The sequence below is a fragment of the Rhododendron vialii genome, chromosome 7a (genome assembly GCF_030253575.1).
Source record: "Rhododendron vialii isolate Sample 1 chromosome 7a, ASM3025357v1".
Taxonomy (NCBI): domain Eukaryota; kingdom Viridiplantae; phylum Streptophyta; class Magnoliopsida; order Ericales; family Ericaceae; genus Rhododendron; species Rhododendron vialii.
The window spans coordinates 15,607,195-15,846,264 of record NC_080563.1 but is presented as its reverse complement, the minus strand read 5'-3'; the positions used below and the strand labels follow the sequence as shown (position 1 = coordinate 15,846,264).

Below are 239,070 nucleotides of genomic sequence, written 5' to 3'. Positions count from 1 at the left end.
CAAAATCCATAATGCATATTTTTAGATTTTAATAAGCCCATCATTTTTAAGCTTGAAATTGCCTTCTTAAAAAATAAGTACTTATTTCGCGTTCCGAAACGGAGCCTAAATTCGATAGAAGGCCCTCCCACCCCTTGCTTGAATTTGGACTTCGTCAAGTCTGTTTCATTCTGAGCATTTGTAGGTTCGTTCGTTCCGAAAAAATTTTAGAATGTGTCTCACTAACTAAAATAAGTACTTGTGTTTTAAATTAAGAGTAATATATTGTGAAAGATTGTCTGCCTCGTAAAACAAAAAATAAATATTTAATAAGAACATTAACGGAACGGAATCTTATATTACACATGATCTTTATTAGTATAAATAAAATATAATATAATTAAACAAAATGTCACTATCTACGTGACCAAAACATATTTGTACGGGAATCATCACGCAATATATGTTGCTATTATTCATGCATTGATTCCGGTCATTCTAAACTCTCTTTTTTTTCCCTTCTCAATATTGTATGCATTAAGGCGGTTAGCATAGTGTTAGTATGTTAGTTCACAACAAAGACGGATTCAGAAATGTTGTTTAGTGGGAGGCACCTTATTAATCATAGTGACGAAAATTTATTTTTCTAGTTAACCACAATAAGATCATATACAATTAAGGCATGCATTACAAACTACAAAAATATATAACACATACATTCGCTTAAATTATGTAAAAATGAGTACAAGATCTCAGACAAAATTTGAGATTATGTTTTACATGAATATTGACAAGTTTTAGAATGATCGATATAGATTTATTAATGATATTATTTTAAAATAATCCTCTTAGAACGTTAAAAATACGTACAATTAAAAAAGAATCGATCTAAATAGACAAATAGTTCAGGAACCAACAAATATAAATGCCCCATATGACGAAATTGAAACATAAAACTGATTATATATGCATATTTCAAAATATATGCAAGTGTATATGTGTAGTAGCACACTTAATTTCATAATTATATTAATTATATGAAAATATAACAAAATTATTTTAATTTCAAATGGGAGCACGTGCCCCTTCCATCCGTCCCTAGTTCACAAGAGGTTTCAGACACTCTATAGTCCTGAATCTCAAACGTTGACGATGGAATTCGAACCTAGCCTTCACGTGTTAGGAATAGGAAGGACAAAGAAAATACTACTCTAACTAGAGTACATTCTAGACTTGAGTTGGAGGCCCCAACAAATGCCCCAATTGGTCCACGACCAAAAGGAGGAATCTAAACTCGACGTCAAGCGTATCAAATGATTGTGTCACTTCTCTCCTCTTCGATCGTCGTCCCCAGGCACCACTATTCAGCTTCCTACTTCTCAGTTCTCACTCCCCTCCAAAATTCTTCAATTTGCTTCTGAATTCTCTTTCCCTGTTCCATAGGATAGGAGAATTCGTTGAACTGGGTTGAGAGATATGAGCTTCCAAGATCTCGAAGCGGGTCGTCCTATGAGTTCCAGGCGAGACCCCACCCAAGACGCGTCGCAAGCCGTTGCCTCGGGGATTTTTCAGATCAACACGGCTGTCTCCACATTTCAGAGGCTCGTCAATACCCTCGGGACCCCCAAGGACACGCCCGAGCTCCGCGAGAAGCTGTGAGTAGTGTGACCATGAATCTTCCTTTTTCTTCTATTCGTTTTCAATTTTGTTAAATAATCATAACTGAATTGTTTGGTTTCTGAGTGTTCAAGCAATTCGGTCAATTGTTTTTTTTTCTTACTGCGGATCTGAATTATGCGCTCAATTTGGCTTAACTTTAGGGTATCTCCAATCAGCACAATGGCTTAACTTTAGGGTATCTCCAATCAGTGGTGTAGCGGCGTAGCCAGGAATTTCACCCCGTGGGGCACCATTAAATATGGTCTTAGAATTTTTTATTTATTTTGCTATTCGGATGTTCATACCAACCTATGCACACATCGTCTAATTTCAAGGCCATTAATGGCCAAACAAACTGTCCAATGTTTACAATTTCTTATCTTTTACCTACAATAAACAACAATAATATAAAATGAAGTTAAAATGTAGAATTTGCTACCATGCATAGATAGATAACGGAGCTTTATGTAAACCAAACCAAACCGAGCCTTAAGTCCCAATCACTTGGGGTCGGCTCTAACGGAGCTTTATGTAAAACAAATAAATTAAAAGAATCTTTTTGGAAACTTGACAAAGATACTAAGGACGTAAGTGATATAAAACGAAAATGTGTATAATTTTTTGGATACAAATGTCAAGACCATTATAAATAAAGGGTAAAAGTGAAATTATTGAACCCCAAGGAGTTGGCCTTGTAGTCAAGGCTTCAAACTTAGTGGTTTGCTTCTTCCTAAGATCTCAGGCTCGAAACCTCTTAGGTGCTATCAACTCTTTTGGGCCAATCCATGCAAAGATTTGCTCTGACTTTAATTAAGACCCCGCAAGTGAACGATTGAATTGGTCCTCTAGAATTAATCGAGATGCACGAAAGCTGACTCGACACCTTAGTTATAAAAAAAGTAAAATTATTGGAAATTGCAGTGGGGGCCAGTGCCACTAGTCCTATGCTGCCTCCGCCACTGTGACTCCAATGGCATAACCAAAATTGGATAATCAAAATTTGTCAGCTCATTTTTTGGCTATCCTTTTAAAGGGTTGTTAAAATAAACAATGTGAAGTCCACAATGGGCCATAATCAAAAACTCATTTTTAGTATTGAGAGTTGATAAGAGCATCCACAATGTAATAATCAAAACCAAAAGGTTGCTAAAGTTAGCAATGTGTGCTCAAAAAAGTGCTCACATTGTAATAATCAAATTTAGCAAACTCTTAGCAACTCATCAAGTTTGATCATTTGGATAATCAAAACTAGCAATCTTTTACCAATAACCAAATTTATTGGACCCCACATCTTCTCAATCAAGTACAACCATCATGGGAAAGTGAAACTCACTCTCCATAAAACAAATACTTTATTGGTAGGTAAAACTCACTCTCCACTTTGGCAAATGGTTGTGCATTTAACAATATTGATCACTTTATGGATTTTAACAAATACTCTTCAGTTTCATTTATTTTACTAAAATCTCATTCAATGTAGACCATTAGATTGAGAAGAAAAAAATTGACCATTAGATTTGAATTTTTGCCAATTCCTTTTGGTTATGGGCAAAAAATAAACAATGTGAACCTTTATATTGCTAACTTTAACAATGTCTTAAATGGATAACCAAAAGGTAATGTGACAACTTTTGGTTATCCAATTTTGGTTATTACATTGTGGATGCTCTAATAAATGTAAGTGTGCAGGTCTATTGATAGTGATAGGAGGAGAGAAGAAGAGAAAGAAAGGAAAGAGAGTGTGGTCCCCATTAAATTTGTTTATCCGAAGAGAAAAGATTGCTAGTTTTAGTTATGCAAAGGCCAAAATTTGGTTATTGGTTAAGGGGTTGCTTAGTTTTATTATTCCATTGTGAGCCATATTTTGGACCAACATTGCTAACTTTAGAAATCTTTTAGTTTTAGTTATGCCTTCGGGGACACTCTTAGGCTCCATTCTTCAAGACTTTTTTGTCTGAAACTTTTTCAGTATTTTTTTACTTTTTCGCAACTTTTTGTTGAGTTTTTTGCCCTAATTTGGGGTTGATCATTCGTCTCAACGAGAGGAACCAGAAACATATAAAAATGTGGACCGGTGTTGAAAAAAGTACATATGAGACAGCTATTTGATATTTTTTTCTGTCTTTAGTGAAACTTTTTTTGCTTTTAGTCACAATTTTTTACTTTTTAGACTCCTCTCGTCAAGATGAATAATTAATTCAAAAAATATGAGGTGAATCTAACAAAAATTTAGAAAAGACGAACAAAAAAAAGGTTAAGGAAATGGAGCCTTAGTCGTTTAAAGAGATATTTTGGTTATGGATTCAGGTGCTGTTTGGTAGTATAGTATGATAGTTAAACTCACTATGGGTAGTTAACAAAACTAGTTTTTTTTTTTTTTTTTATCACAATTCACACGACACCTGCTAGGAATATGTGAAACCCTAGCAGCACGGTTATGGATAGGAAACAAAGTAATCGAAAGCACAAAAGAACATGGAATTTGAGTGGTTCAACCAATGTGGGCTACGTTGATGGTGGCTGCATTTTTTGACCATGGCAAACGAGAATACAGGATTATGTTGGAGTTTCCCTTTTGTACAATATATAGCTAGGTGATCAAAAACCATCAGCTCCTCAGTAATCAGAGCGCATCAGGCTTCACACTCCATAACGACACCTTGTGCAGTAATTGATTTGGTTTATGGTGTTACTAGGAAATTGTTTTTGCATCCTTCTTTGGTTGTGGGCTCTCTGGCTCGCCTTAAATTGTGCTGTTGGGAAGAGGGGTGAGCGGGTGGCGAGAAAGGGGGAGTGTCGAGGTAGGGAAATTGGGGTGACAAAAGTGGTTGGGAAGGGGAGAGGCGGGGTGACTGGCTGAGGAGGGGAAGATGAAGATGGTTAGGTAGTATCGTAGTACAGACTACAAACAGTGGAAGATGAAGATGGTAAGTGCATAGTTGTCCTTTCGCGTTTAAGAATAACTGGCTTAAATCTCTTTAATTAGGCACAGTTGTTACAATTTCCGTCAATTTGGATGGAATATTTTGTGGTTGCACTTTCATCCCCAAAACCACATGAGAGTAATATGCATGTATATTTAACAGTCAAGGAATTATGCTTGGATACTGCGTAATTTCCTTGATGCAGGTGCTTTTTGTTTCCCTTTGCTTTTTCTATGTTTTTGTTTTGTTCTTTCGAATGCTTGGTATTAAATTAGTTTTGTACCTCTCATTTGGGTGTTCTATTACCTTATTTGCTCAACTGCAGGCACAAGACAAGGTTACATATTGGCCAAGTGGTTAAGGATACTTCAGCTAAACTTAAGCAAGCTAGTGAAACTGATCATCGGACTGAAGTCAGTGTATGACTCGCTCTCTCTCTCTCTCTCTCTCTCTCTCCAGCATATTGCCATTATCTTGTTCATGAAGGTTATTCTGTTCTATATGTTCTTTTAATATCTGATTTCTTTGGCCTCCATTAGAGATGGCTTTTGAGAAAATAGTTATCTTCAAAGTTTTTGTTGTTGTCTTGGTCAATCCTGGAGACCCCACTCTTTGAATTGCTTAATGTGTTTGAATTAGTAAACGTAAGTTGCTGAACAAGACCCTTTTACAAATCTCTCTGTGTTCCTCTCTGGGATTTGAATCCTCTAAATGCAGGCCAGCAAGAAGATTACGGATGCTAAACTTGCAAAAGATTTCCAAGCAGTTTTGAAAGAGTTTCAGAAGGCACAAAGGCTTGCAGCTGAAAGGGAGACAGCATATGCTCCTTTGGTTCCCCAAGCAGTTCTTCCATCAAGGTAGTTATTGTGGGAGGGTTTGGCCTTTGCATAATTCATTTTTAAACTTCTTCGTGGATTGTCCACTGTCCACATCATTTACACGACCCTTGTGACTATTGAAACATACAGGAATATTGCTTACACTTCAAAATGACTCCAAAATGAAAATATCCTTTCGTCCATGTTGCTTATGTTATGGATGCATTTATATTGATATACAGCTATACAGCCAGTGAGATTGCCGTAAGTTCAGATAAGAGTCCAGAACAACGTGCTCTTCTTGTTGAATCTAGAAGGTGAGTTGTAGTAATTTCACTATTTCTAATTATCTATCCAAGTACTGTATGTGGGATTCTGGAGCTAATGCAGTATCATTTTTGCCTCTATCTACATATATTTATGCTTTCTGTAAAAGTACCATAATTGCAAAATGCAAATACGTAAGCGTAAACTAATAGATTGCAAACAAATGGTTCTTTTGGGGATGAGCCTACTGCAGCACCATTGTATTCCAACTGGGCATTCTTAGTGGTTCGCAATCCCCAAGTTCCCCATCTATCTCACTTTGACCCATCTTCTTTAGCTCAAGTGATGGATAGTGTGAAGGCACGTCAAGAAGAACAGAGGGTTACAAAGATGAGATGCAGATGGTTGTGAGGATGGATTGGAAGAAAACTTGAATTAGATATCTACTAATGGCTCTGCAGTGACTATGGGTGTATCTACATAGGCATAAAGCTAGCAAAGCTTCATGGGAGGTTACTTGTGTTAGGATGGGGCTTCAGCAGATAGAAGAAAATACCTGAGAGAATCTGGTGGATGAGTGACTAATGACGAGAAAACTTTGAAAATATAATTATTTTCGATTTTGGTACTTCTTTCATGTTGTGCTCCAAATATTATTTAAACTGCCCTGTCCAGTTCAGGGCCTCCGAGGAATTCAATTTCCCTATTGTGTTGTACAACTGGTACTAAGAAGCTAGGATATGGACATGGGACACAGGTACGACATGACATGGATACATAGATATGGTATTTCCTAAAAAGTAACTCAAAGACGCAGTGGGGATACATTATATTATATATATTCACCTATAAAAATATGCATATATATAACCATAAGTTTGGATCCCAATTGCATAATCATGAAAAACATTAACCAATGAAGAATCTAGACTGACTCAATACTGAAGAAGTCATGTGTGGACACGGCTAGGAAATGCTACTCATGATATTGTTTTCTTTATATATTTTCTTCTTTATATTGTTTAGATACCCATTGCATAAAATTTGCATATATTCTGCACAATGGAGATTTTAATCTTGTATTTTCTTTATCATATCCAGACATGTTGCAAATAGAGTGTTGGACACGTGTTCGAATTAAGATTTTTATTTCTAATTACGGACACGAAAGGAAGAGTACCGGACACGAAAGGAATAGTGCCAGACAAGTGTTCGAGAAGTGTCGATGTCGGACACGGACACATCTCCTTCCTTGAACTGTCCTTGTTTCTTGGGTGATGTAATATAGCACCCATACTGTCTCTGTAATTTTGTGATACAGACAAGAGGTTTTGCTGCTGGACAATGAGGTTGCCTTCAACGAGGTTATCATTGATGAAAGAGAGCAGGGAATTCACGAAATCCAGCAGCAAATTGGGGAAGTGAATGAGATTTTTAAAGACCTTGCTGTGCTTGTCCATGAACAAGGGACTGTGATTGGTAAGTCGAACACTTGCCACTTTCCATGATTGCACAATACCACTTCTGTACATGATGTCGTATGCCACTAATATTGAAAATTGCTTTCAGATGACATTGGAGCCAATATTGAAGGCTCTCATGCTGCAACTGCACAGGGGAAATCCCAACTTAACCAAGCAGCGAAGACCCAAAAATCAAACTCGTCTCTGGTAATTTACCACAAGTTATGACCTTTGCTCTCATTTTGCTAAAACAACTAGGCTAGGTATGCTGCGTTTTTTCTTGCAGGCTTTGCTTTGGAAAGACCCTGATGAACAATCTTATAAGTGGCCTGTAGGCCCTGTACTACAAGAAACTGTTATGTTATGATTAATGTTTTGAGGTTTGGAAGTTTGGAGGTGTATCGATGATTAGGTCACTTACACCAATGAGAAGGGTCTTCATTCAACTGTTTAGTGCTTAGGTGGACTTCGTTATGGGAACTTCTGTTATAAATGAAATATATACATCAGCCATTCTATGAGTTTCTTCTTATGGCCTCGGCCCTCGCCACTCCCTTCCTCGGCATCCATTACTTCAGTTCTTGATTTGAAGGCTGCATTTCAACCCATTACCTTTTGAAGATGGGAATAAAATCCTCTGTACCAGTGCGTTTCCGGCCAATGGATTGCATGAAGATTTTGAAACATTCAAAAAAAAAAAAAAAAAACTCATATAATCTAACGACCCAAAACATCTCGGTACGGAGGTACACCAAATTCTTGGTACAGAGGATCTCGGGTGTTCAGGATGCCACTTAGATGTGCCCCCTTATCCTGAAGTATTGAATTTAGTAATTTACTAAAGTTTATGATAGGGTTTGAGGTGCCATTAGTTGTAGCTATTGGTGTGGTAGGAATCTTGAAATTGTCTGACAACCATTTTCAAAATATAAAGATTCAGTTCTTGGGTTGTCAAAGGGGTTTAGTTATTTGCCATTATGTTGCTTATAATAAAAATGCCACCCCAGAATCACTCTATCGGTAGGCCACTGCAGCCATTGACACTATACATCTGTTTGTGTCTAGCTGGCTTCAAGTGATAAACCTGATTGGATGCTTTTTATTGTAATTCAGTCTTGGATATATCACCATTACAATAATTTCCATGGAACTTTCACTAAACTTTTGGTTTCAACGCAGACCTGCTTGCTGTTGGTAATATTTGGCATCGTGATTCTTATTGTGGTCATAGTACTTGTGGCATGATCGGTTGCAACGGATTGCATGACGGACAAGCCAAGCGTTGATCTAGCTCAATCTGCCGTTAACGGTGACCATGGATTCTACCCCAGAAACAAGATGGGATCTCTTGGCTGGTAATTTTTGGTTCATGTCATGTGACCAAAGCGCATGCTCGGTGTCATTGCTAACTTATGTGTCTCTACTTGGAGTCCAAATTAATCAGAGTTTTCTATAGTTGGCTGCTTTTTTACAGTGTGCTGGGATCCGGTCTGTGTTTGGTTCTGTAAATTTGTCGCTTGGGTTTTGTGGGCGTGGCACTTGTTCTTGTACCTCATTCAATTATTGTTTGTTCCCGACCAAGAAAAAGTTAAATAAATGTATGTTATTTTTTGGCAAAAAGTCTACCCCCACCGTTATGTTTTACCACTCCCCTCATCGCTCTCAATCTCACTATCTAAAAGTGTTTTGGACGGTTCGAACCATTGATTGCCGAGGCGGACGGTGAGATTGAACATTGCGGTAGGGGGAGTGGTGAAATCTCCTCACACCTTGTCTATTGAAATGGGAATGTTTCAATGTCCCCTTTCCCTATCTTCCTCTCCAAGAAAATGACAGTTACAATTGAAGGGCTGGAGCTCCTAATAATAAATGAATTTTGTTCTACATCACTGCAGATGTCTGAATATCTGAATAACAAACAGTTGCCAATACAATGAAAAGAGCTGATACAACAGCTGAAACAAAGGTAACAACAGAGACAATTCCATTGTGTTCCTTAATTCCACATGGTATATCCCAAGCAATACCAGTTTGGGATTCTTCAGCACTATTACCAGTTAGGATAAATAAACAGCTGTGATTATGTGATTTCCCCTCAATATTGCACTGTACAAATATGTTCGGTCCGCCAAATTCAACTCTTGAAAAGGCAAGTTCTCCCAAAGGCTGCCAAAAAAAAAAAAAAAACCATGGAATATGGTTGAGTTACAAACAATTCACAATTCCAATTCTGAAATTAGTTGTAATAGCAACGGTATTGGTGTAAAAACAGTCTTTCACAATCTTGACCAGAAATATCAATTCAAATGTATAACAAATTGATGAAACTTCACGCAATGCCCGGTCAGAAAAGGAAAAGAAACAGGAAAAAGTCCCTAATGAATACTTTCCTATTTCTTTGATGAGAGTTCCTTTCACGTACCGGATAACGTGCATGTAATGGAAGCTCAATGTTGATTTCCACTCCGTTCATATGTCCTGAAAATATGTTAGGAGAGACATCCACATGGATCTCAACTACTGAACAATTTGAAACTGAAGAAGGCAACTCCAAATTCGTGTCTCCAAAAACAGCTGCATCCCTTAAAACTGCATTACTAGTGCAGAGTCACGAACCGCAGAAGAAAGTACTAAGATTATTACGATATCACTTAAAGAAGAAAGGAAAAAAATGTAGTTTACCACCACGCTGGAGGAGATGCTGAAGCTCAAATGGATCTGCGAAAACCCCATAAGGCAGTCTTTCTATGCTTATGACCTTGCACAAGTTTCTGGGGCGCTCTGCTACGGACTCCGGCTCAAAACTCAGTCCGATGGATGAAAGTAGGCGACGATGAGAGCCTTCACCAATTAGATAGCGTTTCAGTACCGACAGCCTGGGCATAAAATTGAGTTTATCTTGCAGTATTGCACAGGAGTCGAGGGGAAGCTTATTTGATATGAAGCTTCTGAAATCGGAATCAAGCAAGCTGTCACGTTTTTTGAAATACGGTTCTGTAATGAATTTGTGAAACTCTGGGAAAGGTTGGACATCGGAATTTGTGTCATACTTGCCTTCCTGAAAGTGAAGACAGAGAGTGACTTGACAAAAAATCAATTAAGTCAACAAGAACTTGGATTGAGACCAACTTAAATCCAACCTGAAAGGCTAAAACTAAGCTTTTCCCAGAAAGCTCGAGGAAAACTAGAAGCTTTAGAGCGATTGTGAAAGACCTCATGACAAACATCCACCATTGAGGAAAAAAAACAAATCCTTTCATAAAATAGCAGCAAGAAGCTGTGTGGCTCACTAACCTCACTTGAAACTAGAAAAGTATGCATGCAAGAGCCAAGGATGGCAAGGGCTGTAAGCAGGATTCCAACTAGTAAGAAAATTTGCTGTTTATGTGCTTGAACTTCCATATAGTACCTGAAAGAGGAAAAAAAACCAAAAGAACATAATGGTTTCATATGCCTCTGCAATTACTAGTATGCTACTTGCGGAACTCTCTACTGACCTGATTGACTGATTGATTTCTATCCTTTACTTTGTTCTGATCAAAGATCAAAGTAACTACCGAATCAGAATTTTGAATCTCTCTTTTGTAATAAAAGTAGACCAAGACTTTTCACCTTTTGAAGCCTAGTCCAAGAACCTTCTCCCCTCAAATATATCCTCTGCAACAGAAAGCAAGCATACGAACTTGAACTTCATTATCCAATTTAAATGAGAAATCTGTCTCAAATTTGTATTTCACTTCTTTTGAGGTTCCGAAGTTTCTACACTTCTATTTATTCCATTTACTCACAAAGAACTGCTCAGCTAAGTGCTGTCCATATATACTTGTACACAAACAAAAACTTAGAACTCGAAGAATGTACTGTGAATAGTTGATGTCTACGACACAGTGATCTATAATTGTTCAAGGAATCGTAGCAAGATAGCAGAGAAACAAGATCTAGGCATTACCTAGTCACTTGCCTCCAGTATTCACCAAGTGATTTTGAGGCCTGATCATCTCAATGGACGCCACCTACTTTCACACTTAAGAAAAAAATGATAACACTTTCATTGAGCTGTATGAGGCGGTTGATTCTCATCTAGCTGTATGTAAAACCTAAGTCAAATGTTAAACAGAAAAGAGAGAAGGGTTGCCTTTATAAATAAATATTATTCGAACAATAGGACAATCAGATGGAATAGATATTGTCACCAATATCGTAAAATAAACAATGAAAAACAAGTTACAGCAATGTAATACTAATAAATCCAGTAAATTCATACCCTTATTCAAACAGGGACAACCATTGCATAAAAGAAAAGAGTCACAGACTTTACGTGCAATTCAATGGAAGAACTCTCTTATTTCATTCGACCCTAACGGTTCCTAGGAAAAAGGTGGGCCATGTCACTGTGTTTGCCACTGAGAAACCAATGAAGAGTGAGGCAATCTGCAATCAACCCTAAAGATTGGTCAGGTGATTAAGGTCTGAGAGTCGGGGTATCCTCCCTCCTAGGTGATATCAAATCTTAGGGTCAGTCAATACAGGGTTTTGACAACTGAACTGACTCTAATTAAAAAAGAAGGCAATCTGCAGTCATCTTGTTATATCAAAGCAATCCCTCCATTTCAAAATTTTGACAGTGCATCAAATTGTGCTTGCTGCTCATGTGAGTTCTTTCAGCTTGAACAACAAGAAAAAGAAGGGGGGAAAAAAAGGAAGAAGAAGAGTTGAATTAGAGTCTTAGACAGCCTAACTGTTGAAGTTAGTTCTCCCGGCTAGCTAGCCGTAATGGATACCAGACTTTTTTTTTCTTTTTGGTAATGGAAGGTGTCCAAGCCAGCTTGGACGCACCTCAGATTAATCCCTACAGCCCTTCCCACATCCCTTTCCACGCTTACACGTGAGGTGAGGTGGCCCCAGAGTTGTTGGCGAGGAGAATAGACCTTAAGAGAGAGAAACCCTCTGAAGTCCCAGGCCAAGACCACCGGGCACAGGGCCAGCCCAACCGCAAGGCCCAAGAGGCTTGGGTCTTGAGCATCCAAAAAACCCAAAAAATTAGGGGCACTCCTATTATTTTTACTATTAGGCTTGAGTAGGGGTCTTTTTAGCCCAATAGGGAAAAAAATGGCCAATCTGATTTTAAAAAAAGGCCTAGACAAAAAAACTTCATTCAGCCTAAAGGCCCAAAATAAATTACACAACATTCATTAGGCCTAAAGGCCCAATATAAGACCCATAATAAAATAAAAAGGAAACTAAAATAAAAAGGTGCTCTCGTCTGCATTTGAGAGGTAGCACCGTTGCAGCCTATTGGGTCTTCGTCTTCTACAATCGATTTTCCGATTGGGTTTTTCAGCAGGCTTGGGGTTTCCCGACTGGTAAGAACCTCGTGATGTTCAATCTTCTCTCTCGATAATCGATTAAATGGAAGGGGAAAATGAATAGGGGTTTTTATTAATCAGCATGTAGCATGTTGTTCTTTGTGTCTTTAAGGGCACACTTTTTTTTATTAGGCCTTGGGCACTAAAAACCCTTGGGCCGGGCGAACCCTTTGGGGTTGGCTACCAAATTTCTGAAGTACCAACCAAAATGCTTACATAGCCTCAAGTGCATATAATACCACCGTCCAGGGCCAAGATTGACAAGGCCTAAAGCAAAATTCCCAAATAGGGCCTTAAACTCTCAATGTACTTTGCGTAGTTAAAAATAATTACAGAAAAATACCCTTCATACCGAAGTCAATACAAGCATTTAAGAGCATAAAACCCAAATTCAATAACCATTACAATATCCCAAAAACTATCATTTAAACATTACTCTTCTCATATTTTTAGCTGCAATGTATTAATTAAACTTGCATAATCAAAATTTTTTACCATAATCTTTTAACAGATAACAGCCAATTCAATCAATCTCTCTCGTGGCATAGTTGACCGAATGTAGGTTTTTATCAACATTAACTTCACGAAATTTTCCCCCCGATACAACTGTAACCGGAATACTCAACAAATCCATACATTTGGAAAACAACTACCCTTTGCCTTCAAGTAAGTGAGCACATCAATGGGCTTTGTTTCTTTTGGAGAAACTCATCTCAAGACTTTCAATTTGGAACATAAATCCCTCCCATCAATGCTGGAAAGTGCACCTATTTTCAAAAATAAAATAAAATAAAATTCCTGACTTCCAAAAGAAAACACCGAATAATTTCATGTTTGGATCTTTTCACCGACGCTTCACTCAGAATTGGGCCCCTAAAAATTTAAGCAGTTTAACTTAATTTTAGTGGTGGCTTTACGAACTTTAGCCCAAAGCCAGCTCTGGCACCGTCATCTAACCCTAGCCCTGGTGGTCAATGTATGCACAAAAAGAGGCAAAACAAGAAGAGTTTCAATGCAGATTTTACCGATAATCAGTACTACATTTTGCTGGATACCTATCCACGGAAATTAATGCAGTGGTTGGAATTTTCCATCAAACAAGAAGAATCATTTGTATGAGAAATCAATCAACTTGCATGATTGCATGATTACTGAATTCAAGATCTATCCACAAACACATTTGTATGTATATGACTTTCAATGTATCTATACGGACAGAGAGAGAAAGAGAGAGAGCATACCGAAGGCAGAACAGCAGAAGCAGCTTCGAACCACATCGACCCGATCAGAGTAATAAACAAGTGTCGAATCAGACCGGGTCCATTTTTGTGAATTAATAGTACTGTATTGTTTTTCGGGAGACTTAAAAGAATGATCCTCAGAACCCTTCTAATCTTAGAAATCCATCATGATCATTTTAAAGTGTTATGTTTTCATCCTTAATTCATTTTTTGTACCAAAATTGCCCTTACTCTTTACATTTACAATACCATATATATATATATAGAGTTAGGTTCCGGTGAGTCTGCACACATTGAACGGTTCGGATTTTCAAAATTTGATCGGGAAATGAAAGTCCCTCATTTTAAAAAAATGAGGGATCCCTCACTTGAAAATTCCTCTATATGAGTTAGGTTCCGGTGAGGGATCCCTCATTTTATTAAAATGCGGGACTCCCCTTCCTGATTGAATTTCGATGATCCGAGCCGCTCAAAGTTATCAAAACGTGATTTTAAGGGTCTCCGCGAGAAATCACCAAAAAAAATAACCGGGAAGGGCTTCATCCGAGCAGTTTTCATTGAACAGTTCAAAAAAAACTGCTCGGATGATGCCCTTCCCGGTCATTTTTTTTGGTGATTTCTCGCGGAGACCCTTAAAATTACGTTCTGCACACATTGAACGGTTCGGATTTTCAAAATTTGATCCGGAAATAAAAGTCACTCATTTTAAAAAAATGAGGGATCCCTCACTTGAAAATTCCTCTATATATATATATATATATATATATATATATAATAAAACACAAGGGTGAGGGACCACACAAACACAAGTTGAAAGAATGACTGAGATTTATTTGATCCAAGGGCTAATGTGTGCTCTTTCAACTTTCTTAAAAAAATACTCCCACTCTTATAAATACATTACAAAAATGTCATCGGTTCTTTTTACCCACTGCTCGGCTTCTGATGTTGGCATAAAAAAACAAAAATATATTACAAAATGCTCGTGCCTACGGCACTACCGAAATGCGTAGTGCCATAAACACGGACAAACACTGGTGTGTGTGTGTGTGTGTATATATATATATACACACACACACTCCGGTTCCCTTGAGGGATCCCGGAAAATCTACTCCATGCGGGACTTCACTCCCAGCCCTTAGATCTAATCCAAGGGCTCACGTTTTAAAGGGGAACACGCGGGTCGTTACCGGGTAAATAATACCGGATGCGGGTCGCCCCCTCACTCGGGTTTGAAAACGGGTTAAAACAAATCACCCCCCCTTCAGTCCAATTCACGCGACCTCAGACCAGAGAAGAGAGAGACAGAAAGAAGTCAGAACGAAGAAGAAGAACGAGCAGCAGTCCCAACAACGAACGACTCTCTCTCTCTCTCTTTGTTAGGGTTTTAGTTGTTTTCGATTTCTCCATCCCTTAGGGTTTTCGATTTCGTTTTGAGAAACCCAAAAATTACAGCTCGTTTGGAACAAGTGATTTCGAGCGAGAAGAAAGGAGAGGGTGAGGAATCCGACTCTCACCCACGTTTGGGAGAGCCATTAGGCGAGAAAGGGGTGGGGAAGGAGAGAAACCGTTTCCTCTCAGGACCCCATTTCTGAATCGCGCCGGATGTGGCGCGATTCCGTGAGAAAGGAAAGGAAAGCGTGCGTGCGGGCCACGCCAGAGTTGCTCGCTCGTTGCCGGAGTTGCTAGCTCGTCGCCGGAGAAAGCTTCGTCGCCGGAGTTTACAGATCTTGGTCGCCGGAGTTACAGATCTTGGTCGCCGGAGAGAGTTTCTCGCCGGAGAGGGTTTGATTTCTCCCGGTTGTTTGGGTTGCATAGTGAGAAATCACTCCCCTCTCTTCTCCTTTCTCACCATTAATGGAGAAGACTCCCCTTTCTTCTCCTTTCTCACCCCTCCATCCAAAGGGGCCGATAGGGTTTGATTTCAGTTTATTAGTGTTTGATTTCTGTACAAAGGAGAAACGACTGGTATAGAGTTTGAATTTCACTGTACGTGTGTTATGCTTAGCCCTTTGCTCCTTTTTTTTTTTTTTTTGAGTTCACTTAGGAATAACCCTAAGACTGATATTATGGTTTTTGTTTGTCTCATTATGGATCCCATGACTTAGGGTTCGAATCTCTCGTTCGTTGAGATCTGTTAGGGTTTTCGATTTCATAAGTAGTAATTTCTCATTCCTGGTTCCATCTCTCACTTTTCCCCTCTCAACAATCGTAACAGAGAAGAAGAAATGGAAGAACAAGATAGACGAGTGGATCCACCCCATTGTTTCGACCACCACCACCACCAAGGTACTATATAAGTCATTTTGGGAAACTGTTGTTATGGATTTTATTCAAATGTTATGAGCAGTAAGTTAAAACAGGATCGTGAGTTAGGATAGTTGTTAAAACAGGATCGCTATGGTTGTCAAAATTTATTGTTTTCGTTTTTGGTTTGTAGAATGCAGTTATTGGATGATATACAACTACTCTCACCATTGCGATGATGAATGTAAGTGTTTTTCAAGAGAAATATGCACTTGAAATAGACATTGACTATGTTGAATGCTAATTTCCTTTGTGTTTCAGGAACAAAATGGTGATGTGCAAATATTGAAATGGCAAGGCAATAGAGAGGCTTGATGGGGATATTTTTTTGCTTGGCCACAGGTCTTGTGGTTGCTTTCCATGTAATATTAATCATGTTTAAACAGTAGGAGGTAGCTTCAAAATTCAACCGGAAGAAAAGCCTTGAATCCAATTCATTGTAATTGGATGCTTTGTTGAGCTGATCATTATAAAAGAAAGGAAGATGTTGGAATCCAATAAAGACTGGTAGGTCTTGTGACAAAAGCCTTTAGAGTTGGATGCTAGTGCCCCAGAACACTTGGAAGTTTCAGAATTTTGCTTTTATGCTTCTGCTAAAAACGACCTACACATTCATCCACATAGTTGCATTACATTCATCAAATGACATCTCCCTCATGGCAAGAACAATAAGTTTCCTTTGTTCACAAATCTAAAACTCCTAAAACAAATGGCAAAGCCCATAACTAACATAACAACCAACAAAAGCTAGAGCTTCAACACTTTGGTTTCAGACAATATCAACTTTTCATTTCTCTTCGATAACTTATGGAGGTTGTTGCACAACTCCTCAATTTTTTTGGTCACTCTAATTTGAGCTCATCAATTCCTCAATTTTTATCACCAATGTTTCATTTTTCCTTGCAAGCTTTTTGTTTTCAGCCTGCAATGTAACATATCAAATCAAGAGCTGACTTATTGTTCAATTCTTCATACTTGGATGAGGACACCACCGTAAAACATTTCAATGAATAACACCAAAAAAACAAAAAAAACCCCTAAACAGATCCACAAAATTTGGTAGCACATCACATAAAGAAAAGGTAGCCAGCCTTTACAAGTTCATGAACTCAAGTGGTTCTTCTGGTAAAGGAATGGACTAACGAGATATGTGCAATTTCAACACTTATTGCATTTGAAAGGTTTAGATTTGTCACTACCAAAATATCCATAAGAGATCTAAGCCAAAAGTCTTAATCCTACGTTAATTGGTCGACTCTGATTGTGCAAAAAGAGAAATGTGGTACAATCTCGTCCTATTTCTTGACGCCGTCACTCACGATTCCAGGATCTTGTAATCTTGAGAAGCCTTTCATCAGAAACACCACCGTCAACAAAATTTGAAAACAAAAACCTAACTTTTACACAAATCCACAAATCCACCATTTAAAAAACCTAATTTTGTTTCATTTCCAATCGGTAAATGAATCGTGAGACAAACAAACGAGACAAACAAAAACCATAATATCAATCTTAGGGCTATTCCTAAGTGAACTCAAAAAAAAAAAGAGAGGAGCAAATGGCTAAGCATAACACACGTACAGCGAAATTCAAACTCTATACCAGTCGTTTCTCCTTTGTACAGAAATCAAACGCTAATAAACTGAAATCAAACCCTATACTAGTCGTTCGTTCTTCGAAGCCCTAATTTTTGGGTTTCTCAAAAATGAAATCAAAAACCCTAAGGGATGGAGAAATCGAAAACAAATAAAACCCTAACACAGAGAGAGAGAGAGAGAGTTGTTCGTCGCTGGGACTTCTGCTCGTTCTTCTTCTTCTTCTTCGTTCTTACTGCTCTCTGTCTCTCTCTTCTCTGGTCTGAGGTCGCGTGAACTGGACTGAAGGGGGGTGATTTGTTTTAACCCGTTTTCGAACCCGAGTGAGAGGGCGACCCGCATCCGGTATTATTTACCCGGTAACGACCCGCGTGTTCCCCTTTAAAACGTGAGCCCTTGGATTAGATCCAAGGGCTGGGAGTGAAGTCCCGCATGGAGTAGATTTTCCGGGATCCCTCAGGGGAACCGGAGTGTGTGTGTATATATATATGGAGCCGATTTTTGGGACTATAACTTAAGGTGCCGTTCCATATTCTAAAAAAAGCAACTTTAAAAAAAGAGAGGTAATTTCAAGGTCAAAAATCATGTATTTACGTAAATAATTTTTCTACAAATATGGAAATTGTTTAATAGATCTCATTAAGATCTTTTAAACGGTGCAAAAAAATTGAAAAAATATTTTTCATTTTCGTTATATTTGAGTTTGAAATTAAATTCTTTTTGAAAAATAAGGATCTAGGAGAAAGCGGAACGGGTCCTAAGTCCTTTGGTCCCCGTCGATTAAGCCTCCCCATCCCGAGAATCTCTCAAAGAGATTGATCCTAATCTCCCATTAAATAGGAAACCCCCCGTCTGATTTTGAAATAGGTTTTGGATAAAAAAACCTTAAATGGTGAAACCCATTGTTCGTCCATCGCTGTCACGACCCACAGTTTGTGTTTGACGATGTTATGACGGACACCGGCGCATCCACCCCACGGTTGCCGACTCCACAAGACGTCGCGTTGAGGGAACGGATCTTAAGACGGAAACATGGTTTGGGAGTGATGATCTATTTGAGGGATATACCGAAGCGATGGCGTACGGATCGGCGGCAGCAACTAGCAAGGGCATGGGGAAGATGGTCCACAGCGGCAGAGAACAGTTCAATATCAGTAGGGGTGTCAAATGGGCGGGTTTGGGCCAAATTGGGTTAGCTATAAGTGGGTAATGACCCATTAAAGACCCAATTAGTTAGGAGTCCAATTACCCATACCCAACCCATTTATTTAAAATCAAACCCAACCCGCCCATTAACCCAATTAAAATTAAAAATGACTAAAATACTCATATATACTGAAATGACCATATCACCCTTGTACATTTAAATGACCAAATTACCCTTGCATACAAAAATTACCATAATACCCCTGTTTACTAAAATTACGAAATTACCCCCGTACACTTACACTTACTGAACAACAAAGATTGTTCTCTTCCATTTAGAGCCTCTCTGTTAAAGAACCACGGGTTTTCTCCTTAAACATGAAAGGGAGAATTCTGTTGTTTGAGAAGTAACACAGTGCGGATAAAAAAAAAAAACAGAAAGAAGTAACACAGTAAAACAGTATGAGTTCCCAATGAGACCCAGCAATTGCACAATAGACCCAAACAAGCAATCACATATACTCAACTCAATAACTAGTACCCTCCTAGGCCACAATTGAGATACTACCATGGAGAATTATGAATTTCAAATCTTGAGCAGTACTAACAGCCGCTAAAGGGCTTCCTGAATAAGCTTTTCTGTCAGAGTTTTTGGAAGTCCCATAATACAATCAACTAATTACCTAGCCAAATGCAATTACCATGCCAGTGTCAAATAGATGGATCGACATTCAACCATCAAGCGGATAAAAAAAAATTTAATAACAAACAGCTCCTCTTTACTCATCATCCAAATTGAAGAACCAATTTCCTCTGGTTTGTCCAAGTGGGTTGTTTAACTGGAATCAAACACAAGAAGCACAGGCATAGTCCCATGTCCTTCCGAAATCAAACGAGAGTTTTATTTCACTGAATCCATGTGCAATAAGGCTAAGGGATATTATAAACGACGTGGGGGCATCAATTTTCGTTATTGCTTAGGAGAGGGGTGAAGGAACGGAAGCATGATAAGTTCTCTACCGTCAAAATCGTACAGGTCCTCATGGTTGCTTTCCTTTCAGGGCTACTCTGGTGGCAATCCGACATAACGAACTTACAAGATCAGGTAACAAAAGTAGTAATTAGCTTCCCACCACAACCCACTACTACTTCAACCAGAGGAAATTGGTCTAGGGTTTCGATAGAGATTAGGGTTTAGATTAGGGTTTCTGAACGAAGCCCAGATGAGAGAGAGAGAGAGAGAGAGAGAGAGACAGACAGACGTACCTGAAGCTTCAGAAGAACAAACGAATTCGCTCGGCGAGAGAGATCGAGACTCGCGAGGAAGGGAAGAGATCAATATCGACTGATAAAAGGGTTTCTTTATTGGGTTATGCTCCGCACCTGTTAGGTAATTTAAATTGATCCAATTAAAATTCAATTAAACCCAATTAATAAAGGGCGCCGCTATTCGTAGCCCGTTATTTTCTCCCGTAGCCCACAATATTTCGGTAAATGGTTGTTGAAAATCATAAATAACATTTCGGTAAATTGTTGTTGAAAACAAGATTATATTTCGGTAACTACATGTCGAAAATATGTTCAACTTTCGGTAAACAACTGCCGAACATGCATTTTCGGTAAACATCTGTTGAAAAAAATATTATATTTCGGTAATTGAATGCTGAAAATATATTTCAATTTCGGTAACTAACTGTCGAGTATAATTGAAAATTTTTAACGGGCTACGGGAGTAAATAGAGGGCTGCGAATAGCAGCGCCCTTAATAAATGGATTAAATGAATTGGATCCATTCTGACCCAATTAATAATTGAGCTGGGTTGAGTCTATATTTTAACAGAAAGTCTATTGGTATAGCAATCTGTGCACAGATTGTTATGTGGGGCCCACTACGGGTTCCACACAAGTGATCCGAGCCGTTCATTATGTTTAAAACATTTTTCCAAGGGCCCTCGCGAAAAATCAGCTCAATCCGATACCTATAAGTACTTGATCTAATCGTCTAACTTTTTATTCTCTAAAAACTTGAATGAAAAGTTAGATGATTAGATCAAGTACTTATAAGTATCGGACTGAGCTGATTTTTTGCGTGGGGCCTTGAAAAAATGTTTTAAACATAATGAACGGCTTGGATCACTTGTGTTGGACCCGTAGTGGGCCCCACATAAAAATCTGTGTACAATCTGTACACAGATTGCTGTACCAATAGACTGGTTCATATTTTAATAAATGGATTTGGGTTGATTAATGGGTTTAGATCTAATTTGCCACCGCTAAATATCAGTTGCATCTTCTTCTTTATATCTCTGGCTACAGTGAGCCAAGATACACATGATTATCTTTATATGTATCTTTAAATTTTTATTTTTTTTGATCCGCTATCTTTAAATATGTAGATGTGTGGTTTTGATGATTAGTTTGAGAAGATAAGTTGTCACAGATTTTTTTGCCCCAAAATTGATTTGAGATGTTGTGATTGTTGACTTTTTTATCAATCATGATTTCATATTTTTATTTGTGTATCTATGAAATCATGATTATTATTTTTATTAAATTATGGTGGTTTTAGTTTTCATGGTAAATTATTTGTATCATTTATTATGAAATATGTTTCTCTGTTATTTTCATTTGATAAATTATTTGAACCGTTTATCATGAAATATTTGTTTGAATCATGAGATATTTTTCGTGTTCACGTTGTAATCGTCATGGAATATTTATCGTGTCCACATTGTAATTGTCATTGTAATTTAACCATGTAATGTCATGGTAATTTAACCATTTAACCATGTAACGGTTTGAGTATGTGATGTTATTTCTTTTTTTATGGTAATTTAGCCATGTCCTGTGTAATAAAATCACTGAAAAATATGACTTTTTGTTGTCTGGTTGGCCAACTCGAATATTGAAGAAAACATGTAAAGATGTGGTCAACTTATCATGTTATATTCCTAAAAAAAATCAATTCCACAAATACATTCCATGAAAAAAGAAGAAGTAATCAATCATATTTACATTTATCAAATCCCACTGAATTAGGAAAATAATCCAATTCAATCTCATTAGATTGGAAAAACAATCCAATCCAATCCCACTAAATTAGGAAAATAATATAACATAATATATGTATATCATAGTGAAAATGATAAGAAAGGTAATTAACACACTAATAGGATGCAAACATAAACATAAAAAAAAGGCGAGATGAATTTTTACATGACATGGATAAAAAGGATGAATATTTAAATATTCCATTGTTTTTCCTCGTGAAGAGAAATCTAAAAAAAATTACTCCTACTACATGTTCGAAACTAAAATGTTTTAAATAAAAACAAAAATAATCCAAATAGATAGATTTATTTATTATCTATTTTTGGATTATTTTTGTCTTTCAATTTTGAACTTAATTTTTTACTTTTTAGATTTCTCTCATCGAAAAAAACAATTCACAAAAACTTGATACAAAACTAACAAATGCAAAAGAAAAAACTTCAAGGATTATTTAGCCAAAATTGGCGAAGTTTGGCTTTGGTGTTGTGCGAGTTTGGATGCAGCCGTAGGTATGCTAAACGACCCAAATTGCTCAAGTTTGTTAGGTTAAAACTTGTTCAAAATCACTTTGTTTCATTAAATAAAGCATCTCTCAACATTCTTTTGAAACTCGAGCTCTATCAAGCTCGAATGGGTTATTGAGCTTGCGGTTGCATTAAAACCTCTGTTTCACAACCCCCCCACCCCACCATAAAATGGGCTAGGCTTTTGCATGAAATGCCATCTACTATCCTGAATTCCGAAATTGTGCCCAACACATGATTGCATTTTTTCTTTCAGTTATTGTTGGGCGAAATATTTTTGCATTTTTTCTTTCAGTTATTGTTGGGCGAAATATTTTTCCGGGTGAGTACTGCTGAGGAAAAATAGCAGAGGAGGAGATGAGTAACAGCTCACTGTCATCGTCGCCGGCTCGCTCCTCGATTTCGACCACCGCAATAGCAGGGGCAAACGTGTCCTCAGCTCTCACCGTCGACGAATTCCCCTTCCCACCAGATCTCATCTCCATCCAAGATCGAAAGGACGAGGCGCTTCAGGGTTCCTACTCTACTCTCTTTTTGTTCCTCTTCTCTCGTTTTATTTCAAAATTTCACCTCCTGGGTCCTAATTAGGTTTTCTTATTTCACTTTTCCATGTTGGGTCTGTTTGATTTCCCGGATTAGATATGGTATCGGGTTTTTCTTTGATATAACTCAGGTTTGTTTACACGCACCTTGACTAACCTTGGGCGGTATCCCACAGTCAAACTAGCGGACCCCAATTAAAACCCGACCTGTATGGACTGGCTCCATAAGAGTTATAACATCTGGGAGGTAAGGGAACTACTGGGGTTAGCTATGGTATTGGATTGTCAATCATATGAAACTGCATTTCCGGTTTTGAATGGAACAGTTGGTTAAGGAATCAATGAATCTAGCAAAATGTGGGTATGTAATATCTTGGATTGTGGCATTGGGAATTCCCTAATGTCAATTCTACAGGCTCACAGACAATGGCGTAGCTAGGAATATGTACTAGTGGGAGCAAAAAAAAGAAAAGAAAAGGGTTTTCGACAACAACTCACACACCCATGAGTTGATGGTTGTTGATGGTGCAATGGTGGCTTGCCTCTTATGGCGCGACAAACAAATGGGAGTTTCAAGCTTTTGTGGAGTGTTAATTAGTTTTCCTTGTTAATTCTTTTCACATTTTAGTTTTCTTTTCTAGTCATTATCCTATTTTTCTTTTCAATCATTACCTTATTTCTCTAATTATTACTCTCATTTCTCTCTCTATCTCTCTTTACTCATTACCCTTCTCTTCAATCATTACCTTATTTCTCTCCACCCATTACCAAAACTAAAATACCCAAAAATGCAAAACGAACAAAACCATGCCTACTTGTTTACGTTAGTGGGAGTTAGAAGTGAATTAATGGGTTAACAACCAAGGAAGGGGTTTTTACGTCTCTCCATAGACTCAAGAACTCTCAAACAATTGTCTAAATAATTGTTTGGTTCTAGTAACAACTAAAACTGAAAAGGTTAAAAAATGGAAGTGGGGGAGAAAAAGCAGTAATTGCTCTAGATGGTTAATATGGATGAATTTATCTTTCTGTCCCTACAGTTATTGAGGATGGGATTGCTTCAAAAGGGTATAATATAAAAAAATTTGGTGGGTAATTCGGGAATTAGAAAGTGTGAGCCAACCTCAATTTGGAGTCCATACCAAAATGTGCTCTCCTTTTATAATATAGTATAGAATAGATAGATAACACCTGGGAGGTATTGAAACTATGAAACTGCATTTCCGGTTTTGGATGGGACATTTGGTTAAGTAATCAATGAATCTAGCAAAATACGGATATGTAATATCTTGGATTATGGCGTTGGGAATTCCTTCATGTCCGGATTACTCATCCACAAGGTTACAGATGCCTTTCAACATGGCCTTTAGGTTTTGAAGGATTGTCATCGACTATTGGGATGGGAGAAGTATCTGTTAAAAAATGAATGGTTTAGCATAAAGATATAAGTAAGCTTCTACTGGGCTTATGTAATGAGCATCACAGCCTAAAATGAAAAAAGGGGCTTTCGAGTGCATGAGACTCCCCTCACTGCAGGGTCTGGGGAAGGATGGGATGTGCACAGCCTTACCCTGCAAGTGAGGCTGTTTTCGTGACTCTAACCATAACCACCAGGTCGCATTGACACAACCTTGCTGTTGAAATCTGTAAACATAAAACAATAGACATGTCGTGCTAGTTTATGATTTTGCTTGAAGTTTGGTGAGCTCAGTTGTTGTCACTCCTGATTTGCGTTCAGTTTCCCGTTATGTTGTGTTGGAAGTTTTTTTGGAGAGGTCTTCTGTTCACATGTAGGGTCTTTAGGGGTTTCCTCGTGTTTGTAGGTCTTTAATGGTGAATTTAAGTGCATTTTCTAACATTTTTCCCCCCAGCCCATTTTTTGAGAAAATTTGGGAGGAAAAAGACAGTAGGAAGCTGATATTTGAAGCTTGGTTTTTACATACCAGAATCACGAACACTTGCTTACCTGAATATAACTGGGTTGATTAGTAGAATGTGTTTTGGGAAACACAGACAAAAAACTAAATAAGAGGGAGATTGAAACCATACAAAATTGTTGATGGTGTTCAGTTTGTTTTGCAGTTCTGAAGACTGATTTGATGGCTGCACTCAACAAGGAGGTTAAATCCTTGGATGAAGATAGTTGGATGTTTGATGGACCTCGGTCCCGTATTAACCTTATATCACGACCAGGTAAGTTATTCAGTTATCAACTGTCTCTCTTCGTCGTAAGGTCCTGTTCTTATTTCTTCTCCCTTGAATGTCACTTACAGAAATCGGGACATAAGAGGTATGTGACCGCCAGCCTCACAATTCTCTTGGAAGAGCACCTCAAATGAAAGGCCATATAGCTATTTAGGTTCCTAATGAAATTTACAGTAACGAAATTTTGAATTGTTAGTACTCTTCAAGTTGAAGATTGGTTATTAAGTTCCATCATATGGCTACTGAAAACCAGATGATGGACGTGATGGCTTTGAAGGAGATAACATACTTGGATTTACCTTAAAAAAAAACATACTTGGGAAACAAAACCATGGTTGGAGGTTCTAAGATAATAGACTTGAGGATCTAAGAAAATTATGGAGTGAATTAGGTGAGTTACCTTCATGCAAGTATGCTATTGAACTATACCTAAGTCAACATCCATGCGAGTGAAGTTGGTGTCAGACCCCGTTTGGTTTACCACTGTTTATTTACTTCTTGGCACGTGAGGAAAAGCATTTAGCTCCATTAAAGCCTTTGGACATCAGTATCATAGAAGGAGAAGAAATAAAGAAAAATGTAAATGAATCCTTTGATAGACCAACATAAATGGAACAACGGGATTGGGAGAACAAACCCAAACCCTTGCACAATAGTTCCTCTCTCCTACATTTTGAAAATGCCGAGCTGTTTAGTTATATAGATTCTCCATCATGCTCCGTTTAGGCGGAATGTTCACTTCAAATGCCACGTGCAATATGGTTTCTCAAAAACAAGGCTTCAGAAGCACCGTTAGCTCACTTCCAAAATTGGTGGCATGTACTTTCTGTTATCTTCCGTTTCAAATTTATTGTATGTGTTTATTCTGATTCAAACTGATAGATAAAGCCTTGTTTTCCCCTTGTTTTCAATCCCTACCCATCACCGGTCATGTTCCTTGGCCACAGTACGAATTTCATTCAACATCCATGTTTAGTTATTATAATCACTGATCCACCAGTACTCCAAGTAGACAAGGACCATATCAGATTCTTCATAGGTGCCCCCTTTACTATTTTGAGTATTCTATACCAGGGTGGCCCATTTCTGTTTTTTGTAGTTGGGGGACTCTAGGATCCCATTCACTATGCTTACGCTATGTTCCCATACAAGATCTTTCCGAATGCCAAGCCTATCCAACATGACACGGCTCACGACATAGCACAAGTAATATCAACCCTTCATCGACCAATTTTGAAAGGTTCTAAAAAATTCAGACGACTGCCGGAACAAAATAATCAGAGGCTCATTTTCAGCCCAGAAAATGTTCGTCTGCTTAAAGTGTTATACTATTCCCGCTCATCTCATGCAGCGAGCCCTTTGTTTTTAAGTTCTATGGAAGTCTTAATTTTTACTTTTTCCTGTTGTTAGATCTTATGTAATTTTGTTTTTCAGGTGGTGTTTTCCATAATCGTGCGGATATAACAAAGCATCATAAATTTGCCCCTTCGAGATGATTGGGAATTCTTAAACCGACTGTGCAGCATGCATACTCTGCGAGCTATTAAGAGCTGTTTCTTTTAAACATCCATGATACTATCTTAGAGGTTTCTGTTTTAGGGATGGAGGCATCCGGTCTACTCTAAAACTGAACATGTATTTATGTGTATTGTGATTGGCACCACACATTTATATGAGAATTTTGACAATTCTAGTGATTTGAGGATCTTAAAAGATTGAAACTTTTAACTTCTGTTGTTGATTACTAGCTTTAACCCGTGCTATGCACCGTATCAAGATGTAGATCATATGTTCAATTGGGTTAATAAACATGGAACTCTTTTCCTGTTTATTAAACAAAGCATAAAAAAGATTGAGACAAAAAAAAAAAAAAAATTTGGAGTTTTGGCAGGTGAAATTTAGATGTAGATGAAGGGCGATTTGGATGGAATTCAAAAGTTAGGTTATGTCCAATGTGAATATTTGAAATCGTAATCTGTTACTTTAACTTTACATATCACTTATCATTTAATTTGTTACAAAAGATCACCAAGAAATTTAGCTTCATCAGACGATAATTTGTTACAAAAGATATATTACTAGTACAAAATATTTTCATGTATATATTAATATCTCTAAAAAGGGGTTTGTATAAGTGACACGCAGCAAGCAGGAGGCTTCTCACGAAAAGTCTCCCTGCAATACTATATAGTGTAGATACCACTTATTAATTTTTCTTTCTGTCCCCAAGACGGTTATGGTAGATGAGTTCCTTACAAAAGGCAACTGAAATTGCATTGAAGTTATTGAGATTGGAAATTATTCAAGGTGCCATGTATTGTCTGAATGTTTATCCATATAATGGCAGTTTCATCTTCCTAAAAAAAAAAAAAAAACGAAAAACAAAAACAAAAAATGCAATTTTACACCCGCGTGTAGGAACAAAAGATCCCATTGAAGCGCCTAATTATACTCATCGGAAACAATTTCATTTTTTTCATTGGAATGGTGGGTGTGTAGCTTGGCCCTTTCTTAGAGAGCAGAGCTCTTGCTTGATCGAAGTGCTTAGATGACCAACGGCTTGTGGGAACAAGAATGCTAGTTTCAATGACTATAATGCCCAAAACACGGCTTTCTATCCCTTCTCTAATGGGCGGCACCGCCGGGCAGATCAACGGAAATGACCAGAATGGCATTCCAACAATGCCAGGCAAACCCATAGAAATAATCTTATTCCACTTTGGATCAAATCTTTCAGGGTTTGTGCCATTAACGGATTAGAGAACGAAATTGAATCACAAATTTCGTGAAGATTGCAACTATGTTCAGATCCACAATTGGTGAAAGATTCACATATTAGCTCAACCTGGTCACATCCCCTACCCCTAGTCCTGCATGCAATCCGTATAACCTGGATTAGGCTCTCCATTTTTGACAAAAACAAGAGATCTCCAGAAACACCGCAAAAAGTTACAACACGTCATCAGACTCTTTCACAAGCTAAAATTAATGTCCAAGAACTGCAATGTGGCTCTTTATCGACCCCAACTGGAGTACTCTAGCTCCTGCTAGAAACGGAGAAGCGCCAGATACAATTAATTCAAAACTCGACCCTGTTTTCAATCAAAAGATGTTACCATAGAAGAAATTAATATAAATGTCCTTTGCTTCGAAAAGCACATGCCCAGAAATCTTAAGCTTATAGAAACATGTTCTCATTCATCATCTCTTGTGTAACCCTGAAGTTGGAACCAGTCTAATTCATTGTCTTTACAAGTAACCTCTCTGCTTCTCAAGAACATCAGTATCATTAATGCTATCGTAATCACAGGCTACCCCGAAGATAGGATGTCAAGAAAGTACGGAACTCAGAGAAGAGAGAGAGGACTAAAACCTAGAACGAGGTCCGACCATATGTGCAAATAAAAAGTCGGGACAAAGGTTATAAAAAGGTATTAGCTGCTTTTCAGTAAATGCATGGTAATTACTTGCTACTTTCTAGGATTTACCGCGGGTGATGCTGAGACAGAACTGTACATTGAGTGCCACAAGGTCAGACTTTTTCAGGATCAGAACCAAGAGAGACCATCTGTTCCGTAAGTTGGTCCACATGTGGAGTATTGTTCCAACCATTCTCCATTGATTTGGCTATGTTTCCTTCTTCCGCTGAAGTCGAATCCACCACATCAGTTTCCACAGGTTGTGGGTTTTGAAAAAGGAACAGGTCGTCGACCAAAAAGGGAATTAAATTGTCATCCAGAAAGGAACTGTTCAATTCCAATTCATGGTAAGTAGAGAAATCTCTGATCTCTGAGGACATTTCGCAATTCTCCTGCAATGAACTTGAATCAATAGAGGGACCAATGTTGACTTTCCCACTCATGTCACCGTTGCTTTCTGAAACCATTTCTTGGAGTGGAGAGAGCTGAGAAACACCTAAATTTGTCTGCGGAAGAGCAAAAGATGGCAATTCTTGTGCTCTAACTGGTGGGCTCATAGTTGAAAATGGAGTGGTTGCAACCATTTCACATTGACTAGAAATTCTGGAAGTTTCTGGAAAATAAGATTGCCCAGAAGTAAGTGGGACTTCCTGAAGAATCACTCCTGAGGTACTGCCTGAAGAAGTACCATTGTCTAACACATCAGGTGAGGAAGCATCATTAATCAAGAAAGTATTGGAATCATTGTTCAAATTTTCCAGCTGAGTTTTATAAGTGTCTGTTTTAATGAGCTGACTAAGCATTGCATTTGCTGCCTCATTCATCAAAGGCCGATACTTCACAATCTGTCCGTCGGCAGGCCCTTCCTGCTGAATCCTCCGTTTTTTGCTTCCTTCGGAAATTATCCGCCTGTTGCTCTCATTTTGCTGCTGCTGCTGCTGCTGCACAAACTGCGCCAAAAAGCCAGGACTATTTACTGCCTTTGCAAGGAAAGACATCATCTGTTGTTGCCGCTGCTCCATCCCTTGTAGCCTCTCCACCATTGCTTGCATATGCCCATCAGTGGCCTGTTGCTGCTGCCTCAATCTCACGATCTCTTGCATAAGGACATTTTTGTCCCTCTTTAGCCTCTCAACCTCTTCCTCTAGCCCGAATTTCCCCACCTCAATACAGGCTCCAACAGATGAATTTTGCACGAGTGGTTGCTCAGGCGGTCGGTTGTTAGGTCCGTGGGTAGGTTTCCGCCTACTGATAGTTCTGAGAAGGTGCTTTTGACCTCTCAGGAATCCCTCATTTGCAAACTCCCAACGGTCTGGATCAACCTTCCTGAAACCCTGCTTGTCCGAAGGGCCAAAAGTGAGGGAGAGAGAAAGAAAAGCAAAAATAATGGGAAAATAGGAAAAGAAAACATTACTCATCATATGAACAGATATAAGTCGTGCAATGTGGCTCTCCCCCTTATGTATCAAAAAGGAGCGTCAATTTTTGTAGTGTTTGATGAAAGGGGGATCAATCTTAACAAACAAACTTGACAAATGCCAAAATGTTAGCAGATAAAAGAAAAATACACATGAAGATTGTTTCACTAAAACTACATCATCCGGAGTTTGTTTGCATCAAGCAAGAATTAGTGCCAACTTCAGCAATTCAGAATCATTCCTTGCTTCATTGTTCCAACAAGTTCGTGATGGTATATCATAAGCCCCATTAACCAGGAACTTTTTGGTTCGATTCTTAATGCCAGCAGAAAATACAAACCCATGACAGTATCTTGAGCATGGATGAGTGCAAAAGGGCAACAAACCGTTAAAACTAAAAACTAAAAGAGACTAGCGAAAAAAAAAAAAAATTTTGAAGGAGAACTTAGGTGGCTAAGAAGCTGAGTTCTGCCTCTTGCTCTAACCATTTTATCAATATAAAAAGCTTCAATTATCGAGCCCGCTGCCACATCTCTAGGACTGACCAAGCTACCTAAGCAGTTACCATGACTTGTGATGTTTGCCTATCATATCCAGGTACTTATTATGATAACGGAAATTTCCATTCTTGTCATCATCAGTCCATGTCCCATAATAGTGCCCAAATAATCAGGTTACCCAACTGCTACATCTAGCAAACCTTAAAGGGCTTGAGCCTTTCAGAAATCTTCTGCAGTTTCACATATACACCAAGACATAATCATCTAATGTAACTCATTGGACAATAAACAAGCTCAAATATAGCTTAGGAAGGACACAGTCTCATAGCTCCATCCCCACAACCAACCTCAAATTCTTTCTTCCGGACTTGTTTGATCTATTGTACTTCTTACTGCACAAACACAGACAAGTGAACATGAATCCAACGTGCCAAGACGATATGTTAGGAGCTACTACTCCAACAAGCCAATCACGAAACCCGAAATAATCTCCCAACCCTCAAAACTTACATCCACACCTCCTAGAATTACTCCCTCCGTCCCAATTTGTTGTGCCTATTTCTTTTTTGAAACATCACAAAAAATTGTCTATATCTCACAATTTATAATGTTCTTTACGATTTCAAAATCTTTGTTTAAAAGAATTAAATGAGATCTATCAAATAAGATCTATATTGAATATATAAAATATTATACATTAAAAAACACGGACAATTTTTTGAGACGTTCAAAAAAGGAAACAGGCACAACATTTTGGGACCTCTTTTGCTAAACAGCGATCTCCACTTAGGCCTGCATCCTATCCTTTCAAGGTAAAAATCCAAGAGACCCGAATCAAAGTTGTTATGAACTTCTAGTGAGCAACCATGTCATGTCTAAGCATGTGGGATTTACTCTACAAAAAGTGAAATGGTGAAGATGAACCTATTTGTGACTAGAGGGGTAAATATGAGTAGGATGAAGTGCTATTGCGAACCTGAAAGTTGTAAATTAGCTGCCAATCTAGGATGAAGTGCATCACATGTCAATGCACTCCGCATCTAAGAGAGTAAAATACCTATTATAATCAAGTTTTCCAATAGCTGCTAATTAGTAAGAAAGATGAAGTGCACCACTGGCCAAAGCACCCGGCATCTAAGAGAGAAGAACAACACCTTCTATTTTAATCCCATTTCTCAATAGCTGCTAACACAATAAGAACCTTTCTCAAGAAGTCGAAAGATTTTAAATCCTAGAAGCTAAAACTATGCCCTCGTGACAGCATATTAAGTGACATATTAACAAGCATTCCCCAAGGCTAGGGAAAACCAACCCTAGCATACCAGAATGGGACATAAAATGGAGTAGGGCAAGGAGTTAATTTTCTCAAATTACTACAAATAAATCATAGATCATCAAAATTTTAGTTTTACATTATTTTACAGCTTTTCTGCTAAGAAAACTCTCTGATCAACCGGACCATGCGATAGCAAGGAAATAGAGATCAGAAACCACACACTGTCTTCGTTTTCGCCCTACCCCAATGATGCGTTTACACCCCCTATCACATGACTTAAAAAAAGGTTTTCAGTAGCGCCCTTAGAATCTAACCCTTTTGAAGCGCCTACTGTTTCTTATAGTATATTAGTACTTTCCAGAGTGAGTCATATTCTGGCCATACCACCACTAAACTTACATTGTCATCAGCATTCACATTTGGGAATTGATTAGTTCGAACAGACAGTTTTATGATATGTCAAGCAAGGTATAGTTCACCTGCCCGTGCATGTTGCAGATCCAACTAAGTTTTCTATTTCACCTGAGGGTACTTATGGTACTATTTCACAGATTTGTGGCCCTAAACCCCAAACTACAGAGACTTGATGGTGGTAGCCAAGGGCAACTGCCGCAACTTCGATGTATCTCTATAATCTTGTGCTTATGTCATCTTGCGTGATCGTGATTTCAATTAATTTATCTTATGCATTCGTAGACTACAATCTACTCTAATTCAACCACAAACACATGATTATCAAACCTCGTATTCCGAATTCAATGCCGCTGCCATCACAATATTAGAAAACTGTTGAGTAATCGGCCAAATAACAAACATACAACGCGCGAAGAACAATCAAGAAAACCAAACCAAACCAAGCCTTGTGTCCCAATAAATTGGGGTCGGCTACATGAATCATGTTTTTCCAATTGAGCTCTGTTCAGGGCTATCTGTTCACGTAAATTTAGTAAGCTCAAATCCTTCCGTATCATGGCATACCAAATCACTTTAGGTCTTTCTCTTCTTCTAGTCCTAGCATTCACTACTATCATGTCACTCTTCTTTGACCACTGCGTTGCAGGTCTATGGTAAATATGTCTAAACCACCTTAATATATTTTATCTCACCTTAGTCACTTACGTACACCACTCACACCAGTTTCCTCTATGTATCGAATGAAGAGTACAAGAGGGGTGGTTCTGGATATAACAAGAGTAGGATTGATAGGATTATTTCTAACAATCAATGGTTGGTGTCTTTCCCCAATAGTGAGGCTACCTTTGTGGCCCCTGGAATATTTGATCATTGCTCTATGCTTGTTACTGTCCTGCCTAACACTCACAAGAGAAGGCCTTTTAAGTTTTTCAACTTCTGGTTGAATAATCCTGGGTTTAGGGATGTTCTGATTCAGTCTTGGGGAGAGCCAATTTCTGGGAGACCCATGTATATTCTTTCTTCTAAGCTCAAGAGATTAAAAGTTGTGCTTAGGAATTTTAATCTGCAATGTTATTCTAACATTTCTAAGAGGGTTTGTGCTGCTAAAGAGGAGTTGGATTCAATTCAAGAGCAATTTTTTAAAACTCCTTTTGACCCTGAGCTATGTCAAGTTGAGAAAGAAGCTTTGGGTAAATATGTTGAGCTTCGGATGGCTGAAGAATCCTTTCTTAAGCAAAAATCTAGGGTTAAATGGTTGGCTTTGGGGGATCAGAATACCAAATTCTTTCATCAAAAAATGTGTACTTATAGGGCTAGGAACACTATCTTAAGCCTCACTGATTCTAGTGGTAATTTGCTTGATGATCCAGCGGCAGTTAAACAAGAAATTCTGGGTTACTACACTGGTTTGTTGGGAACAGCTTTTGAAGGGAAGACTGATGCTATTCCTACTCTCAATCAAGCCATTCAAGCCAAAGTTCCTCCCCACTTTAGAGATCAGTTAGTTGCTCCTGTCACTGTAGATGAGGTTAAGGCTGCTCTCATGTCTATCAATGGGGACAAAGCCCTCCTTGTTCTTTCAGAAAAACTTGGAGGTGGTGGGTAGTGATTTACCAAAGCTGTCATCTCTTTTTTTAAGACAGGGGTGTTGCTTAAAGAATGGAATGCCATGGCCATTTCTCTCATTCCAAAGGTCAGTGCTCCCTCTTCTATTAGAGACTACCGATCCATTTCTTGTTGTAATGTCACATACAAGTGCATTACTAAAGTCTTGGCTAATAGAATGCAAAATGGTCCTGCCTCTCATAATTGATTTGATCAAGCTTAGTCTGCATTTGTTAAAGGAAGGTCTATTGTAGATAATGTGCTTTTGATGCAAGAGTTAGTTAGGGGTTATCATAGACCAAATGGGGAACCAAGATGTGCTATTAAAATTGACCTTATGAAGGCTTACGACTCAGTGGATTGGGGTTATCTGTTTGATACAATGCTTTGTATGGAGTTTCCAACCTCGTTTGTTAATTGGATTAAGGAATGTGTGACTTCAGGAAAGTACTCTGTGGTTATTAATGGTAGTATGGAGGGATATTTTCCTGGTCAAAGGGGGTTAAGGCAGGGAGACCCAATTTCTCCCAATCTCCCTATTTGTTTCTAATTGTGATGGAGGCATTTGCAGCCATTCTCAAGTTTCGAGTTCAGCATGGCAGGTTTAAGTTTCATCCAAAGTGTAGTGCTCTGAACCTCTGCCATCTTGCTTTTGCTGATGACCTATTCATTCTTAGCAGTGGGGATCATGATTCCTTACAGCTTATTAGTGCTCTTTTGACTGATTTTCTTTCATTCTCTGGGCTGAAACCTAATGCCTATAAAAGTGTTGTGTTCTATGGTGGAGTAGATGAGCTTTTAAAGAGGAAAATGCAAAGTGTTCTTCCCTTTCCAGAAGGTAGCTTCCCCATCAAATATTTGGGGGTGCCTCTCATTTCCTCAGTTGCGATCAGCTGACTGCGTTGTTTTGAAAGAGAAGATCTTACAAAGGATTACTGCTGGTTCTAACAGAACAATGTCTTATGGTGGAAGGGTTCTACTCATGCATTCCATATTGTTTAGTATTCAAGTTTATTGGAGTTCCATATTCATCCTTCCCAGCAAGTTAATTCAAGAGATTGAGGGCACTCTTATGGCCTTTTTGTGGTCTGGACCTGATCTCAAACATTCAGGGGCAAAGGTGAAATGGGCTCATATCTACCGTCCTAAAGATGAAGGGGGTTTAGGGCTCAGAAGGATTAAAGACTGGAATAGGGCAGCTATGCTTAAGCATTTGTGGGCTGTATGTAAGAAGGCAGACACCCTTTGGGTTAAGTGGATTCATTCATACATCATAAAAGGGCAGTGTATCTGGTCCATGGAGGTACCTTGTGATGCCTCATGGACTATGAGAAAGCTCTTAGGCCTCAGACACCTTGGGCAACCTCTTATCTGGTATCAAGTTGGAAATGGAAAAAATACCTTTTTGTGGTTACATAACTGGCACCCTCTTGGGCCGTTGTACTCTACTTTTGGTGAAAGGGTACTGACTGATGTGGGCAGGTCTTTGAGGGCTAAGGTGGCCTCCATTATTGCCCAAGGATATTGGAGATGGCATCGTTTACGGAACCCCATTATCCAATCTATCATTGCCCAAAATCCTCACTCTCTTAGACCAAATTCTGAGGAGGAAGACACTGTCATTTGGGTGCCTCATCCAAGTGGTTCTTTCAATGTTAGATCGGCTTGGAATGCCATAGGGGTGAAGTACCCACAAAACCCTTGGTCTAAGATAATCTAGGGTCGACATACTGTGCCTAGGTGGTCTTTTATTCTTTGGTTGGCTGCTCTCCAACGTTTGAGTACTAAAGATAGGTTACGAAACTGGGGCTTGCAAGTGGATGAATTGTGTTGTCTGTGCAATTCAATGAAGGAAACCCATCAACACATATTTTTTGAGTGCTCATTTTCTTCGGTAGTGTGGCAGCAGATGATGTAATAGAGTTAAGGGATGCCTATGAGCCTATATTTTTTGAGTGCTCATTTTCTTCGGTAGTGTGGCAGCAGATGATGTCTAAGAATAGAGTTAAGGGATGCCTATGAGCCTAGAGCAAATTCTTAACTGGTTTCTCTCCAATGGAAGGGGTACTAATACTGAGTTGAGTTTCATTAGCCTTAAAAACACTTTGGCTGCTTCTGTTTATGGGTTGTGGCAGGAACGGAATTCCAGAATCTTCTGAGCAATGGCAAAAGGGTATACCCAAGTGGCTAATGGGATTGAAGCTACAATTCGGGATTTTCTCAGCTCAAGGAGACATATGAAACTATCCAGTCAAAATAAGAATATTTGTGCGATTTGGGGACTGTCTAACAGAGTCATGGAGGTTGTATAGTTAGGAGTTCTAGTTTGATAAGTGGTTGTTTTTGCTTCGTTTCTGTAGTAAGTTGTTTCTGTAAAGGGATTGACTCCCTGGAAATCCTTGTTTTCCTTGTTTAGCTTAATAAAAGTGTGAACTTATCAAAAAAAAAAAAAAACATTGGCGGCTACAAATAGTCCGCGAATGGGCAACCCAAACCGAATCAGGCTTTACAAGCCCAACAAACCTCCTCTGATTATAATCAAAACAAGTAAAAGCAACATAATAAGTAAACCTAACTGGAGAACCAAACTCCATACACAACAACAAAGCAAGGAATTCATACGTAAGTGTTCAACTGGCGGACGAAGCTGGAGAAATTGTTGTGCTTGAAGTGCTTGGGCAAGAGGTCCCTAGCGAACTCGGGCGGGTTCCACACGACGAAGCTGTTATTCGTTGGGCTCCACGAGACGATTTCGTCGCTGGACTGATCGTCGACCATGTCGTAGGTCTTGGCAAGAAACGGCGGCGGAGCATTCGCGTTCGGAATTGGCGCCGGCGCCGGAGGAGGCGGATTCCCGCCGTCCTCTGTGTCCATATTATACTATTAGTATTTCAGTTAAAGATTGTTATGGGAGGACAGTGTTGAGAGATGTGGGGTTTATACTCACGAACCGATTGCTCTGTGTGGGAGCGAAAATTATTCTCTAGTCCCGGAGTACGGGATAATATCTGTGCTCCTCCTCACATAAAATGCCGGACCCACATATGATTTATAAAATGCCGGATCCACGTATGATTCATGGTCCATCCCGTCAATCCCACATGTTATGTAAGAGGGAGCACGGATACGATCCCGTGCTCCGGGACTACTGAATAATTAATTACTCGTGTGGGAGGAGCTTCCAAAGGCACACCAATTCGTCTCAGCACAGACTTAAAATTGTTCTTAATTTATTTTGGGAAATAATTTTGCACTACCCTTTATTATATAGTACTCCCCCCGTCCCCTTATTATAGTTCAGTATTTCATTTTGGGCTGTCCCTTAATAAGTGTCCATTTGGTAAAGTTAGTGGGGTAAAAGTTGATACATTGTCTATTTTGTCCCTAAAAGTAAATTCTATTTTAAAAAGTTAGTGAGTAAAAAGTGTAATGATGATGGGTAAATAGAGAAAGTAGAAGAAAAAGTTGATGTGAAAGGTATAATGATGATGTTTTTTTAATAAGTTGGAATTACGAAGTAGGACATTTAAAAAGGGACGGAGGGAGTACTTCCTTAGTCCCTAAATAAATATACGGATCACAAACCTAAACCTCTAAAAAGATGCATTTGTTTCGCTAAAAAATTCAAATTTTTTTTCACAAATCAATAGATATTAATGAGTTCTTTTAAATTGTGAAAAAAACTTGAATTTTTTCTTTAAAGGCCCAGGTTTGCGGGTCGAAGATTTATTTAGGAACGGAGGGAGTATGAAAAGGCTGTCCACACAGACTTTCTGTGCACAACCTGCAATGTCGGGCCCAGTACGGGGTCTACACAAATGATCCGCCGTTCATTAAATTTAAAACATTTATTCAAAGGCTCCGCTAAAAATCAGCTCAATTTGATACAAATGGGTGCTCAATTCAATCATCTAACTTTTCATTCAGATTATAGAATCTTAAAACCTGAAAGGCTGAAAACCAATTTTGTTATTCCTAAAATACTCGTAAACATAACTTTGATTTCCAATTTTTGTATTAAGTCAATGTTTAATCATATCCCCAAAAGGTAAGATGCGTAATATAATATGAGAATTCATATTCACCCTTTTTTTAAAATTCAAACTTCTTTTTTTGTCTTTTAAAAAAATACACACTTTCAACACTAAAAAAAGAGAGTTTAAACATAAAAAATTAGAGTGTGAATATCAATTCCCTATAATATTAGACGCACTGAAACTTAAATAAGCAAAAAATTTCATGGTAGTCCGTGGATAAAATCGAAAACAATTGTTGTCACGCCATTGATTTTCAACATAAATAATAATGGTTGTTGATTTTGCCGCTCCTTTTTTTGTTAACGTCACTCCCCTGCAGGTGTATTTTTGGTGCAAAAATAGACTTGCAGTGGAGTAGCGTTAACAAAAAATGGAGTGGCAAAATCATTTCCCATAATAATAGCTTTCGATAAATTAAATCCTCACAATAATACAAATATTACCCAAAAGACATTTTTTTCTTATAATTACAAGTTAAGTTCAAAGATTTCATCTCCGGCTCGAAGGCCCCAAATTGTCATAATAGTAGTACTGAAAGAGAGGGTTAAGAGTTTACAATCTTCTATAGTCAAAATGATAATAATAATCGAAATTACAATTACATCTTCAAAAGAGTTTTACTAAGATGTCAAGTAATTCCCCCTTCAAAAAGAATGATCAACATGCACTCCAAGCACGCAGTATCAACGCCCCTGAGGTGTACCTGAAATAATGATAGGGTGAGCTACACTAGCCCAGTAGAGAAATTTATATTCAATCTATATGAAAATGTGATGAGTCATGCACCAAGAGTGAGTGAATTCAACAAGTTGTCACATGAAATTTGAGTTTATCACAATGAGCAAGCATTTATGGCCAAAGGGATTAAGACTGCATAAAGGTTTTCCTAATAGTTCACACATCAAGCTAGAAGCATTAATAAACTCAATCAATCTAAATATACCAATAACAAGTTCTCAACTGCCACTCATCCATCGTTTCGAACATTTTAACTGTTTGAGTACATTTATCCTTGCATTGACATTCCCTAGTTAGTTGGAATTCGCGCGTTTTCGGTCATCTCACCGATTTGTGATACCCGTTCATTTTCATTTCCTGTCATCTCACCGATTGGTGATACCCGTTCACTTTCATGTTCGATCATCTCACCGATTGACGATACCCGTAGTGTCAATTCTGGTCATCTCACCACGGAGTGGTGATACCCGTAGTGTCAATTCCGACCATCTCACCACCGAGTGGTAATATCGGCCCGTAGTGTCGATTCTTGTTAATGATATGCCACATCATTCCTAGCATTACCCAAGTATCAACATGCTTAAACATATCCGAGCATTATGCCACAAGTGTTAGTAATTTATTTTAATCAACGGGTATCTGTAATCTTAACGTGGGGAGATTAATAAGTATTTAATATCATGGAACTCGTAATATAATTGAGATAAGGACGGGAGTGCAATTATAATTCTGTAGTGTGGTGAATTATAATTAGTGAAATAAGAAGTAGAATCCTGGTGGGATTATGTTTTCTTATTTACACTAGGAGCCCAGACTTATTACTCCTTAGGTCCCTATCATAACCTTATATATACACGTTATGCTCTCTAGGTCAGGTGGACGTTTTTCTATTATTCAGTAAATAGAGGCAGGCTTAGAGAGAGCAAACAGATCACGAATGAGTCCACACTCGGTTCGTGTTCTAGGCGTGCGGGGAATACGATAGAAGATCGTAAGGTACAGTCGAGCAGTATTCGTGGTTTATAGCAAGGTGTGCTATAACAAGTTCAACCAGCGTTCGTGTCGTAGGGAGTTGAGGTAGAACCCTAATTCCGCCTTGTAGGGTTTTACAATTTTTGTTGTCTAATCTGTACGCGTCATTACTAGGTCTTGGGGATTCGATTTTCCAACAACAAGATCTTGTCATATCCCTATACCATTTAGTTATTCACATTTTAATGCATTCCAAACTATCAACCATATCATAGCATTGATTATTCAACAAGTTCACGCCATCCATCTATGCATGACACAAAGTCCTACCTAACGTACCATTTAATCATTCTCAATTATGTTTTTCATTTCACAATCCTCAATAGTATAGTGCTCAACATATAACAAGTCCATATCGTTCATGATAACATGTCACAATGTTCACATAATCATTCGAATTCATAGACAACGAATGCGTACCATATTCATTTAAGTCAATCAGTTTCTTTCGTACAATGAGAACCAAAGGGATGGTGATGATCAATGAATTATTGGAATACGAGCAATCAAGCTTAGAGGTGGTTTGAAGACGTTCAAAAAGTATTAGAAGTGATCGAGAGTCAAAACAATCGAGAAGAGGTCAAAATGGTTCAAATCAGTCTAGCGAGCATGGGTATCATTGATACCCCGACGACAAAAATCCAGATTGTAAGGGTATCAATACTTCTGATCATGGGTATCAATACCCACTTCATCGATTCAACTATTTGAGTCGTCTTTTGGTGGATTTCTGAAAGTATCTTGGAAGACTTGTGGATTCAAGACTGTGGCATTCAAGCATTAGGTGTGGTGAACGAGCGATTCGGCAAGTAGGTCTTAAGGGCAATTTTGAGGATTCAAATCGTGGGTTAAGATAGATTATTTCGATCCGAAAGAAATTCTTTTCTTGACCTTTATTAATATAATCTTTTCTATTTAAAAAAAAAATAGATGAAAGTTCCGAGCCCCTAATTAAGGATCATAAAGACAAATTCAGGCAAAAATACTTGTGGACAAATAGGTGCAAATTATTTCACGAATATTATGGGATCGTACTACTTTTTAATATGAGCCTGAAAGTCAACGTACGTAGCTTGCTTTTCTAGAAAAAATAAAAATAAGAATCTCACAATATGTTTACCAAATTAATTAATGATCTAATAGATAACGATCAAACAAAATGTCATCAAAGTACCAAAATACTACTAGGTAGTAAAAAGAAAAAAAGTTTAATCTAAAAAGTGTCTAGAAAATGTTTGTGGTGTAAATTTAACGTTGGTGTTGTGTGGGCCATACCTAAAAAGAATTTGGTCAATATATTTTCTAATCACTAAATTATTGGCCAAGTAATTATTTCTAAGTGTAGTAAGGCCCCGTTCCGGAACTCAAAATAAGTACTTATTTTTTAAGAAGGCAATTTCAAGCTCAAAAATAATATATTTACGCAAATAATTTTCTTACCAATATGGATCTTGTTTAATAGATCTTATCGAGATCTATTATACGGTGCAAAAAAAATCAAAAAATTATTTTTCATTTACATTATTTTTTAGTTTGAAAATATGAAATAAGTACTTATTTTTTAAGAAGGTGTTCTGGAACGGAGCCTAAGAACTACAGACACAAGTACAGGTTCAGTAAAATGATCCCTTGAATATTGGTTGGCTGATGTTAAGCTAGGTCGAATGCTTTAATTTGTTGAACTAAATATATATACATGCTAGGGGCACATCACCTTAGAGGCACATCAACCACACCCCTCTCACATACAGAAACGGAACCCATCTGTATGTGAGAGGGTGTGGTTGATGTGCCTCTAAGTGATGTGCCTCCAGCATTTTGGTAATACAAATTGTGGGGACAAGGAAACCTCATTATATGTATGCACTTGAAGATCCCCCCCCCCCCAATCAATCTGAACAAGTGTTTTGTCCTGTATCCATGGCCACCCAATTAATTGAAAAAGGAATTAGGTCGGCCACGTATATATATACTACCATATAATTAACCATCCCGGCCCTTCTATACATATAATATACTCGCAGAAAGGGAGAAATTAAAGAGATCGATCATCAGCCATGGTGAATTTTCGAAGAATGATCCGCACTAGTAGTAATGTTGCTTCATTTCCTTAATTTATTGATCATAATCATCATCGTCATGATCATATCCTTTGTTGCTCCTTCTTTAAGTACAGGCTGTACAGCTGATGATCAACTACGTACACACCAGTACAGACGAGCTGGTTTCTTGCCTATCTTATCATGGAATTAATAACTTCACCATCAACCCAGACACTCTTCCTGTTGATTCTACAGCAGCTCATTCCTATTATAACTTCCTTAATTTCTCTATCCAAAATCTGCGGTTTGCCGAAGAATCCATTCCAAAACCAAGTGTCATTATTCTCCCAGGGACAAAACAGCAGCTTGTCAACAGTATTGTTTGTTGCAAGAAATCAGGTGTGGTGGGCACGGAGGAAGTACTGGAAATTAGAGTAAGGTGCGGTGGGCACGGATACGAAGGGACTTCGTGGGTTGTCACCGATGATGTTCCATTTGTGGTTATTGACATGATGAATCTAGATAGTGTTTCAGTGGATTTGGAATCACAAGTGGCATGGGTTGAAGGGGGCGCTACACTCGGTCAGACCTACCATGCAATTCATGTCGCCCAATCAGCAGCAGCTAGAAGCAAACGCCATGATTATGGGTTCTTGGCTGGGTTGTGTCCAACTGTAGGCGTTGGGGGCCACGTCGCTGGCGGTGGATTTGGGTTGCTATCAAGAAAATACGGACTTGCAGCCGACAATGTGGTGGACGCCTTTCTTATTGATGCAGACGGACGGTTATTGGATCGGGAAGCTATGGGAGAAGACGTGTTTTGGGCCATTCGAGGAGGAGGCGGGGGCATCTTGGGGATTGTTTATGCATGGAAGATCCAAGTGTTGAAAGTGCCTCCAACCGTGACAGGTTTCATTGTTTCTAGGACTGGGACGAAGCATCTGGTGGCCATGCAACCTAGTCCACAAATGGCAATTTGTTGCACCCAAGCTGCAAGATGGATTCTACTTATCGGCTTTTGTTGGTGTTGGATTGCCGGAAGCCAAAACAATTGGAAGAATTTCGGCAACGTTCAAAGGGTTATATCTGGGTCCGAGAAGTGAGGCCATTTCCATCCTAAATAAGGCGTTTCCACAATTGGATATTTTGGAACAAGATTGCGAGGAAATGAGTTGGATAGAGTCTGTTGTTTACTTCTCCGGACTGGGCAAGGGAAGCACCGTCTCCGACTTAAAAGATCGTTACTTCTGCGACAAGAAGTATTTCAAGGCCAAATCAGACTATGTGAGGACCCAAATACCGCTTAGCGGCATAAAGGCTGCACTGGACATACTTGAGGAGGAACTAAAAGGGTATGTGATTTTGGATCCATATGGGGGAGTTATGGAAAAGATAAGCAGTAAATCTATTGCTTTTCCACATAGACAGGGTAACCTTTTCAGCATTCAATACCTTGTGGAGTGGAAAGAAGAAGAAGATAATGCCAAAAACAAAGATCGGTACATAAATTGGATAAGAGGGTTTTATGATTCAATGACACCCTTTGTTTCATGGGGTCCAAGGGCTGCTTATATCAACTACATGGACCTTGACCTGGGAGTGATTAATAATAATAATAATAATAATAATGCGGTGGAGATGGCTAGGGTTTGGGGTGAGAAGTACTTCCTAGAGAACTAGGCTAGATTGGTTAGAGCCAAGACCCTTATTGATCCTTATAATGTTTTCAGGCATCAACAAGGCATTCCTCCTGCTGCCACTGCTCTCAAAGCAGAGGACATGAGATGATAATGACTCTATCCAGATACATATCTATATTTTTGTATGCATCTCGATCTATACAATACTAGGTCTTGTCCGTATTTACGGCACTACGCACCTCGGTTAGAATTGTCCGTGCCTACGACACTTACTAGCTAGTGGTTCAAATATTAATGTGTAATATGTGATCCTCTTCTTAGTGGCACAAAAGAGAATAACCTGTGCTTATGACACTCTACCAATTATACATTTAAGCTAGCTACAAAAAAACTACTCTCTTCGTCCATTTTTAAGTATTCTGCTTTGTAATTTCAACTTATTAAAAAGATATCATCATTACACATTTCACATCAACTTTTACCTCCACTTTCCCTCTTTACCCTCTATTGAAACATCATTATTACATTTTTATTCACTTACTTTTCAAAATGGAATCTACTTTTAGGTGTAAAATGAAAAATTCACCAACTTTTACTCACTAACTTTACAAAATGGACACTTATTAAGGGACAACCCAAAATGAAATATTGAACTCTAAAAAAGGGACGGATGGAGTATCAATTTGCTTATGAAATTCCAGTAAATACCAGGTAGAAAGTTAAAATCAAACAGCACATTAGTTAGTGCTCTGCATCAACGAAATCAGAAAAAATTTAAGCACACCAGCCAGTGCTCTACATTTAACAACTTAAGAGCAGATATAAGCACACCAACGGAAGAGAGGAAGAAAACTCCATTATATAACTTTCTCTTTTATACTTATTATAATATCAGAAGGAAAAATGCAACCCAATGCAATAGCCTTCTTTTACATGTATGCGCACTGAATTAAGTGTCATTGCACCCATCCTGTTCTCTGCATGCAAGTTTATGTCCAAATTGGACGTAAACTCATTATTACCACAAGAGCTAATAGCATACCTCTTATACAATCAGGGGAAAATATGTTCAGGAAAGGGCAGCCAAAACACTTTTATACAATTAGGGGAAAATATATTATGACCAAGTAGGATAAAATAATCATAAAAATAAAATCTTCGCAACGGTTCAATCAAATTAAAAAATAAAGCACTTAATTTTTAAATCACATTTTTGATGTGTGAACAGTGAATGTGTGTGCCGCCTTATGTGAACGTGTGTGCATGTGCGTGGTGGGTGCCACGTAGGACAAAGGGTGCCAAGTGATGGCTTGTCTTTTTTTTAAATTTTATTTTCTTTAATGTCGCCTCATTTTGAAGGGTTACACATGTTTGTGCCCGGCATATAAAGAAGGCACACATGTACAAACAAACTACTCATATTAGAGCATCCATAGTGGACTAATCAAAATCAAAATGTTGCTAAGGTTAACAATGTTTGCTCAAAAATGAGCTTACATTGGAATAATCAAACTCAACAACCTCTTAACAACTAATCAAATTTTGACCATTGGATAACCAAAACTAACAACCTTTTGTTAATAATCAAATTTAGTGAACTCCACATCTTTCCATTCAAGTACACTCATCATTACACAAAAACTTTATCTCTCCTCCATTTTCACACACACACACACACACACACTCTCTCTCTCTCTCTCTCAACCATTTTGTCAAAAAATTATTTTAAAAATAGTTAAATTCAATGCATAAAATACAGGAATTTGAGAGTAGACTTGAACGCTTGCTCCAGGATTTACAAGTGGACAGTATTCTGATCACAATGTCAAATACAACATGGGATATACCGGTTAATGAATATGGACAATTCAATGCTGCTGAGCTGAATGAAGTCTTTGCTACTATTGAGTTGGAACTTTATGATTATGTTTTCATTACTATGCTGCCAAATATGGAGGTTAGGATTGTTGTCATTAACTGATTATGGGGTCTGTTCAAAACCATCAACCGGCTAAGTTTCTTAAACTTTCAAAAGACCGTAAGTTCTATTGGGTAAAATACCCGATCACCCGCATAACGGAAGCGTAACGAAAAACAATCACACACAATAGAGACACAAGATTACGTGGTTCCCCAAACTCGGGTACGTCCACGGAGAGAACAACTTCCACTAATATTGAATGAGTACAATGAGATACAAAATACCATACTCTAGCTCTCAAGCTCTCGGTATTTTTATCTCCCTTAAACTCACACAATTTTCTCTCTGCCGTAGCTCACACATACACGGCACACATGCACTGCCTCATTTAAATAGGAACAAGAGAAGGATCTACACACTTGAAATTCCAAGCATCACAAAATCCCCTTTGAGATCCGAAACATGCACAGCCGGCATACCCACTTCCAAAGAGCACAATGACTTAGGCCAATAAATGCATAACCAGCCAACCAACTATTTCATTTCTCTTTCAAAAAACCACTACCACATAGGCAAAACCCAACGAGTTCTTAACCAAACTGTGATATAGTTTCTAATAGCCGGTAGCTTGGTTCTTTGCAGGGATGAAAGTGCTTTTTTTTGATAGGCAAAAAATTTTATTCAGAAATCTTGACAAAAGGTACATCAAGATGGGGGAAAAGGAAAGGGGAATCCAACCAAGAGTTAGATGCAAAGAAAAAACTGTTTGGATCAAACCAAACCACACTCAAACAAACCAGGCCCCAAGAATTCATATATCATTAAATCACATGGCCTGGCCCAAAAAAGTCAGCCCAAACAATAGCAAGCCTGCCACAACCTAAACCCTACACAGAAAACACCTCCATCTCCGCACCAAATCCGATCAGCTCCGCCGGCACCACCTGAAAACCGTGTTACGAAAGCAGCAGTGGCGGTGTTAGGTGATCTTGCGGATGCACTCGGTTCAAATGCGAAGAGCTTGTTAAAGGACCATACTTTCTGCAATGAGTTTTTTGTGGAATGCCTTGACTCAGATGATGAACAGCTCAAAGAGACTGCAACTTGGACCCAAGGGATGATTGGATGTGTTTTTGCTGTCAGCGGGTAAAAATGAACTTTTTGTTAGTTGTCATTTCTCTTGGTTCATGAAACTAAGCATGTTTTGTTTTGTTCGATAAATGGTTAAGAGAGTCAGGGTAGTAAGAAAGAAGAGGTCTGCGCTTCTTTCTCGTGTCTTGTATGTCGTAGGTATAAGTTTGTGAACTGATCAAATGTTTTATTATCTTCTTTGTTGGGGGTCAGAAAGGTTCTTGTTAGGAAAAGCCATCGTAAGGGCCACACTGCCTTTAGGTGGCCTGATATTCTTGTTAACTCTATTTAGTATTGTGCATCCACTAATCGGTGGTTTCTGTTGGTCTTTTGTTGTCCTCATGTTTTCTTTTGTTAATATGGTTTCAATATGCGGTCCAAAGGTAGGGTCTGTGGCTACATCTCCGAGATTATGTGTTGCCTCGTTTTGCAATCTTTACCAAGTCTCGCTGTCTCACTAAACCACTTAGAAATTGATCGACGCAGAATGCTCGAAAAGGACACGACCATTGATCGACGCCGCACATTTCTTCCAACGTGTTTAGAATTTTTTTATTTATTTTATCAGCACGTGTTTAGAATTCTTACGTTGAGAGATGCCATACTTAGGCTGTTGTTGTGATCAACTATCCCCAGAGGTTGTGTGGTGGGTTTTGGTTGCCCCTCGAGTGTATCCATATTGTTTAGTCGGAATTCACTTGACTTTGAGCCCAGCAGATGGTTCATGTTTGTTTGCAAATGTATATATTCGTTTCGGTTGATCAATCATTCTCAGCTCGTAAATGCAGGTTTCCAGTTTTGCTAATTATTTTTGCTGTTAAAGTCTAAAAACATTGAACGTGCATGCGATTCGCGGCTTCCAACTTTTGTTTTTGTAGTGTGTCCTAATTAGTAACGAATCATGGTTTCAAATGCAACATGCCATGAAACATTTTGTTTGGGCACGTTCAGTGGTCTGCACATTTTGTTTGTATATTAATTACAGTTTAAAATATTTCGTTGCTTCCAGATATTATGCGCGCTTCTTCCATTAGTTTCACCTCCTCCCATGTGGACTGCATGGACAAATTCTCCTCCTCCCCCTCCAAACCCAAAAATACCAGACATGAAACACCTCGTGCAAGCACGAGCCAATCATCTAGTATGATGTTATATAAATACAAGAGACAGAGATCCATCTCCCTGCAAGTGCTAAATCGAGAGCCAAAAGCATACGTACCACTACATCTAGTATGATGTTATATAAATACAAGAGACAGAGATCCATCTCCCTGCAAGTGCTAAATCGAGAGCCACAAGCATACGTACCACTGCATCTAGTATGATGTTATATAAATACAAGAGACAGAGATCCATCTCCCTGCAAGTGCTAAATCGAGAGCTAAAAGCATACGTACCACTACATTATTCAGAGAGAGAGAGAGAGAGAGAGAGAGAGAGAGAGATGGATAATACCGAGGTTAAAGATATTGTAATAGTTGGGGGTGGAATATGCGGCTAATGCACTTGCTCTTCATAGGTGATACAGTAAAATTTTCCCTTCTATATTTATATGATATTACAATTTTTAATTTTTTTATAACTCAATGTCCAGGTTAGCTTACACGCACCTTGAATGATCCTAGGAGACCAATTTTACCGCCCACTTGCGGGGGTCCCAATTAAAGTCTATATTGGTTTGGACTAAGCCCAAAGAAGAAGTTGATAGCAAGAGATTTCGACCCTAAGATCTCAGGAATGAGCAAACCCCTACGTCCTAGGCTTTGAAAACTAGACCAATTCCTTGGGTACGTTGGGTATAATTATAGTATGATATTAGATCATGTACGTGTGTGCGCGTTTGTGTCTTCTCTTCTTCTAAGTTCTACATGCACTTCCCCTCAGTATGTAGTTAGCAATAGTAGAGTAGTATAATCAACTACTCTTTCTATTGGTGGGCTCCGCCTAGTGGAAGGTGAATAGGTTTGAATTAAATTGATTCATTGTCGTGGAATTAATGGATCTATACCATAATATATATGCATGCAGGAAGGGCATGGATAGCATTGTTCTGGAAAGATCAGAGACTCTAAGAGCCACCGGAGCGGCCATCGGTATTCAATCCAACAGTTGGCGCGCACTTGATCAGCTTGGTGTGGGCTCCAAGCTCAAGACAAACGGCCATCCCTATCCTCTGGTTTGTCTCTCTATTATTGAGTATTGCATTAATTAAGCTGGTAGTGTTATATATGATGCAAATAATTTTACCATGCATGGCGCGCAGTATCTGTCTATATATATCAATCTAATTAATTTGTTCGTGTCCAGGTTTCGAGATGTCTCAACAGACGACACAACCCTAAAAGAAACACCAGTCGGGTATATTAATTTGGGTAAATTGAGTAAGAAGACATACTATAAGAGTTTTTGCCATGATAAGGATATAAATATTTTCCTCTAAAGTTTAAAGGACATTCTGTCCAAGATTTACAAATAACCCCTTCCAAAGTTGATCGGCATTGACTAAGGTTGACCGGCGTTGACCAAAGTTGACCAGCGTTGACTGGCGTTGACCAGCGTTGACTGGCATTGACCGGCGTTGACCGAGGTTGACCGGTGTTGAAAGTGCCTAAAACCCTAGGGTACCCTATGAAAGTGCCTAAAATCTTAGGGTACCCTATATATGAAAGTGCCTAAAACTCTAAGGTATCCTATGAAAATGCTTAAACCACGAAAACCCTATAATAGGAAAATGAACCCTAAAACCCTATAAAAGTGCCTAAAACCCTAGGGTACCATATGAAAGTGCCTAAAATTTTAGGATACCCTATATATGAAAGTGCCTAAAACCCTAGGGTACCCTATGAAAGTGCCTAAACCGCTAAAACCCTATAATAGAAAAATGAACCCTAAAACCCTATAAAAGTGCTTAAAATCTTAAGGTACCCTATGAAAGTGCCTAAAATCCTAGGGTATCCTATGAAAGTGCAACAAGATCGAAAAACACGAAAAAGACATATTTTGTGTTAGCCAAACAAGGCCCTTGTCTCATTTAAGATCATTTAAATTAAAAAAGACATTTTTTGTGTTAGCCAAACAAGGCCTTTGTCTCATTAAAGGCAATTTGGTCTTTTCACGGACCTTAAACTCTAAAATATTTTCATTAATGGATTTTACACATCATTGAAACTTAAGCTGGACTAAATCTAATTTGGGACCTCTTCTTTTGGACTTTAGACCAATTTGCTGTATTAATTTTGCCATGCATGGCAGTATCTATTTTCTCTTGTTTTCTTCTCTATTTTTATTTTTTGTCTTGCGCACACTAATTAATATGTTGCATATTCAAGGTGAGGAAAATTATTCACTCATGAGTCCTACATATATGTTAATTGATGTGTTATTATCGATCTAAGCTAGCCATTGTTTTTTTTTTTGCTCGGCCTAAGCTAGCCATTGTTGACCAAAGTCTCTTTGCATTACCCTATTGATCAGGAATTTAGAAGCTCAATGCCTCAAACGGAGTATTCTCACGGAAACCCTAGCAAACGATCTTCCAGTTGGGACAATACGTTTTGGTTCTCATATAACTGCACTCCAAATGGATCCAACTACCTTACAGCCAATCCTTCACCTCCATGATGGAAGCGTCATTAGGGCAAAGGAACGTTAAGTTATTCGATTATGTACCAAAGATTTCAAGTTGCTGAGGGCAACACCTTGAATCAATGTCAATCAGTGGAGTATTCTTTTTCTCAGCAAATTTCTAGCTAGGTGCTTTTCGTTCAATAGCAGCATTTGCTGGTTCCTTGTCCGTAATCAGTTCTAGCAGTATCAAGTTGTTCATTCATATATATCTTCAAAATCCTTCCCCTAAGGGCTATCTCAATATGTACAATTGTACTGATTTGTTTTGGGGGGCTGCTGCAGATTGTGATAGGATGTGATGGTGTAAACTCAGTGATTGCCAATTACGTTGGGTTGAAGCCTCCAAGGCAGTCGTCAATTACCAACGTGAGGGCCTTTACAAATTATCCAAATGGACATGGTTTTGGACCTGAATTTGTTACGATAAAGGAACGCAATCTTTTGCTTGGACGAATTCCCATCGACCACAAGCTTGTATATTGGTTTGTAGCTCGTGCAGAGACACCTTAAGGTAATCCCTTCTTACATATAGTCCCATTTGTAAACTTTGGTGATTAATTCTAATCTAGGGAAGAAGAAAATAAAAGAGAGGAAACTATAATTTCTTTCATTGATTTCACTGCTTACACCTCCTCTCTGTTTATAACACATATAACGATAAACTCTCTTAACTAAAACACAACTAAGAGTCATGCTTAATTAACCAGAGCTACCAACCATGCACCTAATTATAACAAACCTATAACCAACTTTGTTCACTAATACTACCCATCAAATTGAGGCAGAGGATCAAACACCCTCTATTTCTCCCGGAGCAATTGAAACCTTACCTACTGAAAACATCAGCACATGCACTAGATCTCAATGGAACTGATATGAGAAAGAAGCAGCTCCTTGGAAACAGCGTTCATGCTTGGTTGGTTTATGACTTTCAAAAATATATTCAAGCTTGGTTGGTTTATGTAACAAACTGACACCAAAATGAGCTTTTTAACGAGCGAATATGACCTCAGACCCGAGTATTTGAGTTACCTGGGACTCAAGTAGTTGGGTTCGTTTCTCAACTCTTGCAAACAAGACAGATCAGCAGCAACTTGGGCCATAGAACAATATGCATCATAAGTTACTTGGGACTTTTCCACCTAATATCTCATCTTTTCGGATTTGATGCAGAGTTTTTACAGTATACATATAGTTAAAACTCTGACTGTACTATTTTGTCCATGTTGATTTCCTTCTCATCACAAGGCCTTGGTTTTAAACATCAAACAGATTTAACCATTTCAAAAGATGCACAAATGATCAGATGGTCAACACTAGAGTCAGTCGACGGATTTCCAAGAAAAATGGTAGAGATGATTGAGAAATGCAATGTTGATTCATTGACACTGAATGGCACCAGATACCGAGCCCCATGGGAGTTACTCAACCCAACATTTAGAAAAGGAACAGTGGCAGTTACTGGAGATGCTATGCAGTTGCTGGAGATGCCATGCATGTAATGGGTCCATTTCTTGGACAGGGAGGCTCTATCGCATTAGAAGATGCTGTTGTCTTAGCTAGATGCTTAGCACGTGTTCATTGTGGTCGCGATAATAACGGAGAAAATACTGGTAATGATAGTACAAGCATAGAATTGGCAATTGATGAATACGTGAGGCAACAGAGAACAAGGCTAGTGCAAGTTTCTTCAAAAACTTGTACACTTGGGTCCCTGCTTGAGACTTCGTCTGTGTTAGTGAAACTTGTCTGCATTATCGTGATGATTGTCATCTACCGTGACCGACTCGGTCATACCCATTATGATTGTGGCTACCTCTAGATATTTTTATACCTCTGTCACCAGAATGTTTAGTTTCACTAGTAATGAAAATTTTGGTCATACCCATTATGATTGGTAGTTATACTTCACCTTGTTATGTATCTTTAATCGTGTTCATTGTTGGAATAATGTCAATTTTCTCTAGAGTCCCCATCTATGCTTCAAATACATAAATTATTTGAAAAGTTCTAATTAGCAATTTTTATTTAACCAAACCTAACAACGAATGAGGCTCTGTGGTAGGTTTGTGTAAAAATAGGACAAAATAAATCGTGAATTGTGAACCTCTTAAAAAGCTAGGCAAACATCACATAGTTACAAAGACTGTAACTATAACACCCTCTACCGCAGGAGATACGAATCCATGACTAAAATAGATTTAGGCTATGAGCAGTGTTATTCCAATCCATAGTAGTATTGCCTTTGGTGAAAATAGGACCCTAAGACGCAATTCCATGTAATTTCAAGTCAACCATTTGCAGTTAACATTTTTCCCGTCATGATAAAATAACGAAAGAGTTGCAGAATGTGACGAAGGTACAAATTTAAGGAGTCAGGGCGTCAGGCAAGAAAGAGACTTGCTTCGACCCACACAATGTGGCAACTAATAATAACAACAAATGGAACTCCACGGTAAGTTAAGTAAAAACAAGAACCTAGCTGAGAATGGTAGATGGTGCTAGAGGGCAAAAGTTCAAATTTTAGCCTGCTAGGCAATTGACTTACCAATCGATGGGAGTTAGACCTGCATCTAGAAAGCGATTAACTTCGCAACTTGGTGAGCTGAAAATTGATCAGAATGTTCGATACTCATGTTCTAAATTATCCAACAATGATGTATCATACAGCTCAATAATACTTCTTTTTGTGGATAGATTAATTTGAGTGTCGTACTTGAAGAAGTCTATTGTCAATTCCAGATTGGTACAAATAATACGAGAATCGCGTCAAATTCAACAATTAATCATTTGAACAGAACAGGGACATATACATCCACAACCATAAAACAAGTCTAGTAAACTGATAAAAACATGAACTTAAGTTAATCTTCGCCAAAAGGCCAATAAACATATCCCTCCCTCCATTTATCTGTTTAAGTTTATTAATTTCTTTGTTTAACAATTTCACTCGATATCGCATAGTTTGGAAGCCTACTAAACCAGTAGCACTCCCAATGGGGTTGGACCGCATCCTAGCTAAATGGTATGATGGGGCCCACCGTTCCTTAGTTTGACGGTACTAATATGGTAGCTGGGGTCTAACAACTATATATAAGAGCCTGCAAATTCTTGAGCGAACCATGTAATAAATTAACCTCTTTTATGCATATACATACACACACAGGGAGAGAATGGAAGTAGGAGGAGGCGGCCTGGCAGAGAATGAACATAAGGACATAGTTATAGTTGGGGGTGAGAAATAAACTGTCCAGGTCACTATTCCTTATCATCTCTAGCTCTTCAGGGAACCCTGCTAGTTTTTCCATTCTTCTAATTTATTAATGTGTTTGTTGTTTTATACCTTCTGCACAAGTAGCACGTTCATTACTTGGAAGTGCAAAGTTAACAGTTGCGAAGCCAAAGTATCTATCCATAAAATTAATATACTTGTATTGAGACCATAAACACTAAAGCAATTTGTAGTTCAAGATGTATTTTTTTGTTTTAATCTTTTGGGTAGGTTAGGAGAAACGCAATGTTTGAAACGAATGATCTCACACGAGCTTTGGCTAAAGATTTGCCTCCCAACACTATATTGTATAGCTTTTGGAAGCACATGAGTCAAGTATGAGATCAGTTTGTTTCCAACATCGCATTTCTCCTTACGTACCCAAAAGATTAAAACAAAAAATACATCTTAAATTACAGCTTGCTTTAGTTTTTGTGGTCTCAATACAAGCATCTAAATTCTATGGGTACTTTGGCTTTGTGACTGTTTAACTTGACACTTTCAAGCAATGAACATGCTACCTGTGGAAAGAGTATTAACGAACACATAAACAAAGTCGAAGAATGAAAAACTAGGCTTCCTGAAGATAAAGACCTACTACTTACTTATTTCTCAATCCACTGCGGTATTGCGCACCATAAAACTTATTAATAAGAAGGTTTGGAGAAGGGAGTGTTACAGTGGTGGGAGATGCAATGCACGCCATGGGCCCATTCATTGCGCAAGGTGGTAATGCCTCCCTAGAAGATGCTGTTGTTTTTGCCAGATGCTTCGCAGATATTGGGATCAGGAATTCAGGATTGATGACCATGCTACCAGACTACATCTAAAGAATGGAAAATGAGAATAGAATGGCAATTGATAGTCCATAGCCGCCAGTGAAGTTAATATGCGTTGCCCTCATCACCATCCTCTTCCATCGCCAACATTCTCATACCCTGTGCGACTATGGCCAACTATGAGCTACCATTACTCCGTCAATAACAACTACTTTCAAGATCTAGTAGTGTATATCTTCCCAATAGCTTGGACAATATATTTTGACAACTTCGTTTTCTTGTGGGGACGGATGATCCAAGGGTACAACTGAGCTTAGTAAATGGATGAAATTACAATGAAGGGTTCCCATATGTTAGGCCAACAATTTCTTTTGTCCTCATTTTATCACCACATAACTCGTCCTCTTTCAGTTCTCAAAGGGAAAAACATAGAGTAACAACTAGAATGGATAAATTCCACTTTAATTACTTGGCCTAGGCAATGCCCATTAACATATCAACAGAGGGTGCTGGGATGCGTGGAACCAATTATTAATTATGCGATAGGCTTCACAAACACTTTATTTTGGGTGTTAAGTTGCTGCTCCCACACCTTCAACAGTGTTTATTTACTTCTTTCATAATTGGGCCAGTTTCGGAAGAATAAATGGAATACAAATCCACCCTGGTACAAAATTTCCAAAATGCACCTTTTATCATCACCAACTAAAGCAACTCCAAACTCACATCAACAAAAGGATGCACCTTAATTTGCAAATAGCAAATACCATCATTCCTGCGACCCAAATATTGAAGTTAAAGCATGCAATGGTCTTTCAATACCTGCCTAGCAAGATCAAGTGCTCCACTCGTTTTGTAGATCAAGTGGAGATTGTAAGCTGCTTCTCTTCCAAGGTCACAGTAATTCTTGTTCTGATTATCCATATCAACAGGATTCTCATTGGGAAGCTTTGGGATTGGATAATCCTTCTCATGGATTGCAAGCACCTTTTCATAATAAGAAGCAGCGAGTGTAACAAGACCGAGATGATGATATGCCCGAGCTATGTTATACAGTGCTTCCTGCAAGAGTTATCACAATGAGTTTATATCCACTGCATACCATGTCTTGAATCATAGTCTATTCACTACGGGAAGAAGCGATTTAATCAAATCAGTCTTATGATATCATTCACGATATTAGCATCCGACATTGACCAGCGTCTAACTCCAGAAATATTTCCTTTTACTGTTTGATGATAGGTATTGAGGCATGGACGAGTATTACTTATCATAGATAGAAGCGAGTAAAGCATAAAAGGTTCCTGATATCGTACATAATACAAGCTACACCAGAAGCTTGAGAAATATTACAGATCCAAAGAGCTTTTCCTCACAAGTGGAGTCAAGGTTTATAGATGTTTACAGGAGTGTATCATCGGGTTTATACCCAATCTATATCTCCCGTCAAGTATGAGTTCATGCATTTAACAGTCTGAATCATTGAAAAGCCATTATCCAAATAAGAGCTTCAAATGAAACCACAAAAAAAATAAAACCTGGCTGCTTTCACAAAGTCGCAAATTGTTGTAGAGGAAAGCTAAACCTTGCAGCAGGCACCGATGCTTGTTCTGAAGTCTGAGCCCAAGTGCTAAGTTGATCAAGGCAGTTCCTAAAATGAAAAAGGAAAATGATTTTGTACTCAGAAGTGTAAAGTTTGATGCCAGAATTGAAACCCAAAGTTAGGGTTTATTTCTCATTACGTTATACTTACACAAATGTAAACATTAATTACATATTAGACCATTATCTCCTAATCTACTTACATAAGAGATTAAATGTAAACTACAACTAATTACATATAAACCATAACTTAACACTCCCTCTCAAGTTGGTGCAAAGATATCAATCAAGCCCAACTTGAACACGATGGGGTGGAAACTCTTGCTACCAAGCCCTTTTACGAATATGTCAGCCAGTTGATCTTCAGATTTCACAAAAGGCATACATATCCAACCCGCGCTCAGCTTCTCCTTGATGAAGTGTCTATCAATCTCTATATGCTTCATTCTGTCATGTTGAACAGGATTATGAATGATATTGATGGTAGTTTTATTGTCACAGTAGAGTTTCATAGGACCATTTTTAATAATTCTCAAATCACGTAATACGGTTTGGAGCCACAAGAGCTCACAAATGCCATGAGTCATAGCTCTGTACTCAGCTTCTGCACTAGACCTAATGACCACTGATTGCTTCTTACTTCGCCAAGTAACCAAATTTCTCCCAATTAAAGTACAATAGCCAAAAGTAGAGCGTCTATCAACCACAGAATCAGCCCAGTCAGCATCAGTAAATGTCTCCAATCGCAGGTGACCATGATTAGAGAACAAAATTCTCTTCCCTGAAGCTGATTTGAGGTACCTCAAGATACGATAAACTGCATCCAGATGCAAAGCACGAGGATCATGCATAAACTGACTAACAACGTTCACTGCATAAGTAACATCTAGTCGAGTGTGAGCTAAGTTTATCAGTCGACCCACAAGTCGCTGATATCTCTCCTTGTCAATGCACTCCCCCACATTACCACTAAGATGATGATTCGCCTCAATAGGAGAATTTGCAGGTCTACAACCCAACATACCTGTTTCTTCCAAAAGATCAAGTATATACTTCCGTTGGGAGATAAAAATACCTCTATCAAACCTTGCCACTTCTATGCTAAGAAAGTATCTTAGAGATCCCAAATCCTTAATCTCGAATTCTTGAGCCAGACTAGATTTGAGATTAAGAATTTCATTCACATCATTGTCTGTCATTATTATATCATCGACATACACAATAAGGACAACAATCTTACCAGCGCCTCCCTTGATGAACATAGTATGATCTGCATAGCTCTGTTTGGATCCAAACCCCAATATAACCTTGGAAAATCTGCCAAACCACGCTCTATATAGTGCCTTCTTCAATCTACACACCTTCCCTTCAGCCTCAGAGGAAGAGAAACCTGGCGATACGTCCATATACACCTCCTCTTCTAACTCACCATGGAGGAATGCATTTTTCACATCAAACTGGTGAAGGAGCCAATTCAAATTGGCAACACAAGAAAGCAGAGCTCACACAGTGTTCATCTTTGCTACTAATGCAAACGTCTCTTCATAGTCAATACCATAGGTTTAAATAAAACCCTTGGCAACAAGTCCCGCCTTATATCTCTCAACTGTACCATCTGCATTCTGCTTAACAGTGAAAACCCACTTGCATCCTACTAATTTCTTTGCTCCTGGAAGTGATACTCGCTCCCAAGTGCCATTCTTTTCCAAATCTGTCATCTCTTCTACCATAGCAACTTTCCACATAGGTATTGTGAATGCATCCTGCCAATTCTGTGGAATACATAAAGAAAGACGAAACAAAGACATGGTACGAAGGAGATAAATGATCATAAGAGACAAATTGAAAGATGGGATGTTGAGTACATGACCTAACACCTTTCTGTAGAGCAATAGGAAGATTATCAAACTCAATAAAGGGAGGTTCAATAGGAGAAGATTCATTACCAGATAAGTCAGCTGAGGAATCCGGAACTGGAGCAAGGGATTGTAATTGGCAAGGTGGTATTACACATGAGGACTTTCCTTTCTTCTGCCTAATGTAGGTCTTAAGTTGGACCCTTTCAGCCGTTGTGGTAGTTCCTCAATGTCATGAGTTGCTCTTTCAGCAGATATTAGTTCCTCTCTAAATTGTTTCCTCTCCTTCTCACCATGATTATAAAAGGAGGTAAACATTTCTTTCTCCCTCATCTCTTCCTGCCAATGCTTCCCCTGAAGAGATAGAGTGGAGGGAGGAGAGTAAAAAGACATTGTTTCCCAAAAAGTAACATCCATAGAGACATAAAACTTTCGGAAGTGAGGATCATAACATTTATAACCCTTCTGGGTAGGAGAGTACCCAATAAAGACACACTTATGGGCTTTACGACCTAACTTGCCCCCAGAGGGATGAGAGAGATGAACAAAACACACACAACCAAACACCCGCAGTGGGAGAGTAGTGACACAAGAACTGTGAGGAAGACACTCAATAGGAGTTTTGAACTGGAGAACATTAGATGGCATACGGTTGATAAGATAAGTAACAGCCAAAATCACCTCTCCCCAAAAAAAATTGAGATCATTCATGGTGAATAAAAAAGAGCGAGCTACCTAAACAAGATGACGATTCTTGCGTTCAACAACTCCATTTTGTTGTGGAGTGTCAGTACAAGTCGTCTTGATAAAGAATGCGATTTTCTTCTAGGAATGCCCTAAAATTCCTATCTATTTACTCAAATTGTGTGCGTACCATGGCATAAAAAGATTTAAAACAAGAAAAAACGTCACTTTTTGACTTCAGTAAATACACCCAAGTAACACGAGAATAACAGTCAATAAAAGTGACAAACTACCGAAAACCTTTAAGAGAGGTAACAAGATAAGGACTCCAAACATCAAAATGGATAACTGTAAAAGGAGACGCACGCTGTTTATTAATAGATGCATAAGATGAATGTTTATGTTTTCCAAGCTTACAGGCTTCACAAAAAAACTGACTCCTAGGACAATGCTTTATTAAATTAGGAAAAAATGTCTCTAAAATTCCAAAGGAGGGATGACTCAATCTACGGTGCCACTAATGTAACGTAGTAAGAGTTGAACCCATATATGATTGCAGCGCAAGACCATATGACATGGGTGAATGAGGTGCAAACTCCAAAAAACAAAGGTCACCATGTGATTTACCACTGCCAATCACCTTCCCCGTATCTAGTTCCTGAAAAACACAATGAGTAGGAAAAAAGGTCACGAAACAATTTGCAGAACGAGTAAGGCTACTAACAGACAAGATTAGTGGCAAAATTGGGAATATGTAAAATTGAAGAGAGAAATAAAGGGAGAATAGCGAACGGAACCCTTCCCTGAGATAGCAAAGAATGACCCATCTGCTATTCAGACCTTATTCTTACCAGAACAAGTAGAGTAAGAATCAAACACTGAGGAACACTCAGTCATATGATCTAAGGCACCAGAATCTATAATCCAAGAAATAGCAGAAGAGGCAGTAAATGCACTAGTCGGGATACCTATGTGAGCAAAATAGGATGAAGTAGGAACTATTGGGGAAAATGAGCTGTAGTAGATGGAGAATCAGCCCGAGCCATAAGGCGCCTGAGAGTTTGTATCACCCCTGATAGAAACCACCAACATAATCAGATGACGCCTAAATCCCAGAACTGAAACCGGAATCAGGCAAGGTGCCAACTGTAGACTCCGAAGCATGGGCCTGGGCCTGAGAACACACCGGACCACGACCATGGCCACCGCGCCCACGAGAGGGCTTGCCATGTAGCTTCCAACAAAAATCCCTGGTATGACCAGTGTTGTGGCAATAATCACACTGGAGTGATGCACGAACTGGAGGCCCACTGCTAGTACTACACTGGAACTTGCCACCCTTGAGAATAGGCCCACTTTCAGAACCAAAATGACCCTGAGGAGTAGCAACCAGGGCACAACGATCAGAAATAGGACGGTGCAACCTAGTACCCCTCCTACTCTCTTCCTGTTGAACAATAGAATAGGTCTCTCCCAAGGATGAAAACGGAACACGACCCAACACCTGCACCCTAATCGGATCAAGCTCTGGATCAAGACCAGCAAGAAAGTCATGAACATGCTCTTTCTCCATCCTTTTTAGCCAATTAGCTACAAACAGCCTGAAAGCCCTGATAATAATCAAATTCCCCCCAAGCTCCACTCAGGTCAGCAAAGTACACAACGACGGAACGATGATTTTGTTCCAATGTACGGAGTCTTTTTCTCAACTCAAAACACTGAGCATCATTAGTCATTACCTTGTTGCGAATAGGTTTGGGCTGCAGTAGTCCAAATCTGATGCGGAGTATCAAGAAGCAGAAAAGTATGATGAATATCAGCTCTCATGGAGTTAAACAACCAGGTCATGACCAACGAATTCTGAGATTTATAACTTCTTAAGTTCAACAGCCTCAATAGGTGGAGTAACAGGACCCTCAATAAACTCTTACATTCCTTTGGCCTCAATAGCCAAAATAAAAGTACAAGACCAAATCAAATATTTGGTACCATAGTTGTCAGAATCGTACGATTCACAATTCGTATCGTACGATTCGATACGATTCAGTGGGTAAGCGATATATATCGGTTGCCTGAATCGGGAATAGCTGTGAATCGTAAGTGAATCGGTGAATCGAAAATTTCTGAATTTCATTTTTTACTCTTGTTTTGTTTCTTTTGTTGTTCGAAAACGGTTTAAACTATTTTTTAAGCTCTTTAATATTGTTATATGTCATCTTTTGTCTGGTATATCGATAGATAATAAGAAAAGGAGATTTATTACGAGAATCGAAAATGAGGAAGATAAAGGGAAAGTAACAACCCTATAGACCTTCTAAGGGTTTGTTTTGTACTTATAACTCTTTTGTAAAAAAAAAAAACCATAAGTAGGATTTTCGAATCGTCATCTCTTGGTAGTTGCAATAGAAGTAGCTTATCTAATACTCCACGTTATTATCAAATCATCATTTAGAAGAAGGTTTGCATTGATTTAGGCCTAAATCTTTCATTTGTAGTATATATTGTTGTTACCCTAATCAATAAACATAGGTTTCTACGCATTAGAGAAGTCATGACCGAATCGGAGCGATTCACGATTCGATTCGATTCAGTTCACGATTCGATTCAGTTCAGTTCACGATTCGAAAAGTGACCATTACGATTCTCGATTCGATTCACGATTTGACAACTATGGTTGGTACCATCCAACTTCACATGGCAAATATCCAGAGGACAGTTATCCAGAGTCCCTACACGACTCAACTCATACTTTGTACTAGTGGAAGCCTTTTGTTTATCCTCCGACATTTCAACAATACCTCAGTAAGAGTACTATGAATAAGCTGACTAAAAGATTTTTACAATAAACAAACCCAAAATTTTCCCTTGTGTAAATTATGGATTCATCAATGCAACAAATCCAGTACCTTATAATCCCAAAAAAGAATTTCCAACAAATACCTCCAGGGAAAAAAAAGAAAAAAAAGAAGAAAGAAACCAAACCAGTGGGTTTAAGAAGCAATCGGTGACGACTCAGAGTTGCCGAAGTACCAAACCAGTCAGTTGCAAGGTCTGTCGAGTCAACCCAGAGTCGATCGCGAGATCTATTGGAGATTTACGGTGGTCGGAAAGGTGTAGCAAGGCCTGTCGGAGGTTTACGGTGGTCAGCGAGTCTCCGAAGTGAGTCACTGGAGATCAGCAATGTCGGGTGGGGCCTGGTGGGCGGCCGACGACGGCTGGAGAGAACCAGCGACAACCAGAAATGCAGAAAGGGTCAGCAACGCTGACAAGAAGGACCGATGATGTCAGCGATGGCGCCAGGAGTGGCCAGCAACGCTAACAAATGTCGATCGATTTGGTCGCCTAGGAGAAACATGCTCTGATACCATGTAAAGTTTGATGCCATAATTGAAACCCAAAGTTAGGGTTTATTTCTCATTACGTTATACTTATACAAATGTAAACATTAATTACACATTGGACCCTTATCTCCTAATCTTTTTACATCAGAGATTAAATGTAAACTACAACTAATTATATATAAACCCATAACTTAACAAGAAGTTAGATAAAAAAAAAGTGGCTAACAACTTCAAATAGATAACATGAAAGGGGAAAAAAATCATACCAACACACAAATTGACCAGGGGACTGTCTGGCATCGATTTATATGCTTCTAGGTATTCTCTTGCAGCAGCTTGATGCTGGCTGATCATGCTAAGCTGATGTCCAGATATGATAATGGGCGGAATGCTATCTTTGTATTTGACACGCATACCATGAAGGAGCTTGTTATGTTTCGAATACCGATTCTCCAATCTACAAATAAAGCAAACCAAAAACTACACCAGTTAAAATACAGTGGAGTCAGTGGACATATGAGGAAAAAATCCCATGCATGATATAATATGCTCATGAATGTCAATGATACACCCTCACGCAGAGTTGTCAAAGGCAACGAAAGGCAATCGCCTAGGCGAGAGGCACCTCAAGGTGATCGATTGTCGCCTTGAGGGGTGCAAGGCGAGGCAACTTCAACTGAACTCTGCCTAGGCAAGAAAGGCGATGAGGCGACAAAAGCCTCGCATTTTTCAAATTCAACCACAACGGTAGGATTTAGGTTTCTTTGAGTGATCCCAGTCAACAGTCAACTCAAATCTCAATGGTCTGTATCTCTGGCAGCAAACCTAGGGGAGAAAGGTAATGATATAGGTAATCGAACCCATGTAGCTCGCTCGCTCTCGCTCTCGCTCGCTCTCTCTCTCTCTCGCTCTCTCTCTCTCGATCGATCGGCTCTCCTGTTTTCCTCTCTTGACTACAAGACTCGGACAGATTCATCCCTCTCTCTCTTCTGATTTCATATCTATCTCTCTCCTCAGCAATCGAAGCTCTCTCTTTCTCATCTCCAGAGTCCAGCCAACAAGAAGGTAAACTTAACATATCCTCCGCTTTTGCCTCGCCTCTGGCCTAGACCCTAGCAGACTTTATCGCCTCGGAGCGCCTTTCACCCTTGACAACTGCCTCACAGCTTCACGAATGTTTATTTGAACCAAATCACTCAGTGCCTTGGCCTTGGATGTGTCGAAAGAAACTTGAAAAGGCTGAGAGGACTAAGACTAGGAAGAATGTCAGGGGAGTAAAGGTTATGGGATATCTATGCCTAGCCAGTTCTAGACACTGATTTTCCCAAAACCCTCTAGATGTGAAGACCGTCGAATCACACATAGTTCATTCCCGCAGATGAAGTATGGGGGCTTATGTGGGCTCCTAATGGTTTCCTTCAAATATGCAAGGCGCCGCCCCAATTCACGATTTCAGGGTCCTAAATCCAAAGGGGAAACCTGATTCCCCTCCCTCCCGTCAAGCTGTCCAGTTTCCTGCATCACCCTACGATTCCCTGCCAATATGTATTCCCAGACCTCTGATGCAACTAATTATCTAAAGACAATATGTAAGCAAAATAAGAGTGGGGCAAAAAAGAAATGAAATCTGTTACATAAGAAACAAGGTATTTCCTATATGCCAACTTACATGGCTAATATATAGTTTTGCCAACCTAGTATTGATACTCAATTTCCGCCATCACTACTATGATAGCTATTTCTCCCTAGTATTGATATTCAATTTCCACCATCACTACTATGATAGCTATTTCTCGCTGGCTTCTTTCGGGGAAGGTCATAGAAAGAGTGTTTTCAGGGTTCAAAGGCTGCACCATTATGCCTTTTGTGTAGTATGTGGGTAGGATTCATAGGAATCCAAGTTCCCGTGACGCTTATTTATTGTACACCAATTTAATATTTCCATAATGTGGCTAATGTGTGCTTAGGTGTCCTGAAACTTATCTTAAAATAAGTTGGTTGTCATTATTTGAATTTTTTTTGCATTTGCTAGTTTTGAGCCAAACTTTTGTGGATTATTGATTTATCTCAATGAGAGGAATTGGAAAAGTAAATTTTTTTTACTTTTACTCAAATATTTTGGGAAATAACCACTTTTTAGCAAAATAAATAAACTTATTTTACTTTTTCTGCTAAAAAGTGGTTATTTCTCAAAATACTTGGGTAAAAGTAAATTATTTTTACTTTTCCGATTCCTCTCGTCGAGACGAATCAATAATCCACAAAAGTTTGGCGCAAAACTAACAAATGCGAAAAAATTCAAATAATGACAAACCAACTTATTTTAAGATAAGTTTAGGTGAACTCACTCCATCATGTGTGTCTATCCCAAACACGTCCCATTTATTCACTCTTTTCATGCATTTCAGCATGTCCTTGTCCTTGCGAATAAACAGAAGAGGCAATGTTAGACAGAGATTAAACTTCAATATAAGAACTCAAATGAGTTAGAAAAAGAATACAAGATTCAAATTGAGAGTCTTGTCCCTAAGATTCAACTTGAGAGTACTGTCTCTGAGATTCCAAATATTTAGCCTAAAACAAACTTCTCCAAAAGTGCAAGTGATTTTACCAGAGAAGTACAAAAGGTAGCACCAATTCAGAACAATCTTATGCAACTCAAAACACCTATTTCGGAAGAGAGTAAATCAATGTAACGAAATAACGTAGTTTTCTGATTGATACTATGGTGATATATTACCAAAAAGCATAGCAAGGTACTAAATACCTTGAAACTACTTTGTAGTAGCAATTCCAAGCAGCAAAGCTGTAGGGATTTTGATTAACTACGTGCCGCGCATAGTCCCATCCATGTGAAGGATCAGTAATATTATAAGCTATTTCTGTAGAATATTGAAAAACAATAGAGTGCTTTAGTGTCACAGAAATTAGTAATTAGTTCTACTGTAAGCAAGAATACATAATTTGAAGATATTTTGAATGCACGGGGTAGGAAATTCAGGACAGCAATTTTACTGAATAAGGGTTGCATTGGATGATGGTGACTACAAGAATAGGAATATTAAAATACTACTTCAATCGATGACTTATGAGCACTTCAACCCATTACAAAAGACTTACGAGCTCCAAGAGACCGAAGCTCCTCCCCCTTCTCAACAGACAGTGTGTTCGAAGCGAGTTTCAGTGTAAGATTGATAACCTCTATTGCTTCCCAATATCTTTTCAAGGCCGCCAACGACTTACATAACTAGGAAACATCAAACAAATGAGGAGTTCAGCTTGACAAAGAATTAGTGATGATTATAAAATCAGTAACAAAACAGAAGATAGTAGAAGTGTCTTATAAGGAAGTGCATTGCACTCCCAAAAGGAAAACCGAAGAAACCAAATGCTCACATTATTACATTAAAGAGAAAAATTAAAGAAAACCAAATGGGAGAGTAATTGTCATGAGGCTTCAACAGAACAGATTGACTAATAGTAGAATTATTCTACAGAAAAATGTCAAGTTTTAGTAAGAAAGTCTACTAACATCGATAATCAGATGGTGATGCTCCTCATCTTTCAGAAGATTAGGCAAGGGAGGATCTCTCATTGCTTGCTGCTTACATACGACATGAAATCCAGATGCTCAATTAATATAGTTTCTGCTAGTGGATACAACTGAATTCTCGTTCCAGTGATACAACAAAAATTGTTTACCGGAGAATCTTCATCGGAATTGTCACTTTTCCAATCAAGCCCAGCAGCCATTGCTGCAGCTTTTTTTGCTTCTTTCAGCATAGCCTTCTTTTGAAGCAACTTCTTGGCTCGGGAAGCTTTTGATCTATAGTAAAGCATAGCATAGATTAAAGAGAACTCAGAACTTTGTTTCAAAACTAACAAAATTATAACACAGAAGATGATTATTGAAAAGTTTCTCACAAACTCGTCTTTGGAAGATAGAGACATAATATATGTTTCCGATCAGATGACTAAGTAAATCATCAGGGTAGGATTCATCACTTTCTCACATCTAGAGGTGCACGGGCACCAAACGAAAAATATTCATATTCTTCAGAATTCCTATTTAATTGTCCAGAGGTAAATGTTATTACAAGACGAAATAAAGCATTCTATGCAATACATGGAAGTCTCGTGCATATATTAAACTCAAACATAATTTGTTAATCTAGTTTCCAATTTTGAATTCAAGTTCTTGTTTAATGAAAGCTAGCTATGTTACCTGGATTTGGATGCGAGTGTTGGGTATCTGTCTATGCATCAGACTACTCTAATTTTCTCAGCAATTGGGAACAAGCGACAATATTCCTATTCCTAGTATAATTTTTATTTTTTTTGATAAGCAAGCAATTGTATTAAAAAGAAGGCATTAAGGGAATGCCGCCCGTCTACAAAAAGAGAGCCACCTGTACAAAAAGAGAGCCACCTGCACAAAAAGCCCTATACACCACCACTATTCAACCAAAAAGCTCAAACCAATCTAAAAATTGATCAATAGAGGGGTTACATTCTCCCTTGTCCCAACTATACAAACTGCTAAGCACAAAACTTTTGATTCTAAATAAAGGCTTTTCGACCCCTTCAAAGCATCTCGAATTTCTTTCACGCCATATAGTCCACATCACACAAAGAGGGATCATGGCCCAAACGCGCTTCCTTCTCTTACCCACTCTAGCCCCGTTCCAAGCAATAAGGAGTTCCATGATATTCCTCGACATGGCCCATTTTAACCCAAACCAAGAAAACACCACGGACCAAAGTTCCCATGCTACCGGGCAATGGATGAGGAGATGATCTACCGTCTCCGCATCCCTTTTACACATGCAACACCTATTAACAATGATTCTCCGCCTACGAATCAAATTATCAATAATAAGAATCTTGCCTTGAGCCGCGCACCAAGCAAAAAAACACTCCATCAACGGCGCCAATGTCTTCCAAATCGCTTGCCAAGGGAAGGAATCACTCCCAAATCCACCTAAAGCTTGATAAAAAGAATTCACTTAAAAGCATCCTGATTTAAACAGATTCCAACGTATCTCATCCCCCCCTCGTCCTATTCCTTGCATGCCATACTTCTATAATACAGGCTAAATGGTGTTTACAAGGCCTTGGGACAATTCAAATTCAACACAGGAGTTTGATTCATGGTTCACGGCGAGTTCAAATACAAACTATTGTCATGTGGCCGCCCACCCCGGGCCCCCATATGCAGTGTTGGAGATCGGACACAGGAACTTTATAGTTCATACAATAAGAAAAGAGACGGTGATAACATTTAACCACAAACCGTAGAACCAAAACAATTCAAAAAGAGATGTAAAAACGCAATGATCTTTGTTGAGATTTTAAACTAAAAATGTGGAAGCAAAATATCAGGCATAAAGCCACTAAAAAATTTAATGCATAACATTTAATCGTCAGATCCTTCTTTTATTATAAGGCACCACTGTGAAACATTGTTTCAACTATTTTCCATTACCCATATCAATTCTATTCTTTCATGTCAGTCTGCTAATGGCTAGAGAATCAATTAGACCATAACGACCAAGCATTCTCATAATTACTTAACCAGTGTTGAGTTCAATCATTCACTTCTTTAGCAATACCCTGCATGTCGACAGTGTTTATCTTTATATATTGGTGCAATTATTAACCTACATCACACATGGCTAAATTATCCCCCCCAACTAATCTCTTTATTCGTTTGTGATATCTGTGATAAATAATATTTTCTGTTACAATGACTTCTGAATGTAATATGACACATTAGTTAAGTCCCAAGCAAGTACTCAGTTTATCATTATATGGCCACCATCGTATCAGATTTCACAATCATTTTACTGAAATTTGCAGTCTCAGCTTAACGCCATTACTACACGCAACGGGATATAAGTATAAAACCCTAATAATGGATAAAAGGAACATCTACAAGATAGCAATTACTCTAAGAACTTCATAACCTGGTTAACAGTTCAAGACAATTGAAGTTTCGTTAATCAATTTCACCAGAGTTACACCACCCAAATCTCTATGTTTACGAAGGGTCATACTTGAAATGTATTGCGAAAAAGGAAAAGTTATTTGCATGTTAGAATGCATGAACAAGCCTATTTTTAATTAGGATCTATGCAGATAACAAAACATTGAGCTTCCAATCTCCAAGACAACATAAATAGATCTCCCATAGCCTAGAAAAGGATGAAGAAGCATATACGCATATACATTCTAAGCTTAAAGGTCTTAACAAACAAGTATTGGCCGAGTTGGCCAAAACCCATTTCCGAAGTAAACAGAACCCTTTCACCTCATTAGAAGGTCAAGGAGTTTCAAAGGATTACTTAGTAGCATTCAAAATCAGCACAAACGGCTAAGCTTGCAAAACGAATAAGGAGGAAATAAGATTCATGCACATAACAAGTGGAATGGAAAAATCAGCAGGCATCTATAACTTCACTTAATTACTTCAGGCATTGAAAACAAAAAGAATCCGAATGGAATACTCACAAATCTGAAGTTTCACTTAATTACTTCAGGCATTGAAAACAAAAAGAATCTGAATGGAATACTCACAAATCTGAAGTTGAAGCTACAGGTTTGAATCCTTGAAATACATCACCGGTGTGATGAGCATCCAATACCTTGACTCTTTCAGAAAGAACACTTTTGGAGAGGCTTTTTTTTGCTCTAACCTAAATTAGAATGATTAGACAATAGTTACGAGACCATTGCCACGTGATGACTGAACAGGACCCGTTGACAAAAAAGATTCTCAAAAAAGGTTATTTACCACGTGCTTGCATCTATCATCATTCCTTCAAGAGATGCAAGGTTTTAACGCCTAATTTCATGTACACATATAAGCTACCTTGTCCAACACCAGATAAGATCATAAGACTTTTGATAACCATATAACTTATCAAACATAATTACCAAACATGATTTGTGATTATTGGTCTTGTTAGAACTTGTCCCAATTTGGGTAATTCATCCTCCAAAGCTGCATATAAGCCTAGTAAGCCTCTCCACCTATTGCCAACCAGTTTTGAGTTGGATACTTCAACGTGGTATCAGACCTAAGCTTTTGGAGGCTTTTGGACATGATTCACTCGATTGGTTTCCCATTGTATGTTAGGAAATACTAATTCCTAAGCTACTGATCCTGTAAGGGGTCGCTCGTGCGGGAGAATGTTAGCATTTTTTCCACATTGGCTAATTCTAAATTCCAGTGCTAGTATATGAGCCTGGGTGGCATCTCTTATGTCCCATGAAGCCATGAGACAAATATTGTTAGAAGATTGGACAATACACACAAACTAGGCACCTTAGTGTAGCTTTTTCTTATATTTCCTAGGCACAACAGTACTAACAAGGCATGCCGTGTAAATTGCTGTTGATTTTGACCTTGGATACCACCATATCAACAGTGAGAAAAAGGAAAATGAAAAATCCTTTGGCAAAGCTATAACACAAGTTATTTGTTAGTGCCTTCATATGGCAAACTAATATATCTTCCCATCCCTAAAGAGTACGGAACAAATGCTTGCAAAGTCTTGCAAAGTTCTTCTGCCTCCAAAGAATATTTCACCACTACTTGCATACTGAGAATCAAAAGAACATGGCAGAGAGAACCTAAATTGGAAGGAAAAATCTATTTCTTGACTTGTTTGAAGTTCGACCATCATCCAGAACCTAAGCTATTTCCATATATTATGCTGGATTTTATTTCATATATTGCCAGCTACTGAAGTTGATTAAGATGAATAGGATCAAAGCATACATCTGTCACGTTGGTAGGAAAATGCTTGAGAAGAATATAGGAGATAAAACAAAGAGACAATAGTTGGACTAACGAAAGGTTCTTATGTCACTTATAACTTATTATACTAGCTAGTATGGAAGACCACCAATCCTACAGAAACTAATGAGAATTTTGGAAACTTTATGTCCAACCCAAAACCAATTGGTATTGAGTGGTGAGGTCTCAACATTATATTAAGTGATCATCCATTCCACTCCCAAGCAATGTGGGACGATATTTCCTTAACAGATATAATTTGATAGATCAGCCACAAAGGCCTCCATCTCAAGATTCCGAATAAAGACCAGATTCGCCACAGGCCCACAGTTTCAACTCAAATTGAATAAGAAAAACTCTGATTTCTGTTGGGCAGATTTTGTTCTGTTGATATAAAAAGGACTAGCTAAGTAAACTAACCCAACCATATCGTATACAAAAACGCCCCATGTAGAGCATTGACCCAATAACTTGTTGGAGCCTAGCAACACGAACCAAAATGCTTAAGCCCAAGTTACTAGTAGTAACATACATGGTTCCTTATATACAAGGAATAAGGATCACCCATGTAGACTTTCAATGTGGGATACGGTGTTACAAAATGCCCACCTTTAAACGCTTAAGTCCTCACGAGGTTGATCACCCATGTAGACTTTCAATGTGGGATACGGTGTTACAAAATTCCCACATTTAAAAGCTTGCGTCCTCACGAGGTTGAGCAGTTTTGTTACCAAAGCTTTATTTGGGTCTTTTATCTGGACTTTACCTTGGACTCGCCATAGCGGTCAAGCTACTAAACTTTCTCGAGCCAACATTGTCGTGTACACCTGAAATGCCTCATGTAGACCACTGATCCAATAACTTGTTGGAGCCTAACATGACCCAAAACGCTTAAGCTAAAGTTACAATTAGTAGCTTACATGGTTCCTAATATACCAAGGATCACCCATGTAGTCTTCTGAAGTTGTTGTGAAACAAAGTCCCACATCGCCCGGGTACCGAAATAATAAGAAGTATATAAGCGAGAGGGCACCCTCAATTCAAAATTTAGCTTTTGGGGTTAAGTTCTATCCAAGACCATGTAACATGGTATCAGAGCTAGGTACTAGAGATGGGTAGGTTGCATGTCTCTGGTCTGCACAGCAGCCAAGCGAGCACGCACAAGCGTGAGGGCACCCCTACTTCAATAGCTAGCTTTTGGGGTTGAGTTCTACCCAAGACCACGTAACATGATATCAGAGCTAGGTGACTTGCACGCGACAGGTGCGTGAGCACGTTGCGCATAAGGGAGGGTATGAAGTGAAGAACATTGCCTGGGTACCAAAATAATAAGTATATAAGCATGAAAGCACCCTCACTTCACTAGCTAGCTTTTGGGGTTGAGTTTTACCCAAAACCGTGTATCAGTTGTATGGAGTGGTTACAGTATATATACCTCTCTTCAATATATCCCAACACAGAGGAAGAGTCATTTGGCCTGGGATTCTTCTAGTATTATCCAGGAAGTCCAAAACAGATCACAACTACTCTTGGAAACAATTGACTACTTGATTCTACATTACTGCAACGTAAAAAATACTCACTAAAAAAGAAAAAGTTACTTGATTTCAAAAAAGAACTTTAATTTTTCTGGTCTTTTGGATGTAGGGTTTCATGCGGATCACAGTTTTCTTTCCACATCCTTGTAACATACTTGATCATGACTAAGAAATGACAATGTACACCAGTTAATCTGTCCTCTAGTTGACAAATATTCTTTTGTAGCAATGATGCATTTTTTTACCCTCTCCTCTTGAATCTCGTGTATTCCTTATCATGATTAATAAAATTTAATTTTTTCCGTAAAAAAAGAAAAAATGAGTTCATAGCAACCAATCTAATTTACACTAGCCAAGTTTACTTGATGACAGTGGCGGACGTAGGATTTGTGTCTAGCAAGGGCCCGAATCACGTGTATTTTTGTATTGATAAAAATATATATATTTTGCAAGTATATATTGCTACTTGCGAGGTACGAATAAGAGACAATATTGTGTGTACGTGCACAACCATCGTTTAATTTTATACATGCCACCTAAAAAATGATTGATAACTTTAAATTTTGAAAATTTTGACCCCACGCATGCAGAAATTTTAAGAAAATTTTCACTCTAAGGACCAGCAGGAGCCAATCTCGTAGAGTCACGTGTATTTTAGTATTGATATAAAAAAATATATTTTGCGAGTATATATTGCTACTTGCGAGGTCCGAATAAGAGACAATATTGTGTGTATGTGCACAGCCATCGTTTAATTTTATACATGCCACCTAAAAAATGATTGATAACTTGAAATTTTGAAAATTTTGACCCCACATATGCAGAAATTTTAAGAAATTTTTCACTCAAAGGACTACCAGGAGCCAATCTCGTAGAGTTTCTTCTAATTAACCTAAAAATTAGTACAACATGCAAGTGTATTTGGAGTTGCGCAGGGGCCTAGGTCCCCTTTTGCACCCCCTTGGGGTAGCCCCTACTTGTTGATAACATGCTTCACTTTTTTTTGATTGGAACATGCTTCACTTTTGCACATGCATCACCCACACAAGTACAAGAGAGAGAGAGAGTTGCAGGATTACCTTTTGTTGAATAGTTTCAAGAAACAAAGATTCTCGAACAGAGGGAAAGATAGCATCAACAAAGGCCTCTGTCATTCCTTTGGTCTTGTAAATGCGACTAAGCTCTAGTTTTATTTTCCCATTAAGCCACCATGGCTTGGTTTTATCAGAATTTAATCCTAATTTTGAATCTGGAGAAACAATAAGGAGATCATAAAAACTAAGATACAAAAATATGCTCTTATGCAGGTATAGAATACTCCAAGTGAGCTCACAATAATAGCTATCCAAAGATACCTGTACTTTTGCAGGGAGAAAGAACTGAAATGGCTTCATCTTGTTTATCTTCATCAAGAAGAAGTGAGGCCAGAGCTAACCGAGCATCAACACTATCCTCCATTACACGTAAAGCTGAAGACAAAATCCATACAAATTTTGAGGAACAATTTATTCTAATTTAAGGTATCAAAAGAACTTACAAACCGATACACATCTGTTAGGTAAACACATTCTCATAAGGACGGTGGTTTCATATTCCAGTTAGCAACCTTGCTCAAAATGCCCTAATCGAAGCACCATCTGCATGTTCTCATAGTCTAACAGAACTGCATTATATTTTGATTTCTCTTTTCAGGTAGGAAAAACGCTAATGCAATTACACATGTCCCATAGTTTCTACAGCTTGATACTTGATCTTCCCACAAATGATAACAAATTCTAACTTGATTTTCCTTTCTCCTCTCAAATCATATAATGAACCATACTATTTCTTGGTAGCTTAAGTTACAAAATCATATTCACTAGTGCAATAAGTCCCTTAAAGTGAGAGTGAGCCAAAGTCTGGTCATAAATACAGAGCAAAATATATTTACCGTCGTCATCAAGTCAACATCAATGGTTTACAACTTCGATCAGCAATGGTTATATTGAAAATCGGAAATTCAACTTCATGGAAATAATCCATACTCCCTCTGTCCCAATTTGCTTGCTCCTTTTGGGGAAGTGAGTTTTTATGGGTAGAATGATGGAAAATACAATTGGTATTGACTTTCCGAATTTGCCCCTACTTTTTGCTTTGTTGACATGACACTTAATGTAGAAAAGAAAGGGTGAAAGAGTAATGTTGCACAACTTTTTATGTTGACTTTTCAAAATGGACATTCATTTGGGACATCCATAAAATGACAAAAGGGACCAGCAAGGACGGAGGGAGTATGATTTTAGTGTCACCTCCATAAGCATGAATAGAAGTAGATTTTCTTTGTTGGTTTGGGATTTTAACGTGAAGGTAATCCAAAAAATTTCAAACTTTGAATCTTTTGGCATTGGTAGCATTCGGTGATCCATTATATATCCCTCACATACTCTCCAAGCCACCAATATGCAACCACCATGGGGTACTGCACGATATGCTCTCTTCTCTCTCTCTCTTCTCTCTGCTCATAGTTGCTTGTGTGTTGCTTATATTCTCACTTTCTGCATCATTGTTTCACTGTTTCTACGGTGATTTCCCCTCTTGCAATCATCATAAGGTGATTGTTAGAAAAGTGAATTGCCAAGAAACTAGCTTTAATTGATGTGTCATTGAATGTATCTAAACAAAACCCTAGCATGCCTTTATATAGGCTACAAGATGACTAAGAAATCTAAAGTAACCAACAGGAAACATGCATGATAAAGAAACCAAGACTAACTATAATTGCCAAGACTAAAAAAGAAGCATAATAAAACCTAGATTACATGGTAACATAATACTTCCTAATATTATGCTAACAGTGATTTCCATTGGGCAAAGAGTTTGTGTATCTCAACAGATTTTTTCAATATCTTTCCCTTTCTTTAAAAACTAGTTAAAGAAAAAGAAAGGTATTAGACGCCATACCTGTGTATAAGTATTCTATTGCTCTTCCTCTATCACTCACTGATAAGTAGCATTGAGCGATTCTCAAATGTAGACCACCCTAAAAAGAATAAAAAAGGAATGATTTAGTCATGAAACAGCCGTTGTATATTGACCACCCCTATGAAGGTAAAAACTAATGTTTCATTGTGACCCTTTTACGACAAATACCAAGCAATAAAGGTATAAACGATGTTCATGTAATCGAGCAAACAAAGAAAATTGCTTGCAACAACATTAAAAACCTCTATCCCTGATGTCAACAGCCACTTTTGTGTATAATCTTCCAGTGTGAGTAACTACGTAGAGTTCCTTAACATGTAAAGTCTGCTTAAAAGACAGACAGAGAGAGAGAGAGAGAGAGAGAGAGAGAGAGAGAGAGAGAGAGAGAGTAGACAAATCAAATAGGGTTTTCCTAGGACATAAAAAGCCCATCCCAAAACCAATGCACTTAAATTCAAAAAACACTTATTACAATAGTACTCTATCTCAAAGAAATTAATAAACCAGCAAGCTAACGCCTCCCTCTTTCCAATTGCCAACTCACAAAACACAAGGCGAAAGACATTACACCAAAGTCCTCTTAGTGAATACATCCTCCAGGATGTTCTAATCACAAAGGGCAGGCAACTGAAACTATTGTTTTATTTTTATTATTAGTAAAAAGAAATATCGGAAGAAAGATGATAAGGAAAGAGCTCAGCAAGGGTCCGCAAAGACTGTCATTTACCGAGCTAGGGTCAATAAAGGCTGAGCTTGCAGTTTGGTTGACGATTTGCTATAAGGGTTGCAGACAAAGGGGGAGAGAGAAGAGAAGCTGTATGGGTCATGCAATTAGGGTTGGGGAACAAAGGGAGAGAGAGAGAGAGGGATAGGTCAGAGATGGCTGGTGCAAATGGCTTCCACTGGCAACATGCAAAGCCAACGTGTGTCTGATACCAAGTCAATACAGCAATTCGTGAGAGAGGCAAAGGATAACTTCTATTACTGAAAGATCGATCAAATGCTACGAGACTAATGATTAACCAGCCAAAGCCTGATAAGCCGGAAAGAACATACAACACAATGTGAAAGATAAACAAAAAGAAGACAAAAGTAATACAACCAAAGATCTTAGGAGCAAGAGAAGGGGGAGCCTAATGAAGAAGCTCCGAGGCTATATTTGGATGTCCATCATCTTCGGTAAATTACCGACTAATTAAATACCTAAGGTAATTTCATTTCCAATGTTCAGTTGGTCCGGTATCCAAGATTTATTGAACTAGGAAATTTACAAGTCAATATTTCTTTTTATTTACGGACTGAACCAAAATTCTAGGATTACCATAGAGGAGGGGAGGGATAGATTTCCACTATGTTTCGGAATGTGATACCTGGTTAGATATGTCATCACAAATCGCATTCCTATGCCAATCTGTTCCAAAAGTAGAATCATGGGCCATGGCATCACATTCTCATTCCCTCTTGGGATTCTTGCCATCTAAAATGAGCCTAAAGGAGAATTAAACAGGAGAACAAAACACAAAATGTTGGCAATGAGACAGATGCAGTAAGAATAACCTCGCCTCCAAGGTTTACGGGGTTCAATAGTCAACATGGTAAAGAATTGTTAGCAAAAGGATCAGAGAATGGTTATGCTAGGTAAGCTCACAAGTATCAGAATCTATTATTCCTAAAACACTGCATCAGTAGACTAGGAATGAATATTCCTAAGCAAGAAAAGAAGGATGACCTTAACATTCTTTGTTGTTGATAAAAAAGATCCAAAAACAACTAGGCCACCGATGCAATAGTTAAAGTGCTGTTCCACCATCAGCCTGGAAATGCAGATCAAAAGATTCAAAACATAACAGCTAAGAGGAAGTTTTGATTTTGAGAAAGCAAAGACCACTATGAGCGGTTCCACTACCAATGATTCTCCCTGTTTCCATTCCGTGAAAAACTAAGTGCACCAGAGAGAATGTCGCAAAACAATGCAAAATTGGTATGATTAAAAAATATGGTAGGGAACTTCTTCTAACAAAGAAAAAAAAGAAGAAGGTAGATTAGTAGGGAATTCCCGAACATGGGGACCATATATGAGATAGATATAGATATAGACACAGAGTAAGAGATAAAACATTCAGGTTATAGATTACAAGGAACCATCAGCCGCTCTTCTTTCAACCTTACAATGACTGCACGTGTAGGAGTACAAAAATAGGAAAAGCCTATCATAAGTTCAGCAGGTCCAACATCTACTATATAGTGAATATTAGAGGAAGAAAGAGCAAACGTGGAGGAAGAACTTCAAAAGGCCAAGGCAGATGAAATATCAACCGTATCTTGTACCCCTAGCTCTAGACCAAGGTAGAACCTGATTCCTGAAGCATCAGAAATATGAGCATGGGAATGCTCAGCAAACCTACCATCCACACCGAGCCCCGCAGTAGGAGCAACTAATTATTTCCAAGAAAAACCTCCAGTAGACGGGTCTTTCCACAGTAATCAATAGGCTTGACCTGGTCTACCACTCCTTGTAGCAAGGCTAGGAGTAACAACAAAAGCAAAGAAATTCTGAATAAGTGTATGCACAGCAGCAGTTCTCCTAAGATAGACTCTTTGTACCAAAAAATGTTTCCAGGGCCTTAAGATTACAGACTTTGATTCACCTAGAAAAATGCATACAGATTAAGGCTTGAAATCTCCACATATCTACATCACAATTCACAAGAAGCAAGCAGGTATGTGCAATGAATTTGCTTACATATTTAATCCTTGAAGCAATCCAAATAGTGCTATACTTTTTTTTTAGCAAAAAAGGAATAATGCTAATCAACTGATAATCAAGTGGACCTAAAACGGAGACCATGACAGATGACAATCGCCTCCCCTAAATCAATTTGAACATGGAGATATATAAATTACAGCACGCAGGCAGAAAAGGAAAAAAAATGGTATATCAAAATAAATGAAATCAGAAAACGAAGATAAAAACATAAGGAAAGTTTCCTATAAGGTAACCAGAAACAGATTCAAGTCAAAGCAGGCAAAAATAAAATGCAAGGTTATTTTTCTTACATCTTCACCAATTCCTTCTAACATCATATAGTACTTCAGCGCATATTTGTAGTGCCCAAGAGCCATTAATGAGTCCGCAACTTCACGAGCTAGATGAGGATGTTCATACACATTCTCCCGTTGCAAAACACTGAAGATACTCTGTAAAGCATGACATCATCACAGAAATTTTAAGTACTTCAGCAACAATTAACATATATGCATACCCAGTAGTCTACATGTGTCATAATTGTAGTCTTATCGGTCACACACAGCTAGTCCAAAGCCCGGACGAAGAAGGAAGGTTGTGTGTTTACAGCACGTAAAAACCCCAATCATCAGACCTCTTATGAACATGAATCAAAATACGAAGAGAAACGATCATGCAGCGAGTCCAATTGACAGCGACACAATGCTTAGTTTGGTTCATATGCATATGATATATCCAGTGCATGCTTGAGAAAACCCACGATACAATAACTTTAAAAAATAGAATCCCAATGCAAACTCCGCCCTGTTATTCTTACCCTCACAATATAGAAAGGAGAATGCAATTGCCATCAATCTGTGCTCATACAAAACTAAACGAACAACTCTACAAGGCTAAATGGACTCGTGTATGGTATCAGTGCAAATATGTATCAAAGCATCACATCATCTAACTATTTCAATGTCACAAAGACGCTACAATATTCACATACGGGAAGGAAGAGAAGATATTTCAGGTGAACTAAAGAGCATCTCAGTGAGCATTTCCCTCATCCAATTATCAGATCGTCTACTAGAAACTTATGAGATAAGAAACAACCGAAGTCGCCTCTCGATAAGTCCCTCTTTCTTTACAGGATTGACACACGGAAAATCGACATTGATCTTGCTACTATGAGCTCATTCATCTGAATGGTAATTTCCGGACGTTCTATCAAGAGTTGGCCCCTTGTGGGCAAGAATCGTCCTGTTCTATTCTCCTTTAGTTTCTTAAAAGGTAAATGGTGTTTAGAAGGTGACTTAGAGTCTTAGACATTCAATTGCATGTAAGAGAGTCTGCTGCATAACTTTATGGAAAATCAACATCTTCCATTGTTTGGATGAATATCAGCAACACCCAAGTGTCGAGTGTCTAACACGGGTATTTGCAAACCTTCAAAAGCATCCATGAACCATAGCCACCGCTTTTTAACAAGAACAAAAAAACCATAGAGAAGTAACCCACCTCTGCCTTTTCATCATCTCCGAGATGAACATAGCATATGCCTGCTCTGATACTCAAGTAAAGAGGCAATTCTTTCCCAGAACAATAAACACGATGTGCATGCTCAATATGCTGAAGAGCTTTGGTATGTTCACCATTATTCATGCATGTTGAAGCTACCAGATCAACTACAACTAAATCAGCGTCACTTGGATGACTTTTAAGATAGTCCTCCAGAATGGTAATAGAACGCTCCTTCTGACCGCATTTTTGGTATAACTGAAAAGATGGGCAAGAAATCAGTTTCCTCGATCAAGTGATGTGCACATCAGCAGAACTATCACTCACACTTGGTATGAAACAAATAAAAGAAAATGTGGAAAAACATCCAGCAAGAATCTGTGATCTGGGAGGGAAAAAAAATCAACAAGAACAAAATGCAATGAAATCAAAATTCTTATATATCCAATCAGCAAGTAAAACACATGGATTAAGATGGGTTTTAGAAGGAGAAAACAATTTACTGAGTGAAAAAAAAAATACATCCAGCTTTTTCTGAAATGGAAAAATTCTCAGCTAGATGGGCCTTGATTAGGAATAAAAACCTAGAAGAAAGTATTGAGCGGAAACATGTTTCTTTAAGAGAAAAACTTGATCTCTCTTCTCATGATAACATCATCATAACAACAACAAACAACCACATCAAGCACCAGGACCAGTGTCACATCCAGCACTGGTAACTGCCAACAAAACCACCGCAACTGCCATTCCTGGTGATGTTGAAGTTACCAATCATCCCAAAAGCTTAAGATGCTAGGAAACAAGTACATGAACTGCTACAACATAGGAATATGGCACTAAAGCAAATAGAAGCAATTCACATCTGTAAGTATACAAAACACAAGGAAGCAATCTGGGAAATGATTATTAAACCATTCTGAGGTAAAACTACAATGTTAGGTGATGCAAGATCAAGTAAATAGTTAACTGAGTAGGCAAGTAAAACAGATGTGACGACCATTGTGGCTGTCTTGAGTGCTTCAAGATTCTCTGGACAGAGTCGCGAAATCTGCTCATATGATTCAGCAGCTTTCTGATACTCTCCAAGCTCAACATACAGAGAAGCACGACTAAACCTAAGACTCATATCTGCAGGATCTGCTGTTATAGCTTTTGAGAGGCAGTACCTTGCCTGACCAGCATTTCCTTGCTCTCTGCATAGTTCGAATTTAAGAAAATCACAACATGATCACAAAATCACATCGTCTGTCATCCATATAAAAAGCACTAAGATTAGTGAATGAACATCTGTGACGCACAGTATTCCAAGAAAGCCCCCAGACATATATGCAATACGGATTTGGATATGGATATGGAGATGGATATGTATACGGATATAGTTATGTATACAGATAGATGTCGATCACCTTTATAGAGTATCCATATTTATTTACATTTTGCAATTGCGAATCCAGCACGGAAATCAACAATAGGGGAAGGATACATTTTGCATATGCCTCCATAACAACCCTTTTTCTTCTCAAAATGCTTAAGCTCTCTCCTTCCCCACCCTTAATGATCTTTGGCAAGCTTAGTACCCATCTTTTCTAAAGGCTCACCTCGGCCACCTCAACAACCACCCCCCACACCTATGGAATTCTCCATTCACTTCAAATTGTGTGCTCCATCTAAACACTAATCGTTTTTTATGCATAATGCTCTAAGACTATAAGCCAAATCATCTTGAATCTCTATTTCATAAAGATAATTAATCCAAGACACTGGAATGTAACTTCGTCATCTCAGAATATCAACTTCACTTAATCCTCAGTTTTAAAACTAGTTTCGTAGATGACATCATATATAGGTTGTATGAGTCTAACTAACTAACCTAACCTTTATTCCAAATTCATAGTTGATTTCTCAACAAAATATGTTTGCCAAAGTGTGTAGTAAGTTCATCCATGCAGTTGTTAAAGAGAAGGACTTGATGATAATCTTTGGATATGGCATTGCAACCCCTCTGGTGTTCTGACACTCCTCGTGAAGACATCATACACAATTTACTTTTCACTTTCCAAAGAGATCAATACAAACACCAACTAATATCATACAGGCAAATTACTAATTTCGGAGGAAGGTTGTTTGCTAATTTTTGGGGATAAGGCGTACCATAACAAAGAAGACAAGACAAACCATATTGAGTAGCTTCTGTAAATTACTTTATCGGGAGGGAAAAAAACTTCAGCTGTAAGATATTGTCATAAAAACAGATGAGGTAAAAAGCCTTAGCAAAACTCACATGGACCAAGGCACGAGGAGTTTCCAAAGTGACGAATCCTTTGGTGTCAAATGTGCAGCAAGCATGTAGAAATTCAAAGCTTTCTTCTTGTCCCCAATCTCACTGTAGATAATGCCAAGGGTATGATATGGATCAGGCAAGTTTGGTGCAACCCGAATCACTTCTTTTAGAGCACATATAGCCTACAAATCAATTGACGAGAACAGTTGAGCAAAACATCTATCAAATGTCATAACCAAGATAGAATTTCTTATCCAAGATGCAGCAAGACTATTTCCCGCGAATCTAAGTATGGGAGCGTCTATAGGAGCAAATATATACAAAGACATATGCATAAATATTATAAAGAATATAAGCTTCTTAGTCTTAGTATACATGTCAAATGGTTATTGGTAAATGTAGCCAAAGCAAGCTGATGTATCAGGTCTTTTGAGTTTTTTAATTAAAAAGAATATCATCGGTCTTAAGTTTCTGGAGTTAACGACATGGTCGAATCTTCCAGCAATCCTTCTCCCATTTTCATTGCCTTCAAGGTCTTCAAACTGTCATACAAGTAAACAAAGGGAGAGAAGTCTCCAGAGAGTTAGAGAGAGAGAAAGTCTGGGGTGGGTTTCCACCTCCCCACCCCTCCGCCTCCCCCCTTCCCTACTTTCCCCCTCCTTTTTTCCCCCCTCTTCTGATCTTTTCCTTGCTCCTTCTCTCTCAGTCGCCCACCACCCAAACTCTCTCCTCTCCTCTCCGCTTCTCTCCTACCTCATGGTTGCGAGGTGGTTGAGACTTTCTCCTTAGGGAGATGAGATCTCCCACTCTCCCCATCATTTTTGGATTCAGAAGCCAGATCTAGGGTTTTAGATCTGGTTTCTTGGAACCAATTCAGCGGCGACAGTGGCGGTGTTTGCAGCGACTTCTGCAGTGGCTTCAGCCCTCAATCTGCGGCGGAAACGAGCTTAAGTTGGTGCGGCGGGTCCATCTAGGAGAGTTTGCTCTATGTCCAAACCCGACTACTCCATACTTGGCCACTCCAACCTCCCTTAACGAGTGTGATCGACGGGTCTGACTTCGGCGTCTTGGCTCCAAGCGGCTTTTCTTTTCTTTTTTTTGTTTTCGTTTGTTTGTTTGTTGTATTTTGTTTTTGTTTGTTGTTATCTGTATTTTCGGACCGGTAGTGTCCGCTTTTATTGTACTGTGTTTTTCTTATATATAATATCTGGGATGATCTGATTTGTCAAAAAAAAAAAAGGGTCTTCAAACTGTCAGATTCAGCACTTTCCTCTCATCTATAGAAGATCCATCATCTTTGAAGAGATAAGAATGATATCTAAAAACAAAAGTGAGAATGGTACAACATCTGAGCGGCAACCAATACCTCATCTCCCAAAATCTAAGACCTTGAAACCTTCAACAATATATAATAGCAGAAAGAAAGAATGCATCAGAAAATTTGGTGACATATTACCATTTAGAGTTTTTTTTCTTTTTATCCCCAAACTATGCACCTTTTCTCTACTTAGTCCCTAAACTATCAATTTGACGATTTCATCCCCTCAACTATCATACCGTTACCTACTTAGTCCAATGACTCCAATAGATAACGGGAAGTTAGAAATTTGGACGGAAAATGCCATGTAAGGCATGTTTGGACCCTGTAAAGCAGATACTTGACCTTAGTTGCAGGGAACTCCTAAAATGGAGCCGCTCCCTCCTTGGGAGCATGCTTTCGCTCTCCCAAGGAGCTTGACGGGAACCCGCTCCCATTGAGATTGAAGCTTTTGTATGATCTTTGTATAGGAAAACATGGATTTGTCACTTGGCTTTATTCATTGATCTTCCATGAACACATGATATCTTGCCTAAGTCATGATATCTTGAAAAGAAAATCATATATTGTAACACTAGCCCATTTCTTACATTTATGGTGGACTTGGCCCATATTTTTACTTCTTAATTTTGTAATCATATTTTTTGGTATATATAAACCTTCTAAAAAAATTAAGCGCTCCAATTTTCAATCCGTTTGGAACGATACAAAGATCTTATTTTTCTGATCATATTATTCTAAAGAGGCATGATCAATTTTTATCTCTAGAGCTATCATAATTAAATATCTATTTTTTATTTGGGACCCTTTAGAGCAAATACTTAATTATGAGACCTCTAGAAAGAAAAATTAATTATTACCTTTTAGCATAAAATAATCAGAAGAACAAGATCCTCACACTGGTTCACACGGATTGAAAATTAGAGCACTTAATTTTTAACCATATTTTTCATATATAAACAGTCTAAATTCTATATAAAGAACTCAGTCTTTTAAAAAAAAAATATGTATGTGTTAGTCTCTATAAAATGCCACATAAGATTCTAATATATGAATCTTGTAAAAAAATTAAGAGCTCCAATTTTCTATTTGTTTGAACCGGTGCGAATGTCTTATTTTTCTGATCATTTTATACTAAGGGGTCATAATTAATTTTTATCTCTATGGCTCTCATAATCAAGTATCTGCTTTAGGTCCCAAATATTTCTAATTTCCGTTATCTATTGGACTAAGTAGGTAACGGTATGATAGTTGAGGGGTTATCAAATTGATAGTTTAAGGACTAAGTAGAGAAAAGGTGCATAGTTTAGGGGATAAAAAGAAGAAGACAAAAAAAACTCTACCATTTAATCCTAGGATGATCCATAAGTGAAGGCATTGCAAGATAATAGAGCAAGATTTCTGTCGATAATCCAGGCACGAGATGATAACTTGAATCCTGATGATACCTCAAAACATTCACTTCATGGTAGATGAACGTAAGAAAGCTTAGACAACCTATTGTTACTCGCTTAGTCTGATAGTCAACTAGTATCTTGAGGAATCTATCACCTATAGTCCTACTCAATTGATTTGACCTAGCTAAGACCACATTATTGGCATTGCACCTAATAACACCGTTCAGCATACTCTCTCAGGTCTAATGCCAAGAGTATTGTAGTCATCAAAATAATATTTTTACTCACCGACATGTATACCTGCAAGAACAAATGTTCAACATGCACTCATTTTGGTCAGCTTTTACTCAAAGGGGTGCCCTTCCCGAGTGAATATCCCTTATTTTGGTACTAATCAATGGTAGTACTGTCGTAAATGTCAGCTAACGCACTAGTGAAGAAAATGAAAATTAGAAACAATAAAAACTAAACTAGTAAGACAACTGTACATTGTACTACATTTACAATTATTCATCAGGAAAATACAATACACCTAGTTAAGTTCAGCATGAAATTGATTAAAGCTCTTCACAAACTAAAAAATTATCCTCAAATCACATGTTATTTGTTCTTTGGGTATCTGCCAATAGGATTGAATAAAAGAAATCCACTAAGGTACATATATGGAAGATTGTAAAAGTCCTTCCAAGGTAAGGAAAAGGCTCATCTTCAACTGATTCTAGGCTTGACAATTTAGAATATATGCTTCATAAAATTCTTGAAAAACTGAAGCATTGCTTTGTTCATAATCATGAAACAAGTTCTTCGGTACAGTGCTAAACCAGATTATATATCCTTCACTATCCAATCTATCCGCATCTTTGAGCATGCCTCCACCATTCTCCAGGATTCAACCCAATCACCCCTCAAGAAATTCTTAAAAACATAAAATTATGGTCTGGAATCACTGTTACTTCTCGAGGGGGGAAACAAGGTTCTTTGAACTACTCTTGGCGACCTAACCACATTGTTCTGAAGTTCAACATGAACAAGAACCTACATACCAGCCATGCATAGGCAGATAGGAGGATTTCTCGAGGAATATAAATACTGAGGTGCCATAAGTTCACTGGGATGGACACTATTGAAACTATAAACTAGATACAATTAAGATAAAGTCTACCCTAGAAACCATAAACAATAACCTATTCTATGGGTGTCAATCTACCACAAAATCTTTAGCCTTCCCAATAAGCACGGTAATTTCATGTCAAAAGGGTTTTGTTACAATCCATTTGACATGGAGAATAGATATAACTAATGGTCAGACGCATCAAATGTAAAATTTGAGGACTTGTAGATATCGATACGAATATGAATATGACATGGCGATACGTAAACTAATTATTCAGCTTTACATTGTCTCATAAACTAGTTAAAAAGTTGGCCAAAAACTTTTTACGTATAAAATTTGCTAGACCGAAAAACATAGATAAGCCAATTGAGGCCCCAAACTTCCACAAAAGATATATTAGCACCGCACCTCTTCATATCGGCCATGTGCATAGTGAAGTGTAGCATCACCAAGCTTTCGTGTTACTTCTGGATTTAGTTTATTCTTTGATCCCTTCCGCCTCCCTCTCTTCCTAGACTGCACAAGAAATAAAAGCACGTAGTACATGGAACAAGAACAGAATGTGATATAACATGCATTGTAGATGCCACATGCCAACTATCACCAAAATGTGTAAGTTAGATGCAATATTTAACAAAATGAAAGAGAAAATCATGAAAGGGATAAGGCCACGGTCTCGATCTTAGTAGCAGGGAGCTCCTAAAGTGGCGCCACTCCACCTTAGGAGCGCGCTCCTACGCTCCCAAACTAAGGAGCTTGACGGAAGCCCGCTCCCACTAAGATGAGAGCACGCACCTTGAGAAGATGGGAGCTTTTGTACGATCCTGGTGTCTGAAAAATAGGAATTTATTACTTGGCTTTATGAATTGGTCTTTGATGAACTCGTACATCCCCAAGTGATGATATTTGAAAAGAAAACATATATTTTAACAATAACAAATTTCTTAAACTTATGGTGGACTTGGCCCATATTTTTACCCCCTAAAACGATTGTACTTTTAAATTTTGTATTCTATGATACATTGTTTTTGTAATATATGTACACGTTCCTTTCACGCTCACAACTTTGGGAGTTTCTATATTCCCCTGCTCCCGCTCCCGCTCCATGCAACTAAGGTCTGGATGGGTTAACCTTCGATTGTTGGAAGGTTTTCAAGAGTGATACAATGGAACTTTGAGGTGAATTGTACATTTAACTCCTAATAGGAAGAGTTCTTTGAAAACGGGGAAATGGCCAAGTTTAGTCAGCTCCGTACAAATTTTTTCCTATGGTTTTTGTCAAAAATGACTTTCAAGAGTTGATTTCCATACTGCAGGAAAATTGACTCATATGATCGCTTGCAATGAGGGAATTAAGTGCAAATATCTTAATATTCGGGAATCGGTAGCTGTAAACATTTGTTTTATAGAATATTCCAGATTATAAGGAGAAGGTCTTCCTGAGGAAATAAAATAAGAATTTTTTTCAAAAAAATCCTTACTCTCCTAGACTTGTCAGTTTTAACTAAGGGATGGAAACAATGTTAGGAAATATTCAATGATTTAAGAGGCATGATAGTTTGGATGTTGCATTGACAATGAATGAGGTGGTGGGGTATTGATTCATGTAACGAGGAACAAATTCTTTTCAAGGCGGACTTTGAGAAACTCTTTAACCATGTCAATTGAAGATTTTTGGATATGGGGTAAAAAGTAAGGTTTTGGAGAGAGAGAGATGGAGGGATTGCATTAGTGGGGTTCCGTTCTAGGACCTGTATAAAGCTACTGGGCGCCTTAGACAAGTGAGTAATCCCCAGTACACCAACATTATTGGCAGATATGTGGCATAGTCTTGCTGATAAAGCTAAGAAGTGGGCTTAGTTAATGCTTTCGGTGGGGATTGTGTTTAAGTTTCGCATTACAGACAACGATACCATTTTCCTTTCTCGCAAGAAGGCTCAAATGGTATGCCAAGATATCTGAGTTTACAGCCAATCAAAAAGTGAAATCTGAGTTTACCATCTATTAATTCATATTTCATAAAAAAAAACTGATATCGTAGGGGTGAAACGCTTTGTCAACTTGTAAACACCAACTAAGAAAATAAATGATAAGATAAAGAAACGCAAATATTTGTGTCCTTGAAAATATTAATTGGTTAAGGCAAACACTTTAACATGTACCAACATTTGACATAGGTATGTGGGTCTGTAAACACCATGTGAGAATGTGGAGATGAATCAATAGTTGTTGAAGTGCTTAATAATCTCCACGAGAATCTTAAAAAATGCTTGACAACTCTTGCAAAGCGTTTGCCCAAAGAAAAAGTTAACATAGAACCCCGTAAACTTGAACTTTTCAATGGATGAGATTTCCGATTCTCCAATATAAAAGAAAATGTGCCTCACTCCTAGAAAAAACCTTGGATTTGATTAATCAAATTCATGATCGCTTGTCAACATTTTCACATGTCAGGGACTCACACCCATAAGTTGATCCAATCCACCCATATTGTTAAAGACTTAAAAGTGGTCCATCCATGTTTCTTCAGGGTGACTATTTCGACTTTGATAGACCAAGAAACCTGTTTCTCTTTAATTAGATGGAAAGTGGGCCGTCTCAAAATTAGTGTCCGCAAGAAAACTTACTAAGTAATAGCATAATCATCTTGATAGTTGCTTTTGTTGTCTTCTAACTCTCACACTAGTAGGTTTAGTGGCTACTACACGCCTAGGAGATTAACTAACCATGAAGTTCTAAACTATGGCAGCAAAGAAATGACCAATAATCACAATACCTTCTTTGATCTCTTCCGACGACCATAGTTCATGACTTCCATTATTTCTTCCATGCTCGCTCCATTGAAACCCTCTTGCCTTGACTTCTTAAGTGGGCTTTCACTACCAAAGAAACTTGATAAAATGAGAGTACACTTCAAGTTTGCAATGCGTATGACTAGAACACTGATCATTAAGAAGTATTCATCTGAATATGGAAACACAAACACCAGCCAAACTACAGGAGCACTAAGGCCAATATACTAATGAAAATACAAGTATACAACTTTGCAAAGATAAGATGTCAATTGGGAAGGCTGTGTGCCTGCTTGAAATCCAGCCAATAACCACCAGCTATGTAGTACCGACACTCGCTACCGTATCCGGCGACACGTATGGGATATGGGACACACCAAATGGATGCCAACAATGGATTGAAAGATCATGGGACTCAACAATTTGCACATGGATGTTGTGAGTTTTCATTCTATAGTGTTTCTCTGTGCTAATCATTTGATTGAGATTAACTTCCTGGGATTGGAGAAATTTGAAATAGTCTAGCCCAATCTGTCACTTCAGAATGAAAAATTGGGGTTAGGGTTATCCCTACTAATCCAGAACCGCAATCAAAACAGCCAATACTAGCACCAGAGCACTATCCACATGTAACGTTTCAACGAAAGAGATATCGACAAAATATTTCAACGAAACAGCTATCACCAAGTAATCGTTTCAATTTTCAGTAACCTCAAAGGAAATTGAATAGGAGAGTTTATTTGGTTTAAATCTTTGCCGTCTTTTTTGTACAGTTCTTTCTGTTGTTTTCTCTTAATTTTGATGTAGAACACGTGGAGGCCCAATTCCATGATCAGCTGGACCAAGCCCTCAGAAGCCGAAGCGGTGTTCAATTTTAGATTACACAATTTGGCAAAATTCGGACGAGCTCGGAATAGGCCCAAACTTGGCAAGCTGACTTATTTTCGCGCTGCGGTCAATACTCACCCCCCTAAATCGTGACTGATGGTGTTTTTCGGCCTAATTCCTTCTTTTAGGCCTTCAATTGCATTATTTTACCGTTTTAGAAAAGATTTGTTTCATTAATAACTCTTAGACCGTAATTCCTTTTAAATTGATTCTTTTTTGGAAAAGTCATGTTTTTCTTTCCCGTTTTCAATTTTAGGAAAAGCCCCAAATTCTATTACTTTTTATTTTCCAAGTTTATTTTTAAGGTTTTCGGCCTATATAAGGGTTTGTAACCTAGAGTTTATTCAGCTTTTAATCAATAATATCGCAGAGTTTCTCTCTTTCTTCCTTGTGCGCAAGGTTTGCACGTTGCGACGAGTTGTTTATCTCGTTTGGGTTAGTACACTAACTAGCCTCTCGTGAATTCCGCTGCATCAAATTTTTACTAGACTTGGTCCAAATATTTACATTGCATCCTTCGGAATAGGAGAAGTATGAAACAAAAAAAACAAAGCAGGAGCAGTAAATGCCGAAGTTACCGCGGGTCGGGGTGGGGTTGGGAAAGAGATTTACGCTTCCTCTCAGCCAAAGCTTCATACGCGTGCTCAAGGCGCTCAAATTGTTGATAAGGTTGGACTCCAAAGGTATCGTCTTCAGTGAAAGCCAGAGGATCCATCTCCCCGTCGAATCTGAATGCATACACACCATCACCGTCTCCATCTTCTTCTTCGTCAGTTTCATCCTCGAATTCATCATTAACATCCTCATCTCCCTCACCCTCTTTCCGTTCTTGGTCGTCTTGTACAGCATCAATTAATTCCATTCTGCTATCATCACTATCTCTTTTGCAGGTGTCCATGGAATTCAAACTGGAGAATGAATTGCTTTCGCCGCGTTCACCATTCAACGTGCCGCTTGTTCCCATTCCTCCTCCTGCCATAGTTCAAATAGTTCAAATACAGTAGTATACTCTTGCCATTGCAGTTCGATACTACTCCTAAATAGATTGTCTAAAGACACTTAAATAGATTTGTCTTTTAGTGTCATCTTATGTCAAACTTTTTTTTCCCAACTCTGGATCAAAATTATATATTCTTCCAATTGCTCTCATCAAGACGAACTATGAGATGACCGGAATCTAGTAAAAAAATAAAGGCAAGAAAAACAACCAAAAAGACAGCAATATTCAAGCCTCTTTATGTTTCAAGAATGATAAGGGACCATTGTAAAGCCCTAGGGTGAATCAGGCAGATGACTACAAAACAGAGCAAAACGAAACAAAAAATACAAAGCAAGAGCAGTAAATGCCGAAGTTACCGCGGGTCGGGGTGGGGTTTGGGAAAGAGATTTACACTTCCTCTCAGTCAAAGCTTCATACGCGTGCTCAAATTGCAGATAAGGCTGGACTCCAAAGATATCATCTTCAGTGAAAGCCAGAGGATCCATCTCCCCGTCGAATCTGAATGCGTATATACGCACCATCACCGTCTCCGTCAGTTTCATCTTTGAATTCATCATTTGACATCCTCATCTCCCTCTTTCCGTTCTTGGTCGCCAATTAATTCCATTATGCTATCATCACTATCGCTTTCGCGGGTGTCTATGGAATTCACACTGGAGAATGAATTGCTTTCGCGTGCCGCTCGTTCCCATTCCTACTCCTCCAGCCATAGTTCAAATACAGTAGTATACTCTTGCCGTTGCAGTTCTCTCTTTTATCGAACATGAAAATATAGCCCTAAGTGAGCTAAAGACACTTAAAAAGATTGTCTTTTTAGCGTCATCTTATGTAAACTTTTTTTTTCCAACTTTGGATCATAATTTTATATTCTTCCGATTGCTCTCATAAAACGAACTATGTGATGACCGGAATCTAGTTTTAAAAAAAAGGCAAAAAAAAAACCAAAGAGACAGTACATAAAAGCCTCTTTATGTTTCAAGAATGATAAGGGACCATCGTAAAACCCGAGGGTGAATCAAGCAGATGACTACAGAACAGAGCAAAACGAAACAAAAAATACAAAGCAAGAGCAGTAAATGCCGAAGTTACCGCGGGTCGGGGTGGAGATGGGAAAGAGATTTACGCTCCTCTCAGCCAAAGGTATCGTCTTCAGTGAAAGCCAAAGGATCCATCTCCCCGTCGAATCTGAATGCATACGCACCATCTCCGTCAGTTTCATCCTCGAATTCATCATTGACATCCTCATCTCCCTCTTTCAGTTCTTGGTCGTCTTGTACAACGTTAATTAATTCTATTCTGCTATCACTCTCTTTCGCGGGTGTCTATGGAATTCAAATTGGAGAATGAATTGCTTTTGCCGTGTTCACCATTCAACGTGCCGCTCGTTCCCATTCCTCCTCCAGCCATACTCCTCCTCCTCCAGCCATAGTTCAAATACAGTAGCATACTCTTGCCGTTGCAGTTCTCTCTTTATCGAACTCCTCCTCCTACCCCTTGATTACTCCTCCTCTTTCCTCTTTCAAACCAAACAAGGCCCTATTTGATCCACACACCAACCCGAGTTCAAAGACCAAGTTCTCTTAAAGGAAACCTAAACAATTGAGGTGGGATAAAGACCAAGTTTCCTATTTGATCCCACCTCAATTGTTTGGGTTTCCTTTAAGAGAACTTGGTCTTTGAACTCGGGTTGGTGTGTGGATCAAATAGGGCCTGGTTTGGTTTGAAAGAGTAAAGAGGAGGAGTAATCAAGGGGTAGAAAGAGGAGTTCGATAAAGAGAGAACTGCAACGGCAAGAGTATACTACTGTATTTGAACTATGGCTAGAGGACGAGGAGAAGGAATGGGAACGAGCGGCACGTTGAAGGGTGAACGCGGCGAAAGCAATTCAGTCTCCAGTTTAAATTCCATAGACACCCGCGAAAGAGATAGTGATGATAGCAGAATGGAATTAATTGACGTTGTAGAAGACGGCAAAGAACGGAAAGAGGGAGAGGGAGATGAGGATGGCAATGATGAATTCGAGGATGAAACTAACGAAGAAGAGGACGGAGACGGTGATGGTGCGTATGCATTCAGATTCGACGGAGAGATGGATCCTCTAGCTTTCACTGAAGGCGATACCTTTGGCGTCCAGCCTTATCAGCAATTTGAGCACCTTGAGCACGCGTATGAAGCATTGGCTGCGAGGAAGCGTAAATCTCTTTCCCAACCCCACCCCGACCCGCGGTAACTTCGGCATTTACTGCTCCTGTTTGTATTTTTGGTTTCGTTTTGCTCTGTTCTGCAGTCATCTGCCTGATTCACCCTAAGGTTTTACGATGGTCCCTTATCATTCTTGAAACATAAACAGGCTTGAATATTGTTGTCTTTTATGTACTGTCTTTTTGGTTGTTTTTTTTGCCTTTCTTTTTTTACTAGATTCCGGTCATCACATAATTCATCTTGATGAGAGCAATCGGAAGAATATAAAATTATGATCCAAAGTTGGAAAAAAAAAGTTTGACATAAGATGACGCTAAAAAGACAATCTTTTTAAGTGTCTTTAGCTCACTTAAGGCTATATTTTCATACTTCTATTCAGGAGGAGTTCGATAAAGAGAGAACTGCAACGGCAAGAGTAATACTACTATATTTGAACTATGGCTGGAGGAGGAGGAGGAATGAGAAAGAGCAACACGTTGAATGGTGAACGCGGCGAAAGCAATTCATTCTCCAGTTTGAATTCGATAGACACCCGCTAGTGATGATAGCAGAATGGAATTAATTGACACTGTACAAGACGACCAAGAACGGAAAGAGGGAGAGGGAGATGAGGATGTCAATGACGAATTCGAGGATGAAACTGGCAAAGAAGAAGACGGAGACGGTGATGGTGCGTATATACGCATTCAGATTCAACGGGGAGATAGATCCTCTGGCTTTCACTGAAGACGATACCTTTGGAGTACAACCTTATCAGCAATTTGAGCACCTTGAGCACGCGTATGAAGCTTTGGCTGAGAGAAAGCGTAAATCTCTTTCCCAACCCCACCCCGACCCGTGGTAACTTCGGCATGTACTACTTCTGCTTTGTATTTTTTGTTTCGTTTTGCTCTGTTCTGCAATCATCTGCCTGATTTACCCGGGGTTTTACGATGGTTAATCATATGTAAAGAGAGGAAAAAGAGAGGAACCCTAAGATGCATTTGACAAAAGATGCATTTGACAAAATCATATGCAAAGGGAGGAACCCTAATTAGCTTCACAGACCCTACATATCACCTAAATCACCAAAGAGAGAAAAAAGATGCATTTGACAAAATCATATGCAACACTAGACTGATTAATCACATGGAAGAATGCAAAAATAAACTAATCCATATCAACAGTGCATGTCTATAACAAAATCATCAGATCATTTCTAGAATATACGAAATATCAACAGTTCATGTGTGTACTAACATATGAAATTAGTGCAGGTGTGTGTGTACAAAATCAGTTTTGACAAATTTGTCGAAAATATACTAGTATACGAAATTACTCAAATTAGTAACAAAAGTGAAAAGCCCTAATTTCTTGTTACTAATTTCTAACAAAAGCCATTTCGTAACCGCAATTTCAGAAATTAGTAACAAAAGCCCTAATTTCTTGTTACTAATTTCAACAAAAGCCTTAATTTCAGAAATTAGTAACAATTAACAAAAGCACTAATTTCGTAACCCTAATTTCAAAAACCAGGTCAAAACCCTAATTTCAGAAACCCTAATTACAGTAGATAACGATAAGTGGAGACTGGAGAGGGAAGTGATAGAGGTACCTGTGAGAGAGAGAGATACGGTGACTGGTGAGTGAGTCGGTGAGCTGAGGACCTGAGGTGATGAGAGAGTAGGAGAGACGGAGACGTTGAGAGAGTGAGATGATGATGGTCACTGAGTTCAGATCTGATCTCTCCACTTGTTATGGTCACTGTCGCACAGCCTCACCGTTTGAGAGTAGAGAGAGAGAGAGAGAGGTGAGCAGCGAGACAGAGAGAGGTGGGACCGTCTGAGAATTGTGTGACCGTTTGAGAAATATTGAGAGAGAGACAGAGAGAGTGCGAGAGGTGAACGAATCGGTGAATCCGAAGAAATAAGGCCAGAATCCGATCGTTGAGGCTCACGTTGAGAGACTGAGAGGGTGTTCCACTGAGCCTCTTTTTATAAAAGTTATTTTTCTACGATTTTCAAACTTAAATATAATGAAAATAAAAAATAATTTTTTAATTTTTTTTTACCGTATAAAAGATCTCAATGAAATCTATCAAATAAGATCCATATTGGTAGAAAAATTATTTGTGTAAATACATAATTTTTTGACTTGAAATTTACCTTTCTTTTCAAAAACCCACTTTTTGAAAAAGTGGAACACACACTGAGAGTGTGAGAGTTCAAGAGAGATCGGAGTGCTGTTCCACTTCAAGAAAAGGGACGGTTTTGGAAAAAGAATTTAATTTCAAGGTTAAAAATTATGTATTTAAGTAAATAATTTTTCTACTAATATGGATCTAATTTGATAGATCTCATTAAGATCTTTTAAACGGTGCAAAAAAAATTGAAAAATCATTTTTCATTTTCGTTATATTTGAGTTTGAAATTATATTATTTTTGAAAAAGAAGGTTTTGGGAGAAAATGGAACGTGGCAGAGATGTCTTGGCTCACGTTGAGAGACCGAGAGTGTGAGAGTTCAAGAGAGATTGGAGACTGAGATGTCTGCTAAGGCACCATCTCAATCCTTTTATATGATCTATGTAATTATGTGCATACGAGACACAATATTCTATACGCACCAACTTATCGAAAATTCTATTAGAGTCCTATAATGCATCACTCGAGGGCCGCCCGAGCTGAAAATCGGATCCCTATCTTTCATGTGGGAGAGATTATATCATTCCTGCCAAAAATAAAGTAAATTGTTTATCGTTATATACTTGATTGTTTATAATGTTCATTTTTCTATTAATGAATCTACATGCTGACGAAGGAGCTTTTAAAATCATTTGGCTTATTTAATTTTTTATTTGTTTTCCAGTGCCCTTTCGTGCCCCGTGTCGTGCCCATGCCTATGCCCAGCTAAAACCGTGTCGTGCCGTGCCGTTCCTATCCACTTTCCGTGCCCGTGTCGTGCTGTACCAATCCAACTTCCATGCCGTGCCTGTGTCGTGCCCCCGGCCCACTAAAACCGTGTCGTGTCAGGCCAAGACCGTGCCTGTGACGTGTCGTGCCGCCCCGTGCCCGTGCCATGCCGTGCCGGCACGGCCCATTTGACACCTCTAAACAAAGGGATACGGCTTCTACTCGAATCAAGGAATACTCTCCCTATTTAAGTTTAATTTTCAGCTCACTTGTGTTTACAAAAAATTATTTTGACAGATATTTAGAAATTTTTAGATTCTAGCTCCTGAAAATTATCTTAGAATGTTTATGAAAAATTATACCATACGTAATTGATTTTTTGAATTTATAGGTTCTGAGAACTTGAAAAAAAATGAAAAAATTTCAAAGATGGGTTTGAGTATCTTTTCAAAATCTTTAAAATTTATACAAATTCTACACAATATCGCAGCTACAACAAACAAGTTTATAAACTTCTACTAAATCTAAAATCTGAAATTTATAGCAGAATGAGAAATTAAAATCTAAAATTTGTATCCACAACTATTGTGAACACGCCCAATAAACACGCCCAATAATCACCGGCGAAAACTTGAAACTTCTTAAGAGCAAGTTGGATGCGATTACTTTATTAAAGAAAATTAAGTAAACTATCGCTAGCTAAAAGCATATTTTGTCAACCAATAGTGACCAAATGCTTTCTGGTAATGCTGTCAAAATTCCAAATGCACAATCCTTTTTGTTCTATTTTTTTCACAAAATGTCAAAATACATTCTCATGTGTGGGTCAAATTAGGAGATAGTATAAATTACAGACAAAGGAATTTTAACTTCCTACTATTACTAGATCTTGTGCTCATTGGTCATTCTTTGAGATTTTTTTTTTCCCATTTTGAATTACAATGCATCATCGAAACAATGTATCGAGGGAAAAATATTTAAGAAAAATACGTAGGGCAGAAAAATCAATAACTCTATTAGATAAATGCTCCTTTAAGGTTTTCATCAAAATCAACAATGAAAATAAATTTAAGACAAAAAGAAAAGACACAACTACTAATACAAAAGGACTTGTCCAAAATGTCACAAGATCCTCAATCTCCCATCCCAAGCTGCTTCCTCACGGTTTAATCAGTGCTAGATCAGTTGATCGGATGACAGAGAGGATATCTGGGACGAAAGAGACAAGGACAAGGGATCTGATCCTATTGAAAACATGAGGTACAATCCAGGTCAGCCGATAAAAATTGTCTCAACTCTCTTCCAGCATCTACTTTCCTCACTGTACATAGAGTCTCCGCTGTTTTTTCTGGGTTGGAGACGAAATGATACAATCCCTTGTATGACGAAGTTGGCTTCATCTGGAGGAGACTGGGCTTCTCAACATTCAGGAGAGTTGAAGTCTCAAATGGTCCTATGAACCTGTATGTGATAATGCTTGCTAGAAAGAATCCACGGAAAAAACATAAAAGTTACAATCGCGTTAGCCAAAAGATTTTACAGCAGAATGGATACTGAAATTTGACAAACAGGGCACTAAAACCACTACTTAGGAAATTCATACCAGTGTGCAAGAGGAAGTTCAGACACCTGTTGTTTGGTATCCTCCAAGACGGAAGCCAGCATTTCTTGCCTCCTTTCTTGTTGGGCTTTCCTTCGGTTGGTTTCCAGGACGATAAGGAGAGCAGTAATGTCAGCTGGGCTAACCTCAACGACTCTGCTTGCTTGACCAATGGTTTGAGGCCTCACCTGAAAGCAGGAGACATAATTTAATCTGAGAAAAAGCCGTCTTAAGGTTTATTTATCATCAAACTTCATAACAAAAACAATGGAAAGGTTAACTTTCACAGAAACTCAAAAGGAGGAGAAAAGCAAAAGTTCTAACGCAATCTCAATCTGATAAGCAAATGGATCTGGTATCCCGTTCAACACTTGAAGGCAATATACTTACCTAAAACGAAGCTCTATATATCCAAACCCAACCAACCCAAATACCTGAGGCCCTGAACACAGTCAAAGCCTGAGCCAAAAAAAAGTTGACAAAAGCAAACCTCTTACCCCGTTCCCCGTTCCCAATTACAGTGTCCATAGAGTTAAACTCTTAGTTAGATGCTATACATCAAGAGTCAAGACCAACAAGTTGAGAAATCACATGGCATGAGAAATTGGCTCGGATGCAAGCTACACTAGAAAAGCTTGCAGGAAAAGGCTTTGGATAGTGGGCATTAAGGTGGTGTTCCTCCACTGCAGACTTTAGTAACGCAACCACCAGCGCATACTAAGCGGTGTCGTCCATTGGTTGATGGGACAGTGTGTCAAGTAGGAGTTCCTGATTTTTGACAAGGAAGTATTCTATGTTTGGCTACAAAGTTCAAAGAGTTTCTTTCATTGAACCAAATGACTGCAGAAAGGAAGCAACTTTTTCCTGAAGCAAATAAGGCACGACTAGAATTGGGGGGCCAAATATTAACAGGAGCATCCGAGCATTATGCCTCCAGAAATAGCGATGACATGAAGTAATGATCGGGAACATTACCATAGTGATGAGTTTAATGACATAACACATCCCATGTTAACATCATATTTCAGATTTTCCCCACTCATAGATGAATCCTATGTCATACAAATTTGCAACAAATTTGGAATGCCATCGCCATTAAATGAAATCAGGAAAAGAAAAAAAAATTAACTCCTTACAATTTTTCATCTGAGACAACGGCCAATATCTTACTGGCATGTTTATGATTATTCATACCTTGGATAGTTTTTCACGCGCTTCAAGGCAAAGATTTGTCATTGAATAGTAATCCAAATCCTCGGGAAGAGGTCTATGTTGCTGGTGAACCATCTACAAGTAGAACAAGAGAAATGAATTTAGAATTAACATGCTTCATAAACATATGTGACATGCTCAATAAAAGGACACCTTCCAAAAGGGTCTTGAGCTTTTCCATTGCATCAAATGTCTTGCTCATTCCACAAGGCAGATGAAATGCAACAATCTACTACAGTTGATTACTAACCTGCTGTAGTTGGCTCTGCTGGCGCAAGATAAAGCCCTCATACTTGATATCAACCTCCACACATTCTTTGTCGATTCTAGATAGAAGATCGTTTCCAAAGCCATGCTTATCAAGAACTTTATAATGTATGTGAGGTTTCTTAAGAAGACTTTACAGGGTTGAGGAGTCCTTCACTGGCTGACCAGACAAAAGGGTAACATTGGCAGCCAAATTTCCACCTGGAAGTGAACACCAAATAGTAAGTTGGTTATCTATACCTCTAAAACAAAAACAAATCCAAGCGATTTTTCTTCAAACACCGCAACTTGTGTTGTATAGGAGAAATTAAGGGCGAATCTGAGAGCCACAAAAATGCACCTTCAATACTCGATGCAAATTTAATTACCTAAGGCAAACAGTGAAGGCTCTAATCAAAGGACAATCATGCAATTTAAAATTAGATACAAAAGTGAGTTGCATGTGGCTGCACTAGGTTTCAAAGATCATACCTCCAGTTTTTAAGATACGAGAACACCCTTCAATAGCAAACTGGGCCTCCCCCCCCCCCCCCCCCCCATGATGAAAGGCGCATGTAGGGTCTATGGGTGAAAGCATATGTCACTTTGTCTTACTATACAGGTAAGAAGATAATTCATGAATTTATAAAACTCCTGCAAACTAATTCTGATGTTTTCCTTCAATTTATGCACATGCTAGTAAGCTATCAACCAAACAAGTAGGAGCACAAATGTGTTCGAAGTCAGTCAATCAGGAGCACCATTAATTTGTCAACTCGCAACAATTTTACCTCATGTCTGATTCCAAAGCAGTGATCAGACATGTTAAAGCATATGTCAACATAGTTTCATACAGCAATAGACCAGTAAATTTGTTCCCACAAAGACCAGGGCTCAGCTATTGGTCTATATGCTCTTCGAGAATTATTAAACAGGTAGTTGTCACGACAAGTGGAATTAATGTCGTACTCTATGTCTACATATCAGAATCGCTTATGGAAAATTTAGGTGTGCCTTACATCTTTCTTTCAACAAAACATAAGGAAAAAAAAAACTTCTTATCACATACTTTGATAAGGAGAAGACAAACCTGAAATCCTGACGGTTTTTAATCGTTTCTTTTCCTCTGAAATTCGAGCTTGCTTATCCTGATATATTTTCCAGCGCCTATCATCTATCAAACCAATTTCACGGCCCAGAGGAGTCAGACGGCTGTCCGCATTATCAGACCGGAGCAGCAAACAGTGTTCTGAGAGGCTAACAGGAGGAAAAAGCAACTAATAAGAAAGGCCAAAAATCAAACATAGGAAAAATGAACAAAAGCCCCGCCAAAATTGTTTTTTGAGGAACTAGGTAAATCATCACGCGAAGTCTCAACTACAGAGGATCGGCCACTACCCCAGGAGCTTCAATTTATGAAACTTATATAGACCATAGCCAGAATGAGGATCTTGAGGTTTGGCAGGAATATTTGAATTCTTTTGGCAGAAATACTGTAGAAGACACTTTGGCAGATATTAAACATACCTCTCAAAACACACCAGCAGTCACATCTGCACTGGTTTCAGAAAGCATTTTTAGACAAGTCTTTGAGATATGGCAACTTTTGAAGATTGACATTTCTATAGGTAACATCTCAAATAAACTAATTTATTGGGTAGACAATAATCCCATTGTATGTAGTTCAAGCATATGCGGACTTCCCTCAGCAATTATGGCTCTAATATGATTGAAAGGGTAACGCACAATTTTCACTTGGGCTTGTATTGCTGGGTTTATCCCTTTACTTGGGCTTTTAGGCCTTTTTTAGGCGTTTGGGCTGCGTCCCAGGGGCGCTTTATTGTTTTATCTGGGCTTTAAGGCCTTTTAGGTGATGGGCTTTTTCCCTAGGGGTTTCTTTGGTTGGCATCTTGCCAATCAAAGGTTTGGGTCTCGGATGGGCACTCGTTGCTCTTCTCCTTGCTCCTTTTGGTCTTCATATTTCACATTCAAAGATTAATAAAATCTTTTTTCGCCATTCAAAAAAAAAAAGGCACAATTTTCATTAACAGCCACCCTGTCCCATTTTGCTCAAGCCTAGCACCGAATTTTAACCTTCAACATGCAATAGGACATCCTGAGTCTGTTTCGTTTATAGCTCAAATCTGCACAGATACTCAAACAAGCTTCCATAATGCAAAACTAGCAGCGACGATATTTTGATATAAAGAACAAGCTATTCAATATCAGAAATAATAGGTCAGTCAATCTGTGTCATTTCCTGATTTTGCATGTCTTGCCTAGAAACGTGAATACAGACAGCAAACAAGTTAATTTCACCCCATAGGATATTTATTTGTGCCTCTTTTAAATTCCTCTGCTTCTGTTCCCTCCTATCTACATCTAGAAATTTACAGCTTCGTATGTCCTCCTCAGAGTCTCACACAAGACAACAACAAAGGAAAGGTTATCTACCTTGTTAACATGCGATAAGGCTCTCGCAAGTCTTTGGTGACCAGATCATCAATCAAAGTCCCCATGTAACTGCTTTCCCTCTCAAGAACAACAAGGGGTTTACCATCTGAGTGCCTTGCAGCATTAATTCCAGATAGAATTCCCTGATCCAGAGAACATAGAAAGTGAGCAAAGGTCTGTTTGATGCATGAATACAAGTACTAGAAACAACTAAACTTCCAACCCAAAAGAAAACAAATATTATTCTCTTCGATGTGTGAAACCTAGGAAACTAACACGATAATATAAGGCTTTAACCAAAGTATAAGACCTGCGCTGAAGCTTCTTCGTAACCTGTTGTCCCATTTATTTGACCAGAGAAGAAAAGTCCTTCAATTTTCTTTGTCATAAGTGACCTAGAGCACTGATGAGCAGGCAAGAAATCATACTCCACAGCATAAGCAGGCCGCAGCATTGAACAGTTTTCAAGTCCAGGTAATGTTCGCAAGAGTGGTAACTGTAGTCTCTCAGGTAAACCAGTTGAGAATCCCTGCAAGGATGCCAAGGAAATCATCTAAAGCTAGATGTAGCGAAGAATCATAAGAAAATACTCCATATAACATAATTTGCTTGTATCTTGTGTGGCAAAATAATAGGCAGCATTATACAAAGGGATATCATTGCCCATCCCATCCTCTTTTTGTACATGTATTCTTCCACTGGACTGGGTTCTATGTCCCTTTGAAATTTTCTCTACATATTATCTTTACATTGGAATCCTCTCCTCTTTTTACTTCTGCTTTTGTATTTCTGTCCACAAAAAAAAAAACGCATTTCACTTCTTGACTTTTTTTCTTCTAGTAAGTTACGCAAGTTCATATCCGATAAAGGATTTTATGCGCAATTTTTAAATCCATCAACCACCCAAAGTTGAGGTACCTTTGAGGCCAGGAAATGTAAATGGTGGTCACTACACCATCACAGTGTATGGAGAAATTTCGTACTTCCTTTATTTGCCTTAAAAATTAAAAGGGCATCATATAACATTTCAAACGCAGCAAAGAGATGAAAATATGGTTCATAGTAATCTGCAATCAAGAAAAATCAACTCATAGTATGGGTGGAGCCCATGAGACAATACATTCGTGCTAATGTTTAGCAGTGGATCTCAATCTAAATTTATCGACGCATATAGCTGACACTTAACACTCAAGTAGTCGGGGTTAAGGTCTTATCCATGTGATGCTGGATTAAATAATATGGAAGAAAGCAATGAAGATGTTACAGTAGAATACAACCGTAACGACATCCTTAAAACAGAAAAAAAGTTGAGCAGTTAAGGAACTCGACCAGTTGATCTCAGCCATACTGATTGTAACACAAAATTGGCAAAAACAAGGGAGGTCTCCATTAAACCAAATAAATTGAAATGATTACTTTGATTCAGCTTTAGCAAATGATAAACATTAACAGAAGGCACTTTTACTTGCTAATACAAAAGGTAAGGAAAAGCAAAGTTCAATCTCACCTGCACATAGAGCTCTGGCACAGTCCGACCTTCAGGTTCAAGAAAAATTTGATGAGACTCTTTATCTTGAAATCTAACAATCTAAAACAATAAATAACTGATCAAGCATGTTTGAATGGAAACAATAACTTCTAAACCAAGATAAGAAAGCAAGACAAAAAACTAACAAAATTTCTGCATAAAGATAGCCAGTTTCCAAAATACAATAAAAGTCCATTTTGCGTCCATTTTTTTGACATGCATCTTTTTCCTATCTACAAGAACCTGACGGAAGTTTTCTCTAGGGGCTAGAGACACCGATAAGCAAATCAACCTCGATCTCATGTTTTTCCTCCAACCAAATCAGAGTAAATAGTAAATCCAACATAAGATCATTCATAACGTGCTTTGCCCTACTTCGGCATTTCTTTCATTGAAATTTTCCTGTAATAGTATTAGCAATTTAGCATTTTTGTATCATACAGCAATGATTAAAAACTAAGGTACTACTTATCAGAGGAAGAAAGAGTGATGCAGTAAGAAAAAACAAAGGGAAAGGAGTAGTGTAGATGGCTGGTGGGAGATGAGGTGGCTATGTTAGCCCTTGGGAATTATGGTAGGCACTAAGATGGGTGGGGTAAATCAGAGGTAGGAGATGTAACTGTTAGGTAGCTTGATTATGCATTGTTGGCCCATCTCCTAACAACTTAAGCTTTTGGGACAATTGGTAACTTAACATGGTATGAGAGCTTTGGTTGTGAGAGGTCTTGGGTTCAAGTCTCTTTGTTTGCATTTGTTCCCCATTTGCATTCTGCTTCTCCCCTTCATAGTCTGTTCCGCTCTATCTGTGAAAAAATTGCATCTCCACGTGCAAGACAGGGTTGCACGTGAGGGAGGGTGTCAGATAGCTTGACAAAAATTTGTTGGGCCATGTCCTAACAGCTTAAACTTTTGGGATTACTGGCAACTTAACAGTAACAGCAGAGCGAGCCTTAAAAGAGAGAATGGCAGTGGTGTGCATGGTGCTCAGATGAATGGAGATAGCATAGCGAAGGATCCTTTGTGCATGCAGGGAGGAGCCCTTTCATAAAGGTGATCGAGCCATAGGGCCAGCTCATCCAAGCACCACCTCCCATGCTGAAGGATAGGTGGCTCAGCCCCCTTGGTATGACAACCTGAAGAAGAAAAACAGTGTGAGGAAAGAGAAGAGAGCAAGATAGCATTCTCTTCCTCCCACACTAGTATCTATAAAGTACGTTCAAGTACAAAATGCCCCTAGGAAAGAACCCTAAGTAATCACATAGAAACTGAAGAAAGGAAATAGACTCCTTTTTATCAGATTATTTGTGTCAACTGAGATGTGAGAGGGAAAGTGGAATTGACTTCAACCACGGACCTGATCATTTAGACATTAACTGGTAGATGTTTCAATTTTAAACACTTTGTCATCAATCTAGGCCAGTCAAGGCTCATCCAGTCTTATGAACCTAACCAAAATGGACAATGCCTGAATTGCACAAAGTTGTACAATCCACGATTATTCACCTATTATCTCATCTGTGTGACATATAAAAGATATCTATAAATTGTTTCAGCCATATTACAATTTACAAAAAACCAAAAAGGAAAAACGAATAATCTCTAATATCCCAGCTTTCGCTCTGCCTAAAACTTGAACAAATGAGAGATCAAGACACCATAGTTTCTCCCAAACAAGTCATATCAAGCCCAAGTGTGGGACTCGTAGTTGCACCTGACTAAGCACCAGTTAATGAAGAAACCTCAAACAAAGAATCAGGATATACTGTGAATTACAAGAGGCTTAAGAGCTGATTCATGCATAACATAGTCCATCAATGACAAACTTAAAAGAACTTGACAAACTATAACCCGCTATCAGATTAGCAAACAGCAACTAAAATATTCCTAAGCATAACAAATGAAACAATGAGATTGGTAAATCAAATCACTGGTGTAAGGAGATGTATAAACCCAAGGGTCAATTGTCTGATACTTCATGAATTTAGAAGTGTCCATACAACATAGAATACAACACTGCAACAAAAAATATTCTGCAAAATGTCTATAGCATACGCACTTAATTAGAGACAGGATTGGAAGATAAAATATACCTAGTCTTCAATGGAGGGGCAGGATCTGGGTCCCTTAGCTTCAACCCATCCTCCATAAGTAGGAGTTTCGTGCAAGTTCTCTTTAATCAGTTGGTGAGTTCTCTTCGTAGTACGTGTAAGATAGCAGCACATTTGCTCCCTTTCTATATGGTAATCAGGATCAAAACTAACCAGCTAACCTGCTCAACATCAACTCACATTCAGAATAATCCTCGATGCTGATTCAATTTCATTCAATGCTCAAGGTAAAAAGCAAAATCCCTTCAGGTAATTGTTCCTAAGTCGCAAGGCTATCGACTTCTAATATTGCACTGTAACCTTGAGCTGTATAGGTGATAGTTACAATGCTTAAGCCATTAGTTCAACATGTGATGGTAGCTGTACCTAATAACCACATCTTTGACTAAACCAATCTAGCCACTGAATTGTGCGCAAGCATTTCTCCAAAGTCCAAAGAATATCGCATTTTTGTATAGTAGCAGAACGGAAAATCTTCAAAGAGTGTTTCCTGGTGATTATACCAGCTGTGTAGCCAATTGACTTGCAACTTTGTTTGCGCTGAGCGTATTGGACATGCATACTGAAACATGTTGCCACAGTGTCTAATCAATGCACATTTGCACATCTTTTTGGACAAAGCGTGAAGGGCACTATCTGAACATGTACCATTGTACCTTATGCATTTGCAATCCTTTTCAGTCAAAACAAAATATTTATGTTGCGAGAATGAACAAAACAAGTTGGAATGCACAATCTGAACATACATTATAAAAATTTAACGTACTGAGCCTCCTAATGAGATTTAATAGGAGGACCTCATCATCTCCATGTTGCGGCTCCAATCCAGAGAAATCTACTGTACGAGAATCCACGCATGCAGGTGTGCCAGTTTTTAATCGATCAGTTTCAAATCCAAGCCGCTGTAAGTTTTCTGTCAGACCCTTTGAAGCTGACTCACCAGCTATGTAGCACGGACACGGATACGGACACGGACACGGGACACGGGAATTCTAATAAAATAGGGATACGGACACGGCGGGGGACACGTCACGTGTATAAATAAATAAAAAATAAATATATGTACATATATATAAAAAAAATTATGAACCATTGTATATGAATAATTTCACAAATTGTATAAAAAAAAATTCAAAGAAAAAATTACAGTTTAACCCAAATGTTTTGAATAATTTCATATTAACCCCCAAAATTTAAAAAAAATTACATTTTGACCCCTAGCCGTGTCCCCGCCGTGCCCAGCCGTGTGCCCTATCAAAAAATAATAAAAATTATTGGACACGCCACGTGGCGTGTCCAAATGCGTGTCCCCGCCGTGTCCAATACGTGGACACGGCGCCCTTTTGAAGTGTCGGTGCTACATAGCTCACCAGCTCTTCCTGCAGGCATAGAAGTTCTACCAACCCATATTTTCCCACTCATGAAAGTGCCAGTTGTAAGAATAACTGAAGAGGCATAGAAGTTCATGCCAAAAAATGTCCGAACACCTTCCACATTATCATTCTTGCCCAACAAAATATCAGTCACCATTGCCTGTCTAATACGAAGGTTTGGAGTGCTGCCAAATAAAAAAAACCATTTACGAGATAATAGATAAACACCACGCATATGCACACAAATAACCAGGCCCGCTTTTACTCATAAATTTTTTCATAACTGAGAAGAAAATCTTTCTACAGAGATCATCACACTACCACAGCTACGTCCAGAGATTCAGCTTCCATTCAAGAAAGATTTGATTCATGATTTCAAGTTAGTGGTTTGATTTCTCATTTTTTCATATAAGATTATTGTTTTGTCTGATGGCCCCTAGAAGTTTAGCTCAATAGCTTGCCCCCAATGAAGCACCATCAACTAAATGAATTGCGAAAAAATTTAAAAGAGGTTATCTAAATAAGCTTGCCTCTCCACAATTCCTCTCATATGCATAGCATATTCCCTCTTATCAGTTTGAGCACGTAATGCCCTCACAGCAGGGCCTTTTGAGCTGTTGAGAACACGCTTTTGCAAATAACACCTGAAATACAAATAAGAATAAGGACATTCACAACAGAACGTAATAAAAAATAATCTCAAGCAATTAATATCAAAACATGCAGACAAAAATATTGCTGGTATGGAAAGCACACACGTGCATACAAACACAAGCAAAAGCACGGAAAAATAGAGATGTTGACCTAAAAGGAAAAAAAAAAAACGGTATCCAATTCTAAAGTATGAAGCCAAGAGAATATACTGCCTCATTAAAATATCTATAATTTACCACTGGCTCATCCTTGTGTATATCTGTAAATAGAGAGGTACATTTATGTACTAGGATGCAGGGGGATTTTGACATAGAACGAGTAAAATAGCAAATATCATGACATGTATCAAAATTAAAACAATATAATCGTAGAAACGTTACCACAATCCAATAAGAAGAAGATATATTTCTGGTAATCAAAGCAAAACACTACCACGCATTTTTAACATGTAAATGCGTGAAGATGTTGATACTACTGAGTTAATGTTGCAGCAAAAAAACACCCTATTAAAAAGGAACAGTTGTACTCATGCCCAAGAAACACGAAAGGCATCTAAGGCGAAAAAGTAAGTACCTATCGGCAACCTTTCCAATTTCACCACCTAATGCATCCACCTCATGAACCAGCTGTGACTTTGCAGGTCCACCAACTGCTGGATTGCAAGGCTGTCTCAAGATTTTCTTAGTACGAATGTCTTTCCAAAACTTGAAGCCTTGTTTGAGCCTAAATGTTATCTCCAATGACCAGAGAAAACTATGATAGCTTTGTAGTTCTCATGTAAAACATCCAAACAAAAAAATAGCAGAAACATATTTGACGCTTAACTGTAGCAAATTTTGCCGATTAAAAAAAACAAAGGTTAACTGTAGCAATATTCAAGTAAATTTAGAGATATATAGTCATAACAACAAGTTGTTTATGAATTGTTAAAGACAGTAAATTGAGATACAGAGTAGATATCAACAAAGGTCTTACCTAGATTCTACGTAATGTTACATTTGATGAGCATCTTCTATCAGATAAGGTCGAGATAGGAATAAAGGAAGTGTTCATATGTTAAAGAGTAGTAAGCCGAGAGCAAAATCACACTTGATAAGCTGGCAAAGAACAGAAGGAAAGAATAAAACAAGAAGTAGGAGAAAGAAAAAGAGTCTGTTGAAGAGAGACTTAGTTAAATTCTTAATCAGTCCGATAATGCTGAATCGGATGAAGTTCATTAAAAGCCCCACATCTACAGGCTGACAAAAAATTATTGAACTCAAACTAAAGTCCTAAACAGATTTAACTCCAAAATAATACAAAATGTTGCTCCTTCACGTCCTACTTATCTAGATTATCGACTGGCTTTGCATCGCAACACTAATGAACATATCAACCCCCAATATCCTCCAATTCTTAGAAAACTTAGTCTCCTTCACACACAAAAAAGATGAAAGAACTGCCTCTCACTCAGCTCCAGTAAAAAAATTGAAATCCAGATAGAAAACCAATGCATACAACAAAAAGAAAGATAATCCTTGAACCCGCTTCCACAAGTGCAGATCGATTAAGATATTTGACAGTAAACGAAAATGGCACTTTAGAAGTTAAACCAAGCTATATTCATAACCACAATAATTTACCTGCCATGCAATGCGGTCAATATTTAGAGTGAGAAGAAGTGCTTTGGCCCCTAGATGAGCAGATGCAAGGGCAGCTTCACAGCCTGCATGTCCTCCTCCAACCACAATGACATCATATTTTCATCAGCTGCTTCAGCATGATTGTTCCAGTCTGCAAAGTAAGACTCTAATGAATCTAATGCATAACAATTACCAAGAAGATTTATATATGAAGAAAGCAGTAATTTCACCTATATCTAAAATTATGTTATATAAGATATTATTGAGAAGTCTAGATATACCTAAGACACTCAGACAACAATTTGCATTGATAAGGTCATACAAAATAAGCCCCTTATGCCATATTAGAACAGAATACCGAATACCTCTTCAATTGGGTATCCAACCCACTACCCAAAACAGGTTACTACAGAACTACCTGATTCGGTTAATTCTTAGAAATGAAGAGGACAATCCTATTCCTTGATCCAGTAAGTATACAACCCAGAAGAGTAAAAGATAATAGTATTGTTCTCCTCAACAGGCCACTCTGGTGTTTACTATATCCCAGAACCAGAATGGGAGTGAGAAGGAAATCCTATAAAACGCTAAAGTAAAAGATACATTCTGGGAACTAAACATGTCAGAGAAAGAATCTCCTAGAGAGAGAGAACAAAATTGGAACTATGACTTTATAGCTAGAGCCACTAGTAAACTGCTTGACTTATTACATTGACAGCTTGTTAAATTACTTCTTTGGAAGCTTGAGTATGAATATAAACTACGGTTAGCTAAAGAAACCAGCTCCTGTGACTGTTACAACTCCATTTTTGCTTAGGATAAACTGCCAAACCTGAGAATAGAACTGACAGCCACAGAACAAATGATTAGGAGATTCTGTACATGACACATTGACACATCAAACAAGAGCCATCCATAGTCACTCCCCATGAGAACAATCTGTCCTTTTATAGCAAGCTGCCTATGAAAAGCTAACCACTGAATGAAAGACCACCTAAGCACATGATGGGCTTTTTTGGTAAAATTTCTATTCGATTTATTACCTAACTCTCAATCTGAGCCATGTAGACTTCAAGGGATCTGAGTTAGCAGAACAATTCAATTCTGGCAATTGAATCACCACATCATATATTCATATACCGTCACTCATTCGAATCTCTCATCTTAATCTCAAGGTCGGCTCCGAGTTTTTTGGGGCCCGATGCAAACTATTTAAATGGGCCCCCCATATCATTCACAAAAAAAACTATCTTTGAAAAGATAAAATCAACTTTACGGTGCAATATCATAAGCATTCAAAAACATAAGTACAAAAAGCTTGATAATCATTCAATCAGTTCAAAAAGGTATTACTTAAACATCATTATTCTCATACTTCTAATGGCAAACCTAGTATTTAAACTCTCGTACTATTTCTAATCTTGTGTATGTGCGTAACATTAAGAGTATAAAAAAATTAGGGGCCCAAAGTGGCCGCATCCTTGGACAAGCTGCAAACGAATTGAGCTGCTCACGAGCAGCTCGTGGCTCGGCTCAAATGTTTAGTAATCAAGCCGAGCTCATGTTCAAGTTTTAGGCTCGTTTACCTAGCTCGACACTCAAAAGATTGGCTTGGCTCGCAAAAGCTCGGCTCGTTTGGATAGGCTCGGCTAATTTAAAGAGGCTCGTCAAGTAAATTAGCTAGGCTCGGCTCGTTTACTCGGACACGACGAAGCTCGGCTCGACTGGTTTGCACCCTGCTTAATCTAAACCCAAATAACAAAATTATATAGCAATTGGCATCGAGTGCCATCGATTTGTCACGACGCTAAGAACCCACTTGACAAAGTGCCCGCGACAGACAAATAAGAAACCCGGAGGTAAAAAAGAAGAGTGTCACAACAGGGGAAAGGGATAATAACACCTTGAGAGCTTGAAGCCGAGACGGAGAAACGGCGAGGTGGGGTCGAAGTGAAGAATCTGAAGCTCCTTACATGATAAGGCTTGTGAAGAAGTTGGAGAATCGTAGGAGTGGAGGGAGGGAAGAATTGTAGTGAGAGAGTGAGGTGGCGGGAGATTCGGGTGAGGTGGTGCAGAGCTACTGCGGCGGCCATGGAGAGAGGTGTTCTTTTTTTTTTTCAGGGGAGTTGGGGAACCCTGTCGAGTGGTGATTCTGGTGAAGAAGCCATTAGGGGAGAGAGAGAGAGAGAGAGAGGGGTTGTAATCTGCAGGACCGCAGAATTGAGATAGGGGTTGTAAATGGAATTATGAATTAATATGGAGTTACGGAAATAATTACGGTAAAAAAGAGCTAGGTGATGTTTGGGAATGGGGAGTTAACACCTTGTTTGGTTCTCCTCTAAAACATCTCTTTCCAATAAAAATTTACCGTTTTGTTATCTTTGTTTTTTCGTCTTTAGTGTTTTCCCATCAAATTCTTTAATTTTTTTTCCCTTTTTTGGATATATATAACATACACATATTCAAAAAGTAAAATAAAAATAAAAATGCTAGGATGTTCAAAAAAATGATTAAAGACGAAAAAAACGCAAATCTATAAAAAAAATCTAGATTGTGAATTGTGGATGTCGAATTGCGATTCAAAAAATTCACGAAAATGCTGAGAGAGCGTTTTGGATTCTATGTGCATGATAAAATGTTTTTAAGGGTGTATCATGAAAGGTTAACTATGATGTATTTCTTGGTCATATCGTCATTGTCTTCAATTCATAAATAATTGTAAACTAAGAGTGGTTTTTAAAAAATGTCAAGATAAAGTAGTCTCCTTCAAAAAATATTTTAAGAGTGACTTAATGTAAGTACAAAAAAGTACCCAAAAAAAAAAGGTTCATTTAAAGTTGATTGTAAGATAGCATAATCGCGAAATAACATGGAACGACCATTGGCTAGGCGCATTTCTAGTGTTAAGGATCCCATCAATCAAACTTCTCCAATTTCGGGCTCATAACCAAGAAAAATGCTTCAGAATTTGAGCCATTTTCTAGTACAGATACTGATTCTCTACTTCTTTCAGCAATGGCTTATTTACAAGAAGCTACTACCTTTGGGATACAAGCTGGAAAATCCACCACTTGCAGGTGCAGCAATGCTCTCTTGAAAGACAATGGCCCCAAAAAAGTCATTTTAGATTCTTTTATTGTCCCTGTAGATGGAGCAACCTTGCGCAAGAAGTTACCGAGGTTTGATCACCGGACCAATGAGGTAACCCTAGAAATGCCCGAGCACTTGGGCTAAGGGCTTTGCTAAATGGTAAAAACAGAACACCTGCCTTCAATGAAATAATTGCCCATCGAATTCAAACGCAAGAATCCGTAATCCAAAACACAAGTTTTCAGGCAACAGGCAAGAGCTTCATTTCATAATAGAGATTGCAAGCATCAGGAAGTAGGGCAGATTTATACAAAGATCAGTAAAACATCCAGTACAAGGGTACTAAACCATGATTATATTCACAGCTCCACTACAAGGTCAGAAACCCAAAGACACCCAGAGCCAAAAGGACAGATCATGAGAGATACCGCAGATGATCCTAGCAACAAAACCCAAAATGTTCATTTTCCAAAAGAGCTGGATCCATTACACTAGCACAGAACATATGAAAAATGAGTTGACTTGCAAAAATATGGGGAACCAGAGAAGCTGAAAGAGATGAAAATTTTTTAGGGGAGGAATTAAAAGGGGCACTGATGAGCTAATATTGATGTACAAAATTACTTCCAAGTTCTGAAGAAAACAAACCAATTCAAATGTATCGACATACCTCTCAAGCATTAAATATGTTGATGCCATAATGATGACCCAACCTTTTTGCGGTGCCATCCTTGAGTACTTTTTCTATCAACTCATACTTCTTATAATTTGCCTCAAGGGTCTCTGCTTGTTGCTTTGCAAGCTTCTCTTCCTCTTCCAGTTGATACTGTGGGGGAAATAGAAGTAAGAAGTAAAAACAACTATTTGAACTTTGAAGAAGTATGCATCGTAAACCAGATGAATTGGATGATAAAGAAAGGAACCTCAATTCACCTGATGCAAGAATGAGGCTTCAGCTGCATGTCTCCTTGTCAACTCCTTAAGCTTCTTCGCAATAGTGAAACCAGGGTTCTGTGGCTCTAACCACTGGCAAGTGATCTTCGTCCCAAGCTTTTGTGGGCGATCCTCGAACATCTCCATTTCAGCAGCGCATACCCTAACAGGCCTCGGCATCCCAAAAATCATGAAGGGTTGATTACTCATTGCCTGTACAAGTTCTTTGGCCAGCTCTGGAGAGTCCATCTCCACCAATGCACAGTGTGGCATGTTACTTTCTTCTGCAAAGTTTGGAAAAAACTCAACTTTCTGGACATTCCCAAATTGATCGAACGCTGATTTCAAAATACTTTCGTTGACTTGAGGCGAAAGGTTGTCAACGTAAACAGTCCGCCTCATCCTCTCTTCAAATGCTGCAGAATCTGCTTTCACTTTCGCTGAATCCATGACAAAGTGACAATTTCAAATCTTTCCTGTGGAACAAGTCAGAGACATGTGTATCAAACTATCAGTACAACCTACTTCACAAAACAAAGAACTTAGCTCAACTCCTTTACGGCAAAATATTACTAATGCAGTTAACTTCATTTCATTGCTCAATAAAATTGTCAATGGTTTAGTTTTTACTATTTTGTTTACTTTCTGTATTGAGAGTAATATATGTAATTCTGATATGCCGTGATTTAATATAAACATATGAGCAGGTGAGAAGGTTGATTAAATTCCCAAAACCTTATTACTTAATATCTCTCTTCTTCTCTTCGCCCTATATCTTCTCTTCAAATACAAGCCCCAGTTTGACTTGTTACTATCAACTTAAACAATAAAGAGAAAATCATGAATAGGTAAATATGGCTTCAGTTCGTTGTTAGTCCGTTGCAAAAGGTCTTATTCTCTGGATAATTATTGGAAGCTCATAACTACTTTCTCGTACTGAATAATCACATTCTCTTGGCAACAAGAGGTTACAAAACACTTAAGAGGTTGGCAACATGCAGTGTGCCTCACCCGAATGTTGCACAACAAAACATTTGCCCTGCCTTGACCTTCACCTCTTGATTACAATATAATATCCTTTGAGCCTAAGCACACTACCAAAGTCCCCATCCAAAACCCATGGAAGTCTAGGACTAGTACTAACCAGCTTGGAGAAGAGACTAAATTTACTTAATCAATCACCAATACTGAAGATATATTTCATAAATACACTTCGTTTTCCCAAAAAGTGAGATCAACTCAAATGGATTCTCCTTAATAAGTTGAAGGCTGTAACTCCAAAAGGTTATTGCCCAATGTCCTGGTACGATATACCTATTTTTTGCATGATTTGCATAATGGGGCCGTAGTCATACTCCACCCATGTTTTCACCCTTGGAACCCTCAGATTTAACCATTGAACCAAGTATGCAGTGGCAGCTCCAGAATTTCCACAAGGTTAGTCATTTAAAAATTTAACTTGTACAAGTTATATTAGAAAATCAATCTGTTTTTCTAATTTAACACTGTATTTCTCAATGGTGATATGAAAGAGAACTTCAATACGTTAAACTACTATTCGCTAGAAAAAAGAAAAGAAAAAGAAGAAATATGAACTTTTTTGAGATAAACCTATATGAATCACCTGTTACTGTTAATAATCAAGTTTTCTGGATTCATATATGTTCATGTAAATTTCAAGGGTTCAAGCATCTAAATTATGATTGAGTCGAGTGTTCAAAATTCGGGAACAATTGTGCCGTGCATTCAACTTTGGAGTGAAATTGGCTAAATGGCTGAGATTAACTTATAAATTGATAGTTACAAATTTGTGAAAAATGGGTTGAGGGTATTAATGTGACTACCCATGCCAAAAAGTAGAGCCACCACACCAAGTACGCCTCTTACTTATTAATCACGTGCTAGAAAATGCACCTCCCCAGTCGAACGGTAATTTGAGCTTTTACTCTCATATCAAACAATGCCCTTAACCTTCAATGATCTGCCCAAAACATCAACCCCACAACGTTGACTAGCTTAACCACTTAACAGGTAATGCAGCTACTGGAGTTTTCAAGCACGAGTTGCTTTGTAGATTATAATCATTATATGGGGAGTCAATGATGCTAAAAAAAACCTAAATACAGGTGTACGGTATCCTGATCAAAGCATGCAAAAAAAAAAAAAATAAAAACTTTAAGTAGTTCATGTTTCTGTCAACCATTGCATTCTATTTATAAGCCCAAAGTCCTTTCTCAGGCAGTGAATACCCCAAGTGGAGTTACGAATATGTATTACAGTCAAGTGACTCGAGTCTAGGCAAGTGGAGTGGTAGCCCATGGTAGGCACCACAAACTCCCATGCATTTGACTGGGATTCAAACCTCACTAACCGGCAACCGCACCTGAGGACTCAAGTCTTGATGTGAAACAACATTATATACTCTGGACGGCCAAAGGTAATGGTATTTCAACGTATCTTCATCACTTCAAAAACAAGAAAACAGAAAAGAAACACTTGAAACTCATGATTAATCTCTAATTTTTCTCCCAAAAAGAGAAAACATAACCCTAATTCTGCAAAACGCGTGGTAATACTAAACCTTGTTTCACGAACACCATGAAATAGATAAATCACATCAGAAAAGATATATAATCCTACTATACATAAATAAAAATATATAAGGGTTCGTTTTAGGGATTCTGATTCATCAGTACCAAAATATGTACGTAAAAATTTGACATTAAGATCTACTGACGGGATTTTTTTCGATAATAAAAGGAGGAGAAGGAGAACTTACGGGTGACAGAGGTGGCACCGATTGTGGTAGCGGTGTTAATTCAGGCTCGAATACAGTTCAGGCTCAAAGCTCAAATTCAGGCTCTTGAGAGTTTTTAACCTGTTCCAAATCACAAATCACGCATATATGAGAAAAAAATTGGGAAAAAACAACAAAATTTCCCAGTTCCAAATCACAAATCATGCATATATGACAAAAAAAAATTGAGAAAAAACAACAAAATCATGACTGTTACTGAATCACAGGTAAACTTTCTATCTCCAACGGTTATAGAATTCTCCGAGTCCTTCGTAACCAACCGATCCCCTTCTCTTTCTTGACCATTAGCCGGTCTAATCCTCACCACAACCTAACCAACCCAACCAATTCAAAACATCAAATTCGAAATAATTTGAAGTAATCTTACCTTGAGAGGTGGATCTGTTGGAGTTGTTACAACTTCTGTATGAGCAACAGATCTGGTGATTTCTTGAGAGAGAGGAGTGTAATGGAGAGAAAAGAGTGCTTGATTATTTTGGAGAGAGAGGAGGTGGCGGAGAGAGGCTATGGAGGAGGCGGTGGTTGAGGAGCGGCTGAGAAGTCGATGAGAAACCCATTTTTTGAAGTGTCGTTTGTATCCACGATTCGAGAGTACAGTGGAGTGGTAAAAGAGTTTTTTTTTTTCTTTTTTTCCCTAAACTATTACTCTCTTCGTCCCATAATGTTTGGCATTTCCAAGAATGCGTGTCATTTTTAAATTGCATATATCTTTCAATTCATAATGTTTTAGGCAATTTTTTGAACTTTGTATAATAGAACAAATTAAACTCTATCAAACAGGCTCCATATTGCTTATAAAAAAATATTATGAATTAAAAGATATTGTTAATTTTTTCATAAGACTGGAATAGTGAAAGTACTAAACATTATGGGACGGAGGGAGTAATTTTTATGTAATGCTCCCAAGTGGTATGAGAGTATCATACTCTCAATGAATTACAGTCCTTAGATTGAAAATGGATAAATCACAACCCTTTGATTGAAATTAAAAACCAAAAATAGGGTGGTTTTATTAAAAATGATGTGATTTTGAACAAAAAAATGAAGAATTACTTAGCAACTTATACCATTCACTAAGAAAACACTTAGTATTGTATAAGGTAATACTTATCACACACAAATAGGCAACACTTACTATAACCCGGTTGGTCAAGTAACAAATTGCCATTAAGAAAAAAAAAAACATTACCTGAGTTTTTGGCGAAAAAATTTACAGATTTTAGGGATTTATATATTAGAAGAATTGTTTAAAAAATTGTGTTCATTTATAAATCTAGTTTAAATTTTTAAATGTATTTAATTAATTAATTTTTAAATAATTATTTATTATATATATATTTAAGTAACTTAGTTTTAAATGTTATGGAAAAAACAAGGGCCTTGTTCGTTTGGAAACTTTGGGTATTTTAGTTATGGTGTGGGTAGAGAGAGAAATAGGGTAATGATTGGAGAGAGCAGTAATGAGTGGAGAGAGATAGAAAGAGAAATGAAATTAATAACACTAAACATAGGTAATAATGTAATGATTGGAAAAATATATAGGATAATGATTGGAAAACAAAGTAAATATGTTAAACGAATAAGGCCAAGATCTTTATTAATTATAGTGATCAATTTGATATATTTTGCAAATCTAACAATTAATAGTGTTGATACTAATATACTTGGCAGAGATCAATTAACGAGAATTGATTCATTTGTAATTGATTGATCTGGTTATATATTCAGTCAATTGATCAAACGATTTGAATCGATTAAGATCATATTCGGCAGATGTGCTAGTTAACAATGATGTTGATTGATAGTGATTAATGAAAATTAATATAATTGGCTAAAGTAGGCTAACTAATTTGTTTAATTGCTTAACCACTGACTTATCTATTTCAATCTTTCAATTTACACAATTTGCAAATTTCAAAAATGGTTATTTGATGGTTAACATTAATCACTTAGCAAATGAATGAGTAACAGTCTTTGAGGTTAACATTGATCACTTGGCTAATGTAGGAATAACCACTAGTGAACTAGTAAATTGAAATATCTCATATATTTGATCATTTTTTAAAAGTAATTTTATTAATATAAATGCTTTTATTTAATTTATCATAAAAGTAATACAATAGATCCAAATAAAATTTAATATAGTAGGTAATATGACATTAATGGTGATATACATAAATGTATACCTACCCGTCATTAATGTCATACTAAAGAATAAACCTTACTTACCAAAGTATAAGGTTAGAGATACCACAAAAATTGAATTTTACGATGAATTAATATTCGTTGATAAAATTTACCACGTGGTTGACAATACTTACCATGAAGTAAGGGCAAAAAGACTATATGCTTAAACTAATCTTACCACACAAACTGATTCACGTTTTGCCAATTGCCTTGTTTACCTACCACCAATTATAACATTAATGGTACTAGATTTCTCTATACCTACCTTAAACCCTGCAAACTTATCCACTCTAACTCCTCTAGCTCTCATTCATCTTTCCTCTTGTCCAAAAAGCTTTCATTCATCTCTTCTCTTATCCAAAAAAAAAATGAAGATTTAAGAAAAAACTCGATAACAAGTTGAAGAAACTCACCAAGTAAGTTTTTTTGAGAAACAAACTGAATTTAGTTGTGATGATTATCTCATATCAACTTACCAAATGATCATAAGTTGAAAAATCTCAAATAAGTGTTTCACAATAATCTAATGAAGATTCCTAGATTTTTACGTTTTTTATGGTTATACTTACCATTAATTATGGCTTTTTTTTATACCTTTTTTTATGGTATTTTTATTACGGATGAAAACCGTATTTAAGAAGTATCAAGAGAATAAGTTCTCCATATTCATGGTAAGCATATCTAGAATTTAGTAAAAAATCTTTTTTTTTTGTGGTAATTATGATTATGGAAATGGTAGGTAATCTCCGTAGATAATATAGTTTTGCTTGTCATACCGTAGATAATATAGTATTTGTGGTTAGCATATTTATGTTAGTTTTTACCATTAACTGTGAACCTATTTGTTTGGATCAGATTCTAAGAGATGGATGATAATGTTCAAAGGAATGGAAAGAATGTAGTGAGTGACATTTGTGACGACTCTAGCAATGATGACAGAAATGACGAAAAATGGTTGGATAAATTAACGGATGAAGAAATATATCAAATGACATTTAACATGCATGAAGATGGAGAAACATTCTATAATGCCTATGTCAAAGTGAACGGCTTTAGTATTCGGAACTATAATATGCACAAGGATAATGCTGGTATCGTGAAGTCAAGAAAGTGGTATGCTCAAAAGAAGGATATAGAGACACTAAATACTTGGAGAGAGAAGATCGAATTAGAGGGCCGCATGCACTTACTAGAGTTGGACGTCCTGCTGTATTTAGTGTCGCATTGGAGAGAAGTTCTGGCAAGTACTTAGTTAATAACTTTGTGAGCGTCCACAACCATCCCATGATAGGACCTCGTGGTATCCCTTTTCTCCGCTCCCACAGGAAGGTTAGTAATTCTGATAAAGTCTCGGCCAATACTATGCATAAAGTAGGTATTAAAACAAGTCACATAATGGATTTTGCGGCGCAACAATCCAATGGATATGAGGCTGTCGGATACATGCAAAAAGATCTTCACAATCATTTTACAGCTTAGCGCAATATAGAGGTTGCGGACGGTGATGCGGAAGGTGCCTTAGCCTACTTGTGTGCAAAAGCCGAAAATGACCCCTTGTTCTATTACAAATATGACGTGGATGAGCAAAATCGGCTAAATGATCTATTTTGGAGAGATGTAACATGTAGGACAGATTATATGTGCTTTGGAGATGTGCTAATATTTGATTCGACTTATCGGACGAATGCGTATCGAAAGCCATTGGTGATATTAGTTGGAGTTAATAGTCACTTTCAAACAGCAATTTTTGGTTATACATTGTTAACTGCTGAGACTGTTGAGGCTTATACATGGGTGTTGGAAAGATTTCTTAATTCCATGGACCACAAGAAGCCTGTCTCGGTAATGACTGATGGGGATAAGGCTATACGGAGAGCAATAAAAACTGTGTTACCTGATGTTAATCATCGTTTATGCAAATGGCATCTTAAAAAAAATGTTGTCAGTAATGTCCATGTTCCCGGATTCTTAGCTGACTTTGAGAAATGCATGTCAATGTCAATTGAAGAAGAGTTTGAAGTTGCATGGAAGAATCTTTTGGACGACTATAGCCTTCACCAAAACAAGTGGGCAGTAGATGTTTATAAAAAGAAAACCTTATGGGCAGAGGCATACATGCGAGGTATTTTTTTTGCGGGTGCAAAAAGCACACAACGTGTTGAGGGAATGAATGCATACATGAATCAATTCTTGAAACTACATCTCAAGCTTTTTGAATTCGTACAATCATTTGATAGGGCTCTTGCAAAACTTCGCCATAACGAGCTAAGGCACAAGTTGAAAGTGAGAATAGTACTCTGATTTTTTCTACATGTATGAAATGAATTGAAAAACATGTAGCTGATACATATACTCGGGACATATTTAACAAGTTTCTCAAAGAATTTAAGAAAAAACAATCAATGTTTAAGGTGGATAAAGTTGAGCTTGCAAATTTTCGGGTTTACTACTTATCTCGATACCAACAGCCGGACGCCACGTGGAGTGTCAACTATCAGCCTAATGATGGCATCATGAAATGCTCTTGCTTGAAATTTGAGTCAATTGGGTTTCCATGTCAGCATATGATCTCAATCATGAAAATGGAGCATATGAGAGAAATTCCCTCTTGTTTGATCTTATAGAGGTGGACAAAAATGACAAAATTCTTCCCTCTACATGGGAGCACACCAATGCCGGAATGGGTCACGCAAACGACAAGGTTTGGGGCATTGTCAAGCGCATGTGTCGAAATTTGTTACTATGCTTCGGACCTAACAAAGGGATATAATGAGACCAATGAAGAAATCACCAAGTTAACATCCAGGATGAAGGAGCTCTATGTGTTACATATTGAGGAGGAGCAAACACATATGGGACAAAACGACAATGTTGAGGGGAAATTTATGCATTTTGGTGTTGGCGACCCAGCCATTATCAAAGGTAAAGGAACCCATAATTTGGCCAAGGACTTTATCCCGAAAATAAGAAAATGTGGCAATTGTAGAGAACCTGGTCACATAAGAACCAAATGCCCCAAATTAGTGCATGGAGATAATCTGGGAAACATGAATGAAGATGAAGACACATATGAATCAGATGTGAGCGTTATTCACCAACAATCATTTATCGGGCGAGACTCATCGATATATCACCCATCGTTTATGCACACTAGTTACATAACCAATGGTTATGAATCCTGCGTCAACCCTAATTTGGTAAGCCTTTTACTATCTAGTTAGTTGATAGACTATTATTTATTTGTCCATTCACTAATTTTCAAACTTGAACTTTGTAGACTGCTAACTGGTCAAGAAATCCTGAGAGTGTGCAAGCCCAGTTCTATGGCAGCAACATTGGAGGATGGGAAGATGATTTCGGACAAGGATTGTGAAGGATAAATGTAACCTTTATTTGTATTAAGGCAGTGAGTAAGGACAAGAAGTTTATTGTAATATTTTAATTCAATAAAACTAAGGCGATGAACTAGACAAGAACTTATTTGTAGTTATGGTAAGGCAATGAGTACGATTATTGAAATGGTAACAATGCCCAGATTTTAGCAAGCATACCCTGTTTCTATGGTAAGTATTGCTTTGGAAATGAGAAGTATGCCCAGATTTCTGTAAGTACAGTTATTGAGATGGAGTTTTATCCCCAGATTTTAGTAAGCACACACTGTTTAAATGGTAAGTAATGCTATGGACATGAGAAATATGCCCAAAATTTTCATATGTACGGTTATTGAAATGGTAAGAATCCCTAGATTTTAGTAAGCACACCCCGTTTAAATGGTAAGTAATGCTATGGACATGAGAAGTATGCCCCGAGTTTTCATATGTACGGTTATTGAAATAGTAAGAATCCCCATATTTTAGTAAGCACACCCTATTTATATGGTAAGTATTGCTATGAAAATGAGAAGTATGCCCGGATTTCGGTAAGTATATGTATGTGTATTGAAATGGTACAACCTGTTCATGGCACACTAAACACCACAAAGATACTAACCAAGATCACCATTTATCAAATACCAAGAGCCACCAATTTTACAAAAAGACAGCATTTGCCATATCAAGTTTACAACAAAAGCCACAAAGGCACCTCACATTCATCAAGTTTACAACATGATTGGAATTTGCCATATCATCAAGTTCACAAAAAGGCAGCATTTGCCATATCATTATTTGTCTCCATAACTACGTTTGTCAAAAAAAAGAACTACAATTGGTATCAAATTATCCTTTTAGTGTTGCAGTATTTTTCTTGAGCCTTTCGGATGACTTCATTCCTGATTATGTTATCCCTACAAAGGATCAAGTCCAAAACCAAGTTGTTCCTACCCTCTTCAGAAGTGAATTTCAACTACATTTAACAAAACAACCAAAGATTAGAAATAATGAGTGGTCCAAAAGAATTGTAACTGTAAGATGAATAAAAAGACTAATTCGATACCTTAGCGGCTTTTTCCTCATTAAATTGCTCAAAATCAAAGTACTTGGCAGTGTGCACACCACAATCATCACTACCTGGTTCTTGAACTGGAAGCCATTTCAGTCTTTTAATTGGTAGCTTATGTGCTTTCATGACACATCCATTATTCCCCAAGTGTTGAATTACATCATCCAAGTATTAAAGCACACACAGGACCTTCTCATTCTGTACTTTGGGTTTGCTCAGAAAAGGTAATGAATCAAGTACTTATACAACTGCATGTTTAAAGTTTACGACACACATAAACTAGTGAATGTTGTTATCATTGATTTAGATGTACACCCGTTCCAATTCTTTGAGTATCCCTGTGTATCGACTAGATCCACCATAATGCTTGACTCAAGTGCGAGAATCAATACCACCATTGAGAGCATAACTCTACAAACAAACATTAAGGAGCACTTACACATTGCTATAACCACATACTATCGTTCAAATTTCTAATGCATTACAAATACATACCGCTAAATAAGTGGGCAAGTACCATGATGGCCATAATGCATCCGGGTCTCTCTTCCTTTGTATTAAAGTTTTCTGCAAAGCAACTGCATTTATGATCTAAAAAATATAGCCCTTGGTTAGTTATTGCATTCATGTAGTCTATTACAATAGGCCTAAAAAACTATAATACTCACCTCACCCACAACCCGCCCATTCTTCCGTAAATCTTATAAAATCTGAGCGAGTTGCATAGCCTATTCCAAGTTTGGAAAGTTGATCTCTACATTATGCCAAAGTTACAAAGTTATCAATATACGAATAGAACATCATAATTTATGTACAGCTTGTAATGATTTTCTACCCTACGGACAATGTTGTGTCAAAGACAAATCTTAGGACCAACTCTCGTACTATCTCCATAGTAGGCTTCTACAAATAAATAAACATGTATGCTAATGAAGACACATATAAATTAGAAAATTCTATAAGAATTAAACTTATGATACTTAAATACTTTGTATTACCTCATTGTCTGGTTGAGATTCTTTCAACCTAGTCCTTGCCATTTCTCTTTGGCATTCCATAGTAGACTTCTACAAATAAACAAACACGTATACTAATGAAGACACATATAAATTAGAAACTTCTATAAAAATTAAGCTTATGATACTTAAATACTTTGTGTTATCTCGTTGGCATTTTTCTTCCCGGGTTGAGATCCCTTGAACCTAGTCCTTGCCATTTCCTGTTGGCATTTCTTCTACCTCTTGTTCATGCCAATAGTTGGAGGAGCCGTTGAAGACATGATATCACCAATATTAGTGGTCATCTTTCTTGGTCTCTTTGTTGAAGGCTTAATTTTAGGTTTCTTCATGTCTTGTTCCTTGTTTGTCTTCAAAGGAGACGTCAAATGACTCAATGATGACTTTTTAGTGTTTTCTTCTTGGTTTGCCTTCAATGGAGATGTCAAATGACCCGATGCTTGCTCTTTGCTGTCTTTTTTCTTGTTTGTCAAAGGAGATGTCGAACTATCAAATGAAGGCTCTTTAGTGCCTTTTTTCTCGTTGACAACGGGTGAAAGAGTGCCTTTCATATCCATGCTTACTTTAGCCGCCAATGAATTGTCATTAGTTTTCTTCCCCCTTGCATCCATTGTTTCCATTATGCTCGTTAGTTTCTTTAAAATACTGGTTAATTCTTCTATCCCTTGAACTCTTTCCATCGGTATATTTTAGCCAATCTCCCTTCCTTGATCTACGGCTATCTCTCTCTTGCCAACTCCATCCTCGACAATGATTTTGAGCTATTATGGGAAAATAGATGCTATGATGTTAAGCTATTACATATATTTAGCATTTACTACGTAAATAGACACTTAAAAAGATGAAACAAAACTAATTGATCAAAAAAATACCAAGATTACCTTTCGAGAACTGCTTTGATCGAGCCAATGTATCTTGTCCCTAATCTCTTCATCTCCCCAATGTAAGAGACGAGGTGAAGGTCGACATGCACAAGGGGAAATGCAATCTTTGGCCGGCGTGCAATGTTCAAAATAGAACAACTGTAGAGAAAAAAGAGAGATACATAATCAATTCTATAATGAAGCAACTACTTTGATGTAAAAAACAGAGTTAAGAGATGTACCATTAGAAACAATACACAGCCACGGATCACTTTTTGTCCATTGTCCTTATATTTTTGTATGCCTTTGGCTAAAAATTTAAGCACAAATTGGCTCCAATTTAATTCACTCAAAGAAGACACGTCCTTTACTGCATGTAGAAAATGTCGATTGACTCCCAATTCTGATGTTGGACATAGAACAGCCCCCATAATGACCAATACAAATGCAACCTTGAAATTATCATTGTTGTCTTTTGTGTTCCTTAAATATTTTTCCAAATGACGCAACGGAATTGAACATTGATCACCCACACAATGTGTCTCACACAAGGGAAGTATTTCAGAAAGGTTTTCTTTAAGGATCACCCTTTCACCTCATATGGCAATCCCAGTATGTGGTGCACATCTAATGGTGTAATTATGGGGCTCTTACCATGCACATATAAACAAAGTGATACGGGATCAAATTTACTAACCAACCGCTCGCAAAGTTTTCTATCTAGCCTGGTACATTTCAAACGCAAAAGACCTCCAAATCCCATTGCCTTTACACTCTCTACTTGTTGCGGTTGAAGATTGCGTATAATATCACATGCCTTCTTAAGTTGAGTTCTTGTAGTAAAGGTTTCCTAAACACAACATCAACAACTCTAATCAAATTCAAAATCAAGTAAAAATGGAAAGGATATGCATAAACATAAGTGCTAAAAAATAGAACATTTGCACCTTTGAATCTTGAGGATCAACCTTAACCTTTTGCTCTTTGTACTCTTCGGAACTTAGCTTAACCTTTTCAATGTATTTTTGTTTAGCCTTGTCTCCTAAAGCTTTCCACTTTGCACGGATTTCGCTCATTGACTAAAATTATTGAAAGAATGCAAATCCTAGTTAGATACATTGACAATCCACATGTGGGTAAACACAACTATAGAAAAAATTGTAGTTACCATTCGTTTTGATGAACTTTTCTTAGTCATCTTTGACTGTTCTTGGCTACAAAAAAATATTGTACATCAAATTGAATATTGTAACTTGTGGCCATTAAAAGATACTCAAAAGTCTCAAAAAGACATACAAGAAATATATCCATCCCTTACAAGGATGCTTTGGAACAGCTTTATGGTCTTCCTTAACCATTTTCAACTCCTAAAACAAATAGACCTGTTAAATAAAAAATTGATAGTTTGTCAAAAGCAAGGTTGAATACATATGTACAATGCATTCAATATGGAGTAGGAATAACTTGAAGTGGATGGTCTGCCTCAGATTCTGTATAAACTTTCATTTCTAGCTACTCACCACTATGTCCGGAGAGAGAGGAACTTGATACTTTTCTAGCAAAAACCTGAGTGTTTGGATGCTGTGGTACGAATACTTTTGATAGATTTGAGGGACTGTGTGAGCTCTTGGAGGCATATTGAGAAAACGGTCACCAATTAATCAGAACTTGTCTATCTCAATAGTCATATTTTATCTTTTTGCTCACAAATGTCAACAATCATATTTCTTGATTGACTGAAGTGTCACCTAGTAAGCTGACCTAAATGGGACCATTCATGGACACTACATACATCAGCATGTACATTCTAATGTGCTAAAGAGGATAATAGATTGAAGCTTGGTTCATTTTTACGTCTACTTTATATTTCCATGTCATGATCTATGTTTTTCAAGATGTCTTTCATGTTAGGCTGACAAAAACTGAGGTACTTCTATGCTACATTTGTTGATAGTATTTGTGGGTGAATTCCATATGGAAACACCGTCTATAAAGGAAGAAAAAAAGGAAGTTAGCAAATGGCTTAAATAAAAGATAAAACAGAACCAACATGTGTTCTGTAATTTTTGCTAGTTCAAAGGTTTAGAATGAACTTTTGATAGTCAGGGATCAGTTTTAAGTGGCAGGGTGAAATGGTTTTGTAACCCAACTAACGGAAGGTGTCTATCCAAAAGTCCACATGCACTTCCTCTACAAAAATCTTCTATGTCTATCCATTTCATTATTTGACTAAGTCAAACCCAAAGATTATTCACAATATAGCTTCATTAAAAGATAGCAAATATTTGACCAAGGGTTCCATAAAGCACTTTTAGAAAGGAAGAAAATGCCACAGTAATTACTCTTACCAACATTTATAGGTTATTTTAGTAGATGATTGTCAGCCAAATTAAAACACCAAAACATGTGATCAAACTTGGGGGACTCTCATGTCTGCCATTATCCCTACATTGTTCTCTTTACATTATTCAATCCCTATCTACAGAGCAAACCAAAAAACACTCCTGAGGTCCAAGATTAAAGAAAGCAAAATCCACAACCCCAGGTCAAACAAACTAAACAATTGGAATTTTCAATTACAGACTATAATGAAACGTGTGGAAATTTGAGCCAATCATGTACAGATCTAGTTTTTCAACTAAAATAATACAAATCAGTTCATAGGAGAACCCACAAACCCACGTTAAAACAAAACAAGCCAACAAACCCACGTCAAAGCTTAGCAACAAAAAAAAAATTGTCGAAGTAGGAGGCAGAGGTGTGGTTTTCTGTTCCATACTCCCGGATTCTTAGCTGTCTTTTGGTTTTCTGTTCTAGGGAACCCACAAAACCCTATGTGCAGGGGTGTTTGTGTATTGTAGTGGTGGTTGTGTGTTTGAGAGAGTGAGAGAGAGAAATACCTCACACAATGCAGAGGGCTTTTCGTTGTGACCGACTATTGAGGACGAGAGAGGGTTCGTTGTTGTTTGCTTAGGGGCTATGGAGGTATAGAGGTGGAAGAGTGGTGAGGGTTTTCGTCGACTGTGCAGAGGGGAGAGAGATAGAGGCGTTTAGAGCTGTGGAGGTGGAGGCGTCCGGCTATGGAGAGGTAGACGACGATTGACGAGAGAAGGAGGCGAGGAGAGAGCAGCAACAGTGAATTAGGGCTTTCAAAATTTTTACTTGTGATGCATAACTTTTTTTTTTACTCTAACGTGATGCAACCGGGAATAGGAGGTAGTGAGAGAAAAAGAGGAGAGAGATGAATTGCATTCAGGGGATTTGATGAATGGTTAGGATTAAAAGAACCACATCCTACGGTTCAGATTTGATGGGAGTATGATGCTCCCAAAATCACCCGGGAGCATCATAGCCGGACCCCTAAACTATGCAATTTTTCTCTACTTTGTCCTTGAACTATCAATTTGGCGATTTTATCCCTCAACTTTTACTTTGTTACCTATGTGATCCAATACATAATAACAGTCAGAATTTGGACGGAAAAGAACCTCATGTGCCTCTTACATGCGATCCCAACCCAGGAGCCAGGGGCAAAATAGACAATTCAAGTAGACCGACATATTACCTCACTTGCTACATCATTTTTTCACCCATCTCTCTCTCTCTCTGCTATTTCTCAGTTCCCTCCCTCTCTCATCTGGTTGGATCATGAGTTAGGGTTTGGTTTAGAGCAAAAATCAAAGGGAAGGCAAGGGTTTTGGCGCAAAATCTTCGGTTGATTCACTAGGAAGGCAAGCATAGGAGTGCAGTAGTTCGGGATGGATGAGTTGATCTGGAGCAAAAATTTGTTTTAGTGCAATTTAGGCTTATTTCAGTGAACTTTTAGTGCACTTTATGTGATGACATCATAAATTGGGATGTGATTGGAGTTCTTTCACGGGCTACAACCATTTTGTTGGTGAGAAAGATTTTGTTCCCAAATTAGTCTTTCGATTTCTGCAACAGAATTGTTTCCACAATCCATGCTTCGTAGCTGTAGTCTCTCTCTCTCTCTCTCTCTCTCTCTCTCTCTCTGTGTGTGTGTGTTCAAGATTGGAGGTGCCCTGTTTGTCTTATGGCTTAAAAATCATCCCCTTCGCAGAGATTTCACTTATGCTTGTTTGAAATCTATGTTTGGTTCTACGAAAAAATAGAAAGTTTTTATTTATTTATAAATATAGAGGGCCTTCAGATTGAGTTTTTTTAAAATAGCAGATATTAAGTTTTTTTTTAACACAGAAAATTTTCCTCCAATCTTTCTTTAAAGGGTTTTTTTTCTCTTTCTTTTCCCCAGAGAGAGAGAGAGAGAGAGAGAGAGAGAGAGAGAGGGAGATTTGGGTTACTTTACTTTGTTTTTTTCGTGGCAGGTTATGCATATAATGGGTCAGAGGAAGAAGAAGCCATGAGAGAGAGAGAGAGATTGATTGGGTTGCTGTTTTTTTTTTTCACATTTGGAGGGATACAGATGTGTAGTTTGTGCTTGTGAGACATGGATTGTCTATTTTGCCGTTGGCTCCTAGGTTGGATCACACGTGAGAGGCACGTGAGATTCTTTTCTATCCAAATTTTGACTTCTGTTATGTATTGGATCACATACGTAACGGAGTAAAAATTGAGGGGATGAAATCGCCAAATTGCATAGTATATAAGGGATAAAAAGAAAAAAAAACTTAGTAAAAATAATACTTAGGCTCCGTTTGGAACATGTGGGAAAGAAAAGAAAGGAAAATAAAATAAAATGGGAGGACAATGAGAGGAAAAAAGAAGGGAAAATTTATTATTCTCAAAACTTGAAATTGTTATTTTCTTCTCTCTTTCTCTCCCAACCAAACAATAGGAGGGAAATTTTTTTAGTTTTCCTTTCTTTTCCTTTCCTTTCCTTAAGTTCCAAACAGAGCCTTAAATTATACATATGCCCCTAAAATATAAAATGTTAATAGATAGACCCCTCACGTATTATTAATTATATTTTAACCCCAAATTCGCGAGCCTGACCGAGCCGAATACTATTAGGCTCAAGTTCGCCTCATTTATGGAACGAGCCTAAAATTGAGGTTTGGGTTCAGTTCATTTAGTAAACGAGTCAAATTCAAACGAGCCATTACCTAGCCGAGCCTCAAACAGTTTGCGAACGGCTCAGTTCATTTACAGCTCTACAGACGGGGAGGGTGTGTGATTTTTGGCATATTATTTTTAAGTTAATTACAAATATAAGATTACATTTTTCTTTAGGAAATAATTGTTGCAATTCATTTTTATTCTGCTGCACTATTTTTCCCCTGCGTTAAATTACCAATTTATCTTTACACATGAACTAACTTTTCGCATGTGATGGGCATTTTTATCATTTCACTTGAATAAGACTAGAAATGAGTGTGAGAGGGTGAAAATCATTTTTATTATTTTAAACTTTTAGGTTTGCATTTTGATTTTGATTTTCATAAACAATTACTTTCATCCGTCCCACTTCGGTGCTAGAATAAATTTGTAATGAAACGTAATCTAAACAGAGAATTGTATATCTTTTGATCCATTAGTCTTCCAAAATAAACAAATATTTTGGGACAAACTAAAGTCTAAAAGCAGACAAACAAATTAGAACAAAGGAAGTAAAAATTATGAGAGACTAGTTTTTGCATGGTAACCACTACATGTACTCAATACATAGCATAGAAACATAGATTGTAATTGCTTAGGCCCGTTCCGCTTTCTCCCAAAATCTTCTTTTTGAAAAAAAAGGTAATTTCAAACTCAAATATAACGAAAATGAAAAATTATTTTTCAATTTTTTTTGCACCATTTAAAAGATTTCAATGAGACCTATCAAACAAGATCCATATTGGTCGGAAAATTATTTGCTTAAATACATGATTTTTGACCTTAAAATTACCGTCTTTTTTCCAAATCTTCTTTTTCTAAAAGTGGAACAGCGCCTTAATCCATCAATTATTGAATGAAAAATGCTCACGTATTCTCTTAAATAAGTTTTTTTTTAGGGGAAAAAATACCAAACGATACAACATAGTATTGATTATATTTGTATAAAAATACATGCAGCTCTATTAATTCAAACCTAATTAACAACTTGGTAGATGTTGGATATACTAGCTAAGAAGGACGACGATTGGTTGGGGTGTAAGTGTACCTATCTACACATAGAGCAATTTGCTATTAGCTAGCGACTTCATGAAGTACAATAATTGTAGACACCCCAATTTGGATGCTTCGATATCTTTTAAGCCCCCGATGATGATAAAAGAATTTTGTATTAAACTAATACCATTATGGGATGAATCCTTCAAAAGTCAACCCTACCGTACGATATACACTCCACCGTATGTTACACATACGTCATCCTAGCTGCCTTAAAGTTAGGCCGGTAGTAATTTCCACCGCACGGTAGAAATAACTCTACCGTACGACACAGGTGTATACCGTACGGCACATGTGTATACCGTACGGTACATTGGAACTTGCACCACCTTTTCAGAATTATCGGCCAGGGTACCTCAGGCCATCATGGTTCAGCTTGTAGCCCTCCATGGCCGGCATAGGCCTGTAGCAGGCCCGTGGGTGCTTGAAGGGCCAAGTTAAATCCTTTGAAAAATTCCTCTATGAATACCCTGGGGCTTTTTGAAGAAAAGACATGAAAAAAAGATACATTTTTGAAAATCACACACAAAAAAAAAAATGATGACACACTAAGAAATGTTCTGAAAATCCCCTGCTTATTTCCTTTCACTTCAAAAACACCAAAAGCATTTATCTTTTAAGACAAGTCCCAAATCTATTTTCAAAAGCCACCAACAGTTTGATAATAGGCATCACACTTTTCTCAGAAGGCAGGCCAGGCCAATGCCACAGTCCAAATTCACACCGGAAGTCTTTGCAATCACCACAAATTTTCAAAGAAGGATTAACTCCAAAGAAGGTATAACTTTCTGTTATTATATTCTGAGGGGAACCATATGGCTTGAACTGGTTCCTTATACCAGCCTTGGGCCTAAATAGTTCGAATATTGCATGAAAATCAAAGTATGATTCCGACCTTTTTCTATCGTGCGGTAGACATTACCACCGTGCGGTAGAAGTGTTTCAGGGAATAGGGTCTCGTTTGCTATTTCTTCTTCTCCTTATAAATGAGATGCCATGTCTGATATAAGATACCATGCTTTTTCATGTTATATTTTCAATTCATGTTTTGTTTTAAACAATATATCTCATGCTTAGATTTATGAAATTATCAGCTATGTAGCATGTTTGGACATAAGTATCGTTTACTTAATACGTAAGCTTACATGCTTGTTTAGGTCTCTGAATGCCCTGTTAGTTCACTTTAAACTGCTGGCCTCAAAGTACATGTACCATACGGTGCATAAATCTGTCGTATGGTGGTATATCCAGTGGAATAAAGTCCTTATTTGCTTCTTACTGTTATGTGATAAATTAGCATTTGTATCTGTTGAAAACTGTTCACATGTTGTAGCTGTCTTGTATGCAAAATTGACCACAAAATATGTACCGTACGGTACAAGTTTCCGCCGTACGGTTGAGTTTACGTGGGACAGAATGTTATTTTCTGCAATTACAATGTTGACATTCCTTTCTCTTAGTTAGTATCTGCAATTATGTATGTACAAGCATGTCTATTAGCATGAGTTCTTTTAATTGCTTTGTTTAAAAGCATGCCTGTTAAAATGTTTATATTGCAATTCAAATTGTTTATATAATTGTTTATGTGACATTAAGAGTTAAGCAATAAAATGAATTTCAAAATCCCACAAATATTAGTAAAGACCAATTTTATCGGGCGAGAGGGATGCTTTTCTAAACAAAACCTTCCCCTCTCGTAACCTGGCTCTCGAACTCAATCTCTGGTTTATTTTCAAATTCAAATATCATTTTCAAGTTCAAAATTTTCCGGGTAGCAAACCATTTTACAAAAACCCGGGTGGCGACTCTTCAATTTTTCAAAACGAGCGGCAGGGAATGGCCTCCGAAAGGCCCATCTCGGGCTTTGGTAGCCCACAGTGGCGACTCTACTAGGGATCTTTATTAGTTTATATTTTTAAGAATTAATACACTTGTGAAAATAATCCTTATCAAAAATCTGTCAAAAAGATAAGCTTCGCGCTGTTTAAGAAAGGTGTGGTAATTCTAACAGGGCTCTACCTGACCACCCGGCCTGGGACTTTTCGGTTATTTCATTTGTGTAATTTTTCTTAAAAATATGATTTAATTTGAGAGCCAAGCTTGAAAATAATTGTGGGATTTTTCATATTATTGCTTAACTTTTTGCATTGCACGTGCATCGATGTTGGATAGCCTCGCCGCTATGTTTTGGTTACCCTACCCGGCTTGCCGGTGCTAGGACATCCCAAAATGCTCGGCAACCTTGGACGATGATGAGTCAGCCTGCCATTCGACCGTTGCCATGCACTACACTTGGCAATAGGGAGGCAAATTATTGGCTCTAGTCTGGGGAACCCATCTAAACCAAAACCAGCCTTTTGCATATAGAAAGACATAGAACTTTTGCCAAAACTAAAACAGGGCCCTAACGTTAGGATTATGTGATATATCTTGCTTACGTGCTTACACCCTACCTATGTATTTAAAAGCTTTCTTTACTTGCCGTTATGCTGCATGAACATGCTAGCTTGACCCTAGGTTATTGGCCCTATCAAGCTTAAAAGAATTGCCTTAACCAATGAAGAGTCATGCATGATGGAAAATGCATATTTTAATTCCTTAGGAGCAGTAAAACTTGGGGAAAAATCAAAATCAAGCCATAAACATCATCTTGTCGATAGTTTCCAAATTAAACTAGCTCGTTGAGGTTCTGACCCCCAATGACTAGCTTTATCAAGTTAAAATTAGCACATTAAGGTCTTATTCTTAATAACTAATTTTCCTTCAAAGTTTGAAATTTAATTTCCAATAATTAGTTTATTTTCAAATTATAATAAAAGTCTCAATGGCTTTTTCAACCATAAGTTAGTTCATTAAGACCTAACTCTTAATGACTAACTTTTCAAAATTAACCCACTATGACCTTTTCAAGTCAATTCAAAGTTATTGACAATGATTTTGGCTTGACAAAACTTTCCCCTTTTAATGCTCCCCATAAAGGATACATTACCGAACAACTGAGGATTGAGCCAATTCTGCTAAGCTTGCGAGCATCTCGAGTAACGATACCATAATTCTCATTTAAAGAAATTAAGTAAAACCACAGATTACTAAAATTCGTCCTTTTGTTTTTTACTAGAAGTTCTAAGCAATTGGTCCAAGGAGAAGGAAGCATTACGTACTCGATTGGACTCGACCCGAAAAGCGATTGACAAGGTTAGAATCTTTGCTAGTGCAGTCAGAAATGTCAAAGGGATCAGAAATGGAAGGTAAGTCATCAGGAACGGGGGAAAAGACCGAACTTGAAATCCTTAAGGAGGAAATGGAGGAGCAAAAGGAACTATATGACAACCAAATTGCCCAATTAACGATCATGATTCAGGATCTCTCTATTCCTAGCAAACCCACTGCTACAGATGCAATAATGGCCAAGCTCACCAAGTTGGAGGAGTCTGTCAAAAAGCAAGAAAAAGTGGCTGCCACTGGGGTAGATATGGAGAAATTGTGCTTGTTCCCGAATGCTAAGCTGCCTGACCGTTTCAAACCTATTGATTGGGAAAAATTTGATGGCACTAGGGATCCAAAGGCTCATTTACAAACATACGTGGGCACTCTGTCCATGTACGGAATTGAAAAAGATGCAGTGGTGCAAATGTTCTAGCAAAAACTTAAGGGGCCTGCCCTCCGGTGGTTTCTTACTTTATGATTCGAGGAAGAAGAGTTGGGATGATATTGGGGCAGCCTTTGTTGCTCATTACAATTATAACATTCAGCTGGAAATGACTCTGAGGGAGCTGGAATCTGCCAAAATGGAGGCGAACGAATCTTTTGCAGATTTTGTTAAGAGGTGGAGAGGAAAGGCCTCTCAAATGATTGATCGTCCATCTGATAAGGAGCAAATGAAAATCATAACTAGGAACTTGGCTCCTGATTTTGCCAGACATCTAGTGGTGTTTCAAACCACCGCTGATTTTAAAACTTTCTACGAGGCTGGACTTGCTGTTGAGGACGCACTTCGCATGGGTATCTTTGAGAAAGCTGAAAAAAACGAAACCAAAAACAAAAGGGTTTACTCTGGCAACAATGGTGCCCTATTTGGAAGCAACTACCAAAACCCGTCCAACTCCAACTCCAACAACCAGAAACCAAATGAAACCAAACCAGTCAACCAAATAACTACCCAGCCAAATAAGCCTAGAAGACAATTCCACCAATTTGCTAATCCTTTATCCTCTGTCTACCAAAAGCTCCTCGAAAAGAAACTTATTAAACCCCTTGAACCTCGTGAACTACCCAAAGAACTCCCGGCTAACCACAACTCGAAAACCTTTTGTGACTACCACCAAATGCTCGGTCACTATACCAACAATTGCTTCCGCTTCCGACATCAAATCCAAGACCTTATTGACAATGAAACCTTCCCAATTCCACCGAAACCCAATACTGTTGCCAACCAAATGCCTGAACATAAACCTAACAACCAAATCAGCCACATCGCCTTAAGCCCCACTCAAAATGACCTCAACCCCACAAAATTCAACCCCAACCATTACATTGTTGTGGGCAGCATGCCCTGAGAAAAGAGGATCGATGAGCGCATTTTTTGGGCAGATGAGCGCTCAATTCAGAGTCGCCACTTGGGTTTGAAAGTCCGACACCCAAAGAACCGAACTTGAAATGCTCACTGCGCTGTTTGATTTGAAAAAGGTGAAGGCACCAGTCCGTCGTAACCATATCTGGGTTCGGGAGCCAGGTTATATCTGGGTTCGGGAGCCAGGTTACGAGAGGGGAAGGGTTTTAAGGCACCTCTCTCGCCCAATCCGGAGATCGGTCTCTACTTAGGCATTTGCAAAAATATTTGTTTGCAATTCTGTTTGATTAATCAATTCTTTAGCCAATTAGGGCGGGGGAATAGTTAATTGGGGATTAAAACTGTAACAACTTTGTAGGATGTGACATGAGATGATATGTTAGAAAATAAATAAGGTAAAATCCAACACTGTGCTTGGATATCAAATTAGTGCGTTTGAATGAATTTGATGCGAGCAGTGGCCAACTTGCATGCATGGATCTACCAGCATACAAGTCCACCGTTGCATGTCAGACCCACACCATTACGCGAGAGTTGATATCCTCCCAACAGGTTAAGTTTTATCTTCTTCTGGGCTCTAGAAGGACCAGTGCACACCCAGGACAAACCAAACAGTTGATAAACTATTCTAAGCAGTTATAATATACAGTTTAAAGGCTGAAAAACCCTACAAATTAACAAAACACCCCATAAACAATGTGGGGACAAAATAATGGCCTAAAGCCAAGCTACTCGTGCAAGGCCAGCCACTGGTCAGAGGCGCTCTGGCGCGCGAGTGTGGCGCTCCGGTGCACGATGGAGCCAGTCCGGCGCGCGATTGTCACGCCCTGGCGTAACCAGACCAGTGCTTGGTTTGCATGTTTCTGGGTTCTGGGACAAGTCCAGAATGATCCCAGGGGTACTTCATAACAGCAGATATAAATATTGAACTAAGAATAACAGTTTATACTAAGGAAAGCAGTAAACTGATTTTTATCATGCTTAACAGTGATCTATATGTAAATATGTAAATAAACACAAAAATAGCAAGATGCCAATCCCCACGAGGACTGTCACGCGCAGTCTGGGACAATCGCGAGCGTGAGTGGCTCCATCGCGCGCAGGTTCTTGCCTCGATGGTTTTTGAAACCTTGCCAGCTTTAGGACAAGGACTGGTATTGATTACCAGCCTTGACCCTGCCAGCCCCCTCAGGGATCAGAACAGAGAGTAGAGCAAAAGTAAGCTATACCTTTGGTTTTTGAGTTTGAATGGTGTTTGAGCTTTGAGGTTGAAAATAGGATTTGAAGTGTTTATTTGAGTGGTTGATGCAAAGAACAAGGTAGCTTATTGCTTGGTTGAGGTGTGAAAATGGTGGTGGGATGTTGTAACCCTTTTGAAAAACTTGAACCCTTTAAATGGATGAACCATGGGGGTATATATAGGGAGAGAGGGAGGTAAATCTGGTTGGTGCAAAGAGAGGAGTTCAGCCAGCCCACGAGGCTGGCTGAAGTTACTTGGTGGTTAAGCTTACTAACCAATAAAGGTGATGGGGACAGGTTGGACTGTCGCGCGATGGAGTCAATCCGGCGCGTGATGGTCAATGGTCAAGCTTTGATTGTTGACCACCATCTGGCAGGTTGACCGTCGCGCGCGGAAGTCAGTCTGGCGCGCGATGGTTGCGCCTTGGCGCACGTCAGTAGGGTTTTTGGTTTTTGAAGTGGCTTAGGCTAGGTTAAGTTCAAAGATTTTGCAAACACTCAAAACTTAATCACTCGACATTCCCGGGGTGTTCTTGATCCATTTCATCATTGGGGAATCAAATACCGTAAGTAAATTAATCTGGAAGCCCAGATTGGGGTGTCTATAATTGTCCCTGAAACTGACCCAAAACCTGTCGTGCAAATACCCAGCGATAGCGAAGTCAATTTTCTCGAGGATATGGATTGTGAATGGACAATCAAATGGGGCGATCTTGTGGATGGATGGCTGGAAATAGAGGCTATAGAACTCCTTGCTCGGAATCAACTCGAGCCCGGGAATGAAGTCATGGGTGCCCTTCAAATCCATGATGAATGGTTAATAACCTATGTTGACCACACGGATGATAACAATCAAGAAGAATGGGAATGGATTCCAACACCTAATGAATGGCAAATGTTGGAAGAAGCTGACCCGTTGGATTATGTCACATTGCCTCTCCTTTTTACCGATTATGAATATGAGTTTGCTTATGACCAAGCTGGCCAGCGGCCATTTGGGCAACCACCTGAAAACCTGGAAGATTTCTTTAGAAATGTTCAGTTTTGGGAACAAGAATTTGTTAAAATTGAATGGGATGTTGAGCCAACAGAATACGAATTGATAAAGAAGGATGATCCCTTAGACACATTCTCTCTATCGCACCTCTTCGAACATGAAACACGACTGTCGCTCGATGAAATAAATAGGCAGCATCAAGCCATGAATATGTTTGGAAAAGAGTATAACTCAGATCCAAGCAAATTTATTGTTCCCGATACTGAGCCTAAGCCGGTCGTTTATGTACCTGAAGAACCTGAGGTGCTTTTCTTTGAAAGCTTTGAAATAGAAAATGGGCATTTGATGGAAGGCTGGACTGAGAGATAAACTGTGGAGTTTTTGATGGGAGGTGAACCGATCGTAGGTGACGAAAATTGGAGTGATCTTGTGCAGAATTGGGAGTCGTTTCAAGCCAACCTGTTGGGCGAATACTGTAACGCCCCCAATTTTGGGTACGTTAAATAAACATTTTCATTGAAAAACTGAATAGAATCTGGCTCATTATTACATCATAATTCTCACAAGAGTACATTTATTCAACAAGGGAAGGAACTAGGGTTCCTAACTACTGCTCCGCCTGCTTCTCCATCCTAGCCAGCTCTTCAGCTCCAAAGGCCTCTAAAGTGTATAGCTCACTTTGACTATCTATAAAGTCTAACACATTATACTAGCGTCGCCACCAATATAATATGTCAGGGTCACCAAAGGTAACACCATGAGCTACAAGAGCTCAATAGAATAATCTATACCCACTAACCCATAACTTACAAATGATAGAACATAAATTAACGATTTCCAAATAGAACATGCATCTTTAGCTAAACAGATAACAATAACACATCCACATTCACTATTCACTACCGTTGGTGTCCATGATTTCTGAGTTTCTCCTACGTGACTCCTCGTAGACCGTGTCACCATTTTTCCACATTTCATAACCATATCAACATTTCCAAAATCGTATTTAACACACCCAACCTCAGTTCCGCCGTTCCGGTCTCCCGAGTATCCTCACAATGGTTCCGCCGCACCGGGTTCCCATTGGCACACAAAATTTGCATTGGCTCCTCTCCACGGATAACCAAGCCATTCCTCACTATGGTTCTGCCGCTCCGGGTTCCCATGGGAACGCACACAACCTCATAATGGTTCCGCTATTCCGGATTCCCATTGGAACACACACACACACATTCCCACAATGGGCAAGTCCGGCCACATTGCAATTTCAAAACACACCTTGTCATTAACACACCCTAGGTGTCATGTTTCTATCTTCCTTGATTTTTGTGTCTCGTCACATGCATAGACTCCACGGTAGAACATTCCACATACATACTCATAAGTCATACATTGTAATCTTGAAACTAAGCTAACAAGTTCAACCAACTCAATATTACAATTTATGCTCATAACCATCTTAAGATCAAAATACAAATACTTATAGTCAAGTGATAAATCCTAATCTTTTTAAATTCGTTCTTTCTTCCTTGGTGGGAAGTTCAAATAAACATATGTTTATTTAAGTAAAAGTCATTTGTTCAACATGTTTATACCACCATTAGCATTACAAGTCTACTAACTATAATGCATTCCAATCATCATAAGTGATAGATAACCTTATCTACTTAAAAATAATTCATGGTATACTTTGAACTAAAGAGTAAGGACATCCTATTTTTCAACATAATGTTCTATGCTATCCGTTGAGTTAGTGGACAAGGGACTCTACATATACATAGAGAAAGGGGATAAGAATAATCTACATTATACTTTAAACTAGAGAGTAAGGACATGCTACATATACTTAGAGATAGGGTGTAAGGATAGTCTTCCGTTCTTCTTGGCGGTAGGGCGGCTACAGAAAAGTAAGTCGGCTATCAGACGAGTGACTTCCTACGGTAAGCTTCCGGTAGCTTCGAAAGAGAAAAGTTTCTCTTGAAATTAGTTCTTGATTAAACTACTTAAACTTTTTGGATCGAAAAGACTGGTCGTGTGGTGGTGTAGTGGCGGCCTAGGATGAGTTTCAAGAAGAACTTCAAGAAAAACTCCAGAACACCAAGAACAAGAAAGAACAAAGTAAGAACTCAAGAATTTCTAGAGAGAGAAGTTGAAAGGTTGGAAGATGGCAAGGATGGAGTGCTATTTATAGCAAAATTCTTGGCTATTACCCAAGGAATAAAATTTTTCCTAGCAATTATTGTCCAATGGTTAAGATTTTCCTAGAAAAATAATAGGCCAAAAGGTACATGTACCCATATATAAATATATTTGTGTACTTAAAAAATCTAGTAAAATACTTTATAAGGTACTATATAATCTTTTAAGATTTTCAAGTATCCAATAAAAAAAATATAAGATCAAAATTTCCTAATAAACTAATCTAATAAGCACATGTTCCTATTATATTATTATATTAGAGTACTTTAGCACACATATATTTATATATAACAATATCTTTAGGGATGGCAATTCGAACCGAATCGATGGGTACCCGAACCGATAACCGAAATTTTCCCCATGGGTACGGGTATGGTTGGCATAGAGAATACCCGAACAGGTTTCGGTTCGGTTCGGGTTCAGCCAATACCCGAACCCCGAACCGAAGTAGTAGTAAATTACAAAAATACCCCTACCTATATATATACCCATACGTTTTAGGGTTTTCTCCCAATTTTCACAATTTCACTTCCCACTCACCCACTTCTCAGAATCTCAGACCTCGGTGAAGCCGTGAGGGAGGCGGCGATTTCCATTTCAGATCTGGTCTCTCTCTCTCTCTCTCTCTCTCTCTCTCTCTCTCTGCGATTTCCATTTCAGAACTACTCTCTCTCTCTCTCTCACTTGTTACTCTTTGCGTCCAACAGGTTTCCAATCGGTCGTCGATTCTGACGTCGAACAGGTTTCCAGATCAGTTGATTGAGATCGGTTCAAGACCCTCCATTTCTCCAAGGTAATCTTTCTCTCCCTCTCTCTTATCAGTTTACAACTCCGATCCAAGACTGGAACAACTGGAGCTCTTACCTCGAGCCCACACGACCACACCCAGCCGGAAAGAAGTGGTTTTTTCTTCCTTGTCTAATTTTTTCTCCCTTGTCTGACGAACTAAGTATTTCCGGCCACACCCAGCTGGAAATAAAAACCCATTTCTTGTTTGATCTGTTTGAATACCAATCTATCATACGCAGTCGTTTGATCTGTTTGAATACCAAAAATAAATACGTGAAATAGTAAGGATTGGAGCATTCAGTTTCTCAACAAAACTAGTTAAAACCATTTTATAAAACAGTTTTACGTTGAGTTTTCTGGAAACATTTTGGAAAATTTTCTCAGAATCATTACTGTTTTCAGATTTTCTGTTCTGGGAAAAAAAATGCCTACTGTGTTTTGTTGGGGAGAAAAGTCAGTGCGATAACCTTTTCAACTCATCAATTCAAAAGGATGCCCATTTTGACACCCAAAAAAAAAAGAAAAGGTTGATGCAGGAAATTGGTGGATGTATAGTCCTTCATTCAGTCAAATTTAAGGCTTGATGATGCAACAAGCAATTTAAGGGAGAATAACAGTTGACAATGTTGAAGTGCCGACTTTGGGTTGTCTCTCTGTCTAAAGCTTCTGGATATGTCCACTACAAAACTACAGAGTTTTCCTCTACAAAGTCTCATAGGTTGCATACAAAGTGGATTAAGTAGGTCCGATACACGCCCTAATGATACGTGCCACAAAAACTAGAGCGAGAGAGAGAGAAGAAACTACTAGGCAGGTGAACTTGTGTGTTTTTTTCTCTCTTTTTGAGAAGAAACTACTGCATTTCAACAAAATTTTGAAACTTGGGTACGGCAGCTGCCCAGGCTCTGCCCCTCGGTTCATCCTTGTCTTAGGCCCCGTTTAGTTGCATGGAAAGGATAATAAGAAAATCAACTTTTCTATAAGTTTTTTGTGTTATCAAGAAAGTTGTGGGACTTTCCTGCAAAATACATTCTGCTAAAAAGAAGGAATTTAGTTTTCTTGCAAAATACATTCTGCTAAACAGAACATGTAGCTTAGAGGTCAATGACACTTTCCCTATTTCCTCCTGTGCCCATGGACTATGATTCTAGGGCACCCGCTGAAAATTCTAAATGAACATGCAAGTCAAGGGAATGAAGAAACCAAGAAAAAAAAAAACCTGCTGAAGAGAAGTGCGCAAATTTCTAGCCAAATACAATTCTTGGTTGAGAAACCCTTGGTGAAAATACTTGGCACAAAAAGTGCAGCTGCCTTCCCGAGAAATAGATGGACTTGATGAGGACACACCGTAGAGATAGATTTATCGTAGTAGGAGAACAGATGATTAGCAAAAAGTAGGAGCTTTAACAACATAAAGAAGTCCACTAGCGAGTTGAAAATTTATCTTGAACATCTTTTGTGACTTTCGAAATTTTGAGCATATGTAGATCAATAATTTCTAGTTTGCAGATCAATAATTTCTAGTTTTGTGACTTTTGTGGTAGCTGTTTTCGATCCAGCAAGTGCCCTTCCAACATTCCATAATCCATTCTCTCTTTCGCTCTCGGAAGGTGAACAGTGAGTCATTGACTACCCAATCTCTAGTAGCTTATGTGTTAGTAGCTCGTATTTAGCTTGGTGGATACCTCTAACCTGGTATTATGCCAAACTTGAGGTGTAACGAAGCCAGGCTAAATATTGAGTTTGTTTTTAGCTAGTATAGTTAGTTTTATTTGATTGCATTGCTTAGCCGAGGTGGTGGCATAACCCCTCGCATATTCTGTTTGCTGAGTTGAGGTGGCGGCCTAGCCCCTCCAGTCTGTTAGTTTGTTGTTAGTTTGTTAGCTGTTTTATTTGATTGCATTGTATGAGTGTTAGTTTTTTGCACTATAAGAAACATGTTTGCCGACTGGGAGGCAACCAAAAATTGAAATTGCTGATATACTCACTTATTGTGGACTGCAATGCATTTAGCTATGTATTTTGGAAGCTTTATATGTTGAATCATCCGGTGTTTTCTTAGGATTAAAGATGTCTGAATCACCCGTCGGTTCGAGTGCTCATTCAACAAATCCAATTGGTGCTTCTGGTCCTTCTGGACCATCACAACCAACTAGTAGCCCCTTTCAATTAGATTCCCCTCTCGAAAACTATACAAGTGAAAATGTGGGGGAAGGAGTTGAAATACTATCAGATAAAGATAAAGATAAAGTTTCTGATGACGATGACAATAAAAAGCTAAGGAGTCCTTATTGGGCTCACTATGATAGGGTGAAAATTGCGGGGGTTTTCAAGGCCATTTGCAAGTATTGTGGAGTCAAAATAAATGGAGAAACAAAGAATGGAACCTCGCATTTATCGCAACACTATATTCGGAAACACCAAAAGAAGGATACCATGAGGCAGCAAGTTCTAACAAACAATTTCATGAACAAAGACTGTCCTCCACTACTAACTTCATATAGCTTTGATCATAGTACGGCACGAAAAGAACTTGCAAATGCCATAATCATGCATGAGTATCCTCTTTCAATTGTAGATCATGTTGGATTTAAGAGGTATTCGAATGCACTTCAATCTTTATTTAAGGTGCCGTGTAGAAACACAATGAAGAGTGAAATATTCAAGATTTATGAGCACCATAAGGGGAAGACATTGAGTTTGGTGGTGAGTAATGCAAGTAGATTGGCTATCACAACGGATATGTGGACTTCGAGTAATCAAAAGAAAGGTTTCATGGCTGTCACAGCACACTTTATTGACGATTCTTGGACTTTGCAAAGTCGCATTTTGAGGTATTTCTAACTAACATCGTTATCTTTATTCCTTTATTCAATGTAAATTTTTATTTTTTCAATTTTAATTAAATATCAATGTTACATGTTAGGTTCATATATGTGCCATGTCCACATACAAAAGAAGTTCTATGTGAACAATTGTTGAATTGTTTGATGGATAGGAAGATTTCAAGCATAACGGTTGATAATTGCTCTACCAATGATGCCATGATTGATCTTTTGTGGGACAAACTTGATAGTACATCGCTCATGTTGGGTGGGGATTTGTTTCATATGCGTTGTTGTGCACACATTCTTAATCTCATTGTTAAAGATGGGTTGGATGTTATCAAGGTGGGTATTGAGAAAATCCGAGATAGCGTAGCTTATTGGACAGCGTCACAAAAAATAGAGGAAAAATTTGAAGAAACAGTTCGCCAATTGAATGTGGGTAGTACTAAGAAATTAGGACTTGATTGTGCGACTAGGTGGAATTCAACATTCTTGATGCTTCAAACAACCCTACTTTATAAGGATGTATTCATTCGCTTAAGCAAACAGGATGCTCAATATCAGTCCTTACCGAGTGAACGTGAGTGGGGGTTTGCTAAAGATATTTGTCAGAAGTTGATTTTTTTTTTAAGGTGACAGAGTTGTTTTCTGGAACTAAATACCCCACTACCAATCAATGCTTTCCAAATATATGTGAGATTAGACTTGAATTGAGAGATTGGCTCCGGTCTGTGGTACATGGTGTTGTTGGGGTTTCTACTATGTTTGATCCTAGGTACAAGATCAATGTGTTGGAGTTTTACTTTAAATTATTGTTTCCAGCAACTTACAATGAAGAAGTTGAGAAAGTTCATGCACTTTGTTATAAATTGCTTAAAGAGTATCAAAGTCCTAGTTCAATGACGGAGGGTATTGGCGACTCTTCTTCCCAAGTAAGTTCCATTGAAGAAGAATCACTATCAAAGTATGATGTCTATATGCTTAGGGAGTCGAAGAGAAGTAGGACAATTGATACTGCAAAATTGGAATTGGATCATTATTTGTCGGAAGCTGCCTTGCCAAAATCCGCGGGATTTGATGTCTTGAATTGGTGGAAATCACATCAATCCAAGTATCCAATTTTACAAGCCATGGCTAGGGATCTATTAGCTATTCCGGTATCGACGGTTGCTTCTGAGTCTGCATTTAGCACGAATCGTAGGTTGGTGAGTCCACATCGTAGTAGACTTCATCCCGATACGATGGAAGCCTTGATGTGTGCTCAAAGTTGGTTGTGGGCTAACGAAATGAAAGGTAATCAACTTAGTATCTTGTATTTTTCTACCTTTAGTAAAATAAAACTAGTATTTATGAATTTGTTTCTTTATATTTGTTAAGTGAATCCACATCAGGGTACGCCACTATATATGATGATGCAGAAACGGGGGATTCGTGCGTAACTCGTGAGGTAATTGTCATTTGTCTTACGTTTCTTGTGGTTTTAACATTTGCAAGTATTGCTCATATTAATTTAATTTTTTGTTGTCCATTTAAACAGATATGAATTCTACAAATGAAGTTGGCATTTGAAGCTCAAAACGAAGTTGTTTTGGGGGAGTTATCTTTTATGTTCTACTGGCATGTCACTACTGCAGCAGTTGTTTTTTTTGGAAGACTATGTGTGGCCTATTTTTAGTTGGGTGTGGTTGGATAATTAAAATTTGTAACTGAACTTTAAGTTGTATTATTGGGGTGTGTGGTCTGTGAATGAACTTTAAGTTGTATTATTATGGTGAGCGGTCTGTGGATGGTTGTATGCAAGAACAGGGACAATGGCTGGATGCAAGAACAGGGTGGCTGAAATTTGGAATCTAGAATCTGTGATGAAAACTGATATGTTGGATGGTTGGAATCTGTGATGAAAATTGATATTTGGAATCTGTGGATGGAACCGCATGTTGTAGTGGCTCTATTAGGTTTATGTTAAATATGTTGGATCATCTTTTGTAATGTGATCAGTTTTTTTTTATAACCATTGATAATATTTCGGTTGAAAACTGATAATATTGATAAGCCAATATTGATAATAGTGGCCAGTTTTTTATAATGCTTAAAAACTGATAATATTTCGGTTCGGTTCGGTTTGGGTCGATTCGGGTAAACATATTATTCTGATTTCATTCGGTTCGGGGATTACCCGATAACCGAATGGCTCGAAAATGGTTCCATTCTTCCTTCACCGTTCGGGTATCGGGGCGGATATGGAACAAACTTCGGGTTCGGGGATCGGGTACGGAATACCCATTTTCCGCCCCGAATGCCATCCCTAAATATCTTTAGAAAATCTAGGGCAATAGATTTATAAGGTACATATACATATTTTTAAAGATATAATCACATGGAAAATCTAGGAAGTGATTATTTAATAAAATCCTAGTACTTGTTGGTAGACTAACCTTATTATCCTAGGGGTAAAGTTTACCCTAACATATATTGACCAATGGTTAAAAAGGATGAGATAAGATAATACTTGAATAAGACTTGAATGACTACATGTCCTTTTAATCATGTGTATATATATCTATATATAATTGTATATATGTACTTAACAAATCTAACTTGGATATCTTTAATGGAAAGTCTATTGTCCAATGGATAAAAGTTTTTCTAACTTTTATCATCCAAAGGGTAAAGGTTAAATGATTCATCTAGGGTTAGGAGAGAGTAACAAGATGAATTGGAAGTTAGGTTTCTCCAACTAATTGGTTAGAAGCTAATTATATTTGCCAAGTAGGATCTCTAGCCAAGAAAATGAAATTTTAAGACTTAATCTCAATTATTTAGAAAATATACTAGTGCTTTTATACGCACACTTGTCTTTAGAAAATGACTAGATTGTCCAGCGTGAGGTACATCTAATTTTGTAAGCCTCAAGTCTAACTATGACGGATTATTAGAATTACAAAGGAATTTTAAAAGAAACCAAGTAATTAAAAATAAAAATTCAAATATTTAACGAATTTTTTTTATTTACCAAAAATAAGGGTCGTTACAAATACTCTCTTTTTGGAATGTTTCAAGAACCAGAGCATGTGATGGAAGAAGAGAAAATGGACGAAAAATTGCATAGCTTCGTACCCTCCATGGCTTTCAAAGAGTCCAGCCATGGATGATAAGCACCCATTATTATAGATATTTGGTGCTTCTAGTCCCGTTTTATGTCATTTGCTTTATGTTTATTTGCTCTTTTAAGTAATTTTGCGCGTAAGGTTTCTCGTTGAGCATTTCAGGTGATACGTGAATAAAAGGCCTTATTTTGATGCCTCGTACAACCCTTTCGGGAATCTGAGTGCCGAGGCCCTGAAGAATTCAACCGTCGGGCTTCGGAATGATCAAACGGAAGGCCCGAGCATGCCGAAGGGCCATCGGGTGTCAAGACACGGTTTGGGAGATGTGATTTGCCCAGAAGCATCTCGGTATCGATACGGTGATGCGCATATCGATACTTCATTAAAACAGAGAGCATTGAGAAATTCAGCTTCCAGCGTATTGATACGCTGTTAACCGTATCGATACGGTTCATAGAGTATCAATACAATCCGTCTACGGGGAAACTTGGAAATCAGAGCAAGGCTGCTCGGTATCGATACGGTTATGGAGTATCGATACGGATAACTCACCAACATGCTTTTTGACAATTTTCAACTTTTCATTTGTGGCATGTTTCCACTTTTTGGATATTTTCTGATATTTTTGAGGAGAGAGAATGCCATTTTTGTATAAATAGCCATCACTTTCTCTCCCTCCTTGACCATCTAGACAATTACTTTCTTAGCTTGTACTCCATTGTTGTCTTCTTCAAGCTTTCCTAGCATTTTCCTTCAAGAACAGTTGTAAGTTTAAGTTGTTTGTTAATTTTCCAAGTATTAAAGTTGTTGCTACCCTTTAGATCCTTTCTAATATCAAGTTTATTTCCATTTTCGTCAGTTAAACATGTTTATCATTTCTAGCATGATTTCTAGTCTTTTTGCTATGTGTGAGTAGTTGATTGGTTAAGTTTTAGGCTAATCTTTCCCGAGGACTTAGGCGGTTATTTGGTTCTCGAACCCTTGGGCTTAAAATCATGGTTTTTGAAATTAAGGCAACCTAGCCATTTTGGTCTAAGCGAGGGGTGTTAACTCCTTGATATGAAGTTTAGTCAAGCGGTCTTGGCAAGCGACATACCGAGGGCTCGTGGCCTCCTACATGTTAGATACATTAGCAAAAATAGGTTGGTTTGGTTCCGTTTAATCACATCTTTTGATAAAATGTAGTCGTTAAAGCTAAATCTTCCGGGTGTGAGCACGCGGTCGTGACTCTCGCTTGAGTTATAATCGAGAACCGATAATGGCCTTTGTCAAGGGATAGACGATCCCTAGACTTGCCTCTTTTAAGTTCATTAAGCACATTTCTAGTCTTTTGCCTTGGCATTTTATCGTTTAAAGCAAAACCGAAAGTTGGCCGTCTTCAACGCCACCATCCTACCATATTAAACCTTCAATCCGAATCAAGCTATAGTCGATTCTCTATGGGTACGATTCCGGACTTTCTGGTTATTATGTTATCGACGACCTAGCCGTACGCTTGGGGTGTTTTCAACCTTATATTTGAAGGCGAGGTTGTGGAGCTAAGCAATGGACCCTTCGAAGATCCTTATCACACGGGCCATGAAGAATATGCTGCATTTGACACTAACCAATTCATTCAAGCACCCGAAGGATATGAACAAGAAGGTGAAATAGAGGACATGAACCCTTTTGATGGAGTTACACTCCCTTTGCCTTGGAAGGATGACCTTGGTCAACTTATGGTCGAAACAGTTTTTGAGGATACTGATTGGTTCCCCCAGGCATTCATCATTGGAGAGTCTCTTCCTCAGCCAGCTGCACCTTTTCCCCCGCAGCCTGATGTTGCAATGCTGGAACATACTCTCTTTGATAACTTTTGGGATGAAAACGAGGTGATGGATATTCAAGTCGGGAATGGTGAAGTTTGGACAGTCAACAAAGCCATGATAAATGATTCTTTTTGGATGGATAGTGCCATAGATGGGTTAAGCAAAAGGTTGGAAGTTGTTGACATCAACAAACGAAAGGCCAAAGAAAGTTTGGTGGATATATGGATAGAAGATCTCGATATGAAACAAAAGATGGAAGAAATCAAGAGGGGGAAACACAAAGTTGGTGAGGATATATGGGGAAACAACCAAGGCCTGTGGAATGAAACTGTGAGCAGCTTAACCCGAAGTGGTCGGGTTTACCAACCCAACCGTCTCTAAAATAGAAACCCAACCCAGGCTCCTCAAACTCAAAACGACAACTTTTGGGGTGAAATTATCCAATCTGAACTCATCCAAACCAAATCCGATTCTATCCAACCTAAACTTGCCCAAACCTTGCCTACCCAAATAACCCCTCCCGAGAAAGACCCTATCATAAAGCAACTTAACAAAACTCCAGCTCCAATCTCCATTTGGGACCTTCTGTCTACTTCTACAGAACACCGCCAAAAGCTTATCCAAGCCCTGTCCCGTATGACAGTACCCACTGATATCACTCCCGAAGTCGTCATAGCCCTCCTTATGCCCAAAGCTACTAAACATTTCATAACCTTTACCGAGAAAGACTTGCCCGCCGAAGGAGCCGGTCACAACAAGCCACTCCATGTCACTTTTAAGTGCATGGGAAAATGGGTCCCCATCTATTTGCTTAACAATGGATGTGCCTTAAATGTTTGCCCACTTCGGACTGCTTATTGCCTTGGACTGGCCAATAAGGATTTTGAGCCATCCAACTTAGGGGTACGTGCTTATGATAATACTAGACGTAATGTGGTTGGAACGGTTCTATTGGAGATATCTGTTGAAAGACTCAGTAATAAAGTGGAGTTTCATGTCTTGGACATTCCAGCATCCTTCAATTTGCTCTTGGGAAGGCCTTGGCTCCATCATCCCGACATAATGGCTATGCCTTCTTCTCTACATCAAAAGGTGCAATTAGGCTTGGTTGATGGTACTCTTACTATATATGGAGAGGAGGATGTTGCCTTGGGAGGATTTTCCTTTGACACTACTGATAATGTGCATACTATCAAGATAGATAAGGATTTCGTGATAACTTCTGTGGCTGTCAAAATGATGAAAAAAATGTTCTATATGCCTGGTATGGGACTTGGGCATGACAATCAAGGTGTTCCAGAATTCTCGAGATTCCCAGCAAACAATGGTCGTTTTGGCCTGGGATATGTGCCTACTGGTGAAAAGGGGGCGGTTGCAAAGAAAGGACCTATCCGTTTTGTCAAAGCTAAGGAGGAAAGGTATCTGGGACAGCTGGAGCCTTTTTGGGATGCTGAAACCAATACACAGTTGCCAGGATTCGAGATCTTTGCCAACAACACATGGGATAGTGATGATGAGGTTGAAAAATTGACTGAATTGGTGAAGGCTCTCAACATTGACTGGGTTGAGTACTTGGATTCTAACTATCTGTCATCGCTGTTCGAGGAGGGTCCGATGAGTACGATTCAAGATGGAGCTGCTGTAATGATGGTGGGAGAGGAAGCACCTGAAGACTTCACTTCTTTCATAGTAGATGTTGTTGGGAGTTATAAAAATAGCACTTTTGTACCACATGTAGGCTATGTCAACACTGGGTCTGACGCTGAGTTTGAATTTGAGTCTGCCCTGTCTAAGTTTGATTTTGAGTCGGAGCTCGCGCCTCTTAGCCCTCCATGTCAGTCTTTCTATTTTGAGTTTGAGTCAACTCTGATGTATGATGCCCCTGTGGCCGCCTTTGATGATGAAATGAACACGGACAACTTTGCTTATTTTGCCATCTCCGAGATAAACTATGTTGACCCTAATGGCGAAGAAATAGAAAATGACGAAGAAATCCCTAAAGAACTCCAGGCTTTACTCTAAAAGGAAAATGAAAGATATGCTCAGCCAATAAAAGAAGAAGTTGTTTTTATAAACTTGAAGGATGAAACTAACCCACGAATGGTTCAAGTTGGTTTTGGGCTGTCTTTGGAAGAGTTCAAAGCATTCTCAGATTTATTAAAAGAATTTGAAGATGTTTTTGCCCGGTCCCACGCAGATATGCTCGGAATTGACCCTGAAATTGTGGAACACCGAATCTCACTTTATCTTGACGCGAAACCTGTTAAACAAAGGCTAAGGAAAATGAGACCTGATTAGGCATTAAAAATTAAAGAAGTTCAAAAGCAAATTGACGCTGGATTTTTGATTGTAACAGAGTACCCCAAATGGATTGCAAATATTGTACCTGTACCTAAAAAGAATGGCAAGATAAGAATTTGCGTAGACTTTAAAGATCTAAATAAAGTTAGTCAAAAAGATGACTTTTCGCTCCCACATATAGATGTTCTTGTTGACAACACTGCGAGACATGCTTTGTTATCTTTTATGGACGGCTTTTTAGGATATAATCAGATTCTTAAGGCACCCAAGGATCGCAAGAAAACCACTTTCATTACAGAATGGGGCATCTACTGTTATAGGGTAATGCCATTCGGGCTAAAGAATGCAGGGTCCACCTATCAAAGGGCAGTAACAACATTATTACATGACATGATTCATAGAGAAGTTGAAGTCTACGTGGATGATATGATAGTAAAATCCAAAAATAGGGAAGGACATTTACCCGCGCTCAGGAAATTCTTTGAAAGGATTCGGAAGTACAGGTTACGTCTCAATCCAAAAAAATGCACATTTGGAGTCACAGCAGGAAAAATGTTGGGCTTTCTAATCACCACTCGTGGGATCGAGGTCGATCCGTCCAAAATCAAAGCAGTTTTGGAAATGGAGCCACCACGAACTGAGAAAGAGGTGCGAAATTTTCTTGGCAAAATCCAATTTATAAGCCGATTCATCGCCAAGTTGACCTCAACTTGCGAGCCGATGTTTCGTCTACTGAAGAAAGGAGTTCAAATCAAGTGGGATGCTAAGTGTCAGCAAGCTTTCGAAGCAGTTCGGAGTTACCTCCAGAATTTGCCAGTCCTAATGCCCCTGGTACAAGGAAAACCTTTAATCCTGTATCTTTCCATGACATCATCAGCAATGTGTAGCATGTTGGCTTAAGAAGGAGAGGATAGGATCGAAAAGGCTATTTATTACATAAGCAAAAGAATGACGGGATGTGAAGAACGTTACACGTCTTTAGAGAAAACATGTTGGGCTTTCGTATGGGCCACCAAAAAGTTGATGCACTACATGCTAGCTCATTCAGTAGTTTTGATTTCTCGAATGGACCCTCTTAAATATCTGTTTGAGAAGCCAGCGCTTACCGGTAAGGTAGCACGTTGGTTACTCTTGCTTTTCGAGTTTGATACACAGTATGTCACACGAAAATCTGTAAAAGGGAGAGCGCTAGCAGAATTCCTGGCGGATCGTCCTGTGGAAGGACCGGAAGATGTGGAATTTGAGTTTCCAGAATGTGATGGCAACAACCAATGACGTTTGGACATTGCATTTTGACGAGGCTGCCAATCAGAGAGGATTTGGAATTGGAGTATTGTTGATTTCGCCCGATGGATCGCATATTCCGTTAGCCTTTAAGTTGAACTTTGAAGTTACTAACAATCAGACTGAGTATGAGGCTTGAATTGTGGGAATTAAAGCCGCATTGGAAATCAGGGTGCAAAAGCTGGAAGTAATCGGAAACTCTAATTTGGTGGTATCACAAGCTAATGGCGAATGGAAAGTTAGAGAAGACAAGCTTAAGCCGTATTACGAGAACCTTGAAGGTTTGATTCCGCAATTCCAAATAGTAACCTTTACTCATGTGCCGAGGTTAAAGAACTGGTTTGCCGATGCTCTCGCCACTCTAGCATCCATGGTAGAAATACCAATTGGGGTTAAAATGCGACCAATTATGATTGAGCAAAAAAGTAAACTTGTCTATGAGTATATTATGGCAATTGATGAGCCCGATGATGGGTTGCCATGGTATCATGATATTTGGAATTTTATCGAGAAAGGAGAATATCCACCGGGAATTGACAAGAAAGATCAAGCCTCCTTTCGAAAGTTGGCTTCTCAATACATAATTTGTGGATGAAGATTATATTGAAGATCGCACTGTGGAGTGCATAAGCTTTGTGTACATGGGCATGAGGCTACTAGAATCATGGAAGAAATCCACGAAGGGGTTTGTGGTCCCTACATGAACGGTTTAATGCTCGCTAAAAAGATCCTAAGGCAAGGTTACTATTGGTCAACTATAGAAACTGAATACGTCTAGTATGTGTGGCGGTGTCACAAATGTCAAATTCATGCTAATCTTATGCATCTTCTGCCATCTGAGTTGCATTCTATGACTTCACCTTGGCCATTTTCTGTTTGGGGCATAGATGTTATTGGAAGAATCACGCCAGCAGCGTCCAATGGTCACAAGTTTATTTTAGTCACAGTTGACTATTTTACAAAATGGGTAGAAGCAGCTACAAGTGGCTCATTTTATCAAACAGAACATCATTTATCGATACGGGGTTCCACAAGCCTTTGTGTCCGATAATGGGGTTCATTTCGAAGGACGAGCAGTCGAGGTTCTTGAGGAATTTGGAGTCCAAGTCCATAAGTCAACAGTATACCGTCCTCAAACCAATGGAGCGGTCGAAGCAACAAATAAAACCATTAAAACAATTCTCGAGAAAACTACACAGTCTGCAAGAAACTGGCATGAACAGTTACCGCTAGCTTTGTGGGGATACCGGACGTCCGTCCGTACGCCAATAGGGGCAACACCCTATTCATTGGTTTATGGCATGGAAGTCGTTCTCCCTATCAAGCTAGAAATACCATCTCTAAGAATCATGGCAGAATCGAAAGTTAGTGAGACAGAATGGCTGAGCTGCAGATTCGAAGAACTAATGTTATTTGATGAAAGGCGTCTCAAGGCACTGTACCACATTCAGGGTTATCAGCAAAGAATTGCCCGAGCATTCAACAAGAAAGTTAGGCCAAGGGATTTGGAAGAAGGGGCAATGGTTTTACAAGAGATACGGGCTCCGATCTTTGATCCGCATGGGAAATTCCGACCAAAATGGGCTGGGCCATACATCATCAATACAATCTTGTCTGGAGGAGCAACACAACTTAATGACCTTGATGGTAATGAGTTTTCTACTTTGGTTAACTTAGATCAACTTAAAAGATATTACCCATGAGAGAAGCTCGCTGAACTGAAAACCACAAGGGTGGGCAGTTTCAGGCAAAAATCAGAGCAAAAGCTTGCTAGGCTGAAAATCCGAAAGGACGATGTAAGGGGAAAAAATCCGCTTATTATTCTTTCAACATCTCCTGAGATCAACGTGCATGCCTTCTTGCTGGAACCCTAGTTCGTCGTCGGAACCCTAATCTACAATACAGACAAGGGGTGAGTGCACCTTTGCCTCTCGTGGCAAAAGCCCTCCGATGCTTAAGTTAGTATCACGTACTAGCAGAGAAACCCTAATTATCAGTAGGAAATATCGAATAATGCAACGTATTGCTTACCTCGCTTCGTGGGTGTTACTTCTTATTTATAGATGTAGACTTACTTGTACTCCAAGTCTCCTTTTCTGCCTAAGATTCCAACATCATTAGGAACCCTGGCCCATATGGAATTCCCTCCCATATGGTAACTCAATTATAATCCCTTTATTCATGGGACACTTGCCTATCATGTAGGATTTCCTTTCTAGAACCTTCTGGAACAGCGATCCAGATAGAGTTGGTCCAATGTACATCGACAGTGTACAATTACTACGGTGCACCTGTTCCACGTGTTAGGCTAACTCATTGAACAATATCATGTGTTCGGCCATTATCACCTAGCACCTTCACATGGTGCCGCCTACCAGCACACCTGTTAGGCATCATTGCCGAACACCCTCTGCCTACCAGTGCACCTGTTAGGCATTATTACCAAGCACCTTCACATGGGGCCGCCTACCAGCGCACCTGTTAGGCATCATTGCCGAACAGACTACCTGGACCAGGGACTTTGCATGTCACTGGTCCCTGTCAATCACTTGGACCAATTGCTTCACATATCACTGGTCCATATCGCCGAACAGAATACTTGGACCAGTAACTCCGTGTGTTACTGCTCCTTTAACAATCTCCTGGTCCAATAACTTCTCATGTTTTACTGGATCTTGACTCTGTACAGTCTTTCTGGACCAATTGCTTCTCATGTCATTGGTCCATATTGCCGACCACCGTCTTGCACGGCGACTGTCTCTATTGTACTTATACCATGGTCCTACGTACCACGTGTTCAAGCCTGTACGGGAAGAACCCCCTACAATTGCTCCCCAGCTTTACTTGCCATTTTTAAACTCGAAATGACGAGCAAAGCTTCCTTATAACCGAGCAAAAAATCACTTTGCTCGCTATTTGCTCAATCCCAAACACAAATTCGGTGCAACTTTCATCATCAAGCCAGGCAAAGCGTCTCATCGTTTGGGCTGGACAGGCTTTTCCTGCCCTTTTTACACGTGGAGCAATTCATACTGGCCACAGTGAACGTGAATGGACACCCTTCAGGGAACGGAACGCCCAAACGGTGTCTAGGGTGACGTTTCACATATGCCACCCTTTCTTATTAGGGTATATTTGTGTTTTTTGTCCCATTTCAAACCCTCATCTCACTTGCTAAGTCCTCCTCTGTAAAAGGAAGAAAGGCAATTCCCATTATTGAAGCATTGCTTATCGTCTCAAGAACTTTCCTTTTTGCACCAAGTTGACTCAGTCTTAACTTCGTAAGACTCTGTTTATGCCTGGGAATTCTCTGGCTGTACATGTTGCCATCTACTAAGTTCATTCATTTTTCGCAATTTCCCAGTATTTGATTATTGCTTTGGCCCTAAGTTTTCTCGTACTCAGGGAATTCCTAGCAATGTTCACTACTTTAGAAGTACTCGTACTCATCCCAATTCTCGGCCGAACATGGCCGTTTCGGTTATTACTCAATGCCAAGACCTAAGTGCGTTTGGACTTGATTTAGGTCTTATAAGTTGCCAAGGCCTAGGTTTCCTTTGCACCTGGCCTATCTCGGGTTCAGCTCGTAGCCAAGGCTTAAGTTTGCTTGGACTTTGTCGATTTTTGCATTCCTCACTATCCTGGCCTAAACATACTCGCTTTTAGCCAATCCACTGTTGTGCTTAGGTCTATGTCATACCTAGCTTATCTCAGGCCTTACTCGTATCGGAGTAATGTTCACTTCTCAGGCCTTCAACCTCTTCACGTTCGGGTCTTAGTTTGTGCACGATGCACTCATATTCTAAGTTGTTTCGTACTTAGTTATATTCTGACATTTTTCACTATAAAGACTAGGTGTATTTACACGTAGCCATTTTTAGAGCAATATTGACTGCTTGGGGCCTAAGCGCATGCATGCTTAGACCCACTTACGTATACTAACGATGTTACTGCTCAGAGCAACATTCACTGCTCGGACCCCAAACCTCTCCGTACTGGGGTCTACTTTTGACATTCTTCGTTGTCATAGTTTAGGTTTATTCGTACCTATTTTCAATTTAGCTTGTAGTCACCCAAGTTTTTGTGCTTGGTTACTTTTCAATTCTAGGCACTTAACTCTGCCTTTGTTTATGCTCGACATAGCCAAATACAATGAAGTTTTTTCGTACTTGTACTGTTTGAGCCTATCCATGTCGGCGAATCATCTAAGTTCATTCGTACTTAGGTAGCAGCCCAAGTGCATTCATACTTGGATTTTCTCAGCATTATTCGGTGCTGTCGGACTGAGTGTATTCGCACTTAGCCAAATCTCAACATTGTTCGTTGCTTTTTGCGAGGTAAATTTCCTTTAATCGCCTTTTGCTAGCCCTATTCGCTGCCAAGTTCTTTCACACTCGGTAGATACTTAGCAATCTTTATTGCTCTAGCATAACTGTTTTAGTCATTATCCAAGCTTATTCACACTTGGTATGCCTAAGTATATGCATACTTAGGTTTTGCTCGTGCTTGTTCAAACTCGGTGAACTATCTAAGTTTGTCCGTACTTAGCTTCCTTTTAGTATTATTCATTTCTTTTGGCCTAAGTGTCTTCCTACTTAGCCAACCGTTGCTTTCGGACTAAGTGTATTCATACTCAGCAAGTCTTCAGCAATATTCGTTGCTATAACCTAAGTTTTCTCGCACTTAGCAATATTTTGAGTTTAATCATACTCGATTGGATTTCGGCACCCTTCATGGTCTCGGCCGAAGTTTATTCGCACTGAGCTGAATTCTGAGTTTGATCGTGTTCAACGAATATTTCTGATGAATGCTTTTGCTCCCCAGCATGGAGGCAAAGTGTCCTTAGCATGTTCTTGCCAGGACCTCTTATTAAGTAATCCCATTACTTGACGTTATTTTGACTGATGGCCCTTCGTGGCCAAAGTATACCGTGCTCGGATGCCGATCGTAGCTGCCCAAATTTCATGTGAGCTTATTAAGTTTTTCATTCTTAGCTACCTCTGTGCCTAAGTGTTTCATACTTGGCAACTCTCAAGCATAGTCAACGGTCGCGCATGACTCAATCTCTTGCTTGTTCATGCACATATAACTAAGTGTTATTAGTAAACCGTTCTATGCGCATTCGAGCATAAACGTAAATGTTTCATTCTTAGCAAGTTCCTAAGTTTCTCATACTTAATATTGTTGTGTTTACATGCACACACCCTAGTTTCGTGTGTTTATTCATACACATCTAAGCATTCATACTTAGTCGGGTTTGTGTGTTTCTTCGTACACCTCAACCATACTCAATCCTTACCAGATTTATTTATGGACCTAGGCCCTTCGTGCCTGGCCAATTTCGTGTGTTCATTCATACACACTTTTTGTACTGTGCTTGCTCACCCAAGCGTTTGAAAAACTTGTGTGTTTATTCGTACACAGTTAAGTATTTCATACTTTAACAAATTTGCGTGTTTACTTGTACACGTCTAAGTTTCTCACACCTCTAAGTTTTTCATACTTAGCAAATTTGTGCGCTTGTTCGTACGCGCCTAAGTTTTTCTGACTTAGCTATTATTTCGTATATAGTATGGTATACCCAACCACTACTCCCCAATATGGGAACGAAAAGTTCCTTTCTTTTTGGAACCATATTCGATCATAGTTAACACAATCAAACTCAATTGTCATTATCAAAAAAGAGAATTTTATTCGTAACTCAAACTCAAAGGAATGTTATTCAACCTTTGCAACTAACTTGTAGTTTAAAAACATAACAAATGAATTTTATTCGTAACTCCCCATCATCACGTAATGTTTATTGCTTAAGCCTAAGTGTCTTCGTACTTAGCCATATTCTAAGTTTGTTCATACCCAATCAATCTTTGGCACTACTCATTGCCATGGCCAAAGATTATTCGCACCTAGCCAAAAATTTTGAGTTTGATCGTACTCAATCGGACTTGGGCATTACTCATTGCCATGGCTTAAGTTTATTCACACTCTAACCAAATTCTGAGTTTAATCGTACTCAATCAAATTTTGGCATTATTCATTGCCATGGCCTAAGTTATTCATACTTAGCCAATTTCTGAGTTTGATCGTACTCAATCGAATTTCGGCATTATTCATTGCCATGGCTTAAGTTTATTCACACATAACCAAATTCTGAGTTTAATCGTACTCAATCAAATTTCAGCATTATTCATTGCCATGACCTAAGTTATTCATACTTATCCAATTTCTGAGTTTGATCGTACTCAATCAAATTTCAGCATTATTCATTGCCATGGCCCAAGTTTATTCATACTTAGCCAATTTCTGAGTTTGATCGTACTCAATCGGATTTAGACATCATTCATTGCCATGGCCTAAGTTTATTCATACTTAGCCAAATTCGAAGTATGATCGTGCTCGATCGGATTTAGGCATCATTCATTGCCATGGCTTAAGTATATTCATACTTATCCAAGTTTTGAGTTTGATCGTACTCAATCGGACTTCGGCATTACTCATCGTCTCAAGAACCTTCCTTTTTGCACCAAGTTGACTTAGTCTTAACTTCGTAAGACTCTGTTTATGCCTGGGAATTCTCTGGCTGTACATGTTGCCATCTGCTAAGTTCATTCATTTTTCGCAATCACCTTGGCGATTTGGACTGCTTTGACTTCCATCTCAGCATCTTGATGTGCTCCCCCAATCCTAGGAGCATACAATACTGAAGGACTTGCTCATAGCCTTACTCAGTGCTTTCTTCGGAGCACCAGAAAAATGTGTCCTCTCCTTTTCCCTCTTGGATCATCCTCCATTCGTGGAGTCTTTTCGCTTCTAGAAAACATTGTTGATCTCAGAGAATTACTCCGTTTCCCACAGACGGCGCCATCTACAGACGACCTAGGCAAAATTCAAGGCTAATATTGAAAAACAGCTCGCTAGGCCGAAACACTGAAAGGGTCATATTAGGCAAAAGTTAGAGCGCAAAAGGAAAGTGCAAAATACCTGAGTGAACCCTAACTATATATATATATATATATATAAATGTACTTGAACTACGTTATGACCTGATTCCTTCGGGATACGTAGGCAACCTTGCTTTAAGGTTCGGTCATCTTTATTTCATCCTTTCTTCATTATCATTATCTTCTAAAGCAATTCGTAAAGACATCAATGGAACCAACAAGAATCTAACGCGGGAAAACTTCATAATTCAAACTTTATTAAAGCAAACTTCTTCAAATACAAGGCTCAACATAAAACTTTCAAAAAAAAAAAAAAAAACAAAGCATACTGACAAGCAAAAGGAAATAGCAAGCCAACAGAGTAGTAAAGAAACCAACGCACTAAGAGTTTTAAGTTCATCTCGGAACATAAGCAAAGTTGTGTCTCAAGTCACCCCCCATTCCACCCAATTCTTGCCTCCAAATCTTGAATGAGCCAGTTTTCGTAATCTTGGGGTAACAGAACACTGGGATATGGATCCCTCAGAATGGTGACACGCGCTCCCCAAGTGCGCTGGTAAAAACTACAAGTAGAGAATTTGAAAGATGGCATGTTAAAGTAATCATGCGGTGGCATCGTTTGGCAAGCGCCGAGCTGACGAAGAATGCGATATGGGATATAAAAGGTCCAACTAGTCATGCCCGCTAGTATCATCCTGCTACGCCCCATGTTGCTAATTAAAGGCCATAACCGGGAGATCGGCTCAATTAGTCTGCCATGCAATCACTTCTTTCGTAACTTGCTGAAAACGCTGAACCCAGAGCTGCTCATTTCCATAAACCTCCATAAAGTTTCTCCTCACAAAGCCCTGTGTCTCGTGAACCCGATTTCTTGGAATAGGCTCTAATAGATTGAGCTTATCACACAACCATAACTGCAATGAGAGAAAAGACAAGTCAGAAACCATAGAAAACTCAAACCAAGTGTTGAGGTAAAAAGGAAACGTGAGAAAAACCAGAAAAGGGAAAGTTGAGTAAGAAGCTTACCTGTAGGAACAATGGGCTACCTCCAAAAACATTAGTTTGATCATCATGCACAACATCTAGCCTCATTAATGTTTCAGCTAGGACCATCGGGGCCACATCCTTGCGATCATCGATTTGGGCAGCCACGCTTTCCAACAAAGAGCTTGCCTGGCCATCAGACTGCACAAGCAGAAAGGTAGCCAGTAGGCATAAGCACAAAGCAAACCTGTTACCTCTGAATTGGTTGATAAGACGAGGAATATTTAGCACTCTGCCTTCAGTTATGGACTTAGCTGCATTTTTGCTTATCCCCAACTTCTCGGATAGAGTTTGCGTTATTCCAATCTTCTGGAAAGGATTAACGGGAACCTCCAGATCGAAACTGCCAAGATAAGCATGGAATTTTTCTACAGTGGGACATAATTCTGAAAATCCGAAACGGAATACATGTACTTCTGGATCCCAGAATTGGATAGCAGCACGCAGGAGCTTGGGACGTATGATAACGTCTCGAACATATCGTAGAGAACCTAGCCTATGTGAGCGACAATTCAGCCAATCTATGCCATCAAGCTCGTCAAGCCATGGACGTATCAAGGCAGGAAAGTCCATGACTTTAAAGGAGGGGAATGATTTTGAATATGGCAGGAATGAAAGCAAGGAATGGTATTTATAGGGAAAAATCAGCAGGGGCAAGGCATACTTTCAGGTTTCAAAAGGGTATCTCGGTATACGCACCATATCGAAAAGCACATTGGCCTTTGGAGAAGGTCCTCTCAAACCATTCAAGGATGCAGGTCCAGAACCCCTAAACAGTTTGAAAAGCAATGGGAAGACGGCCAACTAGCATAAAAAGAAGACAAGTGGTTACCAGCCTGATTGCAGGTTTTGTCTCTGTTAGGCCTCTATCGTACGGTAGATATATTTACACCGTACATTACAAATTTCCATCGTACGACACAAACTTCTACCGCACGATACAGTATCCCTAGTGTGTCTGCAGATTTTTGGTTCTAGAAAATTAAATCTTGTTTGGGGCATTTTAATCAGTTTGGCTTGCTTACATAAGTCACATTGTGTACAAATGACTTCAGGGAAGGATTGGTTGCAGCTTCGAGCCATGATTTACCTGTTTGGTACCTAAAACGGCCAAAAATGTTCAAAATCATGCATACGGACTGTCAAAATTTGTTTTAAAAGCTTTTTTCTCGTTTCATGAAGTTCGAAAGGTCATATTACTGTAATATGACTTTGTGAGAATGTTGGTTTCAAGTTCGGACCAAAATACGTAAGTTTGGTGCTCCGAAGTCCATATTTCATGTCAAAAACTCATTTTTTTCACATGGAGTTATTCAAAGACAGGTTTCTTGACTTTTGTCAGCTCCTACAAGTCATGCTATGATGTTATGAGCATGTGGGGGTGTCAGTTTCGAGTTTGGGCCAAAAATCTGGAATTTGGCATTTCAAAAGCTCATATTCCTAATCCAATAGGATTGTGATGTCACAAGTCTTAAGTTGAAGACCAATCTTTTCATTTTGCCAAGACATAACAATCATCTTGAGTATACGTGGTCAGGTAGCAATGTCCTCCAAGTCAGTTTCCACATATTATAGGTTTTGGTATAAATTAAGCTGAAACCATGTCATTTCTCAAGTTCCGAGGCTCAAACATTCATTATCTCAGTGTCATGATTTCTATGTTCAAATATAGGTATGTGTGGTACAATTGTTCTTAAACAAAATGCATTAAAAGAACAGACGTATTTATAAACCCGAAACAGCATCTACATAACGAGTTTGGAAGTGAACCTATGAAAGAAAAAAAAAACTTGTCATCCAAAGATAAGTACTACTATCATGGCATGCAAGCCCCATCTATGCAAGATCAGAAAAGGGACAAACAGTCTTCCAAAACAAAAGAGGCACGCATGCCTCGTCTCTTGAGTACTAGAACTAATAGTAATAGTAAAGGCTCAACGACGTGACTTTTTCTGTGGTCTTCCCCTAATCTCAAACTGAGAGGTGGTACCGTCACCACCATCATCATTATCGTTGTCATCACTCCGCTCGCCTGGAGGCCGTCGGTAACGAGGGTCAGAAATTGAGCTGCTCGACAGGCTATTTCCTTCTTCTTCCTTCTCCTCGTCATCTCCACCTCTTTCCATCATCATTGTTGGCCGTGTGCGCCTCTCTCGTAAAACTCTCCCCGATGTAGGAGGTGACTGAACTTGAGGCGAGCTATTTCTCGCATTCTTCGTGCGCGCTCTCTGAGTCACTCCACCCCTAGGCTGTCTTGTAACCTACATTATGTGGTATCTTTAGAAAGCAACCATATGAGTGATAGCATGAAGGAAATAACTTAAAAGCATAACCAGACACCTCTTCCACGGCCAGCAGGCTTGCCTTGACCACCTTCCTTGTTGGACAATTCTTCACGACCTCTCTCGCGGCCGGTCACTCCACTGCTTGAACCTCTCCACCTAGCACAACCTCTTTGTGCGGCTGCTGTGGCCCCACGTGGGAAAACCTTAGGAGATACGCCCATCGCCCCTTGACGAATCATTGTGAAGCAGTCCAACTGCAGTCGATATACATTCTCCGCCCATGCTCGTGGCACCTAAACGCAAATTCGGCATATTTGTATACATCAATAAGCATGCAAGAAATAAAACTAACAAATAAAGTCTTATACCTCGGCCTCAGGTAAGGTAATGCTCGCAGAACGTGACGGGATAGCAATCTCTCCTTCGATGCCTTCCTGTGTCACCACCGACACCACTCTACTCACCTCCGAGAAAGTGTGCCCCACCTCTGCAACCCGTCCGGTGCCTCGCCCCCTAATTGACTTGCGATGTGAGCTAGCACCACCTCGCCTACTCCCTCTGCTCCCTGAGGCCCCTGTCGCCGCCTCACTCTTATTTCCCCTGCCTCAAAAGCACCTGATAGTCGCTCCTCCATCCGGAGACGGTAAGCCAAGTGTCTCTCTCTGTAGCCTGTGAAGTCCAACGAAGGGCTAAGATAGGCCGTCAGGTCCTCAACCAGTCTTGTGTGTCTCTTTATCTCCTCACGAGTGTAATCCCTGTCCTCAACATGAAGAGTGGTACTCCTACTGGGACTCTGAACTCCGTAAGCCCTAAAGATTGGCGTGTCACCCTCTCCCCCAGATACCACTGCCAATCAAAAGGCGACTCCAATAAAACGCGGCTGTGAGTCACCTCCCGGCTTCGGACAAGAAAGTCTGCTTGAAGCCCAGTCCACAAGTTCCATAGAACCTATGGAAGATTGAAAAATGCCTTAGGAAAAAAAAAAAAAAAAGACTAGAAACAATGTCATATGATAAGGGAATAAAAAGTCAAATGGTTCTTACCCCCTCGCCAGACATCCTGTCTAGGAAAAGACGAAACTTCTTCAAATTTCCTCGAAACTCACTAGACTTGCGATACTCTGGCGCCCACCTCAATGCTCGGGGAAGCACTCGAGGATTTTCATGCGTATTTTCTGGCCCATACATCCCTAACACCTCGAAAGCCCAAATCTGCATGGTAAACATAATTGCATTAGTCAAAGGAAATCAAAATGCAAGCAATATGGGGATTGAAAGGATAAGCATGAGTTAAGTATTTTACCTCCAGAACTCTCCAGTAGCCACCTAGGGTCGTAGTAACCTGGCGCGATGCACTCCCTAAAAAGCAGTACAAGGTCGCCAAAGCAGCCCCTCCAAAGTCAAACCTCCCTGCTTGCTCAAGATGGTGAAACACTGGTAACGAACCCAGGTGTACGCCATTACGCCTGTTCGGAAACAGTGACGCACCAAAAAAAGGTAAATAAGGTAAGCCCTGAACATTTGTGCCACCTCCTTGTTATCCACCGGAGTCCTATCCCAATAACCCTTTTCAAATTGGGAATACTTCACCATTGCATCCGCCGCCCTAAACCTTGGTCCCAAGTAAAACTCAAAAGCCTTTTGGTCTTTATACAGCTCTGAATCAAATGGTATCGGGTTTCCTTCTACCCTTAAACCAGTAATCGCTGCAAAGTCTAATGATGTGATTGTCATCTCACCGAATGGAAGGTGGAGGGAGTTTGTATTGTCCCACCATCACTCTACTAGAGCCCTCACTAAGAATCGGTCTGACCTTCCTCCTGTAACCAAGGTTGGTATAAAAGGACCAAAACCCGCAGCATTAATCAAGTTCCGTACCTTAGGATCTAAAGTTGCATAATATTCGAGGGACTTAGCAGGCCCCCCGTAACAAGCCATGGACGTATCCTCCTGTTTTAAGTAATCATGCATGCAGGCTAAGATACGAAACTATGATATGTTAAGTATTAAAAGCGAAAAATGCAAAGAGCATTGAAATTAAAAATACCAATGGGTCGGACATCCCCAAGCGACTCCCTAGATCGTGCAACACCTGCTCCTCCTGTAGGCTCTGACGAGGCACAAATGCGTCCACCCCAAATGCACAAAAAAGTGAACGCGAGGCACATAGGACGCCTCGCTAAAAGCTGCCCACTCCTTCGCCGTTGTCTCTACCTCCAGTACCAAAGTGACCCAAGGACCCTTCCCCGCTCTCTGTCTCTCCTCATCCTCTCTCTCAGTTTCCTGAAAAGCCTTCTCACTTGCCAGCACACTCGCCAACGAGGGAGCCTCTGCTAATCGAGCACTCAAGTCCTGGGGGTCTACGCATTCTAAAGTATCTCGTAAGCTCACCCCCTGCTCCCTCGACAAACCAATGGGTGGTCTAAACAAAGGAACCACCAGTGGATCCCTCGCCTCTCGTCTATCACTCTCTCCCACTACGGACGTCCCCCTCGCCTACCTCCGAGCAACAACCTCGGCATCCTCGTTCTCAACTTTTTTATTCTCCGTTTCGATAGGCGTGTCCGACGGAGTGAATGGAAACTCAGGTAGGATAGCACTAGCCGGTGTTCCTCTTTCCTCCATGGCTCGACGCTCCACACTCACGTCTAACCCTCTATAGGGGGATGAAAACAATTGGTCTTTTAGAGCGGCACCAGATTGCAACGGCCGCTCGTGGCTCTTCACTGGAACCCTAGTTCGTCGTTGAAAACCTAATCTGCAAAACAGATAAGGTGTGAGCGCACCTTTGCCCCTCGTGTCAAAGGTCCTCCGATGCCTAAGTTAGTATCACGTACTATCAGGAAACCCTAATTATCAGTAGGAAGACAGTATGAATGCTCTGTATTGCGTACCTTTTTCCTCTAGATTTACCTCATATTTATAGATTCATAGATGCTTGCTGCCCAAGCACCCTTGTTGCCTTAGGTTTCCTATCTCTTATAGGAAACCCATGATATCTTGGATTCTCGTTCCCTTATCAGTTCATTACCTTAGTCCTTTTAGGACTCCTTTCCATAATTGGTCGAACATCCTATTCTCGTTGGGTATCTTACCAAGATCCTACGTTCTCGGGATCTCATTCCTTAATGGAATACACTTTCTCTGGACCCTTCCAGAATGTTCCCTCTACTTCAGCACTTGATTGAAGTTCTTTCTCTGTTCGGCTGTCTCATTGCCGAACAGACTGTATGGTCCAGTCACTTCACCTATAACTGGTCCTTTATCAATTACTTGGGCTAACTGTCTTCTCAGGAGTTCTCCCTCTGTTCGGCCTTTCTCTTTGCCGAACAGATTGCTTGGGTGGTGACTTTGCATGTCACCACTTCTATTATATTTATACCATGGGCCCTCGTACCATGTTACTAATTCTATCTGTTCGGGAATACCTCCCTACACCCTCCTATCTCTATCTCAATGATCGAACCAGCCGGAGTAACAGGAGTACTCGCAACGAAACCAGCCCGCAATGCAACTAAGTCTATTGAACCACCCCCGATCGGTTCTTCCACCGTTCGACGTTCCTCTTCTGCCACACGGTGTTCACCCATTACTGTATCACCCCCAATAACCAAACCATCACCACCACCAGCCGAAACCTCCACCGTACAGTAATCCCCTTCCACCGCACGGCGATCCTCCTCCACCGTATGGCGCTCTTCCATCACTACATCTTCATCAACCACCGCTACCGTGCCACTTTTGCTTGTTGAATCACTCATTGTCAGATCAACACTCGTTGTCAAGATTGTGAAACCCTCAATAGCTTTGCTACTATCCAAGGGCTTGACCACTGCTCTGCCGTCACCACTACCCTCGGCCATAGCACCTAGGCCCTCGCCCAATGTCGAACTACTCTCCTCGACACCGATTGGAACCGTGACAGCACCAGGCTTGGCCCCCTGTACCGCCGCACCATCACCACCACTCAGGGCTTCACCCGTGTTGTCTCCATCACGCTCCATGACTGTAATTGAAGGGTTAGAAACCTAGGGTTACAAAGAAGTCGAGAGAAGAAAGAAAGAGAGTTTGAATTTTTGAATAAAAACCGACTAAAACGGTTTTTGATTTTATACCCTGTAAACTCCTCCGTCGTACAGTAGATACATATCCCGTACGGTACAAAAATCAAAACTTTCAACCGCACAGTACCAACTCCACCATACAGTGCATATATGCAGCTCAAATTTAATTATATTCTCAACCTTGAACCCTCATGGTTCATTTCTTAATTTGGTGCTTTATCAATCTGTATTTGTTCGATGTATTCTGTGGTCATTTTTCAATGGTTCATTGAGATCTACCCTCAACAACCATCGTGTTTGGATTGTATCCCCAACAATCTTCAATCGTCTTCCAATTACCCCCAAATAGTGTAGACAGCCTCGCTAAGTTTACATTTTTATCAATTATGACTTGTTAAAAATCTCACTCTTAACGGCCATATTTCTAAATGGTTCATTGAGATCTATCCTCAATAACCATTTCTCAAGTGACTCATTGAGATCGTATCCTCAACAAATTTCAATCAACTTACCATCAAATGGTGTAGACAGCCTTGCTAAGTTCTTACACCCCTGCACCTTTAAGGCTACTTTCGGTAGTCTAGATAGCCTTATTTTACACTATTGTTTTATTAATCATCTATGAAGTCAATTTCAAATAATGTAGACAACCTTGCTAGGACTACATTTGTTGAATTATCTGTATCATGTTTGCCCCTATGAACTACGCAGGTCTGATCCTTACATTAGGGTACGTAGGCAGCTCGAAAGAGTGCAACCACATGGCTTTACATGTTGCAAAGTATTTTCTGCTTAAAAGATACTTAGATATACAAATTGGATGGTCTATGTCTTTGACGCAGCTCAGATCGAATCACTGGTCGTCGAGCCTTGTCAAAGAGGGGCATCTGTAGATACCCCAATTTGGATGCTTCGATATCTTCTAAGCCCCCGATGATGATAAAAGAATTTTGTATTAAAATAATACCATTTTGGGATGAATCCTTCTAAAGTCAACTCTACCCTACGATATACACTCCACCGTATGTTACACATACGTCATCCTAGCCGCCTTACAGTTAGGGCGGTAGTAATTTCCACCGCACGGTAGAAAAAACTCTACCGTACGGCACATGTGTGTACCGTACAGTACATCGGAACTTGCACCACCTTTTCAGAATTATCGGCCAAGGTATCTCAGGCCATCATGGTTCAGCTCGTAGCCCTCCATGGCCGACGTAAGCCTATAGCAGGCCCGTGGGTGCTTGAAGACCAAGCTAAATCCTTTGAAAAATTCCTCTATAAATTCCCTAGGGCTTTTTGAATAAGACACAAAAAAAAAAAAAAGATACATTTTTGAAAATCACACACAAATAAAAAAATGATGACAAGCTGAGAAATGTTATGCAAATCCCCTGCTTATTTCCTTTCACTTCAAAAACACCAAAAACATTTATCTTTTAAGACAAGTCCCAAATCTGTTTTCAAAAGCCACCAACAGTTTGATAAAAGGCATCACACTTTTCTCAGAAGGCAGGTCAGGCCAACGCCACAGTCCAAATTCACACTGAAAGTCTTTGCAATCACCACAAATTTTCAAAGAAGGATTCATTCCAAAGAAGGTATAACTTTCTGTTCTTATATTCTGAAGGGAACCATATTGTCACGCCCTGCATTTTCAACATAAATAAATATTCCGCTTTTAATAAAAGGTCCTCGCATATCATTAATAATATCCCAAAAGAGTCCCCACCTGTTTAATTTTAATACAGTATTGGCACTCCGGCCCAAATAAACTTAAAACAAGTACGAACAAGTTGTTAAGTTACAAACCCATCTTTATCAAAAGAAAGTAAATTACAAATATGATTAAGTAACTCAATACAAATAGCTTCCAAAGAGGGTCTTTTACTTCCAAGCAAACAATGCATGCGAGCTATTAACCAGCATTTGAACTTGAAAAGAAAGATTAGGTTGAGCTACAAGCCCAGTAGGAAAATCTTTACCAATCCTATGTGCAAACATGAAGACGAGTGCAGATAGATGAAGACATTAAGGTATAGCTCAATCGATAGATAGGAATCATTTCAAAGGGATGCCAATCATCCATAACAGCCATTTTAAGACTTGTCACTATCACCAATCAACCACATTGTTCATAAGACTCGAGCAACTCCAAAGTTCGACACAACTCTCTATCGCTAATCTCCACCATCGGTATTTCCACCCCTTGCGTTACCGTATAGCACTACAAGAGTCACCGTATTACCACCCCTAGCGTTTCGGTGTGCACCAATATCTAGGATCTCCGTATTACCACCCCATGCGTTACGAGACTTCCTAAATCGACCACCGACTCAAACAACTATTTCCTCACTCAACATACAAGTTAATACTTTCTCAGAACCTCATTCATTCATGAAACATGTCACGACATGCCAACAATATCACAAATATGCCACAAACGTTCACAAGCAATCATTCATTCGCAAGTTGCATCTTATTGACATTTTAACCAAGTAAACTATTATTTATTCCTTACTAACAGAAGGCCAAAGAGTAAAAAATAACATCCACTAATCATAAGAAGTCATAATGACAAAACAAGAATCGTAGGGGTAGCCAATGGATGTTGGGAGACTGACTTACCCCCACTCTAACAGTCATAACTTTTTGTGTACTTAGATTATTTAGATGATTTTGGTGGCAATGAAAAGATAACTTCAAGACCTTCGAATTGATATAAAATTTGCATGAATCCGACATCGGACGAGAAAGTTATGGCCGTTTGAAGTTGGGCTGAAACTCGAAAGACGAGCAGAAAATTCCAGAGAGGGGAGGGATCGATCCCCCCATCACCAGGGATCGATCCCTGGGCTTGCTGGACCAGAAATGAAAAGGGGGATCAATCCCCCAAGTTTAGGGATCGATCCCTAAACGATTTCGGGCGATTTCTGCAGATTTCGACAGCTTTCGAAACGAACGAAGGGAGACGATCAAAGCTCGATTCTCACATCATATCAACATATAAACACATAAAAGAGGTAAAGAAGCCCCTACCTCGCGACGAACACCAAGATCTACGAGATTTGAGCAAGCCCTAGCCTTTTTGAACTTCGAAATCAAAGAAAACCCTTTTCCAAGCTTGACCCACGGATTTCCAAGCTTAAGAACGTGAATGTAAGATCGAAGGGAGGTTGATTCTTGAAGTTCTTAAGAGATTGGGTGGAGTTTTGAGTGAGAGGGGGAGAGAGAGAGAATTCGGCCAGGAGAGAGAGAGAGAACGGATGAGAGAGAGTTGGGAGGTGGAAAATGATCCCCTACACCCCATATACACACCTTATATACCCTTATATTTTCTTATCACACCTATACTCCCTCAACTCTCAATTCATTCATTTCAATCCCCAATCTAATTAGCCACCAATTAAACCACAATTTCCCAATTGAACATTTAATAAACATTTCAATAATTAAGATTTTTCGGGTCTCTACAGTCTATCCTCCTTAAAGAAATTTTGTCCCGAAATTTTACAATTCAAACCAACTAAGCTCATGCATCAAGTAAACATGCTAATGCCACCACACATATTACCAAACAACAAGTTAACAATCATAAAGTCGAAATTTGAGACTCACATTGATTCGATTCGGAAATAAATGCAGACACTTCTCTCTAATCTCGTTTTCCCTTTCCCACGTCGACTCTTCCTCTCCGAGATTACTCCATTGGGTTCGCACTAACGGAATGGTCTTACCCCTAAAAAAAAAAAAAAACTTGCTCGCGCGAATCTTAAATACGTATCAATTTCTCCTCAAGAAATCCACCAACCTATGATCATCCCTATCAAATTTGGATTTGCACAGATTACTCAAGCTCGACGAACATTTGTACTAATATTCTAATCCCATATAATTACAAAACAATCACAGCGAGATCTATCAACTAGTGCACCCATGTTCTCCAAACTCTGAAATTCACATTCCTATTCCTTGTGCCTTATCCCAATAAGTACTCATCTACCTACCAAGAAGGATGTATCGAAATGCTTATAAAAACTCCAATTCTTATTTCCCTCAATTAACTTCAACCAACGAGTCAAAATTTTCACATACTAATTTAGAGTACCCAAATGGTCTCTATTATAATAGAATCGAGAAAATTCTCATCTACCTAAAAACGTTCTAAAAGAATTCTCATGAGTTAACTAATCACTTGGTACCACCTAATCTAATATACATCTCATACAATAGCGAATCGTCCCTTTTCTTATCACATGATGTTACATTCTTTGAAATAGCATGGGCCATCTCTAACTTAAAACTCTGGCTTAATGTTTCCACCTTGATGATAACCGGGTTCAATTGTACCCCAAAATCTAACTAAGCATGTATTTCTTTTTTTTTTTTTTGACCCAAAGATACTCACAGAAAACTTAGAGAATGTGAGTGACTTGCTCACAAACAAGATTCATAATCACAGAACGGATCCAAATTAAACTTAGCTTGCAAACAATCCAAGACCAAATTATTAGACTACATAATGATTCATTATCCTCTGCTCAGTCATAAAACTAACTTGCAATAGTTAAACTCCTCACACTTCAAGTTATTGATATTTCTTTTAACGCCAAGAGTAAACACGTCCCACAATCGATCCAACTCTATTGATACTGCTAATGATACGCTGCAACGTTACTCCCTTAATTATCCCAAATGGTTTATTTTCAAATTCAAATATCATTTTCAAGTCCCAGGTTTTCCCGAGTAGCAAACCATTTTACAAAAACCCGGGTGGCGACTCTTCAATTTTTCAAAACGAGCGACAGGGGATGGCCTCCGAAAAGGCCCATCTCGGGCTCTAGTAGCCCACAATAATGTTGTGTAATTGTTGCCTACATTATGATGAGAATTTTTCAAAACTAATATAACAATCCAACCAAGCATAAGACAAAAAGGGCTTCTTTGACATGGTTTTTACACTTTTTTTTTCTGTTTTCTTTTGATTTTTGAAAGATTCAGATCAAAATTTTACAAACATTTTATGCGTAAAACAGTTTTCGCCTCGGGAAGAAAAATCAAAAAGTAGCACAATGCTACTTACACAACAATTCAAACACAACAACTCACATACATATGAGGCCCACACATAGTAGTGTGTGTGGAACCCACATGTATATGAGAGGTTGTGTTTGGTGTTGTGTTTGAATTGTTGTGTGGGTAGAATTTTTGTAAAAAGTATTACTCCCTTTGTCCCAATTTAATTATTCTTTTTAGGAGTTTGTGTCATTTTTAAATTGATTATATATTGTAATTTATAATATTTTATGTGATTTTGAAAACATTGTATTATATAATTAATCGAGATCTATTAAATAAGATCCATATTCGATATGAAATTCATTACAGATTTGAAGATATAACTATTTTTTTAGCCATTTATGATGTAACGAGAGACAATTGAATTGGGACGGAGGAAGTAAAATACAAACCAAAATTAGAGAAAGATTGAGTCTAGGCGGCCATGGAATAAACAGAAGGAAAAAAAAGGTACTGTATGACGTGGGAACAAATATATTAGTAGTACAATAATCGTAATGTAAGGGCACAAACTGATATAAACATAACTTATGGGGACCTAATAAGGAAAATAAGGTTTAATTAACCTTTCAAAAAAAAAAAAATGGAAAATCTCTTATTTCCGTTACAGCCATTTGTGAGTCCATTATGCATTTATTGCAGTAATTTGAACTATTTTTTGTAGGATTCGCAAAGTAGTATACCCATAAAGAAACCAACTTCATCAAATATGGAAAGGTATATCAAAAATTGAAATTTGATTTGTAAAATGGATAGTCTAATTTTGTTCATGATCGTCTATTCTAGAAATCAAATTTTAATTTTGTATATGTCTATCAATGTCCGATAAAGTTAAAATTTTTGCATGGACATACTACTCTACAAATCTTACAAGATAAACGATTTAGATTACTGCAATCGTCTAGTGTGAGCCACAATGACCAGTAGAAACCATGAATTTTCTCCCGAAGATGGAAAGAATTTTAATCTCTTCAAAAAAAACTGATTACAACTAAGCAAATTAATTGTACAAAATTCGAGAGAACAACTCCCACTCAGGATGTTGCTGGAAATGATATTGACATTCTAAAAATTGATGCAGACATTCTAAAAATAAAAAGAAGGGGCTTTAGAATTACACTAATTTTAGAATGTCTGCATCAATTTTTGTAGTGCCAATATCATTTACCTTTTGCTAAACCATTTCTGTCCAAAAAATATTTTTGCGATTCGCATTAACACTAGATTCTAGAACAATCCATCACACCCGTACTGCAATCTTCATTCAGCTCTCTCTCTCTCTCTCTCTCTCTCTCTCTCTCTAAAATACATGCAGTAACCGAACCACGGCCTTCCAACAGCTCAGTGATTTGGGTTCTTTTTACTTGGCAGATTCTAAAGTTAGTGTCTCTCTCAAGTGGGTATTTGTCTAATCGCCTAAACTGCATCGTTGCGTTTGATTTCTTGTGTAAAACCCTAGTTTTTTTTCTTTTTTCTCAAGAGGGTTTTGATAATCCTCTGCATTGGGTTATCTACTGATCATTCACTGGTTCCCTTATTTAATTTGTACTTGTTTTTTGCAGCATCTGGAAATAGAATCTTGGTTTTTCTTGGATAGTTTTTGGGGGTTTTGAGGGGTATTTGAAATCAAGAGCTCTGCATCGAAGGAGGCCCAAAAGTAGACACAAGTGATGAAGAAGAAAGGGAAAAAGATTAAAAAGAAGGATGAAAGTGCTGAGGATTGGTGCTTTGTGTGCAAAGATGGTGGGCTGCTGATTGTTTGCGACTACAAGTGAGTTCAGGGATATGCCTTCCATGCTTATTGTTACTCTAAGCACTGCTAAACTGCTAGTGATACACACTCGGTACGGGCCCTACCATAACCCTTGGTGCGGGCCCATATCCTTTGTGCGGGTCCCACTGTTACCCTTGGTGCGGGCCCATACTATGTTGGTACTTTATCTGTTTACAATTTCCTCCTCCACACCCATCTTGGTGTGGGCCCACATTGGTTTGGTACCTTTCCTTTTAGAGTCTTTTATTTGCAGTATTTATGCGGTATATAAATATATTCCTTCCGTTCCACTTTAAATGTTTTTTATGAGATTTCGTGCAACTTTTTGAAAAAAAAAAAACATATTTTTACAATAAAACATATTTTTCTTATACCAAATTAAAGTATTTTTCTTATACCAAATTAAAGTGCTTATTGACATTTATAGTGGGACAACAAAGTAATAATTTGTCAAAGCTCTCTTCCTTGGAATGGAGGGTATCATCCTCTTTACGAACTCTCTTAAGTTGTTCAGAAAATGAGGGTGTCCAAACCAGAGGGCTAGCAATTTTTCGGCTTAAGGAATTTTTTAACCTCCATCCCATCTGGGTTCTATCAGATTTTGTTAAATGTTAAGTACAATGTCTACAAAAATAAATTCGCTTAATTTTTACATACTGCTTGATAATTTAACGGGGACTATAGATTGTAGTAATGTAGTATAGTACAATTTTAAAGAAGCATAATAAGAGAAACTATTAGAGTGGAAAAAAAAGACCTTTAGAAGTTTCAACATAGACCCGGAAAATAGAACTTCTAAAAAGAAATAAATGGCCAATTGTTGTTAATTGTAAGAAAAATAATGTATGATCTTTTGTTGCTGTTTGGGGAAAAAGATATATGGTACATTACATAGTTCCTCTAACGGAGTAAAGGGGAGAGTATCAGGCAAGGCGTTTCATCCCTTGGGGGAATGGCTTAAATATTCGACCTTTCTTTATTTTAGGTTCAAAGGTGCTTGTTAACAATAACGCATAAGACTGGACTCAATAATAGCAAAAGGACTTAGAACGTCTAGCAGTGGCAGGCATGTCTGCAATCAGTGAAATGTCGTTTAATGGAGCCACCTTCATGGCATTTTCTTAACAAGCTCTTACTTAATATTTATGCATTGTTACATAAGTTTATAGCTTCGTCATGTTTAGTAAAATCAGTAATCATGTGCTTATTTTCTATATGGCGACCAAGTTGGGCAACGCGCTTGATGTATATGCTATTCTATTTATTTATCAGACCCAAAGTCTGAGGCTTTTCAATTTCTGATTGCTTTTAACTTAACATCCTTATTTTCTTGATCCTCATTAACTTGTGGCCTAACTAGTTCAGGGAATCTTAGTAAATTCAATTTGTTATTTATTCTTGACGTGGTGTAATTGTACTGCTTCAGGCAGTGTCTAAAATCATATCATGCCGGGGGGGGGAAGGATGAATCAGCTTTGGAGACTGAGAACAGCTGGACTTGTGGTAAGCCTCCTGTATCTACCTGCAGCTTGAATTTTCCTTTTCTTGTGTACATCGAGTAAAAGCATGGCACCAACTGCCCCTGCAGCATTTACAAAGTCTAAAAGCTTATAGCTTTGTTGTAACGATATGACACAGAGTAATTTGGTTTTGAAATTCTATATTAGCTTAAGGTTTCCTACCTTCCGCGTGTCCTGGAAAAAATAACTGAATTGACTTTTATTGAAGCATGTTTTAACTTTTTGGGATCAAGTGTTTATGTTAAGATCGTTGAAGTTGTTACTATTTGCAAAAAAAAAACAACACATACATTGTGGATTCTTTTGTATTGAAAAAGGGGCATATGGTTTGCAATTGTTTTAACATCATCCTAAACATGCTATACCTATAATAACTTCATTACAGTTTCCAAGTCTGTGCAGAGTGCTGACCAATGTTTTGGAAATCGGGCCAGGACCTAGACAAGTCGAAGGTTCAGTAAAACCGGCCAGGGTAATATATTTGATAGTTACATGTGGGATGCAAGTGAAAAAGCTAAAACACCAGGCTATAAATACAAGTAAAATGCTGCTACAGCTAAGTGAACTACTGATTTGAGACGGAACATGCTCTAACTGCAAATTAGAAAGCCAAGGGTTTCAATGCTCAGTTTCCCACAATCGTTGGACTGATCTATGACTATATTTTTCTCCAAAGGCGAAATACATCCGGTGAAAGCACTAATGCGTGACTGATCTTGTTAAGTTGTTATTTATGGTATTTGCAATGCTTTCTTGCTAGATAAATAATTTAGCTATTATGTCTACATTTTATGCCTTTTTACATGTATTTAATTTCTTAAAAAATACATATCACGTCATTATTCAGTTCTAGTTGACCCGACAATTCGGTGACCTGTGAGCCGTTCCTGTTTCTGGTTCGCTATGGTTTCCAATTTTCAAACATTTTTGCAGACATGAGAGCTAAGGCTCTCTACTATGCTGTTGTTGAGACATGTGTTTTTATATTCTTCTAAAAACTGAATGAAACCTTCTGCTGCTCTATGTTTTATGATACTGGCTTATCTTGTTGTATACCAATCCAGTTGGACAATTCATAATTGATATGACAGCGAGCTAATTCAAAACTGAATGAAACCTTCTGTTGCTCTAGGTTTTATGATACTAGCTTATTTTGTTGTATACAAATCATTATTGATATGCCAGCATGCAAATTGATTTTGATTTTTCTATTTCAGAATGGCATTCCCGCCTCGCTTGCCACAAGAGTTCGGAATTCCAATGTTTTTGCTGCCCAAATGCTGTCTGTCAACGCTGCAGTGCTGCTGCGGAGTTTGCAGTGTTAGAGGGAACAGAGGATTCTGCAATAACTGCTTAAAGCTTGCACTACTTTCAGAAGAGAATATGGATGTTGATTCTGATGGGGTATGTCATCGAAAAAGACCTGCAAACTATTCCTTGAAGTTTGCTATTTTTATCATATGAATTGGAAAAAGAAAGATTTTAGGATTAGCAAGTTCTTTTTCTGGTTTTGAGATCATCTCCTTGTTGTGAAGAAAGAAGCCATGTGATTGATTCTCTGTGTTCAATGAACTTTCAACTCATCTCACAATAGACTAGCATACGACTTTATTTTCGTTATATATCCCTTGTCAACTTTTAATCCTAAATTCTTCTAGTCTTTGGGTTGTACTGTTTTTTCCCATGCAGGTAATATATACGAAAAATAGTTTAATAGTCTTCTTTCTTTTGGAGTGCTTGTTTTGCTCAACATACATGACCTAAACTTTTGCTCAAGTAACATGCAAATTATGTTTAAATTATCACACGTGTAAGGACACCTACAATGACTGGTATAAAGCCCTACTATGATCAAAGACGTAAATTACATGAGTAAGAAGATCAAAGTATAAAACAAACATTAGTAGTTTTTTTTAACAGCAAAAAGGGATGTTTAAATAGATGGAACACCGGGAGTACAATAACACAAGTGGGGCACAGAAAGACGTAAATTACATGAGTAAGAAGATCAAAGTATAAAACAAACATTAGTAGTTTTTTTTAACAGCAAAAAGGGATGTTTAAATAGAAGGAAAACCGGGAGTACAATAACACAAGTGGGGCACAGAAAGAAAAGAGCGAAATACAAACCAGAGAAAACAAAATTAATATTGCACAGAGCTCTTCAATCCTAACAACAACAATTTCGTTGAAGGGAAATAATACAGAAACCCAAAAGGAGGTCAAATTACCAGATGTTTTTTTTATATCCATTTTTAAGCTCAAAAGATGAGCTTTGTTTAAACAAGGGAGGAGTTTTGTTGCTCATTATCTTCACTGACTGTGTGCTTATTGCATTCCAAGAGAAGGTACACTTTAAAGATAGAGAAACAGTCGAGGGCCTATTCAAGGAATACTGGGACATAATCAAGGAGAAGGAAGGCTTGACTGTAGAACATCTCCATTCTGCTGATGTTCGAATGAAAAGGGTAGAAACTATAAGTATAACTCCTATAAACTAAAATCTGATGAGGATGAAGAAAGTCGATTCTCATCTGATTCCGATGATGATGATGACGATGAGGAGGAGGAGTAGGAGGAGGATGAGGATGATGGCATAGAAGGGGATAAGCCAGTGCAGAAAAAGAGGAGATCCAAGGGGCGGCGATTTAAGAGGAAAAGTGAGGCACAATCAAATAAAAGAGAGTTCATTGGTTGGGGATCCAAAGCTCTCACTGATTTTCTTTCATCTATCGACCAAGACACAAACAAAAAACTATTGCAATATGACGTGTCTTCTATCATCACTGGATACATCAATGAGAACAGGCTTTTTGACCCACAGTGTAAAAGGAAGATTTTGTGTGAGGAAAAGCTGAAGTCTGTTTTGGGCAGGAAAACAGTGAACAGACATAAAATATATGACATCTTGGAACCTCATTTCATTGAGAACCTAGAAGTGTCAGAGGAGGAGGAACAGGGATACAGTTCAAAAGATGAGGATAGGAATCTCTCTGTGGCTTTTAAAAAACAAAAAAAAATCGAGTACGCATAAAAAACCTGAGAAAAAAGAAGTGTTTGATGCTCCAATGAGCTATCATTCTGCCATTATTCCTGAAAACATTAAGCTTCTCTATCTGAGGAGGAGCCTAGTGCAGGAGCTATTGAAGCAACCTGAAACTTTCGAATGCAAGGTAATAGGAAGTTTTGTCAGAGTCAAGCCAGAATCTAGTGATGATAGTCAGAGTTGTTCTCATCTACTTGCGCAAGTCACAGGTTTGTGTGGTGGATAACTAATAATTCATTAATGTAATTGAACTATTTCTTCCTTTTAGTATGTCCCCCGAGTCTTGACAGTGGTGTTTGTCCTTCATTTTACTTGTGATTTTTTTTTATGTTTTTTTATTTAGTGCTCAAAATAGAGATATTTAGTAATCAGATGTTCGAGTTATGTTCGACTTGTTGTAAGCACTTCCATTGATTTATTCCTATGATGGAACATATTAGCGGGCCACTTGTGGTTTAAACCTTATTTTCAAAAACTTGTGATACCTGCAGTATGTTTGAGGAGTTGAAATCGTATGAAATTTTTCAGTCCTGCTACTTCTATCAGTGTAGCCATGTAGGTGCTATTGTGAACCGTTTCAATACATTCTATTTAAGCACTAAAAGGCTTCAATTAATCTATGCTCGTTTGATGTTGATAATGTATGTAGACAACGGAGTCAAATTTGACCATTATGGAGTTTCAGTTCTGATAACACATGGTTCTTTCATTTGGCAATGTTTTGCATGTGAAACCCAATTGTGTTAATCTTGGTAAAATAATCAGGAGGCAAATGTTGATTGCGTATGGGATGAGAATCATGAGATTACCTCACATTCCTTTTAAGTACTCCTTACTTATAAATCGTGGCGCTTCCGGAGGATAGATTTCCGAGTCCAACAAAAAACAAAGCATTACATATTAAAAAGAGTAAATATCTTGTCCTTGATTGGAAACTTGAACAATAGAAAGAACCAGAAGTAACTTTATCATTCTTCTTTTGAATTGAATCTTTAAAATTCTTTTATTTGCATCGTTTCATTCTTGAGTTTGCAGAACCTAACCAAATCTTCCTGGAAACGTGGGTGATTTTTATTATCAGTGAAAGCTTGTTACGAAGAAATAATGGTGATTTGTATTTTCTGTGAAAGCTTGTTTTCATCGCACATTTCCTTTGTCACTAAACTTTTGATGTTTTCCCATACCATGTATATACACTTAGGTGTGAAGAAGACATCGTCGGGGGAAAACAGTCCTGGGATTCTCCTTGAAGTTTCTAATATCTCAACAGACCTACGTATTGACATGCTTTCAGATGATAACTTTTCCGAGGTAACGATATCGAAGTCTTTTCGGTGTCTCTTCTTTCTTTCTTATTTGTTTTATAACGCTTCTTCTTTCTCTAGTTCACCGTGAGACATTGAAAGAACTGATACGTGGTTGAAATCAATTGTAGCAGAATCTAGTAAAAGTGGTACAATGATGATTTCAGCTTCACATCTAAGTTAACATGAATAATGTACGACCAGAGTGCACCAAAACAAAAAAGAAGAAGAGAGGAGTAATCATGTGAAGAATACTAATGTGATGTTGCAAAAAGATTTGTGCAGTGTGGGTATGGAGTCTATGGACTGTAATGTACTAATGTTTTCACTTATTCATTTTCTTTTGGAGGTTTGTGCTCAGAACTTCTGCTCAGTGAAGGGCTATATACTCTATTAGCTTTTAACAACTCATTTTATTAGCTTTTAACAACTCATTTTATTTTTTGCTACAAAAAACTTTCAATTTATGTTTTCCCCTTCCCCTAGAATTTCCAGCTCATTTCACTATTTTTTTACTGTTGTATTGTCCGGCCTATAAATTAATCTGTTTTTTCTTCTTTTAGGTGGGAATGCCATTTGAGTCATTTGATCATCCGTGGGGTAGCTTTCACTTGTTTTCATCATTTATTGATAATCATGCATATGCATCTACCATTACAGCATGCATGACAACAACAGATCAATCGAATAATAAGTCCCATCCAAATCCAAGGTGAGTTTGGTCACGTGGGCATGAAAAAAACAACTAATTTAAATGGCGTGCTCTCAAGAAATCAATTCGAATTCCATGAAAGTCAAATATTCCAAAAAGCGGTGCTATTTTTTGGTTGGCGATTTTATTGACAAAACGTATATTCTTTTGTATCCCATTCTTTATCGGGTTGTAATTTTTTTTTTTATCTTTTCTAAGCGTAGAGAGTCTATATAAGATTAGAGTGGAAGAAGTCTTTTTTATGTAATTGGAGAGTGTTTTGAATGGGTAGAAAAGGGAAGAACTGCTCTTGGGAGGAAAGAAATTGGTGCTCATGGAAAGATTTGCTGGACATGGAAGGGATTTGCTACATATCTTGATGCATCTTCTCCTCTGATTAATTGCAAGGCGTATCATGATCTGTTGGCTGAGAACAGATTGGTGAGATTAAATTACCGATTTCGGTAAGTCTATTGGTTGGAGGATGTTTTCATCTCTAAAGTGTAACGATTTTTGTTCATTTGAGTCTTGGAGTACAAATGAGATCTTTCGATCATTGATACACACCACGGTATCTCCAACAAGTTTTTCACTTCATCGATTCAACTATTTGAGTCGTCTTCTGGTGGATTTCTGGAAATATCTTGGAAGACTTGTGGATTCAAGGCTGCGGCATTCAAGCATTGGGTGTGGTGGCGAACAAGCGAATTCGGCAAGTAGGTCTTAAGGGCAATTTTGAGGATTTAAATCGTGGGTTAAGATTACTTGTAACTACACAATTGGTTTTATAGTGCTTGATTCATTCCCATGGTTTTTACCCTTTTAAGGGTTTTTCACGTATATCGTTTGTGTTCATCGTTTACTCTTCGTTCCAATTATTGCTTGATTATTGGGTTAGTAGCAAAATAGATTTTTCAAAATTAATAATAAGAAGTTCACGCCATCCGTCTATGCATGTCACAACTTCCTACTTAAAGTACCATTTAATCATTCTCAATTATGCTTTTCATTTCACAATCCTCAATATTATAGTGCTTAACATATAACAAGTCCATATCGTTCATGATAACATGTCACAATGTCCACATAATCATTCGAATGCATAGACAACGAATGAGTACCATATTCATTTAATTGAACCCGTTTCTTTCGTACAACGAGAACCAAAGGGATGGAGATGATCAATGAATTATTGGAATACGAGTAATCAAGCTTAGAGGTGGTTTGAAGACGTTCAAAAAGTATTAGAAGTGATTGAGAGTCAAAACAATCGAGAAGAGGTCAAAATGGTTCAAATTAGTCTAGCGAGCATGGGTATCCCCCGACGATAGAAATCCAGATTGTAAGGGTATCAATACTTCTGATCATTGGTATCAATACCCAGGGACTTTGAGCAGCGATTTCTGCAGATTTTCATGAATGAAACCCAAAGAACAAACAACAATCTAAGGCACAATCAATGCATGAAATCAACTCAAAAACATATAGAACAAGCAAGAAGTCCCTACCTCAAGTGATTCGAGCGAAACTCAAGCGATTGATCGAAGCCCAAGCGAACCCTAGAACTCCACATTTGAAATCAACCAAGAATACTCCTCTCCGAGTCAATCCAACAAACTACAAGCTTATAATTACGAGTAGAAGGTAGAATGGAGGTTAGACTTCATGGGTTTCGTGTTTGGGGATGAGATTTTGTGTGTGGGAGCAAGAGAGAAAAAGTGAAGGAGCCGAGAGAGAGAAAAAGGCGTGGAGAGAGAGAGAGAGAGAGAGAGATGAGATGGGTGTCGTATTTTTATCCTCTACACACACTCCTATTTATACTAGCACAAACACAAAACACACTTGCATTTCCTCAAGTAACATCTTTATCACATTGACCCCAATTCATGTAAACTCAACAAATTTCACATTTTCTTCAATTCCTTGCATTTATATAACCTTTAAGTAATTTCTGAAAATACCAGTACCATTTAATCATTCTCAATTATGTTTTTCATTTCACAATCCTCATATAGTGCTTAACATATAACAAGTCCATATCGTTCATGATAACATGTCACAATGTCCACATAATCATTCGAATGCATAGACAACGAATGAGTACCATATTCATTTAATTGAACCCGTTTCTTTCGTACAATGAGAACCAAAGGGATGGAGATGATCAATAAATTATTGGAATACGAGCAATCAAGCTTAGAGGTGGTTTGAAGACGTTCAAAAAGTATTAGAAGTGATTGAGAGTCAAAACAATCGAGAAGAGGTCAAAATGGTTCAAATTAGTCTAGTGAGCATGGGTATCCCCCGACGACAGAAATCCAGATTGTAAGTGTATCAATACTTCTGATCATTGGTATCAATACCCAGGGACTTTGAGCAGCGATTTCTACAGATTTTCATGAATGAAACCCAAAGAACAAACAACAATCTAAGGCACGATCAATGCATGAAATCAACTCAAAAACATATAGAACAAGCAAGAAGTCCCTACCTCAAGTGATTCGAACGAAACTCAAGCGATTGATCGAAGCCCAAGCGAACCCTAGAACTCCACATTTGAAATCAACCAAGAATACTCCTCTCCGAGTCAATCCAACAAACTACAAGCTTATAATTACGAGTAGAAGGTAGAATGGAGGTTAGACTTCATGGGTTTCATGTTTGGGGATGAGATTTTGTGTGTGGGAGCAAGAGAGAAAAAGTGAGGGAGTCGAGAGAGATGAGATGAGTGTCGTATTTTTATCCTCTACACACACTCCTATTTATACTAGCACAAACACAAAAGACACTTGCATTTCCTCAAGTAACATCTTTATCACATTGACCCCAATTTATGTAAACTCAACAAATTTCACATTTTCTTCAATTCCTTGCATTTATATAACCTTTAAGTAATTTCTGAAAATATAGGTCTCTGCAATTGTGATTCACGGATTGGATTGGAACTGAACCATAGGGCTTTTGGTTCAGAACGGAGTGCATTTCCTAAGAACAGTGACTCGTTATTCGGTCTTCGAATTTCTATGAATCCGATCTGTACTGTAAGCAGCCTTAGTATCTAGTGGGTGGGTTGCCAACGGGAGTTTGCATTGACGTACAAAATTCAATGTTGGATGAGGTTAAAAAGTACTCCATTCGTCTCGTAAAGTTAGTTTTCTACGAAATTATGTGCAATTTTCAAGCTTAAAAATAATGTACTTACCAAAATAATTTTCTGTATAATATGTATCTTATTTGATAAATCTCAATGAGATTTTTAAAACGGTGCAAGAAAAATCAAAAAATTAATTCCATAAATACATTATTCTTAAGTTTAAAAATTGCACGAAATTTCGTAGGAAACCAATTTTATGAGACGGAGAAAGTACTACTCCCTCCGTCTCTTTTTTAGAATCCAGTATTCCATTTTGGACTGTCCCTTAATAAGTGTCCATTTTGTAAAGTTAATAAGTAAAAGTTTGTGCATTTTTTATTTTGCCCCTAAAAGTGGATTCCATTTTGAAAAGTTAGTGAGTAAAAGTGTAATGATGATGTCTTCATAGAAGGTAAATAGGAAAAGTGGAGGTAAAAGTTGATGTGAAAGATGTAATGATAATGTCTTTTTTAATAAGTTGGAGTTACGAAGAAGAACACTTAAAAAGAGACGGAGAAAGTAATTTTATTAGGATTAAGAAAAAGAGTGTTGGGAAGAGATCAAAATTAGCTAGTGTACTGAGATTCTCTGGGTGTGCTTTTAGAAATTACCTCCGTCTTGGAGAATGGGCCGAGGAGGGATTATTTTGGGCTTCTTGTACCATTCATTTAACCGAAGAATCCACCATCTACAGCACTAGTACTAGTACACTACTTACAATTTGGCAGCCCATCCATAATTCTAAAAATTGCAGCCCATCCACAACACTAGATTTATTTTGGCAGCACACTTCTGCAAACTCTTTGACATGAGTGATGCTAGCCGTACTGACCACCTCCCACCGAAATCGTACCGACGGCCACCGAACGGCTGATCCAAGCCGTCCAAAAATTCTAAAAAAAAAAATGCTGAGGGGCCCAACGTGAAAATCAACGGCATCTGAGGTGTGTAGGGTGCTTGATCCGAGCACCCCTTTTTTCGTGTATGTACACTCATATACATATATACACGAAAAGGGATGCTCAAATCAAGCACTCTACACATCTCGGATGCCATTGATTCTCACGTTGGGCCCTTCGGGTTTTTTTTTAGAATTTTTGGACGGCTCGGATCGGCCGTCCGGTGGCCGGAGACTGGCCGCCGGCTGCCGTCGGTACGATTTCGGTGGTTGGTACGTATATCATTTCGCCTTTGACATTAATTAATCCTATTAGTGTGTATAGAATAAAGCATGGAGAGAACTATTGGAAGGACGAGATAGTTGCTATCATAGAAGGGGAAGAGAAATTGATGCATTACGTGTTTATTAGAATACGAATTGTGTATAGAATAAAGCATGGAGAGAACTATTGGAAGGACGAGATAGTTGCTATCATAGAAGGGGAAGAGAAATTGATGCATTACGTGTTTATTAGAATACGTATATATATATATATATATATATATATATATATATATATATAGGGGTAATTTGTCTTGGCAATGAAAGAATTTATAAGGCGGTAGAATGAGAAATTATTCTTTGCTCTTTGAGCAAGGCCATGTGGTGTTCCAGATGTGTTGTGATTGATTAAAATTATGGGACCCGTGACTTTTGTGTTGGTAAATTACAGAACAAAATGAAACACATTCCGTATTGTGATTGATGTGGAGCATTATTCCAAGAGCACTCAATAACTTCTCGGAATGGAGATTGGAAAATTAAGTGCCTATAAAGCTTAGCCTTTGTTCTATTCGGTGCATATAGTATATTATATACCTACGCAATATTTGAGAAAATGAGAAACGTTGCAATTTTAGTGAGTTATTTGGAACGAATTTTTAATGGGTTTTGGGGGAGGGGAGATTGGAACCGTTGCTGCAACTTTCATGACGGGAATTGGATGTAATAATAATTGAGGCAGAATAATAACGTTGAAGAAAAAAACAAAAAAATGATGGCCTGGGCGACTTGTGGCCAATAAATTAATCTGTTTTTTCTTTTTTTAGGTGGGAATGCCATTGATCATCCGTGGGGTAGCTTTCACTTGTTTTCATCATTGATTGATAATCATACATGCATCTACCATTACAGCATGCATGACAACAGATCAATTGAATAATAAGTCCCATCCAAATCCAAGGGGAGTTTGGTTACGGGCGTGAGCATGAAAAAAACAACTAATTTAAATGGCGTGCTCTCAAAAAATCAATTGAAATTTTATGAAAGTCAAATATTTCAAACATTGGGGCTATTGGAGATTTGTCCGTCCGTTAATTTTAGGGCCTCAAAATTTGTCGAGGTATAGATAAGCTAACCTGGATGTCTGATTATCAATAAGAAAGTTGTTAGCTCCAAAAAGCGGTGCTATTTTTTTATTGGCGATTCTATTGACAAAACGCATATTCTTTTGTATCTCATTCTTTATCAGGTTGTAATTTCTTTTTATATTTTCTAAGTGTAGCGAGTCTGTATAAGATTAGAGTGGAAGAAGTCCTTTTTTTTTTATGTAATTTAGAGAGTGTTTTGAATGGGTAGAAAAGGGAAGAACTGTTCTTGGGAGGAAAGAAAGAAATTGGTGCTCATGGAAATATTTGCTGGACATGGAAGGGATTTGCTACACATCTTGATGCATCTTCTCCTCTGATTAATTGCAAGGCGTATCATGATCTGTTGGCTAAGAACAGATTGGTGAGATTAAATTACTAATTTCGGTAAGTCTATTGGTTGGAGGATGTTTTCATCCCTAAAGTGTAACGATATTTGTTCATTTGAGTCTTGGAGTACAAATGAGATCTTTCGATCATTGATACACTACGGTATCTCCAAGTTTTTTCATTTCATCGATTCAAAAATTTGAGTCGTCTTCTGGTAGATTTTTGGAAGTATCTTGGAAGACTTGTGGATTCAAGGCAGTGGCATTCAAGCATTGGGTGTGGTGAACGAGCGATTTAGCAAGTAGGTCTTAAGGGCAATTTTGAGGATTCAAATCGTGGGTTAAGATTACTTGTAACTACACAATTGGTTTTATAGTACTTGATTCATTCCCATGGTTTTTACCCTTTCACGGGGTTTTCACGTATATCGTTTGTGTTCATCGTTTACTCTTCGTTCCAATTATTGCTTGATTATTGGGTTAGTAGCAAAATAGATTTTTCAAAATTAATAATAAGAAATTCCATCACAAAGATCTCGAACCCCGTTCCAGAACGATAAATAAGTACTTAATTTTTAAGAAGGCAATTTCAAGCTCAAAAATCATGTGCTTACGCAGATAATTTTTCTATCATTATGGATCTTGTTTGATAGATCTCATTGAGACCTTTAATACGGTGCAAAAAAATTTGAAAAATTATTTTTTATTTACATTATTTTTAAGTTTGAAAATATAAAATAAGCCACTTATTTTTTAATAAGGTTTCTGGAAGAGGCCGCCTCTTTCCTACTTCATGTTGAGGCACTCTTAGATTTGCGGAGGAAAAATGAGAAAAAAGTAATTAAGGGTAATGAAATACTTTTGTTTTTATTAACTTAATTTGTTACAAGTTTACATAAGAGAATGACAGATTATTTCCGAAAGAAATTCTTTTCTTGACCGTTATTAATATAATCTTTTCTATTTTGAAAAAAAAAAAATTAGCCGAAAGTTCCGAGCCCCTAATTAAGGATCATAAAGACATTCAAGCAAAAAGACTTGCGGACAAATAGGTGCAAATTATTTCACCAATATTATGGGATCGTACTACTTTTTAATATGAGCCTGAAAGTCAACGTACGTAGCTTGCTTTTGTAGAAAAATAAAAATAAGAATCTCAGAATATGTTTACCAAATGAATTAACAAATTAATTAATGATCTAATAGATAACGATTAACAAAATGTAATAAAAGTACCAAAATACTAGGTACTAAAAAAAAAAAAAATTTACTCTAAAAAGTGTCTAGAAAATGTTTGTGGTGTAAATTTAGCGTTGGTGTTGTGTGAACCACACCTAGAAAGAATTTGGTCTATACATTTTCTAGTCACTAAATTACTGGCCAGGTAATTATTTTCGAGTATAGTAACAACTACAGACACAAGTACGGGTTCCGTAAAATGATCCCTTGAATATTGGTTGGGCTGATGTTAAGCTAGGTCGAATGCTTTTAATTTGTTGAACTAAATATATTAAAGTTTACCATAACTATATGTTCTATTAATACGATTTGTGGGGACAAGGAAACCTCATTATACACGCACATGATATGTTTGTTTAAATTCTTTCTGCGGAAAGTCTCTGTATGTGGAAGAAAGAAACTAACCATTTAAAAAGATGCAATGTGGCAAAATGTGGCCCATCATTTCTTTGAAGCCTTTCGTCATTATTGGTTTAGATACATAGACTTTTGAAATACAACCAGGAAGCAATTAAAATAATAGTTTTCTGAATAATAATTTGCCATTTCAAAAAGAAACTGGGAAGCAATTAAAATAATACTCCTATATAATATTAATTCTGCAGTTCAATTCCATTCGTTATCTATCTTGAGTTGGTCTCAGCCAGTAATTCAAAGATGCGAATCTATTTACCAAAAAAAACAAAAAACAAAAGCTGCGAATCTATTTACCCAAAAAACAAAAAACAAAGATGCGAATCTAATATTCTACCTGTTTCTTTATCCTACGAGCTACAACTCTATATTCACTCTTTGGGCTTGCAATCGGAGACGGAAATAATCTGTCATTCTCTTATGCCCACCTACCCCCCACCCCCCCATATTGTAGACTTGTAGTCAATTTGTTTTTATTCTTTTACTGTTACATTTCGATAGATCCTTAAACTATTTTCGCTTTTGTTTATGAAGTATTAAAAACTATAAAAATGGATATATTTCTCGTATTATGGATGATTCAACACTATATATATATATATATATATATATATATATATATATATATATACAGTTCAGATCTGGTTAAGACATCCTGATCGGAGCTTAGGTCCGGACCATGATTTCAGCCATTGGATTGTGTTTTCAATGGTCCGAATTTGTTCGCGCGAACAAACTATCCATGCATCCGGACCTTCGAAAACACAATCCGACGGCTGTGGGAGAAGTCCGGACCTAAGCTCCGGTCAGGATGTCCTGGTCAGATCCGGACTGTACATATATTTTAGGTATTAAGTATGTTCACCAGAGGCCAAGGCATACGCGATGCGTGTGCAAGTCGGATTTTCACAACATTTGTGAAAATTTCATCAAACAATAAGTGGAAAGTATTTTTACAAAAAAGTTGTGAAAATCTGACTTACACATGCATTACGTGTGCCCCGGCCTCTAATATTAACCTGTTGTGATAGATAAACAACAATTAAATTCTCAAAAAAACAATCGAATGGTTATATACTGTAGTAACAATTAACATGTACAGTATATACATATCTATACATTACCATGCTAATCGCCATTGTTTTGCTAACGTTGCTGCCGCCACCAATTTTGCCAGGATCTAATACCTAAGTACTCTTCAATAAGATTTCGTAAATCAATTGTGTTAGCTCTTACGGAGAACATCCATTTTGAACAATACACAGAATGAAAGTAAAAAAGGAGAAGCCAAGTAAAAAAAGAGAAGCCGGACAAATCTTTGTAGGGCAGATCACAGCCGTCCAAAAGTGCTTTCAACGGTCTGAATTTAAAATGAAACTTTTCTGTAAAACACTCTTGAACGATTGTGATCTGCACTACACACCCTGGATGCATCTACAGGGTTTCCGAAATAGCAATTGAAAACAAAAGGCAAAGAGAGAAGATGAGATACCTTGCAGTAGGAGCGAAAAAGGTAACCTTATAGAAGACAGATTCATTCAGTTTAGTTTTCAGAGAAAGAGAAAAGAAAGGTGTTGAGACTGCTTTTATACAATTACCTTACAGTTAATCCTTCGATGGTTAAAGAGCAGTACGTGAAATCCGGTGGTTAAATAGCAGTACGTGAAATCCTTTCTTTTGGGTTTTTTTGGGGTCATTTCACAAACCAATCAAATAGCAATCACAATGAAGCACTACTATTTTCGAACTCCACTTACAGAAATTCAAAAAAAAAAAAAAAAAACCGCAAATAAGTAACACAAAATTAATTCTAAAGAAGTGAGAACAAAATACTCCGAGTAGAGAATGGCAATGGCTTACATTGGTTTATTGTGACAAAGGACCAAGTATTCCCCCACAGTATGCATGATTGTTCCAAAGAGACAGAGTTGCAGGAGATAAAAGAAAAAAAAAAGAGTTGCTGGAGATCATAATTGAAATGAACTTCTTCTCCATTTGGAAGAAGGCTGTTCGAAGGGAGGGAGGGGAATTGTAGAAGCAGCTAACTGGGAAATCGGGAACATGGCACATGGGTGCTATTTTATCATGATGATTTTGATAACTGCCATGCCAATTTATGTTTTTACCCTCCAAAATTTTAACTATTTTGTTTTGTGTGTTTTTTCTTTTTAGAGGGTATTTTAGAAAAGGAAAATACATGACAGGAGAGACACCAAACTGGTGTTTCCCCTTTATATATTAGAATAGATAGATATTTTCGGATGCCACCCCCAAGTTTCAATCTTGACTCTGCCACTGACCGCTTCTCTCTCTCTCTCTCTCAACAAAGTTTTCTCCTATATCTTATTACTAATTTTATCTATCTATCTCTCCACTTATTAATTTAAAAATCTTACTTATAACTTCTACCAGACAACCTGAAGCCGCAAAATGGTTAAAGGGAAACTCAACGCATAGCAAAAGAACACAACAAAGAAAAAAGGTCCCATGCACGGTTTTGGACGCAATCCATTTTTGGAATGTATGGGTTGGTGGAAGAAAGAGACCTCACAAGAGTTTTCTCTCTCAAGAAAAAAAAAATATAGTAGGAGTAAGAGTAACCAACATGCAAAGAATGGTAGATTCACCTGTCGAGAGAAGGCGTGGTAGCCCCTGTTATTTGAATGCAGCAAATGTTGGTTTCAAAGCCATAATTGTGATGGTGATTGGTTTTTCTCCAACTTGCATTATTTTATGTTCTTTTTGAGAAAATGGAGAAAATTACATTATAAAAGCACAGCACATTTACAAAGTTCATTACAAGTATTTTGGACAAAGACAAACTAATCATCTAAATTATGAAACGAGAAAAACACAATGCAGTTGATGTCTTTCACCCCAACCTAAATATTGAGCTTGACGCAAATGACGACACTTGCAAGATGTTGTATATTCATACCTAGAATTAGCAGTCTCAAAAGAGATAAAGTATTAACCAAAGATATAAGATAACAAATACCTAGACGATTAGATGGACTCCATTCAAGTATGAACACATCAATAAACTTCAAAAGCTACAGATCTGACAAGCTACCACGAGTTGCCCGGCCTGCCAAAAACACCAAGAAGGATAAGAGCACTATTGACACAGATATCTTTGAATAGCAACATCATCTCTAAAAGAACCCGATCTGCAGGCGAAGTATTCGTTAAAAGACGAAACTAAAACTCTCGAGAAGATGAAAAACAAAACTCTCATAGATCAAACAACAAGTCGTTGATCTAAAGAAATGAAAGAAAACCAAAAACAATACTAGCAAACAAGAAGTTTAGAACCAGTACTATGGACTTCCACTCCTGTCGCCGTATAAGGTGTAAAACCCTAGGGGGAGAGGAAGGGAAAAGAAAAATATTTGTGATGGCTAGAGTTTTGAGAGAGAGAAGAAAAACCTGTTACTCTTTATTAGTTGAGTGTAAATTCCATCCACCTTAAGTTGAAAACTTGGATTTTTCACTACCATCAATTGTGGGCCCTACTGTGCGTATATTATAGTAATCTGAACCGTTCATCTTATAGGGTTCGCAAAGTAGTACATCTTCACAAAAGATCAGATTTATTGGACATGGATAGGTATATAAAAAATTGAAGTTTGATTTAAAAAATCGACAGTAAATAAGTTTAAAGTTAAACTATTCATAGCTGTCTATTTTATTAATTAAGATTTAATTTTTAATATATCTATCGATATCCGATAAATATGATTTTTGTGTGAACGTATCACTATGCGGGCCCTACAAGATGAACGATTCAGATTACTGAAAAAATACACGACGGGGCCGCAATGTGTGGTGAAAACCATGAAGTTTTCACCTAAGGCGGGAAGAATTTTTTCTCTTATTGAGTTATAGAGTCTATAATCCATTATTTTATGTTCACTATTGGTTTAAAATATAAAATACTAACTCTTTTTATATCCATAAAATACTAACATGAACCGGCTTTCTTGCCTGCTTTTAGAGTTTGGTGCATGGGTCCGCTTTTCAAAAATATCTCTCCCTCCTAAAAAGAAAAACGAAAGAGCTTTTTCACTTGTTCGTAGTAAATCCGTAAAATTATCTAAAAAAATCTCTTGAAATTTATGTACAGCAGTTATTAGGGTATTCATAATCATAATCTAGATACCAGAAATACCGGTCAAACACCAAAAATTGAAATAGACATGAATTATGTTCTTTGCCTTTTATATACGCTAGTGAAACTAATTAATAAACCATGAAAAATTCCATTCATTCTCTTCTTTTAGCATTTCACGCTCCTATTATATTATTGTGTAATTATGCTCTCTTATTTTTTTATAAAGTTAATTTTGCTTTTATTCTCTAAAATATCCATATTTTGTCTACTTTGCCTCTAAACTATGTAAACAACAATTTTGTTCCTTAATTTTTGAAAACAAATTATAAAGATTAAAGGGATCCAAGCAAAGGCATTAAACCAGAGGAAGAACAAACCACAACAAGGCAAGACCTAACTCCGACAATCACATGTTGCGAGGACCCAAAAGGGAAAGAAGAAATAACTCGAGGTTGGCAAGAAACCAACCAAGAAAAAACCCCAATAGAAAACACCACAAACCAAAAAACACCCAAAGAAACGCCTAAGAATCAATCATCCTCAACTTTCTGATGGCAATTTATTTTCTAAAATAATTTCTGGGTAAAATTCGTCCAATTTTAGAAAATAGATTGTAAATCAAAAAGTTGATGGGATAAAATGTTGTTTACCTAGTTTAAGGACGAAGTAAAAAAAAAATGAACAGTTTGAGGGACAAAAAAAAATGCACTTTTTTTCATAGGCCATATATGTGTGCGCTAACTTTTAGGGTGTGTTTCACTAATTAAAATAAGTATTTATTTTTTGAATTAAATGTGATACATTGTGAGAGAATGACCTGTTTCGTAAACTGGGAAATTAATAAGTACTTCAAAAATAAGAACATTAGCGGAACGGAACCGATAAGTACTTATTTCCCTTAGCGGAATGGAGCGGTGTGTCTGGGTTGTTTCTTTTCTTTTGTTGGTTTCTTGCCAACGTCTTTTAGGTACTCGAGTAGATCTTGATTGTTTTTGTTCCCTTTAATCTTTGTTCTTTTTGAGAAATTAATAAAATTTCTTTTGCTGAGAAAATAAAGAAGAAAAGAATGGGGCCGTATTAACATTATGAATTTGGAAAAAAAATCATGTACTCAAAAAAAAAAAAAGTGTTCTTAAATTTGTAAAAAAATGTAAGGTTATTTATGTACTCAACCACAGGGAGAGGAACGAAAAAAGAATAAAATAAAAACGGAAAAAAAAAAGTGAAATATCTTAATGCGGCGACAAATGTTTTCCACCATTGATCACTTCCCTCCATTACGTTTTTTTTTTGGCAAAAATATATCGATTTTCTCCCTTAATTTTGGAAAAAAAATTGGTGACTTCTTTCCCTCATATTATGAATTTAGAAAAAAAAATCATGTACTCAAAAAAAAAAAAATGTGTTCTTGAATTTGTAAATGAATGCAAGGTTCTTCATGTACTCAACCACAATGAGAGAAACGAAAAAGAATAAAATAAAAACGGAAAAAAAAGTGAAATACTTTAATCCGGCGACAATGAGTTGAATTATGAATGATTGAAAGATATGAGCTTCACTTTTGGAGGGAAAGAAAAAGAAAGAGTTTGTGGCTGAAGAAAATGAGATATAGAGCAGATGAAGAAAATACCATTTGAAACACGTGTGTATATAAATTTTAGAACCAGTTAACTTATGTGGTGTGAGATTCACAAATTTTGATTATTAAAAAAGGTTGCTAGTTTTGGTTATCCAAAGCCCAAAATTTGATTATTTCTAAGAATGTTGTTAAGTTTGATTATATCATTGTAAGCCATATTTTATCCCAATATTGTTAACTTTAAAAATAATTTGTTTTTGATTATGCCACTGTGGATGGCCTTAGTGTACAACTTCTTCTTTTTTTGGAAAGGTGTATCGATTTGTTTGCATGTTACTCCAATTTCAACTTTTGATTTTAGAAGAAAAGAAAACTTGTAAATCTACTTGAAAGTAGGGCTGTAAACGAGCCGAGCCGAGCCGAGCTGAGTTATTTACTAAACGAGTCTCTTTAATCGAGCCGAGTCATCCTTAACAAGCAGAACTTTTGTCAAACGAGCCAAAAACTCGAGCTTGAACTCGGCTCGTTCACTAAATAAGCCAAGCGAACCGAGCCTTAACGAACCGAGCCGAGCTCACGAGCTACTCAGTTTATTTATGACCCTACTTGAAAGCTAGCTAATTTGAATGTGGGGCCTGGGGGGATGGGCACCGTTGCTGTAACTTTCGCGTGGAATCGGATGTAATGATAATTGAGGCATAATAATGATCGACGAAGAAGTAGAAATACTCCTGTATATGACAGGGTGATCTTTGTCCACTATAAATTAAGCGGGTGGTAAGCTAGCTAGTTCAGTGCGGTAGCTTTCACTTTTTTTCCATCATTAGTAATTGATTGATTATCATGCATCTACCATTATATAACATGACAGCACATCAATTAAGTAATACCGGTCCTACCTACTTGACATATCCTGGACCCTGAAGTTAGCGATCGGATATCCGAGCTAGTTTATGTGCACCTTGACTAGCTTATTCCCTGGCCTTAAAATTAAGGATCGGAATAAACCTTATAGCTAGTCACCGTACCCCAAGGTTCTGACCATGGGACTTTTTTACCATAAGTATCGTAACCGTGAGCATGCTACCGAGATGGGCGAAGAAGACCCGCAGTTTGTACAATGATGAAAATAGTAGATGGGCTAGGAAAAGGGGAGAGAGGCACTGCCCCTCCGCCAGGAAAAACCCTATTCGAGATACCCTCTCACAGGAGAGAGAGAGACCCCAAATGCTCCCATGTAACCTATATTGAGTAGGTTACTTATGGAGTACTTAACATAAGAGAGTTATAAAACTATTTTTTACTAAAAAAAATCCATTCTTTTCCCTTTCATTGACAAAACTCAATATTCTAACCCATGATTAAGGATCATAAAAAAAATTCAGGCAAAGATACTAGCTTGCGGAACAAATCAATGAAAAGTGGTTTACGAATATTTTGGATCTTAATTACTCCAGTAATTATTATAGAGCCTACGTATCTTGCTTTTGTACCAAAAAATAAAACATAAGAATCTTAAAATATTTCGAGAAATTAAAAACTAGTAAAACATTATTAATTCTGGAGTTGAAACGCATTTCCTTATATCTTGAGTTGGTCTTGCTAAATCAAAGATGCATATCTGATAGCTTCTTGTTTCTTTATTCCATAACTATATTCAGTCTTGGGACTTGCAACCAGTGACGACGGAGGAGGGGATGCTAGGAGTGGCCAAAAATGAGTTGCGTTGCACGTAAACTAACCTAGACGTCCTGAGTTATCAAGCCCAAAGTTCGAAACCCCGTATTTCGAAAGATGGTACAATGGAAACTCAGCCCATAGCAAAGAAACCAGAGCCGGCTTATAGCCAAGGCGAGGGAAGCGAGCGCTTCGGGCCTCCGAAAAAAATTAAAAACGAGGGCCCCCAAATTTTTAGGATTCCTATATATATATATATATGGTCCACCAAAAATTGCACCAGACTTCTTTACACAAAATAGGCCCAATTGAAATTTAGGAGCCACAAAATAAGCCCAAATTGTGGAATTATTCATTAGAAACACTAATGCATTAAAAAAAAAAGAAAAAGAAAATAACTTAAGGGTCGGTAGGAACAAGCAAGGAAGATATAGCCAATCAAAAAAGAAAAAGAAGATATAACCGATCATAAGGAGTAAGTACGGCAGGAACTAGAAACGCTTCATGCTTGAGGAGTCGAAAGAGAGGGAAGACAACAACCAACGACTGTGGATGGAAAATACTTGCACAAGGAATTCCTTGAGGCCTCTCTTTTACTATCTCCAACTCTCTACCTCTACCAAGTAAGTTTTATATTATCTTAACCAGTTGACCTAATTGGTAAAATTTTGTAGATCACTTTTGTATGAAAAATATAGGGTGGCCTCATTCAAGAGGTTCGCTTCTGACCTCCAAAACTTATGAGCCGGCCCTGAAAGAAACACAAACAAGAAAAAAATGTCCCACGGTTTTCGACACCATTCATTTGTATAGAATTTATGGTTTAGACGAAGAAAGAAACCTCAACATTTTCGAAAAAGATATGAGGACCAACGGTTGTGCATACCGACGGCCACGCGGGCGGGCTCCCACACGGAAAATCCGAGCCGTTCAATAAATTTTTTTTTTTAAAAACCAAGTGAATATTGTGAAAAATCAGTTTAATCCGGTATGTGTAAGTGCTATATCCGATCTTCCCATTTTGTAAAAATCGGGAAAAATGTGAAAATTGGATGAAAAATTGGAAACTTGGATCGAACATCTACACATATTGGATTAAGCTGATTTTTTGCCATACCTGCTTGGTTTTTTGTTTTAAAATTATTGAACGACTCGGATTTTTCGTGAAAGACCCGTAATGGACCCCGCGTGGCCTTCGATATGCCGTTTGTACGGTACCCATCGATACCTATAGCAGTACTCCAAGATTTTTCTTTCTCCAGAAAACAAAAGACGGTAGTAATAACTACCATGCACAGAATGGTAGATTCAACCGTCGAGAGAAGGGGAGGTAGCCCCTGCTATTCAATGCACCAAATGTTGGTTTCAAAGCCATGATTGCGATGTTGATTGGTTGTCTGCAACTTGCATTATTGGGAGCCTCATAACTAAAATTATACTCCGTATCTATTGAGAATAATTCGCAGAGGCATTTAAAATGTTTGTTAAGATCTTTGTGGGAAAGGCATTCGTTGCGGATATTAAAATAGAGGCTCGTTTATTTGTTCGGAGATAAAAATAAAAAGATTTATAGAATCCTTGAGATACTTGGGGGACACACTTTTTTGGGATATAAAATACGGTGAAAAAAAGAAATTTGGCATTTGTTTCGGTTAGGAGCGTGCCATGCATTTCGTATTTTATCCTCAAGCAAATCAGAAGAGGAGGAAACAGACGCATCTAGTAGCTTTTTGATGGAGGGGATATAGACTGTGTCCGAATATATCAATAATTCAATGTTACCTCGTCCATAATACATATGGTAGCAAATGTTGAATAGTTGAGGCCAACGGCCCGTACACGAGTACATACATATACACCCCCATGAAATACTAAAACTATCATAATTGATCAGTAGCTTCGTGGAGCTAATTAAAATGGTGTAGGCTACCTGCTACCAACATGATTTTAACCCTACCAACACCAATTCTACCTTTTAATTAATGTAAAACATCACATCCTTCTAATGAGAAATTTAAGAAAAGCGTCATAGACCATACGTTAAGTTCTATGTAAATAAGTATATAGAATAAGAGAGAAACACCCATATCACTCAGCCATGTTAATAGCCGACACATTTTAGTAGAATTTACTTTATGGAATTGTAGATGCCAATTACGAAAGGAACCATAAACCCGATGGTTTAGTTCGGTTTGGTGGGTAGGTTTGTTTTTTACACAATTGATTAAAATTCAATTATTAGGGCCATTCCGGTATGAATGGCTTGCCTTTGACCGGATCGGATCAAAAAGAAATTAATTGAGGTATGAGCGTAAACTGGTCCGGATACCTTTACCGTAAAAAAATCAAAAAATGGAATGAAATGAAAGGGACCACGAGAAATTGTAGCAGTACACACGGGGTATCACACGTGCTCGAACTTAAATGCTAATGGAAGGTTCTCTGTCTTTTTTTGGTGGCCCGCGCCTATAGTGAAGGTGCAACTCACGAGCTTTTCAGGGTTCAATTACAGTCTAAAGATAATTTTGGCCACATTAATTATCTTTAGAAATGGTAAACCTCTTTGGTATTTACTATTTAGTATGTTCATTGATTTTTCTTCAAAATATTTGTGAAATTAACTGCCCCCCTCACAGAGGGATTAAAATTTGAACCGAAATTGACAACATTCAAGAATGAAAAAAAAAACCCTGATAAAATCATCTATTTTAAATACTTTTTACTTTTCGTAAACTTTTAATTCATAATTTTTTATTTTTTAAAATTCCCTCGTAAAGCGAATAAATAATCTAAGAATTACTTATCTTAATTTTAGTCAAACCCTCCTTTACTAATCAGTTTTTGTGATGGTTTTTTTTTTTGGGATCACATTTAATGTTAGCCACTCAAGGATTATGCAATGCTCATGAAGTAGGGCTACGTGATGCTCATGGAGCTTTTGTTAAATACACATTAGTATAAGACCACACACTTTGTGATAGAAATCACATCAAAGCATAATGAAGAAAGCGCGCCCTAGAGTACCACATGATGGGCTCCTTCAAAAAATATAATATTCCATGTCTTGATCCCATCATCACAAAGACTATAGTGCCCCTTTTTTGTTATCTCGTCTACGGTGGTCCTTGTCGCACCCGATGTTTTCTTTCTCCAGCGGTTCTATTTAAGAAAAGAATAATCAATTGTTCCTGGAGCACTGTCACGATGTCACAAACTACTTTAAAGATTCATCTTAATTTAAGTGTGTGGCTCCGCACTACTGTGGTCGAGAAGATCTTTGAAGCACAACGTGACAGTGAATAATTGCTTAGCGGACAAGCCGATGAAGGTACTGCCGAGAGAAAATATTACTCGACCTACAAAGCGCGTGTAAGTTACCCTTCATTGTGGGCCGTCTATTTGCAGTAGTAGAAAAGCTAAGCTTTGGTTTTTGGTAGCAACACATTACTTTAGGGGGGAAAAGGTACTAATGCCTGGGAAAAATATGTACTTGTGGACCTGTGGTGTCCATTAAAAATCATAATTTTAGGAGTGTTTCCACTAATAAAAATGCTAAAAATTTAAAGTATTTTATCATCTCGTTTCTAATGATAAAAAATTTTTAGCATTTTACCATATCGTTTCCACTAATAAAAAATTTGTCAACAAAAACTTTTTTTTTCTACTCACAAACCCATCAATAACTTATTCACTATCAAAAACACCCCCTGAATGTTCTTATTTTTAATTAATTATTTTCTGTTTTACGAGATAAGTCATTTTTTCACAATAAAATTGTACTATCTAATTAAAAAAAATATTTATTTTAGTTAGTAAAACACACCTTAACATAAAAATTATGTTAAAATTTGAACTAATTTCTACCGAAACAGAAAACTTGCAATCTCAAAATCTCAAGTTTTTTTTTGTTGTCTCTTATTCATTCGACGGTCCTTGCATATCCGCCATCCAACTCTAGATGTGGTCGATCAAGGGCAAACTAGTTGAATGCAATAAACTAAGAATAAAAAATGAATATCCTAACAAAATACACTTATGATGAAGAGTTTAATGCAATGAGTCAAAAAGTGTGATCAATCGAGAAAAAAGGACTTTATGAGATTTAATTGAAAGTCTATTGATGCTGATGCTCTTATAATTTATTGCGATATAAATAATTAAAAAGTGTATGATTGGTAAAATGGATCTGAATTAGCTTTTTCAAAATTTATGAGACATGACATTTCAATATTTGCTTGAACCTTTTATTAAACAATTTAATTAACTTAATAGTTTGAAGTTTCACAACGTACGTAGAGTTATACAAAACAAATTCATGTTAATTGCCGTATAAATTACATAGTCTTTCATGCAGACCTTACAAATAACATTTTAAAGCAGGGAATAAGATCTTATTTTACTATATTCGCAATTAAGTTTGGATCTCTCAACCACAAGAGAAAAAACCTTGGGGGCCATTAAAACTTTGTCCATTCATCAATTAATTACAATTTCTCTGAATTACTTACTACGGAAGTAATCGAGGATTAAAGCTAATTTAGACACTCAAAAATACTACTATTCTTCAAAAAAAAAAAAAGGTGACCGCCGAAAAAGACAAAAAAATAAAAATAAAAATTGGCGGTGGTCATGCTTCTCAGATTTTTTTCCAAAGATGCTTGTCAGTCCCTTTCTCAGGCCAACCACACTAGCATCTCTAAAGGCCCTTATTCTCTAAAGTAGCGATTGAAATTCTGAAAACTCAAGTTTATCAGCCTCGCTTCACGTCTCTGTAATTTACAATTGAAACAGTTCCTCGTCACAACTAAAGAGACACTGTTCACCCGCCACTAATTTTTAATTATTTCCCACAACGTCAGGCTTCTTCTCTCTCGCGCATCTATTCATTTCACGCCATAGCCGAAGGCTCCATTTTCTCCTGGATTCGCCATTACAGAGCCAGCACATGATGAGTCTCGTTCTCCTATTTCCTCATCTACTCTCTCTCCTCTCATATCCAGATCAGCGCCCTAATTTTTGTCTCTCACACCACTTCTGCAATTTTGCCTCTTCCTTTGTTCTTCTGATTGGTGTTTCCTTCTTTTGCCTCTTCCTTGTGTTTTGTTTTCTGAGGGAAGCACTTTGAGAAGAAGAGACAAAGAGAGATCAACCAAAAAAACGGAATAAAAAAGAATAAACAAACAATATTTTTAACAAGATAGTTTTTATACAGAGAGTCTGATGTAGTGAACATTTTATAAGTGAGTAGTTAGAGTAATAAAGTCACTTTTTAAGATGTAATTTGATCCAAAATTTAAAAAGGTTGATGCGGATGCTCTTAGATCATGTACACCAATAAAATGTAAAATAGCTATCAAAATGTCATCTTTTGTATTTTAGCCGGCCACTTTTTTCCTCGTCTCTAGGCAAAGTAGTTATTTTACCTCTATTTGATAAAAATATTACTACTTCAAAAAAGCTGCCGCTTGTGTGGAGGAGAGAGAGAGAGGAGGGGTGCATGTTTAGAGAGGGAATAAAGTACTCCAGGAAGCTAAAGAAATAATTCTTTATTATTTACCTTCGGAACAGTGGCTCGTTGAAAGTACCGAAGTTTTTTGGCAAATGTATAAAACCTAAGCTGATCCCTAGGCTGCTGTAAGAGCATCTCCAATCCATCTCTATTTCTCCAAAATAGAGGATGGATGTGACACATTGAGGGGAAATTTTATAATTTATTCTTTTTTTTCTTCACTTTTTGTAATTTTTGGAAGAATTTTTGAGGGACCCACCGTCCTTTTTAGAGTTTGGTCCTCTAAAAGTAAATTTGGTCCTCTAAAAATAGAGGATCAAAAGTAAATTTGGAGTACAAAATTCTTCCAAAACTCTAAAAAGGACGATGGGTCCCTCAAAGATTCTCCCAAAAAGTACAAAAAGTGAAGAAAAAATGAAATAAATTACAAAATTTCCCCTCAATGTGTTACATCCATCCTCTATTTTGGATGGATTGGAGATGCTCTAAGGGTGTTTTCAACACTTGATTCTCTATTTTACCTAAAAAGTAAGATATACAGAATCTGATGGTGCTGTTGCCCTTAGGGAAAAAAAAAATACAGATGCTTGTGAGTGAACGCACGCGCTGTGATCGTGAGTGTGGAAAGCAAGTGGTGACATGAGTTAGGTAGACGCAATTTCGCCAGTATCATAGTGCAGTTCATTGGCTGATCCCAAAAACAAAAACAAAAAAAATTAATTACTGCACTTCATTGCTAATAACCGTAGTAAAAGGAAGTTGTCTGTACCCACAAAAAAATAAAAATAAAAATGCTCTAGTCGAGGAAGCAGTAAGAAGTTGCAGCTCAGTGTTCTCTGCTCTTGCTATCATCACACGCACTTTAGAGAGAGAGAGAGAGAGAGAGGGGGAGAGAATCAAATGCTCTGAAAATGGACTACCCATTTGCTCTCAGACTTTTTTTGTACGATAAGGAAAAAGAAACCACAATTTGAAGAAGAAGCTGAAAAGAAAAGGGTCTGTTGGTTCCATTGTTGAATACACACACACGGAGAGAGAGAGAGAGAGTGGAGGAATCTTTTGGACATTAATAGTGGGAATCTTTCATCTTTTCTACTGAGACCACTCTCCATACCCTGAAAGGTAATCTCTCATGTCTTGCCCAACTGTTAGCCACTCTTTCCTCTTCTGCTTTCCCTGTACTACTATTTCTTAACTCTCTGCTACTTTTATGCGCCGCTTTTCTTCTCTCTTCAAACGTTCTTTATTTCTCACGATTTGATCCATTTCCTTGTTAAGTTGACTACCTCGCTACAATTTACTTTTGTTGGTTAATGATGATGGGCTGATTATGCATTTCAATATTTGAAGCTATTCAGATGAGTTTTTCTCCCTAGACCATCTGGAGGTAATTTATCACTTTATTACTGCATCCATCAAGTTTAGCTTTTGGGTACTTGTTGATATATTTGTGTGTAATTTCTCAATTTGTTCAATACTGGTTTGTGTTCATTCTGATGAATCAGCTCCTGGGTGCTTGCAAAGTTTTGTGGCCCTTCAGGAGTAATTTTTTTTTCTTTTCTCTGGGCTTTGATCAATTGTTGTGTTCTCTTAACTGTTATTATATTACGCGAGATTCAGGGTCTTCCTAGAGGTAGTTTTATTGATTTAGGAAGGGTTAATGCAATTCCTCCAGTTTTGAAGAGTATTCATTCAGATTCAGCTGTTGGGTATTTACAATTTTTTGTATAGCCATTGAGTATTGTATTGGTTTTTTTTTTGTTTGCTCAAGTATTGTTTTTAGTTACTTCTGTATGACCCAGCCTGAGACTGAGGGTCTTACTGGAGGTATTGTTTTGGACTGTTATTCATTCAACTTTTGTTTTTAAACATAATTCTTTCGGATTCAGCTCCTGGCTATTTGCAACTTTATGTGTGGCTGTTAAGTAATGTTACATTTTTTTTTTTCTGGATTTTGCTCAAATTTCGTTGTAATCCCTGTTATGTGATTTTCCTGTGAGACTGAGGGTTGGTTTCGCGAGATCTCTAAAGTTCTTTTTTGTCATGCTTTAGAATTGCACTCTCATTTGAATCTTTAATCCTTTGTTAGTTTTAGCCTTAAATTTCTGAGGAGGCTTTTTCGGGCTTGAATAGGCATTTTTGCATATAGCTACAGCTGCTGGAATCTTTAGTGATTGCTCGTCGGTTTATACACATGATTTATTGTATCCTGTAGGATTTGATTATTTTCGCTTCGCCTTTCTGATTCTATCTTGACATGGGATTGTTTTTCAGAATTTGACTGAAATTTATTGGATAAAGAAGAAGCCACCTTGTTCTATCAATCTTCTCTGGAGGGTTGAGTTATATACCCGAATTTGATAATGGTTTCAAGGTCTTATTCTAACCTTTTGGATCTTACTTCTGGTGAATCCCCAACTTTCGGTCGAGGGGGCAGGAAGCTTTCTAGGGTGGCTACTTTTGCTGGGGTATTGTCCGAAGTAGATGATGATAGCAATGTTAGTGTTGGCTCCGATGCCCCCTCTTCCGTTTCCCAAGAACGGATTATCATCGTGGGTAACCAACTTCCGCTTCGTGCACATAGAAGATCAGATAGCGATGGAGGAGGGTGGAACTTTAGTTGGGATGAGGACTCCCTTCTTTTGCAACTCAAAGATGGCCTAGGAGAAGATGTGGAAGTAGTCTATGTTGGTTCTCTCAAGGAAGAAATTGACACTAGTGAACAAGATAACGTGGCACAAACCTTGCTCGAAACTTTCAACTGTGTTCCGGCTTTCATCCCTCCGGATCTCTTCGGTAAATTCTACCATGGGTTTTGTAAGCAGCATTTGTGGCCTTTATTTCACTACATGCTTCCTCTGTCGCCAGATCTTGGTGGGAGGTTTGATAGGTCCTTCTGGCAAGCTTACGTCTCCGTGAATAAGATATTCGCGGATAAAGTGATGGAAGTGATTAGCCCTGATGATGATTTCGTTTGGGTCCACGACTACCATTTGATGGTTTTGCCAACCTTTCTAAGGAAGAGGTTTAACCGGTTGAAGCTCGGATTCTTCCTCCATAGTCCATTCCCATCATCTGAAATATATCGGACACTACCCGTTAGAGATGAACTTCTTAGGGCACTCTTGAACTCGGATCTTATTGGTTTCCATACTTTTGACTATGCAAGGCACTTCCTTTCCTGTTGCAGTAGAATGCTAGGGGTTTCGTACCAATCCAAGAGAGGTTATATAGGGCTTGAGTATTATGGTCGGACAGTTAGCATTAAAATTCTTCCTGTTGGGATCCACTTGGGTCAGCTTCAGTCTGTGCTGGATCTTCCGGAGACTGAATCCAAGGTTGCAGAGTTGCGCGATCAGTTTAGGGGTCAGACTGTTTTGCTTGGGGTTGATGACATGGATATTTTTAAAGGGATAAGCTTAAAATTACTGGCTTTTGAACAGTTGCTCTTACAGCATCCGGAGAAGAGGGGTAAAGTTGTTTTGGTCCAAATTGCAAATCCTGCTAGAGGGCGAGGGAGAGATGTTCAAGAGATCCAAACCGAAACTCACACCACAGCAGGCAGGATTAATCAAACTTACAGACAGACAGGGTACGATCCGGTGGTTTTGATTGATTCCCCGCTTCAGTTTTATGAGCGAATCGCTTTTTACGTAATTGCAGAGTGTTGTCTTGTGACGGCGGTGAGAGATGGGATGAATCTTATACCTTATGAATACGTTGTTTGCCGACAAGGAAACGATAAGCTAGATAACACCATAGGTCTGAACCCAACTACTCCAAAGAAAAGCATGCTAGTGGTCTCTGAGTTTATTGGGTGCTCTCCTTCTCTTAGTGGTGCGATTCGTGTTAATCCATGGAACATTGAGGCTGTGGCTGAAGCTATGAATTCTGCCTTGATAGTCTCAGAGGCAGAGAAACAGATGCGGCACGAGAAACACCATAGATATGTGAGTACACACCATGTGGCATATTGGGCGCATAGCTTTTTGCAGGATCTTGAAAGGGCGTGTAGGGATCATGTCAGAAGAAGGTGCTGGGGTATTGGGTTTGGTTTGGGTTTTCGGGTTATTGCTTTGGATCCAAACTTCAGGAAGCTTTCAGTTGAGCATATTGCTTCAGCATATAAGAGGACAAAGAACCGAGCGATTTTGTTGGATTGTGATGGCACTATGATGCTGCAAAGTTCAATTAGCACTGCCCCTAATGCAGAGGCTATAGCAATCTTAAAAAGCTTGTGCAAAGACCCCAAGAATGTAGTTTTCCTAGTTAGCGGGACAGATAAAAAAACTCTATCTGAATGGTTTTCTTCATGTGAAAAGCTTGGGATGGCAGCAGAGCATGGCTATTTTCTGAGGTACATACCTTTACATTTACCTCATGTAATCCTAATCACCACTTTAGTGTGTTGCGACTGTCCTATTGCATGCAAAGGTAGCAAGTTCGGGACAAGGATGAACTGTGATTAGTCAATGTGGAATTTGTTGTCATGGTCGCATTAACACAGGCTTCCATTTGGCTCATTCCTGTAACGAATTAAGTAATGGTGTAAATGATTGAAGGGCATTTTTGGTAGCTCATTTTTCCTTCAACCAGATCCCAAAAATGAGCCGGATCATTTATTTAGTCAGCAAATTAATGCCATTCTCTGCATGTGGTGTGTGTAGATCTGCCAACTAACTAGATTCATAGTACTCACTTCTTGAGTGTTCATATCTTCTTAATGTATTGCAGTGTATTGTCTATGGGCCATAAGTGCAGATCATGGTCATTTTGCCTTTTTCGGCTTTTTTGGCATCTTAAAATGTAAATGCCATGTGCTACCTAGAAAGGTGAATTGGTAACTCATACGAAGGTGTATTTTTCAAAACAGTTTGTAGTTATAGAAATTCGAGAAATAGAGTACAATCCCACATCCCAAAAAGCATGCAGAGGAATATTTAGTTTCCGTAGGTTTGTGTTGGTAAACGTGGCTCTTGTAGCAGTGTAAGTGAAGTGGTCTTTGTGATTTGTATGGGAGTAACGGCAGAGAGTCCACCACATCACTTGGGCCCGATATACATTGAATGACCCATATCCACTTAAAAGGCTAAGCCTTGTAAGTGGTGAGTAATCCAATTGTATATTAAGGTCCAACTCTTTTTCTGTTTATCCGATGTTGGACTCAACATTCACACATGTTCTAACAGTAACGACCATAATGAGAGTAGGGCTGCTAAATGAACCAAGGTACTCAAGTCTAAGGTCGTGTTCGTTCGTTCAAATCTTGTTCAAGATTTGTTACATAAACAAACCAACCTTGAACATATTTTCAATGCTTGTTAATATTTTAAGTCAAGCTGGAACAAGCTACTACTCTGTTCGTTCGGCTTATTATGTATAAAAAATTCAAGCTACTTGAGATCGGCTCGTGTTTGGCTTTATTAAAGCTCGTTTGAGATCGGCTCGTCTAAAAAACAAGCTAAGCTCGAACATATTTTTGAAGCTCATTAAGTTATCAAACCATGATCAAGTACAAGCTTGGCTCGTTTGGCTCGTTTATCACCCCTAAATGAGAGTGGCAGCTAAGGTAATGGTAGAGGCGTGTGACTACTTAATCACACAATCAGGGTCTGGTAAAATGATGCCCAGAGCCAGACTTGTCCAACTCCCAAGTATAATTGGTTCTTTAAGCGCTACATCTAAAAGAAGCCTAAGTTGCTATAGAAGAGTACCAAACATTTGTGTTCTGAATGATAAAAAAACATCTGTGTTTTGGTGACAAAAATAATTTTACTTGGTGGTTGCATTGCTTTTAGCGTTCACCGTCTGCTGTATATTTGGATACATATATGGTCAACCACCTCCGAAACAACATTTTGTTTCTTAAGTTTTTAAGTACCTACCGCATAGCTTCTAATATTTTGCTGTTATGTTATTCTCAGTATTGAAGCATAGTTGAGTTTATTACTTTTCAGGCCCAATCCCCAAGCAGACTGGGAAACTTGTGTTGCTGTACCAGATTTTTATTGGAAACAGATTGCTGAGCCGGTAATGCGATTATACACGGAAACAACAGATGGTTCCACCATAGAGGCCAAAGAGAGTGCACTTGTTTGGAATTACCAGTATGCAGATCCGGATTTTGGATTATGTCAGGCTAAGGAACTTCTTGATCACCTGGAAAGTGTTCTTGCCAATGAACCTGTTTCTGTTAAAAGCGGCCAGCACATCGTAGAAGTTAAACCACAGGTTAGTAATACATTTTTCTTTCTTATGATACAATCAAGAGAATAATCAGGTTAGGATAGTTCCTTTTTTTCATATAACTAGTAACACTGGAGAGATAACAAGAATCACTTTATCATGCTTAAGTTAAGTTCTCAGGCATGGTTTGGGCCCATCAATGACATTCTTTCTGGAGCATACGTGGTGGGGACAGAACTACGTGTTTTGTCTAACTTTTTAACAGCTCCCTCTGGTCCAGTGTGAGTTAACTACTAACAAATCAATTTCTGTAAGAATTGAATGCTTGTCGTTGTTACTTTATGTTTAGATATAGCATTTTTCTCTTCTCATCTTCAACCAACATTTAGAGAAACAACAAGTGAGGTACTTCAGATGGAAATGTATCTTACCGATTCTATGATTTGTTATAGGGCCTTACTCTCGAAACAATAAATTGTTGTACCATGTTACCCCTGAGGTGCTTTACTCATTTTGTTAAAATCACGAATTTTGTTAATAAAACCACATATTTTTGTTTCCAGCACATATATGTTACTTTCTAAAGGACAATAGTAACACAATGTTTCCTTGACTATTGGCTTTTTCAAGAGATGTACCCTTTCTTTGAGAACGGTTTGAGTTGAGGTCCTAGGAATGTGATTTTTGAGGTATGCAGCGCCTGTGAACTTCGAGAACCTCTTGATAACAAGTTGTTGGACATGTGAGCTTTTGATGTCTCACTGTTATTCGTGCTTAAGACGAGAACTCATGCTTGATTGATGTTCTGAAACTCGTATTACATTTCATCCAGAAGTTACTAAAAAAAGTGCGCCTTTCATGTGTTTTAGTGCTACATTACCTTTGCAATTGATTCAGTACTTGTGGCTAATTTTAACTCAGAACAATTCAAGAAATGTTTGAACGTTTTGCGTGAATTCCTTAGTCCCTTGATTGAAAAACAAGAATTCCTCCGGAAAAAACCTAGTACTTCTACAATCCGACGAGAGTTTGAAACTATTATTGGATTGGAAATTCTTTTGAACAAGATTGAAACAAGAATTTGTGTATTTTACTGATATAGATATATAGTTCTCGTTGTTCTATGTATCTTTTGGCTCCGACAACAGCATCTGCTTCTCAACCAAACAATAATCCGTGACCTCAATTTCCCCTGTTGTAATGCCTTGTGAGATGTTTGAATGATTTATTATGATGTTTTTAGTTCACTTTAAGATCAAAAGACAACCATTTGAGTTTAATCAAAAGCTATATTTATTCCACGCTATCCACCTAGTCCAAGTATTTCAAAGCTAAGTTTTTTGTGTTGTAAAAATTACTCTTGCTAAACACAATTTTGATTAACCACGTAATTGAATACCCAGTATGGATATCCTTGTTCATCATCCGTAATAATTCGAGGACATCACATATATTTTTCGGTTTTGCTCTCCGACTAGAATGACAATTCTATCCTTCCACCACAGGGTGTCAACAAAGGTCTCGTTGCAGAGCACCTGCTAGTCACAATGCGACAGAAGGGCATGCTTCCAGATTTTGTACTCTGTATTGGGGATGATCGGTCGGACGAGGACATGTTTGAGGTGATAAGGAGTGCCATGGCGGGTCCCTCTCTCTCCCCGGTCGCCGAAGTGTTTGCATGCACTGTTGGCCAAAAGCCCAGCAAGGCCAAGTACTACTTGGAGGACACAACTGAAATACTGAGAATGTTGCAGGGCCTCGCTGCTGCTTCAGAGCAGTCGACTAAAAGTGTCTCCCAATCTTCTCAAAGAGTGGTCATTGACAGAGAATGAGTGAAAGTGTCTTGGTCTCTCTTCATTGTATAAATATTTGGTTGCCTGTGGAGTTTTTTTTTTTTTTTTGGGACCCATTTATTGTGGGTTCGGGATTGATGATTGGAGGGTTTTGACCTACGTTGTTATTCTGCTGTTATTGGAGGTGTGTAGTTTCAATTCTTATTAGTAAAATATAATGTAAACTCTGATTTTGCTGCTCATGTTCTTGATGTGATTTGTTTCAGTTTGGCACCCAAGTTATAGCCTCCAGTGTCCTAAAATGGTGGACATCTGTATTGAACTCTCTTGTGGTTTGAGTTCATATTTCTGCAAAATATCACACATACCAATACTCTTGTCTCCTCTCTTTTGTGGGTATATGTTATTTTCCTAATCCTACCCTGCATGACCCTAAAATCCCACCACCACCACCATCTTGTGGAGTCACCAAGTCAATAGGGGTTATGGTGTGGTGGTGGACATGGTGAGCACACAGACATGCCCACATGAAGATATTTCAAACTGAGACAAGTATTACTCTGTGTCCTTCCAATGGTTTCCATGCATGAGAAACACACCCGACTGCCTTTACGACGTGAGCCTCTTCGAGGACATAAGCTCTAGAGGTCTACTACTACTAATAAGGTCCTCTCCACTTATGCTTCCCTCAGCCTCGTTTGGCTCCACTACATATAGATATAGTGGCATCATTCTCCTCCTCCTCCGTCTCCAAGAGAATCATTAGCAGCTTGGAGACGCATTTTTATTAACCATATCGAATGGGTATCACAACAAAAAACCTAACCAGGCTTGTAAAAAATGGAAAGCTCAAAATCCATAGCCTTAAGCTTGGCATCCTCATCACCACTATCAAAAAGGAAATTCTCAGGCTTCAAATCCTATGCATAAAACCTCAACTGAATGACACGACTCCACAACCCCAATGATTGTCTTAATCAACCCCGGTTCAGAAATAACCCATAAAAGTTAAGATTCTTGAAACATAAACCAGTTGGTTAATGACTTAAGATATATGGCCACATTAAATTGTTTGTGAACCACAAAATGCATGGCGAGCGAAAGAAAAAATGACCAAATGCGAGAAAAGGACATGAACCAATACCACCAATTTGTGCAGATAGTGGTAAAGTTGTTTGCTGTAATAATGAAATAAAGGAAAAATAAAGTCTGAGTTGCTTTACTTTCGGCCATCTCATTTCTGCAGAATAGTGGTAAAGTTGTTTGTTGTAATAATGTAATGGTGTTTGTCCGTTGCCCGTAAAGAACTCTCAAGGAATCTCTTTGAGTGAATATGTCCATGTAATGTAAGGTATGTAATAATGTAGCCAGGTAGTGAGTAGGCTCATGTATTATGTTTGTATGCTTTCTCCTTCGTAAATTCCACGCTAGGCTTCTCCTTTCTCAATAAAAGGAGGCGGCCACCATAAAAAAAACCCCAACTACAAAATAACTTAAACATGGCCCAATTACAAACTACTAACATTTTATGGCCCAAACCAAAAACTAAACATAGCACTATAGCCCACATACAAAACAAAACAAGACATCAAACTTTATTAAGCTAAGCCTCTGATTAATTCTTATTTCTTAACTAGGGTTAACTCTCTTTTTTTTTGCTCTGCTGGGTTAACTCTCGTTAGTCATTCGGATTTAAACATCTTCGTGTTGTACTTGACCTTGTAGGTTCACATTGTCTGGTGCAATTTAACCCGAGTATGAATATACGAAGTGAACCATTCCATTGATAGTTGTTCTGCTATTTAATCATTCCTTCATGCAACCTAGACAAATCTCAGGTGGATATACTTATGCATAAATGTTAATCAGACGAGACAGTTAGTCAAACTCTTGAATCTATTTTCTCCGTTTCAAAGCTACAAAACCTTTCACGTGCTTTACAGTAACTGCCATATGATGACCACCCCAGTGACTAAGACCGAAACTTATACACATGCATGAGGAAATAACTTAGGAAGTGACAAACGGAAACACTATTAAACACTCCAAATTGGTTTGAGTTTTGACAAAGAGAAAGCACCAAACAATTGGCTTTGACAATGGGAAGAAGAATCAGAGAGAGAGAGAGAGAGGAGTGGTAAAAAAAAACCAACTCTCCAGCATCCAGCAGTCGTTTTAGGCACCAGTACAAAGTGGTCAATAATAGTGCTCATGTACTTTCCCGGGTCATGCAGTTGCCAAAGAAAGTCCTTAGAATTGCACATTGCGGCGACGTTTGTAAGTCTAAAAGGCACATAACGAGATCGTCAAAATGCCATTCATGGACATGGTTGCTTGCTTGTCACACAAGTAATCGGCTTGTCTCCTTCGGCGAAGTGGACAGGATAACAGTAACCCTGCCACAAGACCAACTTGCATCTCGCACTAATTGATTCTGAGCCCTAAAATACTCAGCCAATCTGAGACTCCCTTACGCTGAACATATACATATGATAGAACCTACACAAGGCTCTTTTCCTGTGAGAAAAAAATAGGTTCAATGAGAACCAATGTATCAAAAAACTAACAACAGGATAAAAGTTGCACTTTTAGTTAACTATATGGCTACAAGATTGAAGTAATCATTCGGTGGTCCGTCTTTGAGTCTACAAGACCACCAGGGAAGAAAGTGCAGAGTACTTTCACAAAGCAGGGAGGTTCCTGTAACTGTCAACCACCTCAGGGGAGATCCGTGCAATTAACAAAGTTTATATACTACAGTCGCAATGGATATGCTTAGACCCTTGCCTTCTACAGCAAACTCTGTATCAACTTGGTTTCCACCAAGAAGGAAAAGCGAAGTTGCGAAAGCTTGATTTTTCAAGTTCCACTACTGAGTCTACCTTATTGCTGAGCCTGTTTTGAACTACAAGAAATCTACTATGATTGCCACTACTTCGCTCTCAAAAATTCAATGATCATGTAACCTATGTCTTCACACTTCACAGTGCTTTATTTTTCCCATTTCTTAACTTCTGGTATTAAGAACATAGCAAATTAACAATGGTCATTCATTGAAAGGTATGGTATTCCAGATGACCAAATAACCCTCATATGGAAGCTAGGACGATTAAATACAACAATAATAATCCGAATTCTTTACGAGGTACAAGGAAAACTATCATCAATATAAATATTAAATACACAATAAAAAAACGCAAAACAATATCACCAACATAGATGTTAAAGTTAACTAGAATCCAGCTGAGTTGGGGTCAACCAACTCAATATACTAGACTCAAGGTACCAGATATGGGCAAACATAGGAGGTAAAACTTCTACTTCCCAACTAAAAGAGAGGGTTCTAAATGATTGAAACTAGCCAACATTAAACAAAGCCATTGAACATCTGCAAGAGTTGAGAGAGAGAGAGAGAGAGAGAGAGAGAGAGAGAGAGAGAGAGAGAGAGAGAGACCTTTTGCGGCCAAAAGGAAGCTCCTCTCAACGGATCCGGAAGAAAATCTGCAAGACAGACCCTGAGACGTGTTTCAGCATCCAATTTTACTGACTTCCGTCCAGCTGTCAAGTCCTTCTCACGATCCCAAGGCTTCCATGGATGCTGGCCCTCCCACTCCTCTTTTGATTGCTCCTGTTTTGATTTTCTTTTGGAACTATTCTGTGCAGTCTCTTGGTGCTTTTCTAACAAAGACTTCGGTCGTTTCCTTTTGTCATATTTGTCCACCAATGCTGCATCCAAAGTTGTCTCTTTCTTTTCTTGCTGTTTAGTAGCGAGTGCTGCAGCCTCATTATAAGCTTCTAAATAACTGCCATGTGAAAATCAATGAGTATCCAGAGTCATACATATTGCTCATTGTATGTTCAGATCATGATTTCTGTGGATGGATTTGTTAACACAAAGAAAAAGATGAAGGAAAACATAGGAAAAAAAACCCGAAGTGCAGAAGCTAAATTTATCTTTGTTTTGCTACCATTTTCTCATGCCTAGACAAATCCCTACAGAAATCATCAATCCAGATGAAGCCTTAGGAGAAAATATAAGAACAGGTAAACTACGCAGCCTAGAGCATAGTAAACATATTACATACTTCATCTTTGCCTTCTGAGCTTTTTCTGAAGGGGTATCTGTCCACACACTGGTATCACCGCGTCCATCTTTAGAGGTCCTGCTGAACTTTGTGGTTTGAGTAGTTACACCAGGCTGATGAAAAGAATTCAAAAACTCAAGTAAGCAACAAGTTGTAAGGTCCAATGAAAAATATTTTGCAACTGCTTTGAAACTATAGTTCCTTCATTTACAAGTTGATAAAGGTATATATTTTTATTTTTCGACGTATATTCTTCTAGTTTAAATAAATAACATTGTGGAGTTCTGTTATCGATACTTTTATGTTCTCTGTTTTCATTCGCACTTCTTTTTGGTGGACTTCTTGTCCTCCAAATCACTTGCTTTCCTTCTTCGATGAATTTTCTTTAATTCTCTTTGCAGGTCTCGATTCAAACATACTCTAGTTAGACAGTGTTAGACTTGTCCCACATTGCTCATCTAAGTCACCCAAGTTTGGTTAATAAATTATAGAGGTTACTCCACCTATTGCCAATTGGTTTTAGGTTGAAACCCTCTAAGAAATCTAACATGGTATCAGAGCTAGGTCTTGGGTGGCCTCACCTCTCGTGGGAAAGTCTCTGTCATCTCTGTCGCCTGAGTCAGTCAGTCAGCTCCTGGTCTGTCACCTCCACGTGCATCCGGGCTGCACGTGAGGGGGACTGTTAGACTTGTCCCACATTGCTCATCTAAGTCACCCAAGTTTGGTTAATAAATTCTAGAGGTTACTCCACCTATTGCCAATTGGTTTTAGGTTGAAACTCTCCAAGAAATCTAACAGATAGAAGGCCGGATTAGTGCCTTCATACCAATTGAGAAGCAATAAGACAATCTGACTACGTATATAAGAGCTCTTTTTATTAGTCCGTACCTGATTACTGCAGTAACCTACATTATGAAGGATCTCAAAGAGGAGTTTAGCTAATTTAAGGCACATCTTTGTACGAGAATAACCAATGAGAGTGTGCCTCTCACCTGAAACTCACAACCTACATACTTTAGCTCTTCAGTACAAGTTGTATTGGCTCCCTTCCTTATATCACATTGCTTTTGTAACAGCTTTTGTCAACTTAATAAACCCAAAAGTTTGAGCAATGAAAAGGAAACTATCTTACACATCTAAGTTCTAACCTATTTACTGATATTGCCTCCTCATATTGACAAAGTTTAGCTCATTTCAAGTGATGAAGAGAAGAAGGGAAGAGTAAAGAAAAAACAGATGGAGGAGAGACATTTTTTCTTTCATTTGGGATTGAGAAGTCTGAACGGAACTCAAAGGCGGCCTTACCTTTCTTCCTGGGGGTAATGTTGTCATCCATTCATCTCTTTTTGGTCCCACTTTCACATCCATCTCTTCCAGGAGGACATCATCACCCTCCATGGATATACCTGCCAAAGAAACAGCTTTCTGAATATCAAGTCCAGTGGAGCTTTGACATTCCAAGAAGCAGTAACACCGCTAGCAAAATAAAGAGGCAATTAAAGTACAGTCAGCAAAACATTACAATCTATAGCCTACTTACTAACATCAAGAGAGAGAGAGAGAGAGAGAGAGAATTCGAAGTTGAAAATTTTAAAACTCAAAAAGAAAAAAACCTAACCTTGCAAGTGTCTCCACTGTGCAGCCTCACGCATTGCCTTTAACTCTGCCTAGAAAAGTGGAAAACATACTAGTAACACTGACCGTTAAAAACTACTAAAACTGAGCCAAGCATTGGGGAAATATTTACCTTGAATTCTTCTTGTTCCTCCTTGAGTCTGATTTTCTCATCCCAGGCTTTTCACTACAGACAAAGAGCACTACATTAAGAAAAAAAATTCAAAGATGAAATTAGAGGTTAACACTTAAATGGTACAGAATACAGAATCCACTTGGTTATAAAGCTGTTAGAGAAAGAAAAGAATGTGGCTAAGATGAAGATTGGAAAAAAGAAACTATAACCACCATAAGCTTAGCCATGGGGCAAAGAATATGAAGTTATGGACTAAAAGAGATAGCAATAGACCTCTTTTGGAAGATAGCATTAACTGCCCGTCCTGCTCGTTATGAGGCAAGGCTTCGGTTGCATCTCAACACAAGGAGGACATTTAGATCTTTCAATTGGTTGGGAATCTCCATAAATGTTGTTAGATTTATTTCTAACGACTTAAGCATTTAGATGACTAGATGGTAAACAATTTATCATGGTATCAAGATTTTAGATTATCCAGCTCAAGACCTATGGCAATGAGTAGAGAGACTGCCAAACTCATGCATTAGTGTTAAAGGTGATAATTAATTGATGTCAGACAAGCTCTAATTCTCTCCCTCGCACATTCGACTCCCCACTAGCAAGTGGAGAGGTGAACAAAGGATTCATAAGAATCAAAACACAGATTATAATGAAACAAAGTTCAGTTATGGCACAAACCAAAAGGGGAAACAAACTAGAGAGTTTCAACAAAGCCTCCAAAGCCTAGCACTTATACTACGTTAAAAGGTACACTCAAAACCAATTGCCAATGAGTAGAGAGGCCGTCAGACTCATATACTAGTTTTGGAGAAAACTACTTAACTGATGCGGGACCAGCTCCAATACAGACAATAAATCATGTGTTGGGACCTAATTGCCTAACCTATAATTGCAATACTTGAACATGGTGGTTGGCCCACATATAGAAGCAAACTTGACTACACATGAGGGGGCATGTTGACAACATGAATAATGAAATCTCCTCACCCTCCCGCTAACAACTAACGCTTTTGGCCAAGTGATGATCTTAACTTCATCTCACCACTAGCACGATCAACAAAAGTAGGACCTGACAAAATCGTGGCCAGTTGCTTTCTTATCAGTCCCCTTCTTTATCTTTGGCTATGCACCTAAACCTATAACCACTATCGTCAGCTCCAACATGCAAATAGATTTCAAAAAAAGGCAAGATCTCCAAAAAGTAACCGCATATATGTGGGCTTTGTACACCATAAGCATGCATGTGAACATAAATTTACATATGTAGAGATATACATTTATTTGATCGGCAAATGTAGACATATATATCATCAATGTACAGGATAAAAAACGTAAAAAGGCATCACAATATTACTTAAAAGCCTTGAAAATTGTACACCATATATCACACACCTTATTCGGATCTTGTAAATCTTTATAAGCTTTATTTAGTTTGATAAATGCTTAGTGGGCCTGCGGATGAGAGCATTTGTCAGGGTGCACCAGTAGAGACAACTTCCAGTACCTAACGATCAGTGAAACAGAAAGAAATAAGATGAAGGGACATGTTAAGCAATAAAAATCATCAATGTAGACAAATTGATAATTGAACAAGGGCAAATATGACCCAAAAAATAGCAATGACAAGTCAATGAATTTGGTATGAAGAATTTAGATACACGTTCTAAGCTTGGCTTTACATTTATAAACAACATCAGTTAGCAACCTTAAGTAAAGTCACAAGCAAACATATTTGCGCTAAATTTTTAATAGAGTAGAACAGCATGATTTGTTCAAGGATCAGTGGTCGTGGCTTCGCTCCTGCAACGGAAGCGAATCAATTTGCAGTAGCAGGAGTTAATCATAGAGATGCCCAAATCTCAAATCTATGCATTTAAAATCAGCAGTACAATCATAGATATACACACATAAAATACACCAAGGAATTGATTAAGCGTTTGCAGGCCACAAAACCATATATAGTACAGCAAGGATTTGATTAACACGTCACATGCCACAAAACTCCCAATAGTTTGGCTATGTTAGGTTTCCAGTTAAGACACACACACACACACACACAGAGACAGTGGCATAAATTGGAGATGGTGAAGAAAAATGGGAAGGTAGCGAAAACCATTGGTGGTGAAATGTGCAAGGGCACAAGGATCAACAGCATTTGTTCAACTGTTCATGGTCACAAAACATGTTGCATGTGTTTCAGAATTCTTATGAGGGCATTTTTGGTTTTGGGTTGACACTCATATTTCGCCACTGGAACCCAATAGCAGAGGGATTTTTTGCATGGTTGCTGAAGGGGGGACGTAGTTATGGTCAAGACCACAAAACACCATGGTGAACAAGAATATTTTTATATAACATATGGGAACTACCTCCTAACCATGTATACTGAAAATACAACAATTATAGTCAGATAATTTATATGACAACACGTTTAGCTTTCAACTAACTATAACTTCACCTTTTCTTTGTGTTGTTAGCTGACATATTCTTGTTCACTCCTAGAACATCGTATGGACTATCAACCTCAGCTCGCATTATTCTTGTAACCTGACCAGATACATTTAACAAGTTCAGTAGTATGCATTCACATGCCACTATTGATGAAGAATTATTTTACATTCCACAATTAACAAAATTTACAAAAATTATGCCACTGATAAATTCTATGATTGTGTGGAGTTTCCTGTCAAACAATACATCTTAAGGAATCTAATTAGGCATGCTCTAATTAGATTCCTTCGCAGTCAGCTACTCCTGTTTCAAGATCAGTTACATACAAGTATCATTCTGCCTCTTTCAATTGATATGAAATAATTCGAGAATCTTACGCAGATGAAGTAGATGACATGACAACTAATTGAACTAAGACCTAATGATAATAAAAAAGACCTAGCATTTGAAAAGGTGTTTTCTCTCAAGAACTATACACATAATCAAGGTCCAAGGACACAACATGCAATCAAAGAAGATACATCTGAAATCCACCTGTGAACCGGCCCTCTTTATTCCATGCTATCAGTGCATATCAATTTCCAACAGTAACAAAAAATAAAAATAAATAATGATGCAGAACAACAGGACCACTCATGCACGATTAAAAAAGCTAGAAAGAAATAATTGCTAAAAACTAAAACTTGCAAGTTAAACTCTTCATAGTTAGAAGGCCCATTCAACACTAGTGATACAACCAAACCATGAAAATAAGAAAAACAATCGCAATCTTGATAAAGAGTTCTGTTGAAAAATAAATTGGCAAAAAGAGTGCTTAGAAAATTGAGTTAGGTACCTCTTCAAAACGCTCCGCCTCATTTGCGGATTCAGCTTCTGTAACCACAGCAGGTGGTGGAGGTCCTACGAATAGTTCATTGTCTTCCTCCGCCTCAGCCTCCCTGGATCAATTATTAGAAAGATCAATTACCTTGAGTTCATTTGCTTTTGGTTTAATATGGTAAGACTTTCCAACTATCAAATGAAGCCATAGTTGCAGGGGTAACTGAAATCCTGATCTTTATTAGGTAAGAACAATAAGCATTTCAGACAAGTCAAATTTTATAACCAAAAAATCAAATGGGGTAGCATATGAACAGTCCAGCAATCCTGAATACATAAAGCATATAATATGTTGTTTGACCCTTCTCAAACAATACCTTAACTCGGTCTCGGCTTCAGTTAACTTGGCTGCCGCAGCAAGTAGCTCAGCAGAAGGCATTTCAGGGCCAATCACCCTGCAACAGCGAACAATGTGCAGTGCAAAGATGTCATCAGAAATAAGTAACAAAAGAAAGCATCCACAAATGATGGCGGCCTGCACGTGGTATGAAGATTTAAACCAAACACATAGTTCTTCTTTTCAGAACAAAACAAAGAGGAACATACTGTTTTTACCCAAAAATAGCAGCCAATGAGAATACAGCACGTGACAATTACTTGGTAACAAAGGTAGCAAAGCGTATGTAAGTTGCTTCACAAAGATGCTGAGACATAGGGAAATATGTGACAGGTACTACAAGAAATAATACTTTTAGTGACGAGAAAATACCGCTGCAAATAGTGGTCACGACGGGAATGGGTTGTGGCAGATGGTGGGGTGGCAAAAGCCTTTTGCGACGGGAATATGGTGTGATTATTGCAACAAAAAACTAGCATTTGCGACAGACAATTTCCAATGCAAAAAATAACATAAACAATAAAAAATCATATTAGCGATGACCTAGCCCTCAGATGGTGGGGTGGCAAATAGATATGTTTGCTTCAGTGAAATAGGAAATTTAATTCTCAGGTTGTTTATTGTTCCATGTTTGTTTGTGCAATACTATAATTAACTTCTTGTAGGTAGCTGGACCGGGCAGAGAATTTTTTGGAATTTTTTTTCTTCCTTCCACATGAGCTTGCATGGAACTCTTGTACCATGCTAGGTGAGGGACTGCTTAATTGATTACAGATGAGTACCTATTGTTTACGCAGTCTTACCCTTGAGTAATGTGTGTCTTGTTGTTTCATTCCTTGCTGTAATCATACTCTTTTGTAGCTTTTATATGAAATTGCTTCTTACATTTACAGGTTCCCGGGGGAGGGGGAGGGGAAAGACGGACAGGAGAATGTGTTTGATTGTGGCACGCGCCCTCATTCTTTGGGACGCACTTGTGCTTATTTTCTTCGATCTGTTCACATGTGTGTATATATTCATAATTCTTTGAATTTGTAGTATTTTGGATGTGGTTGTCTCGGAACATGAACTTTAAATTGTATTCTCTTCATCACAAAATGTTTGCTCAATTTGTAAAATGAGAACTTAAAAATAATGAAAAAATTCTAATGAAAATTCAAAAAAATAAACCAACAATCGAATAGGTATCAATGAATTCTTTAGCACATGATTAGACGAACTTTTTTTTGTCAATGCACTAATTTGGCTATGGCAAAACTTATACAACGCATTCGAGATGCTCTAATTACAGTCCCATTATTCCAAGTAATTAATTGGCAGACCTTTTGATTTTTATTGCAGGAAGAAATTAAAGATCATCGAAAGGTGAATAATCAAATTGAGACGGTGATTGATCGGGGCAACGGGTCAGACACCCTGTTAAAGATAAAAGGACAGATGAAGTGATGTACTCAGCAGGAGGCGGCTACAATGAAATGCAAAAGGCCTAATCGAATTCTAAGTCCTTCGTTTTGTGGACCGTGGAAACAATTTGGGACGGAGGGGGTAAAACAAGATTGTTCAAGTTCCACAGATGGCTCAGTTAATTTAACAGGAAGAATTACTAAACCAAAGAAAAATAATAAGTTACGAAATTAAACCAGAATAAAATACTGCTGGTATAATTCAATCGGTTTAATTACCTTGTCCGTGCAAAGGGTTTGTGCTTCTCAAGCTTTGTGAATTGGAGAGCCATCCTAGCAAGCTTTCCGGTGGCCGGAAAAGCTGCGATCAAAGGTGATCATACGAGAGCGTGGATGGCGACGGAGCTCGAAAAGGCTGACGGATGCCGCTTTGTGGTTGTCGGTGGGAGGAGATTGCTGTGTACGGTATTTGAGGAGGGAGGATACTGATAGTCTGATACTGATTCAGAGAGAAAACTAGACGCATGCATATCTGCTGCATGCCTAACCGCGATCACCTTATATAGACAATCCCCAAGTTCTTATAGTCTATTTTAACGTTGGCTAAAATCCTTACGTTGTTTTTTTTTTTTTTACGAAATAGGTCATTTTTTTATAATATATTATTTTTAATTTAAAAAATAATTAATATTTATTTTAATTAATAGAACACATCCTTAACCGACAGGAGAAAATGTTAAGGAGAAAATATCGCAAAAGAAAAGTTTATTCCCTATTGGAAATGGTGTTCCCCTTATTTTATCAGAAAAGGGTACTCCTCCCATCCGATGACTGATTTTGGCAACGAGCATCCAGCCATGGATGTCAAAAAAGGCATGACATATCAATTGGGAGAATTGACAGGTGAAGTAATTCAAACCAAAATCTCAAATGTTTATGTGTCATTTGACATTCCATCTCTCATGTCAAATTTGAAATGTCATGTCAATTTTTATTTCATTGTTTTACTCTCCAAAAATTTTTAAAATATAATAAACTTGACATGTTGGTCGGACTGGACATCTCCATCCTTGGCTTCAAAAGTGGGGATGTCAAAGTTTTTTGTGGAGGCTTATGTGGTAATTTGGCATGTTAGTGTAACGCCCCCAATTTTGGGTACGTTAAATGAGGCATTTATTATATAATAAAGAGAGTCTGGCTCATTATTACATCATAAATACATCATAAGGAAAAGGTACATTTATTCAACAAGGAAGGAAACTAGGGTTCCTAATACTACTTTGCTTGCTCTTCCATCCTAGCAAGCTCCTCTGCTCCAAAAGCTTCCACGGTGTACATCTTATCCTGTTCATCTAAGAAATCTGACACATTATACCGGCGTCGCCACCCATATAATATGTCAGGGTCACCAAAAAGGCAACACCGTGAGCTACAACGCTCAATAGAGTAAACCCTTCTCACTAACTCATAACTTACAAACAGTAAATCATATACGACGAATAGTAACAATCACACATCCACATTCACTATTCAAATATCGTTGGTGTCCATGTTTTTTTTTTCTGTGTTTCTCCTACGCAACTCATCGTAGACCGTGTCTCCATTTTCACTTTTCATCACCAAATCAACATTTTCAAAAATCCGTTTTTAACACACCCAACCTCGGTTCCGCCGTTCCGGGTTCCCGAGTATCCTCACAATGGTTCCGCCGTCCCGGGTTCCCATTGGCACACATTTGCATTGGCTCCTCTCCGCGGATAACCAAGCCACACACCCAACCTCGGTTCCGCCGTTCCGGGTTCCCGAGTATCCTCACAATGGTTCCGCCGTCCCGGGTTCCCATTGGCACACATTCACACACACACACATCTCACATAATGCCATCAAAATCGGTCATTATGTAGTTTCACAAATATTTTCTCCTTCGAAACACATTTTTCTTGTTAACCACACCCTAGGTGTCATGTTTCTATTTTCTCGATTTTCGTGTCTCGTTCTCATGCATAGACTCCGCGGTAGGACCTTTCACATACGCAACCATAAATCATTCATTGTAATCTAACAAGATCATCCAATTCTATATTGCTAAGCATGCTCGAAAAGATCAAATATGAATACTTCAATTCAAGCGTTAAAATCTTATCTTTCGAAAATCGTTATATCTTACTTTTTGAGAAATTCAATATAACATATGTTTATTCAAGACAAAGTCATTTATCCAACATGTTCATACCTCCATTAGTGAGATAAACTTATTGACAATCATGCATTTTAAACGATAAGCTTATTTACTTGAAAACAAACAATAGATAATCTTATCTATGATATTGATACTTTGAATCAAGAACATGCTACTCTCTAACGTAGATTTTATACTATACGTAGAGTTATTGGATTAGGGTTCTACGTATACTTAGGGAAGTGAGTAGAGAAAATCTACATGATCGTAATGTCATTTCAAGATTTTGTAAAACGAGCTTGCTATTTATTCCTAATACTTTAACTTGCCTTATCATAAGCAAAATAACTAAAGTTATACTAGGGAAAATGAGTAGAGATTAATCTACCTTGATCCGAAACTTAGTCGGGGCCGAATAAGCTAGTTGGAAGATTTTCTACGGGCTGTGAAACTTGCAAATCTGGACCGAACTTCGGATGGCAGTAACTCGGTCAATATTTGGCCGAATACGATCGTTCTTGGGTCGAAGTTGAAGTTCTTGAAGTGCTCTACGACTTTCGTGAAGGAAGTTGATCCTAGAAACTACTTTAGGTAGGAGAAAAATGGTGATAAAGGCAGAGACAGTATGCTGTCTGGAAATAGAAATCCGAGATTTTTACTGAACTTCGGATGCCAATATCTTTGTCGTTTCTTCACCGATTTGGATGGTTCTTGGGTCTAACTTGAAGGTTTCGAAGTGCTCTACAACTTTCTTGAAGGGAGTTGGTTCTAAAAACTACTTTAAGCAGGAGAAAAATGAAGATTTGTGGAGGGCAGTAAGCTGACTGGAACTGGAAATGGTGTTTGGAGAGGAATGTAAGCAAGGGAGTGAAGGGGTGAGTTGAACTTGAAGTGAGCTTGCTATTTATAGGCACAAGTCTTGGCTCCCTCCCTCCTCCATATGGCCGGCCCCCCCCTCTCCTCTCTTTTCCCCATGGATTTGCTCCATTGTCATGTCCAATCAAGCTTGAAAGCATGCCAAGTCTTCCATGACTTGTCACTTCCATTTGTAGGCCAAATCTTAGGTCATCATGAAGGGTTTTGGACTTGTCAAGTCTATGGGGAGGTTGCTTGCAAGAAAGAATATAATCATGGGCTAGCTTTGTACTTTGGAAGACTAGAATGGGTTGGCATGTAGTCAAAAAAATAGGCTTAAGGCTATAAATGTTGCTTGTGTAAGTAATCAAAACTCATGCACACATTCCACCCCACTCTCTCCATCCGGCCTTTCTCTCTCTCTCTCCATCCGGCCTCTCCCCCCTCTCTCTCTCTTTGGTACACATATATATATATATATATATATATGAGTGTCTAGGAAAGTAAGTCTAGGATTAATAGGTTTAAGGCTAAAATCTTAGGGTTGCATGCATGCATGGTTAGGTTAACTAGTCTTGGAAGCAAAATGATGAGATTCTTGGCCCATGATTTTGTATGGTCAAATCAAAGCTTCATTGGCAACTTAATTGCTATTAACCAATGATCAAAAATTCTCCTAGCATTTATTAACCATTGGTTAAAGAAGGTAAGTATGGGCTTGAATGACTAGTCAAATCTAGGTTCTCATTATGGCAAGTCTAAGGTTGCTTCTTTTGGAAGCAAAATGATGGGATTCTTGTATGACTTGTCTTGTCATGCATTTAGGCAAGTCAAAGGTCTAATAACCAAGGGACAAAAATTCTCCTAACAATTATGGACCAAGGGGTAAAGGAATATTGGTCATAATTAGGGTTTGAAATGACTTGTCATGGGGTATAATGATTACCCCTAAAGTCTAAGGGTTCAATTAGGGTTCGGGGGGTTCAAAAGGCTCCAAGACGGTCAAAAAGGTCTAATTAGGGTTAGGGTAATGTAACTAGGTGAATCGGTGGTCCAGTTCCACTAACTAATCGGTTGAATGCTAATTCTACTTGCCAAGTAGGATTTCTAGCCAAGAAATATAATTTAAAGATTTTATCTAACTCGTTAGGAAAATATACAAGTGCTTTTATAAGCATACTTGTTTTTAGAAAATGACTAGATTGCTCGGCGTGAAAATATATAATTTTATAAATCTCAAATCTAATTATGACGGATTATTAAAATTAAAAAGAAATTTTTAGTAGCAAATCCAAGTAATTAAAATAAAATTTAAATATTTAACGAAATTCTTATTTACCAAAAATCAGGGTCGTTACAGTTAGAATTTGACATATCTACAATGTCCACTCTAATCAATATGCTTAATTATTTACTTAAGAATAATTATCAAGTTTTGGGAGTAAAATAACCAAACAAAAATATTTGGCATCACATGTCAAATATGACATGAGAGAGAAGATGTCAAATGACACTTTAATACTTTGGCTGGACTTACTTCACATGCCAATTCTTTCACTTGACGTGCCATGTCAGATTTGACATTTTGGGATGGAGTTTTCAAAAACACTTAGACATCTTCAAATTTAAAGCTAAGGTTGGAGATGCACTAAGACCTAGCTTTCCTTATTGTCTAACCAGAATAAGACTAAATAGGCTAAAGCCAACAAAAAATGTGAATATTGAGACAAGTCATTATCGTCACAACATCAACTACAAATCTAAATAGTGGAAATAACTTGTCTAAAACCCCAAGTCAAGTTGGCTTTTTCAAGAAAACTAAGCCTAACTAAATTTGAAAACAATCAATTTTAAAAATATATATTTACTAGCTGATGGTCGTTGGAATGTAACATAGTTTTAACTTAAATAAAATATATGTTATACCTAATTGCTCTACATAATAGTTGTAATCACCACAAAGCCTCAATTATTATTTTAATATATATATTTCTCTATTTGATCATAAAAATAATATTTACATAGAGGTACATTGCCTAAAAAGTGAGGGTAAAGTGATAAGCGGCCTAGATTGTATAATCTTGGCGCTTAAAATTCTTTAATTTGTAGCGTTTGATTTCTTAATTTATTATTTTTATCTCATTTTGCATGTAAGGTTGTTTTTGGTTAGTTTCAGGTTAAACGTTGCATTACGGCGGTTTTTATCGCTAAGGGTCGCTCTCGGAAGCATCCAAGCATCTGAGGCCATGTGGCATTTCCCCATAAAGACCCGTCGGGTGATTAATTAAGAGGCTAGGGGTTGTCAGGTCATCGTCGAGCTGTTTAGACCAAGGCAAGCTCAAAATAAAAGTTCTGGAGACTATGAACCGATACTGGGCAACCCCCAGTACCGGTACGTGCTGATCAGAGTTTTGGTTTTGGCAGATTTTTGTAGACCTTGTACTGGTACTGGGGGTTGACCAGTATCGGTTCATGTTGCAGAAAATGTTCACATTTTGCTACTTTTTTCAACTTTTCACTTTTGGGATATTTTCCACTTTTGGCTACTTTTAAAATATTTTTGGAATATTTTGTGAGAGAGTAGGCCACCTTGTATAAATAGAGTCTCCCTCTCTCATCTTTAAGAGTTGTCATCTTCCACTTTAAGTCGTATTCAATTTCTAGAACACCATTAATGGTTTCCAAGCTTTCTTAGTTCATTTCTTCAAGAACTCTAGTAAGTACTTCTCGTTTGTTCTTTTCTCGTTTATTAAAGTTGTTAGCATGGACTAGATCTTTTATAAAATCAAGTTTGTTTTTGATTCTATCGGTTAGAAATCATGTCTCATTTTTACGCTCTCGTTTATTCTTTAAGGATGGTTGAGTAGTTTTTTGGCTAAGTCTTGGGCTAATCTTTCTTAATGACTTAGGTGGTTATTTGGTTCTCAAACTTTCGGGCTTAAAATCATGATTTTCGGAATTAAGCTAACCTAGCCATTTCGGTCTAAGCGAGGGGTGTTAACTCCTTAGTATATCATTTAGTCAAGCGGTCTTGGCAAGCGACATGCCGAGGGCTCGTGGCCTCCTACGTGTTAGATACATTGGCAAAAATAGGTTGATTTAATTTCGTTTAATCACATTTTTGGATAAACGTAGTCATTAAAGTTAAATCTTCCGGGCGTGAGCACGCGGTCGTGACTCTCGTTTGAGTTATAATTGAGAATTAGTAGCGGCCTTTGTCAAGAGATGGAGATCCCTGGGCTTGCCTTTTTTAGTTCATAAAGCTCTTTTCTAGTCTTTTTCCTTAGTTTCCGTTTAAAGCAAAACCAAGTTGGCCGACTTAAACGCCGCAATCCGACATAAATCCTTCAATCCAAATTAAGCTATATTCGATTCTCTATGGGAACGATCCTGGACTTCCAGATATTATGCTATCGACGACTTAGCCCTACGCTTGAGGTTTTCTCAACCTTATATTTGAAGGCGAGGTTGTGGAGCTAAGCATAAAGAGGTATAGATTTATTAGAAGAATATTCTCCGTATCTTTTTTAAAAAAATAATCCGATGCCTACAAAGTTAATAGAAAGTGATCAAATGCTTGTAGAGATTGCTCTTGTTTATCCGCCTAGATATTTTTAACAAAAACTGCTTTGTGTTATAATAAAGACTAGGATTTATCTGTGCCTAATGGCGTGAAGTAATGCACTCTAAACATAAAATGGATTATTTTCTCTATTGTTAACCACCCCGCCAATCAAGCCGACTGGTCCAGAGCTAATGTTTTCAAATGACATTTAAACAAAGTTCATCTAATCAACAACATTAAAAATAAATAAAAACACACATCAATTCAAAACACCCTTAAAAAATTGCATATTTTGTTGTAATAAAAATACCTCAAACATAAGAAAATCTCTCATGAAGATACTAACATATAAAATGAAACAAAAAATGAATACTGGAAGAGGAGTGTAGGGAAATTAGTTTTACATTGAAGGCTAAACATGGAGTACATGAGAGACTATTTTCTTCATAATCAACGGGTCGTCTTCAAACATGTTCTTCCCATTATTTTTATCAAGTCACTTTTGACGATGAACATCTTTGGACTTGGGGCAAGAAAATGAATTGCCCAAAAACAACCTCTTCTTTTTTTGAACAGCCACAGAACAACTAATTGGTGTAATCGTGCTTACCCAAAAAACAAAAACTAATTGGTGTAATAGCTGATCTAACAAAAACTAATTGGTGTAATTGCACTCTCATTTTACATTTTCCTACTCAAGGATGGGATCAGGGGGGTCTAGTAGCGGCGGCCGCCACGACAAAAATTTTAGAAAACGCAATTATTATATGTGAAAAAAAAATGTATTTCCAACTTATATAGTCTCGCCACTGCTAGATTTTTTTCTTATTTTTTATTATATATTAGTCATAAATCTATTTTTTATTTTTTTTTAAGAAATGAGACCCAAAAAAAGTATTCTAAAACTAAATTCAATGGGCCAAAGTGAAATAATATAAATGATGATGTGTAATTAAGAAAAAAAACTCCACATTAATTATAACCCTAAAATAACTTAACCTAAAAAATTAAAAGAATTTAATTATAATGTCACTCCCCAAATATATAATGTCACTCCTAAAAGGGAGTGTGGTTATCAATTTGGAAAATCCATATAGGGATTTGGGGAGTGACATTATAAATTTGGGGAGTGGCATTTAATTCTTTGTGCAAACTGATGCTATAGACTATCAATGAAGGAAGCATGGTAATGTGCACATAAATTGAATTGGGTCTCTAGGTCTGCCCTCTTTGATGTCATTTGGCTTTGATTTGGGCATAGTTCCACAGCAAAACACGTATAATGGGGCTACTGTTTAAGTGGTATTCTGAGATCAGTCACTTTGTACATATTGTTAAAAGTTAAGTCTGTCTCCAATCCTCCTCTGCTCATACCCCTAATGATTGAGGACTACATGGATTCTGTTGCTGTTGTTGTTGTTGGAGTGGCATTATCGATGCCCAAAATTAAAATTAGTCTTTTTTCATACTCTATATGCAAATGAAAAACATCATTTACTATAGTTGTTATTATGTTATTTTAATTTTTTTTCTGGAACCGATGACTATTAATATTGTAATGCATTTTTTTATTTTTTTAATATATATTTCGCCACTGCTAAAGTAAAATTCTGGTTCCGTCCTTGTTCCTACTGTTTACCAAGATACATGAACAAAAAGAGGGTGTGAGTGATTGAGAGAATTTAGACACAAATCTCATGGATAATTCAGACGGAAAAGAAAGTCTGGAATCTACAACGCCCCTGCTAAAGCAGTGCACTTTTGCCAGAGGCAAATCAATTTTCATGTTTCTAGCGTAGAGAGAGGTAGTGAATAGCAAATCAATTTGTCCTTTACATAGGAGTTGTCAACCCTCTTTGAATGCAATGAATGTAAAAGTGAGCACTATTAAAATGACTAATTGAAAAAGGAAGGGGTATATTATTTTCTATGAGCCAAACGTGTAACTTGCTCTCTATTTATTTTTATTTTTTTTAAAAGGGGTAAAAGAAGAAAACGTGGTGTATTCCTCTTTGATGTTAACAATGTAAAAGGGTGAAAACTTAAAAGTAATAAATTGGGAAGGAAAGTTTATATAATTTGAAACAGGTAAAGATATAAATTAAAAGATTTGAAAACATTACTGTATGTTTATACAAGCGTCCTATCCGTGATTCCGTGCTATGCACGGAACCAAGTACAAAATAATGTGTAATGTAGTAATGTTATTTATCCCTCATTATTTATGATTTAACATTAAATGTAAATTTTTTAATGAGAAAATGTTTAAACATGAAAGGAAGTTTGAAAGCTTTTTTTTTTCCCCTAACTTGTGATATTCTAAAAAGTGTAGGAAAAAAAAAAGAATTTATTAAGAAAATGCCATATAGGAGAGATAATTAAGGAAATAACTTGATTTTATTTTTGAAAACTACATTTGCTTAGTATATAGTATAAGTTCTATAAAGTATTTTCTTGATTGGACGTTTATATTCTTATCATAAAATAAGATCGAACGAATGTAGATACTATTCTATTTATATACCTACACATTTTCAACAGAAACAGCTCTGTTAATATAAATGAAAATTGTTAAGCATTCAAAACAAACATCAAGAATCTTTGGGTCGGCCTATTTTATCTAGTCTAAAGCCATTTTTTCTTGTGCGTGCCGCTAATACTATGGGGGATAACGTATCATCATGAAACAAATACTAAACCTATCTTAGAGCATCCGCTATGTAATAATCAAAACCAAAAGCTTGCTAAAGTTAGCAATGTTTGCTCAAAAAAGTGCTCACATTGTAATAACCAAATTTAGCAACCTCTTAGCAACTAATCAAATTTTGGCCTTTAAATAATCAAAATTAGCAACCTTTTTGGCAATAATCAAATTTAATGGTCCTCACATTTTTTCAATCAAGTACACCCATCACTACATAAAAACCTTCTCTCGCAACAATTTTTCCAAAAAATTGTTTTTAAAAACTTTTTTTTTTCAGAAACTTAAAAAAAAAAGTATTTACAAAAAAAAAAAAATTTATAAGTGTTTTTACAAAAAAAAAAAAAAAAACGGATTCTAACAGCTCGTTTGGAACGAGTGATTTCGAGCGAGAAGAAAGGAGAGGGTGAGGAATCCGACTCTCTCCCACGTTTGGGAGAGCCATCAGGCGAGAAAGGGATGGGGAAAGAGAGAAACCGTTTCCTCTCAAGACCCCATTTCTGAATCGCACCGGATGTGGCGCGATTCCGTGAGAAAGGAAAGGAAGGCGCGCATGCGGGCTACGCCGGAGTTGCTAGCTCGTCGCCGGTGTTGGGAGATCGTCGCCGAAGAAAGCTTCGTCACCGGAGTTTACAGATCTTGGTCGCCGGAGAGGGTTTGATTTCTCACGGTTGTTTGGGTTGTACAGTGAGAAATCACTCCCCTCTCTTCTCCTTTCTCACCATTAACGGAGAAGACTCTCCTTTCTCACCCCTCCATCCAAAGGGGCCGTAACAGTTTTTCAAAAAAAAAAAAAATTGTTTTTTTAAACTGTTTTCTTTTTGAAAAAAACTATTTTCAATTTTTTTTCATTAAACTATTTTCTTAAAAAAAATTGTTATTTTTTTTCAAAAAGAGTATTCAAATTATTGTCAAAAAATTTAGTTTTTAGAAATTTGTAGTTTAAAAAAGTGATGTGGCAAGTTTTGGTTATCCAATTTTGATTATTATATTGTGGACCTCTACATTGCTAACCTTAGCAATGTCTTAAATGGATAATCAAAAAATGATATGGCAACTTTTGGTTATCCAATTTTGATTATTACATTGCAATTGTTTAGGTTTTCATTTCGCTGCTGATTTTGTCACTCATTTCTTTTGTTAACATAACTTCTCTGTAAGTGTATTTTTGTGTAAAAAATAAAAATACACTTAAAGAGAGTGACATTAACAAAAAAAAAAGTGGCAAAATCATTTCCCTTATGTTTGACCGTTTGGCTTATTTTTTGTCCTTATTCAAATTTTTTTCGTATTTGTTAGTTTCTCTTTAATTTTTTAGGGATGTATTATCATAACGAGAGGAATCTAAAAAGTAAAAAATTGTGATCGAAATTTTTTTTTTTTTGAATAAAGACGAAAAAATTAGCTTATTGGTTTATTTTTATCTTTATTTAAAAAAAATTGGATTTGAATCATAATTTTTTACTTTTTAGATTTCTCTCGTCATGATGATACGATAATTTCCAAAAAATTAATGAAAAATTAGCAAATACGAACAAAATTTAAATAAAAACAAAAAATAAGCAAAGCGGCTAACGTTCAAGTAACCACTGTCGAATAGGTTTGCTCTTACAATACATACAGAAATAATGCTACTGGTACAGCAGCTGCTGTACCTGTAGCAGCGTTGGATCAGCAGCAAAAGCAATTGGGGTTATGGTTTGGTTCAGCTGAAGGTCCCGAAAAAACCACGACCGGTGAATGCGAAGACTCTGGTATTGTAGAGGTGAATAAGAGGAAGAGGAGAGAGGAGGAAAAATCCAGCTTGGATACGGCGCTGATCGACGACGGTGACGGTATTCGTTTGATCAAGAAATCAAAGAGGGATGATATAAAAAGTGCTGAATTTAGTGATGATATAAAAAGCTCTGATTTGGGTTCCAGTTTAAAGGGAGAAAAGAGCTCTGAATTGGGTTCTAGTTTAAATAGAGAATCAGAACCAAATGAATCTTTGGAGTTCGGAAAATACTCCGATTTGGGTTCCGAATTTGAGGAGGTGCTGAAGCAGGTGGAGGGGAAGTACTTGGATTCGGGTATGACGGAGAGGAAGAAGAGGAAGAGGGATGAGATTGAGGCGGAGTACAAGGAAAGGCGAAGCGGGGCTATGGGGATGAATGAAGGAGGAGGAGGGGGAGGGTTGAGAGAGAGGGTAGTTGGGGAGAAGAGGAAACATGTTGATGATCCAGTGGACATGATGATGGTCCCAAAGGATGATGGCTCTGATGATGAGGCAATACTTTTGAGGACTGTGTTTGTTGGGAACTTGCAGTTGAAGGTTAAGAAGAAGGTTTTGGTTAAGGAATTTAGCCAATTTGGAGAGATTGAGTCTATCAGGATTCAGTCCGTTCCTTTATTGGATGTGAGTGGTTTATAGATTTGCTCTTTTGTTTTGTTGATTTATTTATTTTTTTAATGTTGTAAACAGCTTTCTGCTCAGATTATTATGTGTGTATGACATGTGAGTGTTTATGCCAGACCAAAATACCAAGAAAGGGTGCAGTAATCCAGAAGAAAACTAGTGACGCTGTTGATAGGTACGATATAAAGCGAGGTGTTTGAGTCCTATAACCTGTTGTTTATACTTTTGCCTTGAAGTAGGGTACTGATGCAGTCCCCTTCAGGTTATTTTTGGAGTTCACGTTTGCTTATTAATGTGCTTCGGTTTGTAGTTTTTTGTTTTGCTCTTGCGTTGAAGTTTAAACTCTCATACTAGCCATCAAGCCATCAATTTTGTGGTGTCCCCCATCTTTCTGCTTTCGTTGCATTCATTAAATTATATACTGGATTGGTTCCATTTTCGTTTCTCACAAACCATTCATTTGGATATCTAACATAAAATCTGGTTAATACCAAAAAAAAAAAAACAATTGATTATACAACACTGCAAACGGTTTGAATTGTAACTAGCGCTGTGTAGAATGTATTTTTCTTTTGCCAAAATGGTGGTTTATTCTTTGCTAACTAGTTGATAGGATTTTGCAGTGTTCATGCATACGTAGTCTTCAAAACAGAGGAGGCTGCCCAGGCTTCCTTGGCCAATGATATGGCATTGGTATGTTGTTCCTCTGATCTTCAATCAACAAAATTCTGGGTAAACTTGGATAATTTCATTTAAGGTTGTTTGAAGTGTAGTGATTATAATGCTTTGGATATAGGTTGGAGGAAATCACGTCTGTGTTGACAGGGCATGCCCACCACGCAAGAAACTAAAGAGAGTAGATGCTACACTCTATGATAACAAGAGGACTGCTTTTGTGGGCAACCTGCCGTTTGATGTGAAGGTGAATTGCTTTTCTTCTTCTTCCTCACCTTCTCTCCTAGGTAGTTCGCAGAATGCAGACTTCTCGTTCGCTTGTCTGTTGCCCATAATGACCAGGATACAATTGTTCAGTTGAGTCTAGTATTGAGGCCATTCGGGTTATCAGAGATTCTGGTACGAGTGTAGGAAAGGGCATTGCTTATGTCTTGTTTAAAACAAGGGTATGATTGGTAGTTTTCCTACGCATAGACTTTCGTGTCTTTTAATGCATTGAAACTGATTGATGGTTCTTCTTGCTGTCACAGATATGTTAGGCCTGTAAATGTGTTCGTGCTTCTTAGATGAAAGTTAAACTAAGGGCTATGTTACCTAAAACAAACTCTTGTGCAATTGATTTTCAATATGTTTTTCAATGGAAAGTCTGAAATCATGCTTTTTAATGGACAATTGGGATGTGGCATCCATCCAGTATGTTTTAGGTAAATTATCTATGCAAGCTAGATTAGAGAGGTCTCTCCAACATAACTCGTTCAACGATAAGCAGACTCCTTTTTCTTTTGGTGGGTTGGGTTCCTTTTTTGTGTGTGTGGAGGTGTTACACTCATTAGATTGCCCTATGTGTGGAGTAGTACTCATTTCTAGGCTTGTGTTGCGTATTTCTACCAAGATTACCAGGTTAAGAACCCAAGAGTTGGAAATGAGGAGAGGGGCTTTAAGGTTTGATCTGGGTAGAGATATGGCTTGGATTAAAAATTGTCTGCTTCCTGGATTTTGTTGGGATTTGTTCCACATCGGTTAATTATCTCCTCCAAAACTAGTATATGAGCCTAGACAGCCTCTCCACTCTTCGCCAATTGATTTGGAGTTGGATGCTTTAACATGGTATCAAAGCGGGTTCTCAATCCCAATCTTAAACCACCTTTGAAACCCTAAACCTACTATAGCAGCCACTTTTGAAACCCTAGAAACCCTAAACCTACTATAGCAGCCACCATCGGCCGACTACGACAGCCACCCACTACCCACCAGCCACCATCAGCCCTCCGCTATCATCTTGACGCAAAAAAAAAAAAAAAACCCGAAAATGACACTGTTCATCGCAGCACTGTTCATCGTACTGTTCACGCGACTGTTCATCGGCACTGTTCACGCGCACTGTTCATCGGATACTGTTCACGCGGCACTGTTCATCGAATACTGTTCATTGCGGCATCTGTTAACGTCGATCTTGCCATTTTCGATCAGAACACCCTATACACTTTTTCTCATCCCGACAGCCACCATTGGCCCTCACCCTGCCCTCGTCGGCTCTCCCCAGCCCCCGTCGGCCCCTGCCCCATCCCTCGGCAACCTCTCTTTCGTCATCACCGACCTCCGACGCCTCTTCTAATTGCTGATCTCTGTCTCTTTATGCTTCTGTCGCTTGCTTCTGACGCTTTGGTATGAGTTTGCCGTTGGTATTTTGTTCTGTTCTTATTTGTGGGCTTATTTGGCTGCCCTACTTTATGTCTGGCTATTTTGGACTTCTCGTTTCTTCTTGGTCTTGTTATTTTACTGCTCTTGTTTGCTGGTGATCGCGGTTTGTTGATGATTGTGGCTGCCTCTGTGTTATTGGCATAGTTTCTGGTTGGTATATTTGCAATGAGCTCTGGCACTGCCTCTGTTTCTAGTTCTAGTACTGTGACTTCCGCTGTTAGTCGTTCTTCCCGGTCTCGTGACAGGTTGTCCATTACCTCTACCTTATTGAATGGTCGAAATTATGCTGTTTGGGCTAAGGCTGTTAAAGTCTATTATGTCGGGGAGTCCGACTATCATTATCTTACTGATGATCCTCCCGCGGCGACTGCCGCATCATATGGTGCTTGGGTTCCTGCAGATGCTAAGATTCGTGTTGAGCTTTGGAATAGTATGGAGGAAAATATTAAGAATACTCTGGTTTTCTTATCTACTGCGAAAAAAGTATGGATGAAGGTTAAGGAGATGTTTTCTGAGGCTGATAATCTCCGCCAGACTTGTGCTCTTCATCAACAGTTCTTTTCTCTTGACCTTGGCAACTTATCCTTGGAAGAGTATTATGCCAAGTTCTGTGGTGTGTGTGAGGAGCTCAACACTTGTGAGCCTATTTCTTCAGACATTCAGGTTATGGAGCGTCAGCGTGAGCGCTTGCAGGTAGCTCGTTTTCTGTTTGGTTTATCTTCGTCAGCATATGATTCTATCCGGTCCAATCTTTTGGGTGGTAGAGATTTACCTTCTCTCAGTGAGGTGTTCAGTCGTGTCCGTCAGGCCTCTATTCCTGACTCCAGTGTTGATTTGACCCCTGCTGCCCGCTCAGCTTTGGTTACCACGATTCCTCGAGGTGGTACTTCTCGTGGTTTTGACCGTGGGGGAGGCAGTCGTGGTCCTACTGGCCGTGGATATGGTCGTGATTCTGGTAGCAGTGGTCCGATGCAGTCTGTTGGTGGTCGTGATTCTGGTAGTGGTGGTCGTGGTCGTGATTTTAGTCGTGCTCGTGGTCGTGGGTCTCGTTCCTGCACCTATTGCCATGGTACTAATCATATAGTTGATTTTTGTTGGATTCTTCAAGGCCGCCCATCTGCTCATCAGGTTACTGTTTCTGAGGATGATGGCTCTGTTTCTGTGCCCAGCTCCATTCCACGAGTTGTTACTATTCCAGATGATGAGTATCATCGCCTGATTTCCCAGCCGTCCCCTTATGCGCCCTCCTCTTCCACTGCTACGTTCGCTCAGAAAGGCTCCACCTTTGCTGGCCTGGCCTCTAATACTCCGTGGGTTATTGATTCTGGAGCTACCGATCATATGACAGGTCACTCCATCCACCTCTGGTTCTCGTCCTCTTGTGAAGTCTTCTAGTGTTGCCTTGGCTGACGGTTCCTCTTCTGACATTGCTGGTTTGGGTTCTGTTATCTTACATTCTTCTCTTACATTAGACTCTGTTTTACATGTTCCTCGTTTTTCCCATAGTCTTATGTCTGTTAGTAAACTTACCCAATCCTTAAATTGTTCGGTTACCTTTTTTCCTGGTTATTGTGTATTTCAGGATCTCCAGACAGGGAATAAGATTGGTGGCGGTGTTGAGCGTGGTGGTCTATACTATTTTGACACTGGCGAACGCGCACCTCCTGCCTCTGTTGCTTTTCAGGCTTCCGTATCTCCTTATGAACATCATTGCCGTCTTGGTCATCCCTCCCTTCAGACTCTCCAGCAGTTAGTTTCGTCGTGTCGTGGTCTTCAGTCTTTGCCATGTGAAGTCTATGAGTTCAGTAAACACCGTCGTGTTTCTTTTCCGCCTAGAGTAGAGAGTCGAGTGTCTCTTCCTTTTCATTTAGTTCACTCCGATATTTGGGGTCCAGTGCGTGTTTCATCACGTGGTGGTTTTCAGTATTTTGTTATTTTTGTGGATGACTATTCTAGGCTTACTTATGTTTATCTCATGAAAAACCGGTCAGACTTATACTCAATTTTCAAATCTTTTTATATGGAAATAAAGACTCAATTTGATGTTTCTCTTTGTATCTTTCGTTCGGATAATGCTGGTGAATATTTTTATAATGTTTTGTCTGCCTTTTTTGATGAGCATGGTATCAGAGCTAGACTTTCGGAGGCTTTTCCCCTTTGTTTGTGCCATAGTTGCACTTTGTTTCATTGTGATCCGTGTGTTCCGGATCCTTTGTTAACCTCTCCACGTGCGAATTGGGGGTCGCACGTGCGGGGGAGTGTTGGGATTTGTCCCACATCGGTTAATTATCTCCTCCAAAACTAGTATATGAGCCTAGACAGCCTCTTCACTCTTTGCCAATTGGTTTGGAGTTGGATGCTTTAACAGATTTCACAATAGTTTGCTGCAATCTCTCCTCTGCAAAATCACAAAATTGAGGTTGATATGTCTGTAAGTTCAAAAAAAGAAAAAAGTAAGAAGGTTGATATGACTGCCTCATGCTCGCTTTCAATGCAGTTAAACCTAATTTAAACCTCTTACCTGTCCTTTCTGCTGTCCTTGTAAGTTGTTTTATATTTTTCTCTATAATTTTAATTTAACATGAGATGAGAATCATCTAAGCCTTTGGCTTAGCTCCCCTTACTACGTTCTTGGCCCACTTTTAGCTAATTTCTCTTTCAAAAGTTTGTTATTCTTGCATAAAATGTTTTATGTAATGCTGTATGAAGAAAGGCTGCTTCAAGAATGTAGATATTTAACCAAAAGTTTGTTTATGATGCCAACCATAATCTCTTATATTCTTCACGTCGAAAGCTTTCTAAATATTGTGACATGCAGGGTGGTGCAAACTTGGTTTGTAAAAAACGTAGCTTGAGGCTCCGGAAATGTGAACTAAGGCTCTATCATGCCAGATCAAACCTCACACCATCTAAGAGGAAACACTCATCACCTGGAGAGGGAGAGGATTCTAATACAAAGAAGTTAGCAGTGGATTTAAGGACTTCAGACAATGGCAACAAGGTGAAAACAAAGTCCGGTAGCTCGCACCAGGGTCTGTGGGCAAGTACATCTGGTGCTTCAGAACAAGCTGGGAAAAAACGCAAGCTGGAAAGCCAGACTCCAGAGAGTTACCGATCGAACAAGAAACTCAGGAAACTCCGGTAGGATTAAATCCAATAAACTCAGAAGAAACTCAGGAAACTCCGGTAGGATTAAATCCAATAAATTCCTTGGATAAGGGACATTGCTCAGATATACTTGTAACTTTCTGCTGATAGGGTCAAATACCAAAACTGGCCACTGGGCTTTTACATATCACATCATTCCTTCACGTTAGAAGGGAAGAACCACTCGGTTGTTGACAGGATCATATATCACTGATGTGTGAGATGGCCACGTTGTTGTATTAATTATACAAGTTTGTTCATTGACTAGGCCAAAGGCAAAAAAAAAAGGCTAGAATAATTGATGGTACATCTTCTGTCTCACCTAGATATTTTCATCATTCCTTCGCATTTACTTCAATATGGTACGTTTAAAGGAAGAATGGTTTGGTTGCTGAAATTAGTTTATCATGAAGCTATTTCGTTTTACCATATGCCTGACTATACACCGCACAATGAGGTTTTCTTCATGTTTTCCATCTTGTCTTTGCTCTTGAGAAATGCCTGGGCCTTGGCTTTTTTCCTTGTACGAAGTATTTATGGGTTCCCTACTCTGTTACTTTGTGATCTATATGCCCTTCCAGTAAGCAAAACTTTCACATTCATCTTTCTCTGGTTTGTATTTGTCTTACAGCACCTGTTCGGAATTTCTAATCGCCTCTGCGAACACGTGTGTGTGTGTGTGTATTTGGTAGGGGTTTTTTGGATGAAGTACACGTTGCTTGTTTGTGATTGCAACTGGAATGCAGCAAACATTTAGGTAGTTTCCAATGAAGAGGGTGCCGGTAGTCCTCACAGACGTGGGAAGAAACCCAACTAATCCTCTCCTCCCCAATCCCACATTTACCAAGTAGTTATCGGGTTAAAGACCTGGAATAGCCTTAAGGGATAGTTGTGAAGGAAATGGCTGACTATTGAGAATCCACCCTGGCCTGACAAACTAGGACAATCCAGTTTGTTCCAGAACTCATACATAGGAAGCAGTACCATATACGGATCAAAGACTAAATTGAGCTGTGTTCTTGCTCAATCAATTCTTGGTATCCGAATGGTTGCAAACCAAATATCCACACTCCAAGCTACTTAACAGGCAAACAAAGGAAAAGAGAGAGTTACAAATCATTATCAAGAAAACATTAAACACAACTAATGTTACGCATTACAATACTTCAAAAGTATCACTTTTTTCCTTTTCTTTTCTTCATTTTTTTTGTCAAAGCAAATGAATTGGACTACATTGTATTTCCAGAATGATTTTGGATATTGAATGCTCAACAATGATATAATGGTGAAACACTCGACAGTCTCTGACATCATCCCATATACTGAACGGAGAGGATCCATTTGAGACCTGACACCCCTTCATACCATCTCCAAGCTTCAGTAGTGACGAATCGATGGCTAAGATAAAGCTTTACATTGCACTTATTTTTTGATCTATACATCCAGTCATGTAACCGCTGCCTGGAGAACACGGAGACCATGTTAACCGAGTGTTTTTCGTTTGGTGATTTTGCTTAGGTTTGGTTCTTGGTCAGCAGCGTGGGGGTAACCGATACAATACCAATGAGGAACAGAGTTGCTATTGAATGGAAGTCGTAGAGGTCAGCTACTGATCGCAACTCACCCAGAGCTATGCCAGCCTGCAAATGTCAGTAAAACACAAGTTCCTCAGGCAATCCTTTAACTCTGACAATCTTGCATTTGGCATATGTACTCAGATAGACGGAGATAATTCAAGATTAGTACAAGCTGATGTGCCATTTGTCAAAACTCCCTGGTTATTCAGAAACTAGGCCAACATGCGAAGAGCATCTCTTATTTTACGTAGGTTTAAATGAAAGCAAAAATAATATGATATCAAACAGACCCATTCACAAACTGACAAAAGTATTGCATACTTGCAGGAGCTAGGAAGAAAAAGTAAGGCACATCAACAAAAAAGTACATACCTTGACTGTAACATAAGCAGCAGGAATGATCCCGATGACGGTTGCTAGGAAGAAAATATGGTAAGGCACATCAACTATTGGTGAAGCCACGTTAATAAATGTATTTGGCAAGGTAGGGGTCACTCTTAGGAAAAGCATATAGTTCAGCAACCCCTTTCTTCTTTTAGCCACCTGGATAAGAGAAACATAATGCTTTCAAATTCTAATCAACACAAGCCAACATTTATGAGGGGATGAGTTAAATCACCTGTGCTTGGAAGAATACAAGCTTATCGGGCCAGAGAGAAGAGAGAAGGGGCCGCCCAATCACTTTGGAAAGAAAATAGCAAGAAGAAGCACCAGCAGTGGCAGTGAACACCACCAACGCTACACCTTTGAAGACTCCGAAAAGGGCTCCAGCGAGCAATGACATGAAAACGGTTCCTGGGATCATGAAAGTCTGCATGAAAATGTAGACGACACAATACCCCACGAGGACTTGTATAGTGTAGTCGCTTGTGTAGCTCTCAAGGTGATCTCTGCAAGAAATGTCACCAAATAAGTAACATATTTATCTGAATAATAGTACACGATCTCTCTCAGCAGCATGATCAAGCCCATCAAGCAGAGAACACAGAAATATGTCAGATAAAGTAATAACCAGAAAGGACAATTAAACTATGTGAATGAAATGATGTCAACAATTTCTTCAACTTAGAATTTAGCTGCGTGAATCAAGAAAGCACGAGAAGCACATAGAAAAAATTGTTTCCCTGATAGGAGAAGGAAAATGGCAGAATTGCAATTAGCTAGTCCAGTTTTAGGTAAGCAGCAGACTGCTCAGTCAATTGTCAATACATCAATTTTGTTTTAATAGTATAACATGATAATTGGGTTTCCACCAAAAGATCACCAACTCAAAATTAAGAACTCAGAAATTTCTCACACAACTATGGGTACCCTATTACAGAGTTCTTAACAGCATCTCCAGCCATGCTTACCCTTTTTCCCTCTAAAACTCAAATTTTGAGTAAAAACCCCTCAAAACTCACTACATTATTTTACTCAAATGTTATATCAACGTGAGTTTTACTTGAATATTGCTGAAATCAAGGGAGACTCAAATCCTTACTCAAATTTTAGAAGGCCATTTCGTGGCTCTTAAATTTCCAACCGCACTTTTAATGAAGCTTTTACTCAAATTTATGCTTAGTTATGGGTTTGTCCATTGGAGTGCAGAGTGGTTCACATTAAATTAAGCTTTTACTCAAATATGAGTCAAAGTACAGGTAATGGCTGGAGAAGCTTTTATAGTATCTTTTGATATGCAAAACCAGCAAACATGTTGTAAAGAAAGCACATATAGAGCTTGAAAATCTTCATCAAGACTTACTAACATTACTCAGCTTGACAGATGACAGATAGAGCTTATTTTAAATTTGCCAAGACTGTCAAATCCCTGCCGATTGTCATTTCTATAACCCAGAAAAAATGCTAAAAATAAACAGAACTCCAAAAGTGATAACTTTTACAACATAAATCAAGCTTCCAGTTCAGGCCTTCATTTGGAAATATCTACATTACAAGCATATTAGCATAGTTGTTAGAAGGGTACGAATCGTATCGTACGATTCTATACGATTTGGTGGGTGATTGATATGAATATGCTGCTTGAGTCGGAAATAGCTGTAAATCATAAGTGAACCGGTGAATTGTTCAATTCACTTAAAATTTCCAAAACTCATTTTCACTATTTTTTTGTTGTTGGAAAAGGGTTCAAATTATTTTCTTAAGGTCTTTAGTATTCTTATATGCCATCTTTTGTCTATATGAGATTATGTAGTATTATAATTTATAGCTACTAAGAAAGGGAGATTTATTAAGGGAGTGGATCAAAAAGGGCATAGATAAAGGGAATACAAACCACCACCTTCTAAACTTTTAACTCCTTTTTACAAAAAAACGACTATAAGTAGGATTCATGAATCCTCATCTCTTGGAAGTTGCAAAAGAAGCAGCTTACCTAATACTCCACATTATTGTCCAATCATCATTTAGAAGATGGTTTTTATTTATTTAGGCCTAAAACTTTCATTTGTAGTATATATTTTTGTTACCTTAATCAATAAACATATGTTGCATTATAGAAATCATGAACGAATCGGAGTGATTCGTGATTCGGAAAGTGACCATAATGATTCTCGATTAGATTCACGAATTGACAACCTGGATTTCAAGCGATCAAATCAGTAATTTTCTTCCCAACACAAGCTGAAAATATTAGCCTGATAACCTAATCCAATTCAATGTAAGAAAGGATAAAATATTATTTCATCATGCCTCCGTTTGTTCAGATATAAAATACTCCTCCAAATTTCCCTAGAAGTTAGGTTCTTCATTATGAAACTATCATTACTAACTAAAAAAGAAAAAAAGATTCAAACTTTTCCCCATCACAAAAGAAAACATAAAATACAAGGAAACTAGTAGTTGCAACAGTTAAGAAAAGCCACAATATTACTACTATTGATGCGGAATATTATTAATGAAAATTCCAAAGGGAAAATAAATCCCTAAATTGGCATCCGATGCTATTGCAAAAAAGTATATATAGATAAATTTGAGAAAGCATAATGATAACAGGATTAATTATTGATGTAGCTGATCCATTAGGCCATTAATTAGGGCACGGATTAGTTGGGCTTGGTTAAAAACGAAGAAAATCACAAATTTGAAACAAACCACTAAACAGAAAAACAGAAAAATTACATGGGAAAATACCTGAGGATTTGGAGATCTTCGAGGCTACGGGGAAGCTTGAGGAAGCTGTAATCCGATGCGGGCATCGTAAGGTACACGCCTACGAGCCCTACCGCGAAGCTCAAAATGACGGCGGAAGCAACCGCCATCTCCCAAAACGTGAGCGGAAACTTGGCCGGCGTCGATTTCGACTTATTTACGACATTGCCATTGGAATTGGCATTATTGCACGGCGATGTAAATTGATTCTTCTCTACATTCATCTCCTCCATTGTCAATAACAATCCCGTAAATTAATTCAATTTAGAAAAAAAGAAAAGAGGAGGTTTTGATTGATGTAGGAGAGAGAGGTAGAGAGACAGGAATTTAGGAGAAGATATAGAGAGAGAAAGAGAGAGAGAGGGGAAAGAGGGAGCCCTAGTCCTTTCCTTTGGGGACACTCCTCTGTTTTCTCTCTCCTTGTGCTGGTGTTATCTACTTGTGGAGAGAGAATATTCGGTGGTTCCGGGTTCGAACCAAAATATCCCAAAAACTAATCTCTCTCTCTCTTCATTTGTTAAATCTAATCTACGCTACCTAAGAATTTGGGGAGGAAATGGTCGAAGCCAATTTATAGGGAAAGCAGAGGAAGCAAACGCTTTCGATTCTCAAAATTTGAAATTAATATGGGACCCCACTTCTAAATAAGTTATCTATACGTATTTGAAATATTCCATAGATAACTTTTCTCTCTTACAATGTATACTTTTAGGTTAAATTTTTGTAACTTTTAATAGGTTAAAACAACACTACTACAGAAGTCATAACTTTGAGTAGTCTTTTTTTATTACAACATTCATAAACAATATCACAAAATTTCGTAAACAATGTCACAAAATTCATAAAACAAACCACCATAGAATTAATATATTGAGCCACAAAATTAACCACAAAACTCGTAAAGCATGTACCGAACACCAAAAATAAAATCATCTACAAAAA

At 38.2% G+C, this 239,070-nt stretch overlaps 12 protein-coding genes, 4 long non-coding RNA genes, 1 other non-coding gene and 4 pseudogenes across 51 annotated transcripts; 10 read left to right on the top strand and 11 right to left on the bottom strand.

Moving 5' to 3' along the window:
- Positions 1 to 1,165: 1,165 nt before the first annotated feature.
- On the top strand, positions 1,166 to 8,730 carry LOC131333759 (syntaxin-22-like). Of its 2 annotated transcripts, XM_058368490.1 has the most exons (7): positions 1,166 to 1,634; positions 4,888 to 4,981; positions 5,280 to 5,419; positions 5,623 to 5,697; positions 6,969 to 7,126; positions 7,217 to 7,317; positions 8,290 to 8,730. In XM_058368490.1, the coding sequence occupies exons 1-7, from the start codon at positions 1,456 to 1,458 to the stop codon at positions 8,353 to 8,355; spliced, it is 813 nt and encodes a 270-aa protein (XP_058224473.1). In that variant the 5' UTR covers positions 1,166 to 1,455; the 3' UTR covers positions 8,356 to 8,730. The 2 variants fall into 2 exon arrangements, with proteins under 2 accessions (XP_058224473.1, XP_058224474.1); XM_058368491.1 differs by lacking the exon at positions 5,623 to 5,697 and having other exon boundaries at positions 1,277 to 1,634.
- Positions 8,731 to 8,946: 216 nt separating this feature from the next.
- On the bottom strand, positions 8,947 to 20,155 carry LOC131333757 (uncharacterized). 9 transcript variants are annotated; one of them, XM_058368484.1, is made up of 7 exons: positions 20,032 to 20,155; positions 11,060 to 11,194; positions 10,608 to 10,767; positions 10,405 to 10,519; positions 9,793 to 10,168; positions 9,533 to 9,699; positions 8,947 to 9,276 (listed from the first exon to the last, which is right to left on the bottom strand). In XM_058368484.1, exons 4-7 carry the CDS (start codon positions 10,510 to 10,512, stop codon positions 8,992 to 8,994), a joined length of 936 nt encoding a protein of 311 aa, XP_058224467.1. In that variant the 5' UTR covers positions 10,513 to 10,519; positions 10,608 to 10,767; positions 11,060 to 11,194; positions 20,032 to 20,155; the 3' UTR covers positions 8,947 to 8,991. The 9 variants fall into 9 exon arrangements, with proteins under 9 accessions (XP_058224467.1, XP_058224470.1, XP_058224471.1 ...); XM_058368487.1 differs by having other exon boundaries at positions 10,723 to 10,767; XM_058368488.1 differs by having other exon boundaries at positions 10,723 to 10,767; positions 11,060 to 11,207; positions 20,032 to 20,127.
- A 2,139-nt stretch (positions 20,156 to 22,294) lies between these two features.
- Positions 22,295 to 26,815, top strand: LOC131333761 (protein SAMBA). The gene is made up of 3 exons (XM_058368494.1): positions 22,295 to 22,854; positions 24,965 to 25,075; positions 26,522 to 26,815. The coding sequence occupies exons 1-3, from the start codon at positions 22,698 to 22,700 to the stop codon at positions 26,581 to 26,583; spliced, it is 330 nt and encodes a 109-aa protein (XP_058224477.1). The 5' UTR covers positions 22,295 to 22,697; the 3' UTR covers positions 26,584 to 26,815.
- Positions 26,816 to 28,259: 1,444 nt separating this feature from the next.
- LOC131333753 (heat shock factor protein HSF8-like) lies at positions 28,260 to 36,659 on the bottom strand. Its single transcript, XM_058368470.1, has 2 exons — positions 36,342 to 36,659; positions 28,260 to 29,840 (listed from the first exon to the last, which is right to left on the bottom strand). Exons 1-2 carry the CDS (start codon positions 36,591 to 36,593, stop codon positions 28,620 to 28,622), a joined length of 1,473 nt encoding a protein of 490 aa, XP_058224453.1. The 5' UTR covers positions 36,594 to 36,659; the 3' UTR covers positions 28,260 to 28,619.
- Positions 30,356 to 33,321, bottom strand: LOC131333762 (uncharacterized). Its single transcript, XR_009201897.1, has 2 exons — positions 31,185 to 33,321; positions 30,356 to 30,954 (listed from the first exon to the last, which is right to left on the bottom strand). It is a non-coding gene; the product is annotated as an uncharacterized LOC131333762 (long non-coding RNA).
- Positions 35,843 to 36,335, bottom strand: LOC131333763 (uncharacterized). The gene is made up of 2 exons (XR_009201898.1): positions 36,154 to 36,335; positions 35,843 to 36,117 (listed from the first exon to the last, which is right to left on the bottom strand). It is a non-coding gene; the product is annotated as an uncharacterized LOC131333763 (long non-coding RNA).
- Positions 36,660 to 41,592: 4,933 nt separating the features above from the next.
- LOC131333752 (berberine bridge enzyme-like D-1) lies at positions 41,593 to 43,874 on the top strand (annotated as a pseudogene).
- Positions 43,875 to 48,071: 4,197 nt separating this feature from the next.
- Positions 48,072 to 49,898, top strand: LOC131333751 (uncharacterized). Of its 2 annotated transcripts, XR_009201892.1 has the most exons (4): positions 48,072 to 48,214; positions 48,289 to 48,436; positions 48,568 to 48,618; positions 49,735 to 49,898. It is a non-coding gene; the product is annotated as an uncharacterized LOC131333751 (long non-coding RNA). The 2 variants fall into 2 exon arrangements; XR_009201891.1 differs by having other exon boundaries at positions 48,289 to 48,618.
- A 2,328-nt stretch (positions 49,899 to 52,226) lies between these two features.
- LOC131333749 (uncharacterized) lies at positions 52,227 to 92,903 on the bottom strand. Of its 16 annotated transcripts, XM_058368457.1 has the most exons (20): positions 92,575 to 92,903; positions 88,338 to 88,731; positions 86,856 to 86,958; positions 84,488 to 84,595; positions 80,251 to 80,432; positions 78,967 to 79,162; positions 77,970 to 78,227; positions 76,778 to 76,918; positions 73,700 to 73,778; positions 72,115 to 72,228; positions 71,839 to 72,008; positions 67,997 to 68,115; positions 65,123 to 65,246; positions 64,953 to 65,021; positions 64,541 to 64,667; positions 64,188 to 64,302; positions 61,687 to 61,877; positions 55,476 to 55,588; positions 54,760 to 54,999; positions 53,584 to 53,679 (listed from the first exon to the last, which is right to left on the bottom strand). In XM_058368457.1, exons 2-20 carry the CDS (start codon positions 88,721 to 88,723, stop codon positions 53,599 to 53,601), a joined length of 2,916 nt encoding a protein of 971 aa, XP_058224440.1. In that variant the 5' UTR covers positions 88,724 to 88,731; positions 92,575 to 92,903; the 3' UTR covers positions 53,584 to 53,598. The 16 variants fall into 16 exon arrangements, 15 of the variants coding, with proteins under 15 accessions (XP_058224442.1, XP_058224436.1, XP_058224437.1 ...); XM_058368459.1 differs by lacking the exons at positions 53,584 to 53,679; positions 92,575 to 92,903 and adding an exon at positions 52,227 to 52,492 and having other exon boundaries at positions 64,953 to 65,024; positions 78,937 to 79,162; positions 86,856 to 86,970; positions 88,338 to 88,767; XM_058368453.1 differs by lacking the exon at positions 92,575 to 92,903 and having other exon boundaries at positions 53,563 to 54,096; positions 64,953 to 65,024; positions 78,937 to 79,162; positions 86,856 to 86,970; positions 88,338 to 88,767.
- LOC131332696 (uncharacterized) lies at positions 90,576 to 91,380 on the top strand. Its single transcript, XM_058366990.1, has 2 exons — positions 90,576 to 90,985; positions 91,341 to 91,380. Exons 1-2 carry the CDS (start codon positions 90,576 to 90,578, stop codon positions 91,378 to 91,380), a joined length of 450 nt encoding a protein of 149 aa, XP_058222973.1.
- Positions 92,904 to 94,841: 1,938 nt separating the features above from the next.
- Positions 94,842 to 108,740, bottom strand: LOC131332695 (uncharacterized; annotated as a pseudogene).
- Positions 108,741 to 110,022: 1,282 nt separating this feature from the next.
- On the bottom strand, positions 110,023 to 114,083 carry LOC131333748 (uncharacterized). 4 transcript variants are annotated; one of them, XM_058368451.1, is made up of 5 exons: positions 113,856 to 114,083; positions 113,450 to 113,548; positions 110,671 to 111,146; positions 110,408 to 110,563; positions 110,023 to 110,286 (listed from the first exon to the last, which is right to left on the bottom strand). In XM_058368451.1, the coding sequence occupies exons 3-4, from the start codon at positions 111,118 to 111,120 to the stop codon at positions 110,411 to 110,413; spliced, it is 603 nt and encodes a 200-aa protein (XP_058224434.1). In that variant the 5' UTR covers positions 111,121 to 111,146; positions 113,450 to 113,548; positions 113,856 to 114,083; the 3' UTR covers positions 110,023 to 110,286; positions 110,408 to 110,410. The 4 variants fall into 4 exon arrangements, with proteins under 4 accessions (XP_058224434.1, XP_058224432.1, XP_058224435.1 ...); XM_058368449.1 differs by having other exon boundaries at positions 110,023 to 110,228; XM_058368452.1 differs by lacking the exon at positions 113,450 to 113,548 and having other exon boundaries at positions 110,023 to 110,228; positions 110,671 to 111,191.
- A 2,457-nt stretch (positions 114,084 to 116,540) lies between these two features.
- On the top strand, positions 116,541 to 118,299 carry LOC131332694 (protein FAR1-RELATED SEQUENCE 5-like). Its single transcript, XM_058366989.1, has 4 exons — positions 116,541 to 116,788; positions 116,893 to 117,004; positions 117,155 to 117,797; positions 118,016 to 118,299. Exons 1-4 carry the CDS (start codon positions 116,541 to 116,543, stop codon positions 118,297 to 118,299), a joined length of 1,287 nt encoding a protein of 428 aa, XP_058222972.1.
- A 1,557-nt stretch (positions 118,300 to 119,856) lies between these two features.
- Positions 119,857 to 120,715, bottom strand: LOC131333747 (uncharacterized). The gene is made up of 3 exons (XR_009201889.1): positions 120,611 to 120,715; positions 120,110 to 120,526; positions 119,857 to 120,019 (listed from the first exon to the last, which is right to left on the bottom strand). It is a non-coding gene; the product is annotated as an uncharacterized LOC131333747 (long non-coding RNA).
- A 471-nt stretch (positions 120,716 to 121,186) lies between these two features.
- On the bottom strand, positions 121,187 to 123,431 carry LOC131333746 (uncharacterized). Of its 4 annotated transcripts, XR_009201887.1 has the most exons (6): positions 123,291 to 123,431; positions 123,163 to 123,208; positions 122,963 to 123,073; positions 122,237 to 122,844; positions 122,013 to 122,153; positions 121,189 to 121,892 (listed from the first exon to the last, which is right to left on the bottom strand). XR_009201887.1 is itself a non-coding variant. In XM_058368448.1 (4 exons), exons 1-4 carry the CDS (start codon positions 123,350 to 123,352, stop codon positions 122,578 to 122,580), a joined length of 486 nt encoding a protein of 161 aa, XP_058224431.1. In that variant the 5' UTR covers positions 123,353 to 123,431; the 3' UTR covers positions 121,903 to 122,577. The 4 variants fall into 4 exon arrangements, 1 of the variants encoding a protein (XP_058224431.1); XR_009201886.1 differs by having other exon boundaries at positions 121,187 to 121,892; positions 122,013 to 122,844; XM_058368448.1 differs by lacking the exon at positions 121,189 to 121,892 and having other exon boundaries at positions 121,903 to 122,844.
- Positions 123,432 to 169,835: 46,404 nt separating this feature from the next.
- On the top strand, positions 169,836 to 177,806 carry LOC131332693 (zinc finger CCCH domain-containing protein 44-like; annotated as a pseudogene).
- A 20,285-nt stretch (positions 177,807 to 198,091) lies between these two features.
- LOC131333745 (alpha,alpha-trehalose-phosphate synthase [UDP-forming] 5) lies at positions 198,092 to 205,517 on the top strand. Of its 3 annotated transcripts, XM_058368446.1 has the most exons (5): positions 198,092 to 198,418; positions 198,647 to 198,683; positions 199,571 to 201,653; positions 203,254 to 203,527; positions 204,988 to 205,517. In XM_058368446.1, the coding sequence occupies exons 3-5, from the start codon at positions 199,660 to 199,662 to the stop codon at positions 205,312 to 205,314; spliced, it is 2,595 nt and encodes an 864-aa protein (XP_058224429.1). In that variant the 5' UTR covers positions 198,092 to 198,418; positions 198,647 to 198,683; positions 199,571 to 199,659; the 3' UTR covers positions 205,315 to 205,517. The 3 variants fall into 3 exon arrangements, with proteins under 3 accessions (XP_058224429.1, XP_058224428.1, XP_058224427.1); XM_058368445.1 differs by lacking the exon at positions 198,647 to 198,683; XM_058368444.1 differs by having other exon boundaries at positions 198,092 to 198,683.
- Positions 205,518 to 207,593: 2,076 nt separating this feature from the next.
- Positions 207,594 to 216,727, bottom strand: LOC131332692 (uncharacterized; annotated as a pseudogene).
- Positions 216,728 to 223,949: 7,222 nt separating this feature from the next.
- LOC131334921 (small nucleolar RNA snoR100) lies at positions 223,950 to 224,055 on the top strand. Its single transcript, XR_009202325.1, has one exon. It is a non-coding gene; the product is annotated as a small nucleolar RNA snoR100 (small nucleolar RNA).
- A 3,017-nt stretch (positions 224,056 to 227,072) lies between these two features.
- Positions 227,073 to 233,708, top strand: LOC131333743 (nucleolar protein 12-like). Of its 2 annotated transcripts, none has more exons than XM_058368442.1 (5): positions 227,073 to 227,863; positions 227,983 to 228,053; positions 228,502 to 228,571; positions 228,675 to 228,800; positions 233,073 to 233,708. In XM_058368442.1, the coding sequence occupies exons 1-5, from the start codon at positions 227,555 to 227,557 to the stop codon at positions 233,397 to 233,399; spliced, it is 903 nt and encodes a 300-aa protein (XP_058224425.1). In that variant the 5' UTR covers positions 227,073 to 227,554; the 3' UTR covers positions 233,400 to 233,708. The 2 variants fall into 2 exon arrangements, with proteins under 2 accessions (XP_058224425.1, XP_058224424.1); XM_058368441.1 differs by having other exon boundaries at positions 227,073 to 227,878; positions 227,995 to 228,053.
- Positions 233,709 to 234,510: 802 nt separating this feature from the next.
- On the bottom strand, positions 234,511 to 238,670 carry LOC131333744 (uncharacterized membrane protein At4g09580). Its single transcript, XM_058368443.1, has 4 exons — positions 238,111 to 238,670; positions 235,598 to 235,868; positions 235,351 to 235,521; positions 234,511 to 235,041 (listed from the first exon to the last, which is right to left on the bottom strand). Exons 1-4 carry the CDS (start codon positions 238,359 to 238,361, stop codon positions 234,916 to 234,918), a joined length of 819 nt encoding a protein of 272 aa, XP_058224426.1. The 5' UTR covers positions 238,362 to 238,670; the 3' UTR covers positions 234,511 to 234,915.
- Positions 238,671 to 239,070: the final 400 nt, after the last annotated feature.

Bases quoted from the DNA above. Each gene is read 5' to 3' on its own strand.
- LOC131333745 (XM_058368445.1), top strand. From the start codon at position 199,660: ATGGTTTCAAGGTCTTATTCTAACCTTTTGGATCTTACTTCTGGTGAA. The intron at 201,654-203,253 runs GTACATACCTTT...ATTACTTTTCAG, and splicing joins GAGCATGGCTATTTTCTGAG to GCCCAATCCCCAAGCAGACT. The intron at 203,528-204,987 runs GTTAGTAATACA...CTTCCACCACAG, and splicing joins TCGTAGAAGTTAAACCACAG to GGTGTCAACAAAGGTCTCGT.
- LOC131333759 (XM_058368490.1), top strand. From the start codon at position 1,456: ATGAGCTTCCAAGATCTCGAAGCGGGTCGTCCTATGAGTTCCAGGCGA. The intron at 5,698-6,968 runs GTGAGTTGTAGT...TTTGTGATACAG, and splicing joins CTTCTTGTTGAATCTAGAAG to ACAAGAGGTTTTGCTGCTGG. The intron at 7,127-7,216 runs GTAAGTCGAACA...AATTGCTTTCAG, and splicing joins TGAACAAGGGACTGTGATTG to ATGACATTGGAGCCAATATT.
- LOC131333749 (XM_058368453.1), bottom strand. From the start codon at position 88,738: ATGGCAGGAGGAGGAATGGGAACAAGCGGCACGTTGAATGGTGAACGC. The intron at 72,009-72,114 runs GTATCTTTGGAT...TTGTTTCTCCAG, and splicing joins TTCTCCCTGCAAAAGTACAG to ATTCAAAATTAGGATTAAAT. The intron at 54,097-54,759 runs GTATTGAAAGAC...ATAGTCGCACAG, and splicing joins CACTTGATCTTGCTAGGCAG to GGTATGAGAATGTTGGCGAT.
- LOC131333743 (XM_058368441.1), top strand. From the start codon at position 227,555: ATGACGGAGAGGAAGAAGAGGAAGAGGGATGAGATTGAGGCGGAGTAC. The intron at 228,572-228,674 runs GTATGTTGTTCC...CTTTGGATATAG, and splicing joins TGGCCAATGATATGGCATTG to GTTGGAGGAAATCACGTCTG. The intron at 228,801-233,072 runs GTGAATTGCTTT...TGTGACATGCAG, and splicing joins ACCTGCCGTTTGATGTGAAG to GGTGGTGCAAACTTGGTTTG.
- LOC131332696 (XM_058366990.1), top strand. From the start codon at position 90,576: ATGGCTAGAGGACGAGGAGAAGGAATGGGAACGAGCGGCACGTTGAAG. The intron at 90,986-91,340 runs GTAACTTCGGCA...ACTTCTATTCAG, and splicing joins CAACCCCACCCCGACCCGCG to GAGGAGTTCGATAAAGAGAG.
- LOC131333753 (XM_058368470.1), bottom strand. From the start codon at position 36,593: ATGGACACAGAGGACGGCGGGAATCCGCCTCCTCCGGCGCCGGCGCCA. The intron at 29,841-36,341 runs GTATGAATTCCT...TCGGACAAGCAG, and splicing joins TCCGCCAGTTGAACACTTAC to GGTTTCAGGAAGGTTGATCC.
- LOC131333761 (XM_058368494.1), top strand. From the start codon at position 22,698: ATGAGTAACAGCTCACTGTCATCGTCGCCGGCTCGCTCCTCGATTTCG. The intron at 22,855-24,964 runs GTTCCTACTCTA...TTTGTTTTGCAG, and splicing joins AAAGGACGAGGCGCTTCAGG to TTCTGAAGACTGATTTGATG. The intron at 25,076-26,521 runs GTAAGTTATTCA...TTTGTTTTTCAG, and splicing joins TAACCTTATATCACGACCAG to GTGGTGTTTTCCATAATCGT.
- LOC131333744 (XM_058368443.1), bottom strand. From the start codon at position 238,361: ATGGAGGAGATGAATGTAGAGAAGAATCAATTTACATCGCCGTGCAAT. The intron at 235,869-238,110 runs GTATTTTCCCAT...CATTTCTTGCAG, and splicing joins GAAGATCTCCAAATCCTCAG to AGATCACCTTGAGAGCTACA. The intron at 235,042-235,350 runs GTATGTACTTTT...TGACATTTGCAG, and splicing joins CTGCTTATGTTACAGTCAAG to GCTGGCATAGCTCTGGGTGA.
- LOC131332694 (XM_058366989.1), top strand. From the start codon at position 116,541: ATGGATGATAATGTTCAAAGGAATGGAAAGAATGTAGTGAGTGACATT. The intron at 116,789-116,892 runs GTATGCTCAAAA...TGCTGTATTTAG, and splicing joins ATCGTGAAGTCAAGAAAGTG to TGTCGCATTGGAGAGAAGTT. The intron at 117,005-117,154 runs GTTAGTAATTCT...TTTACAGCTTAG, and splicing joins TTCTCCGCTCCCACAGGAAG to CGCAATATAGAGGTTGCGGA.
- LOC131333746 (XM_058368448.1), bottom strand. From the start codon at position 123,352: ATGGTTAAGGAAGACCATAAAGCTGTTCCAAAGCATCCTTGTAAGGGA. The intron at 123,209-123,290 runs GTATGTCTTTTT...ATTTTTTTGTAG, and splicing joins AAGGGATGGATATATTTCTT to CCAAGAACAGTCAAAGATGA. The intron at 123,074-123,162 runs GTAACTACAATT...CAATAATTTTAG, and splicing joins AAAGTTCATCAAAACGAATG to TCAATGAGCGAAATCCGTGC.
- LOC131333757 (XM_058368481.1), bottom strand. From the start codon at position 10,560: ATGAAACCATTATGTTCTTTTGGTTTTTTTTCCTCTTTCAGGTACTAT. The intron at 10,169-10,404 runs GTTAGTGAGCCA...CTTCACTTTCAG, and splicing joins CTTTTCTAGTTTCAAGTGAG to GAAGGCAAGTATGACACAAA. The intron at 9,277-9,532 runs GTACGTGAAAGG...TTTTTTTGGCAG, and splicing joins CATTACATGCACGTTATCCG to CCTTTGGGAGAACTTGCCTT.
- LOC131333748 (XM_058368451.1), bottom strand. From the start codon at position 111,120: ATGGATTCAGCGAAAGTGAAAGCAGATTCTGCAGCATTTGAAGAGAGG. The intron at 110,564-110,670 runs GTGAATTGAGGT...TTTCCCCCACAG, and splicing joins AAGCCTCATTCTTGCATCAG to TATCAACTGGAAGAGGAAGA.